This window comes from Hippopotamus amphibius, chromosome 1 (genome assembly GCF_030028045.1).
Source record: "Hippopotamus amphibius kiboko isolate mHipAmp2 chromosome 1, mHipAmp2.hap2, whole genome shotgun sequence".
Classification (NCBI taxonomy): Eukaryota; Metazoa; Chordata; class Mammalia; order Artiodactyla; family Hippopotamidae; genus Hippopotamus; species Hippopotamus amphibius.
In genome coordinates, this window is record NC_080186.1 from 14,335,129 (window position 1) to 14,574,324 (window position 239,196).

Consider the following 239,196-nt stretch of genomic DNA (forward strand, 5'->3'; position numbering starts at 1 on the left):
ACTGGTCCCCTTCTCTCCGGCTAGCTCTTACTTATCCTCCAGATCTTGGCTTTGGTAGCACGTCTCCTTCTTCGTTTGCTGTCTTGTTTTGACTTTGCATTAAGGGATAATGTACATTCAGCAAATATGTGTACAGCTCAACAAATTTCTACGTGTGCACACCCGAAGATACTCCACACCCAGCTCATTTCCCGCACACAGAAGGCTCCCTCGTGATCCCTTTCAGTGATACCTCCCAAAGGTGATCAGGTTCTGACTTTTCTCACCATGGATTCCTTTCTAGCCTCATGTACACAGAATCAGACAGTAAGTTTTTTACTTCTTTTGCTCAGTGTTTTCTGTAGGAGATCCATTCATGTAGCTGAGTGTGGTCTGCATTTTGTTCTTTTTTGCTGGATGATATTACATTATCCATGAACTATGCCACAATGTATTTGTCCATTCTACCACGGATGGACATTTGGGTGGTTTCTAGGTTGGGGCTATTCAAGTAAAGCTGCTATGAGCCTTCTCATCTCTGTCTTTAGGTGAACGTAAGCACTCGTTCTTCTTGGGTAGGAGTCAAGGGATGGGATTGCCATGTCGCAGGGTATGTGTATGTTTAGAGTTAGTAGACACTGCTGAACAGGTTTCCAAGTTGGCCCTATAAATGTACACCCCCCGTCAGCGGCGTATGAGAGTTCTGATTGCTCCAACCCCAGCTAATATTTAGTATAGTCAGAGATAAGTAGTATTTACTATATAACACAGGGAACTGTATTCAATATCTTGTAATAACCTATGATGGAAACTAATCTCAAAAAATTATATAAAAAATCACTTTGCTGTACACCTGAAATGAACACAATATTGTAAATCAACTATACTTACATAAAAAATATTTATTATAGTCAGTCCATTTTTATTTTAAGGGTTAGGGTTAAGGTGAAGGGTAGCCCTTCCCCTTAGAACCACTCTGCACCCCCAAAGCCAGGGTAGGTAGGGACCTCTTGTTCTTCCTTGTTTTAGATTCATTTGTCTAGAGCATTCCCATCAATTCCTTGTCTACCTCGTGTCAAGAATTGAGGGCTCCTGGAGGGAGGGAAGGACACCATCTATCTGACTCATAGCTCCTTGGGAAGGAGAAGCCAGACCCTGTGACCCAGTCCCAGGCCACTCAGCTTCTGCCAGTACAGCCAGAAGTCCAGCCCCAAGGATGCAGGGCCCCTCTCTTTGATGTGCCCTAATCAGTTTCGAGCCCAAGGCTTAACGAGATGGCTTCTAACCGGATGGGTGATACAGGACCTCTCTGAGCCTCCGTTTCCCCATCTATAAAATAAGAATGAGGGACTTCCTAGGTGGCGCAGTGGGTAAGAATCCACCTGCCAATGCAGGGGACACGGGTTCGATCCCTGCCCCAGGAAGTTACCACATGCCGCGGAGCAACGAAGCCTGTGCGCCACAACTATTGAGCCTGCACTCTAGAGCCCGTGAGCCACAACTATTGAGCCCATCTGCCGCAACTACTGAAGCCCACGCGCCTAGAGCCCGTGCTCTGCGACAAGAGAGGCCAGCCACCGCAATGAGAAGCCTGCGCACCACAATGAAGAGTAGCCCCCACTCGCCGCAACTAGAGAAAGCCCGTGTGCAGCAACGAGGATCCAACACAGCCAATAAAATAAATAAATAATTAATTAATTAATTAATTAAAAAAAAAAAAAAGAATGGTACCTCTGCCCTATAGGGTTGTGGTAGGGGCTAAACAAAATGCTCTTAAGTTCCTGGAAGGGAGCCTGGCAGAAGAGGATGGCTCTCTGAGGTCACTCTAAAGCCCACAGCCCTCTCTCAGAGGAGATGAGCTCTCAGACCTCATTCTTCTCATCGTCAGAAAGCTCTACAAAGTGCCCAGCTGCATGATGCGACATGTCCATCTCTGCCCAGAGATGGGCCCCTGACCTCAAGAACCAACAGGTACTGAGAGCCTTCCCTCTGCTTCACACATGGCATTTCACTTACTCCTCACGTTGTCCTGCTCGGATCAGTTCCAGTAGAAACAGTTTCTGCGCCAGGCACCATATAAGTGCTTCCCATGGATCATCTCTTTCTATCCAAACCTCATCAATTTGTGGGAAGGACCTCATTCCCCTTTTACAGGTGGAGAAACTAAGGCTTGGAGAGGAGAAGCTATATTCTTTTCCCCGTTGCAGGGCCTGGAGATCATAGTTCCAAAACCTTAAGCCAGGTTCTGCTTAGATACTGCAAAATCCACACCATCTTCAGGATAAGAGAGGGCCCTGCAGCTGCGTGGGGGACGAGGATGTGTGGATTGTTGCCAGGGAGGCCCTGGGAGTTCCAGAAACCACAGGACAGGGGAGTCCTTACCTCGTGGGGACCCTCCTTTCTTCTCTACTGGTTTGCTTTGCTTCAATTAGGAGGGGAGCTAGATAAATCCGCATGTACCTCACCTCTGATTTCTGGTTTGCAGACCCTCAGAGGAAGGCCAGCAGGTCCTCTGTGGCCTCATGGTCCTATTTCTGCTGAAACAGACATCCCAGCAGTGGGGACGCCTCCCGCCTCCCTCCTCCCAGGAGGTGACTGCCAGCAAGGAGTGAGTCAAAGCCCTTCTTCCCAGAGGCCTGCCCCTTCCAGAGCCAAGAAAAGGAGGAATGTGTCTGAACTCATCCCAGACCATGGTAACATGACCAGCTGATCCCTAATTGTCCTTAACGCAAGTTTGAAATTACTCGCCACAGAAGTCACCATGTCAGCCTTGGTGACTTCCCCGATGGCTATTTTGTAACTGCAGAGGCCTCGGCCTGCCAGTGGCTTTCTTGGTCTACACCTGCCCTGCACCTTCAGCCCAACTCAGATGATAGGCATCACCTCGGTGCCCAGCAACTGGGGACTGACTGCATACGTAACAGCACATCCATAAGAAGTCATACTCAAGCAATCCTAAGGCTAATACACACTTACTTATTTTTATTGGCAAAGAAAGAGGTCCTCTAGTTATCATTGACATGAAAAAGCACACTGTAAAACACTATAAAACCTTATCATATATGTAAAATCTAAAAAATAAAACAAACTAGTGAATATAACGAAAAACAAACAGACTCACAGATACAGGGAACAAACTAGTGGTTACCAGTGGGGGGGGGGGGGAGGGACAAGACAGGGGTAGGGAAGTAACAGGTACAAACTATTATGTATAAAATAAATAAGCTACAAGAATGTACTGTACAGCAAGGAAACAGAGCCAATAATTTGTAGTAACTACAACCTTTAAAAATTGTAAATCACTGTGTTGTACACCTGTAGCTTATGTAATATTGTACATCAAATATACTTCAATTAAAAAATAAAAATCAAACTATAAAACCCCACTTTCAAAGTATTCATCTTATGTGTGTGGGTTTGTCTACGTGTATATACATAGGAAAAAAATCTGTAAGGACATCCAAAAGGTCAGCTGATGTTTTGTTCTTTTACGTACCTTTCTGTGTTTTCTGAATAGTAACATATATATATTATACACATAACATATATTATATGTATATAAAACATATATAATAACAGTTACAAGTCACAATGACGTAAGGACGTCACCAGCATATCTCATTTAAGCCTCACATCATTTGACAAGTCCAGTCAAATTCTTTCCCCATTTTAAAATGAGCACTTATTAATTCTAAAAGGAAAAAAATAGAAAAACTATTTTCACTTTGAAAAAAAAAAGGTTATTGTGTAATATAAAAAGTACTGGGCCAAGTGGGAGATCTAACGATGCATGGGATATGGCCTTTGACTTCAAGAAGGTTCCAGCCTCAAGTCCCTGAATAACTAGACACTAGTTCATCTGTGGTAAGCGGGACCACGAGAGGCACTAGGCAAAGCGTTATGAGGACACGGAGCAAAAGATGTGGCTTTACAGGGAATGAAACAATTTGGTGAGCACCTACTATGTGCCTTCTGCTCTGAGTATGTTATCTCATTTTGGGCTTACAATAGCCCTTGAGGTGGGCATAACTTCTGCCATTGTACTCATGAAAATATCCAGGCTCTATAAGGCTCTGGGATTTTCCCAGAGCTGTGAAGCCACCAGTAGTGGAGATGGGATCCAAACCTCTGTCTCCAAAGCCACTGCTTTGTCTCTCACTCCTGATACTCCTCTGTGTGTGTGTTGGGGGGAGGGGGCAGCGGTTCAGGACAAAGCAAATTCTGAGTCTAAACGTGCTTCACAGGTAATATTGCAACAGCAGGAGAGGCAACAGAAAGCAATTCTCCCTCCAGGCCTTTGTTTTCCCACCTTTAAATTGAAGGTAGTAATACCAGCTTCATAGAGCTGGTGTGAGGGTTAAAAGAGAAATCCAACATATTGTCGGGCAGAGGAAGTAGAAACAGTCATTCGTGTAGAGCATCTTGAAAACATGCCTCGTGCACACTGAGTGCTCAGTTAAATAGAGGCTTTAGTGGGCTGTGAAGTCAGGCTGCCTGGGGTTGCGTCCCTTCTTTGCCACTTACCGTGTGACATGGGACAACTTACTTAAGTTCTCTGTGCCTTACTTTCTTCATCTGTAAGATGGGATGACAATAAAAGTCCCAACCTCATGCTTTTGTTCGGACAATTAAATAAGGGAATGCACATAAGGGATTCAGAGCGATGTCTGGCACATGGTAGGTGGTCAATAAGTGGTCATTTTTGTTATTAATATTATTTTGCACTGCAAAGACTTCTGAAGTCATCAGAGCCTGATCCTTGCTGTTGGGGGTTTTAAAGGACCCTTGAAATGAAAACATCCACCGGAGGAGCAGTAACACCACTGATTTCCATCTGCCAACATTTTGCAAAGAGGAAGGAGATGGTGTCACAGGTAACAATGAGAGATGGAGACTCAGGGGTCAGAGGGGTCTTGGAGGGAAGGGGAAGAACCTCTCCCAGAAGAGCCTAAACTGGGAGGAAAGGTCACCTCAAACAGAACTCTAACACTTAGCTCCTCGCCCAGCTCAATCCTAGCAGCTCAAGATCAGGCAGAAAATGTGATTAATCACAGCTCACCTTGCCCAGCAGTTGTCATGGATCAGGTGCTCACTTCCCTCAGCTTTATTCACACAGGCAATCATTTAATCCTCTTGCAATGCTATGAGCACATGCTCACATCCCCATTTTACAGATGAGGAAACTGAGTCCCAGGAAGCTCAAATGACTTGCAAATGTCACACAGCTTTTGTGGTCCAGCCAGGACTGCAACTTGGGCCATACAAACCCAAAGCCCATATTCTTTCTCTAACCCCACATTCTATCCCTGTGACTTACACACCCCCAGTGCAGTGGATGGACTGACCCCTCCCTTTATCCTGTGGTTCCCCAAAGTCAGACAGTCCCCACTTCCTGTGCAGCCGAACCAAGCCTCTGCCATTGGGCTGGAATCCATCCATCTTTTGGCCTCCTTTGGAGACAACCACTGGAGTTGGCGGGGAAAGAGCTAGTCTGGCCAGTTGTCAGGAGTCTTTGGATCTCCGTCCTCCTCTGGTGGTCCCATTCGAGGTTAGCCACCATCCCTACCTGTCAGAGGAGGTTCAAACCACCCGGCCCACGGTCACACAGCTCATCCCCTGTGACCTGGACATAGGTCACCTGACCTGGAGTCCAGACCTGCCTCCATGTGCCCAGCCATTCCATGGGTCAGATAAGAGGCTGATGAGAAGCTGGAGAGGCAACACTTAGGTGTGGGAAAGCTAGACGCCTCTGGGGGAGATGAGGGGACCCAGGGTCGAAGCCCAGGGCTCGTGACACCTGTTTCTGTCCTGCCGTTCGCTCAAGTGTGATTCGCCCCTCTCCGGGCCTCAGCCTTCCCAGCTGAAAAGTGAGGGGTCGGAATAGACAATCTCCCAGGACTTTTCAGTTCTCCCCAAATTCAGTAGTTCTGTGACAGAGTTCCCTTCCTTCTTGGTGTCCACAAAGGAACAGGAAGACACGGTCCCTACCCTCAAAGAAGTCAAGTTGGGTGGCAGGGATAGTGGGAAGACTTGAGCTTTGCAGCCCCCGGTTCAAATCCCAGCTCCAAGTGTTACAGAGTCCAAGATGGTACTGCTCACTGCACAACAGGACAATAAATCGAGACAAGTTGTTGGGGCAAGGAATAGCGACGTTATTTGGAAAGCCAGCAAACCAAGAAGCTGGTGGACTCGCCCCAAAGAACCACCTTGCCTGAGTTAGAAGTCACGCTTCTTTCATACTAAAAGGGGAGGGAGTAAAGTCAAACATTTCCTGGTTCCCATCAGCCTCCTCCAGAGTGAATGTGTTAATTTCTTCCTCCCTGCAGTTCTTCAGTCAGGCCTGGTCATGATGTTTCCTGTGAGCTAAACAAAGGTATATTAGCTTAATGCCCATTACATGGGAGGCAGGGTTCCCAGGGGTGGGCCATTATGTATAATTTAAGCTTATAGGCAACATCCCTTTAGTGATTAACTTGTCCTAGAATACAAAGGTTCTTCCCTATTACACATGTATGTGACCTCAAGTTATTTAACTTCTCTGAGCCTCAGTTTCCCTCACTGTAAAATGGGGCTATAAGAGCTACCATTAAAATTGTACTGTTACCATGTGAGTTACCACTACATACCCACGAGGATGGCTATCACCCCAAAAAAAAGAAGAGGTGGAAATAACAAGTGTTGACCAGGATGTAGAGAAATTGGAACCCTCATGCGCTGCTGTTGAGAATATAAAGTGGTGCAGACAAGATGGGAAACAGTTTAGCAGTTTCTCAAGAAGTTAAACATAGAATTACCAGCAGTTCCATTCCTAGGAATATACACCCAGGAATTGAAAACAGGGACAAAAACACATACTGTACACCAGTGCTCAGAGCAGTTTTATTCGCAATGGCCAAAAGGTGGAAACAACCCAAGTGTCCATCTACAGATGAATGAATAAACAAAACGTGTATAGACATCCAATGGGCTATTACTCAGCCATAAAAAGAAGGGAAATTCTGACACATACTAACACATGGATGAACCTAGAAGACATTAGGCCAAGTGAAATAAGCCAGACACAAAAGGATAAACATTGTATGATTCCAATTATGTGAGGTATCTAGAGCAGGCAGATTCATAGAGGCAGAAAGTGGAAGAGCGGTTACCAGGGGCTGGAGGGAGGGGTACGGAGAGTTATTATTTAATGGGTACAGGGTTTCAGTTTGGGATGACGAAAAAGTTCTGGAAATGGATAGCAGTAATAGTTGCACCATATTGTGAATGTATTTAAATACCACTGAATTGTACACTTAAAAATGGTTTGAATGGTAAATTTTATGTTATGTATAGTTTACCAAATTTTAAAAAATTTAATGTACCACCTGAAAAAAACTCAGGGGGAGGTTACATGAGACAGGTATGTAGCCCCCAGTATATTCTCTGGCAAAAGAAACATCATCCCCACACATTTCCTCGCCAAGAAAGGACAAGAGATCCACAGAAGACCACCACCAACAGGCATGCCCTCTGCTGAGCCCTGGAGCAGGGGTGGGGTGGGAGAGGGTCTGCAAGACCCTGCTGTCCACTCTCCGCCGGACCCCTGCCCTCAAGGAATCTTTACTGCCCAGGGAGAGGACCAGGCCCACCAGTGACACCCACAGAGGGTCAAAAGTGATGAAGTGACAAGGTCCAGAGTGCTCCAGGGGGTCAAAGTCATTCAGCGGAGAGAGTGCGAACACCAGGCTGGGAGGGGCAGCAGGTGCAGGATGGGATGCTGTCCCATAAACCAAAGTCCTGGGGAATTCGAAAGTAAAGACAGAGGCTGCTGGGAACCTGGGGAGGCTTCCCGGAGGAGGTGGCCTTGAACTTGGTCTTGAAGGAGGCAGAGTTGGGACACTGCCTGGGGATCCCTGGTTTCTAGCATCCCCTCTGCTTGGGCTGAATGCAGTGAAGAACCATTTGTGGATCTTCTACCCAGCTCACTCAGTCCTAACAGTGACCCTGTAAGGCAGTTGTCATTGTGTCCAAGTTATAGAAAGGGAACCTGAGGCCCAGAAGACTTTGTAACTTGTCCAGAGTGGTGGCCTGAAGGTTGAAAACCCAGGCTTATCTGACCTCCAAACCTGTGCCACTCCCAAAACAAAAAGCTGCTCCCCAAGGATTAGAGGTGGTCCCACTCCCCACATGACCCCATCCCACTTCAATGTCCAGGCTCAATCACTTTCCACTCTATTTGCTGTGCTACCTTGGGAAATACACTCAAATTCTCTGATCCTTGGTTTCCTTATCTGAAAAATGGAGAGTTTAAGAGTTTACTTGGAGGGACTTCCCTGGTAGTCCAGGGCTTAAGACACCACACTCCCAGTGCAGGGGGGCCAGTTTGATCTCTGGTTGGTGAGCTAGATCCCACATGCATGCTGCAACTAAGAGTCCACATGCCCCAACTAAGAGCCTGCATGCCACAACTAAAAGATGCCACGTGCCACAACGGAAGGATCCCACATGCCGCAACGAAGATCCCATGTGCCACAACTAAGACCCAGAGCAGCCAAATAAATAAATATATATTTTTTAAAAATTGGATTGTCTTTTAAAGAAAAGTTTACTTGGAAGGATTTCTGTATAGATTAAACAGGACACTGTATCTGATGTGCTCAATATAGTCCCTGACATATTATAAATACCCAACAATTGATAGCTACTTTATTACTATTATCATTATTATTATTATTAGATGACAAGGATGATGAGGATGATGACGACGACAGCTACTGTTTCTATTATTATTAAGACAAAGAGCATCTATTAAGCAAGGATCACCACTCCAAATACCTACAGAGGATGAGAAGGCAACACAAATCTGTGAATTGGGCAGGGCAAGGCAATAGGGGTTGGTAGGGTCTGTGGCAAAGTAGACTGTGCCTACCTGCTCCTGCTCGAAAATTGTCTGTGGTATACTAAAAAGTAAATATTTGTTCTTTGTCCACAGTTCCTGATTCCTGGAATAGAGCTCCTAAAACCCCGTAATTTACTGTCTTTTTTACAGTGATGAGATGACTCATGGAGGGGGAGCCCTAGATAGTTTCAGGATGGGTGCTGGTCACCAGAAAGATGAGAGGGTTGGGACTTTCAGCTCCTTACCCCCAAAGAGAGAGGGGCTGGAAATTGAGTTTAATCACCAACCGCCAATGACTTAATCAATCATGCCTAGATAATGAAATGTCCATAAAAAACAGCATGTTCAGAGAGCATCTGAGTTGGTGAACACATTGAGGTGCTAGAGGATGGCACACCTGAGGGGGCAAGGAAGCACCATGCCCATCACTCCATGTCCGTAACCTTGACCTGTGCATCTCTTCCAGTTGGCTGTTCCTGAATTGTGTCTTTTATAACAAACTGGTGAAGGTAAGTAAAGTGTTTCCTGAGTTCTTTGAGCTGTTCTAGTGAATTATCAAACCTAAGGAGGGGCTTATGGGTACCCTAGATTTAGAGCCGGTTGGTGAGAAGTACAGATGGCTCCCAGGACTTGTGATTGGCGTCCAAAGTACAGTGCAGTCTTGTAGGCTTGAGCCCTTAATTTGTGGGTCTAACTCCAAGTAGTGTCACAACTGAATTGAATTGTTGGCCACTTAATTGGTGTCGAAAAATTGGTGTGAAAAAAACCCACACAATCTAGTGTCAGTAATGGTGTCAGAAAAAAAGACATCACATGGTCAAACTAAAAAAAATTTTAAGCAGTGTCACGTCATTGGAGGAGACACGAGGGGGTCCCAGGGGGCCTGCCATGCCGTGTTCTCCCTCTTGGCCTGGAGGGTGGTTACACAGCTGTTTGCTATGTGACAGTTCACTGAGCTATATAATTATGTACTGTGTATGTTTCTTTCTGTTTTTATTACTTCATAATATGTAACAAACCCCAAATGTTATTTTTTAAATTGTAACTTTACCAGTGAGAGAAAACACAGCCAAGGGCCAGATTTAGCCCCCAGGCAGCAAGTTTGCAAATCCTGAGTTAAATATTTGCTCCCAGATGGAGAGCACCTGGCCGGTGAAATGACCAGGGCACCAGGATTTGAGTCTCACATCAGGAAAGAGCTGGCAGCACTGGAACTGGACTGCAAGGGCTCATCTGGTCCAGCCCCCTTTCTCTTGCGCATAAAGTATTATTAACTGCATTTCTCAGATGAGGCCACTGAGGTCCAGGAACTTCCAACGAGGGGCCCCATATCAGACGTCATCATCTCATTTGGGGCCTCAAAATTCACAACAGCCTGACTGCTACCTCATCTTCACGAGCTTCCTGCAGCCCCACTGCGGGCCTCTGCCTGGAGCGGGCAGGTGGGGTCCCGAGGCTTTCTCTGTTACCTTTTCCACTGGCCCTAAGTCGCTTTCATGACCTTGACTCACCCTTGCTGCAATTTTAATTATTATTTTAGCGATGCTTTCCAAAGACATTTAGAGGCCTTCGGGCACTAACGTCTCGTCAACCGGAATTCATTATCATTACTGTGATAAGTATTTTATTAACAATAATGATTCCTGCACTGGCTATCAACTTGTCATTAGGTGATTTCAAAACACTTACAGAGGTTGACTCACACCCCACAGGCAGATCAGAGGAAGTGGTTTTTCCTCCCCTGATAGTAAAAGATCCCAATGAGAACTCAGGACATCACACCGCCACGAGCCGTCTTGAGTACCACAGCCAGCATGGTGCTGGCACTTCCAGGATTACATCAGTGCTGCCTCCCACAAAGGGATGTTAGGCCACACAAGATGCAGCATTAAACACTGGCTGATATGATGAGATACGCTCTCATTCATTCCTTTTCTATATTTTTTCCTGAATTTGACCAGGGGAAAGTCTCTCTTGTTCTATTTATCCCTGACACCTTTCTATGTCTCTCTTTTTTTTATAAATGTATTTATTTATTTGTTGGCTGTGTTGGGTCCTCGTTGCTGCATGCTGGCTTTCTCTAGTTGCAGTGAGTGGGGGCTACTCTTTGTTGTGGTGCACAGGCTCCTCATTGCCGTGGCTTCTCTTGTTGCAGAGCACGGGCTCTAGGCATGTGGGCTTCAGTCGTTGTGGCACATGGGCTCAATAGTTGTGGCTCACGGGCTCTAAAGCGCAGGCTCAATAGTTGTGGCACACGGGCTTCGTTGCTCTGCGGCATGTGGGATCTTCCTGGAGCAGGGATCCCCTGCATCGGCAGGTGGATTCTTAACCACTGCGCCACCTAGGAGGCCCTCTCTATGTCTCTTTAATATACACAGAACAGGCCCCACGCTTGGACCCTTGAAAACTTAATTATGCCAGTTTGCCTTTTTATGTTATTTTCATGGTCACTTTCTATTCATGTTAAGTGGTGTTGGTGTGATGTAAAGTTTCCTTTTCGAATGAATGCATTGAAGTAGTACAAGGTGAATCTAAAGAAAGTACTCAAGAAATAATAGTCTGGGTCAGGGGTGGGCAAACTATGGGCAGCACGCCAAGTCTGTGCCACTGCCTGTTTTTGTATGCTTCACGAACTCAAAATTGCTTTTACATTTTTAAATAGCTGGGGAAGGGAGTGGAGAATCAAAAGAAGAATAATATTTTGTGATACGTGACAAATAAATGAAATTCAAATTTCAGGGTCCAGAAACGAAGTTTAATTGGCACACATCCATGGTTATTGATTTAAGTTTTGGCTATGACTGTTCTCATGCTACAATGACAGAGTTAAGTAGTTGCAACAGACAGTGAATAGCTCACAATGTCTGAAATATTTGTTATCTGATCCTTTAGAGAAAAAGTTTTCCGACCCCTGGTGAAGGTGGTTGGCTGACATGGCTAAGATGTTGGTGATGGTACCAGAGTGAGTGAATCCCTCATCAGAACTCTGGAAGGTTACCATCATTTGTTTCCACCCAGTTTACAGGTGAGAAGAAAACTGAGGCTCAGAGAGGTTTAGAGACTTGCCCAAGATCACACAGCTAGTCAGCAGCAAGTTAGGATTTGAACCCAGATCAAACTCCAAAGGGGCATTTGGTGGGATCTCATGAAACTTAAAAGCTTTTGCACAGCGAAAGAAACCATAAACAAGACTAGAAGGCAACCCACAGAATGGGAAGAAATAGTTGCCTATGAAACAACGGACAAAGGATTAACCTCCAAAATATACAAGCAGCTCATGCAGCTTAATACCAAAAAAGCAAATAACCCAATCCACAAATGGGCGGAAGACCTAAATAGACATTTCTCCAAAGAAGACATACAGATGGCCAACAAACACATGAAAAGATGCTCAGCATCACTAATCATCAGAGAAATGCAAGTCAAAGCCACCATGAGGTATCACCTCACACCGATCAGAATGGCCATCATCACAAAATCTGGAAACAACAAATGTTGGAGAGGGTGTGGAGAAAAGGGAACTCTCCTGCACTGTTGGTGGGAATGTAAGTTGGTACAGCCACTATAGAAAACAATTTGGAGGTTCCTTAAAAAACTACAAGTAGGACTACCATATGATCCAGTAATCCCACTACTGGGCACATACCCAAAGAAAACCATAATCCCCAAAGAAACATGTACCATAATGTTTATTGCAGCACTGTTTACAATAGCCAGGACGTGGAAGCAACCAAAATGCCCATCAACAAACAAATGGATAAAGAAGATGTGGCATATATATACAATGGAATATTACTCAGCTATAAAAAGGGATGAGATGGAGCTATATGTAATGAGGTGGATAGACCTAGAGTCTGTCATACAGAGTGAAGTAAGTCAGAAAGAGAAAGACAAATATTGTATGCTAACTCACATATACGGAATCTAAAAATGGTACTGATGAACTCAGTGACAAGATAAGAACAAGGACGCAGATACAGAGAATGGACTGGAGAACTCGAGGTTTGGGGGGCTGGGGGGTGAAGGGGAAGCTGAGACGAAGGGAGAGAGTAGCATAGACATATACATACTACCAACTGTAAAATAGATAGCCAGTGGGAAGTTGCTGTATAACAAAGGGAGTTCAACTCGAGGATGGATGATCATGCCTTAGAAGACTGGCACGGGGAGGGTGGGGGGGAGTCGAGGGAGGGAGGGAATACGGAATATGTATATAAAAAACAGATGATTGAACTTAGTGTACCCCCCAAAAAATAATAAATAAATAAATAAAATTAAAGGGGCATTTGGTGGGCAGGGCTGAATATCACATATGCTTTGCTGATCTTTTTTCCCACCCCTTCATCTTCTTCATGTCCCCCAAATGCACCTGGTACTTTCTTTGCAACCTCTGCACCTTTGCTCAGACACCTCTTCTTCCCGTTGTTAACCCAGCAAGATGGCCTCTCCTCTAAGAAGTCTCCCCCCTGGCCCATCCCTCCTGGACCCAGGGCAGCCCTCCCTCCTCTGCCCGCCCCGCACTGGTACCTGCATGGCGGTGGATTAGTCATCACCATTTCCTGATGATGTGGCTCATCTCCACAAGCTCGGGAAAGGCCCTGGAGGGCGGGGACTGTGTCTTATACAAAGCCTTAATGATTTAGCAGAGCAAGACAGGCCTTCCGCACCTCGTGCCTGGCCTATGGCCTCACCTAACCTCTCCCCGGCTTCTGCTTTATGCTCCAGCAGTACTGAACCACTCGTAATTCCCCAAACCCATCGTGCTAGCTCAGGCCTCTCTACCTACACCCAGGCTGTTCCTTCTGACAGAACACCTTCCCTGCCCATTCTGCACCTAACTCCTACCCATCCTTCAAAGCCCCAACCAGGCATCAGTATGGAGACCACTGCGTACCCCACTCCCACCCCAACAGAGCAGACCCTTCCCTCCCTTGGGCTCCTCCACGCCCCCTGCCCCTGGTGATGCACTAGAAGCAGAGGCTTAGTCTACAGGCTCTGGAGCCAGACAGCTTGGATTCAAATCTGGTTCTTCTCAGCTCTAGTTCTGTGTCATTGCACAAGTGACTGAGCCTTGCTCTGCCTCAGCTGCTTCGCCTGTAAAATGGGGGCAGTGACAGCAGGTTGCGCCTGGTGTCGGTGTGAGGATTGGATGAGATAACGCCTGGGAAGCCCCTACCTATAGGGAGGCTCCGTCGGCATCCGCTGTTATTCCTGCACTGAGATTGTGATTCTCAGCTTCTTTGCTCCCCTGCCCTCCAGGTGCTGGGGGGTTCTGCGAGAGCTGGAACTGGCTCTTGTCTCCGTGACTGCCCTGTGCCTAATACAGCAGATCAGGGTTCGTACTCAGGAAAAGTGAGTTCCCTTCACCTTCCTCCTCCTCATCTCTGCCCCAACCCCTGCTCCCAGCTGATCAAAGCAAACCGGTCCCGGGGTGGCCCTCAGCCTGCCCAAGTACAAATCTGCTTTCTCAAGGGGTCCCTGACCCAAAACCCAGGGCCCCAGGCCCCAAGCTGCCCAGGAGCACAACGGGAGCTGCCCCCACAGCAGCCTTTCCAGCCACTTGCAAATCCAAAGAGAGTACCCCATAAACTGGTTTATGGGCCAGGAAACAGATGAAGACATGTGCCTTGTTCACGAGTCACTGGGACCTCAGAGAAGGCCACCCCAGCATCATTGTTCCCCATCCAGCCCCCAGGCTCTCTCCTGAGAGTGGGTTCCCCCCACCATTAATCGGTTAAAAAAAAAAAAAACACCCGTCCAACCAAAGACACACCTGAATGATGTCCTTACAGCTGAGCTCACTGCCAATGTGGCAGCAGGCAGAGCAAACCAAAGCCTCCCCCAAACCAGAGTCCGCATAAGTCTAAATGGAAAGGAGGCGGGTCAGTTGCTTAGCAGAGCTCCAGGGAAGGCAGGGTCATTTAGTGGCCAAGAGCTCAGGCCGTTGGTTCAAATTCAAACATCACAACTTAATCGCTGTGTGACTTTGGGCAAGTCACTTCACCTCTCTGAGCCTCAGTTTTCAAAGCAGTCCAATGAAGCATGGAGCTGCTGTGAGATTTAAATAATACCTGGGCAGTGCTTTGCACACTGTGCCAGGCACCAAGGGATCTTCAGTCCACCTGGTTATCATCCCCTAGAGAATCCTTGGGTCCTTCTCTTTCCTTCCCTGGACCTCAGCTCCTTCCAGGGCAAGTCCTCCCGCCTCAGAGTGGAGTAGAGAGCCCAGGGCTGCACAGCACACTGGGAGCAGGTGGAGATGGGCCAGCTGGGTCAGAGACTGGATCAGCCCCAGCAGGACCGTAATCACAGTGCTCGGAAGCACTGCCTTGGACAGGGCACCCCTAAAAGCTGACCCAAAACAAGGATTCATGTACCTGAACACGTAGTTTATTGGGGAGGTGATCCCAGGAAATGCCCGTAGGGCAGTGGGGAAATGGGCAGGAAATGAGGAGGTAGCTGGAGCTCAGTCCCAATGGGGAAATTCTGGAGCTGGTGTAGAATCTAAGCAGAGAAATCTGGGGTCTCTATGCACCAATTCCTTTTTATCATCTAGTGTGTCTTCAGGGCAAGGAGCTGTGAATTCGCTAGCACTTCACACCTGCTGTGGATGTGGCATGAGAAAGCCCCCAGGGGAAGACCCGGAGGGGCAGCGACCGGAAGTGGGGCCAAGGCACTGCGGAGTAGTGAGGGTGCAGGTCTACGGGGGCACTACTGCCTCTGTTACCAGCACCTGCTATGCTCCAGGCACTCGGGTACCATACACACCGTTTCTCACTCAATCCCCCCAACAATCTTGCAGAACAGACATCATTATTTCCCTCCTCTTTTTAAACAGCTTTACTGAGATGGAATTTACATACCACAAGATTCACCCATTTGAAGCGTGCAATTCAATGTATTTTATTATGTTTGCAGAGTTGGGCCACCATCTCCACAATCTAATGTTAGAACGTTGTCCACTTACAGTCACTCCGCATTTCCCCACAACAAGCACCCCCTACCAGCCCCAGGCATTCGTGAATCTATTTCATGTCTTCATAGATTCATTTATTCCAGACATTTCATATACATGGAATCATACAACATGTGGTCGTTTGGTCTTTCATTTAGCATGTTTTTGAGGTTCACCCATATTATAGATGTTTCAATATTTTGATCTTTTTTATTCTCAAATAGTATTCTATGGAATGGAAATACCACGTTTTGTTTCTACATCTTCCAGATGATGGACATCTGAATTGCTTCCGTTTTGGGCCATTACGAATAACGCTGCTATGAACATTCACATACAAGATTTGGGGTGGATACATGTTTTCATTTTTTTTAGATAACTAAGGGTGGAATCACTGGGTCATGCGTTAACTCTATGTTTACTATTCTGAGAAGTTGCTTTTCCAGAGCAGCTGCGCCATTTCACATTCCCACCAGCAACGCAGGCAGGTTTCAACCCCGCACACCCTTGTCGACACTTGCTATTGTCTCGTGGGTGTAAGTTGTATCTCACTGTGGCTGTGATCTGCGTTTTTCCCTAATGAGTAAGGATGTCGGGCAGCTTTTTGTGGGCTCATTGGTTGTTTGTCCATCTTCCTTGGACACATAGCTATTCACATCCTTTGCCTCTTTTTTAATTGGGTTATGTGTCTTCTTAATTGGGTTATGTGTCATCTCCCTTTTACAGATGAGAGGACTGAGGCTCGGAGACGCAGAGCAGCTAGCCCACAGCACCACAGCTTGCAGGGGGACAGGGAGCCTGACCCTTAAGCGCTGCCCTTGGCACCACTGCAGGCCACCCGCAGATCCCCATTTGACCTTATTCCCTACAGACTTGTTTGGAGCTTGTTGGGAGTTGAATGCTTGGTTCTTTGAAAATGAAGGGGCTGGGGGACTCCTCACATCTCTCCTACCTTTAGAAGTCTATGATCCCCAGAGAGAAAAGCACTTCACAGCAGCCTGTGGCCCTCCCCAGCATGAGGACCAGATGACAGCAGAGTCACTCTGCCAGGTGCTCCGTGTTCAAAGATGTATGTCATGGACCGTGCAGCTCCCCCCAACCCCACCTGCTCCCCCCTCACTCCCACAGCCTCTCCATCTACCTCCCTCTCAGCCCTCCCCTTGGGAGCGTGGCCTCCTTTCTCCTGACCTCGGGCCTTGGCTTGGCTTCCTGGCTACTGTTCTGGTTTCTTCTCCACAGTCCAGTGATTCCACTAATGGCACTCTGGGTACCACCCCTGCCAGCCTGACCCACCTCTCCTCTGAAGCCCTCGGTCAGTCCTCTCAGCAGACATTGTCTTAGCACCTGCTCGCTGCAGGATGCCAGGGACACAGAAAGGTCAAGATGTAATCTGAGCAGTTGATGGGGCAGATGAGGCACAACCATAAATGACTGGCAGCCAGTGAAGTGTTATAGGAGCTGTGACAGATGAGAAAATTCTGTATAGGAGATTATGGGGTGCAGGGCAGAAGGCAGAGGGAAGCAGACATCATGGACAGACTCCCCATCAGAGGGCAGAAGCAGGAAGGGCATTCCAGGCAGTGGGAACAGCTAGAGCCGTGGCAGAGAGGTGCAAAATCTGTTTGGGGAACTGCAAGCTGCTCTGGGCTGTTGGGTGTAAAAGACATAATTGGGATCTGGTAAACCTGGGGTCATGGAGGACTTTGCCATACAAAGGAGTTTAGAGCCAGTGGGTAGTGAATCAGGGCTTTTAAGCTGGGGATGGACACGGTCAAATCTGTGCTTTAGGAAAATACAACCTTGGTGATCAGTCTCAACAAATTCAGCCCACTACTCTCCATGGGGTATTTTATGGCTGCCAGCCCATCCCATTCCATTTCCCAGCCCATTCACTCTCCTGCTCTCCCAGATGAGCATTTCACACCTTCTCTTTCTCAAAGCTCAGACCCCCTCTTCCCCATCCTCCTTCTCAGCTTAGTGACCTTCCTTCCTGTATACTAAGGAAGCAGAAGCAACCAGAAGAGATGGCCCACATTCATCCATCACTTCATTCCAACCTATGTGACTCTGCCCTGCATTCCCACTGTGGCTGTTAAGTGAACTCTCCAGCTCATACATGAGCCCCTTTACTCCCTCTGTGCATTAGACCTGTCTGTTCTCTCCTATACAAGGACAGCGCCCCATCAGCTGGCCCCTGTCTGCTGGATCATTTTTACCACCACACAAATCTCTATCTTACCTTGAAGTAATTTCTCAACTTCTTATTTTTGATCCTACATCCCCTCCAGCAACTGGCCCATTTCTCTGATCATTTTCACAGTACAATTTCTCAAAAGAGCTATGAATTTTTCTCCAGCCACATTCAATTTAAAGAATTGAATCAATTCAAAAGAGTCAAACTGAACATGAAACAAGAGATTATAAAAATGACCATGGAGATTTGAAAAAGAACCCAATAGAACTTCTAGGAATGAAAAATATATTGAGTGAAACTTAAAAATCAGTGGCTGGATTAAATAGCAGATCCTTTAGGGCTGAAAAGATAATTGGAGAAAGTTGAAGATATATTTGAAGAAACTCTGTAGAATGTAGCACAGAGAGATAAAATTATAAATTATAGGGAAAAAACCTAAAGACATGGAGGACAGAGTAGGAGGGTGTAACATACATCTCACTGGAGTTCAATGAATCAGGCTGAAAAACGGCCCCCGAAAGATATCCATGTCCTCACACCTGGAACTTGTGATTGTTATCATATGTCGGGGGGGGGGGGGGTGGAGGGAAGAAGGGTCTTTGCAAATGTGATTGAGTCAGAGGATAAAGAGATTAGCATAGATTATTCAGGGTCCCTAAATGCAATCACCTGTACCCTTATAGGAGGGAGGCAGAGGGCGATTTGACAGCACACAGAGAAGTCTACATGAAGACAAAACACAGACAGATTTGAAGATGCTGCCCTTCAAGACTGGAGTGATACTGCTGCAAGCCAAGGAGGGCTGGCAGCCACCAGAACCCAGAAGACACAAGGAATGGACTCCCGCCCCACCCCCACAGACTCCAGAGGAAGCATGGCCCTGCTGACATCCTGATATCAGCTCAATCATACTGATCTAGGACTTTTGGTCTCCAGAACTGTGAAAGAATAAACTTCTGTTGTTTTAAGCCACCAAGTTTGCAGTAATCTAACAGCAACCACAGAACAATAATACAATGGGAGAGAAGCAGTCATTGAAAAGATAACGGCTAAGAATTTTTCAGAATTGATGAAATACATGAATCGTATTCAAGAAGCACAGTAAATCTCAAGTGAGATCAAAGTTTAAATTCACACGTATGTATAATATAATGCACCTGCAGAAGAGCATGGTCAAAGAGAAAATACGGTCGGAGAGGGAAACAACTGATGATTCACCAAGGATCCATGGACAGCTAATTTTTCAATATTAACAACTATAGCCAGAAGACAGTGGAGTAATATTTTCAAAGGGCCAAATAATTGTCTCACAGTGAAAATAACTGTCACTAAGATTGTGTGCCCAACAAAACTATCTTTCAAGAACAAGGACAAAATTTTCAAACAAACCAATATTAGGTGTCTTGACCACCAATAAACTTTCACCAAGAGTAAGTCAGACAGAGAAAGACAAATATCATATGATATCACTTATATGTGGAATCTAATTAAAAATGAGACAAATGAAATTATTTACAAAACAGGAAGAGACTCACAGATCTCGAAATCAAACTTATGGTTACCAAAGGGGAAACATGGAGGGAAGCAATAAATTAGGAGATTGGGATTAACCTCCACACACTACTATATATAAAACAGATAACTAATAAGGACCTACTGTACAGCACAGGGAACTCTACTCAGTATTCTGTAATAACCTATATGGGAAAAGAATCTGAAAGAGAATGGAGATGATGATAGATAGATGATGATGATAGATGATAGATAGATAGATAGATAGATAGATAGATGATAGATGATAGATAGGTAGATGATAGATGATAGATAGATAGATAGATAGATAGATAGATAGATAGATAGATGATAGATAGATGATAGATGATGGATAGATAGATGATAGATAGATGATAGGTAGATAGATGATAGATAGGTAGATAGATAGATAGATAGATAGATAGATAGATAGATAGATGATAGATAGATGATAGATGATGGATGGATGGATGATAGATAGATAGATGATGATCAATCGATCTGATTCACTTTGCTGTGCACCTGAAACTAACACAACATTGTAAATCAACTATGCTCCAATAAAAAATTTTTTTAAAAACTTTCCCCAAGGGAACTTTAAAAAAGTACCTCAGGTCAAAGGAAAATGATCCCAGACATAAGGCTGAAAATGCAAGACAGAACAATGAAAAAAGGACAACAATGCACGTAAATTATAAACCAATGTTAACTATATAAAATATGATATCTCCAGAAATTAATTTATCATTCAGTGCAGTTCCAAATAAAATCCCATCCAAGTGTTCACGCCATACGACAATCTCTTTCTATAATTTACAAGGAAGGACAAATGGCCAAAAGGAGCCAAGACATTCCTGAAGAATTACAAGGCACAGGGCTTGGCCTACCAGGTGTTAATACACACAATGTAAAGTGATCATTAAGACTTGTTGTAAAGCATTAGTAATTGGCGTGGTGTGGTTTTTGCTCAGTGATAGACACATAGACCACTGGATCAGACTAGAGAGTCAGAAACAGACTCAAGCACAATGGAAATGTGATCTAGAGAGGAGGTGGTTTGCTAAACTAGCGCAGAGGATGAACTATTCAATAAATAGAGCTAGAACAGTTGTTTATCCATATGGAAAAAAAAATGAAATGAGATCCTTATTTATATAAAATCAACTCCAGTTGGCTAAAGACCTAAACGTGTAACGCAAAACTTTTAGAAGAAAATATAGGAAACTATGTCCTCAGGAGAAGGAAGGATTTCTTTAAAAAAAAGACACAAAAAGGGGACTTCCCTGGCAGTCCAGTTGTTAAGACTCCAAGCTTCCACTGCAGGGGGTACAGGTCTGATCCCTGGTCAGGAAGCTAAGATTCCACATGCCGCAAGGTGCAGCCAAAAAAAAAAAAAAAAAAAGACGCAAAAAGCACAGACCACATAGGAAAACATCAATAAATTCTGCTATGTTAAGAATAGGAATTTCTGTTCACCAAAACATACCATTTAGAAAGTGAAAAGACAAGCCACAGATTGGGGACCAATACTTGAAATGCATATAATTTATAAAAGATTAGGATCGGAATATATAAAAAGCTCTTAAAGAATCAATAAGAAAAAGACAACACAGCAGAAAAACACTAGAAACATAACCAAGCATTGCACAAACAAAGAAACAAGTATTGCCAATAAACACTCACTCTCATTAGGGATCAGGGACATGCAAACCTAAAACCTCCTTAATGTGCCAATTTACACCCACCAGGTTGGCACCTGTGTTAAAGTCTGACAACGCCAAGTGTTGTCAGGGTTGTGGAACAATGCAAGCTCTATACACCACTTGTAGGAGTGTTAATTTATACAGCCACTTTGGAAAGCAGCTTGGCGTTGTCTGGCCAAGTTCAGATGCACGTCTTCCAACCCAGCATTTCTACTCCGTGTGCCTCAGCTAGAAACTCTTACACATGTGCGTCAGGAGATGCAATAAATATTGATGGCAGCAGCCCTGTGTCCATCAAGAGGAGAATGGATCGGTGATCTGTGCTTTATTCATACGGTAGAGTGCATTATGGCAGTGAAAACCCGTGTACAGCAGCTCTACTCAACAGTATGGGTGAATTTCATAAACACAATGTACATCGAAAACATATGTGCTGTAGGAAAAGGTACAGTCTAATTCTACTTCGCCAAAGTTCAAAGGCATGCAAAACCAGACAATACATTTTTCAGGACTGCATCCATCTTTGAGAAAACTGTAAAGAAAAGGACAAAGACATGATAAACACAAAATTGAGGTTATTGCCTCCAGATGGGAGGGAGAGACAGAGCTCAAGGAGAGACATGAGGAAGCTTCAGGAATTAATAATGTCAGCTCTCCTAAGTGGGATCATGGGTATACGAATGTATTATTATTATTATTATTATTATTTTATTTCACTTATATGTTTTACATGGATGACATGTTCTTAATTTAAAAGAGAAAATGCAGAGAATTCCCTGGCAGTCCAGGAGTAGGGCTCCATGCTTTCTCTGCCGAGGGCCTGAGTTCAATCCCTGGTTGGGGAACTAAAATCCCGCATGCCGTGAGGCGTGGCCAAAAAAACCAAACCAAAACAAAATTTTTTAATAAAAAAGTGAATGCAGCTACCACACGTGGGCACCCATACTCTCCGGCAACCATGAGGATGGTGTGGACTCCAAAGAGAGAAGATGGAGGGGGAGATTGGCCACGAGGCCTTGCCTTTCTGGAGTCTTATGAGTATTAAATGAAATCACAAATGTTAAAATGCTTAAGACAATGCCCAGCCCATGATAAGGTCTATGTAAGTATTCACTCTTATTGCAGTGATGAGGGTTTGGCGGGGGCGATGGTTGTGGGAATAGGAAAAAAGGAATATATTTGAGAGATCTTTGCTGCTTAGAGTGATTGAATGGGAGGGTGAGAGAGTCGATAATGACACTATGATTTCACTGTATTTCTTTCTGGTGACCACGTGGCTTGTGGGATCCCAGTTCCCCGACCAGGGATTGAACCCAGGCCCTCGGCAGTGAAAGCACAGAGTCTTAGCCACTGGACCACCAGGGAATTCCCACATGATATGTCTTAATACACTTACTATTTGCAGAAAAGCAAGCAGGGACCAGTAGTGGAGAAGCAGTGGGGGGTTGCAGGGGTGGCGGTTGTTGCTCACACCACGTCTGGGTCACATGGACGGTCATTTCTATCAATGTGTTGTGTGCACTGGCTGGAAGAAAGGCAGATGGAGAGGTGGTGTAAAGGATGGAGAATCAAGGATTTGCTGGAGGAAGCTTCCCCAAGCCTGTCCTGGGAGCCAGGCGCAGACACCATAGCTCCTGGGTCAAGGTTGCTCTAGCCCTCGGCAAAACTCAGAGTTTACTGGTCATGTTTTGGGCTCACCATAGAACCCTTCTATCACATGACTTCCTCCTTGCCTCTTAAAGATGCCCGGCATCTTATTTGGGAAGGTATATACCCCTTTTGAAGTGGCTACCTTTGGAGGGTGTAGCAAATCCATACTGGAACCCTGTCTTTGTGGGCCTTGAGGGAACCTAACTTCCAACCTGGGCAGTCTTTCAAGATCCTCCCAGGGGCCTTAGCCCTCACAGCCACATGTCAAAGTTAACCTTGATGCAGGCTGCATGGTTTGTCAGATCAGTTCTGGAAGGGACTTCAAAAGATTATGTGGGCAGCTCTGCCTCTGAAGACCAACCCAGATCAGACATATCTCTTCTGTCTCTGAAGGTCTCCTATGAGGGAAATGCCACTGATTTGGATAAGAAGCTGCTCTTGAAAAGCCTTGAGGCAAAGGGACCTGTCAGGAACATACTGTCTTATGCAGTCTGCAATGGGTTCCCATTTATGGAAGGCCACTGGGCATTGCGAATCAAAAGCTTTAAAATAGCTTCATCCCACATAGTTTCCGAATAAAATGATCCTAAATAAACAACTGGACAGCTGTATAAAGATACATTTACCGGACTTTCCTGGTGGCACAGTGGTTAAGCATCCGCCTGCAAATACAGGGGACACGGGTTCGAGCTCTGGTCTGGGAAGATCCCATACGCTGCAGAGCAACTAAGCCCGTGTGCCACAACTACTGGCATGCACTCTAGAGCCCGTGAGACACAACTATTGAGCCCACCTGCCACAACTACTGAAGCCCGTGTGCCTAGAGCCCATGCTCCACAACAAGAGAAGCCACCGCAATGAGAAGCCCATGCACCACAAGGAAGAGTAGCTCCCGCTCACCGCAACAAGAGAAAGCCCGCATGCAGCAGCGAAGACCCAACTCAGCCAATAAATAAATAAACAAATTAATTTTTTAAGTGTTCTGTTAAAAAATATGCGTTTACAAGGTTGTAGATAATAAAGAAAAAATATGAATGAGCAATGTGTAAACCACAGAGGATTTAAATGCATGACGGTAAATGCAAGCAGCATATAACATTAAATGCATTCATTAAAAAAACTTGGCTTTACCGAGAAAGACAAATATCATATGGTATCAGTTATATGTGGAATCTAAAAAAAAATGATAGGCTTCCTAGGTGGCGCAGTGGTTAAGAATCCGCCTGCCAATGCAGAGGTCACGGGTTCGATCCCAGCTCCAGGAAGGTCCCACATGCCGCGGAGCAACTAAGCCCGTGTGCCAAAAAAAAAAAAAAAAAAACATAAAAAAAATGATAGCAATGAACTTTCATACGAAACAGAAACAGATCCACAGACTTAGAAAACAAACTCGTGGTTACCAAAGGGGAAAAGCAGGGGAGGAATAAATCAGGAGTTTGGGATTAACATACACACACACTATTATATACAGAATAGATAACCAGCAAGGACCTACTGTACAGCATAGGGAACTCTACTCAATATTCTGTAATAATCTATATGGGAAAAGAATCTGGAAAAGAATGGATATATGTATATGAACCACTTTGCCATATACCTGAAACTAACACAACACTGTAAATCAACTATACTTCAATATAAAGAAATAAATAATGTAAAAAGTAAAAAAAAAAAAACTAAAAACTTGAGAGAATATTTAATGACATGGAGAGACACTCACAATATAATATTTAAAAAGCAGATCATACTTTTAATAGTTAATATTTTTATTTTTGAAGCATAGGAAAATATAGAAAATATTCAGAAGCATGTGTAGTAAATCTTAATAATGGTTCTCTTTAGGATGTAATATACATATTTCCCACTTCATTTGCATAGCTCTACTTTCAGAGGCTTTGCAATTAGTATATATTAGTTTGAGTTTTAACTTTTTAATTACACCAGCAATGCACGAAAATAGATTCAGGGTGAAATATTCAAACAAAACACATAGAGGCAATATCATCTTTAACCACCACCTGCCCCAGCGTCCATCCTCTCCCACCACTGACCACTGTTATGAGTTTAATGTCATTCCCTTGAGTCTTTTTCCTATGCATTTTACATAAATGTATGTGTACATCTAGATATAGGCAGTATTCTTTAGGGCTTTCTTTTTTTTTCTTTACATATCTGATATTATAATGTATGTACCGTACTGATATGTAAATTTTTTTTAACTAACCTACAGACAGAGGAGATCTTTTCATGTTAGTATAAGGAGCTCTACTTCAATTATTTTAACTGCTGCATGGTATCCATGTGGATGGACCATATTTTGTCTACCTAGCCATAATTGATGGCTATTTAGGTTGTTACAGTTTCTGGTATACGAACACTGGTGCAGTGAAAATCCTCATCCAAGCTTGTATGTGTGCAGGTACATATTCATTTCTCTAGAGGAGATTCCAAGGAACCAAGTAAGTGGTCATGCACATTTTAAATTTAAATAAATAACCCTAAAGTACTCTCCAAAATAACATTTGCCTCTTGATTTTCCCACTAATGGTATTTAAGATACCTGCTCCTTGCCCACCCATGACATCATCATCAATGTTTTAAATTTTGTGTGTATTACTTCAATAATAAGGAAGAAAATAGGGTTATCAAAGGTCATTCTGTTTACCCTCCACCATCTGATACTTGACTGGATCTTTAACACCCTCTAAGGGGTCCACCAGCCTTTCTCCTCCACCTCAAATACCCAGGAACACAGTTTTGTACCCAGTGCCCTGGGTGGCTGGGGTCACATGTCTGAAGTCTGTGCAAGGAGTACCAGAGGGGCTATAGATGAGAAGGGAGGTCCAGGAAATATAGGAATCATGTTCCATTACCAAACAGTTCGCACGGACTATTGGTCTACCTCCAAAATGTGTCAAATCTGCCCACTTCTTCTGACTTCATCACCACCATTCCAGACCCAGCAATCCTCATTCATCATGCGAACCCTGAAATTGTCTGCAATTGTCCCCCACTTTCACTCTTATCCTTTCAATCCTGTTCATTCTCCACCAAGCAGCCAGATTAATTTTTCTTTGAATGTAATTCAGATCCCATCACTCCCATGCTCAAAAGCCTCCTATAGCTTCCTGCTGGATTGGGAATTACATCCCAGCCCTTTTCCATGGCTGCAGAGCCCTGCACCATCTGACCGCACCTCTGACTTAATCTCCTCTGCTCTCCCCCTTGCTCACTACCATCCAGACACCCTGGGTCCCTTTCTACTCCACATAGATCCCCCACCTCCTCCATACCTCAAGGTCCCTGCCCATGTTTCTTCCTCTATCAGGGACATTCTCCTTCCCATGCTGGCCCCCACTCATCTTTCAGGTCTTAGCTTAAATGTCATGCAGTCTAAAATGGGTCTTCCCCATCTTATTTTCCACGCTTTGCCTTCATGGTCCTTGTCTCAACCAAAATGCAGAAGCTAATCTGTGTGTTTGTTTCCAATATTTCAGGTCCATCTTCCTACCTGACTGGGAGCCCATAAGGGTAGAGACTTGTCCACCATTTCTTCCCTGTATCTTAGCACCAAACATGGTGCCTGATACATACTAGATGCTCGGTAAGGAATGAACTCATGAATGGATAGATGGATGGATGAATGGATGGGTGGATAGATGGATGAATGGGCATTCAAGAAAGAGGTAAGAGAGGCAGCCTAGGAACTGGGGAGGAAAGTGAGAGAAGTAAGGAGGTACTTGAGGGAAACCCCACTCAGGAAGGAGCCCTGGGAGGCAATGGGGGCCTGGAGATGGCTAAGAGGATGAGCATCTAATGGTATCTTCCAACTGTTTGCTGTGCTGTGATGCAATTCTCTCCGTGACCCCAAATCTCAGTAAAAGGCTGTGCTGCTCAGGTGAGTGGTACCTTGAGAAGAAGTTAAAGGAAGACAAGCTACTTCTGAATCCACATGGGGATGGAGAGATAACACACACCCCTGTGAATCCTTGGTGATTTGGGCCATGTGGGGACACCATGGGTCCCCATGGTGGAGACTCACTGAAGGGAAGAGTGACCCCACATGACTAGAGGAATTTGATTATTCCATTATTCTACCAGGTTCCTCATTTTCTTCAGAGGAAAAGAATATTAGAAAAAATCAGGAAGTACATCAAGAATGAGGTGGCTTATTCCTTAGGAGGAGAGGTGGGGGTGCAGGCGAACAAGCCGAAGCCTTGGCCTTAGCTAAGTTCTGGGTTCTAGTGCCAGGCCCTCCTCTGCATCTCCACTTCCTCATCTGTAAAATGGGCAGGACAGTCACTGTCTACATCCAGATGTCGACAGATTACATGAGATAACAAATCTTGAATCTTTGCACTAGTTGACACGCTTTTCACCTCATTCACAGTGGGTGAGGAGAAGGGAAGGCACAAATCCAAGGCCAACAGCAGGGACCTTGTTTGTTTGCGTGGTGGGGGGGTAGGGTTGGCTGCCTGGCCTTGTGACCTGTGCAGTCACACGGGCCCCGGGCACACAAGGGACCTGGGCTTGGTTAATGTTCTGCTTCAAAGTTGCCATCTTGAAATTTGTAATTCTTGAACAAGGGACCCTGCATTTTCATTGTGCATTGGGCTCTGCAAATTAAATTGTGTAGCTGGTCGTGTGTGTGCATGTGCGTGTGTGTGGGTGAAAGAGAGAGAGAAGCCTGCCTCTGCGGGTGCGCGGTGAAGAGATGAAGTGATGTTCTCACCCACAAAGTGATGTTAATTGATGGTGATACCCACCCTATGATCCCAAGCCAACACCACATACCAACAAGCTGAGACCTCACCTAACAATAGCCCCTCTCAGTCGCAAACATCAACAACCAAAACAGCCCCTCCTAGAATTTGGGCTGGTACCCAAACACCCGCATACCCACAGGCAGAGGCCCAACACCCAGCAGTACCAGGTGTGGGCTCCCTATGAATTTTCCCAAGGACTCACCCAGCGCTGGCGACTGTTTGCTGGTGTTTCCATACACAAGGCACGCGATGTGCTTGCTCCCACAAGCGCTGCCCGCACCACCCTGTGGGCACCCTAAGTGATGTGTTTACCGCCCTGGGTGAGACGGTGAGCTCCGTGAGGGCAGGAGATGGGCCAACACCATCTAGGTGTCCCTAAGGCTGATTGCAGTGCTTAGAACATGGTGGGTGCTCAGTAAACATATGCTAACATCATGTATGCACTCGTTTCACAGACATTTATTACTCAGTGGTGGAGATGGCCACAGACAAGGTGAACATAAGATAAAGGAATACTTATCTTACAGTCTGAGCCAGAATTTGGACTCTTACTACCAGAGGCTGTGCCTTCCTCAGGCTGGGACTCTCACTGCTGAGAAGTGGGGAGCAAGAAAAGCCTTCTCTCTTCAACTCCACTTCCAAAATTGCTGCTTCCGGGATTGGTGTTCAGTGACCTGCTAAAACAGGGCATTTGTTGAAGTGGAGTGGAACAGCCCTGACAGAGTCAGGAGACCTTGGTCCTGATCCCACTCAGCTCTGTGCCCTTGGCTGGACAATTCCCCTCTCTGGACCTCACTTCCCCCTCCATCAAGTGAACTTATTGGATCAGGGCTGTGCTCTCCAATATGGTAGCCATTCGCTTGAAATGCGGCTAGCAAGACTGAGGAACTGAAGTTGAGATTTTATTTATTTTTAATTAATATGAATTTTAAAACCAATACACAGTCAGTCATTGGAGAATTGTTAGGTACTTTTGGAACAAAGGGATTCTGGGTTTTGCTTTTTTTGTTTTTTTGTTTCTGTTTTTGTTTTTTTTAATTAATTAATTAATTTTATTTTTTTATTGGCTGTGTTGAGTCTTCGTTGCTGCACACGGGCTTTCTCTAGTTGCTGCGAGCGAGGGCTACTCTTCATTGTGGTGCGCGGGCTCCTCATTGTAGTGGCTTCTCTTGTTGTGGAGCATGGGCTCTAGGCACGTGGGCTTCAGTAGTTGCGGCACACAGGCTCAACAGTTGTGGCTCATGGTCTCTAGAGCACAGGCTCAATAGTTGTGGCGCACGGGCTTAGTTGCTCTGTGGCATGTGGAATCTTCCCAGAGCAGGGCTTGAACCCATGTTCCCTGCATTGGCAGGCAGATTCTTAACCACTGAGCCACCTAGGAAGTCCTTTTTTTGTTTTTGATGTAGCGATCTTCTAATGTATTTTTGTGCACCTGAAAAATAAAACTAAAAAATACACAGGACTTTTTCAGTACAGGTGTATCTTAAATGGCTGAATTATAAATAATGTCTCTGGTCAGGCTCACAGCTAGAGCTGGAGCTAATGTCCCAATTCCATTGTAAATTTGATAAAATCTAAACACAGAAGGAGTATTTCTGAAGAAATTTTAGCATTTGGGCTAAGATGTACTATGAGTATAAAATAGAGATTCTGAAGATGTATTATGAAAAAAGAATGCAAAGTATCTCATTAACAGTTTTTATATTGATTATATACTGAAATGATAATATTTTTAGATCTAATGGGTTAAACAAAATATATTATGAAAATTAACTTTTTCTGTTTTTCTCATTTTTAATGTGGGCACTAGTAAACTTAAAGTTACATCTGTGGCTTACATTCTACTTCTACTGGATAGCACTGGATTAGGGAATCTCTAAAAGTACTTCCTTTTTAAAAATATTCTGACATTCTGCAAAACAACAGGCTTCTGTGCAGGGTAATCACTGAATTCTAGATTTGCCCGTCCAGCACCATACTCTTCACCCCATTCTTGTGTTGGCACCTCGTCTTTCCAAAGGAAAATTGTTTTATGTAGACTCATCTTCACCCCCAGCTGCAGGGATGGGCATATGACCAGGCCCGGCCAATCAGAGAAGAGCGCCCTCCCTTTGACCACAGTGATTGGCTCAGGAATGACCACCAGGCAGGGCCGATGAGACTCCATTTGATTGAAAGATTGGCAATGAGCCCAGCTACCCCCTGGGATTGCAGAGGGAGTGGGATGGAAGCCTGGACCTGCAGGAGGGCCATCCTGCTCCCTCAAGAGAAGAGCCTGCCTGACAAGGAGGCCAACACAGAGAAAAGGAGAATGAGGAGAGGGGCCAAGTCTTGTACCTGAAGTGAGGATCTCTCCCTGGAAAAAAATAATTCCTTTTTGCTTCAAGCAGTTTGAATCAGAATTCTGACCCTGGAATCTTGAATAACACCTGGGCAATTGGTTAGGGCCAGGGTTAGGGTTAGAGCTAGGGGTAGGGTTAGGGTCAGGGTCATGGTTAGAGTTAGGGTTAGGGTTAACCCCAGCTCAAGTGGTCGTGTTCTAAAATGGCTGGGCTGCCCTCAACTCTCTCCTAAGCTCTGCCTTCCCATACTCCCAGCGTCTTCTCTTGGGGCCACTCTCTCAGCCGCCCATCAGCTAGAATAACTTGTAGTGACATGAACCAGCCCCGCTTGTCGTCCTACATTTTCATATCCCTGCATTTCCCACTGCTGGGATAATCTTCTCTCTCTCACCCCCCACCCCCACTCTGCCCCCTGCCTCTTAGGACCTGGCAAACTCCTTATCTTTCAAATCTCAGCTACTCTTATCAAGGTCGCCAATGACCTCTGTGTGGCCAAATGCAATGGTCACGTCTCCATCTACCTCTATGCAACTTTTTGACAACATTTCAACACAACTGACCATTCCCACCTTCTTGAAAACTTTCTCTTGGCTACTATGATACTTTATTCTCCTCCTCCTACTTCGTTGACCGCTCCTCTCAATCTCTTCATTCATTTCTTTTTTCTTTTATGTGTTTCTTCAACAAATCTTTACTAAGAGCCTACTACTTGCTGAGGCCTATGCTGGGGACTAGGCAGGCCACAGAACAAAGCCCTGCCCCATGGCGTTTACATTCTAGGGGAGGTCTACTTTATTACTCTCCACCTCCACTCAACCTCCAAATGTTGGCTGTGCTGAGGCTCATGTGGGGACCCCTTGTCGTCTCCATCTTATCCAGTCTCGTGGCTTTAAATTCCATCCACGTGTTTCTGACCCCCAAATGTTTATCCCTAACCCTGGCTGTTTCCCCTGAACTCCAGACTCACAGATCCGACTACCTACTTGACTTAACCACTTGGCTATCTTCAGGTTGTCTCAAGATTAATGTGTTGAAAACAGAAATGTTGATTCCCCCACTCTCAGCCTAAACCTGTTTCTCCACCTGCCATTCTCCATCACAGCCAATGGCACCACCATCCACCCAGTTGCTCAGCCAAAAACCTCAGAGTCATCCCGATTCCTATCTTTTCTTCTCACCCCACATCTAATCTATCACCAAGTTCTGTCAGCTCTACCCCCAAAACATACTCTGCAACTGTCCACTTTTCTCCAATTCCTCTTCTACCACCCTAGTCCAGGCCACCATCATCCATCCCTGGACCACTACTATAATGACCTCCTGACTGGTTTCCCTGCACCCACGTATGCCCATCACCCCCATATGCCCATCACCCCCATCTACTCTTCACACCATAGCCACAGTGATCTTTTAAAAATGTAAATCAGATCACATCACTCCTCTTCTTAAAACCCTCCAGGAAGCAGCGTGGGAGAAGACATTTGCAACATTTATGAAAGACAATGGATTAGTAACTCCAATATATAAACAACTCCCACAAAGGAATTAGAAAAAGACACCCTTGTGGAAAAATGGGCAAGGGATATGAACAGAAAATTCACACGAAACTCCAAGAGCCAATAAATACAAAATTACATGTTGAACCTCACCAGTATTCATGGAAGCCCAAATTAAAGCGAGTTACCATTTTACACCCAAAACATTGTCAAAATTTTAAAAGGCTGACAATATCAACTGTTGGCAAGGATATAAAGAAATGGGAACTTTCAGACGCTGCTAGTGGAAGTATAAATTAGGATGCCAACATTAGAAAGCCATCTGGCAACTTCTTAAATGTTGAAAATGCACAAACCCATTAATTCCCCATTTCAGAATCAGTTGTAATAGTAAAAAACAGAATCCAACCTAAATGTCTATCAATATCAGAATGGATAAATAAAACATGATATACATGTGCCCATGTAATTTTATATAGCATTGAAAACAAATTAGCTAAGTCATTCAACATCTATCAAGCTTTGATGATGAGAAGAAGCAGCCACAAAAAGACACGTGCATACTGCTTCCATTTATGCAGATTTTAAATTTTAAACTTAAAGAGAAACATCGTTTCCCATTACCCTCACAATGGAATCCTTAGAGCCTTTCCATGAACTATTCCCTCTTGCTGGCACTTCCCCTAAAGTGGGCTCCCCACCACCTCCAGACATTCTGTGTTTGTCGATTTGTTTATATGTTTGTCTCTCCCTACTAAACCATGATCTCCAGAAGAGCAGGAACCTTGCTTCTCTTATTCAGTGGCATATCACGAATGGATGGCATTTTGTAGGCGCTAACTAAATGCTTGTTGAATGAATAATTGTGAATTCCTTCAGGAAGTCTTTCCTGCATTCCTAGACTAAGAAACATCCTTTAGCTTTGCACTTAACAGCATCCTATTTGGCTCTCTCAGCTATTTTCCCATTATGATTCAGGAAATCCTGATCTGGGTTCTCGAAAGGATGTCAGGCAAATCCATAAACATCCTAAAATTGCAGGTAAAATTTCACACGCATGTGCTCATTACATTTTCTGGAGAGAAGGTTCTTCATTTCCATCATATTCTTAAAAGGGTCTATGCCACAAACACACAAAAAAGTTTTCATAACACTGCTATTTCAGTTGTGTTATCATTTGACCAGATCCTCAGACTGTGGGCTGCTTGAAGGCAAGTCCATCACTGTCTCCCCAAATGCCAATGAAGGGCCTGGCATGTAACAGATGAATTTCAGTGAAATCTTGAATGAATGAATAAGGGAATGAAGGCATGTGTTTGGAGCCTGGGTACCAGCCCCATATTCACTCTCAGATCCTTTGGGAGCTCTAGATGTTGGAACTGGAACAGAGAAGGAACCGAAAGCTGGCCTCAGAGTCAGGAAGGCGAAGCACTCAAAAGGGCAGGGTCCTGGACAGGGCTCTCCTCTTGCTCACCCTAAGCCCAGCAATGCTGATCCGTTACAGGCTTTTCCATCCTTGGCCCAGTGCTGGCTGCTCCCTCTTTCTCTCTCTTCCTCACCCCACAAGGTGAACCAGCTTTGATACCAGGGCTGTTGCAGCCAAGATCAATGCAATAGCCAAGCTCAGGCAGCCCCATGGAAACCCCACAACAAGGCACCCAAACAGAGACCAAACCCTTCCCAGAAAACTCCAGGGGCGAGGAGCGGTGTCTCCCTCACCAATGACTTAGGAATCTAGAAATTCCGGTGGGGCCAACTGGGCAAGGGGTGCGGGACACCCAGCCTCCTTCCATATAAAGAAATCCCAAGCTCCAACCTACACCCCTATTTGCTCTGTGGCCAGAGTCTTTCCTCAAGGCCATCTTGCACACCCCCCAGGTACATGTATTTCCCTGAGAAGTTTATGAATGAAGTCCATGCACGCTGGGTCCTCAGGTATCATGAGCAATATTTAATACTATTGGCTCCATTGACTGAGGTCAACCATATGCCAGATCTTGTGCTACATGAGCTACATTTTAAAATATTTAATCCCCACAATGTCCCTATTAGCCCCATTTGACAGAAGAGGAAATTGAGGCAGAAAAGGCCAAGTGGTTTGCCCAAGGGCCCTTGGCCAACAAGCAGCTGAACTGAGATTCAAAGAGGTCACCTGATTCCTATGACCTTCACCTCAACCCCAGAGCTACCAGCTGCAGAGCTGGTCACGTGGGGCTACACCTGATTACCCTCAGGCCTCAGAGCAACCCTGGCAGGGGAATCGCCATTACTTTCCCTATTTTATTCTTTTTTTTTTATTTAACTTTTATTTTATTTGGGGGTATAGTTGATTTACAATGTTGTGTTAGTTTCAGGTGTACAGCTAAGTGATTCCGTTATATATATACATATATCTATTCTTTTTCATATTCTTTCCCCTATAGGTTATTACAGACTATTGAGTAGAGTTCCCTGTGCTGTACAGTAGGTCCTTGTTGTTTATCTGTTTTATATATAGGAGTGTGTGTCTGTTCATCCCAAACTCCTAATTTATCCCTCCCCGCAACCCTTCCCCTTTGGTAACCATATGTTTGTTTTCAAAGTCTGTGAGTCTGTTTCTGTTTTGTAAATAAGTTTATTTGTATCATTTTTTTTAGATTCCACATACAAGTGTTATCATATAATATTTATGTTTCTCTATCTGACTTACTTCACTTAGTATGATAATCTCTAGGTTTATTCATGTTGCTGCAAAAGGCATTATTATTTTATTTTATTTTTGCACTCTGATCCTAGGTTTATTCAACACAGCCCTTTTGCTCTACACAACAAAGTACAAACACAACATTATCTAAAATGTCACAAAGTTACCAAACTCAAAACAGAAAAATTTACAGTGCTGGCTGTACAATAAAAGCCGAAAAAGTAATGCACACGTTGCCAAGGTAACCTACAAGATGGCCATGAATACCAACACGACAGGGGTTCCATGATGACCCTGCAGAGCTGGCCTTCAATCTGCTCATCAATTTCAGAGAGAGAAGGAGACATGGTGTGTGTAAGTGTGTGCATGTGTGTGTGTGTGTACAGGCACCCATATGAAAACAGGTGAAAAGAGAACCACTGTCAGCAACTAACAGTGGACATTTGACCTTAGAGGTCAAAAGAGGACCCAAGCAAGAATGGCAGCTGCACGAAAGCACACCCTTTCCTGCGGGACCCTGTGGGACGACAAGCGAGGGCATGACCAGGACACCAGGGTGGCCCCAGGTCACTCGTGGAATGGACAAACGTGCTTGCAGGCTCGGCCACACAGTCACCTGGAGCCCTGCTCATCCTTGCTGGCTTTGCCACTGACCTGACTCTCATGAACTGGAAACGTGGGAGCTTTCCAGCCGGAAACCTGAAGGGCATCTTTATAAGTAAATCCCTGATACAAGAAATTTTCACATATTGAGGTATGGGAAGTCATTCTGGCTTATACACGAGTTAACTTGAATTTTATGCTAACACAGCCTGTTTGTAGCCTATCAGACACATATTGTACATCTGCTTTAATTATTAAAGGAAAGGGCACACTGACCAGAAGTAAAGAATGTCCATGTTAGAGAACAGACTTGTGGTTGCCAAGGAGGAAGAGAGCTGGGGGAGGGATGGAGTGGGAGTTTGAGGTTAGCAGATGCAAACTATTACATATATTTCTTTATTTTTTAACCTCTTTCTTTTAATCTTTTTTTCTTTAAGAAATTTTATTGAGATACAATTGACATACAATAAACTGTGTATATTTAAAGTGTACATTTTGAAATATTTTCTTATTGCAAACTATTACATATAGACTGGATAAACAACAAGGTCCTACTGCATAGCACAGGGAACTATATCCAATATTCTGTGATGAACCGTAATGGAAAAGAATATAAAAAAAGAATGTGTGTGTGTGTGTGTGTGTGTGTGTATAACTGAATCACTTTACTATATAGCAGAAATTAACACAACGTTGTACATCAACTATATTTCAATTAAAAAATAAAAGAATGCCCCTGTTAAAAATAAAGCTTAAATGCCTCTCTTCCTGGGATGCCAGTGCTGGTACTTCTTCAATGGTAAGACCCCCTTCCCAGGTGCCGAGGCTGTACTGACTCACTGTGTACAGGCTGATCTGGTTTTTTGTTTGTTTGTTTTTTGAAATCTTGAAGGAATGTATGCGTGACTTGTTTGATGTTCATTATGCTGACATCAAATTGTGCTGAAAACCATGCTTCTCCAGAGCAGTTCCTCGGAGTCATCTGGGAGGCTGTCTCCTGGGCTACAGTCCTCAGTGTGGCTCAAATAGAACTTTCCTCCGATTTTAGGTTATTTATTGATTATTTTCAAAGACACCCCCAAACCAGCAACACCCCTGCAGCCAGAACTCTGTCATCAGGGGAAACATCTCAGTTCCTCACCTTCAAATCCCTGAGTGAGGGCTTTCTTTCTGATCGATCCTCCTCGGTATATATACTACCAACTGTAAAATAGTCAGTGGGAAGTTGTTGTATAACAAAGGGAGCCCAACTCGAGGATGGAAGATGCCTTAGAGGACTGGGGCAGGGAGGGTGGGGGGGACTCGAGGGGGGGGAGTCAAGGAAGGGAGGGAATACGGGGATATGTGTATAAAAACAGATGATTGAACCTGGTGTACCCCCCAAAAAATAAAAAAATAAAAAAAATAAAATAAAATAAAATAAAAAAAGAAAGAAAAGCGACAAAACTGAGTTGGGTGGGATGTACGTGACAGGGCAGAGTTTCGGGGACCCTGCTTATCGGGAGGAGGTGGAGCTGGAGCGGATCCTGGGAGAGCGGTCATGGGGGGAACTGCGTGGAGGGGAATGTCACCTTCTCCTGGTCCACGTGATGGGTGCCACGTGGGATCTGGTGGCAGCATTCTCCTGGGAGCTCTGAATTGCTTGGGGGTGGCCTAGGCCAAGGGGCCAGCACAGCGGTGGCCGTCATCCCCTGGCCATGGATTTGTCCTGTGTCGACATACATGTGTGACTCCCTCCAGGAGAGACGGGACCCACCAAATGTTCTCCCCAGAGGCCGGAGACCCCTCTGTGGTGTGCAGGGTGCAAGAGACCGTCTCCTGGAGAACCAACCCTGTTGTTTGCACAACAATAACCAACCCTTAATTCCCAGGGCACTTAGCACACACACATGCTCACAAATTTCTCACCACAGCCACCGTGAGGGCGGCACCACACTCCCATTTTACAGGTTAAAGAGGCTGTAGCGGGACTTCCCTGATGGTCCAGTGGTTAGGACTCTGTGCTCCCAATGCAGGGAGCCCCGGCTCGATCCCTGGTCAGGGAACTAGATCCCCCATGCCGCAACTAAGACCTGGCATGGCCAAATAAAGAAATATTTTTTTTTTAATAAAATAAAGAGCAGATTCTTTCTGTTCTCACTGGGAGAGGATGTGCCCTCTGTCCTCGGCAGCTCCTGGGAGGAAACTTAAAAAAAAAAAAAAGAGGCTGCAGCACAGAAAGGGGACATGAAGTGTCACCCAGGAACTGGTGGCAGAGTGGGGGTCACTTCAGATCCCTCGTCCCTTCTCTTCTGGTGTGTCCCTGTGTATTGGAATCTGACCTTAAGGCAGCCACGGGTCAGGGATGAGATTACACAATTGCCGAGGGTTGGCCTGTGATCCACAGGCCAACAGATCAGGGAGCAGCATCCAGACCCTCATTCAGAGGGAAACAAAATGGAAACAGACATTCCATGGGATGTGCTCAGAGGTCCCAGTCAGATAATCAGGCCCGGAGGACTTTTGAGAGCTGCACTGCAGCCCCCAGAAGGGGTCAGGCTGGAAACAAGGAAAAGCACAAGGAGCCTCACCCAGGGCTGACCAGACAGGCACAAGCACAGGCACAGGTAGCTCCAGGAATCAGCAATGGGCCCCCGCCTGCCGTCCTGCTACCATTCCAGCTGGGACACAGGCTCATCACTGGGGAAGCCGGATGCCAGATAATGGGCTGGGAGGGCAGATCTCTCTCTGGGATGGGCACTGTGCAGGGTTACCAGGCCTGGCCAGGCCCTCACCAGACAGCCAAGCACAAAGCCTCTCTCAGACAGGCAGACAATTCAGCCCTTTCAATCCAAGGGCAGCCGGGCTGGCATTCCCTGCACCTCTGTGTCTCTCTGGCTCCTGTAAGTGAATCACTCGGAGTTAGCGACTCTGGGAACAATGAATGAGGAGCAGGGCTGAGCCCTTGAGCAGACAGACAGTGGGGTCCTAGCACACCAGGGCAGTGGCTGCTGATGAAGGTCAATGCCATGGATGCAGTCCAAAGCCACACAACAGCGTCATAGAACTGACACCACAGAAGGGCAGGGTCACAGCATCATGTATTGTTCAAGAGCTCCAAATTGTTCTAATCACAGAGCCGTAGAAAGCCAATATCCCAGAACCATCAGTTATTGGAAGCCTAGAATCACCACCTCGGGGAACCAGAGACTTCCGGGACCATCAACCCATCAGTTGCCAGAACCCGGCTGTTTAGAGCAGGAAAAGGCCATCTTGCCTGAGGCTTCATTCTGCAGGTGGGGACACTGAGTCAGCTTCTCATGGTCACAGAATTAGGGCTGGGACCCAGGCCTCACCACTCTCCATCCTTGCTCCACTCCCAGGGAAGGCGGGCAAGAGCAGCAACAGCCTGAGTCCCTGGACCCTCGGCCCAGGGACCTGCCCCTTGGGGACTGGCCTGGCCTCACTCTGGGGGATCCTCTGACACTGTCAGGGCAGTTGTGGTCAAGCCCTTTCACTGTGCGAAGATCTGAGGCTTTGTGAGCTCCAAGGTCAGGATGATGTGTTTAACAAGTCCGGGCAGGCTTGGATTCTTTTACCCAATCCCCCGTCCCCTGCCTAACAAGGGAGAACTGTGCAGCCCCATGATTCTACCTGGGAATGTGCCTAGCGGCGACCACACAGGGAGAGAGCCGGTCCTCCTGGGTTTCACACTGGGATGCGCATTGCCTCATCGGGGTCACTTCAGTTCACTGTCAATCCACACAAGGTAATCCTTCCTCACGTCTCCAGGGCCCATTGCACGCTAGACTCAGAAAAGTCACTAAGACAAGAAAGACTCTGTGCCCACCTTTGAGGCCCTCAGAGTCCACTGGGACAGTCACATATGTATGTGATTGTAAGTCAAGGCAGAGTGTGAGGGCAATAAACACAGAAGAGACACAAATTAAGAAAGGCTTCAGGGACTTCCCTGGTGGCGCAGTGGTTAAGAATCCGCCTGCCAGCACAGGGGACACAGGTTCAAGCCCTGGTCCAGGAAGATCCCACGTGCCGTGGAGCAACTAAGCCCATGAGCCACAGCTACTGAGCCGGCGCTCTAGAGCCCGTGAGCTGCAACTATTGAGGCCACATGCCACAACTACTGAAGCCCGCACACCGCACACCTAGAGCCCGTGGTCCGCAACAACAGAAGCCACCACAATGAGAAGCCCATGCATCACAAAGAAGAGTAGCCCCCACTCACCACGACTAGAGAAAGCCCATGTGCAGCAACAAAGACCCAATGCAGCCAATAAATAAATAAATAATAATTTAAAAAAAACAACAAGCATGACAGGATGTGATCACTAAGAGAAGAGAAACAAATGGGGGGTGGGGGATGCTGATTGTCCTGGTTTTCTGCCTGGAGTCATATTCCAGACCATGGTCCAGGGAGAGGGATCCCAAGCACAATATAGTAACCTTGCTGAGTTAAGCATTTGGAGATTCGTATGCAGGGACACAGCTAGAGTTTTGTGGCAAAGTTCCAGAAAGGAGGAAGTTGTGCAGAAAATGAGCTCCATAAATCTGCATGATACCTTCTGGAGTTGTTGCTGAGTACTACGGTAAAATTCCCTGAGACAGGGCAAAACTGAAAAACTGAAAGTTGCAAGCAGAACAATTCCCAGAACTCACACAGGTCGGGAGACATTTGAGTTGCAACCAGCCAGAGTGGTGAAAACTCAGTAAAACCCTCAGACATTCAGTGGAAACTTTGTAGAAGTCATGTCTTAGCTGTAGGCTGAGCTATCCCCAGAGTGAAGGCTAGTCCAGACCAGCTATAGCAAAGTTTGAAAACAGGCTTCAAAGGGATAAAGCTGGTGCGCAAGTAACCTAGCTGCATGTTACAACAAAGCCCAACATTCTTTAAGAAAACAAAATTGAGACACTCAACTACATAACATCCGTAATGTCCAGCATCCAGTCAGAAACTACTGGATACACCCAAAAGCAGGAGACTGTGACCCATAAGCAGAAGAGAAATCAATCAATAAAAATGGACCTAGAAATGACAGAGATGATGGAACAAGGTAAAAGAGTTAAAGAGTTATTATAACTACAAGTATTTAGTGAAAAATATAATCATAATGAGTAGAGAAGTGGAAGATATAAAAAAGAATCAAGTAGAACATCTAGAGATGAAAAATATACTATCTAAAAAGAAAATTGTATTAAATGAGATTAACAGCAGATTAGACACTGCAGAAGAAAAGATAACTGACCCTAAAGGTCAATATAGCAATGTAGTCTACCTAAACTGAAGCACAGGGAGAAAAAGGACATGGGAAAAAATGAACAGATCTTAGTGCCCTGTGATATGACATCAAATGGTCTAATATAGGTCTGGTTGAAGTCCAAGAAGGAAAGGAGAAAGAGAGAGAAAAAAGAGAGAGGGGAAGAAAGAGAAAATATATTTGAAGAAATAATGGCTGGAAATTTTCTAAATTTGAGAAAAACTGTAAACCCACAGATTCAAGAATCTCAACAAACCCTAATCAGGATAAAAATAAAAACTTCACACCAAGATACGTCAAAATCAAATTGCTGAAAACCAGTGATAACAAGACCATCTTAAAAGTAAACAGAGGAAAAAGACATGTCACACACAGAGAAACAATGATAAGAATTAATTCTCATCAGAAGCTATGCAACCAGGAGACAATGGCACCTCCCTAAAGCACTGAAAGAAAACAAAACAAAACAAAACTGTCGATCTAAAATTCTATGGCCAGCAACAATACCCTTTAAACAATGAAAGAGAAATAAAAACTTCCTCAGAAAAGAAAAACAAAAGGTGAGAGAATTTGTCACCAGCAGACCTGCACTACAAGAAATAGTAAAGGATGGGACTTCCCTGGTTGCTCAGTGGTTAGGAAACTGCCTGGCAGTGCAGGGGACACGTGTTTGATCCCTGGTCCGGGAAGATCTCACGTGCCGTGGAGCAGCTAAGCCCGTGTGCCACAACTACTGAGCCTGTGCTCTAGAGCCTGAGAGTCACGATTGAGCCCACTTGCCTAAAGCCCGTGCCCTGCAACAAGAGAAGCCACTGCAATGATAAGACAAAGAGTAGCCCCCACTAGCCACAACTAAAGAAAGCCCGTGCGCAGCAATGAAGACCCAACACAGCCAAAAATAAATAAAGAAGTAAATAAATTAAATACCCTCTCTTCAAAGAAAAAGAAATAGTAAAGGAAATTCTTTGGGTGACAGGAAATTATACTGGATGGATGGAAATTGAACTAAACAAAGGAATAGTGGACTTCCCTGGTGGCACAGTGGTTAAGAATCCACCTGCAAATGCAGGGGACACGAGTTTGATCCCTGGGCGGGGAAGATCCCACATGCAGCAGAGCAACTAAGTCCCATGTGCCACAACTACTGAGCCTGCACTCTAGAGCCCGAGAGCCACAACTACTGAGCCCACATGCCACAACTACTGAAGCCTGAGTGCCTAGAGCCTGAGCTCCACAACAAGAGAAGCCACCACAATAAGAAGCCTGTGCACCACAACAAAGAGTAGCCCCACTCACCGCAACTAAAGAAAGCCCACATGCAGCAATGAAGACCCAACACAGCCAATTAAGTAATTAATTAATTAATTAAAGTAATTAAAATAAAATAAAACTATATTTTAAAAAAAAGACTCCAAGAGTGAAAATCACCTGGGACAAATAGATGATACCAGGAGATTTTCACTGAAAAAAACAAAAAACCCAAAGGAATAAAGAGCACCAGAGATGACAAACGTGAGAAAATAAGAAGGTCCTTTTTCCCCTCATTTGTTGATTTCTTTAAAAGATAAACAAAAGTAGTAACAGTGTATGGTGGGATTTACAATATACATAAAATCAAAGTGTATGGCAACAGTAGCACACAAAGGACAGAATGTACAATGGAAATATACTGTTATAAAGTTTCTTACACTCTCTGTTAAGTGGATTTATACTGTGTCAACTCAGCTAAGCTGGACTTAAACTTCCCAGAATTTCTTTCCCTGTATCGTTCCAAGTTAGCCCGGGTCACTAGAGACATTTTATACAACATCTGCAAGGCACAGTAAAGCACTAGCCACCTGCTTTTTAATTAATTTATTTATTTTTGTCACTCAAAAAGTTGGTGCAGGGACACCAGGTGCAGCTCGCATACACTGTCGCTTAACTGCTGGGTCACCTTGTCATCATGAGGCAGCAGCTGAGCCCACAACCCCTCCAGCTCCTGCTGGATCATCCTGCAGCATCTCCGATCACTGACCCAGGTGTGTTTCAGCTTCATGATGAGAACTCCCAGTTTCTTCTCTAGGTCATTCACATCATTGAAGATGGCATCTTGGAAAGAGTGAAAGATGACATGTGGGGACTGGATGCTTCCTGTTCTCCCCCACTCTTCCCCCACTTTAAATCCATCTCCCCTTCCCAACTTCTTTCCCTTCACTGCCAGTAATATACCAGCAACAGACACAAAGAAAATAGCCTTTTGGAGACTGTTTAGCCAGCTCCATATAACTGCATAAGGTCAAATTCCTATAATATATCCCTTGTTACATATCACTCCCAGTGGTTCTGTTTCTCTGGTTGAAACTTGACAAATAAATATGTAAAGTATGCAAATATTATGTGATAAGTTAAAGATACAACCACTAAAAAAGAAAATAGAGATTTCCCTGCTAGTTAGTGGTTAGGATTCTGGGCTTTCACAGCCACAACCCAGGTTCAATCCCTGGTCAGGGAAGTGAGATCCCACAAGCTGTGCAGCCAAAAGAAAAAAGAAGAGAAGAGAAAAGAAAGAGTTAAAATAAAATGGGATTATAAAAAGTATATAATCCAAAAGGAGCCAGGTAAGGGGAAATGAAAGAACAAAGAAGAGATGGGATAACTAGAAAGCACATAGCAGGACAGTAGATTTAAACTCAACTATATCAATAATTAGCTTTTCCAGTAAGTGGCCTGAGGTGACCTCTAAGAATGGTTTGCTACTCATTTGACCCAGAAAAGCCCACACAATCATGCAAGTCAAGAGCTTCAAATCTTCATGTTCACTTTAAGAGCACTGGTGAAACTGCCCAGGCCATTAAGGGTATGCAGATCCAAAAAACCACCAAGCTCCTGAAGGATGTCACTTTAAGGAAGCAACGTGTGCCATTCCTTCATTACAATGGTGGAGTCGATAGGTGTGCCCAGGCCGATCAGTGGGGCTGGACCCAGGGTCGGTGGCCCAAAAAGAGTGCTGAATTTTTACTGCACATGCTCAAAAATGAAGAGAGTAATACTGAACTCAAGGGATTAGATGTAGATTCTGTGGCCGTTGAGAACATCCAGGTGAACAACGCCCCCAAGATGCGGCAAAGAACTTACAGAGCTCATGGTCGGATCAACCCATACGTGAGCTCTCCCTGCCACACTGAGATGATCCTTACTGAGAAAGAACAGATCATTCCTAAACCAGAAGAGGAGATTGCACAGAAGAAAAAGATATCCCAAAAGAAACTGAAGAAACAAAAACTTATGGCCCAGGACTAAATGCCACAAAAAATAAATGCAAATGTAAAAGCAAAAAAAAAGAACTATATCAATAATTACTTTAAATGGGACTTCCTAGGTGGTGCAGTGGTAAAGAATCTGCCTGCCAATGCAGGGGACATGGGTTCAAACCCTGCCCTGGGAAGATTCCACATGCCATGGAGCAACTAAGCCCGTGTGCCACAACTACTGAGTCTGTGCTCTAGAGCCTGTGAGCCACAACTACTGAGCCCATGTGCTGCAACTATTGAAGCCCAAGCATCTAGGGCCTGTGCTCCACAACAAGAGAAGCCACTACAATGAGGAGCCTGTGCACCACAATGAAGAGTAGCCCCTGCTCGCAGCAACTAGAGAAAGCCCATGTGCAGCAACGAAGACCCAATACAGCCAATAAAATAAATGTTTATTAAAAAAAGATAATTATAAAATAATTACATTAAATGTAAATTGTCTAAACTCAAACAAAGCAGGCCTTCAGAACAAGAGGTTTTACCAGAGATTAAGAGAGGTATTAATGAATGAGAAATGGGTGAATTAATCAAGAGGATATATTACTCCTAAATATATATGTACCTAATAACAGAGCTTCAAAAATACATGAAACTGGGACTTCCCTGGTGGAGCAGTGGTTAAGAATCTGCCTGTCAATGCAGGGGACATAGATTCAATCCCTGCTCCAGGAAGATCCCACATGCCTCGTAGCAACTAAGCCCGAGAGCCACAACTACTGAGCCTGTGTACCACAACTATGGAAGCTTGTGCACCTAGAGCCTGTGCTCCACAAACAAGAGAAGCCACTGCAATGAGAAGCCCATGTGCCACAATGAAGAGTAGCCCCTGCTCACCACAACAAGAGGAAGCCTGTGTGCAGCATCGAAGACCCAATGCAGCCAATAAATAAATAATAAAAAAATTTATAATTAAAAAAATACATGAAACAAAAACTGAAAGGAGAAATACACAGGTCCACAATGAGTTGGAAATTTCGACACCCTCACAGTTGATAGAACAAGTAGACAGAAAGTCAGCAAGGATATAGAAGACTTGAACAACACTTGACCTAATTGACATTTGTACAACACTCCACCCATCAATGGAGTACACATTATTTTCAAGGGCACACCAAGATACACCAAATACTGGACCATACAATAAGTCTCAATACATTTATAAGAGATGAAATCACTACACTGATGCTAGAGGGGGGAGAAAAAGATAAGGGGGTACACAAGTTTTGTTTGCCTGTTTTTTTTTTTGCTGAAAGATAGAGAAGTTTTCCATACAATGCAAATGATTCATCTTTTGCTGCTTACAAGTGATAGCAGTGTATTACTGCAGTGTGTCCTAAAACCTAACTCCTTTCAAACCAGGCCATGAGTCAGAAGGGACTCCCGGGCCAGTAGAGCATGACCTTGTTGGTCTGAATGACTTTTCTTTTCTTTCTTCTTTTTTTTTTTTTAAGATTTATTTTATTATTTATTTATTTTATTTTTCGCTGCATTGGCTCTTCATAGCTGCACACGGGCTTTGTCTAGCTGTGGCAAGTGGGGGCTACTCTTTGCCATGTGTGGGTTTCTCATTGTAGTGGCAGAGCATGGGCTCTAGGTGCATGGGCTTCAGTAGTTGTGGCACATGGGCTCAGTAGATGTGGCACACAGGCTTAGTTGCTCCACAGCATGTGAGATCTTCCCGGACCAGGGCTAGAACCCATCTCCCCTGCATTGGCAGGCGGATTCTTAATCACTGCACCACCAGGGAAGCCCTGAATGACTTTTCAAAGGGAGGGTACTGGTAACAGTAACTCGAATCAAGAAACTGACCTGTAAATAGTTAGTTCCCTGAGCTCCTGTGTTGAATTCCACTCCTATACCTCCTCCTGGGTGTCCCAAATACACATCAATATGTCCAAAATCAAGCCAACAGTGTAATACCAGCCCCCTAGAGCTCCCATCTTTATCCCTCCTTCTCAAAACTTCTATTTCTCCTAAATTATCCACCCAAGTCAACGGTACCGCTCAAACTTGCACGTAGTCAAAATTCCTGCCTTTTTTTCAATGACTACAGTTAATTAGTCACAGAGTCCTACTGAGTCTTTTTCTGTCATTAACCCCTTGAACCATCTTTTCTCCCCCTCCTCACCACCACTGCCACCTCCACACCCCTTCTCACTTCTCACCTTATTCTCTAACTGCCTCTAACTTGCCCCAGGCCTCTTGCCTTTTATTCTACCTCCCTCTGCGGTATGCCCTGCTTGCTAATGGATTCTTAACTTTCATGTGTCTCATGTTTCAAAAGTCACACAATAATAGATATTTCTCAACAGAAAATGTCTAATACAAGTAAGCAAAAACCAAAATACATTACTTAATAAAAAGAAGTAAAGGCAAATTGTAATTTCCCATCAGCCCACCACTACCACCCACTGTTAACCACTGTTAATATTTTGGATGAACAGGCTTTCAACTCTTTTCTAAACATTCATTTTTATTCTTTACAAAATAGGACTGTTCTAGGCATGCTCCTAGAGTAACCCGGTTTGCTCGGGACAGTCCCAGTTCTAGCACTGAAGATCCTGCACCCCGGAAAAGCACTGAGTCCTGGGCAAAGAGCAATTGTCACCCTGCAATATACTAGCTTAACATAGTAGCACCTTTCAGTGTCAGTAATATACAACTTTTTCATTTGAATGACTGCAGTGATTCCAGCATGTATCAGTGTCAAAATGGCATTTTAAAGGTAAAAATCTGCTGTCTTCCATGTGCAGTCTTTTGATGCACCCCATGGTATAGAGTAATGAGCTTCAACATGGGGGAAGGGAGGTGCATCTCAGGAGGTACACAGGAGGTGCCATTGGTGCAAGGGAGAGAAAGTACCAGGATGTCTATGTATTTGTATTCTTTTTATTTTTGTTGAGAAAACTGGACAACCACATGCAAAAGAATAAAACACGGCCACTGTCTTACACAAAAATTGACTCAAAGTGGATTAAAGAGCTGCACATAGGATGAATGATTTGAAGTTCTGGTTTTAACTTTACGTGTTTTATTTCATGATTTTAATTGTTGACTTAGTGTTTTTTTTTTTAATTAGGTACCTTAAAAAGTGATCTTTGCTGACAATCCTTCCAAAATATTATAACCAATTAGATTGTATTAAACAATTATTCACAAGGAAAAAAAAAAAAAAGACTTGAACGTAAGACTGAAAGCCATAAAACCCCTAGAAGAAAACATAGGCAGTAAGCTTCCCTCTCTCTCTCTTTTTTTTTTTTAATATTTATTTACTTATTTGGCTGCACCAGGTCTTTAGTTGCAGCAGGCATGCAGGATCTAGTTCCCTGACCAGGGATCGATCTTGGGCCCCCTGCATTGGGAGCACAGAGTCTTAACCACTAGACCACCAGGGAAGTCCCAGCAATAAGTGTCTTGACATCAGTCTTGGTTTGTCGCCAAAAGCAAAGGCCACAAAAGCAAAAATAAACAAGTGGGCCTACATCAAACTAAAAACCCCTTGCTTAGCAAATGAAACCATCCACAAAGTGAAAAGGCAGCCTACCAAATGGGAGAAAATATTTGCAAATCATATATCTGGTAAGGGGCTGATATCCAAAATGTATAAAGAACTCATACAATTCAATAGCAAAAAACCCAAACAATCCAATTAAATGCTTGTATTTTTGTGTGTCTTATAATGTACAGGTTATATTTGTGTGGCAGTACATACATGTAATTTATTTACACATAAATCTGGAGATTTGTGTGTGTGTGTTTATTTGGAGCATGATCCTAAAAGTTGGGGACACTGGCCTAACTGACAAAATGTTAAATTTTTAGCAGTCCTGGAATGTCCAGCGTAGTTAAGTCTTTGCTGCTCCTCTGGCTTCTGAGACCACCTACCCACACCCTAGCAAGCCACAGCTAACCACGTCTGTTCCCTAAACATCCATATTCTCCCCTCCAAGCCCTTTCACAAGCCGTTTCCTCTGCCAGAGGTTCCCATCACCCCACCCTCTCCACCTCCTGGCTAATATGTACCTATATCTCAAGACCTAGATCGAGTGACATCTCTGCCAGGAAGCTTTCTTGGGCTCACACCCGTTCTCAAACCCATCCCACCCAGGCTGGGTGCCCCTCCTCTTTGTTCCCATAGCACCCTGTGCTTACCTACACAACACTACGACACTCACCACGTGACTGTAAATGCCAGTTTATCCTTTTGTGACCTCCTCGAGCTTGGGGATCGCCCTGCGGGTCCGAGTCCCTGGTGGCTGCCCAGCCCAATGCCTGCCATGCAGCCATCTCTTAGTAAATGGTGAAAGAATAAACAGAAATAGCAAACATTCATATTGCACTTTGTCAATGCCAGGCACTAATCTAAGAACTTTAACACAAAAACCACCCTGTGAGCCAGGTACTTCTGTTGTGTCCATTTTACAGATGAGGAAACAGAAGCACGGAGAAGTCCAGGAACTTACTGAGGTCGCATAATAACGAGCAGAGCTGGGATTTGAACCCAGGTAAATCGGCTTCAGAATCCATGCTATCAATCATTATGTGAATCACTCAGGGAAGGGGTGGATGAACAAAGAGAGGAAGGAAGGAAGAAATGAGTGAACAGTTAAACAGGGGAGGGAGTAAATGAATGTCCAGTGGCCTGGCATCATGCAACAATGCCCAGTCTGCTTTGCAGACATCAACCAACCGCTCTATCTATAAGATGCCTTAGGCATTTTCCATTTTGCACTATTTTCCAAATTTTAGTTGGTGTTTAAGAAGGTGCCAAAATCTTGGCTCCTAATGATAGGGAAAGAGTAGGATAATTAAATAGTTTAGGAGTCCCACTAGGGCACTGAAGACAGAGGGAATTTTACAGGAGTTTGGGAGACTGTTGTAAGCTAATGATCACTCAAGGAACGAATACAGTAACCTAGCAACAATCTACTCTACCCTGAAGGAAGCCCGGGTGCATCCAAGCACCATGCACACTCAAGCCACAAACCCTGGACGTCCCTGGTGGTGCAGAGGTTAAGAATCTGCCTGCCAATGCAGGGGACACGGGTTTGATCCCTGGTCCAGAAAGATCCCACATGGTGTGGAGCAACTAAGTCCGTGCACCACAACTACTGAGCCTGTGCCCGAGAGCCACAACTACTGAAGCCTGCGCACCTAAAGCCTGTGCTCCGCAACAAGAGAAGCCACGGCAATGAGAAGCCTGAACATTGCAACAAAGAGTAGCCCCCACTCTCCACAACGAGCGATAAGCCCGTGCACAGCAACGAAGATCCAAAGCAGCCGATAAATTAATTGATTAATGTTTTTTAAAAAGTCACAAACTGTGATAGTTAAAAACACAAGACAATAGACATGGGGTCTGAATCTTGTTACATGAAGTCAGGGAGTTAATGGTCCTTGAAGAATAGCATTTCTGCAGGTAGCCTAGACAGAAATACAGATGAAAGGGGAAAAAACTAGGTGAAACCTGAGATGAATTACCATATTTTAGTAAATGTCACCACCCTTCTGCTAATATACATGTGATTTAAATAGCACCATGACAGTCCCTGTTAGACCATAGAGGGTCAAAGGAGGAACTAATGATGTGAGCCTTAACATCTGCCCCAGAGTGAGGAAGAAAGCAGTCTTCTCCCCTCCCTGCTTTTTCTTTGATTATAAAAATGTAGCCCCCTTTGTTCTCAGGGCTTGGCTCCCTTGTCATCCCACTTGTATCTCTCACAAGAGTCCTACGCTAATAAACTCACTCTTTACCTGTCGCTTAGCCTCACGCTGAATTCTTTCTGTGCTGAGACAGAAAAACCCCGAGCTTCAGTAAGTCCTAATACCAGGCGAGTGGTTTCAATCAAAAGACAGTGGGTTCGAGTCCCCTCCTAAGTCAGGGATCGTGGGTTCAAGTCCCAATCTAAGGTGCAGCCGGGTTCAGGTCCCACCCGAGAAAGAGTGTGGTTTCACCTCCTCCTCAGTCTTTTCCAGGCAGCAACTGAACCGTCCCATCCTCAATACCTTCCCCATTACAGCATGCAGGGTAATGAGCCTCTGTACTGGAGGATCACAGAGTGTCAGAGCTGGAGGCTACATCCGGAGACCACGCAATCCAACCTTCCACTTTGTAGATGGGAAAACTGAGGTCCAGAGAGATAAAGTGACTTGTGAAAGGTCACACAGCAAGTTAATCGCAAAGTTGAAGTGGGCCTAGCCTGCTAGTTTCCAGTCTGTCTTTCTTTGCTAAACCGCCTCTGTTCATTGCTTTAGCCTTGTCAATCAAAAGGCATTTTGAGCAAAGCACTACAGCCAGGTTTCATGATTTCTTAAATGCAGACACTACCCCAGATCTGCTTCTGTGTCAATTTGAAAAGGTCATGGGAAAAAGAGAGGTGAGAAATTCAAGGTCGAAGCCCTGCAATTTCCTCCAGGCAGAGAAGTAACTGAAACCATCATTGACAACTCACCGTGTGCTAGATGCGTCCTCACATTATCCCATTTAATCCCCCCCATAGAGATGATTATCCCCGTTTTACAAGCAAACTGAGGCTCAGAGAGGTAAAAAGAGTGACCGATTCCAATTTCCTGGAACCGTCCCTGTCTTACAACTGAAAGTCCCACGTCTCAGGAACCCCTCAGTCCCAGGCAGACTGGGATGTTTGGTCACCTTAGGGGTAAGCAACCCACCCAAAGACTTGAATCACAGAGATCCCAGCCCAGATCTGATGCCAGTTCCCAAGCCCTTTTCTACCACACTGTGCTGAGCCTCTGGGGAAATAGATAAACTTGAGAGGGAGAAATAAACACATAGACAAGCAAGTTGGGATGCGGGTGGGAAAGGCGCTGGAGGAGGGTGGGCACAGACGGGCAGCTCTGAAGTCAGGTCGGCCCTGGGTTCCTGCAGCCAAGTCAAGCTGTCTGGGAGGTCAGATGCTCCTGGGTGACATGCCAGGGGAAGACAAACAGAGGCTGTTCTATTCTTCCCTCTTTATCCCAGGAGGGGTCTGTTTACCACGATAACAGCCCTGTTATCTCAGCCAGGTCTCTGGTTTCTTGCCAGGCAGTGAGGAGGGGTTTAAGGTCTGAGGCTCTGACAACACCAATCCCTCTGGGACCCTGGCACACTCCCTGTCCTCGCCTGATAGCCTGGTCGTTGGGGTGGGGCGACCTGCGGCCAAGGGCAGGGGCTCCCCACCCAAGGAGGCCCCTGGGAGACCAGGACCCCGATACTCAGACTTTGGATTTCTGTGTTATCAGGAAAAGGATGTCACAGTGGTTGACCAGCTGCTGGAAGCCAGACACTTCCCGATGCTGCCCCTTTGTATCTTCTCCCTCCCAAAAGCACTCGAGATAGAAAGCATCACCTCCACCTGACAGAAGGGGAAGCCGAGGCTCAGAGAGGGGATGTCCCTTGATGAGGTCACCCAGCATGACAGTGACACAGCGTGCCAACCACAAAACTGTGACCCCAGCTCTCCCTGCCTCCCAAGCATGGGCGCTTTACAGCTCTGCACGAGGCTGTAAAATGATGACACAGAGATGGACTATGTCCTGGGTGCATGTCTGTGTGACTCCTTTTTCCCATACCACACCTGCCTGGACACTACCCTCCCCCTCCTCCCCCTGGCTAACTCCTCCCCATCCTTGGACACCCAGCTTGAGGGCCCTCGCCTGCGTCAGCCTGCCTGACCCCTAGCCTGGACGAGGGTTCTGTCCTGGAACCCACGGGGGCCCGTGCTTAGGCAAACAGAGTTCTTACGGTTTGGGTTATAGCAGGTACTTGTTGGTCTCCTCCTGTACTAGGGCACCCGGGGGCCACGAACTGATTCCCCACCCCCCCAGCAATGATATATTCAATTAATTGTCGGATCATCTTTAGCTGTTTTCAAAACAGTGGCATCCTGAAGGCAACAGCCCACGAAACAGCCTTCTCGCAGGTGCCTGTGCTTCACCCACTGCCCCCGGTCCCACGATCCCATTGACTGTCATCTGTCACCTCACTGCTCAAAGTGTGGCCCCCAGGGCAGCAGCATCAGCACCACCAGGCGCTGGCTGGAAACGCAGAACCTCAGACCTCGATCCAGACCCCCGGCACGTAGCTAAGAGCTTGATGAACGTTCGCTCTCGTTATCATATTGGACCCTTGCTCCAAACCCTACGGTGCAGCGCTCATCACCCACATTCCGACAGATGGAGCTTGGGTTCAGGGAGGGGAAAAGACTTTTTTCAGGTTGAACAGCCAGGACATGATAGAGCTGGGATTCAAACCTAGGGTTCGTCTAGCGCTGATATTCCGTGTGGTGGAAAGAGATGGGAAATCTACATGTATCAAGCATCCGCTCCATGCAAAACCCTTTACCTGGCTTATTGCATGTGATCGTCCCAACCACCTTATGAAGTTGGGGGTTGACAGTCTCATTTTACAGACGAGAATACAAGACTCAGGCAGGGGAGGGGACTTGCCCACGGCCCACAGCCAGGAAATGGCAGTGATGAGGTGGAACCCAGATCTGTGTACCTGACACCAATGCGGCAGCCTATTCCTGGCGCACTGGAGCAGGGCGGTGGACGCTGGCTGTGGGGAGGTGGCTGGTTCACTGCTCCAGCTCCTGCCTGTCCTCTCTCCCACCTCTGAGAGCTTGCGGCCTTGGGTCAAAGTCCACACTTCCTTCCCCTTCCTAACCCTCAGCCTTTGGCGTCTTATCCACTTCTGACAGAGCACAAACACCTGCCTATCATGGTGATCAATCAGCTGCCGATGTGTGATGTCACCCCCCAACTATTTCCATCAGTTGCTGGCAGGTGCCGAGAATTCCTGGGATCGCCTTCCTGTGCGCCTAGGGCTCTCCTTGCACGTCCGTCTCTGTCTGATCCTGGAAGTGCGTCTCTGCAGCAGCTAAGTCAAAGTGACAGCGTCACGCCCAGTTGATGAACATAGGAGAGTGGGACCCGAGAGGCCCCCTCCCATGCCATCCCCATCCCTCTCAGTGGTGGGATTTTGGCAGATTTTTCACCATTCTGAGCCTCAGCTTCTCCATCACTACAATGAGTCGGTGATAATTCCCAGGTGATCATAAGAAGTATCGGGGGTGCATGGAAGTGGCTGGGGGTTGTCCCAGTCCTCACTGCCTCGTGACTGCCTGTTGGGTTGGCCAGTGAGAGTAGGCAGTGCACAGGCATTGATCTGCATGGATGGCTCAAAGTCAGAAGTGTGGTTTAGAAGAGGAGGGAGCACGGGATCAGGCAGTGGCACTGTGTGTGTACCCTGTGAGGAGGTGCCCAGGCAGGGCACAGGCAGTGCTGTCTGCAGGCACCAAGGTGTGAATAGAGTGGTAAGAACAGCCTTTACTCACCTTCTGCAGAAACACAGGACCAGGAACCTGGGGGGGGCTGGGGGCGGGGGAGCTTTGGAAAACAGCTCTTGGCATGAATCTCCATGTTCCTACAGATGGCACTGGCCACTGTGGCCAGGCCCCCTCGGTGACTTCAAGGACAAAAGACAAAGAGGGGGTGAGGGGTGGCAGTAAAGAAAGAACAGACTCACAGGGGCTGGTGATGAATGTAGCAAGGTGCTTTGTTTTTGTTTTTTGTTGTTGTTAATAAATTTATTTATTTATTTATGTATTTTTGGCTGTGATGTGCCTTAGTTGCTGTGCACTAAGGGCTTCCTCTAGTTGCTGCTAGTGGGGGCTACTCTTCATCGTGGTGCTTGGGCTTCCCATTGCAGTGGCTTCTCTTGTTGTGGAGCATGGGCTCCAGGTGAGCGGGCTTCAGTAGTTGCGACTCGCAGGCTCAGTAGTTGTGGCCCTTTGGCTTAGTTGCTCTGCGACATGTGGGATCTTCCAGGACCAGAGCTCGAACCCGTGTCCCCTGCATTGGCAGGCGGGTTCTTAACCACTGCACCATCAGGGAAGTCCCTGTAGCAAGGTTTTGTGAGCACTGGAGACCCAGGAGGTACCCTTGGACTCCCAGACCCAACCAGGTAAGGTTTTGCAGGGGCCAGATGTCCGAGGAGCAGTTCACAGCCAGGCCCGAGGAGCAGTTCACAGCCAGGCCCACCGAAACTTGGGTGGGTGCTATTAACACAAGCCTGTTTATACACAAGGCTGGAGAGACAGGTTCCAGACAGAGGAGGAAACACACTCTAGCTGGGGAGGGAAGGGCCCCTGGAAGTACAGCTGGAAGAGCCGGGACTTCAAGCTGGGAGCCCTGCAACCTGCCCCGTCCCAGACCTGGACTCAGGGCGAAAGGCACACCCAGGGGGGGCCCCAGTGAAGTCCTTATAAAGTGAAACCTTTTTCGTGAGTCAGCCAAGGCCGGTCAGCCCAGCTCATTCATTGGAAAGGTATTTTCTCTTCAGCTCTTTTCTGCCCTTTCGCTGCCACAGAGGTGAGGTCATCACTAGTAAATACTGCCTTGCGGTAAATTTCCTCTGAACACTTTGCTTCTGTTTAACTCGCCAAACCTCAAGGGAAGCTGGCAGCTTAGAGTAGTACAAAGGGCACTGGGCTGAGTTGGAGGCCTTGTTTCAAGTTCCAGCTCGGCCCCTTTCTGGCTGCAGGAACTTGGCCAATGCAAGTCACATCTCTGGGCCTCGGCTTCTCGGTTGACAAAATGAAGTCACTAGTACCGGAAGGATTCTAAAGAAATACACAGCACCACACACTCATCCAATCAACACATGTTTATTGAGTGCTTGATAGGGGCAAACGCTACGGTGAGGGCCATGGAAAGTACGGTAAGGTAACACACATGTGTACACACATGCAGGTATTCTCTCTCTCACACACACACACACACGCACACACACACGCGCACACACACATGGTTCCCACTCTCTGCCCTTGGAAGATTCACATTCTGGTGAAGAAGACAGACAGGAATCAAATGACCCCATAAATGCATATTAAAATACTGCCATGGTGAGAGCTGAGGTATAGGTGACCCAGTCCAGGGTGTGCAGGGGTGGCACAGGGGAGATCTCCGGAAGGAGTGATGATGGAGGGGGGGTGAAAGACGTGACCAGGCAACCCCCAGGCAGAGAGAAGCCAGGTGCCGAGCCCCCACAGAGATGCAGAACTGAGGTCTGTTCCGGGCCTGGGAGAAGGTCAGCAGGCCTGGGGCGCAGGGGTGAGGGGTGGTGGGAAGCGTGGACCTAACGGGGCTGCAGACGCAGGAAGGGAGGGAACCAGCACCGAGCCTGCAGCCCCCGAGGGCAGCTTCTGGCTTGGATGCTCCAGGTCAGCACGTCCCCAAGGGGTTCAAGTGGCTTTGCAGAGACATTATGAAATGCCAATAAATGAAACTTAATTTGGGGTAAACTCAGACACCATCATCTACTCAATGAGAGATGAGTAGATGTTTCTCCAAACAAGTTATAACCAAAAATATTCTATAAAAACTTATAATCAAAAATATTCTATCCCTTCATTTTATTTTTCTGTGATTTGAAAAGCACTACCATGGTTTGATTTTAGTGATAGAGAGTCAGCCCAATGCATGGAACAGCAGTTTTCCAAGGGAGGCCAGTGTAAGCCCAGCTAAACTCAGCCCCAGCCTTCCACAGGACACAGTGTGCACAGGGCCAGCAGGTGCTAGCTGGAGAGGGGCAGGGGGAGCCTTGGGTGCTGCCAAAGAACAAATCACACACTGGCCATGGTTCCCATCATTTCATTCTGAGAGCAGAAGAAAATTCAGGTCCCGGCTCTCGGCAATATTTGTCTTATAAAAAATACGTTGCCTACGAGAAAACGTGGTGGGTAAGCTCCTTGATGTCAGTCATGGGAATGATGTTTTGGATTTGACACCAAAATACAAAGGCCACAAAAGTAAAAACAGACAAGTGGGACTATATCAAACTAAAAATCTTCTGCACAGCAAAGGAAACCATCCACAAAATGAAAAGGCAACCTATGGAACAGAAGGAAATATTTGCAAATCATGTATCTGATAAGGGATTAACATTTAAAATATATAAAGAACTCACACAACTCAACTGCAAAAAACAAAAACCAAAAAACAACCCAAACCATGGGCAGAATTTGCAGCAGCATCATGGACTTACAGATATCATGCTAAGTGAAGTGAGTCAGAAAAAGACATATGATATCACTTGAATGTGGAATCTAAAATATGACACAAATGAACTTATCTACAAAACAGAAACAGACTCACAAACGTAGAGAACAGACTTGCATTGCCAAGGGCAAGAAGGGGATGGGGGAGGGTTGGATTGGGAGTTTGGGATTAGCAGATAAAAACTATTGTATATAGAAGAGATAAACAACAAGTTCCTACTGTATAGCACAGGGAACTATATTCAATATCCTGTGACAAACCATAATGGAAAAGAATATGAAAAAGAATGTGTCTATATACGTGTGTGTGTGTGCACGTATAACTGAATCACTTTGCTATTCAACAGAAATTAACACAACAAAAAAAAAAGAAAAAAAAGAAATTAACACAACATTGTAAATCAACTATGTCAATAAAGTTTTTAAAAATGGACAGAGGACCTGAATAGACATTTTTTCAAAGAAGGCTACAAATCGCCAAAAGGTACACCAAAACGTACACAGCATGACATCACCAGGGAAATGCAGATCAAACCCACGATGGGGTATCACTTCACACCTGTCAGAATGGCTATTATCGAAAGACAAGAGATAAGTATTAATGAGCCAGGATATGGAGGACAGGGAACCCTCTTGCACTATCGCTGAGAATGTAAACAGGTAGAGTCACAGTGGAAAACAGTATGGCGGTTTCTCAAAACATTAAAAGTAGAACCACCATAAGATCCAGCAATTACACTTCTGCACAAGGATATCAAAGAGATATCTGCACTCCCTTGTTCATTGCAGCACTATTCACAATAGCCAAGATATGGAAACAACCCAAGGATCCTTCATCAGATGAATGGATAAAGATGTGGTATATATATTACCAAGGAATATTATTCAGCCATGAGGAAGAAGGAAATCCTGCCATTTGTGACAACATGGATGGACCCTGAGGTCTTTATGCGAAGTGAAATAAGCCAGAGAGAGAAAGACAGATACTGCATGATATCACTTACAGGAGGAATCTTAAACAAACAAACAAAACTACAACTCACAGAAACAGAGAATAGAAAAGTGGTTGCCAGGGGCTGGGAGGTAAAGGAAATAGAGAAAATTTGGTAAAAGGGTACAAATTTCAGCTCTAAGGCGAATAAGTCCTGAGGATCTAATGTGTAACATGGTGGCTATAATTGATTACCCTATATTATACAATTGAAATTAGCTAAGAGAGTAGAACTTAAATGTTCTCACCAAAAAAAATTATATGTATGTACATATAATACATATGGTGATTGATGTGTTAATTAACCAGGTGCAGGAATCCTTTCACAGTGGGTATGTATATTAAATCATCATGATGTTCACTTCAACTATCTTACAATTTTGTCAAGGATAACTATATAAAGCTGGAAAAAAAGAAAAAGCTGAACAAAGACCTCCTATTTGGCCATCCTTGACTGTGAGCGCCTGCCTCCTGACCCACGGGGGTGGCCAAGAAAGCCAAGGCCGTCTACTTCACCACTGTGCCTCCAGCCAGCATTTAGCACAGGGAGGTGGCTCAGTAAATATCTAAGGAAGGAAAAAAGAAGGGCAGGGAGGGAATGGTGATTGTTAGGTGGATTCCTGGTGTCTCCTGCTGGAGCTGAAATTGCTCAGTCAAAGTTTATGAATATTAGACATTGAACTACCTAGAATTGTTATTGCTTTCTTTAAGACCATAGTAGGTTTAGGGGAAGGATGACTTAGATAACGTGAGTCTCTCTCTAAAAAAATGTTGAGAGGATTATACTCAATATTTTGTGATAACCTATAAGAGAAAAGAATCTGAAAAGAATATATATATCCATATATATGTATGTATAACTGAATCACTTTGCTGTACAGCTAAAACAAACATGGCATTGTAAATAAACTATACTTCAAAATAATCCCAACCACGTATCAAACCACGCCCCCTGCAGTGGAAGTACAAAGTCTTAATCACTGGACCACCGGGGAAGTCCCAAAATAAGTTGAACTACAAAAGTGGAAATGAAGATGTTTCCCCCTCCTGGATATATTTTCTTGACCAAAATCATTCCTTGTGGGAACAGAGGGTTGGAGGAAGGAAGGAAAAGGAAGGATATCCCCAAGCATCTCTGGGCACCCATGCTGTGCCCTCCCCGTGGCTGAGGCAGGATTACCAGAGAATAGCAAGTCAGGCATCCAGGTTAAGAGATGATAATAAAACAAGACAGATGCATGGACAAGGGCTCCAAATGTGATGTACGCAATGGGCAGTGGGATAAGACTCTGGGCAGGGCATGTGGTCATGGACAACTCTCCAGGACTGACATGGGGCAGCCAGTCCACCCTCTGGACACAGACAACATGACTTCCAGCTCCAGGTCACCTGCTTTATCCTTTGGACAAGTTCCCACTCTGCTCCGAGCCTCAGTTTTCTCAGCTGTGAAATGGGCCATTGATAGGTGTGAATATTCAGTGAGATAAGGTATGCAAAGAACTCAGCTCCCTGTGCAGTTCTCAGGGGTGGAGAGTATACATGTGGGCTGGGAGTATCTGGAGGTTCCCCCATGGGGTTGACAGACGTAAGGGCAGGACTAAACAGCTGGCACCAAGTGCCCACAGGGATGCTCTATTCACAGGTAAGGCTGGTTGGTCCTTGGGGATGGAGGTAAAGGTGTTACTGCCTTTGAAGAGCAATTTGTTTTAAATGAAGGCTGACCATAGATTTAGCCATTTCATGCTCTTTATCACCTGCCTCAGTTTATTGAAATTTCAACCAAGCCTTGGGTTAAATAAAGGTCACTAGGAAATGGTTTCCCGTCTGTCCTTGCACTCTTCACTGAAAAGTCATAAAACAATTCATGCACCATTAGGGACTGGGTAAAGGAAGCTGAAATAAGGCCCTCGCGTCACTGCAAACACTGGCCCAAGACTGCCCTCTAACCAAGGGAGAAAGGGGTAGAAGATTTTGGGAGAATCTGGGCCAACACACTCATCTAGTCTCAGCAAGAAGCAGTGAAAGGCAAAGGCTGAGGGTGGACATACACTGAATCTGCTGCAGGGACCCCCGTAATCTTTGCTTGGTGTTTGGAATCATGGAAATCTTATGAAAGGAGCACAGATGTTGCCATCTGGAAGCTTTCACCAGCAATCTTTCTGTTCCAAGATGGAAATTTGACAATAGCTAGTGGGAGATTTTTAAAAGTTCATGTCCCTTTCCCCAATTATTTCCTCATTTTAGGCCTCTTTCCAAAGTCATCGGTGATCCTGACAAATAGCTTAGGTACAAAGATCTTCATAGGAGAGTTATTTACATTAGTGACACTTGGAAGAAATTAAATGTCCAACAACAGAACGGTTCATCATACATTCAGCATAGACATAAGTTAATATTTCCAGTTTGGAAGGTTTTCTAATAATGATGTGGTGAAATGTTTATGATAAATATACTCAGTGGGGGGAAATACACAAAGTGACATAATATGACGCTGAATTTATGCTTTTAATATCTGCGCAAGGAGCTTACTTCATTCTGCCTTGTGTTGTAATGGGTTGGTTGTCTATCTGCTTCTGGACTCTGAGCTCTCAGAGGAAGAATGATGGGTGAGTAGATTATCTGAGAATCTGAGTAGTTCATTTAAAAATAACATGAACAGGACTTCCCTGGTGGCACTGTGGTTAAGAATACACCTGCCAATGCAGGGGACACGGGTTCGATCCCTGGACCAGGAAGATCCCACATGTCACGGAGCAACTAAGCCTGTGTGCCACAACTACTGAACTGCACTCTAGAGCCTGTGAGCCACAGCTACTGTGCCCCAACTATTGAAGCCCATGTGCCTAGAGCCCGTGCTCCACAACCAGAGAAGTCACGGCAATGAGAAGCCCGGGCACCACAACGAAGAGCAGCCCCCTCTGGCCGCAACTAGAGAAAGCCCGCATGCAGCAAAAAAGATCCAACGCAGCCAATAAAATAAATAAGTAAATAAATAAATTTAAAAATTAAATTAAATTAAAATAAAAAATAAAAATGACAGGAACAAATAGATAACCAACAAGGACCTACCTTATAGCACTGAGAACTATATTTAATATTTAACTATATTAAATATATTTTATATATTTAATACATATATATGTGTGTATATATATATATATATATAGCTGAGTCACTTTGCTGTATACCTGAAACTAACACAACATTGTAAATTAACTATATTCAATTTAAAAAATACACATAACCAAAAAAAAAAAAAAACAGCAGGAATAGCTTACATTTATCGAGCACTTACTATAATCCAAATCCTGAACTGAGTTCTTCATACACTTGCACTAGATCTTTACAATGCTATTATGTGAAGATAATGCTGGTTAGTTAGGGCAGTGTTTCCAAAGTGTGGTCCCCTGGAATCGGCAGTATCACCATCACCTGGGAATTGGCTAGAAATGCGACTTCTAGGGTTCCCACCCGGACCTACTGAATCAGAGACCCTAGGAGCTAGGGCCCAACAATCTGTGCTTTACCAGGTTCTCTGGGTGATTCTGATACAAGCTCAAGGGAATCCCTGAACTGGGATGCCACACAACCCAGGTTTCTAGAGGGCATCCTCAGAGTTGAGTTTTAAAAGTTGTATCCCAAACCAATCAAGCTAAGACCGTTAATCTAATTTAAACCCTTAATCTTTAAAGGCCTTTAAAGAACAGGCCTTTAATCTAACAAAGTCAGATTTATGAAGCTACTGCAATGAAGGAGAATACACAGCAAAGGAACCAAACAAAGGAAAAGATAAGGTTATTGTAGAACTTTGGAGTAGGATGGCATTCGGGTGGAATTTAAATGAAGCAGTGTTTTGATAGCCTCACAGCAAAGCAAGGCTGTGTTTAAAGGGATGGACATCAAGTCTGGGCTGCAGAGTCCTGTTTCCTTGGAAACCACAAAATCAAGATAGATGTGGAATGTTGTGTTCAGAAATCCCTTATCGGAAGCCCTACACTAGGGTTGGAAATCAGGGCTGCTTCTCTGTGTCAAAGTGACTTAGACCCTCAGGGCAAGAATGGGGTGTTTGCTTCTTACATTCCATCCTTCTCCAAAATTCCTACTGATAAAATCTCAAGCAGCAAAGTTTTTGGTAGTCGATGATCTTCAAAGAGCTGTGTCTCAGTAAGAAAGTAGTCATCACTTACAGAAATGAGTTATGATGTTTTACAACTGCAGTGTCTATTGCTGTAGGAGAATGGTTTCCTGGTTCCTTTGAAGCTGGCTTTACCCAGGTCTGTCATTCCAGACTGACAAGTGGCCGTTTAGATTTGCACTTTCTCAGTCCAATCTGATTTCCACTTTCCCTACTAGACAGTGTTAAATGAATTGACGTTCATAAAGTGCTTAGAACAGTGCCTAGCAAATAATTAATATAAACTATAATTTTATATTCTGTAAGATATAAATTAATATTAATACATATAGCACATAAAAGGTTATGTAATTAATATAGATATTAATTAGTTAATGAAGGTGATGAGAATTGTGGTTAGATAGGAGGAGAAAGGGTTTTTCCCTTCCTTTCAAATGAGACTATGGGATTAGAAAGTATCTCAGGTCTCTTTCGCAGTAATAGAAAGACTAAATTAAGAAAGATCCTGGATTCTAATTTCAGGTCATGCTAAGAAGAAAGAGAGGGAATCATATTTATTGAATGTCTAATTTATGCTGGGCTCTGAGCTAGCTCATTTGCCCCACAAGCTGAGTATTGTTACTCCCCCCACTTTCTTGTTGTTATTGTTACTCCCATTTTATCCATGAAGGGAGGTTAAGGTAGCTGCCTAAACTCATCTAGGTCATCAGTGACAGAGCCAGGATCCAAGCCCAGACATAGCTAAGTGCCTGACCATTCACAGATCACTGATGCTGTGGGAGCCTTTGGTTTTTCATTTGTAAAATGGAGGAGATACAAGAAAATAGCTTCCAAAGTTCTTTCTCATGCCAGTGTTCTCTCTATAGTTTAAACTCAGTAATGACCACCCCCCAGAAAAAGGCCACGTGTGACAAGATAATGGTACAAGGATAGTTATCATGTATTCTCTATAATATCAAAAAATGGGACTTCCTAGGTGGCGCAGTGGTTAAGAATCCGCCTGCCAATGCAGGGGACACAGGTTTGGGCCCTGCTCCGGGAAGATTCCACATCCCACAGAGCAACTAAGCCCATGCGCCACAATTATTGAGCCCATGTGCCACAACTACTGAAGCCCACGCACCTAGAGCCTGTGCTCTGCAACAAGAGAAGCCACTGCAATGAGAAGCCCATACACCACAGTGAAGAGTAGCCCCCACTCACCACAACTAGAGAAAGCCCGTGTGCAGCAACGAAGACCTATTGCAGCCAATAAACAAACAAAATAGATAATTAATAAATTTTACAAAATGGGACATAACCTAAATACCAAACTGCAGAATGTGATTAAGTAAATTAGAATATATCCATACAATAGAATACTATGCAGCCCTTAAAGTGATATTGTTGAAGTATATTATGAACATAAAAGATATTCCTGATGTATTGTCCCTATGCTCATAACATTTCATTGAAAAAAGATAATTTAAAAACAATGTATATCATCTACAGATTCAACACAATTCCTATCATCCAAACAATTTTTTTTGCAGAAACAGAAAAATCTATCCTAAAGTTCACATGAAATCATAAGGGATTCTGAATAGCCAAAACAACCTTGAAAAAGAAGTACAAAGTTGGAGGTCTCACACTTCCTGATTTCAAAACTTACTATAAAGCTACAGTAATCAAAATAGTATGGTACTGGCATAAAGACAGACATATAGATCAAAGGAATAGAATATAGAGCCCAGAAATAAATTCTTGCATATATGGGCAAATAATTTTTAACAAGGGTGCCAAGATCATCCAATAAGTTAAGTACAGTCTTTTCAGCAAATTGTATAGGGAAAACTGGATATCAACATGCAAAATAATTGATTGGTTGATTGATTGAGTTAGACCCTTACCTTACACTATAAACAAAAGTTAACTGAAAATGGATCAAAGCCCTAAATGTCAGAACTCAAACTATAAGACTCTTTGAAGAAAACACAGGGGAAAAGCTTCATGACATTGGATTTGGCAAAGATTTCTTGGGTATGACACGGAAAGCACAGGCAACAAAAGAAAAAATAGATAAGTTGGACTTCATCAAACTTTAAAACTTTCATGCATCAAAGGACACTATTAACAGAGTGAAAAGACAATACATAGAATGGAAGAAAATATTTGCAAATTATAGATCTAATAAGGGATTAATATGCAGAATATATAGAGAACTCCCCAGGAAGCTCATTGACATAGGTCTTGGTGATGGTTTTTTTAATTTGACATCAAAACAAAAGCAATAAAAGCCTCTCAAGAAATTATCAACAGATGAAAAGGTAACCTACTGAATGGCAGAAAATATTTGTAAATCATATATCTGATAAGAAGTTAATGCCTAAAATATATAAACAACCCATGCAACTCAATAGCAAAAAAGCAAACAATTTATTTTTTAATTACTTAATTTATTTATTTGGCTGCTTTGAGTCTTTGTTGTTGCACGCGGGCTTTCTCTAGTTGTGGAGAGTGGGGGCTATTCTTCATTGCGGTGCATGGGCTTCTCACTGCAGTGGCTTCTCTTGTTGTGGAGCACGGGCTCTAGGCTCATGGGCTCAATAGTTGTGGCTCGTGAACTCTAGAGCACAGGCTCAGTAGTGTGGCACACGGGCATAGTTGCTCCGCGACATGTGGGATCTTCCTGGACCAAGGATTGAATCCATATTCCCTGCATTGGCAGGCAGATTCTTAACCACGGTGCCACCATGGAAGTCCCGTGAACAATCCAATTTAAAAATGGGAAGAGAAACTGAATAGACATTTTTCCAAAGAAGACATACAGATGACCAATAGGTACATGAAAAGATGCTCAACATCACTAATCATCAGGGAAATACAAATCAAAACCAGAATGAGATATTACCTCACATCTGTTAGAACGGCTATTATCAAAAAGACAAGAAATAGCAAGTGTCAAAGAGGATGTGGAGAAAAGGGAATCCTTATGCTTTGTTGGTGGGAATGTAAATTGGAGCAGCCACGTTGGAAAACATTATGGAGGTTCCTCAAAAAATTAAAAATAGAACTACTATGTGATCCAGCAGTTCCACTTCTGGGTAGTTATCTGAAGAAAATTAAAACACTAACTTAAAAAGATATCTGCACCTCCATGTTCATTGTAGCATTATTCACAATAGCCAAGATCTGGAAACAACCTAAGTGTCCATCAGTGGATGAATAAACTAAATAAAGGTACATACACACACACACACAGTGGAATTTTTTTTTAAGAACTTTTATTGAGATACAGTCGACATACAATAAACTGCATATACTTAAAGTGTACAATTTGATTTTTTTTTCTTATTAGTAATGTATATATGGCAATCCCAATCTCCCAGTTCATTCCCACGCCCCCCCCACCGACCTTCCCCGCTTTCCCCACTTGGTGTCCATGTGTTTGTTCTCTACATCTGTATCTCTATTTATATAGTGGAATTTTATTCAGCCATAAAAAAAAAAGAATGAAATCTTGTCATTGGCAACAACATGGATGGAATTTGAGGGCATTATGCTATGTAAAATAACTCAGAGAAAGAGAAATACCATATAACATCACTTATATGTGGAATCTAAAACAAAAACAAACAAAAAAAGAAACTTGTTGATAGAACAGATTGGTGGTTGCCAGAGGTGGGGCTAGAGGGTGGGATAAATGAGTGAGATGGGTCAAAAGGTACAAACTTCCAGTTATAAAATAAAAAAGTCATGGGGATGTAATGTACACCATGGTGCCTGTAGTTAACAACACTGTATTGCATATTTGAAAATTGCTAAGAGAGTAAAAAGCTCTCACCACGAGAAAAAAAAAATTGTTACTATATAAGGTGACAGATGTTAACTAGACTTATTGTGGTGATCATTGTAATGTATACATATATCAAATGATTATGTTGTATAACTAGAACTAATGTCACATAGGAATGACACCTCAGTTTAAAATAAACTCCTACAACTCAACAGCAACAACACAAAAATCAACCTGATTTTAAAATAGACAAAGGACTTGAATAGACATTTCTCCAAAGAAGATATACACGTAGCCAAAAAGCACATGAAGGATATTCAACATCACTAATCATAAGGGAAATGCCAGTCAAAACCATAATGAGACACCACTGCACACGCATTAGGATAGCTATTATGAAAAACAAAAAACAAAAGGGAGGGAGGGAATACGGGGATATGTGTATAAAAACAGATGACTGAACTTGGTGTACCCCCCCAAAAATAATTTTTTAAAAAATGGAAAAAAAAAAGATAACAAATGCTGTTGAAGATGTAGAGAAATTGGAACCCTTGCACATTGCTGATGCAGCTGCCATGGAAAACATTACGACAATTCCTCAAAAGATTAAACAGAATGATCATTTGATCCAGCAATTCCTCTTCGGGTATACATCCAAAAGAAATGGAACAGATATATGTACACCCATGTTCATAGCAGTATTATTATAGCCAAAATGTGGAAACAACTCCGATGTGAAACAATCCAAGATGAATGCATAAACAAAAGGTGATATACACATACAGTGGAATATTATTATTCATCCTAAACAGGGTGGAAATTCTGACACATGCTACAATGTGAATGAACATTGAGGACATCTCGCTAAATGAAATAAGCCAGTGACTAAAGAACAAATACTGTATGCTCCTGCTTACCTGAGGTACGTAGAGTAGTAAAATTCAGAGAGTCAGAAAGTACTGTGAATGGTGTTTGCCTGAGGCTGAGGGAGGAGGAAATGGAGAGTTGTTTAATGGGTACATAGCTGGTTTTGTTTTGTTTTGTTCTGTCGTGTTGTTGTTTTTGGCTGTGCCCGCAGCTTATGGAATCTTAGTTCCCTGACCAGGGATAGAACCCAGGTAACAGCAGTGAAAGTGCCAAGTCCTAACCACTGAACAACCAGGGAATTCCCTGGGTACACAGTTTCAGTTGGGGAAGATGAAAAATTTCTAGAGGGTGGGTGGTGGTGATGGTTGTACAAAAATGTGAATGTACTTAATGCCACAGAACTGTATGTTTAAAAACAGTTAAAATAGCAAACTTTGTGTTATGTGTATTTTACCACAGTAAAAAGTATATATCAAATTATCCCATTTTAAAATGTATATGTTTGAAAATATATAAAAGGATATACCTATAATGTCACCAGTAATCATCTCTGGCAACAGATTATGAGTGACTTGAGAAAGCTACATTATTTTCTAAATGTTTATGGTAAACTTGTGTAGCTGTATAATAAAATACAATCCTGAAAAATTACAAAGGGCAAGATTTCCATTGATGTCTTTGTGAGAGCATAGAGCAATTTTCCTGCACAGAAAACAGGTATAAAACTAGACGAAATTATTCTTCTAACAGAGCACTGGAAAATGACCAAAGTCATGTAACAACTTGAAAAATCGTTATTCAGGAAAAACTGCTAGAGAGGGCAGAAACTGAATTTTTGGCCTTTATGCCTGAGGGTGTCACATCTCACCAAGCAAGGGCAGGAAAAACTCACAGCTTCACTGGCCAAAGAAGGTGGCATGGTTCAAGGGTGGCATATCTATCAGGGAGATATTGAAAATGAGAAAACCATGTGTGATGATTAATTTATGTCAACTTGACTGGACTAAGGGATACCCAGATAGCTAGTAAAACATAATTTCTGGGTGTGTCTATGAGGGTGTTTCTGGAAGAGATTAGCAGTTGAATCAGTAGGCTAAGTAAAGAAGATACCCCTCACCAATGAAGGTGGGCATCATCCAATCGATTGAGGACCTGAACAGAACAAAGAGGCAGAGGAAGGGTGAATTTGCTCTCTGTGCTTGAGCTGGGACATCCACCTTCTCCTGCGCTTAGACATCAGCATCCCTTGTTCTTAGGCCTTTGGACTCAGACCAGGACTTAAACCATTGGCCCCCTGATTCTCAGGCCTTTGGACTTAGGCTGAAATTGCTCTGGCTTCCCTGGCTCTCCAGCTTGCAGATGGCAGACTGTGGGACTTCTCAGCCTCCACACTTGGGTGAGCCAATTCCTATAATAAATCTCCTCATTATATTTATATCTATATATCTCACTGTTCTGTTTTTCTGGCTAACCCTGTCTAACACACCACAGAAAGGTTAAGACAACAAATTCTTCACACATCTTCAGCTGAATAAACTAAGCATAAATGTAGGAGAACCCAGAGAACCCAGAGGAAATGGAAACCTTGGGACACTTGAAAACTTTCTCTCTCTTCTTCTTAGCATGCCTGAAACTGGAAACTTTGAATGAACTCCTCAACCCACCCAGAGCTCAGGTTGCAAAGGGTTAAATTCTTATTGGTTTGCGGTGTCTGCTCATAACCTATGCCCACTCATGGCTGACCCTGAACTATTCAGAAGCAGGAGAGAGCCCTAGGGAGCCAAGCTAAAATAGAAAAAAATTTAAATGAGCAGAAAGATCAGTAGCTTCATGCTATGGGAGAGATAGACTTTGCAGCTTGGGTCTGGGCAAGTTAATTGGCTACTACAACATAAAAATCACCAACTTCAGAAAAACAAAATAAGCTAGAGTTGCCACAATGTATTATCTACAATGTAAGGTTTTCAACCAAAAATTACTAAAAAGGCAAAGAAACAGGAAAAATGACCCAAGGCGGGGGTGGGGGCGGGCAGGTGGCTGGAGGGATAGTCACTAGAAATTGACTCTAAGTGGCTCCAGATGTTGAATATAGATTTTTTAAAAGCTCAAAAAATATATTATATATTATAAATATGTTCAAAGAACTGCAGGACTATGCATTCAAAGAAGTAAAGGAAAATAAACTAAGTAAGAGTGAATAAATAGAAATTCTCAACAGAGAACTAAAAGCTTGTTTAAAATCAAATAGAAATTCTAGAGCTAAAAAGTATAACTGGGAAAAAAAGTTTAAAACCACAAGATGGACTCAATATCAAATGTGAGCTAATAGAAGAAAGAAACAATGAACTTGAAGATAAATCAGTAGAAATCCTCCAAATTGAAAAACATAGTTTGAGGGGAAAGACTGAGGAAACATCAACAGAGTCTCAGAAATCTTTGGGACAGTATCAAGTGCTGCAACATAGGTTTCATTATAGCCCCAAGAGAGAAAAGAGATATAAGTGGGGAGGAAAATATTTGAAGTACAATGGCCAAAATCTTCCCAAATTTGGTGGAAAATATTGACTAAAAGATCCAAGAAACTTAACAAGAAGGATAAACACATAGAGAATCACACCTAGAAACATCACAGTTAAACTACTCAAAGACAAAGATAAAATCTTGAAAGCAGCAAGAGGAGAAAAGACACATCACATATTTCTCACCAGAAATAATGGAGGTCAAAAAACATTGGAATGACATATTCAAAGTGCTGAAAGAAAAATTTTGTAAACAAAGAATTCCCTATACAGTAAAACTATCCTTCAAAATAAGGGTGAAATAAAGACATTTACAGATAAATAAACACTGAGCAAATTTGTTGCTGGAAGATGTGCATTAAAATAAAAACTAGAGGAAAACTGAATAAAAACTTTTAACTAAAGGAAAATGATACCTGCAGTAACTGAAATACACATGTTGGAATTAAGAGCACTGAAATTGTAACTGTGTGATATATTTTTTCCTTTGTTTTGTTAATTTCTTTAAAAGATATATGACTGTTTAAAGCAAAAATTACTACACTGTGTAGCTAGGTTTGTAAAACATATAGATATAATATATATGATAATAATAGCACAAAGAAAGGTGGGTAATTGAAATATGGTGCTGCAAATTTGGTGAAAGTTAGTCATTACTAATTTGAATTAGATCATGATAAGGTAAAAATGCATATTGCAGTGCCTAGAGGAATCACTAAAAGTCTACAAAAATATCAAAAAAAGAGAGAGAGAATTAAAATCATGCATTTAAAAAGATTTGTTAGTGGATATAAAGGGTCTATATCAACATAGCAAAAGCTATTTATGACAAACTTACAACAAATTTAATACTCAAACTATAAAATATTAATAAAGGAAACTGAAGATGATTCAAAGAAGTGGAAAGATACCCCATGCTCTTGGACTGGAAGAATTAATATTGTTAAAATGGCCATACTACCCAAAGCAATCTGCAGATTTAATATGATCCCTATCAAAATACCCACAACATTTTTCACAGAACTAGAACAAATAATCCTAAAATTTATATGGAACCATAAAAGACTCAGAATTGCCAAAGCAATCCTGAAGAAAAAGAACAAAGCAGGAGGCATAACCTTCCCAAATGTCAGACAGTACTACAAAGCTACAGTAATCAAAACAGTGTGGCATTGGCACAAAAACAAACATATGGATCAATGGAACAGAATAGAGAGCCCAGGAATAAACCCACATACCTGTGGTCAATTAATCTTCAACACAGGAGGCAATAATATACAATGGGGAAAAGACAGTCTCTTCAGAAAGTGGCACTGGGAAAGCTGGACAGTCACATATAAATCAATGAAGTTAGAACACACCCTCACACCATACACAAAAATAAACTCAAATGACTTAAGGACTTAAACATAAGACATGACACCATGAAACTCCTAGAAGAGACCATAGGCAAAACATTCTTTGAATTCTCTGACATAAATTGTACCAATGTTTCCTTAGGTCAGTTTCCCAAGGCAATAGAAATGAAAACAAAAATAAACAAATGGGACCTAATCAAACTTACAAGCTTTTGCACAACAAAGGAAACCATAAACGAAAATGAAAAGACAGCCTACAGAATGGAAGAAAATATTTGCAAATGATAGGACTGACAAGGGCTTAATTTCCAAAATACACAAACAGCTCATACAACTCAATAACAAAAAAACAAACAACCCAAATGAAAAATGGGCAGAAGACCTAATAGACATTTCTCCAAAGAAGAAATACAGATGGCCAATGGACACATGAAAAGATGCTCAACGTCACTAATTATTCGAGACATGCAAATCAAAACTATAATGAGGGGACTTCCTAGGTGGTGCAGTGGTAAAGAATCCACCTGCCAATGCAGGGGACACAGGTTTGATCCCTGCTCCAGGAAGATCCCACATGCCACAGAGCAACTAAGCCTGTGCACCACATCTACTGAACCTGTGCTCTAGAGCCCATGAGCCACAACTATTGAGCCTGTGTGCCGCAACTACTGAAGCCTCAGCAGCTAGAGCCCATGCTCCGCAAAGAGAGAAGTCACTGCACTGAGAAGTCTGACACAGCAATGAAGACAACTAGAGAAAGCCCATGTGCAGCAATGAAGACCCAACGAGGCCAATACATACATACAGACAGACATACACAAATTTATTTTAAAAATACTATAATGAGGTACCACCTCATACCAGTTAGAATGGCCATCATTAAAAAGTCTACAAATAACAAATGCTGGAGAGGGTGTGGAGAAAGGGAACCCTCCTACACTGTTGGTGGGAATGTAAGTTGGTGTAGCCACTATGGAAAATAGTACGGAGTTTCCTCAAAAAACTAAAAAAAGGACCATATGATCCAGCAATCCCACTCCTGGACAAGACAAAACTATAATTCAAAAAGACACATGCACCCCTATGTTCATAGCAGCACAATTCACAATAGCCAAGACACAGAAGCAACCTAAATGCCCATCAACAGATGAATGGATAAAGATGTGATACATATATGCAATGAAATAATGCCATTTGCAGCAACATGGATGCACCTAGAGATTATCATACTAAGTGAAGTAAGTCAGACAGAGAAAGACAAATACCATATGCTATCACTTACGTGTGGAATCTAAAATATGACACAAATGAACCTATCTGCCAAATAGAAAAAGAGTCACAGACATAGAGAACAGACTTGTGGTTGCCAAGGGGGAGGGGGATGGGGTAGGGATGGAGTGGGAGGTTGGGGTTAGCAGATGTAAGCTATTATATACAGAATGGATAAACAAGGTCCTACTGCATAGCACAGGAAACTATATTAAATATCCTGTGATAAACCATAATGGAAAAGAATATTGAGTGTATACATATATATATATATATGAATCACCTTACTGTATAGCAGAAATCAACACATTGTAAATTAATTATACTTCAATGAAAAAAGATTTAACACAAAGAAGGCAATATATAAGGAACAGGAACAACAAGAGATGAGACAAGTAGAAAACAAACAGCAAAACTGCAGACCTACTCTAACCATGTCAATAATACATTAAATGTGAATGGACTTTTAGTCCCTTCAAAAGGCAGGGATGCCTGAGATCGGATTAAAAAACAAGATCCAACTATGTCCTGTGTACAAGAAAGTAAAAGGATGGGAAAGGATATACCACACAAACAAAACCATGAGAGGGCTGAACGGGTCATCTTAATAACAAACAAAATAGGCTTTCAGATAAAGATTGTTACTGTAGACAAAGAAGAACATTTCATAATGACTACAAGGTCAATGTGGCATAAAGATATAATAATTATAAATGTATATGTTTATGATAAAAATGCCTCAAATTTCATGAGGATTTTAATACTCATCTCTTAAGAACTGGTAGAAAAAGTAGTCAGAAAATCAGGAAGGATACAGAACATTTGAATAATACTATTGAGAAAATTTACCTAATTGACATTTATAAGACTCCACCTAACAAAAGCAAAATATACATCCTTTTAAAGTGTACATGGAGGGACTTCCCTGGTGGCGCAGTGGTTGGGAATCCACCTGCCAATGCAGAGGACATGGGTTCGAGCCCTGGTCCAGAAGGATCCCACACGCTGCAGAGCAACTAAGCCCATGTGCCACAACTACTGAAGCCTGTGCGCCTAGAGCCTGTGCTCTGCAACAAGAGAAGCCACTACAATAAGGAGCCCGTGCACTGCAACGAAGAGTAACCCCCACTCTCCACAACTAGAGAAGGCCTGTGTGCAGCAATGAAGATCCAGTGCAGCCAAAAATAAATAATGAAATGTCTTTAAGAAAAAAAAAGCTTAATGATAACAAAAATATTTTTTAAAAAGAGAAAGAGAAATGTGAGAATTCCCATCAAACACGTACTTTAAGTTTTCAAGTTAAACAACATATTTCTTTTTTAAAATATTTATTTATTTATTTATTTGGCTGTCCCAGGTTTCAGTTGTGGCATGCAAAATCTTTAGTTGCAGCATGCAAACTCTTAGTTGTGGCTTATGGGATCTAGCTCCCTGACCAGGGATCCAATCAGTGCCCCCTGCATTGGGAATGCAGAGTCTTAGCCACTGGACAACCAGGGAAGTCCCTAAACAACATATTTCTAAATAACTCATGATCAAAAGAAGAAATCACAAAGGAAATTAGAAAAATACCTGGACCTGAAGGAAAACTTAAAAAACAACATATCATAATATTCATGATCTAGCTAAAGCAGTGGTTAGCGGGAAATTTATATCTTTAAATTCTTATATTAGGAAAGAAAAAAGGCATAAAAAATAATTACCTAAGTTTCCACCTTAAGAAGCTAGAAAAGGAGAAGAAATTAATCCCAAAGAAAGTACAAGAATGGAAGTAATAAAGAGAAGAGCAGAGACTTCCCTGGTGGTGCAATGGTTAAGAATCCACCTGCCAATGCAGGGGACACAGGTTCGAGCTCTGGTCCAGGAAGATCCCACATGCCGCAGAGCAACTAAGCCTGTGTGCCACAACTACTGAGCCTGTGTCCTGCAACTACCGAAGCCCATGTGCCTAGAGCCCGTGCTCCACAACAAGAGAGAAGCCACCGCAATGAGAAGCCTGCACACCGTGACGAAGAGTAGCCCCCACTCACCGCAGCTAGAGAAAGACTGAGTGCAGCAACAAAGACCCAATGCAACCAAAAAAAAGTTCCAATATAAACTGAAAGATCTAAAAAAGATGTACAGAAGGGTGACTATAGTGAATAATACCATACTGCATATTTCAATGTTAATGAGATAAAATCTTAAACACTCTCATCACAAAAAAATTGTAACTATGTATGGTGACATATTAACTAGACTTGTGATGATCAATCTGCAATATATTTAATATTGAATCATTACATTGTACACCTGAAACTAATATAATGTTATATCTCAATTATACCTCAAAATTTAAAAAGCCTCAAGTCAAATTTTACGAGATAAAAACTATAATAGAATATAAAAAGGGACACAGGAAAATTTTGGGGTGACGGTGGGGATGTAGGCAAACTGATACCCTATGCATTGCCAGTGGGAATGCAAAATGGTACAGCCACTTAAACAAACTGCTTGATGACTTCCTACAAAGCACTTTATCTCATGATCTAGTATTTCTAGTCCTAAATATTTACCTCAGCAAATTGAAAACAGACATCCACACAAATATTTGTATGCCAATGATCACAGCAGTACTATTCAAAATATCCAAACAAATGTATCCAAACTAAACGTCCTCCAATAGGAGAATGTGAACAAAAATGTGTACATCCATATAATGGGACACAATTCAATAATTAAAAGGAAAAAAAAAACACTAATACGTGCTACAATGTGGATGAACCTCAAAAATGTTACTGGAAGCAAAGAACTCTTTGCAGATGACATGATATTATATATAGAAAACCCTAAAGACTCTACCAGAAAACTGCTAGCACTCATTGATGAGTTTAGTAAAGTAGCAGGATACAAAATTAATGCACAGAAAGCTCTTGCATTCCTATACACTAACAAGGGAAGAGCAGAAAGAGAAATTAAGGAAACTCTCCCATTCACCATTGCAACAAAAAGAATAAAATACTTAGGAATAAACCTGCCTAAGGAGGCAAAAGATCTGCCTGCAGAAAACTTTAAGACATTGATGAAAGAAATCAAAGACGACACAAACAGATGGAGGGACATACCATGTTCCTGGATTGGAAGAATCAACATAGTGAAAATGACTGTACTACCCAAAGCAATTTACAGATTCAATGCAATCCCCATCAAATTACCAATGGCATTTTTCACAGAACTAGAGCAAGAAATCTTATGATTTGTATGGAAATGCAAAAGACCCCGAATAGCCAAAGCAATCTTGAGAAGGAAAAATGGAGTTGGTGGAATCAGGCTTCCTGACTTCTAACTATACTACGAGGCCATAGTGATCAAGACAGTATGGTACTGGCACAAAAATAGAAAGGAAGATCAATGGAATAGAATAGAGAACTCAGAAGTAAGCCCAAACACATATGGGCACCTTATCTTTGACAAAGGAGGCACGAATATACAATGGAAAAAAGACAACCTCTTCAATAAGTGGTGCTGGGAAAATTGGACAGCAACATGGAAAAGAATGAAATTAGAACACTTCCTAACACCATACACGAAAATAAACTCCAAATGGATTAAAGACCTACATGTAAGGCCAGACACTATAAAACTCCTAGAGGAAAACATAGGCAGAACACTCTAGGACATACATCAAAGCAAGATCCTTTTTGACCCACCTCCTAGAATCATGGAAATAAAATCAAGAATAAACAAACGGGACCTCATGAAACTTAAAAGCTTTTGCACAGTGAAAGAAACCATAAACAAGACTAAAAGGCAACCCTCAGAATGGGAAGAAATAGTTGCCTATGAAACAACGGACAAAGGATTAACCTCCAAAATATACAAGCAGCTCATGCAGCTTAATACCAAAAAAGCAAATAACCCAATCCACAAATGGGCAGAAGACCTAAATAGACATTTCTCCAAAGAAGACATACAGATGGCCAACAAACACATGAAAAGATGCTCAACATCACTAATCATCAGAGAAATGCAAGTCAAAGCCACGATGAGGTATCACCTCACATCGATCAGAATGGCCATCATCACAAAATCTGGAAACAACAAATGTTGGAGAGGGTGTGGAGAAAAGGGAACTCTCCTGCACTGTTGGTGGGAATGTAAGTTGGTACAGCCATTATGGAAAACAATTTGGAGGTTCCTTAAAAAACTAAAACTAGAACTACCATATGATCCAGTAATCCCACTTCTGGGCATATACCCAAAGAAAACCATAATCCCCAAAGAAACATGTACCATAATGTTTATTGCAGCAATATTTACAATAGCCAGGACATGGAAGCAACCAAAATGCCCATCAACAAACGAATGGATAAAGAAGATGTGGCATATATATACAATGGAATATTACTCAGCTATAAAAAGGGATGAGATGGAGCTATATGTAATGAGGTGGATAGACCTAGAGTCTGTCATACAGAGTGAAGTAAGTCAGAAAGAGAAAGACAAATATTGTATGCTAACTCACATATACGGAATCTAAAAATGGTACTGATGAACTCAGTGACAAGAACAAGGACACAGGTGCAGAGAATGGACTGGAGAACGCGAGGTTTGGGAGGGGGCGGGGGGTGAAGGGGAAGGTGAGATGAAGCGAGAGAGTAGCACAGACATATATATACTACCAGCTGTAAAGTAGATAGCCAGTGGGAAGTTGTATAACAAAGGGAGTTCAACTCGAGGATGGAAGATGCCTTAGAGGACTGGGACGGGGAGGGTGGGGGGGACTCGAGGGGGGGGAGTCAAGGGAGGGAGGGAATACGGGGATATGTGTATAAAAACATGATTGAACTTGGTATACCCCCCAAAAAATAATAAATAAATAAATAAAATTTAAAAAAACAAATGTTACTGGAAGCAAAGAAAGCCAGACACCAAAGACCACACACTGTCTGATTTCATTGATATGAAATACTATGAAAAGCAAAACTACAGTGACAGAAATCACATTAGTGGTTACCTGGGGCTAGAGGTGGACTGCAAAGAGATAGGAGGGAATGTTGGCAGTGCCGGAAGTGTGCTACACCCTGATTGTGGGTGTGACTGCACAAGTGTATATATTTACCGAAATTCATTGCACTGTACGCTTAAAATGGGTGAAATGTATGGAATGCAAATTTCACCTCAGGAAAGCTGTAAAAAAACACAGGAGACAAGAAATTTGTTGTGGAATGAAGAACTGTGGGAACCAGGAGCGATGCTCTGACCCAAATTCACGTCTGGGTTGACATTCGTGTGCTACCAACCGCCAACCTCCTGGGCAAGATTGGCTGGGAAGATGTGGTGCCATGGAGATGGCGCCCGGTCCAGTGGGACACAAAGGCATGTGACTCAGTCAATGCAAAGCAATGGGGTGTGAGGCTTCATGGGAGTTCTGAGTCCTGTGGGCACACGGAGGAGGGAGCCATCCACCCTTTCCGGGAGAGGGGAGCCCTCCTGGGAAACAAGGCACCTCCTCGGAGCCGAGACAGTGCGGACGTCAGGCTGGCACTCTTCCTCCTCTTTCTGCCCACCCAAGTGCCAGGTGGTTGTCATTTCTTTTTTAATTAAAACATATCAAAATTTAATCTTGCCTAGAGTTCCCTGATACCTCTTGGAATAATTAGTCTCCCCGGGGGTGTTGCAAAAACTGGGTTGGTCCCTTTATTCTAAACTCTGAGGGCAGCTGTGGTGACCACCCTGCTGGATGCTGATTTGATCTCGGTGGGGTAGGAGGTGGAGGTAGGTAGCAAGAAGGAGAGCATTGCAGGTAGAGAAAACCACCTGTGCAAAGGCCCTGTGGCAGGACCTGGTGTGTTCAAGGACACTGAAGAGAAGCCCTGTGTGAGCAATGCCTCAAAAGAGCCACAGAGGTCCAGGGTACCAACTGCTGTGTCCTAGGGCAGGGCAACCTCTTGTGATGTTATTCAGCTCCTTTATCGTGTCTAATTGTCTCAGTGTTGCTTTGTCTGGCTCCACAGGTAACCGCCTGAGGGCAGAGCCTGTGTTTCACCTAGTTTCCTTATAAGCCTGCAAAGGAGGGAAGGAATGTGGATTGCAAGCCTACTGTGTAATTTGTGGGCGTTACAGCCTTGGGTTCTTATATGGTGAGTAATGTCATCATCCCCTTTTAAGGATAAGGCAACTGAGGTCCAGAGAGGGGGAGTGACTTGCCCAGAGCCACACAGAGAGCAGAGCTGGGATTCAAACCATGGTCGGCCTGGCCTGAGCCCAGCACCACATCTAGTTCTGTACCCAGAGCTGAAGGTGTTCAGAAATCCCAGTGCAGTAAGCCTGGGCCGGCCCACTCGTTCAGGAGAGGGGAAACAGGTGGGCAGTGTACGGTGAGAGCCTCCAGCCTGCTTGGCCCCCTGCCTCAGTTCCCCTGGCACTAAGGACGGGCACGATCACCTCAGGTGTGACTAAGGCTAGAAAGATGTGCTGAAAGTTAGATGAATGACTAAGAGGAAGGAAGGGGTGTCCCTGGGCCTTCCCCCCACTGCCCCACACAGTGGTTTCCCAATCCCTCTACTGGTTTGACGGAGTTGATGGGAGAGCGGGCGGGAGGGAGGTGTGGGCCTGCAGGACACGGCTGCAGGAAGCCAGCTGGGCAGGGTGCGGGTCGTGATTGCAACAGCCTTCTGGCCTCCCTGCCTCCTGCCCTGCCCCATACCACCAGGCCCACATGAGGCAGCCCGAATCTGTCCTCACTCTGCAGACCCAGGGGGGGCTCCCCATCACCCCAGGACAAAGCCCAGCTCCTCACCTGGCATCTGCTACCAGCTCCCCAGGTACACCACCCCCCACCCTCTACCTCCCCCTCACAACTTTATGCTGCCTCCAACAGCCTTTCCAAGCCCCATCTCATCTGCCCTTTGGCCAGCAGGTCTCCTGCCACCTCAAGATTCCACTTCTGTTTTCCATGTATTGACTTTCAACTCACTCTCAAAACGCTCGAACAAGCCCCTACTTGGTCCCCAGACCACCCCTGGTCACCTTGATCCAGGAGACTCTGGCCAAAGCGGCCTGGTGTTTTGCATCACCCTTCTGAGGGCCTGTCCTAGCTCCTGAGTAATTGCAGGAGTACCCAAGCTAAGTCCTCCTTGGAACACCCTTTACCCTCCCAGGCAAAGCCAGGGCTCCCAGCCCCCAGCCTGGGACTCCTTGCCCTGGAAGGCCTGCAGGTACACTGTGGCATCAGTCCAAAGTGTCATGGCGACTTGATCCTGGGCCTGTCTCCCTCGTGGAGTTTGAGCCTCTGGCACATAGAAGGTGCTCAGGAAAAGTTGGGAGATGGAAGAGAGGGGGCAGGGAAAGAGGGAGAAGAAAGGGTGGGAGGGCAGGAAGGAGAGAAGGAAGAAAGCAGGAGGGAGAGATGAGTCTAGGCTGGTACCCAACCCATAGATGTGTCATCGAATAGAAAGAAATGATTCTAGATGCCTCTATTTGCTAAGGGGAAATTTACTACTTCCCCAAAAGGAAAACTTTTACTGCTTTTTTATTACAGCAGTATACATGCTCATGTTAATTTTTTTTTCCCCTGGACCATAGGCTGGTGAACTTTTTCTGTAAAGAGCCCTAAATAATTTAGGTTTTGTGGCTCACATATTCTCTCTACAGCATATTCTTCTGATTTTGTTTGTTTTTAATTCTCTGTAAAAATGTAGAAGTCATTTTCAGCTCATGGGCTGTACGAAAACCCCAATTCTAGATAACCTACAAAGATACAGATGAGAAAGTAACCCTCCTTCCAGAAATAACCACTGCCAACATTTTGGTATGTTTCTGTCTAGACTCCTTCTGGGCATGTGTATTATGTATATTTTGCCAAAATAACATTATGTTCTACATACTGTTTAGTAACTGGCTTTTTCATTTAACAAAATAATGTGGCTCTAGCTCCACGCTGCTGAATGCGGGTGAAGGACATCACTTTTCTGGCTGTGTTGCCCTGCACAGTATAAGCCTAGCAATCTCTTTGGTATATTTACTGAGGGCAGACAAGTTACTGCCTCCAAATCCTCGCTCAGTTTATGTATTCTTCAAATGGTTTCATACCACATCATTTACTTATTTATTTATTGGCTGCATTGTGGCGCACGGGCTTAGCTGTTCCGTGGCATGTGGGATCTTCCTGGACCAGGGATCAAACCCGTGTCCCCTGCACTGGCAGGCAAATTTTTAACTTCTGCGCCACCAGGGAAGTCCTTCGCTCAGTTTATTAAAAGAGATGAAAAAGGCTAATGAGGGGATGGATCTTAGTGCCCTGGGTACCAGGCACCCCACCTAGAGCAGACACAGAGAAACGTTTCTTGCTGATGATTTTATTATGTATTTATCCTACTTCTTTGCAGCGAGGGCTGGTGGAGCAGAGAAACGGAAGCACAGACACGCTTCTGCTTTGACCCCAAGGCTGATCTCGAGAGCAGACACACTCTAACTGAACAGGGAGCCCCTTTGCTGGGAGCCAGGTGCAGGCGATACAGTATCCTTTAGTTGCTGAGCATCTGGATGGGTCTTCGGCAGGTGACACCATCTCTGCCACTCACCAGACATTTGTCCTGTATGAGGGCAGCCGCTATGTAGAAACTCCTGGAGGGGCGGTTCCTCACTTTCCAGGTGGGGGCTGGCTGCCCTGGCCGACATGCCCCTGGGTCCGGAGAGGGGAGTCCCCCATACATCCTAAGGTGCTCAGATAATTGTAGCCCAGCAAGGGGGGAGGGGGTGGCTGGGGACTTCAGACACAATGATAACACATTGTTCCATATATCTACCATGCATAGGCTTCGCGACCTCGCTTCAGTCTCACATCAGCTCGATGAGAATATCCCCGCTTTACAGTTAAGGAACCTAAAGCATAGAGCAGCCAAGTTACTTGCGCAAGGTCACACTGTCCGGGAGTAGGAAACCTGCACCTGTGTCATCTGGCTCAGAAGCCTGTATCCCCCTGTGCAGACAGAAGGTACCCACGAAAGGAGGTTGCTTCAGTGAAGGGGGAGAGCCCGGGGCCAGGAGTACAGAGACCTGCTGTAGGGTCCACCGCTTCTTAGGAGCAGGAGTGCTGGGAGCCTCTTGGCCTCTGTCTGCCCGAGCCTGCATCTATCTGGGGGGTGCCCCACACTCCCTTCAATGCACAGGAGGGCAGATGTGAGACGCAGACCAGAGGGTGGACCTGAACGTGCTTTGGGTCACGTGATGTAAGGGGAACCATGCCACCTGGCTGACCTGTAGGAGGATGTCATGGAGAAGGGGCACCAAGACCAGAAATGAGGAAAGGGCACCACCAGCTGCAAAAGGCAAGCCTGCTTCCAGGGACCAGGGGCCCTGAGTTCACTGAATCCGGCACCTCCTCTCTGTCCCCTGCCGCATCCTGGTCCAGAACTCTCTGCTTCCCCTCGTCCACAACTCTCATGCCAGCTACCAACTGGGCTTCCTGCAACCTGTCTCCACCTTCTGTCCATCCTTCCCATCCTGCTACCAGCATCACTGCCTAAAAACTGACACTGGTCATGTCACTCCCTTGCTTCAGACCCTTCCGTGGTCACTCGCGTCCTGGTTTGAGTTCCTTGGTGTGACAAAGAACCCACCACTGTCTGGGTCCTGCCACCTCCCCCCTCATCTCTTCCATCACAAAAACTGCATTGGCGCCCCTAAGTGTGTCTCTGGGCATTTACACATGCTGTTCCCTCTGATGCTGTTCCCTCTGATTGATGTGCTCCCTCCCCTTTTCTGGTGGCAGCATCACGATCCCTAACGTCCGGGGCGATCGGATGTTGCCCTGCTCAGTATACCGACAGAGTCTTGCACAAATAGTTCAATGAGTGGAAATCTATGTGCACATTTCTCCCAGACCCACAAGCACAGGGTCTTCTCATCTTCAGACCCCGGTACTCACGCTGGGGCCTGGCCCAGAGGCAGCCTTCAGCTGACAGCGGCTGGGTTAAGGGCCAGATGAAAGCCAGTGGGGGCAGATGGGCCTGGGGCCCAGCTCTGCTCACCGACCACCGGCCCAGGGTCCCAACCCACGGCCCACGCGCCAGCCAGGGTTGAGCCAGGATGCAGCCGGGGTACCAGTGGGAACAGAGCAGCGCAGGCAAGAAGACGCTTGTCTGAGAACCAAGCCAAAGGATGACTTCACTGCTGACTCAGCCCCGCAAACATGAAGGTGGGGGCCGCCCTTCTAGGGAGGGGTGGTGCCTGGGATGGTTTTAACAGGCAAGGTGCGCACTTGGGGGCCAGAAAGCAGGGCAGATGAGTCAGCGCAGGGGAAACGGCTTGCCCTAAAAAGGGAGCAGCTTTCCTCTCACAGGTCTCTGCTGATCCCATTACACTCATTAAGAGAAAGAAAAGAAATAGGAGGCAACAGGCTCAAACCCCATAGCTGGCACTTTTTCTCCGAGGTTATTAATGATCATTCGGAAAGAATGGATGACACCATCCCTGGTTTGCGCCAAAAACAAGAGCCCCAGGTGTGTGCCAGGTACACGGCTCTGAACCCAGCCCGCTCCTCCTGTGCCAAGGACGCTGCCCCCTCCTTCAGGTTCATCCTCTGGAGCCCCCCACCTGTCATGCCCCAAACGTGTCAGCCCCCTTCCCAAGATGGGGGCACTTGCAAGCCCTCTGGTCCTCTGAGGCAGACTTTGGCTTTCCTACCAACGTACCTGAGGACGGGGTTCCAGGCTGCTGCCTCTTACGGGTTCCGCAGAGTTCCAGGCTCTGTTAGCAGCTCCCGAGACACACGATGTCCAGAGCTCACAGCAGAACCACGAGGTGGGTCCTGGTGACCCAACTTTAAGGTGAAGAAACTGAGATTGGGAAAGAGGAGGGGACCTCGAGGTTAGTGGTCAGTGAGTGCCAGCACAGGACACTGTCCTTTGGACAAAGGGACACATTCGTTGTCGCTCCCAGGCAATGGCCGCTTTGTAGACTCCCCTTGCGGGACGGGCAGTGAGGACACTGACGCAGGGCAGGGACCACAGCCACAGAGCTGGCAGCCGTCAGGCGATGACTGGGTTACACGGACAGAGCTGGGACGTAGACAGGGTCTGTGCCCCCAAGAGAGTTACATGGAGAACCCCAGCCCACTAAGGCAAGGCAGAGGCCTGCCGGCCACCAGGTCCTGGGGGCCACCCTGTCTCCTGCCAGGAGGTTCTGTGGGGACAGGAAGTTCTTCCAGGGCAGCTTCACCTGCCCCGGGAGGGAGCCGGACACAGACAAGTCAGTTAACGTTCACCAGCTGAGCCGAACCAGCGGTGGCCTTCCAACAGGGCCAGCGTTATAGGTTGAATTGTGTCTTCCCAACAAACAGATGCCAAAGTCCTAACCCCCAGTATCTCAGAAAACGACCTTCTTTGGAAACAGGATGTTTACAGAGGTAAGAATTTAAAATGGGGTCATCAAGGTGGGTCCTAAGCCCACACGACTGGTGGCCTCCTAACAAGGGAAGTGTTGGACACAGTAACCGCCACACTCAGACAAAAGACGATGCGGAGACACGCAGGCAGAGGACAGCGTGTGACGGCAGAGAACAGCGTGAGGCTGCTGCAGCCAAGGGAAGCCACAGAGTGCCAGGAAGACCCCAGGAGCTGGGAACGAGGCCTGGGACAGATTCTCTCCCGGAGCCCTGGAAGGAACCAACCCTGCCAACGCTACTAGACTCCAGACCTGTGAGACAATACATGTCTGTTATTGAAAGTCACCTGGTTTGTGGGACTTTGTTCCAGCAGCCCTAAGAAAAGAATACAGTGGGTTTGGGGGCGTGGGAACTGTGCACAGGGCCCTGTGCTCAGAAGGGCCCACGCTTGGTACCACGTCCTGTGTTCATTTTCCTGAAGCTCTTAGTTACTTTGGGAGAGGGGCCCACGTTTTCACTTTGCACTGAGCCCTGGTAATCACAGGCGGTCATGTTTTCAGACCTGTCTGGCAAAACCCTGCCACAAGCCCAGATACCTGCAGGGCAGCCAGGGCCCAGCTCAGTCCTAGGCCGAGCACTTGATGGGCCCCAGGCCTGGCATGATGGGGGGCCCAGGGTAGGGGACTGCTGGACCTCCTGCCACCTCATTTCCCCAAAAAGACCTGCTCAGGTTGGGATGTCCCTATTATAGCCTGGATCAGGACTCCTGGATTCTCTTGCCAACCCCAAGTCCTTCCAACTGCAAGCCCAAAGCAGGCTAAAAGTTAGATTTTGCTAACAGGTAGTCACCAGGAGCCAAGAGATTGGCCGCCATCCCAGCCCTCTCCCTACTGCACTGTGAGTTCTTTCTACTTTGTCCTAACTTAGGTCACATCAGCCAGGGTTTCCAGAACCCTGCCCAGAGCTCGATGTCACTATTCTGCACAGAACACCCAGTCAGTGCCTTCCGGGAACGGGCGCTCGCCATCAGATGTAAGAATCAGTTTCTATTTATTTCTTCTTTAAAAGACAAACAAATCCTCCTGGGAAGCAGGTCACCTGTCTGTGGAGGATTTCTAGCAGCAGCTTCTGCAGAGAGCTAACGCATTTTGTCCCTCGTCGTCGGATTGGCTCCCTTAAGCTGGGGGCAGGAGGAGAGGGGGCTGGAGAAGGGCAAAGGGGTCTGTGTCTCTGGGATGCTGAGGTCCTGCCCACAGCCATATCATGGATAATCACATCAATTCCCTGCAACAAAGCCAGGACGAGAGAGAGCGATTACAACTAAGCCAGGATCATTGAGGCTCCCAGATAATCCTCCACATCTGACTAGCTCCAAGTTTTAGGACACAGCAAACTTTCACCCACGTGCTACTGAGAATTCCCCTTCTCACTTTGCCCCCACCTGATGAGCTGGTACAGTGGTTCCAGGAGGAGGGGAGGGGCAGGAGGAAGGGGGAAGAGGGGAGAACGGCTCAGGTGGTGGTGGTAGCCCGAGAACCAGCTCATCAGCCCTGATGTTCCCGGGCCCAGACTGTTTTTCCTCCCTCCCTTCCCCGGCCAGTCCTCCTGGGCTCCCTGGAAGACTCTCCCAGGCTATGCCTCCCCGCTCATTCCTTTACTTAACACATTTTTTTTCCAATTTATTTTTCTTTATTGAGACATAATTGACATACAAAATTGTACTTGTTTCAGGTGTATAACATAATGATTTGATATTTGTATATATTGTGAACTGATCATCACGGTAAGTCCATCCATCACCACACGTACTTACAATTTTTTTATATAAAAATATACTTTTTTTTCCGAATATATAATACAGTGTTATTAATTGTAGTCACCATACTGTACATGACATCCACATGAATTATTTATTTTTTAACTGGACGTTTGTACCTTTTGTCTACCTTCACTCATTTGGCCCATTCCCCACCCCCTGCCTCTGGCAACAATGTCTCTATTTATTAGCTTGTGTTTTTGTTTTTGTTTTGTTTTAAAGCTCTTTATTGGAATATAATTGCTTTACACTGTTGTACCAGTTTTTGAGGTACACCAAAGTGAATCAGCTGTATTTATACATATATCCCCATATCCCCTCCCTCCCACACTCCCTCCCACCCTCCCTATCCCAGCCCTCTAAGTCATCACCCATCATCGAGTTGATCTCCCTGTGTTATGCAGCAGCTTCCCACTAGCTATCTATTTTACATTTGGTGGTGTATATATGTCAATGCTACTCTCTCACTTCGTCCCAGCTTCCCCTTCGCCCCCCCACCCTGTGTCCTCAAGTCTGTTCTCTACATCTGCATCTTTATTCTTGCCCTGTCACTGGGTTCATCAGTACCATTTTTTTAGATTCCATATATATGAGTTAAAGAGAAAATCAAAAAATACCTAGAAACAAATAACAATGAAAACACGATGACCCAAAACCTATGGGATGCAGCAAAAGCAGTTCTAAGAGGGAAGTTTATAGCAATACAATCCTACCTCAAGAAACAAGAAAAATTTCACATAAACAACCTAACTTTACACCTAAAACAATTAGAGAAAGAAGAACAAAAAAACCCCAAGGTGAGCAGAAGGAAAGAAATAAAGATCAGATCAGATCAGAAATAAATGAAAAAAAAATGAAAGAAACAATAGCAAAAATCAATAAAACTAAAAGCTGGTTCTTTGAGAAGATAAACAAAATTGATAAAACATTAGCCAGATTCATCAAGAAAAAAAGGGAGAAGATGAAAATCAACAGAATTAGAAATGAAAAAGGACAAGTAACAACCGACACTGCAGAAATATTTATTTATTTGTTGGCTGCGTTGGGTCTTCGTTGCTACGCGTGGGCTTTCTCTAATTGCAGCGAGCGGGGGCTACTCTTCGTTGAGGTGCGTGGGCTTCCTATTGTGGTGGCTTCTCTTGTTGTAGAGCACGGGCTCTAGGCGCACGGGCTTCAGCAGCTGGGGCATGTGGGATCAGTAGTTGTGGCACACGGGCTTAGTTGCTCCATGGCACGTGGGATCTTCCCAGCCTAGGGATCGAAACAGTGTCGCCTGTGTTAGCAGGCGGACTCTTAACCACTGCACCACCAGGGAAGTCCTACTTAACACATTTCACCTGGATTATCCATTTACCCATTTCTCTTTCTGACCAGATGATGCATTTCTTCAAGTCAGAGCTTTTTGGTTTAGTATTTGGCCTCCAGGCCTTGAATGGGACCTGGAGCAGAGTGGGAGGTGTACACTGAATCCTTCTGGGAGAGAACAGTCCAAGGAGGCAAGAAAGGAAAACCAGTGAGGGATGCCCGACGAGAGACGGTCATGGTCACACTAGACCAACACCATAGATCTGATAATCATGGTCAGACATTGAATGGGTGATCAAAAGAATGAATGGATTAATGATGTAGAGAAAGATCTTGGGGCCCAGTGGAGACACAAGCCCAAACCCATTGTGGTGGTGAGAGAATCTGCAAGATGAGGGTGGGCGGGAGACTTTTGCCCACTTTTCCTTTCACCAGGATGTGAGCAAACTGGAATTGTGGAAGCCCTCCTTGGCAGTAGCAGTCAGATAGCAACATTTTTTAGGTAACCCCTGTGGCTCTTTTGGACCAATTCCTGGCATAGACCTTGTGCCAGCAACCAGAGAAAGGAATGGACCTCCTACCTCCACCCCCAGAAGAGTTCAGACCAACCAGGGAACAGGGCAGCCGTGGGCAGCTCACTGGCTATGCCTGCAGTAAGTGCCAGTGAATCTCAAGAAATTAAGCCCAAGGGGACAAACAGGGCCATGTGGGGACAACCAGGGGAGATTTTGCACAGGACTATGAAATTAAGCAGGTTGGCTTCATTATCAAGGCCGTGCCTGGGAATTTTGGAAACTTATAAAGAAGCAGTCATGTGATCCCACCCCCCACCCCTTCCCAAGACAATTGCTGTTTTATTTGGATGCACTTCCCTTTTAGCTCTTTCTAGGTGTGGTTTTCTGCACAGAGGAGAGGAGAGGCATGGGACCCCCCCCCCATGAAGGGAGAGGCCACCCAATCACCCCTTCCATTCTTGGGTTCCACACAATTCCTGCTGAGTGCATGGCATCCCTGTTCGCAGAGCTGGGACCCTTTCCTGTGGGCCTCAGGGCTCCATCTGGTCTCTGGTATATTTTCACAAGGCTGATAGAAAAATCCACACCTGCACAGGGGTGTGCAATCCTCTTTGGAAACTCAGGGACTCTAAGGAGGGGGCAGGAGGGCCTCTAGGCTGTCCAGGGCAAAGGATCAGGGTCACTGCCATGATGAAGGTCTGAATGCAACCCCGCTGCTGCCCCATTCACTCACTCATTCATTCATTCACTTACTGCATTGATCCGTCAGTCAGTCAACAAACCTTCTGGGGATCCGGAGAAAACTAATGCAGAGCTCCTGCCCATTAGGAGCTCTTGTTTTAGGGAAGGAGACAAACAACCAAGGAGATGATTACAGCTGGGCCTGCAAAAGGCACCATGGAGCTGCCGACTCCCACAGTAGCCCCAGGAGTTCCCAGGGAACAGGGACTAGACCTCCCTGTCCCCTGCCCAGACACCAGAGGGTGCTGGCTCTAGGAGGCATCAGAGCAAGGACTCCCTAAGGACACTCAGTAATCGTTTCTTCCACCTGCCTGGGAATACTGGAGAGAGGAATTCTACAGAAAGTTCCCCAAGGGTGGAAGGACTGCCCCCTCATTAGACCAATCACTTAGTGAGGATGCCGGATAGAAAAACACCTTGTAAACTGGAAAACACTGGGTGAAGCTGAGAGCAGAGATGGCTATCTCTAGACTAGGAGCCTCCTGGGGACAAGGGCTGTGCCTCCCCCATCAGACTGGAACTCCCTGAGTCAGGGGCTAGGCCTCTCCCATCAAACTGGAGGTTCCTGTTTTAATTCTGTAGCCCCAGAAGTTTCTGCATCCAGGGTGTGCTTAGTAAACCCACTTGCCCCACTTACGTGGATGCCGACAGACCATTCACCCTCAGCATTAAGGCATTAAGGCTTAGCTGACTCGTCTGAACACTTTCTGCTTCTTATAAAGAAAATCTAGCTGAACTCTGGGATCACAGTTTTTAAATCATTTATTAAACTACTTACTATATACATCACGTAGTGTACATGATAACTGACTGAAATTTATACTAAAGTGTAAATGACCTTATAATACTTATTTATCTTGGACTTAGAAGGAAACTTGATGTTCCGGTTCTCAAATGTGGCTGCGCATGGGGCCACCTGGAAAGCTTCTAAAACTATCAATGCCCAGACTTCACTTCAGACCGATTAAGTCAGAATCCATGGGGGTAAGATCCAGGCATCCATGTGTTTTAAATTCTCCAGGGATTCTGACGTGTAGCCAAGTTTCAGCAGTGTTCTAGAACAATCTCCTTCCCAATACAGGTATCATAATTGTTTATTCAACAGACATGTATGAAGCACCTACTCAGTGCCCCAAACCAGGATGGTCTCAGTCTCTTCTGCAACAACTCTGTTGGTTCTCCAGCCTTTCTTTTCTTTCTTTCTTTTTTTTTTTTTTTGGATGCTTCCAGTGATGGGGAACTCACTGCCTCTTGAGGCAGATGTTTTTCAAATATTTGGTTTTTCGGTAGTATGTAGGGAGGGAAGATGGATTGGGAAGAGGAAACCAAGATGCATTGGGTCCTGCTGTGTGTCAGCAATGGTGTGAGATACATTACAGGCACCATTTCATTGAAATCTCATCCCGCCCAGTGAGGTCAGGAGTACAACCACAGTATTGCAGATGAGGAAACTGGGGCTCAGAGAAGTGAGGGGACTTCTCTGAGACCACTCAGCTTGTGGGTGGTGAAGCCAGATCCACACCCCAGTGTCTCTTCTTCGGGAGGTTGTGGCTGGCGGGACAAGGTGGGGTGGGGGTGGGGCACAGGCTCGGGATCTTGTCCAGGTGTCCAGAGAGACCTACCAGGTGTCCCACCAACTTCTTAATGTCCACATTCCAGACATGTTCTTTCCCCCAGTTTTCCTTCCCTCTTGTCCCTCGGGGCTGGGAGAATCTGACAAACTCACTTGTTCAAAGTGCTGGGGACCCGAGTCACCCCTGCAGCAGGGTACACTTGCGCAGAAAAGGAACCAAGTTGGTCAGGACGCTGTTCAGTCTAAAGCAATGACTATCTAATGTGAGATACGTGAGATCCTATTGGTGAAGAAACATACCCATCCTTGGCATTCCCAAATCATAGCCCAGAGCCGATGGCCCACCTTCCCTAACCTCCCAAATGGGCACACCTGTGCAGCAACAACAACAGGACCCTGTTTCTTGTGCCCCTACTGTATGCCAGTTTCCTTCCCCCCTTTATTCTCAGCTCTCACAGCAGCCGTGCAAATTCAGGATGACTATGTTCCCTTTACAAATAGAAACTAGGCACAGACAAATCTGTCTCCAGAACCTGAGTCCTTGTTCACTTAAATCAGCGTTTTTCAACCTACAGGTTGTTACCCACTTGTGGAGTGTGAAATCGACTTAGTGGGTCCTGAGCAGAATTTTTTAATAGAATAAGGTGCAAAAGAGTTTAAAAAACAGCACCTATAGTAAGGGAAGGCTGGTTTCATAAAACTTCTGTTTCAGGTGTGTGTGTGTTGTATGCACAGTGGTGATGGAAAGTATATTCCTTACAGCAAGTTGTGATCAAAATATCCAAAAGCCCCACACTGTTGTCTCCGTGATGGCACGAGAAAGTGGCTTCCTTTCCTCCTGGGAAGGGAAGAGGTGACAGTGTGCTTTGGGGTCCCAAATACGAGGGCTCCAGAGACCACAGGGTGAACTCACTGCTATTTCACCTCCAGGACGCTTAGAGCGAGAGAGAGGGAGCCAGCAGCCACCGTCATGGAGACAAACAATGGCTCCCTCTGCCAAGAGTTCATCCCATCCAGATGTTCCAGGCTGGTTTTCCATAACTTCCACCCCCAGCCAGTCCTTGAGAAAACCCTCAGGAGCCAGCCCCAGAGGAAGGACAGAGCATGAGGGATGCGAGTTAGACACCAGGAAGACTTCGATGAGAGAGGGCTGGAGTCCACAGAGAGCAAAGTGAGACAGATGATGACAGAGCCTCCATCCCAGGGGGTCTTTGAAAGCAGAGGTGGGTTTTCTCTCTAGAACGGTTCAGCCACTGTTTCCTGCAGGCACACAGGGTAGATCACAGGGCTCTCAGAAATCCCTGGGTTGGGCAATTCTGCAACATTGTGATCTGGGCAGAGGGCTGTGGCAGGTTGTGAGTGTGGAGGGGCTGCAGGCAGGAAAGGGTGCAATTGGTGAGGGACAGAACAGAGCCACGGTGGCAAGGAGAAGAGATCTTTGTGGCAAAATCTCCTTGTGCAGCCCAGCTCACCTCTCACCTCTTGAAGCAACGGGCATTCCTAGGAAGAGCCCTGGAGTGGAACTTTGGAGGCTCAGCTTGGGCAACCAAAACCCTGCCACTGAAGAAATCACACCTATGAACCTCATTTTCCTCATCTGTGAAATGGAATAATAGCCTAGATTAGCACGGTCCAATAGAAATGTAAATGTTCTAGCAGCCAAATAGAAAAGTAAAAATGAACAGGTGAAATTAGTTTCAATAAAATGTTATTTAACCTGATATATCCAAAATATGATCAGTTCAACATGTGGTCAACATAAAACAGTATTAAGGAGGATTCACATTCTTTGTACTAAGCCTTCAAAATCCAGTGTGTATTTTATACTCAGAGCATATCTCCATGTAGACCAACCACATACCCAGGGCTCAACAGCCCCATGGTTAGTGGCTACCATATTGGACAGCTCAGATATAGATAATCTTTAAGGTCCCCTCTAAAATTGTGTGACCGGATTAAACCCAGGCTAGAGTCTTTATCCACTTGCCCCCTGTTGAACCCTGGGGCCCTGGCTGGTCCCAGCTATAGAAAACCATTCAAGTAACAGCTTTAGGGAGTTACTCCAAGTGGCAATAAAATGGGTCCTTGATTCTGGAATGACACAGACTAGGCTTACTCAGCTGCGTGCTCTGGAGGAGTTATTCTTCCTCTCTGAGCCTCAGTTTTGCCATCTGTAAAATGGGAATAATAATAATAATAATAGCTAACATTACATAGCACCTCCCATGAGCCAGGCATTGTTATTCTAAGCCCTTTATGTGTATTAACTTCTCATTCAAGAGTCTAGCATGCAGCATCCCAGTTTTATAGGAGGAGAGCTGGAGCACAGAGGGGTTAAGTAAGTTGCCCAAGGTCACAGAGCTAGCATGTGGTATTGCTAGGATTCATACCTGGGCCACCTGGCTCCAGAATCCCTTTACTGAACCCCAGGTCCACACTGCCGGCCTCTTCGGGAGGTGGTGAGGATTTAGCAAAGGACTGCCCTGAAAGTGCCTGGCACAGCACCTGGAACATAGTAGGCGTGTAACTGGAGAAGAGCCCTTGGGTGACCTCCAAACACCGGGGGCACAGCTGGGTCATCACCAGCTAGGAGGCAGCCCCTTCTGAGCCTTCCTTGTGCCGCTCCCAGACAGAGGCTGAGAGGGGAATTCGGCTGAGTAGGCATCTTCCTCATAGCTCAGGTGCGGAGGCCTCTGAAGGTGGATGATTCAGGGTCTGAGGTGCCCAGGGCATGTGGATGGTGGGTGGGCTGCGGGGGGTGGCCTCGGTGAGAAAGGCAGCCCCAGCAGTCCTAAGGGCTGAGCGAGGAGCCTGTGGGCGCCTGTCCGGGTTCCACTGCCACCATCTTCAGAGGGTGGGGGATGAAAGCAACCTGGAGGAGGGGCTCAGGGGTCAAAGGGCAATGACCTCGCAAGCACCCGGTGGTCATGGCAATATCCCAGGCCTGGGAAAAGACCCCTGCACAGGTAGATGCTTTCAGTCACAAAGCTGTGTAGCTGAATTTGAAGATCTGATTCAACCTGGCCCAGATCAATGAAGAGGTCCAAAAGTCTGGCAGAAGGTCAGGCTGGATACAGTTGCTCTAAAAATCACCAAGGGCCCACCTTTTGTGCATCTTCCCCCTGCCTGCTGCAGAGTTGGCACCTCTAACCGAGGGCCCAGTCCTGGCCCAAGGGGACTCCCCCTCTTCACCTCCGGAAGGAAGGAGAAAGCATTTCAATCCAAGCATTCCCAGCTCCAAGTCCTGAGATTCACTCTGATTGGTCCTGCTTTGGTCACATGTTCACACCTGAGCCAGTCCCTGTGGCCAGAGAAATGGAGCACACTGATTGGCTTAGTTTGAATCACATGCTCTGGTCCTGGGTCTCCCGGCCAGAATGGGAAATGGGCAAGGGGAGATGGATGCTCTGGGAGGCAGAGAGCAAATCTCTACTCCATCAGGTTCTGGTTGCATTTCTGCTACTGCCTGGTCATGTGACCTGGGCAATCCATTCCCCTCTCTAAGCTCAGTGGACTAGGGTAAATATTTTAAAATCCTGATTTAGTTTTTGTTGGGTTTTTTTTTTAAACTTTTTTTTCAGAGTCTTATGTGGAATCCCAATATGTAAATGAGATCCAACTGGACATGCTGTGGTTGAAGTGGAGCAGGGGCCAGGACACTTCCTTTCCTCGTGGGGGCTCCAGGAGCCCCATTGTCCCTTCCATCCATGGCGGCCCAAGCCACCTGAGTCAACATGAGCCCAGCACCACTCCTGGCACACGATCCAGGTTGGTTGAACTATCCAGGTAATGACCAGGGAACCCTGATCACAGTGAGGTGGCCACCCCAGGGTCTTGGTGTACCAAGGTGAGACTAGGGATTTGTAAACCCCATTCCCACCATCGCCCCATCCCCTCAGCACCCTCAGCCCTTTCAGAAAGCTCCTGCCACTGACCACGACCTCAGCCTGATGAGGAAATGGTGGGCATGGGGACGGCACAGTCAAAGCCTTCACCAGCGTGGGTGACTTGGCCAGGAGCCAGGCTGGGGGAGAGAGGATGACGGCCATGAAAAGAGCCACCTTTGACTCCAGAGGACAATGCCCTCCCAGTGTCCTCTGAGGGGTGGCCCTCACCCCCTTACACCTGCCTGGTCCCCAGGAGCGGGTTAGGTCAATGCTGAGTTGTTTCAAAATAATAATAAAAGAGTGACAGGCATCCCCCCCGCCCACCCCACCCCCCTCGGCAATTTACAGCGTGTAAAGCTTTTTCCTGCCCTTTGGCTCAATTGCTTTTTTTTTTTTTTTAATTAATTAATTTTTTTTGCCAAGTCTTAGTTACAGCATGCGGGCTCTTTAGTTGCAGCACGCATGCGGGATCTAGTTCCCCGACCAGAGATCAAACGCGGGCCCCCTGCACTGGGAGCACAGAGTCTTACCCACTGGACCACCAGGGAAGTTCTGGCTCAATTGCTTTTGACAGCAGCCACGAGAAGCAGCAAGACAAGGGCTAAGGTCCCACTGGATGAGCTGACAGTGACTGAGCCCCTGCCCTGCGTTACATGCCTTATTAACTCACATCACCCTGACTACAGCGATAGGAGGCCGGCACTATTGTTATCCCTGTCCTGGAAGCGAATCCTGAGACTCTCGGAGGTGAGCCTGAGCCACTCAGCTGGACGTGGCGGAGTCTCCACTTGAACCCAGGTCTGCAACTCAAACCACATGAGAAGCAGTTGACACGACTACAGCTGCTAATTCTATGGAATAGACAGTCATCACTGCCAAGTCCTTGAAGGGCAGAATGAGAGAGAAGGATTGCATGGGAATTCTGAGGACAGAACAATGTCAATACAGGGATGCCCAGGGACGCAGATGTTGATTTGACCAGAGAAAGAACACTGTGACACAGAGCTGAGGGGCAAAGGACCAGGCAGCCTGCTGAGGCCTGAGTGTGCGGGCAGAGGCTGAACGGTCGTTTGGCACTGTGTGGCCAGAGTTCCCACACTGCTGTGGGTTGGGCAAACATGGTCTTGGTGCTGAAGCTTCAAATTTTATTTCACTGACAGGCCCCCTGTCTCCAGCCTCAGCCCTCCCCAGCCACTGTCCCCGCTGCAGACAGGGTGAACTTTCCAAAGCATCCTTCCACCAAGTTGCCTCCTTTGGCAGTTCACCATCTTCGCCAAACTACCCCACACTTAGTGGCACAAAACCACCACTTTATGATGCCCAGAGTCTGTAGGTCAAGAACAGACAGGGTCCATCGGGGATGCCTCGACTCTGCTTTGTGATGTTTGGAGCCTCAGCTGGGAAAACTCGAAGGCTGGGATGACTGTGGGTGGGGCCCGAGTCTTCTGGAGAAGGCTTTGCTCTCATTCCTGGTGGCTGATGCTGGCTGTCGGCAGGAACTCAGCAGGGCTGTTGGCTGGACCACTTACACATAGGCTCTCGAGGTGGACTAGTTTGGGCTTCCTCACAGCATGGTAGCCACGTTCAAAGAGTAAACATCCTGAGAGAGCAAGATGGAAAAGCATTTTTGTGACCTAACTTTGGAGGTCACAGAGCGTCATAGCCAAAACTCCACCATCTACCCAGAAAGCTCCATCCGGAGTCAAAGGAAGGGGGCATAGACCCCAGCACTGGATGGGAGGAATGTCAAGGTCATGTTGAAAGAAGAGCAAGCGAGATGGGAGAGAGTGTTACAGCCGCCTTTGGGAAAAAATAACCTGCAACACTTGACTCTTCAGATGGGATCCGGCCCCTCAGCCTGGCTGACGAGGCCCCGTTTATGTCTCCAGCCACATTGGTCTTGGCACACGCTCTTCCTTCTGGCCGGAAAACTCGGTTCACCCATCCCACCCTCACCCCCTTCACTGGCCCACCTCTATTACCCTTCACAGCTCAGTGGAGAAGTCACCTCCTCCCAGGAAACCTGCTCTGCCCCCAGCCCCCACTGCAGCTGAGCGGGGAGCACCTTTGACCACAACCATTTGCCCCCCTGGGTGCAGCGTTTTCTCTGCTTTTTGGGCTCTAACAGACCGTGAGCCCCACAGGGGCATGGATAGTGCCCTCCCCGTGTGTCTACCACTATATCCCCAGCACTGGGCCAAATTCCAGCCCCTTTCTGTCTCCTGCTGGTGGACAGCCCGCAGCCACTTCCCCCAGGAAGCCTTCCTGGACTGTCCAAGACGGTGTCAGGTGTCTCTCCTGCTCTCCCACAGGCCCCCTGTGCAGGTGTTTGGAAAGGCTGGGATGAAAGCCCAGAGCTCCGCCCCCTGTTCCCAAGCCAGAGCTTGTTATTGCAACAAAAGCAGCAGCAAATTACCAGCCAGGCCATAATGATTAAAACAGGGTATTGTTCTTGGGGCTGCTAATTGCATACCTGAGAAATGAGGCCCGCTTAGCCCATGGCGTATTAACGCAGACCTCAGCCACAGTGCCAGGCCCAGCCTGGCAGGGAGCCAGACCCAGAGGTGACAGGGACAGAAGGGGGTGTCCCAGGAGCAGTGTGTCCCCAAAGGGGGTGACTGCATCAGCCTCATTTGGGGACCTGTTGAAAATACAGATTTCCAGGCTCTGCCTCCGACCCACTAAAGCTGTATCTGGGGGGCTGCAGGCCCAGGAATATGTATTCCTGACAAGCTCTCAAGGTGATTCTGAAGGTCCAAGCCTGGGGTTTCTAACTGCCCCACCCCAAAGCCAGACAGAGCCCTGCCTCACCTGGCCTAATTCACCTTGAAAATGTGGCAAGACTGAGAAAGTGACTCGAGGGGAGGATGAGGAGAGGGCAGGTTTCCTGGGAAAACAGATCAAACCTTCCTCGTGAGCTGAGGGGCCCAGGACAAGTCACCCCACCTCTCTGAGCACAGGCTGATTTATCTGGAAGCCAAGGGAGCTTAAGCTCCTAAACCCCCACACCCAAGTCTCCAGGAGGGGCCCCAGCAATGGGTTCACTTGCTCGTGTGTGTCGTGCAATTTGCAAAAGCAAGATTTTTTGTCTTCTTTTTCTTAGAGTGAGTCCCCCCAAAACTGTGTAAGCTTCAGCCTCCCTAAGAAATGAAGAGAGTCGTTTGGATGTCACAGGGTGCTGTGGGGAGGAAATGAGCAGACGTAGGTAAAGCTGCCAGCCCAGAGCCTGACAACCAACTGTCCAGGGAGAAAGCACCACCAGCAAGGGGCTCAGCCTCTCCACGCCTCCGTGTCCTCATCTGTGAGAGGGATGTGTGACCGCGGCTGCCCCATCATGCTGGGCAAGCATTTGATGAGCAAGTAAGGATAAAGCGCCCTGCTCAGCGCCTGGTGCTGAGCCAGTGCTCCACAACCTACGAGGGATGCCCAGCCGATGAACAGCCATGGGACTGAGCAAGCGTGTGAGCCAGCAAGGTAGCCCAGCCTGCGAGGGCTGCGTGATGTGTGTGCTTTTGAAACCCTGTTTCCTGGAAACGGAGAAAGGAGATAAGGTCCCCCTTTCACCAAGCCAGTTTAAGAACAGCCCTGCCAGGAGGCAGGGGAATGGACTCAGTGAACCGGATTTGCTGTAATCCTGGGACAGGAGTCATAGAATGGCCTTGACCTTGGGCCAGTGGTTTCTGGGAAGACACCTGCTCCGAGGAGAGGAGCAGATGCCCAGATCAGAGGATGCTGGAAGGTAGGGGCAAGGGGAGAGCTTAGGGACAGGGTTTCATCCAGTCCAACCCCCTCCTGTGCTACCTGCCAGCAATTGTGAATGACATTTTCAGGGAGGACTTCCTGGAGGAGGCGACTGTTGAGCAGAGAGGGAAGTAACAGGGATGGGCAGAAAGAAAAGGCAAGGCCAGGAGATGCAGGACGCTCAGCAGTCATCAGCATAATTATGGACATTAGATGAGCACATATTATGTCAGGATTTGTCTAAGTGTTGCACTCGGTCTCATTTTTGGAAATTTTTTCTTGTTTTTGTTTATGTGTTTTTATACTAATAGTTTTTAAGCTTTGAAGCAATTTCAAACTCGTAGAAAATTTGCACATATAATTCTAAGAACTTTTTTCTGACTCCTTTGGAAAGTAAGCTGCTGGTCTGATGCCCCGTCACCCCAAATTCTCTGGTGTTTACTTTCTACGAAGTCATTTCCCTACGCAACCACAGCAAAACCATCAAGTCAGGAAGTTAGCATCGAAACACTGCTATCTTCTGCTCCCCAGGCCCCGTGCTGGTTGGCCAACTGTCCCGGCAATGCCCTTATAGCCAAAGCACCCAGTTCACAGACCTGAGTTGTCAGGTCTTCTCATGCTGGACCAGTTACTCACCCTTCCTTTCACAGCCTGACACCTTTCGAGATTTCGGGTCGGTTATTTTGTAGAATTTGGGTTTGGCTGCTCTTTCCTCATGGCCGGGTGCACTTGTGGCAGGACTCTCCCAGGCGGCATCTACTTGACTTTGAATTTGTACCATCATGTGAACTGAGGTCACTTGATTAAGGTGGTGTCTGCCAGGTTTCTCCACGGTCAAGTGGCTCTTTCTCCCTTTGTAATTAAGAAGCATTTTGTAAGGAGATACTCTGAGACTAGGTAACTATCCCATTCCTCACCAAACTGTCAATTTATTCACTTATTTATTTACAGCCAGGTGGACTCATGGTTTCCCATTCTATTCAACAGTGTATCATCCATGACTATCGTTGTTTATATTCATGCTTAGATCGCCCCAGAGTTGGCCAGCCGTTGCCCCTTCAAGTGGTTCCTGGGGCATTTTGGCACGTGTCCACCATTCTTTGAGTATTTTCTTAATTTCTGGCACAACAAGCTATTCCAGCTTCATCTCGCATTGATCCTTTCCCTGCCCTCAGCCCTAGACTCAGCCACATCTCTAAGGAACCCCAGTTCCTCTAGCGGAGCGTGGTATAGAGAAGCCAACATCTGGGCGCTAAACGTGCTCATCGTTATTGGGGAGCTGCTACTCCCAGGCCCTCTCTGTAGACAAAGCAGCGGGCGGGGACAGGAAACATATTTATTTACACACACTATATGGTAAATACATAATATGCACATTTACATCTATATTTCTATCTCTCTCTCATATTGAAAACCACACACACACACTGACACCTCAATTTCCAATCCAATGCCGCAGGATTCATTTTCGTTCTCTCCCTCTCCACCTCTGTAAGTCCCTTCTCGGATGTGAAAATCTGGGCTTCCTTGATGCTTAATACCTTTACCATGTTGATGAATCCCGTCCGATGTAAGCAGGCTCCCACCACGGCCGCCCCCCCACACAGGGAGGCCCTCCTCACCCCTCTTGGGCTCTGGCACCCCTCTATCTGGCCACCCTCCAGACCCTGCTGGGGCTCTGACGTCCGCTGTGGCCCACTCCCCGAACCTCACCATGTGGATGACCTTCTCGCCCTTTTGGGTTCTGATACCCACGCCAGCTCAGCCCTCCATGAGGTGTCCTTGTCCCCTTGCTCAGGCTCTGATTGTCCTCTGGGCCACTGTTGCCCCTGTGAACAAGCTCCTCACCGGAGCTAGTAAGCGGCAAAGCCCAGATTCAAACTCAGGTCTGTCTGAGGCAGACCCTAAGCTCTTGATCACTGTGTTCTCTAAACAGTCCCAAGAAGGAGCACACTTTATCTCCCAAGTGAATTATCTCTACTCAAGGGAACTGAGGAAGTTCTCAGCCTCGGCCAGGACGGGTTCTCCTTGGGAAGGGAAGACAGGGACACCACCTGTCGCCTTTCTGGCAGGGCTGTACACCAGCCCCTCTGCTCCTGCCAGCTCATGGCTTCAGTGGGGCCCTCAGGTCTCCCCAGGGGTGAATTCAGGCATTGGGAGTGATGCCTGCCTGTGGCAGGTAATAAAAACAGCTCACCATTTTTTCAGCACTTTACAGTTTACAAAGCTCTAAACAAGTTCGCTGAGTCTTCACCACAGCCCTACGAGGGAAGGATCAGTAAACCCATTTTACAGTCAGTGAAACTGAGGCTCAGACTGGGGCAGAGCATGACCAAATTCCATATGAGACAGCCTCTGGGTGTCAGAGCGAGAACTGCACTCAGGCCTGGCTGACCTTTGCCCCTCCCACCTGGCACTCCCCACCACTCCACTTTCCTCTTCAAGGGATGACTTGGCTCAGAAGGGCCCACATCACCCCTGAGCCCCTCCCGAGGACCCCCAGGTGCGTGGCTCTGGTCACACGTGGCAGGGCTGGCGGTTCTGTCCCTGCCTTTCGGAGCCACAATCTGGGGCAGACATCGTGTGTGGCTGCAGTGCCAACAACAGTGCAGGCTGCACTCGCACCCTCTCTTCCTAGAAACCCGGCCACCCACACCACCCACACCCTTTCACTGGGACCAATAAACTAAGAGGTGGTCTGTGTTGTGCAGGGTTGGACCTCGTTTGCCTTATCGCCCCCAGCGAATCCCACGGGTGCCCAGGACAGATGGTCCCCTCGATGGGCGGGCCCAGCCCTGGCGCAGGACAAAACTCTGGTGTCAGCAGGCCCGGGGCCGAGGTCCGCCCGCGCGTGAGGGCGGCTCCCTGCCGGGCACTTGTGGCTCCGCTCAGCCTTGTTGTGGGCGGGCGGGCTGGGCGGGCGGGCGGCACACTCATTAGCCGGCACGTGGCCAGGGCCCTGAGCCATCAGGCGGCCTCGTGGGAGCCCCAGGGAGGCTGGGCGACTCCTCCAGACCCCTGGGAGAGGCACCTGCGTGCGTCAGCCCCAAGCTGAGCTCAGCACAGAACTTCTCTGGCTGGCCAGGGATGCCACGCCCCACAATGGGAACAGCCTTTGTTCCCCAAATGCCACAGAAGGGGACCTGAGTCTCCACACGGCCACGGCCTGGGCTACGTGACACCGGCTAAGTTGAGCAGATGAGTGCCCTGGTGGGGGGGGCTCCACCCACCCCAGAAAACTGAAGGAACCCCCTTCCCCTCCCCAGTGCATTCTGGGGGGGCCCACCCCTCTCCCTCAGGGTCATGGCCAGAAAAGGAGCCATTGGAGGCAGGACCTTGTCCCTGCGAGCCCTCAGTGGCCCGGGTGAACGATGGGCCAGGACAGATGCCTTCTGCTGCCGGGCAGGGGGCACATGTCACCAAGGCATGGCAAGCCCACTGGAAGTGGAGAAGTTGTAGAGTGGCGTCGGCCGGCTGGACCCCAGATCACAATGCTGCCTCAGCCTCCCCATCTGTAAACTGAGACGGTTGTTTCTGATCAGTGGTCTCTATTCTGTTTTCCGTGGAGCCATGGCCCCCTTGGGGGAGGAGTGGACATACCAAGCAGGTGGTCCTCCAGCTCCCACTGAGGCAATGTCCCCAGAGCTGGACCTCGGGCTTCTCTTCATCTGTGGGGTGGGGATGGATGGTTGGGGCGGGGTTGGGGGGCTCCCATTTAGGTTTGGCTGGAAAATAATAAGGTGTGAAGACCACTGACCCGGGGCGCCCTCAGCACAGCCATCCCTGGCTTCCTTCCCTCCTGCTCCTATTAAGCTCACTCAGGACCTAGATTGTGTAGCCCCACTGGACACAGGGCACGGGGTGGACTCAGGCACAAAAAACACCTGGTCCTTGCAACCTGTGAACATGCAGGGGTAAGCCCAGGTCCAGCAGATGGGGCTGGGGACAGAAATGAGTTGAGAGCTGCCTCAGTTTCCCTAAGGTGCTCCTCCTTGAAAGAGCAAACTACCTGCATGGCTGCTGGTGGCAATGTCCTCAAGTTCCCTAGTTCAAGGCCAGGGGTACAGCAGAACAGGACTGCACTCCTGCCCCAGGAATCTCAGGATGCCAGGGAGCTGATGCTTATAGAGGTGATTCCACCCAAGCCAGAGAGGGCTGTGACAGAGAGGTGAGCAGTCAGGGGGCCAGCCGTGAGCGCACAACCAGGAGGATAAATACAGCACCTTCAGGGCATGACAGGTGCTATAAAGACAATAAAATGGGCAGCTGGGTAGGGAGCGATGGGGACAATACTGGACAGATGCCAGGAAAGGCCCCTTTGAGGAGGTGACATGTGACCAGAGTCAAGCCCTGAAAGAGTCTATGAGAATCTGAGGAAAGAGCATTCTTCACCGGCAAAGGCCCTGGGGTTGGAAAGGGCTTGGCCTATTGGAGGATCAGAGGCCAGTGTGGGTGCAGCTGTTTCCTCACAGGCCATGCAGCCCCACTGCCTTTTGGGGGAACCTGCCCCAGCCCCCAGCCCCACCCTGGCACCTAGGAACATGCACACAGTGAATTCCCTGCTTCCTCCATCTCCTGAAACTCAGCTGTCCTTACCTCTAGGTTGGATGCACAGTCCTAGACAAGGAGAATTTCTGCCTTGTGGAGAGCATGCCCCAGGCCATCAAAAGAGGACCACGGCCTGTCCCAGGGCAGGCTGGGAAAATCCCAAGAGACAGGGATTGAGGATCCTGACTGTGTGGCTGCCTCCTGTCCCCCCGGCCTGCCTGTGCTCAGGTGCCCAGACACGTGCCAGCCTATACCTGGTGGGGGCCCCACCCTGGCAGACGGAGCTTGCCCAAGAAGAGATGATGTCACTGCCTTCTGGCCAGGGGACCGGCTCTGCAGAGAGTGATGGGCCAGCCGTCCTGGCGGCATGGCAGGGAGGGCAGGGCTCCCATGACTCCGAAGGAAAGCAGAGTGGGAGGTGTCCAATGCTTGCGTCTCAGCCCCCAGCTCTTCCCCCCTTCCGAGGCCTGTCTGCGAACCTGAGGGGCCATTTCCGGGCCCACGTTCACATTTGCCAAAACACCAGGAGCCTGGAAACACTCAGGTTTTGCCAGCAAGTCATTCCTGAGGACAAGGTGGAGAAGGGGCTGAGCTGGGGGAGGGGGAGGCGGGGGAGGAGGAGGAGGGCTGCTTTAACATGTTTTACGATGGCTGGGTTGGCAGGCGCTCTAGATAGAGATGTCACAGTGAAGACAGGATGGAGGGGTGGAGGGAGGCAGCTAAGCCGTTCGCACCCCGGGAGGTGGCCTCACACTCATCTCGGGAAGTGTGGCCAGGTGTATCCACAGACACCCAGGTCTCAGGGTGCCTGGCCACTGGCTTTGGGCCACATTTCCCTCCCGAGGGGCGAGCCTGAGTCGCCCTCTCCCACCTGCGATTCCCCAAGGACTCCTAGCTGCTTCTGGCCCTCACGCCTTCCCCTCTGCTGTCCTGCCTGGAACAGTCTTCCCCTGCCACCCCACCCCTACCTTGGTCTAAGTCTTACTGGTTGTTAGGACTCAGCCCAGGCGTCCCCTCCAGGGAGCCTCCCTGACCCCCGCCCCATGGTTCAGCCGCCCTCTTCCACTGGCTTAAGTCCCCTCCATCATGGCCTCCATCCTCGTGTCCGCTCCTCAGCTCGGGGCCAACCGCATTCCTTCAGGGCAGACTCCAACAGGGACATGACCAACCACTGTCCCTGCGCCCCAGGCCTGGCACAGAGGAGGTGCTCAGAGGGCACCAGGCAAAGGAGGGAAGGGAAGCTTTGAGGGGCCATCGGTCAGACAGACAGCATCGAGGGCACTTGGATGTGAGGGGTTGGCACAGTCCCCAGCCTCGGCTGCACTTGCTGGGAGGTTGTAATGAGACCCTAATCAAGCCCTTGACCTGACTTCCAGTTACAGGACAGGAGCACATAGAGGAACCAGTTAAATGACACTTCAGGGACTTCCCTGGTTAAGTGGTTAAGATGCCACACTCCCAATGCAGGGGGCACGGATTCAATCCCTGGTCGGGGAACTAAGATCCTGCATGCCACACGGTGCAGCCAAAAAAAAAACAAAAAAAAAAAACACACTTCAGTGAAATGGACAAATCCTGCTGTAAAACATACTAGAAGACCACCGACCTTCACTTTTCAAAATGCCATTGCTGTAGGGAAAAGGTGGGAGTGGAGCTCTTCTAGAATACAAAAACAACTAATGAAAAAGGCATCTGTCTACCTCTGGAAACCACTCACCAAGCCCTGCCTTCCAAGGTCCCTCTGTCACCCGCAACCCGGGCCTCAGTGATCCCATCTGTGAAATGGGGAATGAGCAGCTGAGTGGGTGGAGAAATGGAAGGTTCCAGAAGAAGGGAGCCAGAGCCGGAGTGTTGAGGGGCAGGCAGGAGGAGGGGTTGGTTCAGGAGGGAGCGTGGAGGCGAGTGTGGTTGAGCTGTCCTGGGGGACCACCACCCCCTCCCCGGGGCCAGTTCTCACATCCATCCCTGTCATGCGGGAGCGGGGCTGGGGTTGGCCCAGGAATCTGCACCATTGTCCAGCTCTCCCCATGGTCCCTGGGGAGGCAGGGCTAAGCCTCTGGGGGCTTCCAGGAGTGCCAGGAAAAGGCCTGGTCTCCTCCAATCCCCTCAAGTTAGGGACAGAGCAGCAGGGCCTGGCATGTGCCCTGGGTCACACAGAGGTCCTATCCACAGTGGCCAGGCCACCCTCCTCCCTGCCCTGCACCTCCACCACCTGCCAGCACCCCAGCCACACCCTGCACCTGCGGCCCCTCCCGGGTCCCACTGCCCCACAACCTGGCACCAGGCCTTTCCCTGGGCAGTGCCTATGCTGGCTGTGAGACACGCCCAGACCTTCAGGGGCCAACCTCACTCCACACATCCTCCCCCACTGTTGTCTTGGTCCCTCTGGAGACCCTGCTCCCTCTACTTAGGAACCCCTGTCTCAAACGCCACCTCCTCCAAGAAGTCCTCCCCTGACGCTGGCACACCACACCCAACCAGAGGTGATTTCTCCCTCCCTGAGGGTCTCGGCTGTCCCGTACCTCAGTCCACTGGGACTCAATCCTCCCCCTTGTCCCTGAGGTGTTCCTCTCACCTTCCCTGGAGGCCCGGCCCTGAGCTTGGGCACAGAGAGGGCACAGTGGATGTGTCTGCTGACCCTGCCCTATGCCAGGCTCCTGTGGTCATCAGTGACAGCACTGTGCCAAGCCTGCTCACCACACTCCCGGCTCTCAGGATGAGCCCCTGCACTGGCCTCCGTGTCCCCTGCCCCCACCCTGCCTACTCTCTAGGCCTGTCGACCTTGAAGTTCCCCAGACACACCAGGATTCTCCCAGCTTCCAGGCCGGGGCACCGGCTACTCCCTCGGCCCCCATCACAGGTCTTGTCTCTCCCACGGAAGGGGAAGGGGCTTCCTCGAGGTCAGGGCCTGAGTTGGCTTAAATTTGTGTGTTCGACCATCACTTGAGCTAGGGTTGTCAGATTTAGCAAATAAAATGCAGGCCGTGCAGTTAAATATGATTTTCAGATAAATGATGAGTAAGGTTTTTTTTTTAGTGTATGTCCCAACTATGGCATGGGATATACTTATATTGATATTAAAGAAATTGTCCTGTGAAATCATTGGGAGATTTTACACACACAAAAAATTATTCGTTGTTTATCTGAAATGTAACTTTGGCTCGGGACCAAGAATTTCATTGGCAGCTTTAATCAGAGTGCCTGCTTTGGGTGAAGCACCCCCATCCTTGACCCTCTTTCTGACGGAACTAATCACGTCCACCTCCTGGAGGCATGAGCATAAGGGAAGTGACCATCAGGCGGTGAGCACATCCCCAAACACAGCAGGGGCTGAAAGCAGAGGACGGGAAGAGTGAAGGGCAGAGGGCCCATTGCCCGTGGCCTGAGACCCCCCCCCCCCCCCCACCAAATCCACTCTTGAGGCTGTCGGGAGCAGGAGGGGAGGAAAGACTGGTGTCCTGCACGGTGCAAAGAATCAGTCCACTGATGCCACTTCCAGAGCCAGGAGGGGAACAGAGTGTCATTGTCTCCCTGTGAGCAGTCACCCTCCCTCTGCGGGCTGTGCTCCTGTCCCCCCATGAATGAGCAGGTGGCTGCCCCCTGAAGAGCCGGAGCATGAGACTGGGGCCAGGGCCACCGGCCGCTCACAGCTCCAGCGCAGCACTCAGTTCCCACCAAACGAAAGCCACCTCCTACTTGCCCTGTTTGCTCTGGCATTAGAGCAACAGGGCCCAGGTATCTGCCCTGTCATCCCAGCCCGTAGCCGGTTCCCAAGGCCTTGCATCTCATGTGTCTTGATCCTACACACGGTTCCCAGCGTGAGGCTGGAGAGCCTTTGGCTGTGGCTGCCCTGCCCACCTGTGCGGCACCTGGCCGAGCCCTAGCTCCCAAAACTATGTCCTCCTGCTGGGAGCTGGGCTGATCCAACCAACTCCGTGCCCAGAATGGATGGGGAACAGGACCAGGTGACTGAGTGGGGCTCAGGCCGGCTACACGGCAGCAGCATCCCACTGACAGGCTGTGCAGCCTCAGGCAGGTGAATTTGCCTCTCTGAGCCTCAGGTCCCTCATCTGTGGAAGAGGGAGTACAATAGTAACCAAGTACTGGAGATCATGCCTGGCACATTGCTGGGCCCAGAGCAGGTGCTCAGTAAACAGGAGTATTGTGGGGTCCCCGAATACCTAAATCCACAAACAATCTGACGGGGTGCAGCAGGGGTCCCTGTGGAGACTGAGCAGGCTGGGGGACAGTCGGAGCAGACGGGTCAACAAGGTCATGGGGCAAAAATGGCGGAAGGACCCAAGAGACAGAGTCCAAAGAACCGCCAGCTGAGCCCGGCCTCCCTGCCCTGCCCATGCCCAGAGCACCTGCCCCAGGGAGGGCACTTTCCCTGGGTAGGCGTTCAGGGCCCACTCACTGATTCCCCTACAAACCCCGTGCCAATTCTGGTCCTGTCCCAGCAATCCCCCCTTCTCCCCCTGAATCCCCCAGCGGTGGTGGCTGTCGTCCCAGCAACCTCGCTCTCCTGCCCCTGAGAGGCCCAGCCACCCCAGCGTCGGGCAGAAACACGGGGCCTGCTCCAGAGGCTGAAGTTCATGGGTGCACGTGGGCAGTGGCCGAGACGGACGTCAGGGGTGAGTGCCCAGCATGCATGGGGTGAGCTGGGGGTGATGCTTGGTGTGTAGCCAGTGCTCCACCCTTCACCTGCCACCTTCTCTCCCCAAAGACAACGTCCCCTCCTCCAAAGCCACCGCTTCCCTCTTTTCCCTCTTTTCAGTGTCAACCAGGATGTGGAAATCTGGGTGACAGTCTAAGGGCCCAACCCTGTTGGCCTGGGATTTGGGAAAGGGCGACGGCTGTGAGTCGGGGCCTCGGGCAAGCCCTTCCTCCTCTCTGTGCCCCACTGTCCCAGCCCTTGACTGAAGGGGCCAGGGCACACCTTCCCAGCTCTGGAGTCCACAAAGGGGCATAGGTGAGAGGCGGAGGTCACTAGCCTGGCCCACACGGCCGGGCACAGCCCTGGGGTCTTCGGGGCAGCCTCCCCGCCCCTGGCTGGGCCCCAGAGCTCTGGAGGGTGGGGGCCCACATGCTTAGCCTCGGGGAGAAGGCTCTGCCCTGCACACGCCTCGCCCGGCTGCTCCAGGCACATCAGGGAGCAAAGGGGGCGAGCTGGCAGCACACGATCCTGGGCCGGGCTCCGAGGTCGGGCAGCAGACAAGGACAGGCAGGAAAGGGAGCAGCCCCCAGGGCAAGGACCGCAGAGCTGCGGAGACAGAAATAAGCACGGCAGTAAACAGGACTCATCAGGGCAACGGACTGTGTGCAAGTGCAGACAGCGCGTGCACGGCCGCGTGTGCCGTGGAGCACCTGTCCTGGCAGCAGGGACCTCGGAGGCCTGGGAGGAGGGAGGGGACGAGCCATGCAATCTGGGGGCTGGAGGAGGGGAGGGAGAGGGGAGGAGACGAACCCAAGGGCTGGAGGCTGTGAAGGTGGAGGGAGCACAGCCAGCGTCTGTACATGCACTCAGGGTGCTCAGAGGGCCGACTGCGGGGGCCAGAGGCAGCAGCGCGGCCCATGAGGAGGCTCCTGCAGGCTCCCAGGACCAGGGTGCAGAGGTGACGGCAGTACACAGATCCAGGTGACGTTTCAAAGCTGGATCGCAGTCTCCCTTTCAGGCTGGTCCCCGGTCCCCCCAGGGCCCTCCCGGCCAAAGCAGCAGTAATCGCCTGGGCGCCAAGCGCAGACGAGGCGCCCACTGGAGGTGGCGGCGTGACCAGCAGGACGCCCGTGACCACTGCACGGGTCGGCGGTGGAGATGCCATGTGCCCCACACCCCATGGTCATCCCCGTGCTTGGGTGCTATCCACCGCCCCTCACGGGAGCCTCAGCACCACAGCTCAGACTCTTGGTGCACCGCTGGGCCCTCGGCACCCAGCACGGTGCCCGGCGCCGGGTAGACACTCGAGACTGGAAGGAACACATGCAAGTGGAGTGGACACACCCTTGGAGTCCCACACAGTGCGCCCCGACTCCCAGCATGCAGGTCACTTCCTCTGTGGCGTCTCCTCACCTGGAAGATGGGAATACCTCCACCCAACCTGTGGGGTTGATGTGACAATTTGGTGCAGAGAGCCCCTGGCGTCTCAGCAAGTGTAACTGAGGGCGGGGGATAGGCAGAGGGGGCCTCATGAAGAGGGGGCCACCTGACCCCCATGTGGCCCCTAACAGAGCCCTGAACTCAGAAAGCTGGGGGCCAGGAAAGATGCAAACCAACTGAGGAACTCCGAGGCCTTAGCCATTCTTTCTAGAAGCAAGGTGCTGACGTCCCTTCTCCAGCTTTATTGCTAAAGGCAGACTTTGGGGGCTTAAAACCTGCAGCCACCATGAGGCGTGGCCAGTCTGGAACCATCTGAACTCCCCAACTGGGGTAACCTGTTGAGAAAGGAAAAGACCCAAGAAGCAATTAGCCCAGAAAATGGCTCAAGACAGGATGGGAAGGGACTGCTTTTCTGCCTGATGTCCTTCAGTGCTGACTGTCAGGGTACGTGGGCTGGGGGTGGCTGAGTTCTCGCCCTGGACCAGTTTCCACTCCTGCCCAAGCTCTGCCGAGGGCACCACCCTGGGCCCCGTCACAGACCTGTACAGCCACCATGTCAGCAGCCTGCCTGCAACTGCAGCCGTCACCGGGAAGCACCCCGGGTACACACACCAGGAAAAGCTGTGACCATAAAAATGAGAGGCTTAAAGCGACTGAGCTTGAGCCAAAATTCTGAGGACTTTGCAAGAGATCAAAAACTGAAGGGCAGAGAAAAAGAAGTGAACATCTTGTCACGAGCTTTGGAGACCCCAGCCCTGCAGGCCCAAGGAACCAAGCCGTGGTTAAGCTCCTGAAGGTGCTCGGTGAACTCTTGAGGCCCTGAAATGTTGCCATGAGCGCGGCTCAGCCTCCACCAGTGCTGCCACCCAGCAGGCGGGTACAGTCCCGTCTGTTACCCCGCCCCTCCCCCACTCGCCCCGCTGGCTTTGCTGTCCCAGATGAAGCTGTTCCCATTTATCCCCTGCTACGATGTTACATAATCGCAACTCCGCATAGTAACATGGACCTGGGATGTCTCTAGGGAGGCGACCAGAACGCGGGAGATGATGGACCTGCGAGAGGGAATGAAATTGCTGGGCGCAGTGTGAGAAGCAAGTGTCCCTGAGGTCAAGGTCCTTCTGTCATCTGCCTTCACGGCTGGACGTATTTGGCCCTCGCCTGAGACGTGCAGCTTCGTTAAAGAAAAAGCCAAGATTCTGCAGACTGCAAATGAATTCACCAGTAATAAGAGTAGCCGTTTCCTTACTACATGGTGACCAAGTAAATTCATGTATACCTGGCAACCAAACTGCCCCGTAGATACCGACATTCCCATTTTACAGGTGCAGAGATACCAAGGGTGGTGGAGCTGGGATTTGAATGAAGGAGTGGGTACCGGTGCCACTTAAGATGCCACTGCCCCCTCCCTCGAGCCCTGTCAGTCCCTCAGAAAGCCCCGTCGCCCACCCGAGCCGCTGTGCACTCTGTGACCTCAGCACACACACGTTCTCATCTGTCAGGGCCTCCAGCCAGGCTCTTGCAACAAATCGCCCTTGTCTCTCTGGCTAAACCCCAAGCACGACACTCACCCCTGCTGTGGCTACCTGGTCATGGGCTCTGGGGAAGCGACACGAAGCCCTGGCTCTGGGAGTCTTCTAAAGGGACCTAGAAGCACGCTCTGTCCCAAATGGTCTGGCCTGAGGAGTGAGCCACATAAACTGGACATCAAGATTGGGGAGGCTGTCACTCGGGGAAGCAGGTGGCAGAGTGGCCCCAGGGAAATGAAGGAGATGGCCACCGGCAAGTGCTTCCTCCCCCCAAGGCTACATCTGGATCGGCCTTGCCCTCGAACCTGGGCAGAGGTTTGTGGGAGTCTTGCTGCCTCGCTAAGAGGGCTGCTGCCCGTGCACGTGTGGGAGCAGGTCTCAAGGCCCCAGCGGCAGCTGCCACCATGGTTCAGGATATGGCTTTGGAGGCACAAACCTCAGCTCTGGCAGCTACTGGCTGAGTGGCCTTGAGCAAGTGATGCTGGTTCACAGGCCCTTCCTTGCAGGGCTGTTAGAAAGACTAGAAATAATCTCACACACACACACACACACACACATGGGTCTGGCAGAGAGTAGGTGCTCAGTAAAGGACAGCTACTCATCATTCTAAGTCTGCCCCAGGCCCTCTCCCAACATGGCAACACTAAAGATAGGTCACCAAAGGATTTCAATTTGAAGCTAGCAGGGGAACGTCAAATGCCTCTGCTGCAGAAAGGCCAGTGCCCAGCTGCACTGAAGCAGCCTGTGGCAGAGGACTAGAAAATCACTAGTCTTTGGGCTCCAGCTCTTAAGGCCAAAAAAATAAAAGAAGCCAAGGTATTTGTTTCAGGAAGATCATAGCCATCAAACGCGGTGCCTCAACTTGCCGGCCGAGAACAGACAGGCTCTATTTGGCGCCAAGAAGAGACAGCGAATGATACACGCAGTCCTGCCTGCCGATGCCAGAAAGGGCTGTGCAGTCAAGGAGAAGTATTTGGCCAGTGTCACTAAGGAGGGGTTCAAGCACAGGCAACACCTTCCTTTTCAATGTGTATTAAGTCATTCGTTTATTTCTCAAGATGTGCACACTCAAGTATTCAGTCAGCTGGGACAACTCGTGGCTCCTAGGTATGTACAGGTCCTTCGACGGCTCGGGTTACAGACAACTTCATAGCTAGTGCACCACACACACGCGATAAAACAGGAAGCCTAAAGTCCCCAAGCCACTCTGAGAAGAGGGAGGGAGGTGGGAGGAGCAAAGAGGCAGCATCCCGTGGGGGCACCACGCACAGGAAGGGAGAACACAGAGGGGCGGGAGGCAGGCTAGCTTCCATCTCCATCGACCGCCATTTCCGGGTGGTGCTCAGGGGACTGAGTTCAACAGGTCCTTCAGGAAGCTCTCAGGATCGGTGATTTCTGATAACAGACCTGGAAGACAGGCAAAGGCTGCTCAGCAGCGGCACACACGGCCCCTGGCCCCTGAGTCACGGCGGCCGCATCCGCGTGGAGACACACTGTGCTCCGACAAGCTCCGACACAGCTGCTCACGGGAGACAGGCAATGACCGGGAGACAGTCACCGAGCAAACCTTCTCATCCTGTGAGGGGCGCTGTGCTCCGGAACCAGGCGCTGCTGTGTGATTCAAGGCGTTAAAGTGTCAGTGGCCAGCCCATGACCTTCCCAATGCAGAGCTGCTAAACCCAGGTCCATGGAACTCAAGTCCACTGGAACTCAGTGTGCAGTGGAGGGGCTCCTCTAGAGAGCATGTCTACAGCCTTCAGCAGATTCTCAGAGGGACCTGGGGCCAAAGAACGGCTAACCCCACTGCCCTCGAGGGCTGGGAGGAACAGGGTAGGGTAGGAGGACCCGACCCCTAGTCCAGGGCCTGGCGCAAGCTGCCAGGGCTCAGGAGCTCCGTTTTCCCCACTGCCAAGTGGGGACAGTGACAAGTCCTTGTCACATCACTCTGGGGACTGGATGAGGCCAGTTATGTGCAAGTGCCCAGGGCACGGAAGGTGCTGAAAATCAGCATCAGGTCCCCTGCGGCCCCGGCCTCCCTCACAAACAGGGCTCATTTGACCAATGTGGGTTGTTAACCCCGAGGCCTGGCAACACTCAAACCAAAGTCATCTCCCTGCAGCTGCGCTAAGGGAGGAAGCTGATCCCATCAGCTCTTGTTGGTTTCAGAAGGTGTTTTTGTCCTTGCACTTGAATAGGGTGTGTCTGATGTTCTGAAATCTTCTACCAGTTTGAACAAAGCAATAAAGCCAGGCTGTGAACGCCCTCACTCTCCCCTGCTCCAGGGCTGATGCGAAGCCCTGAAGAGAGGTGAATACCTTCCTTCCCTGCCCACCTCCCCCTCCTCTTACTCGGACTTTGACATCCATATTGACAGTCTCTGTAGACATTCACCAGACCCCTGGGGGACAGGCACGGGGCTGGGCCCTGAAGACAAAGATATACAGGCTACTGCTCTCAGTGGGGGTCACTTCCTGAAGAAACCAGGAAGCGCAGCCAAGGTAAAATGTCTAGGCTGAAAAGACACCCATGGGAGCATCTAGTGAAGTTAACAAAGAAACTGGGCTGAGCGGTGCCAACCCCTCACCGACAGACAACGGGGGAGGCACCAGACCACCAAAGGCCCGGCCAGTACGGCTTCCACCGAGGCCACTGCAACAAAGAGCCAAAAGGCAAGCCAGGCCAGGGCTCCGGGGAAGCTCCATCCGGGAAGAAAGAGGCATTCACACTGCGCATCGCTCCAAACATCTGAGGGTTTAGTTCCCAGAGGACAGACAGGAAATGCCAGTGGGCCTACTCTTGACAGTGGGATCTGGGGAGATTTTTTTTCTTGCTCTTTACACTTGACAAAATTCCCATAATGCATATCAGGGAAAGGGAAACAAACTCACAGAAGAGTCAGGCAGGCGTGGCTCCTCTGCTTTGGCTCTGGGAGCCTTAACTTGGAAAGGACGGCGGTGATGGGGTTCTGGGCCACAGCAGCGCCCACAACCTCAGAGGGCCCGGGATTTTTAATTCTGGGTGGATTTTCCCAGCACTGGGCCAAGTCACCTCCCCCTGTTATCATCTGATGCCTGGTTATGAAATCCAAACAAATTTTAATGTGTTTACAATTAGGATGACAAATGTGTTGTATAAAGAACCTGTACACAGGACAGAACAATGAACTTCATGTTTCCCAGCTGGGAGATAAGGAACTGTCTGAGGATGTCTCATGTGACAGCAGTTCAAAGCACTGCCCTATCCCTATAAGCAGAGACGTTCTTTGCTCTCTTTTGATATTTACTATTTACCTTAAGAATCAGAGTTGAATTCTTCTACATCTCCCCAGGGACAGCAGTGACATAAGATGTCTCAGTCCCCAAAAGGAAGACAGGTAAGCTCTGGGTTAATTCTCTGAATTGTCATAAGAAACCAGGAAACCAAAAGGGACTCTAGTGATTTTCCAGCTATGCCCCACTGGGAACTTGTTTAATCTTCAAAGCCTCAGTTACTCCATCTGTAGAATGAGGATAACTACAGCTCCACCTCACACAGACTAGGAAAGTGCGTGCACGACGAACACAGAGCCTGGGGTGAAGTGAGCCACGCGTCATGGCTGCATCTTGCTACCAGGGACCTGGTATGTATACATCTCTCTCAGACCCCTCAGTGGTGGCCCACAGGCTGGTTCTCGCTTGTTTCTTCCTGAGTGTGAAGATGAAAGCGAAGGCCAGCCCCACTAAGATCTGTGAAAGATGAAAAACCTTGACACTGACCAGCGGCATCGAGGAACTCCGAGAAGGTCTCTACTGGCATGAACTCCTCCTGGAAGGCCTTCAGGGCCTTGTCGGCTGCTTCGTGGATGGGCATGTCGTTATGGCGGATGTACTCCGCGAGAGAGCAGGACCAGCCTCCCTCCGTGTTGCTGGTCGGCACCTTCTACAAGAACCAAGGGGAGACGGGCCAGGCGGCTCACTCAGTGCTCAGGTCAGACAGGGAAGGAGAAAGCCCTCCCACACACATCCAAGTTTCCCCGGAGGATGTGTCCTGCTTCCAGGAACAACAAAATTTCATCTCATGCCTCTCACGGCCCCCCTCTCTAGCACATGTCACAAGAACCTACAAGCTTCGAGAGGCGATGCCTTCTTTCCTCCCCGCCCCCTCCACATCTGCATTTCCCAAGAAGAGGGACTCATCAGCGTGCTTTAATTGAGCTGTTTCATTCCGATGATGAAAGGAACCACCCCAAACCCTCTGATTCTCTCAAGGCCGAGAGGAGTATCCCTATTACAAGCTAGCCTGAAATAACTTACACTCACACAGGCAACAGAGTTAATCCAAATAGAGGGGACGAGAGCAAACAGAAGGTGGTTTAGGGTGGACCGGGGGGAGATCCGCCTGCGGAAAAGGGTCTGTAGCAGCCTGAGACCAGGTCACAGGAGCAGTCGTGGCTGCAAATGCAGTCACAGACGCAGGGGTCGGAGCTACAGTAAACCCCTCCCCAAGGCGGGGGCAACCTGTTTCTCGGGGGAGGCTGGTGGAGGAGCCAGCTGCCAAGGCAGCGTCAGAGCCACCAGCACAGACGTCTACAGCCCTGCCAAACCCAGCCCCACGCTCCCAGTGGCCTCCTTACCTTAAACATGTTGTAAATGAGATCGACGAGGGCCCAGAAGAGAAGGGAAGAGCGATAAGCAGAGTAGTCCTTTACCGCCTTGTCCGTCAGCCTGGAAATCAAACCAGATCCCACGTCTGTGAGACCCCGGGAGGATGGAGACTCACAAGGACAGAGCCGAGCATTCTGGGAGCAGGGGAAGAGTCCTGGGCACTGAGCACCACTCAGCTCCAGCCACGCACCCGTCTTCTCAGAGGAAAGTAGCCACGGGCCAGGGCTTCTGACGCCCCGGGACCCAGTGGTTTATTCACCACAAGACGTTCTATGAAAGAGCATCTCTAGTAATGACTCTGCCACGTCAGGGTAAATGGGAAAGAGGGAGATGTAGGTTGCAACATGGCAGCCAAAAAGCTACTGCCTCGGAGAAATGCCGCAGAGTCCCACGTTTCCCTGTGCTCAGCCCCCACACACGCTCTTGGACTTGATGGGACCTAACAAATCAGGGAGGAAACAAGGTTCTATGTCAGTCTTTACCTTCCCACCTGGAGAACTTTTACCCACAGCCGGCAGACCTAAACCAGTCACATGCAGTAATCTGTTAACCACGTGCTGTGTTCAGAACCAGCGAGCGGCGGGCACCTGGTGTTGAGCAACAGCGACGTCTGGGAGGGGAGCTGCAACCACCCGCGCCGCCTGAACCCCAGGCTAGTGCCCAGGCTGCTCATCACACCCCTCGCTTCTAACCAGTGTCGCTGCTACTTCACCCGGCGGCTCAGCTGGGATTAGAGACCAGCCAGGCCCTCGGAATACGGAGGGCTGTCAGCGACAACAGCATCCACCTCCTTCTTGGCAGATGCTCCTGGTCTGAGGAATGATTCTAGCAGGTAGAGCCACCGTGAAATACAAAGGCCAGCCCCCTCTGCACAGGACGCGAAGTGTCGGTGCTAAGATTTAGCATCCACAACCCAAGATCTAGGAGAGGTTTTGTCTGCAAACTGCCTTCACATCTGTAATAAGTAAAGGTTAGATAAACCCTTGTCATGGAGATTCTACACCTTGGAATAGAGCCCATAACCAAAGGCACCACTATTAAAGTGTGCGCACACACACGTGTTTATATGTGCTAAAATCTTAAACACAAGACGAGCGGTGATATTATTCATTTAGAAGCTAAAACTACAGTGTATGGGCCTCAAGTGAAGGGACTACCTAGCATGGGACAGGCCATCCACGCCTGTTTAATAACTTAAACAGTCAGTGTTTAAGTTATTAACCAAAGCAAAGTGAAATAATAATAAAGTGAGACAATGCTGCTTGCTGAAGTGTGCTACCTGTACCCTCCCCTGCTCCCCTCCCGCCACGCATGACGATGCTGCAGCCGAAAGGGAAAACTACCGCGGGGTGGGGGGGGGCCTGTGCGCGAGGATGAGAACTCTTTCTCCGCACTCTGTGCGCTGGCAGACAAGGTCACAGAAAAGGCTCTGACGGAAGCCTAGGAAAGTCCCAGGCCTAATTACTTGCAAGTTCCTGGCAGAAGACTTTTTGCCTAAATGTAAGACTCACAGAAGAGAGCAACGTCTCTTGTGCAGATTCCTAGACTTCTGTGTATCTGCTACTGCCTCCCACCCCATAATGGACTTAGGATGAAGCCTGCTGCCAGTGACACTGCCCCAACCACCAGCAGGTCACCCTTTAAACATCCCTCCTCGGAGGGTGTCCCAACACCATGCCGATGGCCAGCACTCTGCCGCCCCGCTTCAGGGGCGCCCCGCCAGGGCTGCTCCTTCTCATGGCTCTTTTGCTTTGGTGGCAGGAATCTGGGGTGGCCCTGCCCAACTTAATTATTTAAGGTTAATTAGTAAAGGTGACTAAACTGCTATAGAGAAAATGGCAACTCCTGAGTGCAGCTCACACTGGATTTCCTAATTAAGCTGAGACCAAATCGGCTTTTCCTTAAGTGCCTGGGACAGTAATGAATTCCAGTCTCCTAACTCAAAGCAACACAGTTCCCGTGGGTTCAGATTTCACACCTGTCACCGAGAGCCCATGACCAGTAAACAGCCACCTTCTGTGCTATGCACGCAGCCCAAGCCGGGCTTACTAACAACCTAGTATCTTCCAGATCTAACTTTTGATTCCTAGCAGCTAGTAAACTATTAACCCATCAGACTCTTGGTTAACACTGGAAAGTGCCATGTTTGGAATGGGGGCAGGGGCCAGGCAGGAATCTAACGAGACCGGCCCCCTCCTGCTCCACACAGAGGCTGGCACTGGCTGGATGTGACAGCAGAGCTTCAACCCAGTCTCCCTGGGCTGTGAGGCGCCTACCACCGGCAACTTGAAAAATCAGAGCTGACGGAGGTGGAGACACTAGGTGCGCAAATTCAGGCCAGGGCTGTTTCCACTTGGTCTGTCATTATCGGGGCCTAAAAGCTCCTCGTCTGTGCCCTTGTTGGAAATGTCCCCTTGGATCCTAGCGAAAGCAGACACAAGAGGCAGACCTTCCCAAAGTGAAGCAGGAAGCAAGCTGACAGCTCACAGCCTACTCACAGCCCAGGGCAGGCAGACTGCTCGGGGCCACCACAGAGTCCACTCGGCACGTGGCAATCCGTGCACGCATCGCAAAGGGCTTCTCAATGTAACTGTTTGCAGTTGTTCCTCTCAAGACACCTCCCAGCTGACTCAAATGACAGTACAGGGTCCTGAAGACAAAGGCCACTGCCTTCCCGCAACGCCTTCCTTCTTAGGGAGGTGTCCACACCGACAGCAGAGCAAGAAGAACACGGGGCAGACGGGATAGGAATGTGACCCAGCAGGGAGGTGCCAAGCTTTTCCTATCAGAAGAGAAGATCCACAGCACGGCCCCGATGAAGCATTGCTAGTTTATGCCCAGACCAGCCAGATTCGGGAGGTCTGTCTACCTGTCTCAGCGCCTGCTGGCCCTGAGAAGTCTCACCCTGGGGCTGGCTGGCTTCCCCTCTGAGGGCATTTTCCAGAGGAGGCCTGGCTCTACACTTCTGGTGGCTGAACACCTGACCCCAAGGTGGCAGGCGCCGCCAGCCGTCAGGCCTGGACTCTTGGTGACAGGCCAAGAAGGGGGAGGGGCCAACTGGCAAGTCAATCGAGCGTGCCCCCACTCAGCACACGCACACTGCGGGCAGCTTTTACCCACAGTGGGCTTACAGCGTCCAGGCGGTAGGCGGCCCAGGAGACGGCTTCCTGAAGCAGGTACCTCCCCAAGCGAGTACTGACCTGGTGGCTCCCCCTGGAGCCACTGCCCGGGCCTGAGAGGTCACCAGCAGCCTCCGCAGGATTTCCACGCGAATGGCTCGCCACTTCTCGGGGGGCAGGACGTGGAGGGCCAGGACAGTGAAATAGTGGGGCCCGTCCACTTCAAAGGCACTCTCCACCCACTTCTCCTTGGGCTGCTCCAGAAAGCCCTGGAGGTTCTTCTCCTCTCGGGAAGTTGCTCGGGTCCTGGAATGAAAGGGGAACCATGAAACCAGGGCCGAAGCAGAGCAGCCAGAGGGGAGGAGGTTTTGCTCAATTTCCCGTCTTCTTGTAAGTTTCCTGAACACATGCCTCACAGGACGCCCCCACCGTCCTCCACTGCCCCTCTCGCCTCCTCTCCAAGCGGAGCACCCCCTGCCCCACCAAGTCCTTCTCGGTGGCATCTTCCTCGTCCCCCACCCCCCAGCCCAGCTCCACACAATTACTTCCCACCGTGCGTGCATTCAGCACATTCACAAACACTCCACCATCCAAGTATCCTGACAACTCTGGAAGGTGACCGCCAGCACCTCTTTACCAGGGTCTCTGAAGGCCTGGGCAATGAAGTGACACAACCAAAGTCACCCAACCAGTCAGCGAATCCAGGGTCTCTGACTGAGCCCACACTGCGCCACTCCATGAGTCTCAGCACAGCTAACTGTTCACAGGGCATTTGCCCCCGGCGCCTTTCCTAGGCTACCCTGGTTTGTTCTCTCATGTGTCTGTGTCCTCTCCCCTTCATCAGAACAGATTCTTCCCGGCAAGCACTGCTTCTCGTTCTCGCTCTTGCCTGAACTACAATAACAACAATGACCATCAACTTTAGCGCCAAGCACGTCCTAAGAGCTTCCTATGGGGCATCCCATTGAACCCTCACAGTAACCCTATGAGATGGGCATTATCGCAGTGTCACAGAAGGTGAACCACAGCACAGAGAAAGTAAACACTGTGCCCACAGTCACACAGTGGGGAGTGAAGGAACTGGGCTCCAACCCAGGCAGTCTGCCTCCAGAACCTTCCCAGCGTGGAGGACTCTCCCCCCCCCCCCCCCACCATGTAGCTTCAACAAGTCACCAGATGGGCACTGAGAGATCACCTCCTTATCACATCTTTCTGGCTGTACTCTCTCCTTATGACCTGGATGGTGTGCTCAGACCAAGGGTGCTTGATGCCCTAACCTAGTTCTGCAGAGAGAAATAAAAACACAACACTAGTAGCCGCTGAATCAACTTACCAGGTCTGCAGATGGCACTGCCAGACACTGGACTTGAGGAAGTGGGGGGGACAGTACAGGGACACCAGGCTCCCTTCTGCTCCATGGATGGAACAGGGGCTACACTAGACCAGAGTGGCCAGAATCGGAACCAGAGGCTTTGTGCCATCACAGGACCCACTCAACTCTGCACTGGCTCGTGGTATGTATGTGACACACTGGCCTCCAGATACAAATCATCCCACCAACTGCAGCGATCCCCGCTCAACCGGCCCCCCTGACCAAGCTCACGCCAATGGGAACTGGCGAAGGAAGCAGGCTGTGGCTGGGAAGCAGGGCCCCGCCATGCAGCTTCCGGCTCAGCCTCTAACTGACCGAGACCACCAGGACACAGCCCACTCCCTCCCCGACTAAGGGCCCTGAGCATGAGTTACGAGTGTCTGGCGCCTGAGAGACACAGTGACACCTGAAGCCACCAGCTCAGTTCTGCTGGGCAAATCACATGGCCTTTCTGGGTCCGCTTTGCTCCCCGGAGGCTGGGGCGGCCCCCCCATCTCACTGCTGCCAACAAGAGGTAAGGGCTCTGTCAAAGGTCCCACGGACACCGGCAATTAGCACTGCTCAGGCCTGAAGCACAGCCTGGATAATGGGACTGGTCGGGTTGTCAACAACACAGGTGTTTCTTCTGACAGTCCAAACACCGAGCAGATGATGTAATGATGGGTGGAGACCTGCCTGTGCCTCTTGTTTAACAATGAAGCCTGCGGTCTCCAGGTCAGCCTTTTCTCTCACAAGGAAATGGGAGGGAAGGAGAAAATCACTTTGTGGAGGACCAGAAAGGAAATGAGACAGCTTGTTCTTTTGTCTAAACTGAACCACAGCTGCCTCGGGTGGACCGTACACAGCCTTTCCACCTGTCAGCACTCTGCCCCACAGGTGTGGAAGACTCTCACTAGAAGATGGGGCCTAAAAGTACAAAACCGTTTAAATCAAATCTAAGAGCTAAAGTATATGAAATCTCCTAGCTTGCTTTTTAAATCTATGGTGGAACAAAAGACTATCCTCTACACCCTAAGTGTTTTCTAACTGCTCCACAATGTACATACAGATGAAGACACAAATTTGGTTTTTTTCTGGGCTACCTTCCTTCTCAGTTGACTTTCCCAGATAATCTTCAACAACCCCTCCCTGCTCACAGTTGCCAGAAGCCTCACTCACTGGAAGGAAACAGGGACAGCAAGTCCAGGTCCTGCCACATCCTCCAGCTTTGAAACCCTCACCTGGAACAGCCTGTGTGCCCTTGACAGTGACTGTGTGCAGCCCTGGCCCATGGCCTCCCCCCATCCAAGGGAAGAGTCTTGCAAGTAGCAGCTACACTGAAGTAGAAGCTTCAACGATCTGGCCTCTTGCACTGCCTACGCCCCTCTGGGCTGAAGGTCCGTTCAAGGATGCAGCCCTTGGTGGGAGAGGTGAGACAGTTTTGGAAAAGGAAGCCACCCTACTCTTCACTCTGTGCAACTCCACAGAGGCGCAGATGAACATTCCACCTAGAGCCAGACATTCGTCCTGGAACTAACTAGAGTGGCCACGAAAAGCTGGGAGAGCTCGCTGGGCAGAGGAGCACGGCGGGGTCAGCCAGTGCTGCCTGAGACGCGCGGCACTGACGTGTTCAGGACGTAGAGCACAGTGTGGACGATGTACGGGATCAGGTGGATGTTGCTCTCCCGGCCGCCCCCTCCGGTGTCCGCGCTGAAGGACTGCTCCATGGCGAAGCGCAGGAAGAGCAGCTTGATGTCGTGGATGTTGAGCTGGTACGTGGGCTCCCGCTGGCCCGTGCACTCCTGGAGGTACGTGTTGTGCCTGGGAGAAGAGGAGGGTCAAGTGGAAGCACGTTCCCAGGGGAAGACCCAGCTGGGAAGGCAAAGCCCCCCTTCGGCCTGCCGGCCATGAAGGTCACACAGACAGAGAATGAAGGAGAGACCAGGACAGGACTGGGGCTGGGACGAAGACAAGAGCAGAGCACGCTTTCATCCCTGCTGTGACTGAACATGATGCTCTCCAAGCCTTGATCAGAGCGCGCCCGTCTGGGGCAGGGAAGGGCCAGGGGAGGGCGTGCTTCCTAACTGACTAATGTCACAGGACATATCATGACCACGTCTGGTAGTGCATTTTGGGAGAAGAAATGGAGAACTTCTTCATTCTGACTGACAAGGTGATCCATCTGTAAGAATCATCTCCTCAGTCTCCAAATAAAAGGTTTTTCTGGGTCAGTATATGTCACCATCCACCTGGGCTCTGCCCCTGATTAAGACGGTGCCTCAGTTTCTTCATCTGTAGAACGTGTATAATAATGACACACGGGAAGCAGTTCACCGTGTTGCCCAACAAGACTTTCACCATTATCACTGCCAAGTACCTGGTTTACGGTAAGTACCTTTCCATCCCTGAGCTTTACGAGAGGACTTGGGGTGGGGCACCACTGCACAAGGCATCTGCAAGAGATGAGGAGCTCACAGAAGGTCCCACTACTCTACTCTAGATTTTAAGATGAGAGTGGCTTTGAAAGGAGCCTGATACTCCCCATGCCATTAAGCTATTTTCATTATTTAAACCTCAGAGAAATAGAAGTGAACTCTGGTTAACTTTGTCCTCAAGGACCAAGTCAGGGGTCCTGTGTTTTGTGTCCTAAGATCAGCAAAGGAGGAGAGGCAGCAGATAACCAGATTCCACCTGGGGCCCCAGACGCTGAGGGTGCTGGCTTCTCCCAGCAGTGTCCCCTCTGCTCCAGACAGCTCCCCTGGCAGCAAGCAAAGACAGACGTGGGCTCCTGATGAGGGTGTCAGGAGATGGCATCCCCAGGGGCTGGGCTGACAGCTGATCCCTCCCCATCTCCTGGGAATCCCCCCTTGTCTGCCATGCAAGATGCTCCACACTCACCTTGCCAGGCAGGTGGCAAAAGCGGACTCAGGGACATGTGGCCCCCAGACTGGAAGGAGCCCATTGCACTTAGTGTTGGCATTCTGAAGGGCGGCACTTTCCCACTCTTCCCGGCCTCGAGCCAGCCTATGTTGGGAGAAGAGCAGGGACAAGTGATTGCTGGAATTAATCTGGCGACCAAGCACCTGGGCGAGCGGGGCTGGAGGCAGCTTTGCTGACACTAAGGAAGTGCCAGCCCATGTGCCTCACTCTACAGAGAGCAGCAGCCGCTTGTAACCACGATGAGGTTAATGCCGGCTTCACTGCCTCCAGTAAGCAAGACTGCTCTCACCAGCCCTGGGCCAAAAGCCAAGTGTATTTTTCGGGCCGTATGGCAGGAATGGCTCTTGGGCCTATAAGGCTGAAGGCAGGACACTATACTTCCCAGAGCCTAAGGAACAGAATTAAAACCTCAGGGGTGGCAGTCCCACCCCGCCCTGTCCAGGGTCTCCAGCAAGCTGCTCGCTCCCCTGAAGTCACACAAGTCTAGAGCTGAAGCACACTCAAGGGAAGGCCTAGTGAAGGAGCCACCCCACAAGAGCCAGGCCCACCTGACAGCAGCCAGGTGGCAATCGTAGTGCACGATGTTGAAGTGGGACACGGTGCTGTAGCCCTGCTGTTTCCGGGGCTTGTTCTCCATCTCCTCCAAGGCGACCCGCTTGGTGAAGGTATAAATGCCCAGGACCTTGGTGGGCTGCAAAGACAATGTGAAAAGGAGGAGAGGTGAGGAGAAACTCCAAGGCAGGCTTTGGAAGGAGGTGAAGCAGAGCGGAGGGGCCCCGAGGGTCTATGATCCTAGGAAGGGAGGTGTTCAGGAGAGGGGGTGACAGTGAGCCCCTGGGCCTCTTGGTTAAGCACTTGGCTGGGCACAACCCCAGTGAAACGAGGGTTGTGGGGAGCGACCGAAATAAAGCAGATGCTTGCAGACAGAAGGGCAGAAATGCAGGCCTGAACTGTCCTTTTCGCTTCATTCATCTGGAAATGAATAAAGCGCCTTCTTGGTAAGTCACTTGTTTTTCAAAACTGACCAGAAAGCTCCAAGGAGCCTGTGTCACAGCAGGACTTACAGGGCTTGTGGCCCAGGGTACTTGCTAGTCAACAGGCTTGGGTGCTAAGTAGTAAATTCAAGCTGGAGAAGAAGAGGGATGCCTTTCAGGCCTTCAGGGGAGCAAGCTGGTCACTTGCTGTTCTGCTCCCTTCAGGTGTTACATCTAGTTTGGTGGAGCCTAGAAAGCTAAGGTCCTGACATTCTCCCCAGGTTATCTGAATGGAAACAGCCTGGTGTGTTTTTAAAAGCTCCAAGTCTGAAGTCAGAAAAGTCTGAGCTAGAACTCTAGCTCTGCTATGTGAACTTTGTTTTCTCGTCCATAAATTAGGGCTTGTTACATGTTTAAAGATAAAACTACTCAGTTTACATAAAGGCTCTGGGCACAGGGCCTGGCATACAGAAGGGACCCAATAAGTGGAAGTTGCTGACAATGATAAAGACTGCCATTCAGATCTGTCTGCCTTCCTGCCTTTACAAAGGACAGCCAGCCCTAAGCGACAAGCCTCGACTCTGGCCTAAGAACAAAAAGGCCTCAGGAGAGGGAGGCCACCGGCGCACAGGGCCCAGCTGCACCAGCAAGCCCAGGCCCTCGAGAATGACCGCAGGCCGGCAGCCATACCTGGAACTTGTACCCCTCCCTGCAGATGCAGCACGTGAGGCCCGGCTCCTCAATGAGCTCCTCCATCTGCTTCAGCAGCGCCGTCTTGGTCACGACCTGGCCCTTCTCATTGGTCTGTAAGGGGAACCCCAGGTGGCATGTCAGGTGGGAATTTCCAGCCACCCTCCCACCGCAGCTCAGGGACACGCAGGCACAGGGCTGACCTTCCATACACATGAAAAGGACTGCTGCACTGAAAGGAAATCTCTTTAGTTGGCTTCTAATGAGGGTAAAGACCCAGATTTTCTCCTGCTATTCTCTTCCTACAGGAACCACTGAAGCAGAGGAAACCATCCAGCTGGAACCCTGGCAAGTTGCCACTTGCCACCAAAAAAAGCCCCCTTTGTGCCAGCAAGACCAAGTCTCAGCTGCCAAGGGCTGTTGCAGTATGATTCATTTACTGTTCCCATGCGAGTTTTAAAACTGCTGACACTTAAGTTCGCTGGTTTGGAGAAGGCTCTCATAGGACTGCTGCCTCCTCCAAGATGGGTCAGTGAGAAGAGCACAGAGGCCTTCATGTCGAACAGACCCAGGTTCAAACACCTGTCAACCGCTTATTAGTTATGTGCCTTCACCTCTCAGCCTCAAATAGTTCATCTGAAAAATGAGTATGTGTATCATCAACCTCATAGAGCCATGCGAGGTCTTAAATACAATCTTGCAAGGAAGGTCAGTGCCTGGCATATAGTAAATCCTTGATAAACAATGGTTTGGTTTTCACCATTTTTAATGTTTCTGGGAACTAGTTAAGTCATTTAATCTCTGAATCTCATCTACAGAGCAGAACCATGACAGTCACATATCTAAGGGCTGTCGGGAAGGTGAAAGAAGGTGAAGCATGTAGCACGGTGCCTAGCACGCCGAGCCCCACCCCCCAGCCTTCACCTTCACCACCCCCAACGCCAGAGCACAAATGACTGTGCCCCAGGGTGGGCAAGGACGCAGGGACCCGGCGTGGCTCTACCGTCATGCCCAGCGTGCCCAGAGCCTTCTGCCTCATGGCCATGGCCATGCGCTTCTTCTCGGCCCGGGTCTCCCTGCGGGCCGCGTCTATCTTCTTGTTTACGTCGGGGTGCTCCCGCAGCGCCTCCAGCAGGTTCTCTGCCAGCGTCCCAATGCCCTCATCGCTGGACACCTGCTCCAGTTTATGCAGGTTTGTGATGGAGTCGGTTCCAATGAGAACCTGCCAAGAAGGGACCAGAGAGATGAAGGCCTCCGATTATGCAGGCGAGTGTTCTTCTCATGAGCTTAAAGGTTTAAAAAATAAACAGAATGTGCACAATCTCACGTCATCTGCTTGGTTTCAATCAGATCCTTTGATTTTACACTTCAAGGGATTCGGACAAATGGAGGAGGTGAGGCTCTGCCACCACCCTGAGTAGTCATCACACTCTTCAGTCTTAGCACCCCCGTCTATAAAATGGGGGCGGGCCAGGGTCACTGTGATGATTAAACCAGATAACACACGTAGAGCACCAGCACAGTGAAAGTGAAAGGCGCTCAGATAAGACTCCCTGGAGAAGCAGCACCTGACAAAGCCTCGGGGTGAGCCCAGAGACTACACCAAGTTGAGAAAGCCCTTGACATTCATGGGGCTGTGCTAAGTTCCTCATCTGGGGCTGCCTGGGCCCACCAAGCCCAGGAGTACAGGAGTTTTCTCAGCCTAGGGGGTTCCAGACATACAACCACATGTGGGAGTGGGGAAAGAAACACTTTAAAAAGAAACAGATGTAAACAAAAAACCCCTGTGCTTAAAAATGCTGGCAGCTGCTAGGCGACAGCTCCATGCTATTAACAGGGCTGAGAGAACAGCACAACACTGAAGGCAGGGAAGGCTGCAGAAGCTCTCCAGGGGAGCTCACTGAGAAACCCGCACCACCCCATCTCAGGTGAGCTGACGCCAACTACTACACAGTTGACAAGAAACTGAAAACAACAAAGCCAACGTGCAACGTGAAAGCTCAGCACTCAACTCACGTCACTCACTAGCTCATAAACCCATTTTCACAGCAGCTACACGTCCACTTCATACGTCAGTGAAATCACAGGGTATCTCACGTCTCATGCGCCTCAGCACTGAACTCGCAGTTCCACTGCCTACTGCCCGTTCCACGGGTCCCCTAGTTCAACACTCGGCTCCCCTCACTCACTCCCGAACCTCCTAGTTCTCCACCTCCTTCAATGGTACCACCACTCCCCGTCACTCAGTCCAGACACGGAGCAGAGTTCTTAATTCACGCAGCTTCCTCACTCTCCATGTGCAACCAATCTCCCAATCCCATTTAATCCACCTCCCAGATCTCTGTGGAATCCACTCGCTGTCCACCTCACTAACTGGAGTTCAGCCGCCATGGCCGCTCACCTAGACCCCGAGAAAAGCCTGCCTACCATTCTTGCCACCTCCTGTCACCTCCATCCAATCCATCCTCTAGGGTACAGCCAGGGGCACCACCCTCAGGAGACAATCCCCACTCCCCTCCGTGGGGAATGTGATGGGGACCCATGCGTACGTCTCCAGTGCCAGCTCCTGCCATGTCTCACGTCCAATGCAACTGCTTTCAATTCCTGGAATGCCTGAAGCTCTCTCGCCTCTGAGCCCCTTACAGGCGCCTTATTCTCCCCTTAAAAATCCCCCTTCCTTTGACCCCTTCCACACTGCATTTAGCCCCTGCTCTCAGGTCTATCTTCCACCAGACAGTAAGCGCCCAGAGGGCACACACTGTGGCTGTCTTGTTCTCCAATGTTGCCTCAGCCTAGCACAGCACAGATACATGACAGGCGCTACACAAACACATGCTGAAAGAGAAGTGAATGGTCAGAAGTATGAATGCCAAGTATCTAACTAGATGAAGCCTTATTTTAAAAAAAAGAATTCAATTTAGTAACTAAAAATAAGCTTGGGACCCACTGACCAGATTTCTCAGGTAAATGTGTTACCACTGAACAAATCACAATTCTGTCCCTGGATTTAGCCACATTCAAAATAAAGATGCTACAAGGAAGGGGCAAACAATAAGTGAAAACTCTTATGTAGGATAAAGACGTAGTAATTATGAGTATTTCCACTGAACTGAACAAAGGATGAGAACTAGTTACCTGAGTAAGACATATTGAAGAACCCTTACTGTAACCAATTAACCACATTTTTATAGTGAGTTATCAGAATAGATTACTAAATGAGAATGTGGAACTATACTCAAGATAGACCACTCTAAATGACAACAAAAAAATGCAGCCCTAAAGACTCTCAAAACTCCAATCTGAAAAAACAAACACCACCATTAGAGAATGGGCAACAAATATGGACATACGTTTCACTGAAGGAGACAGACAGATGAAAGACATGAAAAGATGTGCAGTGAGTGTCATCGGCCATTAGAGAAAACAAATTAAAACTACGAGACCTCACTCCATATCTGTCAGCATGGCTGAAACAAAAACAGTGACACCACCGGGCGCTGGCGAGGACACCGATGAAGTGGACCAGGCGCACTCTGCCAACAGGCATGTAAAGTAGCACAGCCCCTCTAGAAAACGGCTTGGCAACTTCTTGTAAAACAAAATAATGCAACTACTACGCAAGCCAGTAACTGCTTGTGTAGCTGGGCATTTACCCCAGAGAAACGAAAACTTGTTCACGCAAAAACCTGCACGTGAACATTCACAGCAGTTTTATTCGTAACAGCCTCAAAATGGCAACAATCCAGATGCTCTTTAACGGGTGATGGTTAAACAGGCCGTGGTGCATCCCCCACCGTGGACACTACTCGGCAATAAGAAGGAACGCACCACTCATACACACGACAACCAGGAGGAACCGCTAACAATTCTGCTGAGTGCAAAAGGTCGATCCCCAAAGGTTACTGCTGTATGATCCCATTCAGTACATAACATTCTCGACAGGACAAAATCAGAGATGGAGAGCAGATCAGTGGCTGCCAGGGAGGTGGATGTGCCTATAAAAGGATAAGAGGGATCCCTGTGGTGATGAAATGGTCCCAAATCTTGACTGCATGGATGTCAATATCCTAGCTGTGATAATTTACTATAGTTTTGCAAGATGTTCCCACTGAGAGAAACTAAATAATGGGTACATACAATGTCTCTGTATTATTCTTAACAATTGCGTGTGAGTCTACAATTATCTCAAAGTAAAAATTTTAATTCAAAAAACAAATTCAGACTGGCCAGCTGTCTAGGCCAATTAGGGTTTGTGAGGGTAACAGATACCTCAGCCCAGTGAACACCGGGAACGGGCAGCACAGCGGACAGGGCGGGCCTCCCTGAGAAACCAAGTTTTCGGCTGCCTGGGACAGAGCAGAAAATGGTAGTGACAGCACTCAGATACCCCAGGGACTATGGCCAGACATCAAAACTCTTTTGCGCTCTGGCCAGCCACACCCTCACAACCGCTGCTCAGCTGAGCCGTGAGGTAATGAAGCCCCATGTGAGAATGAGCTGAATGAGGAAATCACAAATGTAACTTAATCCTCTCCACACACAGATGCACCAGGTGATTCCTGAGAGTCCTTCTACCCTGGGAGCCTTATATTAGGGCAACTCCTGTCTCGAGGCTAATCAAGGTGGTTACATTTACTCCGTCGTGGGAGATGAGAAGAGAGGCTGTGGTTCCCTCACACGACGTGTCCTGCTCCAGAATGAGGCCATGTGTACGCTGGTTACTCACCTGGGTGGCAGGGTGCTGGATGGCCAGCCCCCGAAGGAGCCTCAAGATGAACGGCAGGGCCGGGCGAGACAAAAACTTTTTCCAGATGTCAGCATCCAAACTGCAAAGCAAAGAAAGGCTTACGAGCAGACCAGAGAAGCAAAGGCCACCTAGAAACCAGCTGTTATTTCTGGCTTGTCTACACGTGACCCTCCAAGCATACCATGAAGAATCACAAAGGACCACCCAGCTCAGCTGAGAAACCAGATAGAAGTGAGTCCTCGAAACAGAAACCAACAAACTGCCATCCTTTCCTAGAGCCCCAAGGGCTGCATGGCCACCTTGCTAGTTTTCAGAAGGGGAGACAGACCCCAAGGAAGGCAGAGGAATGCCAAGATGATGAAGGAGAAAAGGAACCAGGAAGAGGGGAAGGAAAGCAGCCCCTCTGAAAGAGGTGCCGCTTACTTCTTGGCACTGGGAATGTGCTTTTCCATATAGTCAAGTGCACTCTGGGTGATTCCCTTCTGGAGAATCAGATCCTTCAGCTGATGCCCGTTGCTGTTGTTCTTGATGCCGGCTGCGATTTTGCAGAAGCAGTCCAGGAAAACCTTATCATCGCCACTGTGATCCTCGTCGTACCTGGGAGGAGAGAGCAAAGACCCCGCCAGCGTGAAAGGAGCAACAAAAGCTGATCGCGTCCTCATGGGTGACAACCTTCAACGGCCTGCAGGATCATCTGCGCCTGCCACACTTCCCAGCCCCCCCAACCCTCTCGTGCATTTTCATGCTTTTGCACACGCGACTCCCTCCATCTTGTCATATCCCCTTCCCATGTCACCAACCTCTTCACTTTCTGTGCCTCACCAACTGCTATATTAACACAATGTATTTTATATTTTGCCTCCCCAGTTAGACCAAGCCCCTTCAAGGCCAGACTGGCACACAAAAATCTAAGAAAAACCCAGGTGATTCTTCCTTAGTCTCACAGAAGTATTCAGGGTTTTCACAGGGATGCTCGTTCGGCTGCCTGAAACCTACACAACATACTTATCAAAGCTGCAGTACGGTTTGAACCGCTCCACCAAGATCTGCATTTTCTCCACCTCCCCGAAGGAAAGGTATGGGATGATGCGAAGCAGGCCCTGGAGCACACTGGGGTTGGAGCGAACAAAGGTGCTGTTGATCTGGTCCAAGAGCATCACGAGTTGATCTTTGTCACCCGTCAGGAGGAGGTTGCCCTGCAATAAGAGGGAGGATGGAAGGCCCATTAATAAGGTCGGGACTTCTGCTGCAGCCAACACATAGCCCTTAAAGGTCATCCACTTCCATCAGAGCCATCAGAAGTAACCCTAGAAGAACAGCATCGCGGCACTTCCCGGGGAATAAGCAACAGTGTGAGTTCCACCTCATAAATTAGCGTCTAAGTTTCTGCAGTGGCTCTGTTAATAGTCGCAGGTGATCAAAATATACCAGCACAATCTTCCCCTCCCCCAGGAGACTAGGCTGCCTGGTATTCTTTTGGTCACATCCCTAGCCAAAACATCAGCACCACCACCAACAGAGGAATGCAGGGGCGTGCTAAGTGGAGAGAAACTGAACTGGGAGTGGAGAGCTGAGTTCTAGGCCTCCAACTATACAATAACCAACCATATGATATCGAACAGGTCCCTTCATTTCTCTGAGCTTGGGGTTTCCTCAACTGTGAAATGAGGGGTTGAACTAAGGCCCCTGTCTATCAGCTGGAACAGCCAGCTTTGTTTCTTCTAAATCCAGATTTTAGGCTTCGATGTAATGATGTCACTGTTAGTTGAGCCCTGCCATCCCTGAGCTGAGCAGGTTCAATCATTCCTGGCTGACACAGCTAGACACAAACAAGCAAGGTGCTGGCAATGAGACGACGTCTGCGGATGGACAAGCCGGCCCTCACTCACCTTGTCCTCACTCAGGGGCTCAGCGTTGGACTCATCCAGAATGATCTCCATAATGCTGAGCACCTGCTCGGCCACAGCTGCACCACCACTGTCCTTGCTTTCTTGCTCGGCTACCAGGGCCTGCAGGAGAAGGAGGCCCAGTCACTCTGGGGATAAGACCACAACCACTCATTGCTCACGGGGTCTGCTCCTCAAAGATGTTCTTCGTGGCCTTAAGTTCCAGATATTCTGTGTGTGTGTGTGTGTGTGTGTGTGTGTGTGTGTGTGTGTGTGTGCGCGCGCGCGCGCGCGCGCGCATGTGGAGAGAGAGCATGTGGGTTTTTGAGGAGGGTGGAAACGATGTTTCAGTTTCCTTCTGGTTGCCCGGAGGTGAGTGGCACTACTTTCCCACTGGGGTGCAGTATGGACAGGAGGAGGGACTAACTTCCTCTTGCTTCTGATCTGACTTCAGGAAAGAATCAGCAAAGCTCTTGGGTGTCGTGGCAGCAGCATGGGGTGAGCCAACAGGAGGATAAGGGGCGGCTTGAATAATTCAAGCCTCTGTGCTCAACAGTTAGACAGATGAAGGGCTTGAAAAGGCCACAAGTCCATGTCACCTGAGCCCCGAAGGGAGATGTCTTTCCCCCACCCAGGACCTCCCCCACCGAGCTCATCCTTTGCCTTCTGCAGCCCACACTCTTTACCAGGTTGAGAGTCCCCAGCATGACATTCAAAGTGTTCATTTCCAGCTTGACCAGCTGTTGCCGGTTGACTTTCACCTTCACGCAGTAACTGAATAACTTCAGCAGCACCTGACAAGAAAAGCCAGTCAAAACCCATGAGACCATCTGAGAGTGAAGACATGGGGACAAGCAGGAAAGAAATGTCCAAGAGGGATCGTGTACAATCGGCAGATACTCCTCCTGAAATACAGAGGACAGTGAAGTTTCCTTCAGGAGACACAATAAGGTGGCTGGGATCTCCTCTCAGGCTGGCATTTAAACAGCAGTGCTCTCCAGCGATAGCTCCCACGGGCTGAGTGTATCGCTTCCACCTCTAAAACTATAGCAGTGACACCAATTCCTAGCGGAATAGGGGGTGCTCTGTTGTCTTGGGGGAAATGCCAATACTAACTCAGACTCTGAACTAACAGTAAACAGAAAGATCCCAAAGCACATGGCCCGTGGCAGCTCAGAACCACATAGGTCATTTAAAACATGGGTATAATAATACATGTTCTCATGTCCCCTGGAGGTGGAAAATAATAGTATAACATGTCTGCTATCTTTAGAATCCTCTACTCCTCACTAATGAGACAGCTGGATGAATAACCAAGCAAAATTCTACAAAAAATTAAAGAATTACTTACAAAATCCATTTAAAAAGTAATAATAATAATAATAACAGACACAAGTGCAGTTTTTTGGGGAAAGACAATTAGACCTTGGGTTAGACCCTGACTACAGAAATACAGCAGAAGGCTTGCTATCACACTGGTTTTTCAGGAGGAGTGGGCGGGCAGAGGGGAGTGGGCGAGGGAGCCTGAACTACAAAGGGCCAAGGGAGCTGCCAGGTCCTTCACTGGCTGGCACAGGTCCATGGCACCATGCTGCCCCCTTGTGGCCACAAGCTTCTGACCACAGGGGCCTCTCCCAAAGCAGAAGGGCTGGTCCCACCTTGCTGTCTCCAACTCACTGTTAGGAGGTGGCGTCCCTGCTTGAAATCTTTGATCCCTGCCAGTCTGTTAAGCATGCACTCCAGGCCCCCACACTGGGCCATCACACCAGCCATCTTATATACTTCTTCCTCATCTTCTTCTTCATCTGGGAGGAAAGGAAAGCCAAACAAAAAAGGAGGTGAAGACAGGGCTAAAGCACAGCCCTCTTCCAGGCCGAGGGCTGCTTCCCTTTTCCGTGTCTCCAATAAAGGACGTAGCCAATAAAAGCGGTCAGTATTGGATATTAACCTATACTGTCTCACTCCTAAGTAGCTTTTTTTAAAAGTTTAAAGTCAATTAAAATTATTTACTCAAATATGTGAAAATATAAACACTACCACCACCAATGGAAAAAAAAACCTAAATAAATAAACCTGAACTTGATTGTTGCTAATTGCATTTTCCCCCCAAGTTCCCCCACCCCCCACCCCCAGAGGTATCTGAAAGAAGCCATCGATAACTGTATTCTTCCTCGGTCAGAGAAGTAATCTCCCCTCAATTCCGAACAGAATGACAAGAGAGTATTTGCCTGGAATACCCCTAAGTCCCAGGACGTGAATTGCTCGTTGGTCCCAAACCTCACATCCAACGTGTGGCGGTGTCTATGAAAAGGGCCATACCTGTGGTGGAGTCCAAGGACTCAATAAACTCCTCGGTGGCATCTCCCAGCAGCCCCCGCATCCGATAAACAATCCTCATGGGCTCTCCCTAAGCAGAGAAAGTTGGAGAAACCTACTTGTAAACGGGCCCAGAAAACGCAAAGGACTCGACACCCAGTCTTTCTTGGTGCTTCAGCGGTGTGGACAACTTCTATTCCTCTACAGAGTCTTAACCACAAAATGTAGAATCCAAATGCACTGCAATTCACTTAGGGGAAAGGAAGCTCATTTTACGTAGGGTCTACTACAGGCCAGGTATTGTGTGAACCATTTTATACACACTACCTCATTTAGTTTCATTAAAACTATGTAATAACTATAACAACTAGTATTTATTGTTTTACTCTGTGCTAAGTCCTATGCTAATTAGGCATTTTATATTAACTATCCTTTTATATAGCTTGTCCAAAGTTATATAGCGATAAGCCTGGTTCTATTTCCAAGCCTGTGCCTCCTTCAGGAGTATAAAGTCTCTATAACCAATAGGGACCACTGCTCAAAAAATCAGGATGAGGGAAGTCGATTAGATCAAAGGGCTTCGATTCAAGTCTCAGGAATCAAAAGCAAGGAAACAGAATACACCTGAGGTCAACTTAGTCTCGTAAATTAGAAGATTCCAGCAACTTTCCTCAACTGGAGGACCATGAGACTTCACTCTCCGTCAGGCACTGGCCTAGGCACTCTAGCGCATATAGTATTCTCCTCATTTTGGAAGTGAGAAACGGGGGCCTGAAGTCACATTCCAGGAAACTAAGTGGGAGAGCAGGTACCACACTAATTCAAGCTGCCTGCCTCTAAGCCATGCTCAGCTTCAGGAGAGGAAACCCTGGAGGGAGAACCTGTCCAGCCAGACCCCAGAGCGTTTCCAGCTGTGGAAGCCCAGTGGAAACTAAGAGAGGGGACTGCCATAGGCCACGGACAGAAAGAGAGACACACAGAAAACAGACCCTTGTCTGTAGCTGAAGAGATGGGCTGTTCATCAGGGAAATGGGGGGTGATATAAAAAGGAACTTGCTGAAGGCCCAGATAAAAAAGCTGCCACAAACTCTGGATTTTGCCAAAAGAACCTCTTGGTGGGTAAGCACATTAATATGAGGGACAAATGATCCCCAACTTCTTGCCTCCTGGTTCAAAAGAGGAGGGTGATTATGTGTATTCTTTGGATTCCATACCACCATTTACAAGAGGGCCCAAAGAAGCTTGGTCTAAATTTTCTAGGTGCATCTGTATCATTCTGTTTTTGTGTGTGTGTGTTTTTTTTAAATAAATTTGTTTATTTAATTGGCTGTGTTGGGTCTTTTTTGCTGTGCACGGGCTTTCTTTTAGTTGTGGTGAGTGGGGGCTACTCTTCGTTGTGGTGCGCAGGCTTCTCATTGCCGTGGCTTCTCTTGTTGAGGAGCATGGGCTGTAGGCGCATGGGCTTCAGTAGTTGCGGCACATGGGCTCAATAGTTGTGGCTCACGGGCTCTAAAGTGCAGGCTCAATAGTTGTGGTGCAAGGGCTTAGCTGCTCCGTAGCATATGGGATCTTCCTGGAGCAGGGATCGAACCCGTGTTTCCTGCATTGGCAGGCGGATTCTTAACCACTGCGCCACCTAGGAAGCCCTATCGTTTTGTTTTGATGCTAAGATGTCAGTGACAAGATGCAATGGATGGAGTAGTCTTCTGTGTGTCCCTCTGCCAACAGTGCTGTATCTATGCAACTGGCAGCAGACCAACAACAAACACTGACCAGGGTTCCCAGCACAGTGGGAGAACACAAAAGAGAGAAGCAAAACTATATAACAAGTTGAAGGCCAAAACGTACTAACAGTACACTACCAATTTAGTTTCTTAAACTCTACAGAAATATTTGGGACTAAGCATAGAGAAGTTCACTGTGTTTCACTGGTACACTAGTTTGCTGTAATACAATTACTTAGTTGATTCATTTACTAAAAATCTCCCTAACAGAGAGAAGAAATGGGAAGGAAAGGGAGAGAGAGAAATGGAGAGGAAGGAGACAGGGAGACAGGAAAGGAAGGAACAAAGGAGAGAGATTAATAAAAGAGGAGGGAGGAGGGAAGTGGAGTATTTGACTTTTATGAGCAGACAAATAGCACTGAGGTGGTGCTATCTAGTACAAAAGCATCAGAGCGCCGCGCTTCCTTCCTCTCCCTTTTCCACTCCTTCAGAACAACTGCCTTTTTAAGTCTCAACTTCCCAACTAGTAAAATAAAAACTACGCTCCTCAACACAGCACTGGAAAATGTTCTGAAAAGTGAGCAAGCCCATAAAAGCTGAGAATCTCAGTCAAGAGGTGCCCACTCTTGACAGCAAGCACTCCCCGTCGCCGGGCTTCCTCAGACTGTGCCCAGCCCAGCGGCGCAGCCGGAAAATGCTCACCCCCTCCTGAAGCTCTCCTCCCTCCACCAGTCAGCTGCCTCACAAGGAGGGCAAGGTGACCGGTTTTCTCCACACAAACACCGACAGGGGAAGTAAAGGTCCTTACATGCTGCTACGAACTGGGCAACTGGCAATTAACAACGGCTCTTCCTAGTACAAGCCTGCAAGTCAAAGCACACCTCCAAGCCAGAAAATAGGCACATACCTCATTTGTGGTACACCAGACCTTCTTGTACACCTCAGCCACAGGAAGGTCCAGACTGATGATTTTATTGTTCACTAGAAGCTGAACAGAAAAGATGAGGCTGTTATTTGTAAATAATTGTGAGGCGAGTAAATTTCAAGATCAAAGGGTGCTTTACAGAATAATGTCTGTGCATCAAGGACCCACCGACTCTCCCTCTGAAACGTGCACACGTGCGCACACATGCAGCACTCTGGGCACAACTTCAGGGGCTACAAACAGCCTAAACCCAAACCACGGGCTCCAGGTAAAAACCCTGCAGAGGACCGTCTCCTGTCCTGAATCCACTTCAGCTCAGCACCAAAATGAGCAGTTTTCTCTATGTCACCCAATATGCTTTTCATCATGTACATGCTAATGCCAGACCCTAGTTCTGTCTGCCAGAAGGTACCAGATACAGGGCCAGATCTGCACAGGGGCTACAGCACCCGGATGCAGGGAGCTTAATGAACTCGGAATCCCTGGGAAGCCCCTGCCATGGCAACAGGAACAATAAAAGCCTGTGCCATGACAAGCCACAGCCACCAACCATTTGCTTATTACCACGTGCCAGGTGGCAGCGGGCAGAGCCCTTTACAGATAATTACCCCGAACGCCAGGTGAGGCAGGTAGGTAGGTGGAAATCCCTAGCCTGTGCTTACAGATGCCCAGGGTTAATCAGCTCCTGAGGAAGAGGAACCTTAACCATGACAGCGGTGTCCTAGGCCTGTTACCTCCATCCCACTGTCATCCTCCAGGAGAGCCACCAAGTCACAGTCCTGGCAAATCTTGTTCTTTATGTCCCTCATGAGTGGCCCGATGCCGGGCTCGTTGCTGCTGTACGGGTTCCCAGGCATCCTGCCCTGTAAGAAGTCTTCTTGTTGGGGATCCTTCTCCAGGGTCACAAAGAACTCAGTGACTTCATTCTCCTCCTAAAGGACAGAGAGAAGGAAGCAGCAGAAGGGATGGCATAAATGTATGTGCAGAGGGATGGCAGAGACCTTTTAGATTTATGCCATGCTACCTCATTCACGGACAATCTGAGGGAAACACACCAAACTCATCCAGCCCCTTACATATTTAAGAATATAAAGAATAGGAAGCTCAGAGGTGATTCAAAAACTCCAGATATATTCGAATAGCCTTAAATATCAAGCATCTTCTCTGAAACTCAAGGGTGGATTCAAAGAGAAAGCTTAACAAAATAAGCAGATGAGGAGTGACCCATGGGAGCTGGATTACTGACATGAGGGGAGAGAGGGCTCTCCTCCTGCTTGTCTCACACGATGCTAACCAATCTGGGGCCAGATGACTTTGTCACTGGTGACTCTCCAGTCAAGGAAAGGGTTTTCTCTTTATTTTACGATACTCAGGCACGCCCAACCCCAATGATCTCTCGTCATTAACTGGTGACAGTGGTGTTTTTCACCCTTCCTCAATAGCAGGAGGGGATCTCTGGATCATACCATGCTTCTACACAGCTCAGGCTATGGAAACAAATACACACACACACACGTGTGTGTGTGTGCACAAAACATGGGTGGGGAAAGAAGGAAAAGAGTGAAAATTTCCTTAGTGCTCTAGCTCAGGGTCGCTTTTTTCACAGCAGGCTGACTGCTAAACAACATGATGTGGGCAATGGGAGGTGAGACCTATAGCTCAAAAAGAAGAAGGCTGACTTAGAATCTGAATCTAGGAAATGAGACCAAGCAAGGTCTTTAGATTTTTCCATCATGAGGAATGGGAAAATTATGAGGTTGCTTTTGTTTTACGTGTGGTGGAGCTTCCTAAAACACTGACTGAACGGGCCACCGCTGGTAGGATTACCCGTGACAGTAATGAATCACCAAGAGGCTTTATGGAGAAATGACCCACGCTGGCACCCTGAGAGCCATGGGGCGCACCGCTGCTTATGCTTACGGGATAGATGATGCTGCAGAGCCTTTCAAAGATGAAGACTGGAGTCCGGTAGTCGCCCAGGCTGTAGCGCTTGGCTGTCTCAATGCACACAGCCATGAAGGCCTTGGTTTCCGATTCTGTGCCTGCCAGAAGTCAATGTGGCCAAGTCAGTTAGGAAAGAGCTTCACACACAGAAGCTGAGACTTTAAATGAAGTTCCGTCATTGACAGATTCTCCCTGCCTAGGAAGTCTTTATTAAATGTCCTACGTGGCAATATCAGTATTTCAATTGGAAACTTGAAGCTGATGGATTCTTACACTCAGATCACATTCCATTTGAAAGTCTTAGTACCCAATACAGAGCATCACAGTTAGTTGTGCCCACATCTTGCTCCCTCTGGGAATTACAACCTTGCATCCTCTTGCCCAAAATAAGTACTCAAAAATGTCAAATAACAATCCGAACTGCATTCCAGTCAAATCAAGAGGAAGTTATAGTTTTCAGTTTCATTCTGAAAGATCAGGTAGATTGCCCTCTAGAAGCCAAGAGATAACTTCCAGTCACATAAGCAAGTAATACACTCTCGAAAAAGGGTCCAGTTGACAAGGTCATAAACCAGCTCAGCATGGCAGCTGAAAATAGCACCAGAAGGACCTCCATGTCTGGCAATACAACTGACTATGTCCCTGACCTACTTTCCACTCCTCCACTTAAAAACAATTTAAAATATTGAAGCCAGCTCTCTTCCCCTCTAACCAGGGCCAGCCTCACCGACGTGTCTGACCAATAGTGCGGCAGAAGCGATGCTCTGGGACTTCTAAGGCCAGGTCATAAGACGCCTTGAGGCTTCTGTATGGGCCTCTTGGACTTGCTCATTCTTGGCATGCTCCCTCTCAGGACCCAGCTGCCATCAGTAGTCCAACAGCCAGCAGCAACTGCCAGCCACGTAAGTGTGCCATCTTGGATGCCCAGTCTAGGTGAGGCTCTAGATTTACCGCCACTTGACTGCAAATCCCGGGCAAGAACCACTTAGGTAAGCTGGTCAACACAGCACCATGAGTGACAGGAATACACTGTATTTAAGCCACTAAGTTTTGGGGTGGTTTGTTACATAGCAATATATAACCAGAACAATGCGCTACCCTTAGATTAGTTGCCTGTCAACTGCCTGAAATAGGAGGTCACAGTGAGTAAAAATTCTGTAACCAAATCATAATTTAAAATCCCTTAATATGCCTCCCAGGCACTTATCTGGTTCAAGATAACACAGAAGAAAATGAGAAGAGGAAAAGAATAATAGAAAAAATGGGAACAGCTTAACAACATGAAAGCCAGAAAAATAAACTTCTACACCTGCTTTTGGTTTTTTTTTAATTTGGCTGAGCTGGGTCTTGATTGGGGCAGGCAGGATCTTCGTTGGGGCATGTGGGATCTTTCAGATCTTTTTTAGCTGTGGCATACTGGATCTAGTTCCCTGACCAGGGATCAAGCTCAGGCCCTCTGCATTGCGAGCACGGAGTCTTAGCCACTGGACCACCAGGGAAGTCCCTTCTACACCTTCTTAAAGACTTTTTCACTAGATTCATAAGACACACCTGTATCCTTAGTGACTGGGAATAACTGATGCTTGTAAGTGAAAGAAAAACAGATGTGAAAAACAATTCCATATAAGTTCAAATGTTATCATCAGCACATATAATAAATGCTGTATTTAAAATATTTAAGAATAAGAAAGTAAATTCAATGACAAAAAAAAGATTCCATTCACAATAGCAATAAAAACTTTTAAGTATCTGTGAAAAACTTAGTAAGAAATACGCTTGACCTATAGGAATAAGATTATAAAGTTTTACTAAAGAATAAACAAAGAAATGTGTAAATGGGAAGAAATGACAAATGTGAGAGAGATACTATTTTAAAGATGAAAATTATCCTAAATTAACTGTGATATCTTGTTTCTTTGATGTCTTATTATCTCTAGTAATTTTGAGGTGATTTCCATCTCATTTACAAAATACGATAGTTTTATTTCTTCCCTTTCCTTATGTATATCTTTCTCTTCTCAAATAGCTATCAGAATTTTTAGAGCTAAGTTAAAGAGTGCTGATAATGCATCCTTGTCATGTTCCTCTTCAAAGAAAAATAATTCATGTTTCTCCATTAAGTGTAATTTTGATTTTTGGTTTTCAATAGAGCCTTTTTGTCATGTTAAAGAGGCAACCCTTTATCGCTTTTAGGAAGAGTTCCAATAAAGAATTTTCTTTTGGCATTAAAAAAAAAATTTTAAATACTGAATTAAAAGCGTATCAGTGAACTGCCACAGTAGCAAAGAAAGCCACAACCCAAAAATTAAGAAAAATCAGGAGCCCAGGGAGGTTAGCAAAGCACTGAGGCTAATTTTTGCCATGAGCTTTGGTTTCCACAACCTGCCAGGATCTGAGAGCTAGAGACAAAGTCCCAAATCTGCCAAGGTGGAGAGTCTGGCAGGAACCGCCCCCCTATACACATACATTTAAGTCTGGTACCCAAAAGAGCTACATCCTTGGTATAAGGGTCAACTAAAAATAACTCTCCCTTTCCCCAAGTAAATCAATGAAAGGACATTGTCTTCCCTTAAAATGCAGCACTGAGTAGAAGGGGGAAAAAAATTCTCCTCTGAGAACTCATAACAAGCTGCCCCTCACAGGGGCTTGTGGCTCAAACTATCTAGGAGGTCTGAAAAACCTAAGTTCAGAACTTTGTTGAAGGCAGCCCTGGGATGCTGTGCCCTGTAGAAACAGTTACAAACCTTCTCTCTCTTTTTTTTCCAAGAAAAACCCATCTTTGACTTGGGTCCTGAAGAATTCCACAGATAAACCCTCAAAACACAAGCTTACAGTCAAAAAAAAATCACAAAATGCAAAAAAGATTTAAGGCACCATAAGCAAGAGGCAGAATAATAAACAGAATTAGATCAATAAATATTTCAAATTTTAGAATTACCAGACTCAGAAATAAGTTTGCTATGCTGAAAGATTATAAAGGGGATAGGAAATGCCAGAGACTATAAGATCTATACAGAACTGCAAGAATTCAATGGGTAGATTAAACAGATAACACAGAGTGAAGAAAAAATTAATGAACTGAATGATACGGGATAGGATAGAAGACATCATCCAAAATCAGCATAAAGATACAATGAGATGGACAGAATAAAAGAGAGAGGAAGAGACACGGACGACAGCAAGAGTGGGAGTTCCACAAGGACAAGGAGACAGAACAGAGCAGAAGCAACTGAAGAGATGATGGCTGAGAATCTTCCAGAACCAATGAAAGATACCAAGCTGAGAATTCTTGACCTCTTTCTGCACTATGAGCTCAATAAAAAAGTCCCAATAGGGAATTCCCTGGCAGTCCAGTGGTTAGGACTCTGCGCCTCCACCACAGGGGTCATGGGTTCTATCCCTGGTTGGGGAACTAAGATCCCGCAAGCCATCCGCCGTGGCCCAAAAAAAAAAAAAAAAAAAAAAAAAAAAAAGCCCAAATAGACTGAGGCCAGCTCTGGAATTTTACAACCCTGAGAACCGACAGCCTCAAGAGAAATTTCTTCTCCTTCTTTCTCTGAGTGTGAGGGGATATTTGCTGCCCCAGCTCTGGCTCTGGGGAACACGGGGGGAGATCAGACCAGTGCACGGAAGTGGAGCCAGGAAGGCCCTGGGAGCCAGGGCTGCAGGCGGCAGGTGGAGCTACCTGTGGTCATGTCCTCCAGCATCTCCAGCAGCATGTCCTGCGTCTCGTCGATCAGCTTGGTCCTCTGCACCACCAGCTTCCGCAAGCACAGGTACCCATTCAGCACGGTACCCACCAAGCGGCTTTTAAAGTGCCTTTTGATGGACTCCACCTCAACGAAGGAGGACAGGAGGCCTGTGGGGACAGGAATACGCTGGTACAAGAGTTCTGAATAAGAATTTAGCAGAGAAGGTCCATGTCTTCAAAAGATGACGAGCAACTCATAAGCGAGGCCACACGCTCAGTGATGTAAACTGGTCAACAGCCAATAGGTGCTCAAAGATGCAAACCCATCCATGAGGAGAAAAATGCAGAGCTTAAAAGTGCAGTGGGGTCGGGGCTTCCTAGGTGGCGCAGTGGTTGAGAATCCGCCTGCCAATGCAGGGGACACGGGTTTGATCCCTGCTCCAGGAAGATCCCACATGCCGCGGAGCAACAAAGCCCGTGCGCCACAACTATTGAGCCTGCGCTTTAGAGCCCGTGAGCCACAACTATTGAGCCCATGTGCTGCAACTACTGAAGCCCATGCACCTAGAGCCTGTGCTCCGCAACAAGAGAAGCCACGGCAATGAGGAGCCCGTGCATCACAACGAAGAGTAGCCCCCACTCACTGCAACTAAAGAAAGCCCGCACACAGCAAAAAGGAGACCCAACACAGCCAATAAAATAAATAAATTAATTAAAAAAAAAAAAAGTGCAGTGGGGTCAACACACGAGGAAAGAGAGTCAACCTCAGCACCCAAGGAACTAAGGTTCAGTCCCCAAACTATACCCAGGGTGCCCTAAAAGGGCAGGGAGGCTCCCTCTACCTGTGAGACTTTTGAGGGCATAGCCCTGCTGCAGATCAGTGCTCAGGGTGGCCTCCTCCAGGGCCAACAAGCGGGCTATTTCCTACACAGGATGAGAAGCACAGTTAGTGTGACGGCACTGCCAACAACACTGGTCAACACCACGCTGGGCCGGGGACTTGGAGTGCCATCTTTTATTCCAATGATCTCTCAAGCTGACCCTTTGCAGAACTCCTTTCCAAGAAGCCAAGGACAGTTGCAACCACCTTAAGGGACTACTTAAAAACGGAGAACAGTCTAAATGCCCCCAGCAGACTGCATATCCGCATGATGAATACGACGAAGTCACAAAAGCACCCCAGGCAGACCGCGGAAACACTGCAGGTTCAGTTCTAGGCCACTGTAATAAAGCGATTACTGCAATAAAGTGAGTCGCACAAATTTGTTTTTTCCCATGAGTATAAAACTTATGTCTACACTCTACTGTAATCTAGTAACTGTGTAATAGCATTGTCTAAAAAGCAATGTATGTACCTTAATTAAAAAATAATGCTGTTGGGAAAATGGCGTTTAGTCTTACTTGATGCATGGCTGCCACAAACCTTCAATTTATTAAAAAAAAAAAAAAAGCAGTATCTGCGAAGCACAATAAAGCAAGGTATGCCTGAATTTTCAACAAATATTTCTCCTTGGCATAAAAGAACACCACAAAGTTTACATAGAGGGAAAAAAACAACGAAAGCAGAGCTAGGGCAAGGGGCTCTCCTGGGCTGGGCTGGGGTAAGATACCTTGGTGATGAGATTGCCTACATAGGGCAGGACTCCTCGAGCTGCCAGGTAGACTTTCCAGTGAGCTGAAGTGATGAGCTTCTGGTAGAGAGCCAGGTACTCGGCGGCACACTCACCAGCTACGCTCAACTCATCCAGGTAACTGCCGTGGGGAGACAGGCACTGAGAACTCAAACAGCTCCAACAGTCCTAACAGTTCCTCTTTGCTCCTTCCATCTTTCATGCATCTGCTGTCCTTCGCTCCCTACTCCTTGGCTGGGAGCGGGGGGACGACCCCCAAACTCCCCACTTGGGAAAAGCTCAAGAGCACACAACAGGGAATGCAGTGCAACAAACTATACACGTTTGGAACAATAAAGCACCAAAATATGAATGACAGTTATTGGGGCAATGAGAGTGTGGTTGTGATTGAGTCACTCACAAGGCGGGTTTACCAGTTTAGTGGCCAATAATGTGGGCTTCGGAATTAGACTACCTGGGTTCAAATCTTGCCTTCCAGTGGACAAGTTAATTAACCACTTTAAGCCCAGGTAAGGATTAAATGAGATAATGCATGCCAAGCATTTATAAGCCCATACTAGCTGCTGACTCTGCTGCTCTACCACCACCACCACCGCTACCACTACCACTACCACCACTAAAACTCAGCTTGTTAGAACTTTTTTATTTCTGTGGTCTTCTAACAAGGGACGAGAAGGTTATAGAGCACAGGTGCACCTCCCGTCGCCCTGATCTATGGATTCCCCTGGGAAAGCGGGAAGGGCTCGAAATGAAGTCCAGCCACCCTACCCATCCCGCTCTCAAATGGTACCTGGTGAGGAGGTCGAGGACCTGCTGCTTGCGGCTGGGAATGGTGGCCAGAGCTTCCACGATGGTACAGGCCGCCTGCCGTGCAGCCTGTGTCGCTGGAGTAAAGAGCACCTGCAGGGAACAGAGAGAAGCCCCTGGCTCAGCTGACAGCCTCTCACCAGGCCCTGAGGGCACAGTGAACTGCCACCCATCCAGGGCAAGTCCTCTGAGCACCCCTGTAGGAAAGCTTAAAGGTAAAAATCACCAGCTAACACAAGATCCAACTGCTGCACACTGACAAAGAGGCTGCCTAAGAGCCGCCTTCTTCATGGAAACTGTCTCCATCAAGTACTTTGGAGACCATCCTAAGAAGACTGAAGCAGGAAAAAAGACAAGCAGGTATTCTCCTTAGCAAAGACTTCTATAATTCTATTTTGGGGACAGCTACATGCTGAACACTTACATTTAATGTAAAGCAAGTATTTATGTTATATACCAACGGACAAATGAATTCTCTAAAATAGAATTCCTTCAGTCTTCAGAAACAGTAGCTGGAAAGAGGAAGAGGACAGCAGAAGATATGAAAGGTGGAAGGAGAAAGGGGAGTGCAGGCACGGAGGCACAGTTCCCTTCAGAGCACAGGGAGGAGAGCAGCGGGCACAAGCGTGATGAGGAGGGCAGAAAAAGTTCTGCTTCGGCCTGTCTACCATGCTGGCAGGGGTAGAGAACCCCTACCTATTTGAAAGGAAGCAAGAATAGGAAAGAGAAAGAAGAGAAAGCAGAGCAGACATGTGGGGAGGAGCAGAAACACCCTGCTTGCGACCTGGCGCCGGCGCAGAGGGCAAGGGGCGCAGGAGACGTCACGCACTTGCCGCAGCCAGTTGTTGTGGCCCAGCTTGAGATCCAAGGGGGAGGCCCTCTTCCCCCGACGACTCAGGAACTGCTTCCACCGCCACACGTACTTCTCGGTCAGGTAGAGGTGGCGGAGCTCTGATTTGCTGGGGGACTTCCCATTGCCGTCGATCCCTGGCAGGCAAAGGGGTGCAAGGAGAGGTAAGGAAAAGAAAGGGACAGGAAAGGGGGGACTGCGGGGCTGTCGGGACAGGGGTAGGAATGACCCAATTCTCAAGTCCTGAAGAGACACACACCTCTGATAGGAAGACACTTCTTCCAGGCTTCATAGGATGCTTTGGGGTCCCTCTTGAGCCAGAGCTGAGCCTGGGCATGGATCTCGTTGCAGTATGGCTTAACTGTGGTGAGGGCCTCGACAGGAACATCCTGCAGGAGGGACACGGACAAGGGGAGAGCGCTTAAAGGCGCACCTGAACCACAGCTGCAATACAACAGCACTGGCATCCCAAGGGCACATGTGCAAAGGCAAGAAGGTCAGAAGGATCAACATTCACATCTTTTATGCCCCATACATGCTCCTTTAAAGCGTTCTGATCCAATTTTGCAGGAGCATCTCCATGCTGAGCTTAGGGTCACTGATTCTGACCGTGCAGAATAAGGTGTAACTGGCTTCCTACAGACTGTCCTATAGCCACATCCACTAATTCCTATCCCAAGGCTGATTTGCAGTTTACCAAACATAAATCTTTAAGGGGTCACTAAGCAGCCTCTAGAATTTAAAGAGCCATTACTAATCCCAGAAAGTCTGCATAGCAGAGCCCCAGACAGTCCTGTAAGCCAGCAGTTCTCAAACTTTTCAGCCACAGGACCCCATTACTCTTAAAAATTACTGACTCCAAAAAGTTCTTGTGTGTGGAGCTGTATCTATCAATATGTACCCTATTAAAAATTAAGATTCAGCAATTCTTAAAATATTATTAATTCATTGAAAAGTAAGAATAAATCCATTACCTGTCAACCTAAATAACATTTTTTGTTTTCCAAAACAAAAATAATCTAAAGGAGATGTACTGCTATGTTTTTGAAATTGTTTAATGACTTGCCTTAATAAGACAGATTCTTATACCTGCTTCTGAGTTCAAACTGTTGTGATATGTTGTTTCAGTTGAAGTACTCACAGAGATATAGTCGGAAGAGAGAAGAATATTTTAACAGCTTTTTCAATTAACTGTGGATTTTTTTCTTTGATACTAAACCAAAAGTCAACAGATTATAGGTTTTTAAAGATTGGTAGGAATGTGGAATCTGAAACCAATCAGAAAACGTTGCATATTCCATTCCACCAAAATTCATCTTTTACTCACACCAGATCCAGTAACATGCACTGGTCACTTGGAAAATACTGGTTCACTGAGTTATGTTAATTCCTCTTTAAGTGACAAGCTCACTTTATTTCACTTTTCAAGAAAACGTCTGCCAAATACCCAACGGTGAATAACCATAATCTGCCCATCAGCCCTTCTTTCAAGCACAAACGGGATTCCATGAAAAAAGCAGCTGGTTCAGCCTGCATCCCAAAGAGTCATACAAGTGCTTTTCCCCAGGACAACGCTGTCCCCACTGCCCCGCAGTGAGCCACGGCACTGCCTGAGGCCTCCCATGTTGTCTTGCTGAATATTAAAAAGATTAGTGGGCTTCCCTGGTGGCACAGTGGCTAAGAATCTGCCTGCCAATGCAGGGGACATGGGTTCAATCCCTGGTCCAGGAAGATCCCACATGCCACGGAGCAACTAAGCCTATGCGTCACAACTACTAAGCCCACATGCTACAACTACTGAAGCCCACACGCCTAGAGCCCAGGCTCCACAACGAGAGAAGCCACCACGATAAGAAACCGCAACAAAGAGTAGCCCCTGCTCACCACAACTAGAGAAAGCCCACGCGCAGCAACGAAGACCCAATGCAGCCAAAAAATAAAATAAATAAATAAATAATAAAATAAATCTTAAAAAAAAAGATTAGTACTCGAGAGTCAAGATTTACTAAAATTAATCTGCAATGCTTCATCAAGGATGCTCTTGAGTGAAACTGCACAGCAGTGAAGAGCACGGTGCTGAGTGGAGCTGGGCACCACCGCCTCTTCGTGCTAAGGCTCCAGCAGTCTCACCAGCACTGACTTGGCACCATCAGCACAAATGCCACAAAAAAGTGAAGAGGGCAAATCACATCGTAGGATAATTATGAAAATAACGTTCACCTCACAGATTCCTGGTAGTCTTGGGAACACCCAGGGATCTATGAGCCAAACTTTGAGAACTGCCGCTGTCTCTAGGCTAAGCAAAAGGTGAGTGCAGACACTGGCTTCCGTGCTCAGAGGGTAAGAACCCCATGGAAATCTTCCACCTCACACTGTGAAAAAAATGACACTTCGATGGGAATGAGGTTCCTCGATCAGGAACTAATTTTTATTTGCTGAGAATCAGCTCTGAGAGGAAGGAAACGTTCATCAAAGGGAAGGAAGGGGGTCTTTTCTGAAGCTTGTCTGGGCAGACCAGGAAAGGGACACTGAGTACTGTTCTTTGTCCAGCTTCCTCCCTAGCGCTTACCACTCAGAATCCTGCAAGGAAGACTCCGCTTCCCACCGAGGGATTCCATCAGGATGGAGCAGGAATCAGAATGGCCCGAGGACTCCAAAGACGGATAGGAGGCACACAGCCTCAAGCACGGCCGCGGAAAAGAATGATGGCCCTCATATTCTCAACTGGCATAAGCAAGTCCCTCTATGGCTAGGCCATTTTAGGAATAGAAACTCGGCTTTATTCACTCACTTAATGATCTACTGAGTGGCTATTGTAATGCTAGATAACATGCTATGCACTGGACATAAAACCATCTCAGTAAAACAGTCCCTGGATTCGAGGAGTTCACAGCCAGCAGCCCAGCAGAGAACTGGATCATTGAAGGAGCAGCTAACAAAGTGAAGGCGAGCACTGCAGGCAGAGGAGACACCACACAGCCCCAGTAACATGTATCAAGGACTAACGTGGGCCAGACACTGCTCTGCGCACTTGATCTGCATTAAGTCATTTATTCTTCCCAACACTTCAGGTGGAAACTGTATTCCCATTTTATAGATGGGGTAACCAAGCAACCTAAGTTAAACAATGTGCCCAAGTCACAGTGCCAATAAGTGGAAGAGCTGGGATTTGAAATCAGGAAGTCTGCCTCAGAGTCCAGGATATCTACTGCGGTGCAAAACTGCACGTGCAAAGGCACAGTGGTAGGAAGGAACACCACACCCTCTGGGAGCTGCAAGCCATCTGACGTGACTAGAGAAAGAGGCAGTCCTCCAGGCTAACCACTTTGTTCTATGCATTTGTATTTTTCTGTTTGCTTACTCTTGAGTTCCCTCTGAGAAACCTTCCTTCTCAAAAACCCCAACACATCTCTGCTGAAGTGCCGCAAAGGAAGCATTTGTACCCTGCAGGTAAAGCGAGTTCAGGTGAGCAGGGGCCTTTGGAGGCAGGGCGGGTGCTGGCGGGGGCCTGCTGCCCTGCCCTCCCTCCTGGCCCCATACCTTGTTCTTCTTGCTGGTGGGAGCAGGGGGTTTAATCAGCTTCTGCAAGATCCGCAGGCACATGAGGGTGATGTTCTCAACCACCACAGGGGTCTTAATGTTCACGGCCATGAGGAAGAGGCTGAGCGCTGGGGAGAGGAAGGAAAGGCAGAGTCACACGTGATCACAGAACACGTCCCTCTGCTGCGGCGAGGCTGCCCTCTCCCGCCCTGTGCCTAGGATGCGCCCTGAAGCTCCTCTCCTTTCTCTGGCGATCTGCTGACCAGTGTCCCCCCAGACTCACCACAGCGTAAGCGGAGCTCCCAGCAGCTGTCCTCCTTCGAGATGGAATCTGTCAGCAACAGCATTTCATACTGAAGGCTACTCGCCTAGAAGGCCAACAGGAAGAGACGTGAGCAGAGGAGGCTCTGGAGGGTCAATCCCACGACTAGGGCTCACATCCATGCTCTGATCCAGGGACTCAGAATTAGAACGTCTGGTCACAGGTGGACAATCAGAGCGACAAGGGGGTGATAGAGACCCTCCACACGGCTGACCGCTCATTTCTCTTCTCTCTGAGGCTGACTCTGACTCTGGAAAATCTTTCTGGGCCGTGAACTCTGCAAACGTGCCACTCCCTCCCTCCTCGGTCTTCAGCGGGGAGGGATCGGCGGGGAAGAAGCCAAGGGAACGAAGGAGGAGAGGCAGGGAGGCAGTCAGAGGGGATGCCGGCCTGCTCACCAGATCAGGATTGGCCCAGTGGCCCTTCAGGGCGGTGGAGACTTTGCCAATAATCAGGTCGTTCATTTGCTGGGTGGCCTCTGGATTGTCTCTGGGGAAGCAGAGAGAGGAGCCCTGTTACTCACCACTGGTTGCGTCCCTCCTTTGCACTTGAAGGAGCCAGAGAAAAGGAAATCAATGTCTAGGGCTACCTGTCCTTCCGAAAGGCAAGACGACACACTAGCCCCACAAAACCCTGCTATGTAATAAAAAGGGCATGGCCCTGCCGCCTTTCCTGGGAAGAGACGCCGACCAGGGGTAGAGCAGCACCAACATATGAGAGACTTCCTCCCCAGCCCATATCCCAGGCTGCAGAGGCCCCAGGCACTGCCTGATACATCAGTCTCCAAGATCTAGGTGTCCACTCTCAGTCTTGGCCACAACTCTCTCCTCATCCTCTCCAACTGCCCCACTTCATTTCCCACAAGGCATCCACGTTTCCCATCTGTACCCCTTTGTGACAATGTATATGTTAAAAAAAAAAAACAAAACCCACAAATTGTGTCATATCACTTTCTTGCTTCCCAATGTGTTCTGAATAAAATCCAAGTCCTTACAATAGCCTACAAGACCCTACAGGATCTGGCCCCTGGAGTCTCTCACTAAATCCCCTCCCCTCGGCTTCTCCACTGGCGTCCTTCACTGCATCCACCCGGGCTTCCTCACGGCCCCGCTCCTTACAAGCCAGGCACACCCCTGCCTCGTCACCTGCCACCTGCTATCTCCTCTGCGTGCAGCCCACACCTGCGACATCTGCACGTCTTGCCCCCTTACCTCACACAGGGCTTTATTCAAGTATCACCCCTCAGGGGTCATCCTTGACCACCTTATCCTCCGCAGCAACCCCACCTGCAATCAGGGTTGCTATCCCAGCTGTACCGCTCTTCACATCTAGTCTGACACTATATTGTGTAATTACCTGTTTACTGCCCTCCTCCCCATTAGAATGTATGCTACATGCACGCAGGGACTGTGTTTCATCTACCACTGTATCCTCAGAGCTAGAACCGTGTCTGGCATTCAACAGATGCTAAGTAAGTATTTGTTAAATGAGTGAATAAATAATATAGCAAGTAATACTCACCAATGAGCTAATATGTCCCAGAACTTATGCCACATACTCAGCAAATAGTCCAAATCCAGCTGTGGGTACTGCATCGGCACAGACTAAGTACTCCCCAAATATGAGTTATTGCTCACACGAGTTAGGTCATTCCATGCTCACCACAGCCTTTAAGGTAGTTGCTATTATCAGTATTTCTCAGAGAAGGGAAACTTAGGCTCAGAGAAGTTAAGAAATGGGTCCAAAGCACACAGTATGAAGTATCAGACACTGGGTCTTTCTAGTCCAGATCCAAGCTCTTAACCCCTAGGCTCCACTGCTGCAGCTGTCTTCTCCTGTATGAGTCTCGAGTCCAAGAGCCCTGTGGTGCCCTTCCCCTCCCTCAACAGAACTCAGACACCGCTTCCTCAGGAGACCTCACTGGAACCAACCAAGCACAAGCCAAACATACTATCTACAAGGAAACCTGGGCTTCAAATGCTCCCCAAGTTCGTGCAGCTATACCCTGGACACCTTCCCATTTTCTTCCTCTAGTGTAAGCTAGTGAAGCTATCTGGCAGGGAGAAGCACCGTTCCCGCGCCCTCTGGCGCTCCCAGCACCGCTGCCGCCCCCACCCCAGTGCCAGTAGAACAAGCAGCCCCGCCACCACGGCGCAGGCTCTGACCGAGTCAGGAGGCACATGAGCTGGCGGACCTCCTCCCGCATGGCCGCGGAGCCTCGGCGAAGATTGTAATCAAAGAGCTCCCGGATGAGGCCCTGGGAGACGAGGATGTGCCTCAGGGCGGGGTTGGTGGCCAGGGCCCGGAGCAGGGTGATGCAGTGCTCTGTGACGGCCGAGGCGCAGCCGTAGCACTTGGTGGAGGACGTGTGGCCACAGCCCAGGACGGACAAGGCACGGTACTGGCTGGCAGTGAACGTGGGCTGCACGGAGGTCCGAGATGATTTCGTGGCTGCTTCCCTCTGCTGCAGGTCATACTCCAGCAACTCTTTGCGTGAAGCAAAAACTTTCTAAGGAAAAATAAAATGAAAAGACAAAGGAGAAAGAAATTAGCAATTACGCTAAGGAGGAAGAGGAAGTTAACTGGAAATTAGCTTGGGTTTGAAAAAAGCACTTTACATGCACTATCTTTTTGTTTGTGTGTGCCTCACTGTGCTGAACCCGAGCCCCCAGCACTGGAAGCGCAGAGTCTTACCACCTGACTGCCAGGGGAGTCCTGCATTACCTAATTTAACCCTCTCGATAACCTTACCAGTTAAATATTTTATCCCCATTTTACAGAGAAGGAAACAAGCTTAGAGGGGTTGGCTTGACCAAAGTCATTGACAGAGCTAGAACTCAGCCTCTGATGGTGGGCACACGCCCTTAACTCCCATGTAACACTCTCTCATAAAGAACAAAGCCAGAAACGTGGGCACGTGTAGCAAAGGTGGCACACCAGCAACTTAAGGGACAAGGACCCTGGCTACTCTTGTCTGTGGTCAGCCCTCCCATGGGGGCGGGGTCTGTAACGTGCCCCCCCACCCCCCGCCCAGCTGACTGGAGTTGGTGCACCCTACCCTTCCAGCCTGCAAGCATGTCTATCAGAAACAGAGGGAACAGAATCTTGGTACCCAATTTTTTTTAAAACCAGTAAGCCCTCTAATAAAAGACTGGCTGTGAATGGTCAAGAAAAACAGATCTATGATCATCTCCATTATATTCTGTTTTCTGGAATGAACTCAGCTCTCTGTTGAGCACCCAAACCCGCTGTGGGCAAGAAGCTGTGCGGCTGGGCAAAGGCACCCCCAGAGTTGAACTGCTGGGGGAGAGCAAAGAACTGCTTTGAAAACAGTATCGATAACACACGACAAAACACACTCTCCCAGCTGCTCCTGTTTCTCTACCTGGATGATTTTGGAAAGTTCGTCAAAAGAGTTCTTGCAATCTCCACAGTACTCCTGCGCCAACTGCAGGATGTAGCGGTTCACGCTGGCTGAAGTGGAACTGATGCCCCCAGCTGTTCCCGAGTCATCCTGCAAGCGAGAGGGAAGCTGTCAGCCTCCTGCCGTGCGACGGCCTCACCCAGGGGCCACTCTCTGCTTCCGATCCAGTACCCTCTCCAAACGCCTGCGTAGCTTGGGATTACCTGCGGCTTCTCAGGAGCTGCCTCGTTCACTTTGCAGAGCAGGTTCTCCAGCTGTGGCCGATGCCCCATCAGCTGGTGATACACTCGATCAGCCTTGTCCAGAAGCGTATTGATGTTGGAAACAGCCTAGATGGGAAGAGACGGGGTGTGCCTGAAGGTTCGTCAGCATGAAGATTTTCCCTGAGTCATCAGTCAGGGACCTCTAGGTCAGGTACTGTGTTTCATACATTATTTCTATTCTTCACAATAACCCTGGGGGGCGGGTATGTTATTCTTAATAATATACAAGGTACAGGCTGCAGCCGCTAAGGACTATCCCCAGAGTTCCCCCTTCTTCCCTGTCCTCCCATGTCCACCACATCACGCTGGCAGAGAACTAGCCCCTGGACAAGCCAACACTGAGGGAAGGCCAGCAGCTGCAATTTGAAGCAGTCTGTGGGACAAATGCAGGGCAAGTCACCCAGCTTCTATCTGCCTTTCCAAATCTCATCACTTGCCCCTTGGGGTATCCTAGTTTCTTTACCAACATGTCTCCAAACTCCTACACACACCACAGTGCTCCAACATACTGTCTCATTTGTTGCCACTCACAAGCCGAGCCCTGAAACAGTGCTGAGTTGAGAAGACTTGGGCTAGAAGGAGGAGCACGCTCCTCACATCAGCTCAGGCCACAGCTCAGATCAAAGCCCTGCCCGAGTCTCGGACGGACGCGGCCTCACCTTCTTCCGGTCTTCTTCGTTCTCAATGGGATCCACCGCACAGCACGGCTTGGCGTAGAGCATGAAGTCGAAGCGAGCGTACTTACAGAAGCCACAGGCGTTGCACAGGAAGGGGTCCTTCTCATCATAGTTGATGGATCTGAAAAACCAGAGTGTGTGGGTTGGGGGGAAGCCGAGGATTGGTGGGGAGAGGACGGGGACTGTGCCCTATCTATACTCTGCGAACTACTGCGGGGACTCTCAGAGGGGCAGCAGCCGATAGGCGAGGGTGACTTAAGCAAACAGGTAACAAGAAAAGGAGACCCAGAACCAAACTCCAGGACTCCTCCACCACCCACCACAGGATGGGCGCAGGAATCCACGTGCACGCACAAACACACACACACACCACTCTCCCCCTACCCTCCCTCCCCTTTCCATCCTTGAACGCCACACTCTACATACCCATAATCCTCTAGTTATTGTGAGGGCCTCACACATTGACACTGACCACACTGAGACTCTCAGAGAAAAATACAAGGAATGTACCTGGCCAGGGTGACAACCACTCACTTACCTGCATTTGTGACACTGGTAGACGTTCTCGCCACAGTTGCCGCAGACCCCTGGGTTGGCAGGGACGGAGGCACTACAGCGTGGGCACTGCAGGGTCTCCGTGGAGGCCTGGTAGTTTTCATAGAAGTCTGCAAACTCTATCATCAGGTTGGAGGCCACGATGGGCAAAGGCAGGTCGATCTTCACCTCTGTCTGCCCAGGGGTCAGCTGAACCTTCTTGGCTTTGTGCCAGCGAGCCGGCCTAGGAGAGAGTGTGTCAGACAGAGGGACAGAGAGCCTAAGAGCCTCTCACAAGACCCTCAGCAATGACAGACTGATGCGATGAAGAGAAGACGGTCCCTACATGTTCTTCTAAGGCAATGAAGTGGTTATTCTAAGGAAAAGAAATCTGGCAAATAAAAGCAACAATTTTAAAAATATGTTTCCTCTATTCTTTCTCTCTCTCTTAAAAAAGAAGGGGGGGAGGGGCAGGTAGAACATACAGGTGCTTTAAGACATTATATATGATAATTTTTGATATTCCAGAAAAACAAGGGAATGCTCATGAAGGGAAGACATTACTCCAAAAGTGTGCCACACTGAAGCCTGCAGTCCCGAGAGCTGCTATGATGATGACTGCCGTGAGCTCCTGTCACCACGGCTACCTCGGAAGGATAAGACTCGGGTTGCTTTAAAGGGGCAGAGGGACCTACCAGGATCTGGACCAAGTGCCAAGTAGAGTCAGAAAGAGTAAAGGCACGGGATAATTTAGAGGTAATCACATGAATACAATTAGAACTAGTGTTTATGTGTCAGGCTCTGCTCTGAGCACTTCATGTGTACTAACGCATTTAATCCTCAAAATAACCCCCTGAAAGTGGACTTCTCTCCACTTTACAGTTAAGGAAACTGAGGCTATGTAAATTCTCCAAGGTATATGAGTCCACAGTCTCATTCCAGACTCTAAGGACTTTATCAGCAGCTGCGTTGGCTCTACACAACATAAAATCAAGTCCCCCTTCTCCAGAGGGGACTGGGACATCCCAACAAGCAGCTCCTACTTGCAGGTCATCAATGTCAACTCTGCTTTTCAAAGGACAAAGAGAAAACTTCCTTTAAGCAGGGCTCCTGGTGCCCATTTGTTCAGGTGGTACATGCTAGCTTTATGCTGCCTTTAGAATAATACCAACACTTCCATTCTATGCACAGAGCAGCACTCACTGTGTCTTAGCATTCAAGTAGCATCTACCTACATTCCCTGCTCAAAAGAAATGCCTGAGTCTACAACAAGTGGTCTGTCTCTGTAGAAGCTGACACGATAGCCCATGCTAGTGCCTTTCTCTGGCCCACATACAACATGCCTCAATTTAGACGCTGGGACAGACAAGCTAAAAAGGTCCAACATCGGCACGTGTAGACGGAAAGCAGCATGCAGAAAAGGAAGGGCTTCGTACTAGAGAAGCTCCTTGAGAGATACTGCCTGCTCTGTGTCTTAATCCAAGAAACAGCTACTTTCCATATAGAGGAGTCTATACAAAAACAAAACCACTCTAGTTAACACAGATATGAGAAGCCTCGAGTCCCCCTCACTCAGCTTCCCTTCAGGCTGTTGAAAAGCTTAGACCCCGACGGCTCCACCAGACATAAATTCAAAATAATTTTTGTCAGCACCCTTAAGAACCGGCGTTTCACTTCTGTCCCTCAGCCATGACCGAAGCAGGTAACAGGATATACTAGGCCTCCAGGAATGTGCCGCTTTACCTGATTCCAGCAATCAAGGACAACAACTGGTGTGAGCCTCGCAAGCCTGCTGCCCCTCCCTAAGTCTGAAAAGCCCGTACTTGTTTTTCAGCTCCACGATGGCCTGCACGGTTCGGTTGTTGTAATAAAGGTTGATAGTCCGCACCATCTTGGTCCGTTTCAGGTCCCCAATTTTCACTGTCACTTTACTGATGGTATGGCTGCCAATGAGCTTCACAACCTGCTGGGTGGTGGTGTACCGCGTGTCCACTTTAATGGAAGACAGCTTGATGTACTAAAGACAAAGTATACACAAAACACTGTGTTAATGCAAGGCTCTTCTCTTCAAAACTCATCAATGGGGACTTCCCTGCTGGCGCAATGGTTAAGAATACGCCTGCCAATGCAGGGGACATGGGTTCGATCCCTGGTCCGGGAAGATCCCACATGCCACGGAGCAACAAAGCCCATGGGCCACGACTACTGAGCCTGTGTTTTAGAGCCCGCAAGCCACAACTACTGAGCCCACACGCCGCAACTACTGAAGCCTGTGCGCCTAGAGCCCCGTGCTCTGCAACAAGAGAAACCACTGCAATGAGAAGCCCCCGCACCACAACAGAGTTGTCCCCGCTCACAACTAGAGAAAGCCCGCATGCAGCAACGAAGACCCAACGCAGCAAATAGATAGATAGATGGATAAATAAATAAATAACAACTCATCAGTGTAACCCACTCTTTATCCACAGATGAAGTTTCTATGTAAGGTAGCAGGGCAGGTAAGGATTCACACCACTGCGACCCGCCACTGGGACAGGGACGCCTATACAGTAACAACCGAAACCCACGGGGCCTGTAAGCCTCAGGACCGCCCATGGTAACGATGGCACTTACACAAAATGGCACTTCCGGATTATTACACACCAGGCAGGGATCACTCTCCAGGTAATAGCCATCAAACTCCACTAGGCCAGACAAGGTGCTAAGGAAGAAAGCAGTCTCAGCATGAGGAGATTTTCACAGAAAGCATGGAGCTTCACAAAGCAGCCATGAGAAAACCACGGCTCAATACTCCCCAAGGTAAGCCCCACCCTGGTGAGAACACAAGGAAAGGTGAGAAATCCCAACAGAGTTAAGTCACAGGAAGGAAATTTCAACTGAGTGACCTTAGATGTTTCCTATTCCTGAGCTGTTCCGAGGTCATGGAAATCCTAAATGTTACATTAAAATTTGACTCCAAGAAGATTCACAATTAACTTTACTAAAAATCACTGAGGTGTACACTTGAAATAGGTAAATTTTATTGTATGTAAACTATACCTCAATAAAGTTTGGAGAAAAAATAAAATAGCCTAATAAACCAGGGAAACAATAAACTGACAGTTTACCCAACACTCTCTTCCAAATTTTTTTTTAAATGCGGCCATTTCTGTAAACTTGTCTTATGTGATTTCCACTTAGACCCCTGAAACTCGAGACCTTCTTAAATCACTGCTTACCAAACCCTAATTCAGCAGTTAATCTGAGCACCTTCTAAGCACAAGGCCCCAGCGACAAGGGAGGGATTCAAAGATCAACTAGACAGGAGTGTAGTGATTCATAAATAAGAGCCAATCAATGTGGAAATAGCAACTGGACTGTTGACTGGCCTTCAAATACGAAGAAAGCACAACAAAACTCACTTGTAAATGTTGGAGTTGGGATGGTTGGTAAGAATATGGTTTTGAGTCCGCAGAATCTCCACAGCCTTCTGTGAATATTCTTTCAACTGAAAACAGAAGTCAATACAGGACTAGAGTTAAAGCCCAAGGGAAAGTCTTACTGGACAAGACTTTTTCTCCTCTGCTTTGTAGCTGATACTGCCCTAGAAGTAGCAGCCCTCATCCAGAATCACAAAAAGCTGAACCTAATTCCTAATCATTTAAAGGATTCTATCTTCTTTAGAAGTTCCCACAGTCTTAGCAACAGCCCCTCTTTTTACACCTTGTGGAGGAAGAGAAAGCTTATTATTATGGAGAAGCCATGAAACGGTTATCTAATTGCAAACACGCTTCTGAATACGTGATCAGGACTGCCAGGAAACCCAGAGGAGCACTTTCTTTCCCAAGCAACTTGAATGAGTTGCATTTTCTTCCCCACTTTATCTACTTCCATCGGCTATGCCAAATTCAGACTGCACCTCTTTGCTAGTGTATGTTATCTAGGCGGCATACGTGTTAGGAGCGCTGACTACATATTTAAAAGAGATTGCGTATATGGACGCCACGTGGGTCGATCGTAACGTTCTCAACTCAAGAGAGAAAAGGTTAAACGTGGCAAGTGAGCCTCTCTGACCATCCCTCATCTGTTACCTTCTTCTCTGTCTGTGGGGTTTTCAAGGAGAAATATCCCAGTAGGTCCACAAACTGGGCAGCCTTACGACCGTAGGCTGGGAGTTCTGGCCATATGGACCACATCAGATCTAGCAGGAGCTCCTGTTGAGATTTGCTAGAGTTTCTGTAGATAAATGACAGTTCATATTATAAGCAGCATAAAACCCTGAGGTTCCTTTATTTATCAACAAGGCCCAGGTACCGTTTTGGAGATATATTTATCTCCCCACAACTACAGGTTAAGTTTGAGTGTCTCTACTGCTTTTCTGACAATCAACCCTAACAGATGTAGCACAAGCCTTTTCTGTCCTCAGGAGGGGGTTTTTTCCCATCATCCAACATTACTCAATGGCAGAAACTGAGCTTTGTTAGCCTAAAGAGTCAAGCAAGTCATTTTACAAACTTCTAAACACAGCCTTCTTAGTGGAAAACAGATCATCTCTTGCTTCTGACATCAGTTTAATAGCTAAAAAGCAGATAACTCAATGAAGAAATCTGTAATAGTCAAGAGGATTCAGACTGGTGTAAATATTGATACTACAAATGACCTTGAATATGTGACATAAAGCCAAGACAGAGCTACCGATACATCACTCACTCTGGTCCCAGACCCACACAGTCTGCTAAAACTAAGCCTCGGACCCTACCTGTAGATATGCAGCGTCAGGCAGTGGGCCTGCCAGCGCACCGAGGAAGAATTGGACTCTAAGAGGAAGCAACGCAGAAACTGGACCAAGGTCTCCTTGTCCGCAAATTTGTTCAGCTGGTTCACCAGAGCTGTGCACAGCTGGTCCTCCTGGCTGCCAGAGCTCTCACCTGTAAGATCAAAGCAGGACTAAAGGGCTGAAGAGTAGGAAGAAATGGCCTAGGGTCCTACAGCCAGTGCTCAGGTGGAGAGGGAGGGGATTCTGTCCATGTTTTAAAATTTCACCAAAATGGTTATAATTTGAAAACAACTTCAGCCCCAAATATAACAGTGCTACCAAAAAAGCACAGGATAAAGTGCCTATATAACCTGGCACTGGCAAAGATAGTCACACTGGAGAAGAAATTTCCTTTCAAAAGTCTACTACCTAAAACAGTCAGCATTACCACAGACCTGCACAGAGGGAGCTGAATAATTAATGGGGGAATGTGAACCACCTCCACTGCTCTCCACCAAGGATCACCTGTCTCAGACCACCAAGGACCATGAAAATCAGGGACGCAGAAAAGCTTTTGCCTTTCTGATGGCAAGGAGCCAGCTAAAGCTGACTGCAGCATCCACCTGTAGAGCATTTACCAGTTTACAAGGCACATTTATAAGCAAAGTTTCACTTAACGCTGACAGCTTCTGCACGAAGCAAGTGTTATTATTTTACACAAAAAGAAACCTGGCCTAGAAAAATGTTCTGTGCGTGCTGCTCTTCCCCGTTACAGACACTCAGTATGCAAGTCACACTCTTGAAGGTGTCACGGTCAACATAACAAAATGAGACCAGGAGTAGACACTAGACGGCATTTGGGTTTCAGGTCCCTATAAATCAGGATGAAAAACCTTTCAGAAGAAGAGAATGAACCATGTGCTCCCAGAGAGATTAGAACACATCACCCTGGTCACCGAGACAAGAAGGTAATTCACCCTTACCCTCTTTCTCCTTTTCCTTTTCTTCTTTCTTGCTCTTCTTTGTGGACGACTTCGACTGTGTTGCAGCTTGTCCAGAACCGGTGGCCACAGGGGCTGAGGAGGAGGAAGCACTGGAGGACCCTGCCGAGGCCGCTAGGGCAGCGAGCACTTTGCTGCCACACAGAGCACAGGAGAGCAGCTGCAGCAGCACCGGAGATACCCCCTCGTCCACCAGGAAGCTGACTTGGAGGAGGAAGTATAGGACGGCTGCAGGCAGAGGAGACGGGGGCTCAGCTCTGAGACAACTGCGAGACTCACAAGCCAGACGGGAGCGGCTGCTCCAGACACCGGGGCTGCCCCCCTCCCACCACCTTCCTCATCCAAGTTCTCTGCTGAATGTTGCCCAGAAGCAGTTACGGCCTCTGTGGAAATGTCTGACAAGAACTACAACAACTACACAGAGACTGGTTCGCAGCCCTCACTTCTTTGAAGATGATTCTCTTTCGCTGACCACCACAGTCTGGAAGTCACATCCCCCTGCCCTGTGCTCCCACAGCACCCCCCTTTTTATCTATGGACCCTTATCAGTCTTGTAAGTTTGTACTTGTCTCTCTGCTGGGCAGAGTTCTGTCTGTCTATCCGGCTCATGGCTGTATCTCTAGAACCCAGTTTAATGCTTGGTGTGTAGTGAGCTTCAACGAATAACAGCAACCAAAAGAAGAAGCACTGCTTACAGTCATCTTTGATGCAGAATTTCTGCCAGTTGATGGTTCGCTGGGCAGCAATCTCTGCACAGGCTTTCAGGTGCTCCATCTGAAATGGAAACCCATCACCAGAAGTGACCCACACCTGCTGCCTTGAGGGGTCAACCCCTCAGCTTTGGACTACAAACCCTTCCCCTCGGTGCAAGGTTGACCAGTGCCCTGGTGAACCTGGGACCAAGGGCCACACACTGCAGCCTTTACTGAGCCCCCTACATTCAACGCCCACCAAACAAAGGCCTTTTGTTTTCAGGGATTCTTCAGACCACTCAATAATGCAGCAGTGAAGGTAGGCCATGACCTAAGACACTACAATCCAGTTTATTTTTTTTGTTGCTAAAAGCATAACAGTAAGAACACTGGATTAGGAATCTCTAATACTGAAGATGTTCTTTCTAGATGCTCCTATGCAATAACTGAATTTACTCCCCAAAGTCAAACAACTGATCTCAGGTGGTAATACATCATTTCTTTAGTATTTAGGGACAAAAAAGAGAGGTGCACAAATCTCAGGTTGATTCTGTCCACGACATGAGCAAATGACACTGGTAAGAAGCCCAAGCCACTCCTCCTCATAACAAAGGAACCACTGCCAGATGGGGGTGGGGGCACGAACAGAGAGGGAAAATCACAGACCCTGAAGCCAACTGCACATGGTATAGCACCTAGCCAGGTATTATGGATCTATCCTGATCTCAACCCTGGCCATGACGTTCTCTAAATACTGAAGAGCTCATCCTATGACCTACTAGGCTGAGCCTCATCACACACCCTCTCCCTGCCCTACCGCCTCCCCGCCCCCTGCCACTGGCCACTGGCCGTACCAGGCTGATGAGCGTGTCATACTGCAGGGCAGAGCCGGAGCTGGCTGTAACCACACTTGCCCGGAGGAAAATCCCCTGCTCCTCCAGCAGCTTCTTGATGCCACGCACGTGGGAGTCCAGGGTGTGCAAATCCCGGAGCTGGCGGTACTTCTCCTTTGACCCACAGATGAAGAGCAGAAGTTTGCGGACTTGCCGGCGCACAAATGGAGTTTGCTGGATCATCAGGTACTTGAGGGCAGAAACAATACAGAGAGTCAGTGACTCTGGAACTGTATCTGTACCAGCCATGGTGCCCTGGGTTTTCATGAGCTATTAGTAAAAACTGGTGAGAAACAAAAAGCAAAATACTTCCTCGCAGTCAAGCTAGCCTCTGGTGAACTCTAGTACTCCTTACAGGGACCAAGAGAAAGAAAGGCATAGAGAGAAAAACATCCAGGGACTTCCCTGGTGGTCTAGTGGTTAAGAATCTGCCTTGCAATGCAGGGGATGTGAGTTCGATCCCTGGTCAGGGAACTAAGATTCCACATGCCTCGGGGCAACTAAGCCCATGCACTCTAGAGCCCGCACACTGCAACAAAGAGCTCGCATGCTGCAATGAAGAGCTGGCGTACCACAACTAAGACCCAATGCAGGACTTCCTAGGTGGCGCAGTGGTAAAGAATCTGCCTGCTAATGCAGGGGACATGGGTTCGAGCCCTGCCCTGGGAGGATTCCACACGCCACGGAGCAACTAAGCCCGTGTGCCACAACTATTGAGCCTGTGCTCTAGAGCCCGTGAGCCACAACTACTGAGCCCATGTGCCGCAACTACTGAAGCCCACACGCCTAGGGCCCATGCTCCACAACAAGAGAAGCCACTACAATGAGGAGCCTGAACACCACAATGAAGAGCAGCCCCCACTCGCAGCAACTAGAGAAAGCCCGTGTGCAGCAACGAAGACCCAACGCAGCCAATAAATAAATAAAATAAATAAATTTAAAAAAAGATGTAATGCAGCCTAATTAATTAATTATTTTTTTAAAAAAACACATCAAAAAGGGAAAAACAGCAATATTCCTGCTATCCCTCGGGAAGTACTTAGGAATCTATAGGGAAGCTGGTCTCCACTCCAGCCCACCCAGAATAAAAGTGTACAGAAAAAACATTCAGAATCTCTCTTTCAGGTAAAGAGGTGGGGAGGAAGTTGGGCTGTTATGGCTACCTGACTTGAAATAGCCACCTGGGCTTTGCTAACATTATTCCTCCTAGAGTTAACCTCACGCTTGCTGTGTGGGTTACTCAGCTATTTTCTCTCGGCTCCAAATCCATCCCACCATAGCCTGCTCTGTGATGACCAGTCCAGAACTATGCTAACAGCCCTGCTGCTTTGCCGGCTGGTTCCCTCGTAGGTTCTCCCAGTGGGGAGCACTGGAGGGGCACCAGAAGGCAGGGGAGAGAAGGGACTTGCTCCTTCCCATCTGCCTGCTGCCCTCACAGCAGCCCTTCACCCTGGCAGCCTCCAGCATCTCTTCAGCAGTCAAGGACAAAAACCAGGCCTAGGTGGTTCTGTTCATTGGCTTCTTTTAGAACTTCCAGAATCAACCACATCACATCCCTTCAGAGCTCCTGAGGTACCAGCAGCAGCACCCCTCCTCTGCTCCCCGAGGCCTCTCCTCTGCACTCGGGGGCTGCTGGCAGCTGCTTCTCACAGTTACCATCTCTGTGTTACCTCAATGTGCTCTTTTTATCTTTTTGCTTCTTCGGTGGCTATTTAACCGACTTTCTATATTAAAATCTCTCAGTTCATTTAACTAGTATACTTTCTGTTTTCCAGCCAGGGTCCAAACTATTAAACTTGTCCATTATCAGCACAGGTGGGGGAAGGTGAATGTAAGAACCAGAGAGCTAGAGTGGACGGCTTGCTCTGACACGCATCTTTCACAGTTTCACCCCACAGCACACTCTGGAGGGGCAAGACCTGAACGGTGGGAGGGGCTCTGCTGGGGGAAATACCTCAGGAGAGTTAGGATGCAAGGGGGCCATGAAGGCAGTCACAGCTGCTGTGTCCTCTCCTTGACTAGGACCTTCACTTACCTCTGAGAGAAAGTAAAACCACGAATGATCGAAGACAGGAGGTGGGATTCGAGAATTGGTGTCAGCGATCTTCTTGATTTGGTATGGCAGCCTCAGCACCATCTCTGTCAGAAGCTGAGTGTAGGCCTCAAACACATCAGCAGCATGGCCCTGGGAGAACAGCACTTGTGTAAGAACCTGTGATTGACAATGTCCCCTGACCACAGTTAGGAAAAAGACTGGTCTACTGCTGTCTAGGAACACCTCATGTTGGAGATAGGAAATGGTGCCTTTCAAAGCTGGAGCCACCACTGACTGACAGTTTAGTTTACATGCCCAGGAAGGCCCCAGGATCCTAGGGGCAATTTCATTACATACAAACCTTATAGTGGAGACAGATCTCACTGCTCTTAAAAATTCTAACATTTCACTCTGGTTTTTGACACTGGATTGATTTTACTCTGCTTATCCCCAAACTGGAATTACAATAGGAAAAAATGGAAAAAACAGCACTAGAGAAGGATTTCTGACTTTCTATGAGACATGTATTCCATTCCCTACAACCAAAGCTTTCCGTGATATCAAGAAATATTTATGTAACCAAGGAGGTGTCAAAGATCACTGAACTCAGTCAAGATCCTGGGACCACACAGAGAGGCAGGGGGACTGAGAGATGTGAGGACAGTGGAAACAACAGCTGTCCTAGAAGCTGTGTGGTCCCCAGGAAGAGTCTGCGAGAGTTTGGGGGCATGTGTCCCACATACTCAATCACCAGTTGTTTATCAGATCGATGTCAAGCACTGGGGGTGTTAAGAGGAATGAAATATGGTCTTTGCTGATAGTCTGGAGGGGAAGACTCCACATGTGTGCTCGGGGCACTCTGGGACCCAGAGAGAGGCCATCTCTCTCAGACCTGACAGCAGGGAAGTGTTGATGGGGAAGGAGCCAACGCTTGAGCTGGGTCTGAAGAAGGACTAGGAATTCACTAGATGGGTGAAGAAAGGGATGCAGAAGGAGAGGAAACAATTTCAGAAGGGAGAGCACGTACAACAGGCGAGACGCACAGACAGCAGGGCTGCATGCAGGGGTGTTGTAGGTGATAAAGTAGAGAGTTAAGCAGAAGCTGGATCAGCAAAGACCTTTTTGGCTGAGAAGTTATGGAAAACCACCAAAGGGTATAAAAAGAGGACGTGATCAGATTCACATTTTTTGCCCTGTTATAGTCCCATATTATTCAAAGCAGTCCTGAATATGCACTAAGAAGCACAGCTACCCCAGGCCATCTTGCTCCACTACATGGACTCAAATCGGACAGAAATGGTAATAATAATTAACATTTATCGAGCACTGGTATGTGCTAGGCACTGCACTTCACAAACATCACCTCATCCAATGCTCACAACTGTCTAAAGTAGATACCATGTGTGTGCTCATTTTCCAGGTGTACAAAACTGAGGTTTACCAAGGTTAGACAGAACTTCTCCAAGCTTCACGGCTGGGAAGCGGGAACACCTGCTCCCAGGCACACGTTCCCAGACTCCCCTGAGCAGAAAGCCCATCTTCTAAACTAGGGCCTCGTGTGACAGCAGGGAGAGTATGTGACATACTTGGCTCCTTCAACACTACTCACAGAGAATGAAGAGGACAGTGCCCTGGATGAGGGACAGGAGTGGTTCACTGCCCAGCGAAGGACCTCACCTTCACATACTGGCGGAGGAAGAACGGGCTCATGTCGGGTGGGGATGACGTAGTATGTGGTTTTAGTAACTGGCTGGTAGCCACGGGCTCCTCATCATTCTGTTGGCTCTTCCAATACTCCAGCAGGGACTTGAGCACATGCAGGCAGTAGTCCACAGCCCCAGAGCTCAGCAGGGCTGCTGCTGTGGCGCTGGAGATGAGGGAAGATGACTGGGGGAAAAACAGGGAGAAGCTAAGAATGGCCTATAAAGCAGTGTGGAATCCAGCTGAGTGTTGGGGGTAGCAAACGCACTCACAACAGTCTTAGGAGTAGCTGTCATGGAAGTGAGGGAGTCAATCTCTTGAGCTAAAACTTTCCCAACCAGTTCAACATTCCCCCAACTCTTCTGAACAATAGCATAGCAAGAGAAAACATAGAAACACCAGTTCCCAACTCTAATCTCCTTACACATATGTGCCAGAGGCCAAGGAGGCAAGGATTAGATACCCTTCCACCTGGAGGGGAGAGGTTTTCTCTTTCTCCTTGGGCAACTAGAAAAGAAGCCCATTTATTTCAAAAGGAGAGAAAACTTTCCACTAGAGGCACTTCTTTGCAACCCCACCCTCCTAGTAGGGCTCTTCCCAGAGAACCAGCTTCCAAAGAAGATGGGGTGAGTGATCACATGAATAAAAAGGCAGGAGAAAAGCTACTGTAAATAAAACCATTAGGAGAGCCTTGAAAATCCCAGCAACCCCCACAGCTCATAAGCTCATTAAGATCGGATGCAGTTCAGCCTCCATTTCTGCCTTCTCTGCTTTGTGTTAATCTCCTTTCCACCAGCACGCGCTGCTTTCTCTCTGCTCTATTACCATACTTTATAGCAACACACAGTAGGGGAATCCTCTTAGCCACTCTGCGTCTTGCAGAACAGTTTCCTGCTTTTCAACAATGGAACCTCCAAACCCTTTAACCCCCTCCATTGGAGGGATTGTTGGAAAAGATGAGAGCTTGGAAGGGATTCTGAAAAAGGTGGAGGCTCTTCTCCTGAGAGGTGACAGCTTAGAATCTTACTCCTCTCGAGGGACAGCGGCCTTACTCTAACAGAGGACTATCACCTCTGCCCGCTGCCCTAGCACCAACCAGACAAACCTCTTTCCTTTCCCCACACCCGTTAACCCAAAGCAAGATACCTCACATATGGAAGACTTGGATCCAGATTTGGTCCTGGACATGAAGACACTCAGGAGCCTCATCACCACCAGGTGGACCTCATTCAGGGCACTGCGCTCGTTCTTCTTAGAGACATCCTGCAGACAGAGGCGGAGCCCAGAAGACCACACTTATTTTAACCTTGAGGCATCCTCTCAACAAGAGTCCCTCTCGCCTGTCAATATTAAATATTCCTCACATGGAATCAGAGACAAAACAAGCTCCAATGTACCTGTGGTCTATATGTGGATGATCAAGAGCCTGATATACCTAGGAGGCCATGTTAAAATACAAACAACCGGGCTTCCTAGGTGGCGCAGTGGTTAAGAATCCGCCTCCCAATGCAGGAGACACGGGTTCAAGCCCTGTTCCAGGAAGATCCCACATGCCACGGAGTAACTAAGCCCGTGCGCCAAGAAAAAAAAAAAATAAAATAAAATAAAATACAAACAACCAATTTATTGTTTTCACCTTGTGGAGCTACAAAAGGTCTTTGAGGCAGAGACTTGGTCTTGCTCCTCATTTATAGCTGGATCAAAAGTATGCCTGGGCCAAAGTAGGCACTAAAAACATTTCTGATGAATCAACAGAACTGGAGCCCTCAGTGAAGGGTCACCCCCTGAAACCAGATGAAGTTCCTCTAAGAGAAGAATGAAAAGCTGAAAACTGATCTCAGCTAATCCCTGCTTCTCACAAAGTATGACTCTCAAATGTCACCTTCTTATCCATGCCCAGTTCAGCAATGAGCTGGGAAAGCAGGTTGTCCAGGGCTCCCTTGTCCTTCTCATCTTCTCCATCCAGATCTGTAGTAAGCATCAGAATGACCTGGAGGTCAACAGAGAGATAAACATGAAAGTCAGTTCCCTAAAGAACAACTCTAAACACAAGGTGTTTCAGAAGAAATCCCAGTCCTCCTGACTGCCCCCATCAATCACAACTATAATCCACGCAAAGGCTCTACATCCTAAGTAAAGGAACCAAAGCTGAAGTGTCCAGAGTCAGAAGAGTCAAATTATGGCACGTGCCACCCTCGGCATCACAGAAAATGTTCTGCAAAAAGTCTGCAAAACTAATTGAGTAACCTATATTATATCCAACCAAAGTGGCTTAAGATACAGCACTGTGCTGTGCTAACTGAAGAACAATTTTGCCTAAGAGGAAGGCAGCTAGAGGCAGAGCAGCTTTCAGACCACACTCTATTACTAATATTAATAGAGAGTTACTAGACACTAAGAACCTCTGGAGCAGACTTCTGTTCCTGGCTCTGTCAGTAACTAGCTGGATGGCAGCAGACATTTTTTAATTTAGTTCTCTGATCCTTGGCCTTCTCATCTATAAAATGAAAGGCTGTGACTTGCAATTTAAAATTACATTCCATTATTCTATGACCTACTACCAAACAAAGTCTTACAGAGCCTCCAGAGGAGAGCTGTGAGCATGCTTAAGGATGGTCCAACTCTGATGTGACAGACCCAAGTGAACTCAGGGATACCTGCATGTATGGGATGGCCCGGACCCCTCCAACACTTCGTAACTGGGGCAAGGTTTGCAGCAGTCTCTCCAACAGCATCAGACGGACCATGTGCAGCCTTAAAAACCAGGGAAAATATATGAAACATGAGCTAATACACAAACACTAACCAGCTGAATATAGTTCTTTCCTCATGCCACCAACATAAACAAGGAAGCTACTTCTTAGGAACAATCCTAGCATTTAAAAAAAAGAAAAAAAAAATGTTAAGAAATGCCTTTGGTAACACCAGCAACATAGAAGGAAAAATCTTACTCTGTTGAAGTAGGGCAAAACTATTCTGAGATACAACTGATGGTACTGAAAACTTGCTACTGTTAAGTTAAAATATCTCTCAAGCAATCAGGTCCTAGTTGTTCTCACTATTCAAACCAAATCTTCAATAGTAAGTTCTATGGCTTTTTCCAACACACAGTCCTATTCTGCCTCCAGGCATCATTTTCTGGAATTCTCCCATCTACGAATTTTACATCATCTGGTTGCATATAGTGACCTAGCCCTTTCTTCTCACTTCCCAAGTCTTTAGGAAGGCCAGTCATTACTTCACCCTCTCACAGCTTATTTACCATTTTTCCTAGTGTAAAATTCAGTCTCAACATCAATACTAGAACTGTGAGTTCTCCCATATGTACAGTTGGCCACCACCTAACCTTCTTCATCGAGAGATATACAACTGGTCTTCTGTAATATAATAAATGTGTGTTTCTGGATCTCTAGTGAGTATGCTGATTCAAGAGGACCAATAAGAAAATTAATTAATTAGGGTCTTGTCAACAAGTTGGTTGGCAGTCTCACCTAACACAATCTTACACAGATTAACAGTACATTTGCTGAGTCGGTTAATGGATCCAATCTCAAAATTAATAAACCATTTCGCTCCATTTTGCTTTATGTGTGTAAGAAACCACGTCTGCCTATCTTTTTAAGTGTGATTTTCATGTATCCTAGCAGGTATCCAGAATGTTTTCAAAATAATAAAAGTCTGAATGAAAATAGAGTCTTGAATAATAAATGACCACTGTTCTAAAAAGAACTCAAAGGAATGAGCTAAATGATCTTCAGAATATAGTACAACACAAAAGCCCATGCACGCATCTTCGAATAATTAGACCAGCTGTGAGGACTACAAGTGAATAAAAACTGCTCAGGAGAAGATGAGGTACAAGAGACGAAAGATGAGATGACAGCAGCAGCTCAATACTTTTAGGATAAAACATAACAAGTTTCAAGATGGATTAAAACGTCCAGATTTGGAGAACATGCATGTGAATATACACAGAAAGGAAAAAGTCAACACAATGAGTAGAATCTGGACCTGGACCAAGATCATGCCAGATTACTGACTTTTCAAACTCTTAAGATAGTAGTACTGTTGAAACGTAACCAAAAAATTAAACAGTGTACCAAAAATTGTAATTTCCTCCTCATGACAAAGGAAAACCAATTCAGTGATTCTATTTAAAACAAAAAATTGCTTAAAATTCTTTAACTTATTCCTGAAAAATAAAGTTAACTTAAAACAACTTTAGAGAATTCCATTAGCAATATGGGCTAGGTTACCAAAATTGACCTAAAAAGATATAACATCATTTTAGAAATAATGATGAGTCTCAAGAAATTTCAAAGGATCGAAATCGCATAGTATATTCCCCAACCACAGAAAATTGAACTATAAATCGGTAACAGAAAAATAATTAGAAAATCTCCAAACGTTAGGAAATTTGGCAGCATATTTCTAAATATCCCAACAGCCAAAGATTAAATTACAACAGAATTTAGAAAACACTTTGAACTGAACAGCAATGAAAATACAACATATCAAAATATGTAGGGACTTCCCTGATGGTGCAGTGGTTAAGGATCTGCCTGCCAATGCAGGGGACACGGGTTCAATCCCTGGTCCCAAAAGATTTCACATGCCGCAGAGCAACTAAGCCTGTGTGCCACAACTACTAAGCCTGCGAGCTGCAACCACGGAGCCCACGTGCCACAAATACTGAAGCCTGTGCGCCTAGAGCCCATGCTCCACAATAAGAGAAGCCACCGCACTGAGAAGCCCACTCACCGCAACAAAGAGTAGCCCCTGCTCGCCACAACTAGAGAAAGCCCGTGCAGCAACAAAGACCCAATGCAGCCCATTAATTAATTAATTAATTAATTAATTAATTTTAAAAAATACGTAGGCTCCAGACAAAGCAATGTTTAAAGGGAATTTTAGAAATATATAGCTTCAAATATGTACTGAAAAAGAAAGGTTTAAAATCAATTTAAGCTTCCATCTTATGAACCTAAAAAAGAACAGAAAATTGTCCTCTCTACCAAAACACTATACTAAAGGAAATAATAAAGAGTGGAAATGAAACAGAAAGCAGGCATACAACAGAGAAAAATCAAAGCCAAAAGTTGGTTCTTTGCAAATAAAGTTGATAACTTCTAGCAAGACTGACTTTTGGGGGAAAAAATTTTGTTACCAATACTAGAAATGAAAAAAGGTATATCACTACAAATCCTAAAGGCATTAAAAGAATGATAAAATATATTAAGAACAACTTTATGCCAATAAAATAAATTCCTTGAAAAGCAAAACATACCAAAATTGACACATGAAGAAACAGAAATAATTCTGTCATTTAAAGAACGAATTTATAGTTAAAAGTCTTCCTTTAAAAAAAAGTCTAGACCCAGATGACTTCACAGCTAAATTTTTTCAAGAATTCACAGACGAAATAAAACCAACCTTACACAAACACCTGTAGAGAACACAGAAATGGGAAACATATCCTCACTTACTTTATGAGGCCAGAATAACATGAATACCGATACCTGACAAAAACATTTCAAAGAAGAAAAATTACAGGCCTAAGTAAAATATCAGCAAATCAAGTCCAGTGATACAAAGGATAAGACATCATGATCAGGTGACATCATGATCAGGTGTCCCCAGAAGGTTGGTTTAATAATGGAAAATATCAATTACTGTACTTTACAATCTTAAAGAGAATAAAGGAGAAAGACATATAATGAACTAAGCGCAACAAAAGCAACGGGAAAGCTTCAAAAACCAACTCAAGATAAAGTATCTCCCAGCAAACTAGGAACAAAACTTAATGTGATAAAGAATAACCTAGAAAACCCTCCAGTTAACATCCGACTTAATGGTAAAATAGTATACCTTTTCCCCTATGTCTGGGAATGAGACAAGGATTTCCACCATCACTTCTACTGTCCTACCCAATGCGATAAGGCAAAAAAAGGCAATTAAAAGGTATAAAGATTGGAGAGAAAAAAACTTAAATGTCATTATTTACAGGAGATACGACTGTTCATGCAGAATCTGTGATCAGAATTAATCTAATTACCAAACCCATAATTAGGATTAATCTAATTATCAAAATCTATAATTAGAATTTAAGTGAATTTAGAAAGATCACAGAATACAAGGTCAAAAGAAAGGCAATAATGAGCTCACGAGCAATTAAGAAATTATTAGGCCAGAAAATGAGTGAAGATAGAAATCCAGAGGGGCAAGCAGAGCCCTAAGACTGATTTTAGGGCATCGGAAAACTTGAGGCTATGATTCTCTAAAGGCAACTTCTGCATCAGGTTACTAGGACCTTACAAGATATATGGAATAGGAAAAGATGCCTAGAATCTGCCCCAAGTGAGGAGAGCCTTCTATGAGAATCTCGTAAAAAAACCTCAGAAGGCTACACTCTTGAGTCTAAAAGTAAACAGGAATAAACCACTTCCCCCATACCACTTTTCCCCACCCAGGAGCCTGTATGAAAAATTAGCTGACTCAAATCCTGATGCTGAGAAAAAAGGAGGAAAAGAAGAATTAGTTGCTGAAATATAGTTCAGTTTATATATATTTTTTCCTTTTGGTTAATACTTTTTGTTGTCCTATTTAGGAAATCTTTGCCAACCCTAAGTTATGAAGATATTTTGTCTTCTAAAATGAGTAAGGTGTTACTTTTTGTGTTTAAATCAGTGCAACTGATTTTTGTGTATGCTCAGGTCAAGACCCATTTTATTCTACATTAATTTTCAACCGACCTATTGCCATTGATTGAAAAGACCATCCTTCCTCCACTCCAGAAGAGTCATCTGTGTCATAAATCAGTTGACTATGTATATGTGAATCTGTTTCTGAACTCTAGTTTGTTTCAATAATCTAGTTTGTGTATCCTTGCACCAATACCCCACTGCCTTATTGAACACAGCTTTACAATAAGCTACAGTTGTGTAGTCGTCTAATTTTGTGAGTTTTCTTCAATATTGCCTTGGCTAATCTTAGTCCTTTACTCTTTCAAATAAATGTTAGTAATGGCTTGTCAATTTTGACACATATATAAAGCCAGCTGAGATTGCTGCCTGGGATTATACTTAACCTGTATCAATGTAAAGACAATTGTTATCCTTCTAATAATGAGTCTTTCAATCCATAAACGTGGTATATCCCTTCATTTATTTAGATTTTCTTTAATATCTCTCAATTAGCTTTTATAGTTTTCAGTGTAGAAGTCTTACATATCTTCCAAACTTATAAGTGAGTATCTGATACTTTCTGATGTTACTCAAATAGATCTCAGGAAACTATAAATAACCAAGCACAGGAATTTAAAAAAGAAAGAAAAGAAATATTAAGATACATGGAAAAGAGAATATGGGGGTATAACATCTATTTAAGTGAAGTCCCAAAAAGAGAAATAACAGAAAATGAGGCAGAAGCAATGTCCAATGAGATTAATGAATGAGAATGAATGAGATATTTGAATGAGATTAATGAATGAGAAATTTCTAGAACTAATAAAAGACACTAACCCAAACATTCAAGCAGAACAAATGTAAAGAAATCCATCCTAAACCTATCCTAGTAAAACTATAAAAAACAGTGAGAAGATAAAGATCTTCAAAGCAGCAGTAAAGACATTGCTTTCAAAGAAGCAATAGTTGTAATAGCAGGTGACACCTCGCTGGCAATGACAATGGATACCATTTTCAATTTTGGGAGGAAAAAACATCAACACAAAATTGAATACCCATCAAAAATACATCCACAAAATGTAAGCTCTGTTCCAGACTAACAAAACCTGAGATTTTTGAAACCAGGGGACCTCCCCTACAGGAAAATCTAAATGACATACTTCAAAAAGAAACTGAGCCTAGATGGAAGGTCGGAGATGCACAAAGAAATGATGGACATAGAAAGTGGTAAATGTGTGAGCAAATCTAAACAAACACTGACCATATACACTATACAAAAGAGCAATAATAGCTTGAAAGCTTGAAAAAGACTTTTTAAAATTAAAACACACAAATATAACAGCTTAACTTGATAAGAATGAGCAGTCTTCCAAGGTACTCATTCAGGAAGATGTAGCTCTTCATTAACTTTAGTTTCAGGTAAGTATGCGCGTTGAAATGATTAGCATAACTACTAAAAGATTGGAAACAGAGCGAACAACCTCCAAACTTGCAAAACTGGGGAGGGGGAGAAGGGGAGAATGAAGAAAGAGCTAACCAACCCAAAAGAAGAAACACAGAAACAAGTAGAACAAATAAGAAGCCCAAAATCAATTCAAATACATCAGTAATTAATATTAGTTATAAATGAACTTAACTCTTCCAATTAAAAAGCAAAGGTAGACTGGATTTAAAATATTTTAAAAAATAAACTTCAAAGAACCAAAAATTATAAAGATCACATTTTCTGAACACATGAAATTAACTTAGAAATCACACTAAGAAAAAAAAAAGTAGAAAGTGCCTTTTAGTTTAAGCAGTTAAAAAACAAATCCCATCAAAATATCATCAGTTAACTGAGCCAGAGGTCACCTTCCCCAAAGGGATGCTGTAAGAGTTTAACTGGAAGCGCAGGATACAGGGAAGAGGGGAGACATTCACTGATGCCCTCTCAAAATGTCTCCGATGCCTCACGGCTTCAGTGACCTCTTTTTCTGATAGAAATCATTCAGTTCAAAATACTGATTTCTGCACTAATGTGATAACTACAGGCCTCAACAAATTTAACAAACATTATATCACAGGTATATCCTTAGGTTTTTTTCCTTCCTCCTCTTCTACTTCTCTAGTCGCCTCCTAGTTAAGAACACGTTCACTCCCCCAATCCAGCAGCAAATACCCCTAGGACTTCCTAAGGGAGCTGGGTCGGGATTGTGTGGATTACTTCCAATTCGTCAAATGCCCCACCGCTGGTATTTCTAGACATCAACTTGTCTTTGCTGTCTTATTTCTCTATTACCTAACAAACATGCTGAGCAAGCAGTTATTTCTAGTATTTACTTAATACTTGTCACTGTTGAGCCTAGAACAATGTCATTTATAAAGAGAATGCGACAAAATGAGTACCATTAATGATGAAACAAAGACTTGAATAAGGAAGAAAATCATGTTTTTACAACAATCACTTTACAGTTACTAAGGGATATAGGGGGGCCTTATGAAAGAAAAAAAAAACACTTTCTATTCTCTCTGCAATTGATTTGATGAAATTCTAATAAAGATCAGAAGACAGGCCTAGAACACTTCTTAAGGTTTTTAACTGTTTCATGAGTCTATTACCTTTACATTTCAAAAGAAATATACTGGGGACTTTCCTGGTGGTCCAGTGGCTAAGACTCCACGCTCCCAACGCAGGGGACCTGGGTTCAACCCCTGGTCAGGGAACTAGATCCCACATGCCGCAACTAAAGACCCCGCGTGCCGCAACTAAGACCCAGAGCAGCCAAATAAATAAATAATTAATTTAAAAAATATATATATATATATATATATATATATACTGTTTACCACCACTCCACCTCCTGCAACTGATCCACCATCCTATTCCTGAAACATTCTCCCTTAGGAAAGCCTCGAGTGCAAGTGGCCAGCTCCTGACCTGTTGCTAGCGTGGACATCTCCTTCCCCTTCCCCTTCTCCTTCTCCCTCGGAGCCATCTCCTTCCTGATGTCCGGTGGTGGTGCTGATGGCGCCAGTGCTTGAACTGACACTTCCTGGTCCAGCTGGATGCCCCTCCGCTGTGGCATCACCATAAGCACTGCTCCGGCCAGATACTAGAGGGAAATGGTTTAAAAAGTGCAAATCAACTCCCAAAGCATGGTGGAATCCTATGCATTCTGAAGTCAGCAACAGTTAGATAATGACTCATGGCTTTAGAAAATTTTTTCTTCTGTGTGAGGCTCAATAAGGATTGAATCACGATTTCGGCGCCATAGCACCAAATGACTAAATGACTCTCTGGGCACCCAATGAACATACAAGATCCACCCACAAGAATAATCTTAATCTAAGCTGCTGATGAATTTCCATCTCATATTCCAGAGGAAACATATAATGATTTGGGAATCTAGAAATTATTAGCTACTCTATATCTCTTCCACAAAAAAATTTTCATTTTCATTTCTTCCAGTTTATAAGCAGAGACTGATTTTTAAGATCAAACAAAAATGGTTCTGGTGTACCCCCCAAAAAATAATAAATAAATAAATAAAATTAAAAAAAAAAAAAAAAAATGGTTCTCATGCTTCCCCATTCTAGAGCCCCACTGCCCACCAGCCGGCAGAGGCGGCTTGCTATAGTAATACTCCAGATCATTAACAATAGGACTGCCCCAAACCTCTTCCCTAACAGCAAAAGCAAAAACCACAGTAGGACTGATTTCAAAGTCATACCATAATTGTTTTAGATCAACCATGATTTGGGATTATGTATGCCATTTCTTTCTTCCACTAACAGATAATTAAACTTCCCTTTGCTGAAACCAATCCTAGGACCCAGGCAGGGATTCCTATTTTGTCCCCACCCTCTGCCCAAGGAGACCAGGACCTCCAGCCACATTACCACTGTGCTCGCCAGCCACCGAGTCCACTGCACTTCCCCCGCTCTCCGAGCCCACACTACCACCGTGGTCAGCAGGGGAGGTCCGAAGGGTGGAACCATCAGTCGCTGCTGTGCTGCCCTCGTCGTCTGAGGCTGGAGCTGAGAGAGTAATGAGAGCTGTTACAGGTAAAAACCCCTCCTTGGGGTGCAAGCATCAAACCACATAGTGCAGAGGACGCAATGCAGTTTATACATCCTGTCATCAAAGGAAAAAGGGAAAGATTTGCTTTGCTGGTTAATCACTAACAGGAATAAACACTACACATGGTGCATTGCAAACAGTACTTAGAAGTGAAAACCCAGTTCACTGGGCATTTCCTTCGCTGTTACATCACAGTGCAAGTAAAACAGTGCAGAGATTCAAGAAGAATCTGTGACATGGACGCTCAGTTTTCTAGCTATAAAATGCTTCACGGTCACCATAGTCTAGGTGTTACTGACACCTGCTGAGATTGGACAACTAGACATTACCATTCAAAAGCACAGAGTGAATTTTCATGAGATTTGTTTCGTAATCAATTTACGCTATGCTAGGAAATCCCTTATCATGAGCTCTTCAATCAACCCTATTTGTTTTTTTAATCAGATGGTCCAGAGGGGAGCTCATTGGAAAATTTCAAACTTCCTAATCATCCTCATCAGATGCTAATAACGAAGCAAGGAAATTCCCCAGAGACAGCCACAGCATCCAGGATCAGGGCTGAGCTGAGACAGGAGGAAAATGCTGGATGAGATACACGGGGGTGGGGTGGGAGCCAAGACAGCCACAGAGCACAGGAGGAACACAACTGGCACCGCACAACAGCAACCTGCAAGCCTGAAATGAGGGCAACTAAAGAGACCAAAGAAAAGCAACAAGCCATGGCAGCAGGTGAGAGGGGACAGCCAGTTTCTCCCTTTCTAATCTATCCAGGATAAAATGCCCAAAACAAGTAACAAAGAAAGTAAGAAAGAAAAAAACAAACAAACCAATACAGGGATGCTTCAGTCTAAAACCTCTTGATCAACCCATAAATTACTCAGGGGTTGATTTTCCAGGAGACTGTTCAGATGTTTCAGCCTCCTCTATTTGGTCCAATTCTCCACTCAGGACATTCTTTCTTTTTAATCAGATTAGGAAACAGATTGAAAGTAAGCACAAAATGAGGTCTGAAGATTTCCTACACATTTGTATTGTCCATAAAAACCCTACCCGCAAGCTCAGATCCCTGGTGGTTACCCACACTGACCTGAAGTGCAACTCAGCTTCTTGTAGCTTCACTTTTATTTGCAAACGAAGAGGAAAATGTTAAAAGGTTTGAGTTCTATTTCTCGTCTCCCTTTTGATATTGTCTAAAATGTTAGAACTCTGGTGAAGAACCCTGAAAGCTGTGATTTAAGCCCTAAACCCAATCAACCTGCAAGCTGCTCTCTTGGCCTTTCCTTGGGGAATCAGCTGAAGCCAGGCAGCATGCAAAGTGTAGGGAAGCGGAGCCATGAACGCCTTGGCCAAGCTGCATCTCTGTGCCTTCCACACCTGCATTTCTAAAGCAAAGGCAGAAGCAGGAAGTCCAGAATGGCCTGTCAAAGCAGCTGCCCATTACACTCTCACAGCGCTGGAAACGCGGCCTGAGGGTCCTGGGGCCCTGAGCCGCGCTCCTTGCTGTGGACAGTTACCTGATGCTGTGGTGTCAGAGAGGGTTCCTGCGTCCAGAGAGGAAGAGCTGGGTGCCTGGCCGGACAGCCCCAGGCTCTGCAGGCCCAGGGCACTGCTGCTGCTGCCTGGGAAACAAGTGGAGAGTGAGCACAGCATCCCCTCCAGACCCCATCCACAGCGCTGCTTTGGCCACCTGCTGCCCTTGGGAGTCTAAACTCACCAGTGTGTGACCCCCTCTGGCCTAGAGGAAGTTACTCAACAACGATTGCTGTCCACCCACCAAATTTAGTTACAGAGATGGTGGAAGCTTTCCTTCAGCGCAGGCAGGACACATGCTGGAGGAATCTAACAGATTTGGGAGGAAACAATCCAAATGACCAAACTAACAGAAACTAGGAGGTGGGCTCCCAGACTAGAAATCCCACTGCAAACCCTCTCACTCTCCACCTGTATCTCTGAACAGCTCTCACCCAGATCAACCTCTCCCCAAATCTGGGGACAAGCTAGGCCAGCTGGATATCAGTAACTGCCAAACCCTCTTTCCTGTGCAAGGCCAATGGGCCGCCGTGTTCCTGGCACTGCCTTCTACCTTGTTGGTCCTGCTGCAGGCTCAGGGCAATGGCTAGTTCAACCATGGTCTCGTCATCTGCATCAGGCGGGATGTCCAGCATGGGGGGGAAGCCCTCTGCGCCTGCCAGCAGGGCCTCCAGGGGAGAGGGGTTGCCATTGTTGACATTTTCAGCTGTCTCCAGGACCATCGACTCAGACTGCAGAGAGAAAGCTCTGTCAGTGCCCCGTGGTAGACGGCAGCTTGTGGAAGTCCACGGAATAAGAGCTAGAGGAGAGCTCTGAGGCTCCTCCTCCCCTCTCCTGCTGCCAGAGACTCACCACCATCTCAAAATCTCCATGGTCCACCTCACTCTGCTCCTGGCTTTCCTGACGGATGTGACCACCACTCGGGATGCCTGATGCCGGCATTTTCTCATCCGCGTCATCATCGTCGTCATCATCCTTGTCTCCTGAGGCAAAGAGACCCCAGTCACCTGAAGGTGCTTGCTCTTTCCTCCCTCAGCATGTGGTAGGGTAAGCTACACAGCAAACAAAAACCAAGACAAGCTACCAGTGAGCGCCCTGTGCTTTAGAGGTAAGCTCCAGGGGGCCACGCCTGGCCTTGTGCTCTTGCTTCCGGGACCTAGCAGGATCTGGGGAGGTGGGGTTGGCAGTGACAGCTTGCCCCACTTGGGAAAAGTCTCTTCCAGCTGATGAAGGAAAACAAAAACGAAAACCCTGGGATTCCATAAAGCAGAAAAATCTAAGACCAGCACGTCCCATAGGCTCCCACCAACCCTCGGAAGACCTTGGGCAAGACAGGGAAAATAATACAATTGAGATGTTTATCTGTTATCTGTCATGGCAGCTTGGAGTGTTATTTTACCTTTTTTTTTTCTTCCCCCAAAACAACTGGGTCAGTGAGATTTTCATACTACATAAGCATCATGAGAAGAACCAATCGAAATGTGAAACCAATGAATGAAAGCTAAGGACAGCACTACAGGTCCTACCCAGATCAGCTTCTGTGTAAAGGGGAGAGGCCTTCTAAAAAGGGAGAAGCCCAGGTTAGACTCCTAATTGTCAGAAGAGGATGGAGACCTCACCTTCCACTTGATGGGCTGAAAAAGCATGTGGATGTGGCCTTAATTAGAAACATAAACTCTCTGGACTCTAGCTTCTCCCCAGAGAAAAGCAGCACAATTTGCTGCCTGACTCAACAAAAGCTTGGATAAGATGAATGATATTCAAGGAAGGTTGCCTGAAGGTCATGAAGTTGCACACACTCCTCTACACCTGCACTGGACCACACAGTAGCCACAGCCACGTGCTACAATGTGGCCAGTCTACATGAAGATGTGACATTACTGTATATAGTACACACTAGATTTTTAACACAGTACAAAAACAAATTTTTTTAAGAACGGAACATATTTTACCAATAATTTTTCTATTAACTGTGTTGAAATAATGTTTTTTATATACTGTATTGATCAATTATTAGTAAGTCAATTTAAAATACTTTTTATTCTTTATCATGTGGCTAATAGAAAATTTTAAACTACATATGTGAGTTTCATTGGTAGTTTACTTCTGAGCTAAACCAAGTAACAGTTACACAATATACTAATGCTAAATTTTAGACAATCGGTAGAGCTGCTTTTACTAAAATGTTAAATGTTATGTCCCTGATTTGCATCCAAGTGTATCAAGAGGGAAATCTCTCATGAAATTTACTGTCAATCTTATTGTAGGTAAGTCCACTGAGGATACTACCCATCAGGCAACAAAATGGACCCTTAATGTTAAGAGCTTTCAGGCCAGGAAATTTTTCATTTCCTGAAAAATGGCAGGTTTTTTCTTTAGTCACTGTGATTTTTGAACTGTTCTCATTTTTTTTCTTTTTTTTTTGCTATGGCTTTTGGGAAGCTTTCAGCCAAAAATAGCATCTTCCCTTAACAGCCATGTAGAACTTTGTGATGTAGATTTTATGTCCTTGGCTTGATTTTACTCTTGTACCTTTATTTTCCCCTGGCCTCGATTTTCCTTCTTTTTATTCTACTTACTATGCATTTTTTATACAACACCTTGAATTCTTCATGGAATAAGGTAAGTAAAACAATGGGTACAGGAACAAAAGTCTCCAGGACCTTAGTCAACATGAGCAGCACATCCCAACACTTCATTTCCCTTCTCGCCACCACCCCGCCACAGCTGCACAAGCCTAACCCAGACCTCACGTTACCCATGGGAGTGTTGCTTCGAGGGGAGGAGGGCAATGTCACATGTCTCCGCTTGTTCCTGGGCCTTAGGACTCGAATTAGAGCTTGTTTACAAGAGAAGCTCACAGCAGGATCCTGAGGTTGAAAGGGAAACCATCATTCTTAGGTTTTAATAGTATTCATGCAACTGTCTATAAAACACTTTCCTTTCTTGAACAACCACTTAACATGCATGTGGAAGATCTGCCTACTCACACCTACAACCTACTGAATTAGGTCAGCAGTTAAGCCCATTTCCCGACCTGACATCTAGAAGACCCATATGCTACATTCTTGTGTCTTAGTTCCTGGTAAGAGACTGGCAGGGCATTTGGCCCTGAAGTCCCTGTGGCTCTCTACAAATGGGTTTTGGCTTTGCATCACATGACCAGGCTCGCCTTAGGTCTGTACTATCACCAGCACTTCCAACACCAGCTTGTGCGCCAGAGTCACTGGCAACAGATCTTGGTGATGCTCATGCAGACACTCATTTAATTCCTACTTACTTAGCATTAACTATGAAGCAACCATCAGTATATTCCCTGGGGACTCAGCACTGACCACGACGGACCAAGTCCATCCCCTTCTCAATCCACTCTCCATGGAATGAGTAAGATGGTAAAGGTTTTATTGATATTCAAAGTTCTTAATTCCCATTACCTTCCTTAAGTCTATTTCATTAGTTAGGAAACTTATAAAAAAAAATTTCTAGACATTCCCAGACTGATAAGGATTATCTGGGGTGGTAACGATACGTACCGGACACAGGAGCATCTGCATGTAGATCTTGGATGCTGTGTTAATACAATCCAACTCACACGTACAGTAGCCATGGATAATGTCTACCAGAGCATTGACGGTAGCTTCAATATGAGTTAGGCCTGAAGGGGAGAAACATATGGTGAAAACACTTCTAACTACTTGAGAGTCTTAAGACAAAAATACCAGTTCTTACGCCTGCGTAAAGGTCAAGCTAACAAAAAAATGACAAGCATGCACAGGAAAACAAACAAAACACACACGTAGAATGTAGGCTGTCAGCATTATTTGTGATTTGTTTTATTAATAGTCTCCTAAATCTCCCAAACTGTTCCCAAAAGCCTTTCCAGATATCCTGCATCACAGAAATAAATAGCTGTCTACTCTCTACGGATATGAAAAGACAGGGCAGAGAAATGTCCCCTAATATCCCCAAACCTTCAGCAACAAAGATGACGTTCACGTGCCTTGTGGGTTCACTGCCCAGGCAACACCTGAACACAAACGAGTACCAGGCGCCTTCTACTCTTCTAGACTGCTTACTCAGAGCCTTACTCTTCCACCCAAACCTTGGATAGCGTGAGAAGTTAGATACCAAAGGCGGCAGCAGCTTAGAAATAAAACAATTCTCTAGGATGATGTTTAACTTTCACCTTTTCAACTGGCTTTGAATCGAGCTTTCAAAGATTTTTTAAAACAATTATAAACACCACTAAGGGCGCACGCACACGGACACACACACACACACGCACATGTCTTTATGCGAAGTATTCAACCCAACACGGAGAGATACAAGAAAAGTCCCACTTCTCTGCTATACTGCTAAATTCTTCTACCAGGAACACTGATCTCACAAACTTCTATTTCCTAAATATTCACTCTGGAAGAGATGGATCATGAAGGCTAAAGGTGAAGAGTTCAATCTGTTCAAAGAAAGAACTTACATCAGGCTTCACTAACTATCAAGGATCCCTTTTAACATGATACCTGGCAGGCAGGCAGGCGCCAAGAAAGCATTCTTGGGTTTGGATGCATGGAGTTTCCAGAAGTGGTTCACCAGCTGGGTGATGAAACTACAACAGTCTCCCTCCAACTGCTTCTGAGGTTCTCTCCCCTCATCCGCTCCTTCTAAGCAGGAGAAAAAAATGATTAACGACGGTAAACCTAAGATGGAATTTAATTTGTTTTAAGGTTAACGCAGGTCAAGGAAGCTTGCCTGGGGAGGGAGTTTCAAGTGGGGCCCCAATCAATATGCCAACTATCCCTAGACTCCAGCAGGCACATCTAGGAAAAAAACAGTCTGGGAAAGGAATATCACAGAAAATACTGTATGTTAGAATCAAGGAGAAGGGGGAGCATTCAGGATCTTACAGCAGATTCAGAGATCTCAGGTCCAGCTGCTCAACTTCTAAAAGCTAGGGGAACATCTGAGATTTTCTAGAATGATTCCTGGATTATAGCACTAGAGGAGGAACAGGATGATGACAGCATATGGGAGCATGTAAATAACAGAGAATCGTAAAGGCATCAATAAGCTGTATGATGAAAGCAAAGCAGGTTTGGTACCCAGCCACGTGAAGAGAGAGGAGGAAACAGAATCAAGCACTGAGAAAGGCTACTACATGTATTAACAAAATATTGGCAAAAGAACAGCACAAAGCAAAAGATATGATCCTATTACTTTAAAGCAAACAGGGAGCAAGTTCAACTTCACCCTGAAGATCTTAAAGAGGTAGTAACTTCAGAAACAGATTATATCTGATGTCCAGAGCACTAAATATACTCAAGAGTAATCCAAGGGGTAAGCACTGGAAAGAGTATTTACTTATTAGAATGATACAATTCTAACATCAAAAGCCCTACAAGATATAAAGATGAGAGTAAAATCCCTGTCTCAGAGCATGAAATCAGTCAGAGGCCAGTGAGAACAAGAAGATGATGAGGGAGTGAAGAAGATGTAGTAAGCAGATTTCAGGACCACGGCCATACAGGCCAAGTTCACCTGTTTCCATCTGGGGCAGCTTTGACTCCGTGAAGTGGACAAGGTTGTTAGGGCGCATGATGGCAATGGAGCGAGCCGTGATCACCAGCCTCTGGAAGACCTCAGGGTCCAAATCCTTGCCTTCTTTGCTGGATGTGTTGAGACACTGCACAGCTTTGCTCAGCAAGGCCTGATCCTGCAACAAAAGAATCACAGAAGATGAACTAAAAGCAAGGCAGGCCAGGGTACTTTAGTACAGAGGAGAGGGGGCACTGGCAGGTCGTCAGGATGGCTACCTCCTCTCAAGAGAACAGGTTAATTACTGCTGACTCCCTGGAACAAATCTTCAAAGCAGCCCAACACAGTTCAACTTCTTAATACATAAAACATTAAAGGCACTTAAAAAAAAATATGGCTTCCTAGGTGGTGCAGTAGTTAAGAATCCACCTGCCAATGCAGGGAACACGGGTTCAATCCCTGCTCCAGGAAGATCCCATATGCCATGGAGCAACTAAGCCTGTGCGCCACAACTATTGAGCCTGCGCTTTAGAGCCCGTGAACCACAACTACTGAGCTCATGTGCTGCAACCACTGAAGCCCATGCACCTAGAGCCCGTGCTCCACAACAAGAGAAGCCTCGGCAATGAGGAGCCCACGCACCACAACGAAGAGTAGCCCCCATTCACCGCAACTAAAAGAAAGCCCGCGCAAAGCAAAAGACCCAACACAGCCAATAAAATAAATAAATTTATTTATTTATTTATTTATTTATTTATTTATTTATTAAAAAAAAAATCAAAAGCCGTGAAATCAGTATCAAAGTATGATGGGAAATTAGAAACCAGCCAATTCTCCAGAACTGCAACATCCCAGATTTCTAGCCTACGGAAGTCATTTCTTTGCAGGTTCATACCAAAGCTATGTTTCCAAAAGTGCCTTTCCTTGAGAGGTTCAGCAGGGTAAACTCACATCTCTCAGTTCTCTGGGCTGGAGGCACAAAAGCTAATAACCAAGGCATCTGGGCTGCTGGCTTCCTCCTCGTGAATCTGAACAGTCAACAATCTTATCTATTTACAGAAACTGGCCTAATAACTTAACTGCCTTCAGTCACTACTTATTTTTATAGACAAGACCCTCACTCCCCAGATTTCCCCCTTGGTCTCTCCAACAACTACTCACCAAATTCTTCACAAGCAAGTACACCTCACTGAGGGCTGCCCCAGCTGGAGGAGTGAAAACACCAGTGGTCCTGACTTCCTGAGGGACTTCCCTCCCGCCTCTTCCAGTGAGAAGCCACCCCCACTCAAATGTCCCTGCCCCCCGCTTCCTTAAATCTCGCTGATCCTATCAGAGGAACAGAAAAATGAAGGCAAACCAGTGGCCCATTATTGGCTTGTCCTCTTTGTGAATGATACTGATTAATTCCTCAGGACAAACTTTAGGTTGTGTGGGTCTAATCTCAATGCTCTCCTCTCCCCACTTCACTTTGCTATGCCCTTGCTTTACATCCAAGAAGCCAACTTACTTGATTCCCTGTCAGAACCACAACTTCCCCTTCAACAGAAGGCGCCCCTGATTACCTTGTGGCTGTGATAGGCCGAGCGGCTGGTGTGCAGGCTGGCCAGAAGGCTCTTGGACTGCTGCTGGACGCTGGCAGGCGCTGGCAGGGACAGCAGCAGAGTGGCCAGCTCCTGAGCTGCACTCTTGTTTCTCTCCTGATGCAGAAAACAGCAGGGTTGTCACTAACCCCACCAAATCCATGCAGGATTTACTGTCCACACTCTACCCGCCCCCCTCCTCCCTTCTCGGCCACCAGGACTGGTTAGGCTCCATGGACCACAAGAAGCAAAACAAAGAATTTCAGAAATTACAATCCTCCCACAATACAGCTATAGAAATTGAGTCCAAGGTCATGACTCCCAGAACAGCGTAATTCTTTAATCAGCACTCATCCTGTTCTACAAAACGCTCTCACTATGGGTTCCTAAAAAAGTAGCACATAAGGCCTTAAAGCTGAAGACTCCTCTGGACCATCTCTGCAAATCAAGATTATGTTATAATTGTTCTTTAGATGCAAAGGCTTCGGGGCCTCTGATGATTCCACTGACTTCCTGCCTCTTCAGAAAGCTCCCACATGCTTTAAAAAAGTAACTTGCCTTCTCGATGATTGGGCCAACAGCAAAGCAGCTTTCCAGGGCTTCTAAAGAACTCACAACCAGCCTAGGGAGACAGAAAAGCTGGCTTGAGTACAACAACCACCCTTCTCTCTCCACCTGGTGCTTTAGCCTGCACAGACTATAGGCATGAGGACCTTGGGGATAGCTAATGAATGCCAAATACAAAATCAAAGCACAATAAGACCTGCCACAGGCACCATGCATATCGTTTCCTTGTGTTACAAGCCGGAAGAAACCTGGCTTCTGCTTGGAGATCAACCTGAGGCCATGTTCGTAATCCGTAACTCAAAGACAGGGCTTTTCTTCCTCAAAGAGGATAAATGTGCTTCCTTCTGCTGCCTGTGGCAGGGATCACTGAGACAGGCTTAACAGTCTTGATGCAATGGGACCCGAAACTCAGGGGCCCACAGATCAGTAGGCAAAGGGGATACACAAAGGGAAAGGTTAAAGCCATCTTCTTACACTGGGAGAACTAAGGTTATATTTTACTTACACCTCCAAGAAAATGCACAAAGGCACTTCCTGTGAGTCCCCAAGTACGGGGAAGAGAACAATCTGTATTTTCAGGTGCATGCCAACTGCCAACACTGAAAGGGTACTATAAAGCACCTTTAGAAAACTGGGTGATTTTCTCTAAGGGAAGGATAGGAAACCCAGCCGTTGAAGGGTACCAAGTGACATGCTCCCCTGGGCTCACTCCTGTAGATTTAACGCAGCACAGTAAAAAGACCAACATCCCGAGAGACTCTGGACAGAGAGGGAAAAGTGTGGACGGCAGCTGGAGAGAAAAAGGTCAAGGGGCAGAGGAACACAGTAAAGAGCCAGGAAAGAGGGACCTGGGGCATAAAACCAAGGTGGACAGAACACCTCTGGTGGCTTTTCAGACAGTAGAACTTTCCCATTGTCCCGGCACCCCCTCCCCCCTTCTCACCCACTGTAGAGAGGAAGCAGAGAGGGAGCAGGGAGGGGCGGGGTGAGGAAGGGGAGGCTAAGAGTCTGGAGTGGCCGACACCAAGTGCGCACGTACAACCCTCCGCATTCTCCACGCTGACACGGGACAGCTCTGCAGCCATGCAATGAGCAGAACAGAAAGAAGCGGGAGGACTTGTCCACGGAAGCGGAATCAACGCAAAGCCACGCCATCGGTTACACCGCTCTCTGATACACACTCGCTCGTGCAGAGAAAAGAAAGAGGGCATACTAACCGGTCCAACTTGGTTAGGGACTCAGTTTCAGAACTTGGGGGAGAAGCAAAAGAAAAAAAAGGAAAAAAATGTGAAGCTCAGAGAAACCTGGAAACACATCCTAAGCAAACAATATAAGAATGGGGGTGGGGGCGGGGGAGAAAGAGAGAGAGAGAGAAAGGGTGCGGGGGAGGCTGCTGGTGGGAGGCAGTGATTCCAAGCCAGGCTAGTCTTAGGACTTACAATGTAAGAACTGAACATCTTACATTCTGAGTGACTGCATCTATCATGGCAAACCAGCAGCTCCCAAGCACAAAGAAGCCAAGCGCAATGCTTAAGAAGGCCACTGGGGGGGAGCCTCAAGAGGCTCTGAACTCTGCTACAAGATGCCTGGGACAGCCTCTTGCTAGCAGTGTTATTACCACGTGAAGTAGCTGCTGCAGAGAAAGATGAGAAGGTGACAAAACCAGAATGAAAGGGAAGATTTTTTCCTATAATTTCAGCAAGACTGCAACCTAATCTATGATACTGGCTTAAGCATCTTCTGGTCAGCAGCCTCTGACTACTCCAAAGGGTATCTGAGCATTAAGAGAAGGGAAGGGACAGACAACCCCAGGCAAGCCTAGGAAATCAGACAGCTCTGAGCATGCCTCCAGGCCTTGTCTGCACACTAAGGAGACACTGGGAGGGGGAGGAGGCGTTGTGTGAAACCTTGAAAATCACACGCCACACTTGGGACACTTATTAGAGGCTCACTCTCTCGAGACAGATTCTGCTGGGAGAGTGAAAACTGGTGAGAACTGAAGCCAGCCCCTGCCACTGCGGGTACCTCTCCAGGACAGTCCCACTCGTGCTGGTAGGGACAGCTGAGTCACTGTCTCCAGTGCCATTGCTCTGGTTTAGGTTTGAAGGACAGATGTTGCTGACGGAGGCAGAAGGGAACTCTTCCGGGGGCTCGTCAGGCCAGCCGAACTGCTCCTTAGTCTTGCCGTAAATTTTTACAGCGTCGATCATGGTGACACCTGCTGGATCCACTGAGGCCCCGACTGCAACAAGCGAGAGCAGCCTTTAGGAAGCACATTCTCTAAAGGGCGACCACCACCACCTCCAAAGCAAAGACCAGAGTTTGGACAAAGTAGCAAGCCACATCGATTTCACAGGCATCGAGGAACTTTATCTCCTGGGACTTCAGCAGCACTTTCATCTTGTATAGATGCTGAAAACGTGTAGAAACAGCTCCATGGACCAAAAGCCTATGAAGTCTCCTACTCAGAAGAAGAGTCCCTGAACACCAGTGTCGGGACCCTCCAGTGCCATCAGGGGACCGTTCCTCCCGCCTCCACCCCCAGGGATCTCCACCCACTCCTTCTGTTCAAAGCACAGATCATCATCAGTCATGTTTCTGGAAGGAAAGAATCAGACGGGTGGCCAGTAAATGGTAGGGAAAGCTACCAGCCTTATGGAAGGCTCAGCAATGTGTACTGAGGGTTTAAAGGCACTGCTAAACATCTCTTAGGGACGTGCGCCCTGAGGCCCTTATCGGTGCCTTAAGAAAGCCTTGCAATTTCATGTGCTAATCTAGCTGCTTCTGCTTAAATGCACAGGCAGCCCCATCAGCAAGGCTATGCAACCCCACTGAAGTGAACCCTGAAGCAAAGTTTTACCCTGTCTTTACCCCTCTCATTCTCAAGTATATCCCTTTCCTGTCATCTTGCCTCCTTTACATCTCAAATGAAGCTCAAACTTTCATGACGGCAGAGACCACAGAGCTATCCATAGAGCAGAGAGCTCCCAGAATACTGGAGAGCCACAGAGACGTGGCCGCCCAGTCAGAATTCATAGCGAGAAGGATACAGTCTGCGCCAAGGGCTAGGGACTCACTGAAGAGGTTCAGCTTCTTATCGGCCTGCAGGGCTTCTTCTCTGGTAAAGGGGAAGTCAAACCAGCGTGAGCGGCTCAAGTTAAGTTGCATGGTTCTGCCGAAGATCTCGATATATGATGGGGCCCGTTCAATTGCCTGGGTCCCAATCTGGATCCGCATGCCTGTCATCACCATAGTGCTGTTGTTGTTACTGATCTCAATGGTGAAGCCGCCGGGCTGGAGGGGGAGAGGCGCAAATCATAAAGCAAACACAAGTTCTTAAGCGCAAACTTCCCATCCTTCCTGTAACAGTGACACAACGTGTGATCCTTTTAACTCCCCAACAATGACTTCCTTTCTTCCACGGCTGGTAAGACAGAAGCAGGGAGCAGACTCTTCCATGTCAGGCTTCCTACTTCCCAGCAGTAACCACCTCCTGCTGCCCTGTGCACAGTAACCCTGCTGGTAACATGAGAATAGGAGACCTTCTGCATGGGAGTGAGAATATTCGTTTATTCTAGTGACCATTAAACAAGGATCAAGGATTAGTGACTGTGAGTCTTGCATTCTAAGATAAGATGTGTCCTCAAACCATACTGTTCTCGAGTCCTTCTATGCAGGGACTGAACCCAGTGTGGCGCAGTCAGTCCTCACCTTGGTGTTGGCCACATACATGCCAGTGGAATTCAGCCGGTGCTTTATCTGTTGTGCGTTGTAGACCTGCAGGAGGTCATTACCACCAAACTCCACATCTGTCAGCTGCTGGTTGTGTTCAAAGAAGTCAATGGGGAAGGTCACCTGGCTAGACGTGCGGGTTGCTGTGGAGAGCAGCACCAGATGGCCAGAGGGCATCATCAGTCAGTGCGGTCCCCACCCCCGTGCCCCTGCGCTCACAAGCACACCCCCAACCTTTCTAGGCCAACTCGGGACTATAAGGTTTGCATCATTATGATGCCTACACGTGGTCAGCTGTCGAACAGTCATCATCCCCAACCACCACACGACCTAGCGGGGCAAAGAAACCCGGTGTCAGTATTGGGCACACTTAATAACAACAGGCTCTCTCAGAGCTGCTTTATTTAAAATAATCAAAAGAAACTCTTCATAGGAGGATGAAACTATTTCTTTATAGTAGGATTATCTCAAACATAGATCCTAGAACAAATTCCAGGTAGCTGGATGAACTCTGTAATGATCTTTGCTCAGCCCAAGTCACTCACTCCTAAGTTCAAGCTTTCACTCTCTGAAAAGTCCTCCTCCATCACTCAGGAGCAAGACTCCCAGCTCAGACATCTGTGACGGCTTCTACATTACTCGGCAAGAACAAACCAGCCAAAGGATCTACTCCTAATCAGCCCCATCCTGCACACCGCATCAGGCAAACCATCTTCCCTAAACCCAAAGAAACTATCTCAAACCAGGTGCAAGAGAGAATTCTTTCTTGGGCACCTAGGAACTACTGCCTGAAGCGGAGAGCCATGCAAGGAACATGAGTGGCCTCAGAAACCCTGACTCTGCTTCTGAGAATCCAGCTAGCACAGTCTCTACCTTTACAAGCCACGCAAGCAGGACAGTCCCCGTTCCCTCACGGGTACCTATGGCAGCCTACTCTGAGCCCCTCCCCCTACCAGCCTTCTGAGGAGGGGCCTTACTGATGGTGGCTGTTTTACGCTTTCGAACGGGCTTCATTATGCTGATGACACTGCTGGGCTGCAGGGAGGGCTGAAGCCAGTAGGAGGTGTTCTCCACGTTGGCCATGTAGATGCGCAGGCTGCCGTCCTCACACAGCAAGATCATTGTTGTTCGCTGCTGCTCATTGCAGGCCGTGTGCCGGATGGCGACCATGTCCTGGATCTAGGAGGAGGGGACAGAGGAGTGTTAGTTCCTGCACCTGTAGATCAGAACCTACAGAAAGAGGCAGAGAAGCAACTGGTTTCAGGGTCAATTGAGGGGGTGCTGAAGGCTGGCAAAGAACAGACGTCCAGGAGAAAATTCTTCCACAGGCCTCCCCTGAAAGAGCTGGCAAAGTGACATGACATATGAATATGTCTATTCAGGTGATGGGAGAACAGGGCACTGACCTTTGCTTTGGCAGGAAGAGTCTTAATCTCCTGGATGAGAAAAGTCTCTGGTTTCACCATAACTACCAGGGGCACTCCTGTAGTTTGCTGGACACAACAGACCAAGCCTGGGTGGTTCATCACTTCAGACCACTGGCAAAGGGCAGGAGACGTCTTACTGCCACCATTGGAACTGCAGACGACAAAAGTTAGATTGACACAGTTAGGGTTTCAATTACCACCTAACAGTTCTTTTTTTGACCTAAAGGCCATCCTCACTAACTACTAGACTCTCAGAGTAATATACCTACTCCAAGGACTCAAATTACCCACAAGTCTCAGTTTTACTCCGAGCCACGTAAATACTCTCACATACCCCAATATGCGCCTTTAGCAGAAGTCCTGGCTGAGGATCTCCACTGCTAGGCTCCACTGTCTGAGAGACTAGGTGGCCCTATGTGCCTAAAGTGGTCAACTGCATGGGGCCACGGAGCTGCCAAAGGCTGATGACCCGTTGTCCTTAATTTTAAGAATTTCCAAGCACATCAAGCTATGTATGAATAGTATCCATTTTATTTCATCCCAAACCATGTAATTCACAAAATAAAGGCCAGAGAGAAAGTGCTCTTCAGCAGCAGATAAAAAAGAGTGGAAGAGACCCTAAACCTTTCCTGCCTCCTCTTTAAATAAAATACTCATTACCTCACACAACCCTATCATCTGGAAGCCTGATGGCAGCCTCCACCTCCCTGAACTCAAACCACACCCCATCTACTGACACCACGTTCTATTTATTGATCAACCCCCCAGGAGGGAAACTTAAAGGGCATCTTAGCAGCACAAGTGTCTAGGAGAAACTTATATTCCCTCCTCAAAACTCAGTAATTAAATTAAAATCACATTCGCTATCCTGACTACAGCTTTTCCTTCTGAGTGACAGTGGCCGCCCAAACTACCTCTTACAGCTTGGGGTCTCCATGGCAGGGCACAAACCATGCAGACCACCCAACCTACCAACACTGAACGCTGCTTGATACAAAGACAGCAGCAGGGAGAGGAGAGTCCTTGGGCGGAGGCGGAGCTCTCCTGTGGAACACGGGCGCTGTGGAAGTTCAACGTTAAGTGCTCATCCCCACCTTTTGATGTTGATGGAGAAGAGCTGCAACACCTCCAGCGTCATCCTACTGATGGTGGCTGCAAACGACCTGCCCTGGCAGTAGCTGAAGAACAGCATCTGCAACACGTGCGAGTAATAGACGGACACACCACCGCCTGCCACCTGGCTGTTACTGTCCTGTCACGACAGACACACAACATCTGCATTAACTTCTCACGTTGCCTTGAGCACCAGCTTCCGCTTTGGCTGGTCATTCATTTTAAACCATGATTATGGGCTCTCACTCTCTAAGCATGAGATCCCTGTGATAAATCTTAAAAACACCATGAGAATAAAGGAACTTCAAGTGTAGTCCTAGGGACTAGAGTCTTTGCTACTAGGTAAAAAGAAGAAAAAAGAGAAACGAACAACAGAAGCCTCACTGGGCTGATTAAACCTGGCACAGACAGGAACGGCACCACGTGCTCTAACCTTCAGGTCCTCGTGGTTGATTTCCAGCACGTTCGTGACATAGAAGGGTCCCTGCTGGGCACTGCTGGCCTCCTCCATGAGCTGAGTATAGATGTACCCAGCCGAAGACATTATAACAATGATGTTCTTTCCCTCTTCATTGAAGAGGAAGGTAACATCTCTTATCTTTGAGCTGGGCAGGAGAAAGTAGAAGGTTGGACTCAAGGCATCCACAGACAGGTCATAAATCTGCAGGATGAAGGGAAGAAAGATCAAATTAAGAAGTTCTATTTCCGTCCCATGCCCAAACTATCCCGGGGAACCCACAGAGGTGCAGTCGGTGAGGAAGGAGCACTCATTCTCCACTCAGCAAGCACCTCTAGGTGCTTGAGCACATAATGATGACGAGAGTGTCTTTTCACTCCCTCCTAAGGAACGAGCAGGGGAGAGGACACATCGACAAATTCTATACCAAGCACGGTAACTAACAGCTGTGAACTGGATGCAAGGGAGCTGAAGCAGAACCAATCTTCTGCTACCTGCACACAGACAGCTCCTGCTCAGCAACATAACAAAAGGCAACAAAATGCTAGGATTTTTTATTTTTAATTTCTAAGAGAAGCTAGCACACATAATGGAGATCAGGCATTCTGGATTTAAAAGCAAAACCATTCTAGGACCATATCATCAAAGAGCTGTAACTATACCTTGACAAAGTCTGCAGTGACAATCGCTAACTCAGTCTGTGAGCCAGGTAACCACACGGCTTTGATGATGAAGTTCCCCGTTGCCAACTGGGGGTGCAAAACCAAGTGATCCGATACGGAGCCTGAGCTACTGAAGGTCAGCACGTGGCAGTCCTGGGCATGGTTGGAGAACAGAATGGTTAAAAGATGATTTGGAAAGTTACCTAGTTCATTTCAGAGTTCCAACGTTGCCTTCTCTTCCCTAATATTCTCCACCTCCAGACGGTACTCAGACTGTCTAGTAACATGTTCAGGTGTCAAGAACACACAGAGATTGTTTCCAATACGACAGAAACCTGGAAGATCTGGAAGACATTCAGAGATTTCTTTTGTGTTCCCAGTGGCTTTTAAGTTCTAATCGCAACAATGAGTAAGAGAAAGTGGTGCTGAGAACAGGGGAGAGAAGGTGACTGGGACCCACAGCTCAACAGAACCAAACCTGGATCAGGACTGTTACCTTCAGTCCACAAACGGCAAGGTAGTCCTCCTTGCACGGATTCCCTGTGAGGCTGAGCACAGTAAAGGGGACCGGGGCAGAAGCCAGGCGAGTCAGCGTCAGCTTCCTCTTGCTGGAATCTGCTTGCTTCAGGAGAGCTGAGAGCTGCAGGACAGTGATCTACAAAGGAATGATTACCAATTTATTCTTAACCTTTGTCCTCTCAGACAACACCGAGCAATAACAAACACTCCTTCATGAGAGCTACTAATTTGGAGGCTTTTTTTGTGCGCAAGTCCCCTAGGAAACTCCAAGACCAAAATCAGCCTCTATACCCCCTGGCTAAAAGAATGGGATGTCTTTCATTTCCTCCTTCTAGAGATGACAAAAGAAACCAACGTTTCTTCATATAATCAGTTCATAAAATATTTAAACAATTTCCATATAGTACTGTCCCTTCTCACAGTCTATGAAAATGTTTTTGAAAGTATTTTAGAGCTATTTTAATCTCCAGTTTGTTTTTCAGTTAAACTGAGGTTAAAACAACTTTACTGATCATGGAGAAGCCAGCATGTAGAAAAGCGCGAGTTAGGATACTCTCCTCCAACCTCGTCTGGTTCTACAAAACACCAGAAACCTCCTTAGAGCTTTGGGCTCAGAGGGCTGGGAGGGCAGGGAAGAACTACATAAGGATCACTGAGCTTCCTACGAAGACTACTCTCTCTCCATGTGTGTCCTCAAGAGCAGCCAAACTGGGAAGGACTGGGAGCCACGCTGCCCCAGGAAACCACCAGTTGTTACCTTCGCCTAGGGGTTCAAATGACCGAGTGGGAATTTACTAATTAGAGTCTCTGTTCTAGCCATACTGGTTCTAAGTCTGATAAAGTAACTCAGGGTTCAAGTAGAAAAGCTTGTTGAGCTCAGTCCCTGAAGCGCTGGTGGAACCCAACTGACTTTCTCCCAGAGGGCGAATCTGAGTGCAGTCATCTATTTGTTTTGCTCGGCACCTAAGACAACACAAGCTAAATGAGAGGGAAGGAACTGCAGGACCCACCTTGCCTTTCTCGTGGCTGACAGCCAGATGCTGGCGGCGCCCATGAGGGGAGGAGAGCACGCACATAGCCACCCTCCTGAGCACGTGGGCGCTGATTAGCTGTCGAATGGTCTGGCCCTGGTCTCCGCTGTAATTCATTCGGACATTCTCAAAGGCACCTTCCTGGGAGCCTAAGGTGGGAACCTGACAAAGAGGGAAGCAGAAAAAGAAGGCAGTAGTAAAGCAAAAAGACCAAGTGGATTCATACACACTATTCATGTGACTGGGATGCTATACAATTTGGTTATTCAAAAGCAACGGATTGCAATCCCCAATCCACGGACAGGCAGGTAAATTCATCAAAATTACTGTCAGTCCAATAAGAACAACGCAGTGAATGTTGCATAAAGCTAAACAAATACAAAGCACTGACTCTTAAAAACTATTAAAATGCCCCCCTACTCTTTCTTTTTTTTGGGGGGGGGGAGGGAGCTGCACAGCGAGGCTTGAGGGATCTTAGTTCCCTGACCAGGAATTGAACCCTGGCCCTCAGCAGTGAAAAATGCAGAGTTCTAACCACTGGACCACCAGGGAATTCCCAACTGTGACTGATTTTTTAATAAAATGCCAGGATATATATGTGTATCACCAAGTGATTGCTTCCCTTAAAAACAGTCACCTTGTGAGATCTATTCATGTACCTCACTCATTTTTACACTTCCCTTCCAGAAGTGCCAACGCTTTATTTTCTACTTTACACAGCTACTTAAGAGGCCAGGCAGACCAGGCCAGAAGTCCTACAGTCCTACACCTGAGCAGCAGGTGTGACGTGGACAACCACTTACAGCTTACAACCTAAGCCACAGGAAGAACTAATGGAAGACTACCTACAGGGCTACAAGCCAAAGAGGACAAGCATTATTTCTGTAAACAAGATGAACCTTAAAGGAGAAGATACAATAAGATCCTCTATTTTGACATACAGAAGAAATTTCTAACTATTATAACTTCCCCCAAATGTCGTTCCTCACATCCAGGGGTTCACATATTTATGTGAACTGAAAAGGAGACTTACTCACTGCGTTGGTCCAAATGACCTCTGGATTCCCTTCTCTGCAAGACACACCTCATATGCTGATTTGCACACTGGATGTCATGGTATCTTAAGTTCTAAGTTCTGAATGGCCAGGGGCTGACAGTTCTAAGAGTATTTCTCAGAGTATCCAGCACACTTTGGCATCTCAGTAAACGTGCTGGCTCCCACACGCCCCTAACTCCCTGCCCCTGACTCACTCACCATCAGCTGGTCTGTCATCTCAACCACCTTGTCCACTGTGTGCAGCTCCCGGAGGGCCTGCTGAGCCCGGCTGCTGCTCCCCACAGCTGAAGCCTGCTGAAAGTTGGTCTGAATGGCATCCATGAGGAAATTGAGCATGTCTAACACGAGAGGAGCGAACGAGAAATTGGCCTGAGAAAAATCCAAATATACAAGTGAAAAAAAAAAAAAGACAGAAAAATAATGGGTCATACTTATCTGCATAATCCTGCCAGTAACCACCTGCAGAATCCAGAACCCGTCGCCCTCACTCCAATTTGATCCTCCAGCCCTCATCTCCCTCTCTCCATAACACTAGGCCTGATTCCAGCCAACATGCTCTTGTGCTTAGCAGCAGTCTTCCTAAACTAGGGGCCCCAAGTCGATATCCTACTGCTTGAATGCACCCACCACGTATAATCAACTAACTTCTCGATGCATCTAGAATGCTTCGATTTATGTACCATCCTTAGGAAAACTGGAAAAATAACCACTCAAATCATTTTCTGTAGTCTGTGCTTCAGATGAGGAAGCCTGACCAAGAAAGTGTGCTCTAGAGTATTACACAACTAAAATTTACCCTCCCACAAACTCCCCAAACACTCCTCAGCCATAAAGTCTTCCTTATGAAGTAGTGACTGACACCACACACTATTCATATTCACACTGTGGAAGTCAGTAAACTTAGAGAAGAAAACAACCCCATGCCCACTAGTGCAGTCGAAAGGAGAGCCCTCTGCCCTGATCACCTGCGGACCAGCCAGCCAGGCTCCGCGCTCTGCGCCGCCGCTACGCCCCACCCCCACCTCTGTGCTAGACGCCACCAGAGCCCACCTGGTTCTGCAGCTCCTCGCGGCAGCCCTCCACCGTGCGGCACAGGCTACTCTTTTTGGGCTTCTCTTCGTCAGCAACCTTTCCGTCGCTGATGGTGACTTTGGCCTTGTCAGCCGGGGAGGTGCTGGTGTGGCGCACGAGACTCTCTGAAACCCTGGGTTCACTCTGAAACGCTGACTCTTTCATGGTGGAGCTCATGCCACTGCTGGGCGTTCGCTTCACCAGGGCCTAGAGACAGAAAATGTCAGAGGCCCCAAGTTCTTGCCACAAGCATAGATGAATACTGCCTAAGATCTTGGAGGAAAATCTGCAGAATTTGGAAAGGAGACACTGGCTAACCATTTAAAGAATATCCAAAAGCCTGAATTCTGGTCTTCATGGTATTCACCTAATACCTAATACTTTACCCACTTATACCAATAGGTCTTGAAATTGTGTGTCTGGGTGGGGGAGGGAGGTCTTTGAAAAAACTGCAAGATCTCTAAGGACGCTGCAAGTTCTATTATTCTGAGTGAAGCACTTAGGGCTTAGGCCATGCTGATCTATGTTAGAACCAGAATGTAGTCCTAGACCCAGGCCCCCCATGAAGGTGACATGGGAATTTCCCAGTTTGGCTTCAGCATTTGTGTCACTAACAAGTCACCCTTTATAGCCAAGAGAATGTTCCAATCTCTCACCAAACAGCTGCCATCCTCCTTGGCTCCACAGTCACAGAAGAAGGACCCATACTTGGCATAGGAAATCTCATGATCCTTGTGGCACACCTTGGCACATACTGTGCATACCCCCACCCCATCAACCATTTTGCAGGTGTGACAGTGGTACCTACAAAGAATAAGAACCAGCCAATGAGTCCAGAAGTCCCAACAATCAAGGCCCAGCAAACCCTCACCTAAATGAAAAATTACTCTTACCAATGCTGGTTCATGAATTCTTTCTGAGTGATGGTAAAAGTGCAGAGTTTATTGCAAAGAGAATCTTCATCCTTCAAAGATAATAAGTATTTTTAATCAGAAATATGTCCTTCCACACAGGCACTCACCAAAACACACCCTATGGAGAGTAAACCACTGACTCATGAATGACCAGGAGAAACCTACTCCAACTGGAGACAGCTCGCAGGCTATAAATGTGCTGCAATTTCAGGTGAGACATTAAGGTTTTGTGGTTAAGAAAAAAATAAATCTTATGCTTTCTCTCCAAGGGAGCTCACACCATCCCCCTGAAGAGCTCATCTCTGAAACTCCACTTTGGATGCAAAAACCAAGGAACTGTAGGACAGTGCCTCTAAATGGAAGAAGGTATGTGCTTGTTAGTAAAGAGTCCTTCCCCCTACAGCTTGCTCTGGGGGCCTGGACAATCAGCCTGGCATTAGTCATGGAAGCTGTGAGAAAGCAACAAGGACCAGGAAGAGTTCTGAAGCTCAGAGGCCAGAAGGGAGGGCCAAAGGCTTGTTAGTGTGAGCTCGGCAAGTGCCGGTCCGCCATGGCCATGGTGGTTACTTTACTTACTGAGTCCTCAGCCTGGGAGTCTTCCTCCTCCACTGCCAGCTCCTCTACCCAGTCTGAGTCCACCTCGATGGCCCGCTCTTCCCCATCCACTGAGAGGTGACTTGGGCCTTGGCCGTTACTCTGGCTCAGGGCATTGGTGACATCAGCCAAGTAAGACATAATATGGCAGGTGCACTCCAGGACTATCACATGCTGTAAGAGAAGACCGCCACACCACGGACGCTTCAGTTCTCCATATTCCATTATTATGTAAACTGTGTTTTCTCAAGCTTTTCCCAATAAAACTCAAGATCAAAGGAATAGTATAAAAGCAGAGAAGAAAAACAGCATGTTTTAATTACCTATTTCCTCCGCTCTTAGCACTATGACTACATGTGGTCGGTCAATAAACTGTACCGAATTAGTGTGATTCACTCCTTCCTAAGCACAAACACAACTCTTTAAAAAATAAAAAAAAAATTTATAAAATGAAGTACAATGGAAATCAGAAAAATAAAGTTAAAATGAAGACAAAAGTCATTCAAGAAAAAAACTAAACTGATGGAGAGAACAGATGAGTAGTGCCAAAGGTAGGGGGTAGGAGGGTGGGCAAAATGGGTGATGGGACTCAAAGGCACAAACTTCCAGTTATAAAATAAGTAAGTCACGGGGATGTAATGTTAAACATGGTGACTAGAGTTAAACATGTTTTTTCCTGCCGTAAACATTCGTTTTCACCATTAGCGAAAGATTTAAATTACTGGGTTTTTAATTAATGCAGTAGGGGAGGACTAGCTTCAGAGATCAAGGGAAAATTGTTGCAGCAAATCACCGCAGATAGTTCACGCTTGCTTAAAAAACCCCAAGGTCTGGCATCAAAGCCTCAGACTTCTAAGTTCCTGCACTCTGCACTCTGACAGTTTGGTGTGGCAGGATAAAGATTAGCAAGAAAGCAAGGAGACATGAATGGTGCTGTGGTGGGTCAGAGGCCATTATCTGTTTTCAGCCACTATGTCAGGTTCATGAGGTCGGTGGGGGCAGAAAATGCCTGAATGCAAGATTGCTGCCAGTTTCCACCCTTTTTCTCAGCACAGTGACCTGAACCTTCAGGTAAAGTAACCAATTCTAGCATCTGGATTGGAGCTGGGGAGGTAGACTGTAACCCCAAATAGCACGCAGAGCACACGGTTCCAATGCAGGAGAGCAGGGGACAATCTTCCAGAGTGCCAATATCTAACAATAGCAGTAATCCAGTGTTCTAAGAAGGATTCTGTTGGATGTTTGTTGACCAGAATGTTTCCTTCCTATCACTTCTCGCCACCGAGGAAAGGCCTAAGGGCATGCAGTTAGCAACTACACACTTCCAAGCCTCTGTGATTATAGGCCCTACCCTCTGTAGGCTAGCTAGGGACAGAAACCAACAGGAAAGAGACTTCCACCTGGCCACAAAGAATCATCACTCCCTGACTGCTCTCACTCCTCAATTTTCTTACCTTTCCATGCATTACATTGGCATTCAGTTTTTCAACCACATTCTTCTGTGACAGGTATTTCTTGCTGTCCCAAAGAAGAAAAAAGAGGGGGAGATACAAAATCATCTAAGGAACTAAAGAAAGGAAGCATCTTATCTTGCATCAATTTATGGACATCGTGAACCAAAGGCATTCTTAGAAAATTATGTGGGTAATCAGAGGTTGGGGGGGCTCTGTTCCTATCAGTGACAGATGGTACACTTTCCCTAAGACTTCTCCTAGCAATAATGAACAGAAAATCCTACTGATAAAATGATGAAGATTAAACCTAAACTGAACAGTTATTGGCTGCCCCCTTAATCTCCAATAAAAAGGCAGAGATTCAAGTTTCTTTTATACTCGCTCTGAGCTACAGAAAACAGCCTGCAACTAATTATCCCCCTTTTCTCTAAGAGCAATGTTGTAATGTACAGATGCGTTCCTCCAATTTCACCCTCTTACCATCTGCTTAGCCAGTCCACAGCAGCATTATGAAGCTGAAGATGGCCAGCACCTTGACCTGCACTGGCCAGGGTAGCCATCACAACCATGAGTTCGGGGAAACCAGTCCCATCACCGTTGGCCAGCATCTCTGTTGCCATGGGGATCAGGGTACCCAACAGCACTGCACACACACCTTCCCCCACTTGGCTGATAGAGAAGAAACAGCACGTCGGTAAGTAATCAACAGGAATCTGACTGTACAATTCTGAATTTGTAAGAGTAATTAAGAGGGGTTTAAACTTAAACGTTAAATGCATGGCTATACACACTAAGCCCAGTCGTGGACTTGGGCTACCAAAGCACAAAACACTCAGTCATGTTACAACTGACAAGCCAAGTCATGGCAAGTTTTTCCACGGAAAAAAATCAAGGAATCTACTAGATTCCTTGAGTCTACTGAGAGGGAGCGATGGAATCACCGAAAATACTAAGGATTGAGGTCTCAAGGAAAGACAGGTGCAAATGCTCTGCCTTGATTTCTGGGGCAGTTAGAACACCTGAAATAGATGCAGGCGCCCTACCTGTTTTCCCGAACGATGTACGTGGTCAACAACTGCAGCAGCTGCCTGTTCTCCTGGATCATGTCCAGCTGGTCGGAATCTTTGGGGGGCGACGCAGTCATGCGGGTGAGCCAGGCCTGGAGACGCACAGGCTCCACGCAAGCCAGCTGTGCCAGGGAGCCACAGAGATGTAGAAGGCTCGGGTTGGGGCTCTTCTCAGCTGGGGACAGACCGAGAGGCAGAGGTCAGCAAAGGAGGGCAGGGGGAAGGAAGGGAGGCACAGACTGTGAGCCAGGAAAGCAGGAAAGCCTCCAAACAAGTTCTCGACTTCCTTCCAAACTTTCTCGGAGGGATTCTCTCCACTTGTTAGCATTTTCATGCTGTAGTTATACTTGGGCAGAAGATAGGCACAGTCATTAGCTGGACATCAAAGTTCCCTTAAGAAGATTACTACAAGCTGTCACTCACTCAGCTGGAAGAGTTTGGTGAAGAATTTCAAAACTCGGTTACAGAATTTAGCAGAGAGGTTCTCATTGGCTGTTGCCATCATGATCTGCACAAGTTCTCCACTGAAAGGCAGGAGAGGAAAAATGGAAGAATCACATTAAGTCTCACATAAAAGGCATCCGTTTCTATTTCTTCACAATCTCACCCCCTCTAGGGGAACCAGTCATTTGTGAGTCAGCAATGCCAGGTGTTCATGAAATCAACTCCCTTCACCAATAACCTCAAGGAGTCAGCAGTCAACCAAAGTTCTCCCGGAGGTACAAACACCTAAGCAGGCTTTCATATTCCCTGAGAAAGAACACCTACATACACACAGATAGGTCCCTACTTCCAGGAGGCATTCAAAAATGCTCACTGAGGGGAACAAAACACAGCTCACCTGTCAGAGAAAAATTCCTCCATAGCTTTACGAGCCTGGCTGCTTTCCAGTTGCTTTTCCAGATACTGAAGACACTCCTCTAAGATGGATTCATCCAGTCCACTGAAAATCCAAAAGAAAAATTAACTACCAGAAACAAGTGCTGTTTCAATGTCCTACTAATACTCATCTTCAAAAATCCAAAGTCTGTTTACGGCTACACCTTGAGGGCGATATTCAATTCTGTTTTGTCAAAGTTTATCATAACCCCTGGCATACAGTAGGTGCTCAATAGATGTTTGAGAAATTAAACTGTAATAAAACAAAAAAATTCCTAAAATCTGAGGTAAATGATTTAGTTGATGGCTAAGAGTTCCAAGAATCATAGCTGTTATTTCAAACTGTTAGAGGAACGAAGGGAGGGAAAGATGGGGGAGGGGGGGAAGAGAAGTTGGGAGGGAGAGGGAAAAAAAGCAGCCCCTGATGAAAACCTGGATTCCTCAACAACAAAAAGGCAGGAAATCCCAATACCTGGAACCCTTTATTTGTACAGTTCTTAGTGGGATAAAACTGTAACTTACTCAACTGTTCTTTAAGACTCACTTACATGTACATGACCTACACTATCAAGCAAAAACAATGCTATGAGACCACCTAATTCCACTGAACACCTATCTCAGAAGCATGGTTACAAACATATTAGAAATTTTATCAAGCTCCTTTGTATACTGCATCACCTCTAGTACAGCAATGTTTATATCTAAGAATTCATCACAAAAGAGGATTTCAAATAACCGTTCATGTACGTCCACAAGAACACAAAATGCATATAAGTAGTACAGAACTTTCTGTTGAAAAGCACAATCATCAGCTACTAATTAATGACATTAAGCAGCTGGTGTCGGCACATTTCACTGATGGTGGCAGGAGGTCACAGGCACCTGACGCCTCCCCCTAGTCGGGCTCACCTATTGGGATCCGCATGATTGGCCAGAATGTTGTAACAGCCAGTGATAAGCTTCTCATAAACACGAGCCAAGAACTCATCAGATTCTGCAGGGCCCAGGATGCGTTCCAGAGAGTTGCTACTGATCTCAGCGACACTCTCAGTGCTTGACTCGAGAAGAAGGGGGAGCAGGGTCCGAATTACCTGTGGTGGGTTCATCTCATCGGACCAGCTTCAGCAAAGAAAATGGAACCAAATTAGTGAATGCACCCCTCTCAAGAGCTGTGAGGGGAGGAGAGGGCAATTCACTCATTTATTGAGAAGGGTTTTTTTCCTTTGATAGTTGTTTTTCACACAGGTAAAATCATGCAACTTCATGGCCTCCTTTCCCATTATTATATCAGAAGCTAAAATCACTTCCATATGAAAAATCCATTTATTGAAGTGTGAAATTAATAATATAAGATATATTTTATAATATTCAGAAAAGAAAATTAACTGAAACCTAAACTAGTAACCCTCCCAGACAACCTTTCTAAAAGAACTGACAGGAATCTGCGTCACTCTTACGGCAACGAGATACAGGACTTTACCCGTGACCTATGTACAGGAAGACAAAATAGTCCCTCCACTAGCCTGCCCTAGTCCCCACGATGGCAGCATCTAACTTCCACAATGAATCTGGAGAAGCATGACTTCAAATACATCATTGTCACCTTGAAACTTAAACCTAAAGCACCTCCAAATCACAACAGGATTTAAAGCCAGTATGCCTTTTCTGAAACACACTACACAGAAAGAGGGGGGGAAGTTCCCTGCTGCCCTTCACAATCAAGATAAAAATCACTCCAGGTAAATGCTCACACTCTAAGGCAACAGGCTCTCTCTGCTATAGAAGCAGGCAAAAAAAGGACTATCATGTCTTCCTATAGCTATGACAGAATACAGGAGTAGAGAGCACTTAGGGCTGCACAGTAGGTACTCACACTATAAGATCTCCAGTCAACCTGACCAGTGAGAGGAGGGTGTGCTTCAGGGATGCAGCCAGGGGCAGACTCTGGCCACAAAGAGTCCCCAAGTGAGCCGCCTGCACAGCACTGATGTAACTCTCAGAAGGGATGGTGTCATTGGCAAAGGCATTGCGCTGAAAGGAGGCAAAGCAGACATAAATGGATAGACCATCTATCTCCCAAGACCAAATTCTTATATGAGAAAAAAGAAACCACGATGACATAATCTAAGACCCCACTGAGGCTTACAGTGACTCTATTCAGTATACACTCTTATTCATCCTGGGAAAGAAAGTGGGGTGGACTAAAGGAAGCAGTTAACAAATTTTAGTTAGTACAAAGCGGAGTTAAAATTTAAAAAGTTAAAGTTAGGCTAAAATTTAGTTCGTACAAAGTTAAGATACCCAATACCACTTTTCAAATAATTATATTTAACATTAAAACTATGTTTGCCTCTAATAACAGAAAGATCTGGATTTTACAACTGCGTCTGGGTCCCCATTACAAATATCTTAATTATTCTTGCACTATAGCTCCAGGTGATGTAAACACAGGTCACAGTTACAAAGCAGGGATAACAAGATTATAACACTTGGCTTTTCCAAAGAACTGTAATAACGCAATAATCGGTTAATAGAAGTAATCTGAGTAGAGCACACAGAAAGATCAAGGAAACTGACGGAAGACTCAGCAGTCTTCCAAAAGCCTAGAGAACTTCAAAGCTATCCCATAAAATTTGGACAAAAGGAGCAGGTTCTTGACATACAAGCTAAAAAGGAAAGGAAACAGGTAACATTTACCGAGAATTCATGGGCCAGATAATGTGCTCGGCACTTTACATTTAATATCCCTAATCTTCACATCCCCGGATTTAACAGGTGAAGAAACTGAGGCTCCTAGTAGCTGACCCTCGAATGCCATGGGGTTGGGGTGCTGACCGTCCATGCTGTCAAAAATCCATATATAACTTTACAGCCCCCTATATTTGCAGTTCCGCATCCATGGATTTAACCAGCCACAGATCACTACCATAGTCCAGATTTAGTAGAACAAATCGTGTGTAAGTGGACCCTTGCTGTTCAACCCTGTACTGCTCACGGGTCCACTGTAATAAAGCCATTATCCTGTAATACAGTAACAGACTTCCTATTCTTAGCAAAATGACCACATGAGTACCATTTGGGTAGGTTGAGGCCTTGATTATTGATGCAGCCATAGCAAATACTACTGCAGCGTATTGAGATCTCTTGGTAGCTAGTTTAAACCTAAAGAATAAGAACAGAATACGGAAACAGAACAGTGCTAATTTCTACTCCTGGGAACAGACAGCCACTCACCCAGGATCCAATGTTAGGAAACTCATTGGTGTTGATGTTGTTCCAGGATTCGCACACAGCCTGCACCGATGACGGTAAATTCTGAACCAGTGTTGGGCCTGGGGGGTGACAGAAAGGAGAAGGAATCATCACAGGAGAGAAAGAGAGAAAGAATGACACATAGCATTTTAAAAGCCAAGCCCAAATGCAGAAAAAAACACACCACAGTCCAGGCTGCCAAAATAATTACTAAGATAGCTTAGATGGGTATTTCACGAGCAGGACTATGTCCAAGAACGTGCTAATTGCTTAATAGCAAACAATCTCAATTATAAGGTTTTCATTTTCCATCATATTCACTTTCTATCTGGCAAGTAAAGAAGACAACTGAACAAAAGATGCAAAGTGAGCAAATCACTACAAGTCCCTGTTAAACGTCTAGACCTTCTATGATTAGGTATCACTTTGATCTCTTTTCTCCTTGACACAAATCTTGAGGGCAGGGATCATTAATGAACATTAAGAACAGTATATTCAATGAAGTAATGGAATTAAATTTCTAAAAGTGAGAATATCTGAACATTAAAAGGGTACTTAAAGCTTGAAATTCAGGAATACACAAATGCCTGTAAATTTTAAAGGGTAACGATTGCACTTGACTCCAGTCCTGCTCAAGTCCTTTTGATTCCCCATCCTAAATTTCTACCAGATCATTCCTAACATAAGGAAGAGGTTTTCCCCAGCATGAAGCAGCAGCTTGCTAGTCTTCCTAATCTCTATAAATGAAAAGAAGAACAAAGATCTTTGCCAACAGCCAAACAGCCTAATGCCTTGGAACCACCTGATCTTGGTTTGGATCCCAGCTCTGCCACTTGCAAGATGTAGGATTTGGGCAAATAACTTCTCTAAGCTTCAGTTTCCTAATGAGTAACAAAACTTACCTAAAAGAGTTATGCGGAAGATCAAAACAGATAAGCCTATGTCAGTGCTTGATACTCAGAAAGATCCCAATAACTGATAAATGCAGGAGACAGGTAGAGAGAGAAATAGCACTACTAGTCGTACTAGTGTAAACAGTCTTATTCAATAGCATATTCACTTACCCAGAGTGTTCGCCTTGCACCTACTAGAGCCAATAGCCAAAACAGCAGCAAAGCCGCGCAATTTCTCCTGGGAAGGTTTTTCAGTGGATCCCTCTTCATTAAAGTTCTGCAGCAGGTAGGCTCTGGAGAAAAAATAGGGGGTTATGTCAAAGCCGAAGGGATCTAGTGCCACGTTGATTAGGAAAAACTAACCCTAGACAAATCAAAAACCCTGTATCTCAGTTTCCTAATCTAAGAAATGCAGTTGACAGTGCCTGCCCCTTTAGGTCAGCTAAGAATTCCAATGACAACTGTTTCCCAAAGAAATGCCATTCTCTGAAATGCTCACAAAACTCAATTCCAGGACATATCTACCCCACTCTTCCTGGCCTCAGAAGACTGGCAATGTATATATTAAAGGCTCTGAGAAGTACTAATTTTTTTTTCTTTTTTAAAAAAAGCACTTCCCAAACTTATTTGCCCAGGAACATGTATTAACAGCTCAGTTTAGAACGTCTTATTTAGCCTGATGGGCCAGCGTAGAGCCACGACACTCTCAAGAGGCAGTGACGTGGTCAGCTTTGCTACCGCTGCCCCCCCAGCACCTGGAGAAGCACTTAGCACACAGCAAGAACTCACACTTGTTATCCAAGCTTATTGCTCATATTTGTTCAAAAATTTTGCCTCAAGCAATAGTCCTCTGTCTACTGCAAAGCGTTCACACTAAAACACATTAGTTAAGTTTTTCAACAATCCAAGTCCCTTTCACAATCAACGTCCCATAAAACAGGAACTGAACAGTGAAATCCTATACGGACCAGATAAAGTAAATGAGCTTAAAGGGGCTCAGTGAGAATGTCTAACAAAAAGCAGCCAGTCCTTAGCTGTGGTTTGTTACTGTCATATGGGAAGACAGGCCCAGTTTTGCCAATTCTTCCAATGGAAGAAAAGCCAGACATCTTGACTTGTGAATAAATTTCCTATTTTTATACACTGAAAATGAATTCTAAAATATTTAAACATAATGCAGCATAAACAAAGCAAGTCCACAGAGTGTACAATTTGCAATCTTCATTATGGAAAGGGCTGGGTTTCAAAATACTCTCTAGGGGACTTCCCTGGTGGCACAGTGATTAAGACTCCACACTCCCATTGCAGGGGGCCTGGGTTCAATTCCTGGTCTGGGAACTAGATCCCACATGCATGCCACAACTAAGAGTTTGTATACCACAACTAAGGAGGCCATGTGCCACAACTAAGGAGCCCACCTGTTGCAACGAAGACCCGGCACAACCAAATAAATAAATATTTTTTTAAAAAATACTCTCTAATTCATGAAGAAAATTTTTTCTCTACCTACATATCATGAAATTTAAAGAGCTTCATCTTAGTGAATAACAGAAATGATAGTGTTTGGAAAAATTCCATTATCTTTCTTTCCATCCTACAAGAAAAATGCTAGAAAATATTTAAAGATGAAAGTAAACCACCCAAGCATCTAACGTCCCTGTCTCTGACAGCTCTGGGCAGGCAGCCGGGCACACCTGGTGAATGACGCATAGGTGTCAATGAGCTGCAGCGTGGCTGGAAGCAGGTTCTTGGTGATCTCAGATGACTTATGAGGATCTGTCTCGGCAGCCATCTTAGAAAAATGCTCATCCAGAGAGACCTGGACCTTTGAGATAGCAGCATCAAGGGTGTAAATGGACTGCAGACTAGGAACTTCATGGAGCTGCAAGATGGTGGTGCAGTCGATGCTACAGAAGGACGAGATCTTTAAAAATACCCAAGATATTAATTAGTAATGGCCAAAAAAATGTGGCAAAAGCCAAGTTGTATCATTATGGACCCCAAATTAACATACCTGTCGAGCAAAGTATTCCTCTACAATTTCTACATCGTATTTCACTGAGCTGCACTTGCTGGCTGCCAGTTCTAGGAGAGAACCAGCATGTTCAGCCTTCATTCCCTGTTTGATAAGGTGGTCCTATTTACAGCAAGAAAAAAGTGTTCAGATCAATACAGACAGGGTCTAAGGCTTTCATTAACCTTAAATTTAAAACTTCCCAGAATTCCAGCACATTGGCTTTGAATACTCCAGAGCGGTAAAGCTGTGTGTTACCTTTATCCAGCTGACATAGGAGCTGATCCGGAGGCGGGAAGACCACCGCAGAGTGTGTAGGATGTCACATTCACTCATCTCTGGCGAGTTCATGGCCAGCTGGTTCATGTAAGTCTTTGATGGTGGCAAAATTCCTAGGATCCTCCACAGTATCAAGAAGTAATATTGAAGGGCACAGGCCTCCTGCAAGAAGCAAGGAAAGCAATCACAGAGGTAGCTTTTGGTATTGCCTCAAGATCTCCCTAACAGTAAAAATTGTGCCAAACACGATTTTTATAGCAGAACTGGGTGGAGTCCCAATCTTCAACTGAGATTTGGCTCTCAAGTCTGCTCACCAGATTTTCCTAGAGAATACACCCAAAGCAGAAAATGGTAAAACACACATTTTATATCTATATAAAATTTGTTCCATATTCTGTACATTTCACAGGCCAAGAAAGCTACTCTGAGACAACTTTGGCTCCCCAATAATTTTGCCAAGTAACCGAAAGAGAGGAAGACATCCTCCTCAGCAGGCCCGTAATCAGCTGGCCCTTTCTGTGGCCTTAACGGCTGTTATGAATCCCATAGGTTCGAGACACATTCACAGGACCAGAGAAAAAGCTCAAGTGTGAGGCTTTCAATATCATATATCAACCAGCACTCACAGGAGATACAGAACTTAGGTGACCGTTACTCTCAAAGTCACATTCTTCAATGTTGACAAAAAAGTGCAAACATGATCAGAATTATCTCAAAGGTGAACATAACCACCCAAAGTAGACAGAAATAATGAAGTACCTTGTCAGTTTCACAAACAGATATCCAATAAACTGACTAGATCTCAGAAGGCAATTTCTGGTAGACTACTACCCAATAATCAAACACATCTCAAACTCTTTTTAATTAGCCCAGGTGTCCATGGTCTTACCAGGGCTGTTACGTTCTTGTTTTCCTTTCTCCTGACTGTATCAAGCTGGGATCCAGCTGCCAGCAGGGATGTCAGTGCAGCGTAGAGGTCATCATACTTGACAAGCTTGGAGAAAAGAACATCACATGCCTAATATCAAGACAGAAAGACAATCATTTTTTTTCTTATTTTTTGACGTATTCTTTCCTACTACCCACACACTACCACTAAAACTCCGGAGTGACAACACAGCTCACCCCAAATATAGTTATTAATTTCTCACTGCAGCAAGACTCCCACCCAGGGACCATCTAGTTTACAGATTACTGTGAGCACCAAGTGCATGCTTTAGGGTGAGGCAACTGTTCTGTCCATTAAATGGCTGCATGTGTGAAAACGCCAACAGAGACAGTCTTCAGGAATCACGTGTCAGAGGTGCCAATCGCCAGGAAGGACGTCCCCTACCGCCAAACTGGAGCCCAGTGGATAAACCTCAAAATAACATTTTCCTTTTAGAATAAGCTCAAATCCTAATACAGACTAAAGTCTCTCATTACAAATAGTAAGTCACTCCCTTTCCCCTGACAGACTGATTTTGGTGGAGACCATCTAAGCCACACGTAAATAGGGATTTTTAAATTCGGTACCACAGAATCAAGTCGGTTCAAGTCATCCTCTGAGGCTTCTGGGGACAGGACACAGTAGAATCTGGGTTGCGGGACAGCATCTGAAAAACAATGTGCTTATTGAAAGAATGGTTTCGTTCTCAAGTCTAACAAGTACAAAACGTAAAAACTAAGAAAACACTTTGGACCAGGGTTTCCCAACCTTGGCGCTACACACTGACATTTGGGGCCAGATCGTCCTCTGCTGTGGGAAACCATCCTGTGCACTACAGGATGTTGAACAACACCCTGGCTTCTACCCGCTGATTGCCAGTAGCACCTCCCAGCTGTGACAACCAAGTATGTCCCCAGGGCCCCTGTGGGGATGGGCAGCACCATCATCCGCAGCTGAACACTTCTGCCCTAGGAGTTAACTTCACTCTGTAATCATCAAGTTAACCAACAAAACTGTACCATTAGACTGACTGCCTTAAACTTAAATGCTGTTTCCCCAATATCAAAGGGACTGACTACTAAGAGATCCCACACTAGGGTTTGATGACCATTTCCACCAAATACACTTTACATCTAACAACCCTCAGATAAAAGCAAACACATGCTAAAATGAACACAAGAGGCACCTCATCAAATGTACAGACCACGACTATGTGAGAAACACCAGAGAGTATGTCACAGCTCCCACTGTCTGAAGGCCATGACCCAGAGAAATCAGCCTGTGGGTTAGAACCATGTCCCTAAGGGAAAATTTAATTCCAGCAGCCAGAGTGGCAGGAATACATATACTGCACTCTATGGCCAGAGGATTCCTAATTCTCGTGTCTCAATATTTTTTGCTTTTAAATAAATGTAGGAGATGTGAGACTGTTTCCGCAAGAGTTTTGAGTCCGTAGGTATCCGCCACCCACAGGGAGGAGACTAAACTGATGACCAAAGGTCCTCAAGGATGCCCCAAGCCCCAAATTCAACCCCTCCAATGAGAATCAGGAAGTCAGTTTCTTACTGACAATCTTCTTTCTAACCTGATGAAAAATGCTTAGACCAGTTTTCTTCTACTTCTTTGAAGCCATGATAGAGAGGGGTGGTCGCCCGGCGGCTGCTGCTGTCCTGGGACCCACTTGCCCACCCAAAGGGAGGACTAAGCAGGTTCTGTTGCACCTTTTAAAACACAAATACTCAAATTAAAAAAGATACACAGTCCCATTCTGCTTCTCCCGCCCCGCAGGATATTGGATTGCTACAGCAAAGTTTGGGAAACTTATAAACCAAAATAAAATTTTAGATTTTTCTGTGACTTCTTTTGAGAAGCATCTTTTTGCTGGAGTATAAAGGAACTAACGCTCCATGAAACATTTTAAGAAACGCTGAAGTAATAATTCTTAAATGGCCTTCCCACCCTCATTTTGGATCCCTGCAACAAAGGAATTTACTAACCCACCAAATTTACTGCCCAACCCTCATTCAACCACTAGTAAATACTAACTTGAGGCCTGACACACACGGCACTGTATTCGACACAGGTAAAGTGGGGTAGTTCAAAGAAGGACACCCGTGAACAAAGCCTATGCCCCAATTTTAACAAATGCATCAAATCAAATAATCTACATTTATCGCTTCTGGCTAAAGTGTGGGTGCACAGACACAATTCCTCGGGGTCACCTAAGGCTACTCAAACACAAACACCCAAAACCTAAAGTGAGCAGTCATTTTGATTTGGAGCGTGGTAACTTGAGAATAATAATGCTCTTAGTAACAGCCGCAAAGCAGAAAAGAATGTGTTCACATCTGTACCTGCTCAAACAGATACACGGGGGCTTTGGAGTACTGATGAAGCAGGTAATCAAAGATCAGAAGTAGGCGAGCCAGGATGAGAGGCACAGAGCGCATCTGGGCATCCATGTTGGCACTCAGCTCCTGGATCATCTGCACAAAAAGGGTCAATACGTCCCGCCGGCCTTTCTCAGAGAAGTTGTGGAAAATGAGAAGGAGCAGCTGCAGGTGTTCTACATTCAAGTCTTCTGTCTCACCGGGCACCACCCCCTGCAGGGCATTCTGCTTCATTGTCGACAAAAACCTGCCACAGAGGAAAGGAGAACATGTTTGGTGGGGAAAAGTCATCCCCCAAGAGTAACAATGCCCGGTGCCAGAAGAGTCACACTTCCTAAAGCCAGGCATCAAGAAAACAAATTAAGGAAGACAAGAAGCTACATGCAATGGAAAGACGAAAACTAAATCTTGGCTACAAAAAAGCCAGATTTGGCCACAAAAATATTTTCAAGAACCCTTCAACAACATTAACCGTGGCCACAGTGGTGTTCACCCCCATGCTGCCTTTTCTGACAATGAAAAGAACAAGTTCTCCAAAAGGTGGCTTTTTTTTTCAAATTAATATATCCAGGCACGTGTATAAAAACAGATGATTGAACTTGGTGTACCTCAAAAAAAAATAATAAATAAATTTTAAATATATATATATATATATATATATATATCCAGGCAGATAGAAAAAATTCAATTACTTTTTCCCTATAATTTTGACTCTATAGTTTAATTCTCGTTTTCAGAGTTTATACTATAGGTTAACAATCACTGCATGATAATAGACGAAAATAACTCAATGCACCAAAAAGCAATTTAAAAAATTACACTATTCAGAGAACTTGTGAAAAAAGCTTTTATGCAAAAAAGGAATGAATGTAGCCAACTATTTCCACTGCCTCTGGCTATTAGGATAGAGATTTGTATTTTAATAAGGGTTTCCCTCACCACTTCCCACCCCCCACCTTCCGGCCTTTTTGCAAGATTCCACCAGAAAAAATATAGTGCATCTCTGGCATTCAAGGGGGTTTATAATACCTCAAATCCAGCATTAGAGCTATTTGATCACAGAATGGGGAAGAGGAAAACAAAGCCTTTTAGGAAAACAAACTGCTTTGAAGACTCCCAACCATGTAAACAAAAATGGCAAATATAGGTCCATCTAAAGAGGATTTAAATGATTAATCTGAGCTTCCCCCAAGTAAAAAAATTCTTTAAAAGTTGTCCAAAAAAGACTGCAAGTCACTCTAAGTGGTTTCATGTTGAAAGCAAAATAACCAAAGACAGAGTTGGCTTCCCTATTCCCTCTTTCAAAAAAACCAGGTCAGGACAAAATTGGATACATTCAGGATTCAGGTCTATCTCAAAATTGCAACCAAATCCCCCATGTGCTAAAGGAAGATTCTGTTTCCAGACCATAGTTTATGTACTTCTGTTTTTTAAACAGTACAACTCCTCCCAAATTCCCCCATCAGAAATACACTCCTCCACCCCTGCCACTTTACACCTATCATCAGAGTACCATCTCAGAGCCACAGATGAACTACAAGTAAGAAACAAATTTTAAAAAGCAGCCTTCTCCTTGGGGCTTCTAATGAAGTTAACTTACCTGTCCCAAACTTTAAGGCATTCAGGGACATCAGGGTCACCTTGAGCGCTGGCTTTATGTTGCCAGATGAGCAGGAGGCGTGAAAGCACAGAGAGGCTTTGAGGATGAATGTACAAGGGCCAAGGGCCCTCAGAAAAAGGAGCAACTCCCAGCTGCTGCAACAGTGTGTTCTAACATGAAAGACATACAAGAGACCATTAGGGAAAAGGGCAGGGAATGAGGTCAACAGATTACTAATGCTCTCTAATGTTACTTTTTAACACTGAAAGTGGTACTTTAAGGAAAGGAGGACACAGAAATTCTGATTTAGAAGCAGTTTGAAAAAGGTCATTCAACACATGAGAAAAATATAAAGGAAAAAGTATTAACCTAACTCCATTAACAATTCCAGTTAATTAGTGTCAGAAATGGGGTCCCCAAAAAGGAGATGTACATGGAGACAGCAGAATCAGGATAAGTTTCCAATGGATACTGTGCCTTTGAAAGAAAATTTCTTCAACAACTGTAACAGCTGACAGTTCTTCTTGCATAATCAGTTACACACCACAAATAACAATCCAAAGGGGGAGATCCAACAACTTACAGGTCTAGTAACTTGCATTAACAGTATTAGCAGAGAAACTGTGCCTCTAAGATGTCAGGGCATCTAGAATTAATCAGGGCTCTCTTTGCCTCCAGTTGTGACATGTATTTCAAATGAGCTTTCCTTTCAGCTCAGTTATCTAAGCTGTAACTTATCTCCTCAAACACACACACAACTGAGCAGGATGCCAATGGAAGACCAGACAAAAGCCTGCTTTTTCATTTGGCTTCAGAAAACACAAATCATGGTTACCTCAGGATACAGGATAAATTCTGAAGTCTGCCAAATTAAATTATATTCTTATAAAACATCCTAGAGGACCCTATTCCTTGCAAATATTCAAAAAGTCACAGATATGACGAGTAGTCCCCATGTATTGGGGGGTTACCATAGGCTAAGTGCTGTACAGAGACTGTCACACTAAATGTTCAGCACTGTAATGTCAGGTGGGGTGTGCTCCACTTCACAGAGTTCAGAGGGGCTTAAGAACATGACCGAAGCCACGAGACTACCAAGTCACGAAGCCAGGTTTATCTCTAAAACCTACACTCTTCATCGCGATGCTCAACACAGCCATAAGGACTGACTTCTCAATTTCTGACTCAAGAAAACAATTCAAAAAAATGAATAAACCAACATGCCTGAGCTATATCAGAAGTATTAACTGGAGCACTACCGTAATAAGAAATAAATCCAATCAAGGGACATGCAGCCACAACGGTGGCAACTACAAAGACCACGGTAAATATAAAAACATACTCTACATATATTGTGTTACATATACACATAAGGGTAAAATCTGAAAAAGCAGAAACCAAGGCGTGTTTATCGATGTTCTGATAACTGTAAAACTATGCCACTATAGAGACAGGGACTAGAAGGAAACATGAAAAATTAAAATCATGAATTTTGTGGAAGGATTATGATTAATGTATATTCCTTATAAGGTTATGTACACACCTTTTAAAGTGAGTTTTTGTTTCATGTCAGTTTTTTGTGTCTTTGTGTCAGTTTACTTAGGCCCAGAACTTTAAGAAACGAGCTAATATTCCTCAGGAACCTAGTTTTCCCTACCACTCAAACTCTCGTTAGCTCTAATGGAGAATAAGTGATTTCCTAAGTAGTAAAACTGAGCCACAGCACCGCAAAACCCTGGCCTGACCCACTCCTTGCCACCCTCTGGTACCTCTCCTCCACGCCTCCTCAGTGCTGGCATTCCTGAGGTCTCAGCCTCAGCCTGCATCGCTACTGCTATCCCCTCAATCCACCTCATTGTTTCTCATCACTTCAACAACTGCCTCAATGGATAATTTCCAAAGCCATATGATCAATCTTAATTTTTTAACTCCTGAATTTCACAGTCACATTTCCACCTATTTTCTAGACATCATCATCCCACTGGCATGTCAAAATTTCATTATTTAAAATGAAATTTTTTCCACAGTAGTAATGGTGACAACTTAAGCTAAAAATATTGATAATGTACAAACTGTTTTTCTCATTTGATCTAAAGGGCTATAAAATTCAACACGCTGACAAAGGAAACAATATCATCACATAGATGCTGCCTCTGCTGCCTTCAGCTGACTCCTCCCTTAAAGGAGAGCCTCACACTCAGCTATACGATTTCTTGACCTCACAACGACTCTAAGGCTAGCCTACTATAAGGGACAAAAGGTCATGCTGGAGAGCTGACACTGACTTGTTTGTTTTTAAAAACAGAGAGAATGTCAACTTGTGTCTCATGTACCTCAAGAATCCAAAGGATAATTCTGAGAAAACGTGAAGAAAAGCAACCCATGAGAATTTAAGTTGGTGCAGCCACTGTGGAAAACAGTATGGAGGTTCGCCAAAAACTAAAAAATAGATTACCAAATGATCCAGCAATCCCACTCCTGTGCAAATATACAGACACAAAATTATAATTCAAAAAGATACATGAACCCCTATGTTCATAGCAATACTATTCACAATAACCAGGACACAGAAACAACCTAAATGTCCACTGACAGATGAATGGATAAAGAAGATGTGGTACATACATATAATGGAATAGTACTCAGCCATAAAAAAGAAAGAAATAATGCCATTTGCAGCAACATGGGTGGACTGAGAGATTACCATACTAAGTGAAGTAAGTCAGAAAGAAAAAGACAAATACCATATGATATCACTTACATGTGGAATCTAAAATATGACACAAATGAACCTATCTACAAAACAGAAACAGAATCACGGACACAGAGAACAGACTGGTGGTTGCCAAGGGGGAGGAGGTTCTGGGAGGGATGGAGTGGGAGGCTGGGGTTAGAAGTGTAAGCTTTCATATATAGAATGGGTAAACAACAAGGAACTACTGTATAGCACAAAGAACTAAATTTAATATCTTATGATAAACCACAATGGAAAAGAACACAAAAAAAAAGAATGTATATATGTGTATGACTGAATCACTTTGCTGTATGGCAGTAATTAACACAACACTATAAATCAACTATATGTCAATTAAAAAAAAATTTTTTTAAAGAAACCTGAAAAAAAAATAAATGTGACCCATTAGTAAATACAATCTCTGAGTTGACTTCAACCTAGAAGAATGAGCCACTGAGTACTCAATATCGCTCCTTCTACCCCCAAACCAACTCCCCTGCCTGACTTCCCTATTTCTATTAAAGACAACAGCAATTGGGCTTCCTAGGTGGCGCAGTGGTTGAGAATTCGCCTGCCAATGCAGGGGACACGGGTTTGATCCCTGCTCCAGGAAGATCCCAAATGCCGTGGAGCAACTAAGCGCGTGCGCCACAACTATTGAGCCTGTGCTTTATGGCCTGTGAGCCACAACTATTGAGCCCATGTGCTGCAACTACTAAAGCCCACGCGCCTAGAGCCTGTGCTCCACAACAAGAGAAGCCACGGCAATGAGGAGTCCACGCACCACAATGAAGAGCAGCCCCCCACTCACCGCAACTAAAAGAAAGCCCATGCACAGCAAAAAATTAAAAAAAAAGACAACAGCAGCCTTCTAGTCTCATTTGGGTTTTAATGGTTTTAAATTTAGGCAATATCTTGGACTCCTTCCTCTCCTTGTCCTTCACCTCATTCAAATAATTTCCCATGATCTCTACAAAAGGTCCTTTATCCACACCCATCTCCCTTCTCTCATGACCCACACTAACCCAAGTCACCTTTATGTCTTCAGCCCCTATAACAGTTCCTGGCATGCAGTTAAGTGTCAATGAATATTTATGAATGAACCTGGACCACTGCTATAATAGTATTATTATGTTAGCATAATTTTATATGCAATATTAAATATAATATTAAATAATAAGAGTAACAAAATACATTTTATTAACCTCCCTTAGAAAACACTGTGTGTGTCTCACAACCTAAGTCAGGCACCTTGGCTGAGGCACATTACTCCGAAGAAACAATATCCAAGGTAGGGGAACTCAACAGCAGATAGATTACACTGACTACCCTTCACAGCAACGAAATGTGGGCAACAATTTAAAGCTCCATGTTTGCAGATGGAATGAAAAAGGAGATCTGAGGATTTCCCCTGCAGAGTCAGTAGCTATGGGCAGCCAGGTTGCATGTCCACACAAGGTCTATAATTATTTTTAAAATGCTGAGAGGGCAATATCATTACAGGAGTCTTAAGAATCCTATTCTCTGGAGAAAAATATTCATTCCCCATTATTTGGACTAGTTTAGACAAGAAAAGGCCAAATCTATGCACTTTGAAACCTCCCTGGATGATCTGGGAAAGAAGCTGATAATTTTGGCAGGACACCCTGACCCTGAAGTCTGAGAAGGTACTGAAGGCAACATACTAACTGAAGCCTTTCCTTCTCTTTGCCTTAGACAGGTCAACAACTTTTCTCTTCTATTTATATTCCCGTTCCCGCCAAAAAAATTTTCATGTAACAGTAGGTAAGTACAAATAGGTTTTATAATTTTCTTTCTAAACAAAAGAAATGTTCAAGAATTTCTCAAACAGCTTGGGATTGTGAGAATCAATTTCAACTTCTTGAAATAGGTTCCTGGATTTTGTCCCTTTTGAGGGCAAGTGAAAGCCCCTGAATTGTGTTTTGATTCTGAGAATCTACTGAAATAATCTTAAGAGTAACAAAAAACTTTTCAAAACAATCTCAGGGCAAATTATTGAAGATCTACCAAATTAAACTCTACTGGGGTTGGGGGGGGGGGGAGGGGAGGGGTCACAGTAACTAGGAATCCACAGTTTTAACAAATTCCCCAGAAATCCTTATGTACACTAAAGACTGAGAACCACTAACTTTGACCGTGTTAAATTATTATCAGAATATGACATTGCGGAACTTTCCTGGTGGTCCAGTGGTTAAGACTTCACCTTCCAGTGCAGGGGGGTGGGTTCAATCTCTGGTTAGGGAACTAAGATCCCACATGCCTCGCAACCAAAAAACCAAAACACAAAACAGAAACAATATTGTAACAAATTCAATAAAAACTTTAAAAATGGTCCACATCAAAAAAATCTTTAAAAAAAAAAAAATGACATCCCCAAATGGTGGGAGAGAATATGAATCCACATATCCCTGACACACTACTAGTGACAGTAAACCTTGGTGCAGCTACTATAGAGAGCAGTTTGGCATAGGGTGCATACAGGGGACATGTACAAGAAAGATTATAGCAACACCTGGAACAGCAATAAAGCCTGACTGACACGACCCAAATGTCCATCAATGGGAGAAGGGAGGTGAATAAATTGGTATATAGTCACAAACACAAGGAACGTCACGTAGCAGTCAAAACAAAACCACAGAAACATACAACAGTACAGATAAATTCTGGCAATAAAGTACTAAGTAATATTAAGCGAAAAAAACTGCATAGAACATGATGTCATTGCTAAAAACAATCAAAAAATTTTTAATTTTAAAGCATTCTTTAAGTGCAACAACAAATACATACATAAAACTAATGAAATGAGGAATCTGAGATTTAGAATGCCAGATATCTGCTACTTCAGCGAGAAAAGAAAGCCACAAGGTTTAGATGTCCACAATCAAGAGCCTAGACTTTATTCTGGTGGTAGGTTTGCAAGTAAGAGTGTATAGGCGAGGACTTCCCTGGTGGCGCAGTGGTTACAAGTCCGCCTGACAATGCAGGGGACATGGGTTCGATCCCTGCCCCAGGAAGATCCCACGTGCCTTGGAGAAACTAAGCCCGTGTGCCACAACTACTGAGCCTGCGCTCTAGAGCCCTCAAGCCACAACTATTGAGCCCACTGGCTGCAGCTACTGAAGCCCGTGCGCCTAGAGCTCGTGCTCCGCAACAAGAGAAGCCGCCGCAATAAGAAGCCTGTGCACTGCAATGAAGAGTAGCCCCTCTCCGCAACTACAGAAAGCCCGAGCACAGCAACAAACACCCAATGCAGCCAATAAATAAAAAATAAAATCAATAAATCTTTTTAAAAAAGATTTTTTTTTCTTTTTCCTTTTTTTTTGATGTGGACCATTTTTAAAGTCTTTATTGACTTTGTTACAATATTGCTTCTGTTTTTTTGGCCAAGAGGCATGTGGGATCTTAGCTTGCTGACCAGGGATTGAGCCTGCACCCCCTGCGTTAGAAGGTGAAGTCTTAACTACTGGACCACCAGGGAAGTCCCTGATTGATTCTTTTAAGACATGCATTTCAATTTATATTTCCTAGATTACTAATGATGGTGAACATTTCCTATGTTTGTTGGTCATTCTTTTTTTTTTTTTTAATAAAATGCCCTCTTGTCTATTTACTTTCCTACTAGGATAGTCATCAGCTGTTTTTGTAGTTCTTCCTTTTCTTTAAGCTTACTAAGTGACTTGGGGATAAAGGACACATTTTCTTTTTCTTGAAATGATCCTAATTAAGGCAGAGGGACATACTAGAATAGTTTTCTCCACACTCTTTCCAGGGAGGGGATCCCATGACAAACTGTTTGCAGGGACAGAAACAAGTGCAGCCTACAGAGTACAGATGTAGAGAGCTCTTGGCCTAAACAGTCATAGTGCACACAAACCTGCAGGTTAGGCGACTGGAGGTCAGAAGTTACCAGAGAGTGGTTGAAGTGATAAAGGGCGGCAGCAAACTCTTCATCTGATGCACCTTGAAGACAAATGGAAAAACCAGTGATTCGAGCATCTACTTGATGCACACTGCACCACCCTGCCAACAGCCAAACGCCACTAGAAAATAATCCGGCAGGCACACAGCCTATCTACTGACCCTTGAGTCCATCTTTGTCCACCTCCTTGATGATACTGGCCAGGGTGGCCATGTGGTGTTCTGAAAGAGACACACTCAGATAGTTTCGGATAAAATTGTTCCGAGAGTTCAGCATGGAAGAGGTGATGAAGTTCAAAATGTTAGAAGCCAGACCTAAAAACTAAAAAGAACACAAAAACGCTCATACCAGGTTCGTACGCCCAGAGCTCCTACGAATCCCAAATGCAAATCGAAAATAAAACATGCCCATAGGCCTCATGCAATAAACACAATGAATTAAAAAATCAGACTTTAATTCACATACAGTGGGACTAAGTTATAACAGTCTTTCCCACGTGATTCTCCCAGTTACAAAAAAGGGTATGCCAATTTAATACAACAGACTTCAGGAAACATTGCATGACAGAGGATTTCCAAAGAGACTAACTCATTTCTTTCATTCCTCTAAGGTCCCATATTTGTCCAGCTCCAAGATATTACTGATATATTCAATTCTGAAGCTTATATTATTATATATGTTTTGAATTCCCAGCTCTTTACTTCTCTATTAAAATTAAATTTTCATCCACATCCTTGACTAGACTAAGCTGTATGAAAGCAAAGATTGTATCTGACTTGTTTACTGATAGAGCTTCAGAAGAGGGGCTGCGGTCACACAGTACATCATTAATAAATACCAGTGGAAAACAAATAGCAATCACTTACGATGTACCAGACCTAGGCTAAGAACTCTTTAACTCTTCACAACTCTTAGAGGAGGTACAATCACTCCCAGACAACAGGAGTCAAAACTGAGGCTTGGAGAAATTCAGATTCTTGCCCAAAGTCATAAAGCCAGTAAGTGGTAGATTCTACTTAACTCCAAAGGCTATGTTTACTAACCCTCGATCAGAGAAATAACACCAAGAGTATAAGAGTTATTTAATCAAGCAATCAATACACTTAAGTCGTAAGTAAAAATATCTTTAAACATCAGTTATCCAACCTACAAAATGTTTTTGTTCAAATGATCTGCTTTTCACATCCCTTCTCCCCATTTCTCCCGCCCCCAACCTCAGAAACCCACTCTTACCAATTCAGGATCTTTGCGACTCGCCAAAATGTTGCCCTTCTCACCGGGGGCCTGCTTACTGGGGCTTTTAACTCGAGGCGAGCTCTCCAGTGGAGGGGGTGGGGGAGGAGGCGGAGGAGCCACTTTCTCTTTACTGGGGGAGATAGTCTCTTCAAACCACTGCCCCAGAATAGGCTCACTGTCATCATCTAATGGGGAAAGAGAAAAGCAACAAAAATAACACGTGTTTAAAGAATTTTTAGCACATCTGCTTTGTAAAAGTGCCTGAGTCAAAAGCAACAAAAGGTATATATACAGATTATGGTGGTAGTTACACAGCTGCATAAACCTGTCAAAACTTATCTAAGTGTATACACAACACGGGAGTACTTTACTGTATATAAATCATACCTCAATACAACTGGCATTTTTTTAAAGGAACCCAATGGAGGAAGAGAAGCCACCTCAGTTGCTTTTATTGGCAACAAGTCAAGCATTCTCAAGAGCAAATTTTTACTTGTCTACCAACTATAAACCCCTAGATAAGAACCGTACCTTCTGCAATATTGTATACTGCTCCCACAAGCCTGGTTAGAAAGAATCTGAGATACTGGATCCTATTCAACCTCTCTCTGAGCCAAGGCAGGAGGGAATGTTAGTGTTGCCCTGTTGTTCACCACAACAGTCTGGTGTTTCTTTCTCTGTGCTTCCCCAAGCCACACACCTATGACATCAGCCAAACCCAACACCTCACACATGGCCTTTAGAGTTTCACTGGGAAAGCTCAGAGCAGAGTTCACGAAATGGGTCAGCACAACAAGAAATACGAACAACTGAGATGTGTTCTGATTGTGGAGGGAAAAGCACGAAAAGCAATCCGGGCTTTGCTGACGGCAGTTTCAATCCCACAGTCTCCAACAGCTCCGCTTACTCGGGAACAATATGTCACCTTTAAGTGCACCCGCAGTCAAGACCCACTCCAGGCAGGTGACAGAGAACGCTGACTAGGAAGCTACAGGAAGCCCCTGGGGACACTTCCTGCTGTACTCTGTAGCTTACCCCCTGGGAGAGAGCAAAGGGGGCGCCTACCTTGGCTGCTGTCCTCCTCCGTGCTGCTGAAATCATCCTCATAGTAGGTGTTTGAGTCAGTAGAGGCACTGGCATCGCTGCTCATGGAGCCCTTCCTCTGACGCTGCAGGACACAGGCCTAGGAAAAGAGCGAGGCTTCTGTAATTGATGATCACGAAAATGGAGCCATGCTACTTCGTCCCACCTGCCACATGAAGTTTTCTCCGTGTCTTCTTTTTTTAAATTCAAGAAGTAATTTCTCCTAATAGCTCCCTCCAGGACTCTCACAGCTTTATCCTATAAGAGCACTCCAAAATCAGAGAGCTGGACAAGAACTGAAAAAGGAATGTTTCCACAGTGCCCTGTTTCTGCTTCAGCATGCCAACTGTCAGGAATCCCCAAGCAGCTGATAGTAACTACTTCAAATGTTTGGAATCATTTAAGAGTTCTTCCCATCTTCAAAATCATTACCACAAACTACGAGTTTATAAAGATCATGGCGTACAGTCAGTCTCATTCATTTTGAGAAAAGATCTTCCAAATTATCAATGGCATGACCCCACCCACCTTTCTGTAGGAAGTTGAAAGTAACGTCAACAGCAGGTTCGTCAGTGGAACAGAGTCAATCAGCCGTTGAATCCTCTGTATGGAGGTACTCTGGGCCATAACGCTCAGGACCGCAGGGGGACCATCTGCCTCCCAACCCTGAAGGTAACGACATCAAAAGAGAATTAACGTTAGGACTCAGCAGGAAACACCCACCTGATCTGATGGCTCAAGCGAGCTTAGCCAGAAGGGCAGCCAGCAGACAACGTGCCGGCTCTGAGGACAAGCCCTCACCTTGTGCAGAGCCTCCACTTGCAGGTCTTGAAAGAGAGACGTCAACAGCTTGACGGCATGGTTTGCCAATATTACTGAGAGCACCCCAAATCCCTGATGCCTACACAGAGCAAAAGGGAAACACAAACCTTAACAACTCGCAACAAATTACATCTTGGAAACCACGGACCTTGCCGTTTTGAGGTTTTACACTCCCTTCAGAATCTATAGACCTTTCCCTAGGAAAAAAAAAAATGCTAAAACATATATAATCTGCATATAATTTCAGAAGCTTACAATCTCCCTGAAGCCCATCTACAGGCTGCCTAAGGACCCACAGGCTTCAGGTTAAGAACTTCAGGACTAGAAGAAACTTCCAAATCCATGAAATTTTGGAATTTAAACTGTTAATTCAAAGCTATTGGGTCATGTGAAGATACTAACACTTAAATGTTGGTAGAATTTTTAAAAAGTCACTCTTTTGAGAAGAATTTTAAAAAGTCACGCTTTTTGTAAAAGTTAGCAACTTTTACAAAATATCTGGACACAAACCAAAGAGAATAAAAACAAAAGTTTACATTAAATCTGAGTAAAATCTTCTTTCTGTCCAAATGACCACATGTCAGCGTTAGTATATCTTACATACACACAATGAGCTCATGTAAATCAATAAGAAGAAAGAACAAACATCAAAGAGAAAACTGGGGCAAATGATACGGACAGTGTGAAAATGATCACACTAACACTAGTAATCAACAAAACATAAATAAGAGCAATACAGTGCTACCTTTCTCCTCTAAGATTAGCAACCACAAAGGCTAATGACCCCCACTGTCAAAGAGAACCTGGGGAAGGGGCACCGGCACACACCACAGCTAGGAGCGCACGTTAGAGCAGCTCAGCACAACATCGCACATTCTTAAGTAAGGATACCCTTTGTCCTAACAATTACACTTCCAGAAATTTACCCCAAGGGGATAACAGAACAAGTTCACAAAGATTCACGTTTTAGAAGGTTTATCCAAGCACTTTCATCAAAACAAGGAATTTGGAACAACCTAAAGAAGTGTTCAATAAGTGAATTAGTTAACTATGGTATATATATTTATACAGTGGAACACCATCAGTCACTGAAAACATAGAATCTATGATGGCGTCCGTAATCTATGTGATTATAATCCATAATCGTATCCTAGACTGTAAACATGTCTATGATATTTTGTAACAGTGATCCTGTTTTCGTTGACATACATACATTAAATGTCTAGAAGAACATTTACCAATTTGAGTGGTAGAATTTCAGGCAATTTTTTTCCTTTCTTATGGTTTGCAACCTATACAATGTATACATATTCTTCTTAAGTCTCAAGAAATTACAGCCATTTTTTAAATGTTACTGCTACTCCTAAGGAGATACCTTTTGGCATTCTCCCATTTCCCTTTACAATGCCAAGCGTGCAGACAGACACTCAAAAATCACAAACTTCTGTTCTCTCTGGAACATGCTTACCTCCCTGTGTAGCCTAGTGTCTACTGCCTACCATTCCAATATCTATTTCAGATTTCAGCTCAGCAGCACTTCCTCAGGGAAGCCTGCTTTGATTTCTCTAACCTGGTCAAATGCCCCAATTACAACACTTTCTAGGTACAGTTTGACAAGTATTTTCATATCAACTTCTTGTCTATTCAGAGTGTGTCTATAGGACTTCCCTGGTGCTGCAGTGTGGTTAAGAATCCACCTGCCAATGCAGGGGACACGGGTTCGAGCCCTGGTCCAGGAAGATCCCACATGCCATGGAGCAACGAAGCCTGTGCACCATAACTACTGAGCCTGCGCTCTGGAGCCCACAAGCCACAAATACTGGGCCCACACGCCACAGCCACTGAAACCCACACACTCTAGAGCCCGTGCTTCACAACAAGAGAAGCCAACACACTGAGAAGCCTGCATGCCGCTACGAAGACTAGCCCCCGCTCGCCACAACTAGAGAAAGCCCATACACAGCAACAGACCTGATGCCGCCAAAAAAAAGAAAAAAAAAGGGAATGTGTCTACTTTTTTTGTTCATCACAGCATTCCAGAACTAACAGAGCCTGGGACAGGGAAGGCAGTGAATAATTTGCTGAATGAGGTCCAGAATTTGAACTCCTCCTTGAACTGCACACTCACATACCCAAGTGCTTACTGAACATCTCACAGAGAGATCTAACAATCCTCTCAAAAGCAGCATGGCCCAGATTAAATTCTTCATTTCTTCCCCTTCCTGCCACCCAATCTACTTCTAAACTCATGTGCCCTATCTCAGTAAATTACACAACCCAGGTGCTCATGCCAGAAAATTCGGATGTCATATTTTTCACACTCAACATCCAAGCCACCAGCAGATCCTGTCAGCTCTACCTTCGAAACATATCCTGACGTGACCTCTTCTCCCTGCCTTTACCACCACCACCCTACACCAAGTCCCCTCAGCGCTTGTGCGGAGTAAGGCATGAGCCCCTAACTGTTCTCTCTCCCTCTTGTCTTAGGACCCCACAGTCTATTCTCCAAACAGCAGCTGGGTTCTCAGGTCATGAATAATTCAGATCATATCACTCCCCTCTTGCAAACCCTCTAATACCTACAGATTATACTTGGCCCTAGGTGATCTGACCCCTGGCTACCTCTCTGACCGAATTTCTACCACCCTCCCTCCTCGAGTTCTCTACTCTAGACACACTGACCTTACTGAGCCTTAAAAATGTCAATCGTACTTCCACCTCAAAACTTGAACTATTCTACCCCAAACATTCGCATGGCTCATCTGTCACTTCACTCCTACATCTTGTTCTCAGAGCGCTTTCCTGACCGTGCTAACTGAAATAATAGCCCCTGACACTCTCCAGTTCCTTATTCTGGCTTATTTTCCTTCACAACACTCACATATGATAACCTATTATGAATTTACTAGTATATTTGTTCATTGTTGCTCCAGTTAGAAAATAAACTCTATAAAGGCAAGGAGATTGCTTTGATTAGTGCTATATCCTCAATGCCTGGATAGAGCCTAGTGATACATGGTAGAGAGTTAAATAATAAATGAAATTCAGAAATACCTGGGCTTAGAAAATAAAACCTTGCACAACAGAGAAGTCATATCTCTAACTTTTTTCCTAGCAAGTGAGGGTTTTTGTCCCAACTTCATCAAAACAGTAGCAAATGTTTCAGGAAGCAAGTCGGGAGGACCTGACAGAATCCTCACTTTACAGCTTAAACATGCAAGCAAGTAGCCAACTCCAAGTCAAACAAGCCCATTTTACAAAATAGAAGCATTTTTTTTTTCTGATTTGAATCTCACAGATGTCCTAAAACATATATTACACAGATATTTTCTCCTTCTTACTGAGGAGGAAACAAGATTGGAGAGAATGAGTCATTTACCCAAAATCACACTGCTATGATGTACAGATAGTAAACTATGACCATTATCTTAGTTGTTCAAGTCAACTGCATAGAGGCAAATTTTTCTATTGCTGTGGAGATGAGAGGAGTTACACCAGCTCCCCATCAATATAAACAGCAAGAAAACACAACCTGAGTGGCAATCAAGTGGACACATACCCTTTTCCAGGCCCCAGCTTCGGAGAGCCCACTCCCTCCTTTGTACGAGAAAGGATGTCTCTGACTCGGAGAGCAGCCAGCGGATCTTTCTCTTTCCCCTTATCAGCCAAGGCAGTAGGACTGAGGTTCAATATGAGGAAAAGGCTGTTTAACAAACACCAGGCACCCAGCAATTGGAAGTTCTGATAGTGCTATTGAAAAAGGAACAAATATATATATAAAAACAGATTTTACAGGCTACACTTCTCAGAAACTACATTTAAGACAAGAATGTAGCAGAGACTTCTTACCTCACCACCAGCTCGGCGGGAATTGCTGATTGCTTGTCCAATCATGTCATAGATTTCAAGCTGTCCAATATCAAACATACACAAAAATCTAAGCAAGGTGACACAGTTCATTACAAACGCTAAATCCTACCCGAAGCAATTTAGCTTGAAGACTTCAATATTTTCAAGCCACTTTCAATGATACAACTGCACCACACTTTCCCTGATCTGCACAGGATGTTGACTCCCTCTTTTCATTTAGCCCACATGTCCCCTCCACCCAATCTAAAGCAACACACCCAGGACCACATCAGATCACTTTCGATCACATTGGTTCATCCAATCCACTTATCACTATCTGAAATTACCTTGTGTCCATTGTATGTCTCCACTGAAAGTACACTGATACCATACAGTAAGCCCTTATACGTATTTGCAGACTGAATGACACATCTTTCACAAAGTCCACTGCCACCACAAAGCTGCAGTGTTTCCTGCAGAGCCAACCAACCTGCCAAATAAGCAAGCTAAAGGCCTACCTCTTAGACCTACTACCCAAGGGGAAGGGGTATGGAGAGTGGCCATATTCCCCCATTTGAAGAATCAAGGTTCTGCATCCTTAGAGACATAGCTTACACATTTCTGGACAATCGTAGCTGCGTCACTCTCATAGTCCTCCTCTTTGGAGCTCGTGGACCCTGTCCGCACTTGCTGGGCACTGCCCACATGAAGGATGGCCATGCAAGTTGCCACACTCACACCTGAAATAGAAAAGATGCACACATTCCAAGAAATTGAAACACAAAAACACAACCCACCCACAAGCAATTTCATGATTTGATTACTGAAAGTAAGTTCCATACGGGCAAGACTAAACATAGTGTTACCATATGATCCAACAATCTCACTCCTAAGTATTTACCCAAATGAGCTGAAAACTTCTATCCACACAAAAACTTGCACACAAATATTAACTGTAGCTTTAGTCATAACTGCCAACAAATGGAAGCACTCAAGATGTCCTTTGGTAGGTGAATCAATAAACACACTGTGGTATATCCATACGAGGAACATTACTTTTCAATAAAGAGATGAGCTACCAAGCCACAAAAAGACATAAAGGAACTTTAAATGCATGCAACTGGCCCTCCACATCCCCAGGTTCCGCATCTGGAGATGCAGGTGGTGGAATCCGTGGATGCCAAATCTGCAGATGCTGAGGCCGACTGCACTACACCATTTTATACAAGGAACTTTGAGCACCCATGGATTTTGGTATCCAAGGCGGGGGTCCTGAAACGCCCCTCAAGGAAAAGAAGCCAGTAAGGCTACATACTACATAGTTGATTCCAACTATATGACATTCTGGAAAAGATAACTATGGAGATAGTAGAAGATCAGTGGTTTCTAGGGGCTGGCATTAGGGGTAGGGGAGAGGGACTACTAGTAGAACCTAGGGGATTTGGAGGGCGGTAAAAATATTCTGTACAATACGATGATGGTTACATGACATTACGCACTTATTAAAACCCACAAAACTGTATAACACAAAAAGGGAACCCTAACGTAGTAAACTATGGACTTCGGTTAATAATATATCAATATTAGTTCCTAAATTACAACAAATGTATACTATTAATGCAATATGTTAGTAATAAGGGAAATTGCATACGGGGGGAGAGAGTATATGGGAACTCTGTTCAATCTGCTAATTTTTCTGCAAACGTAAAACTGCTTTAAAAATGAAACCTATTAATTTTAAAATTTTTTTTTAATTTTTTAAGATAATGGAAAAAAAATTTCACACTTAGTATTTCTCAAAGATATCAAGGCCAAATCCCTTTCTTTAAATCAAACCCCAAGTGATCAACTTTCAATAACAAACCAAATCTGGGCTCTTTAAACAACTAAGAAATTGTGTGTGTGTGGGGGTGTGGGGGGGGTGGGGGGTGGTGTGGCCATGCTGCACAGCATGCGGGATCTTCCCCGACCAGGGTCTGAAGCAGCACCCTCAGCAATGAGTGCAGAGTCCTAACCACTGGACCACCAGGGAAGCCCCTTAAACACTAAGCATTTTTAAGGGCTCTTTAACCCTTATCAAGTAAGTACAATGAGATTCATGTGATATTCAAGAAATTTCCTGAAAATTGAAATAAACCCCAAATTTAAAAATGCAGAAATCAAAGATGGAGAACTAGGAATAAACACTGGAACTGGGCTTGGAAGGAGCACCTGCTCCCACGCAGCCTTAGTTTTCCATTCCCACTGCTGCTGCTCTCACTCAGGCCCTTTGTGTGTCTTGCCCAAATGACCGCGAATTCCTCCTAGCAGATCTTCCAGCCTCCCATGTTTCCCCACACCAAAACACCCTGCATACTACTGCTTCAGTGTGCTCCTCAAGCACAGCTCAAATCATAGCGCACTTCAAGATCTTTAATGGTCTCTACTGGCTATAGGATATGGTCCAAATGACTTAAACAGCATTTCTAAGCCTCTGTGACTGGGTTGTACTTTCTCTCCAGCTGTACAATACTCACCAATCTCTCTCTCTCTCTCTCTCTCACACACACACACACACACACACACACACACACACACACACACAGAGCGTTCTCCCAAATTCCAGAATACTTTTTGTCCTGCTTTTGCCTCTGCCTAGGGATAGCCAAGCTGAAATTCCACCTGCCCTGTAAGATACATCAACAGAATTCCTTTGTGAGTACTGCCTTCCGTAATTGAAAGTGCCTTTATCTTTATATTCCTGTTTACATACAGATGTTTATACTAAAGCTGTTCAAAGAATGTAGGGAGATGATTATTTCTTAGTGCTCCCAAGGTCAGGTTTCCAAGACTGTTCAAATCCTCAAAGAACCCAGTAAACGTCGGAAATTGTTATGCCTCCCAAGACATACCAGGACCATGGTATTTAAAACCAAGGATCAGTGATTTCGGTTAAAAAGTCACTGTAACAATAACTTAAAAGAGAGAAAACACCAGCTGTCAGGCCCCACTTCCAAGGCAGCATGATCAACAGGAAGGGAGGGGATTTTGTGAGCGCGTGAAGAGTAACAGTCACTGTATTTATCAATATAAACAGATACCACTTGTCCCATGAAGCCTTCCTCAAATCTGCTCCCACCACAAGACTCAATTCTCCCTTCTCTGTTTGCCCATAATATTCTATACTTCTCTTATCACCTTCATCATCTCCTGTTTTATATTATACTGTGTGGTCCTAGCTGAGCTCCATTGCTCGGGTGAAGGCTCCCTGAGGGCAGGCATTACATATTGCCCATCTCAATATCCCAAAAGCACTTGGCATTTTGCTTTTCACACAGCAGACACTTACCAGGTGTACACACTATGAAATCAAATACCCAAGTAACACAATGGCAGCAGTTGAACAATAAGGGAATTTACAAGATTCCTATTGAGACCTCATCTCCTCTAGATGAGATTTTAGATGATCCTTGGGGTAAGGAACTAAGTAAAGAGGGAGAGAGTACTCAGAAGGATCTCATGGTTTCCAGAAAATATAACTGTGCTTGGCTGAGAAAATGAGATCAGATATAATAACTTCTTACCTGCATACAAACAACTTAGGCTGAGGACTGTCACATCTTGCAAACGAGAAGGATTGAGAGGTTCCAACACAGGTAGAGAAAGGGTATCTAGTGCCATGGTAACATCAATCACCAGTGAATGAAAACTGGAATATAACAGAAGATTAGCAAAAGTGTCTCTCTGAATCACTTGCTTCTATAATTTGATAGTTAAAGAAAGTTGGCATGCCATAAAAACTAACCAGTTTCCCTCTTTTTGAGAGCAGCATTAAAACGTAAAGCACATGCACCCTGGAGCACCTTACCCATTACGAACAGCAGTGGCATCTGCTACTGTTGCAGGCATGATGAAGAAGGAATTCGCCAACACTGCATCCTGAAACCGATTGATGTAGCGTAGGAAATAGGGCAGGTTCAAACACACACGCAGTAGCTTCTCTGAGCCACCTGAATTAACAAAAAGGCTCAACCTTACAAACAGGCCTCTGCTGCTTGATTCTCTTCCACTTAAGGAATTTCTGAAAGCAGAGAAACCAGCTTTCTGACAACAGTGAAGAGTCTTACCAAGCTCCTGAAGACTAGCCACATTCTGAGCAATGAACACATTCTTGGTTTTGATAGCAGAGGCTTGATCTGTGGATGACTGTTCATCACCTTCTCCTTCCGCCTGAAGAGAAACAAAGGATGTGAAAGGCCTATCAAGAGCCTATCATCTGTTGGGCTTCCCTGGTGGCACAGTGGTTAAGAATCCGCCTGCCAATGCAGGGGACACACGTTCCATCCCTGCTCCAGGATGATCCCACATGCTGCGGAGCAACTAAGCCCGTGAGCCACAACTACTGAGCCTGCACTCTAAGGCCTGCGAGCCACAACTACTGAGCCCATATGCCACAACTATTGAGCCCATGTGCCACAACTACTGAAGTCTGCACACCTAGAGCCCGAGCGCCGCAACAAGAGAAGTCACAGCAATGAGAAGCCCGCACATCACAATGAAGAGTAGCCCCCGCTCACCGCAACTAGAGAAAGCCCACGCAACAACAAAGGCCCAACACAGCCAAAAAATAAAATTAATTAATTAATTTTTTTTAAAAAAGTGCCTATCATCTGTTGATTGCTGTCCTCAAGTTCAGACTAGAACCAACTGTCCAAACTAAACAGCTGCTTCACAGGTACTCTTCAGACTCCCCCGTCAATGAGGGGGAAATTCTTCTGTAATGCTGGGGAAAATACAAGTTATTTTTCCAAGAGGAGGGGGAACATACGTAGCTTTAAAATATATATATTCTGTAACTAGTATAGAGTGATGCCTTTTACAGAAAGGAGTACATGCTCTTTGTCTAATTGCATTGAGAAGTATCAGAAGAATGGTCATCAAAATAGTAATAATTGTGGACAGGAGGAATTGGGGTATTATGTTTGGTTTGTATTCTTCAACTAACTTTCTACCATAGGCAGGTACATTATTTTATATCACAAATAAAAAATATATTTGTTAGGGACTTCCCTGGTAGCGCAGCAGACACAGCTTTGATCCCTGGTCCGGGAAGATCCCACATGCTGCGGAGCAACTAAGCGCGTGCACCACAACTACCAGAGCCCGCACGCCCAGAGCCCATGTTTCGCAACAACAGAAACCACCCCACTGGGAAGCCCACACACCGCAACAAAGAGAAAGAGAAACAAAGCGAAAGAGGTGAGCCCCTGCTCGCCACAACTAGAGAAAACTCACGCACAGCAATGAAGACCCAACACAGCCAAAAAAATAAAAATTAACAATAATAATAAAGGGCTTCCTAAGTGGCACAGTGGTTAAGAATCCGCCTGCCAATGCAGGGGACATGGATTCAATCCCTGCTCCAGGAAGATCCCACATGCCGTGGAGCAACTAAGCCCGTGCGCCACAACTACTTAGTCTGCCTTTTAGAGCCTGTGAGCCACAACTATTGAGCCCATGTGCTGCAACTACTGAAGCCTACACGCCTAGAGCCCGTGCGCTGCAACAAGAGAAGCCACGGCAATGAGGAGCCTGCGCACCGCAATGAAGAGTAGCCCCCACTCGCTGCAACTAGAGAAAGCCCACGTGCAGCAACAAAGACCCAACACAGCCAATAAATAAAGTAAATAAAAGAGAAACACAGACATTAAAAAATATATATTAAAATAATAGTAATAATTATAATAATAATAATTAACAAATACATTTGTTAGCTATGTTTTCTAGTATTATCATCTTAACAAACCCAAAGAATGAGGCCATTTGGCTGAAGTAACTCACCGGAGTCTGTGGACCTATGGGTGATGATGCTACAGTCCTAGGGTTGAAAACTGACGTCAGCTGGTTCAAAAAATTCATCTGGACCTCCTTCTGCTTCAGCTCTGGGCTTACTGGTGAGGCCAGATCTTTCTGATCTTCCACTATGAAATACAAAAGCAAGCGAGGGATGAAGGGAGTGTCACTAGAAGGCAAAAGAGGAAACAGATGGCCAGGGGTATGGCCAAGAAACCAAGTCTGGTGAAGGAATATTCACCATCTGAGAGTGTCTTCACTGTTTGTGGCAGCTTGGCCGATTTCATCATTGCTGTAAACGTGATAATTTCAGTTCTGTCTAGCCGGCTACAGCCAGTGCACAGGCCCTTGATGAGGAGAATCAAGTGCTTCTGAAAAGAAAACAAATTCAAATATGTCTTTTAGAAGACTCTCTTCTTTAGGGACTTCTAGCTGGCACAGGGCCAAATTTAGGTTCATACCAAGAACTGCAAATTAGGAAAAAACAGTAAAGCAGCGCTCACAAGCTGCTGGTGCTCAGACCACACCTGCCTGCAGGTTTGTCTTACTGTTCTCACAGTGCTGGTGTTGCTGCTGCCGTTGCTTTAATTTGAAGTTAGGCTAACTTTCTAAACCATGGAAGATGTAACACACAAATCCAGATTTCCCGTCTCGATAATTCACAAGATAGAGGTTCCTACGTGGCAACAATCAGCTGGAGTCAAACAGTGACCAGCCCCTTCACAGCTGGGTCACGCGCCCTTCTCAACGAGCACACTTGATTCATTTTATGTTACCTGTCTGGCTCCCACAGGCATATGTTTGCAACCCTTGAAAAAGCCTCTGCAGCCCTCTGTACCAGAGGCTGGTAAACCACAGCCCCAGTTCAGCCCGCTGACCATTTCTGTAAATGAAGTTGACTGGACACAGCTGTGCTCATTCATTTAACATATTGTCTGTGGCTGCCTTCACACTACAAAGGCAGAATTTAAAAGGCAGAGACCAGCTGCAACAGGGACTGGATGGTCAGCAAATTATCTACTATGTGGCCTATTAGAGAAAAAGCTCACCAACCCCTGCTCTAGGCTATCCCTTCTCCATCATTCCACTACTCAGTCACAAGCCTACCTCAAAATAAGGGCCAGAAATGGACCCAGCACTCTTACCTGGGACACAGCGCAAGCCTCATCTGGATTCTCCAGACGTAGGAGAGAAAATTCAATCAGGACTTTACAGGCTGCTGCCACAGACTGAAGTTGGTTCCGGGGAACTGAGAAAGGAATAAGCTTTACTTAACCTCAGACTGCTGTAACTCACTTCAGCCTCACAGTCAATAAACCAAATAAGTATTGAGCTCCGTATGTCCAACATTCCCAATATCATTCTACAAGAATAATTATTTAGAACCAACAACCCAACAGGCAAACAAACGCATCTTGGCATTGATAACCATCAATTGCTTCTAGATCAATTTACCTCACATTTACTAGACATTAAGATAATTATAATAGGAAATACATCACAGTAAGCACCCAAGCACTTCAAAGATATTAACCCACTTAATCCTTAAACCAATTCTATGAGGTAGATATTATTGTTACCACGACCCCCCTTTTTTTTTTAACAGGTATGGAGATTAAACCATAGAGGGGTTAAAGTCATGCAGCTGAAGTCAAATCCAGGGAGTCTGGCTCTAAAGTTCATGCTCTTACCCACTAGAATACACTACCTCACCTTTCCCTTTTTGCAACAGGCTTCCTACTCAAAGTTTCTCGAAGCTAAAAGGGATTCTTACGCTGGTAGCCAATGCCTATAATAAACAGCACTGGACAGTGAAAGATTACTCAGCAACCCTGTAACTTCCTTTCACTTCACTTACTTAGCAAACTTTTTAAGTAAACAAATAATTCGAATTCTTCAGAACTATATGAGTTAGGACTGGGAAAAAAAAGTGAAAATGCCAAGTTTCAGAAATAGTGGAAAATAAGGGCTTGGTCACTTTTGAGGGTAAAGAAGTTTAAAAGACAGGAAACTGAAGTTGAAATCCCTTCACATATCAGAGAACACAAAAGGAGAATTTAATCTCTCACCAAAACCAAATAAGGAATAGAGCCTTGGTTAGTGGCTGCTAACCCCAGGTCAGTACCCACCTAACCCCCAACCCCACCGCCCCACTAATTAGCACACTAGTAATTACATGTGTAAAATCAATAAACTGCTTTGGTTAAAAAGGCAAGGAAGGTTAACTTAATGGTTATGAAATAGATGTCCAAACCAAATAGTTTCTAAATCCCTTTTGGTTGGCCTCGGTAAAGGAACTTTCAGGGCCTTATCAGACTGACAGTTGTCTCCACTCTTGGGTGAACAGGTTAGAACTAAAATACTGACTTCATTAACAACTTGTTCAGACACCCTAACAAGAGGACACACAATTCCCCTATTCACGAGCCCTTAAAAGGGAATGACAAGAGTGGAATACTTACTGAGGCTACAAACTGTTGTAATATAGTGTGTGGAAAGTGCAACAAAAGATGAGTAGAATGGCTCGTACTGCTTCTCGTGGTGCAAGATTTCTGATTCACTGCAAAGAAAATAATTCAGCCAACATTTACTTAGTGCTTACTATATGCCAAGATACCCCACCCCTTTACAGGCATTACCTGACTTAATCCCAGTAGCAGTCCTACATGGTAGGTAGGCACTGTTATCATCCCTATATCCAACTTGAGAAAGTGAAGCTTAGAGTTAAAACTAAGCACCTTGTTCAAGGAAATCAGGCTTAGTAAGTGGCAAAGGCTAATAAACAGAAAACACTTTCAAACTCACTTAGAATTGAGGAAATACAAGTAAAAACACAACAGGATATCATTTTATCCTGCATTACTGATTGACAAAGTCCAAAAGCTAATAATGCCACGAGCTGGCCAAAGGGGCGTGGGGGGTGTAAAGCAGGGCACTCAAAATACTGTTAATGGGAATACAGACTATAGCAATACATTCTGAAGACCAAACAAGGTGAGTCCCTAATGCAGTAACTTAAAAAGAATCAACAACTCAAGGGAAGAAACCATCTGATGGGTGTTAAAATCCAAAATTCTTTAGGTACTAGAGTCCTCCACTCCCCTTCCCACACCCACAGGATACAGCTAGATCACAACAAAGTGATTTTTAACCATATCCCTTATATTTACCGGAGGAAATGGCCTCTTGAGTGAAAATCTGGAGCCCAACTAAGTCTAAAAGCTGGATACATTTATGTCATTCTCTTTATCAAATCAGATGCTAATCACAACCCATGAAACAAGAAGGCAAAGAAAACACTACAATGTATCTTATTAAATGGACAGAGGAGAGCAATGTGGCTAAATAGTTTCCTCAGTAAGTTAATTCTCCAACAAGAATTATCAGCCCAGGAAAGAAAACTTAAACAGAGTCAGGACTCTATCCACTTGCCATATCAACACAGGAGTCAAAAAGACAAGCTCCACATTTGGAAGGTGCCAATGTGAGTGATGAATCACCTCAAACAGCACTTAAGAGTCTGGCGCTGCAAACACTTTGCTATTTGGGGATTTATCAGGGATAAATGGGTGTTCATCAAAGATCAGTTCCTTATCTTGGAATAACTCCTTCACCAAGAAAAAATATTTATGGAGCACCTATGATATGCAGGAACCTCCCTGCACATCAAGGATCATTTCTCCCTAGTTATCAGAAAGGCAAAAAGAAGTAAACAAACACTTTAAAACATCAAGCAACACTCAAAGTTTCAGGGCCATCACACTCTGAGGGTCATATCACATTCAGCAGAGAACTCCTCAACCCCCTGCTTCTACCTCCTATGAATAGCTGTTCCTTCACTCCCATCCTTACACTTGCGCATTTATTGTTCTAAGGTTTCCCCATCCTGTAATTTGATCGCTTTTACTAAGTATTTACCTTCTCTGCTTTATTTGAAAGCTTCAGAGCTGCTTACCCCCATGTTTTCCAACTGAACAGGTTTACCAAAACTAGGAGAAAAACTGCCCATTGAAAGAATGAACTTATTCTGTTGCTTTCATTCCCATTCAGATAATAAAATATATCCAAAATATAGGAGTAAATACATTTAATTGCCTGGTTCAATGCTGTCCCATTATGATTTAACAAACCCTACTTCCTGCCCTAGAAATACAAAACTACCTTATTCCAATCAAGAAACAAGAACGCCCTTTGGGGAAAGATGGATATTGGCAATCGAAAAAAAAAAAAAACGGAGCAGTCTTGAGCTCCACTTAAAATTTGCTTAGGACAAGTAAGGATAAACCTGGGGAAATTAATTTTAAAAAGACTTAAAGGTGGGGGACCTCCCTGGCAGTCCAGTGGTTAAGACTCTGCCCTTCCAATGCAGGGGGCACAGATGTAATCCCTGGTTGGGGAACTGGGATCCCACATGCTGTGCGTTGCGGCCAAAAAAATGAAAAGAAAAGAGAAAATAAATCGGAGTGGCTTCTTTAAAAAAAAAAAAAAAGACTTAAAAGGGAGAGCAGGCAGGTGGACAGTGGCCCAAGGGACAATGTCGTATCTCTTGACTCTAAGGAAACAAGCATGTGTGAGTGACCTGATGAAGGTGTGCTGCCTCACTTCCTTGTCCCGCCCCCACTCCCCAAGAACCTGACACACAACAAGTCACCAGAGAAGGCACAGAAATGGAAAAATGGAACAAAGGGCAAGACGTTAGGTAGCAAGTGGAAGAATGCAGAAATTTAAGGTAAATATGACACAGGAAGAAAAATAAGGAGACTTCAAAGTAAAAACATCTCCTTAGACAGTCAAGCTATTTTCCTCAAACATCTGTTTCGCCTAACAAACTCTGCAACGAAAGTACCACAGAGCCTTAAACACCACGGAAAAGAAAAGGAATCTAAAGTGGTTATATTCCACACAAAATAAATGCACTGCAGAGTATAAAGGAAACAGCAACTATGCAGCCAGGTCAGAGAAGTCCAATTTGACACGTAAGTAAAAAACAACTGGCCAAGGTCTAGAAATATCTGGGTTTTTCTAGGAAGAGGTAAAAAATCTGATGGGGCAAAATAAAAGACTAAGGATTCACCTTCCTTCTCCTTCTTAGATTACTATTCATATCTTTGTTGTAAACTGTGGAAACTCCACAAAGCCCTTTCCCCTCATCAGAATCAAAACTCCCAAGTACAGAATCTATTATGCTTGTTTCAAAATACAGAAAGGAAACAAGCATAACAAATATATTAATGAGTTACATTCGTTTTAGAAATATGTTTATTGAACATCTGCTGTGCGTCACAGAGTGCTTAATATATGTTAACCAAAGAACTGAAAGTTTTCACATACATCCCTCACACTCTCAACAAACCTGCAGGGAATGTGATACTGAGACGCGGAAACATTACCTAATCTCACAACTAACTCTACGCTTATCATTTGGTGGCTGGTTCTTTTTCTGTAGGTCAATCATGAACACAACTGATGATGGCACTAGTGCACCCCTTTCTCCCTTTCAAGATTTTTAGATAATGACTGTGCATTATCTAATGGGGATGTTGTAACAGCTTCTGCCTTCCCAAGTAGGTCTCCTTGGCCTAAATGTCATGAAATAGCTGGGAGGCAGAGACTCAAGGAGGCTTATCACTAAAAAAGGCAGGACAGCCTAGGAAGGACTGGCTCAGGGAAAACGCTTTTTTTTTTTTTCTAATCTACAAAGACTCAATTAAATTATTCAATGACAACCATGCTCATCAACATATCCTGCACAGAGTTAAGAAAGGAATTCTGGGGACTTCCCTGGTGGTCCAGTGGTTAAGACTCTGCGCTCCCAGTGCAGGGGGCTCGGGTTCAAACCCTGGTCGGGGAACTAGATCCCACATGCCGCAACTAAAAAGATCTCATGTACTGCAACTAAGACACAGCACAGCCAAATAAAGATAAAAAAAAAAAAAGGAATTCTGTATTGGATAGTACATAAGGCTACATTCAGCAATTAGACTAACCAAGCCCACATACAGCATGTGCTCCATTAAGCTAGTTCTAGCTTAATTTCTGGTCCTGAAAAGTAATGGTGTTTAAAAGATTTTCAGTCCTTACTACTTAAAGACATGCTATGGACAACCAGGAGAAATGAAGATGAAGTCCCCATTAAGTAAACTCAGATATTGTTTTCTTTCAAAAATCTAATGACACTTTTGAGAGTACGCCTCCCAATTTATCCATGCTAATCCCTCCTTTGTTTCAGTTTGGTTATAAAGTCAAACTTAACAAACAGGGTCCAGGAAATTCCATGGCAGTCCACTGGGAAGAGACTCTGCACTTTCACTGCCGAGAGCCTGGGTTCAATCCCTGGTCGGGAAACTAAGATCCTGCAAGCCTCACGGCGTGGCCAAACAAAACAAAACAAAAGTCAAAAACAAAACAGAGTCTGGACCTAGGAATTATTTCATCTACCTTTTCAAACCAAAAGGTCAACTCCAACTATAAAAGCATGAAAGAACAGAAACAGAAAGTAGAATGGCAGAGTACTGCGGAGTCTCTCAGGGCATGTGTCATCGTTTCCAAAAAGTCAAAAAGGGAGGAATTCAGTGGATGAGCAGGCCACCAGAGAGGAGGTAAGAGCTGAGGTAATGGAGCCAGGAAATCAAAAAGGAGGGGAAAAAAAAGAGAGAAGAGTAGTAGACTGCAAAATAAAAGGTCCCTGGAGGCCAGGAAGAAAAACATGGAAGGCATAACAATAGAAAGAAACAGGAGACTGTATAGGAGCAGCAACCAAAGAGGTAAAGTAGCAGCCTAGGGCCCTACACCTTTGATTACCTACAAAGCGAAGCGCAATGCAGCATCTGTACAGTGCTGGCTCTGACCCAGTCCTATACTCAGTGGCCATAACTTGATGTTCAAGAAATAATTCCACAATTCTGACACTTTTTTTTTTTTTTTTGGAAAGGCAAATAAACCTTTTGAGAAACAGAACATTGACAGCAGAGTATTAAACCAGGGGTTGGAAAATTATGGCCTGCAGGTCAAACCCAGCCAGTCACCTTTCTCTGTACAGCCCATATTTAAGAATGACTTTTACGTGTGTTTTTACGGTTGGGGGAAAAAAATTCCAAAAAACATTTTGTGACATGTAAGCATCATATGAAATTCACATTTGTGCCCATAAATAAGAACACAGCCACGCCCACTGATTTATGTAACGTGTATGGCTGCTTTTGCCATCCAATGGCCAAGTTGACTAGTGCACACACCGTACGGCCGGCAAATTACATCTACTCTGACCTTTCACAGAAAAAGTGTGCTGACCTCGGCTCTACACCAAACTGAACACTTGATATGTTTAGTTTGCTTTAACTGTAAAGAACTTGTAAGTCAGATATTTTTTCTGGAAATTTCTTCTGGAAATTACAGAACCATGTCACAGCCAATCAATAAACAGTCCCATTTGCAAGAGTCCGAAAATATTTTATTGAGGGAGGGAGGGAAGGAAGGAGCGAGAAAGAGAGAATACTGTTTCTGTGGGAAAAGGACCTCTCAGACAATAAGTGCAACCCTAAGATCATACTGCTCTCAAGAGAGCCTGAAGAGGACACATAACAGCCTTCCAAAGTTGACTGAGCCACAAAAACCAGAACACAAACTTCAAGGATCTTGCCTTCCAATAAAAATATGTGTTACTAAACAGCCGTTAGTTTGGACTTCTTTTCTAAACCATGAAAAGAGGTCTTACTAGTGTCCACAAACGCAGGCAACCCTTGATTATCTTAGCCATAAAGAGGGCAAGAGGGGCCACTATCACTTATTTGGCAAAATTCAAACATACTTTGACGTATTTGGTTTCGGCTCCTTCTACAGGTTGGAGGCAGTTTCTTAACTATTACAGTTTGAAAGGCCTGGGCCCAGAATACTGGATGTATGGGAGGGTGTCAACAAACGATTTTATAACCTACTCAGCTCTTGTCCATAAAAACACAAAAGCAAATGTTCTAAAAAGAGTGGAACACTGTCCATTGTAAGTAACATGATGAGTATGACTCAGGAAAAATACCACTAATGCTAATGTTTAAAACGGTTATGAAGAGGATACATAATTTGAGAGCAGTATCTTTGATCCTTGTTTAGGTCTTCCAAACCTTCTTGGCTTAATAATTAGATAGGAAAATCCATCTGTAAAGTTAACTGTGAAGTTACCAAACCATTATTTTATTCTAATTTATTTTTTAAACCACATCCAAAGTATCACAAATCTAACAATAAACACTGTAGTAGACAATCTGTCAAACCATGGGCCTCCCCTGAGTAATAAGTAGCAATTTCTAACCTTCTGAATAACATGCAGGTATACTCCTGTTGGCATGAAGCTAAAACGACCCAGTTAGCAATTTCAGAAAGTTGCTGAGGTCAGGTTTGGCTAGAAAAATGAAAGTAGGCTGGCTTTAAAAGCAGGTCTACCATTAAACTACTGAAAGATTGCTCTGAGCGAGGTAATACAGGAAAAGGCAGGCAACTCTGATATCACTGGCCTTGTACGAACACAACTCTCACAATCTAAGAACCTCAAAAAGACAAAATCACGTAACAGCAAACCAATAAACAGTCCCGCTGGTAAGAGTCTAAAGATATTTCACTGAAAGCGCGAGTATACGGTTTCAGTGGGGAAAATGACCTCTCAGAACAACAATGAAATGTTTTTAATCAAAGACCGTTACAGTAACAACATACCATAAGTGCAACCTAAAAAGAAAGTCATCAATGATAACTAGATGCTTCAGTCACAGAAATAGCACATGCCCCCAGTGATTACAGCACCAGGGAGACCGTTATTAAATTCTGTGGTAGGTCTCCAATTTAAGCCCGGGGCTCCGCTCCGGCCCAAGCTAGCAGGATGAGCGCGGACGAGAAATGCAAACTCATCGGGGCTTTGACCTTAACATACGGGGCAGCCCTGGGGACATTCCCCTAAGAAGGCGATTCATCTCAAAATTACTCCCAAACCAGCCCTGCAACGCCCTCCCGAGAGAGCGTCCTCAAAAGTTTTGCTCTGGAGGGAAATTGAGGCACAGAGAATTTACCCGGGTTGGCGGAAGGAAGACTAGACAAGCCTTCGTCTCCCAAGGCCAGGGAGCCCCGAAGCCGGGGCCAGGGCCGGGGTCCGAGAGCCCCAGGAAGCAGCCGGGAGAAGGTCCAGACCCTCTGGCACGACTTCCCCTCCCCCTCCCCGCGCCCGCCCCACCGGGGCCGCCGCCCGGTACCTCTCGATGACTGAGGCCACCAGCTGCGGCAACTCCTTCATCTCGAAGGCGGAATAGGACGCGGACAACAGGGGCCGCACCGCCACCTCCCAGCCCGGGGTTGTGTCTGCCCCCGCTGCCGGGGCCCCCGGCGCCGGCCCCGCAGCCGCCGCCTCGTCGCCGCCGCTCGTCGCCATCTTCCGTCGTACTACCGCGGCTCCCTCCGGGGGCTTGCCACCGGCCCAGCGCCGCCTCCCGGGAGGGGGCGGAAGTGACGCAATCGGGCGTCAGACTGCGCGACGCAGTCGCCAGCCAAATTACGCGACGCGCAAGGACAGCCTCCCCCTGCTCTGGCAGGGGGAGCGTGGCGCGGCCCGGGGGCGGGGCCGAGAGGCTGCGCGTGCGCAGTACGTAATGCTTCGAGGGAGGGCGGGAGCGTTAAGCTCCGCGCCTGCGCGCTAGCAATCGTTCTTGCGGTAGGGCGGTATGTGGCTTTGGGGCATCCGGGAAAGGTGAGTTTGGGACTTGGTTTCAGTTGACTTGCCCAAGGCAGCGAAGTAGACCTGCATCAGCGAACATAACGGCCCCGGCTCAAAACAATTAAGGACGAGAAGAGGAGGTCGAAGCCTAATCAGGTTCACCTGCTTCTTCACTTCCCTGATGACCCGCCTCCCTAGTAGTTACGGTACAGCGCTTCAGTTTGCAAAGCGCTTGCTCTTTCTTCCACCACCTCTCGCTATTACTGTAATCGCCAGTCCTTTCTTCGCGTTGAAATCCCTTTTATGTTTTGATTACCCTCATTAGTAATGTCACCAGCTCACGTTTGCATCGGTCTTTGCGATTTGCCACCTAAGATTCCATCCCCCCTTTTTCTACTCCGAAGAAAGAGTGTAAGCTTTTTCATCTTGTAATTTTCTTGTTTCTGGTTGTGGCCTTTTCTTTTCCGCCTAGAGACGTTCATCCAGCATTTTTTGTAAAGCTGGTTTGGTGGTGCTAAATTCTTTTCGCTCTTGCTTATCTATAAAGCTTTTGATTTCTCCATCAAATCTGAATGAGCACAGCATGAAAGTTCTTAAGAGTAAATCGTAAGAGTTCTCATCACAAGGAAAAACATATCTTTTTTTATTTTGTATCAATATGAGAAGATGGATATTCACTAAACTTATTGTGATAATCACTTCATGATGATTGTAAGTCAGATCGTTATGCTGCACGCCTTACATTTATATAGCGCTGTGTGTCTATATCTCAATACGACCTGAAGAAAATAAAATAAAATCCTGAAAAAAAAAAAAGAAAAAAAATCTGAATGAGAGCCTTGCTGGGTAGAGTATGCTTGGTCGTAAGGTTTTTCTCCTGCATTACTTTAAGTATAGTGCCACTCCCTTCTGGCCTGCAGAGTTGCTGCTGAAAAATCAGCTGATAGCCTCATGGGAGTTTCCCTGTATGTTATTTGTTGCTTTTCTCTTGTTGCTTTTAATATTCTCTTTAATTTTTGTTACTTTGGTTACAATGTGTCTTGGTTGTTCTTCTGTGGGTTAATCCTGTATGGGATTCTGCATTTACTGGACTTGGGTGACTGTTTCCTTTCCCCAGGTTAGGGACCTTTTCAGCTATTAACTCTTCAGATATTTTCTCAGGCCCTTTCTCTCTCTCTTCTCCTTCAGGGACTCCTATAAAGCAAATATTAGCACAGTTGGTGTTGGCCCAGAGGTCTCAAACTGT

General features: G+C 46.3%; 2 protein-coding genes and 1 long non-coding RNA gene across 6 annotated transcripts; 1 reads left to right on the forward strand and 2 right to left on the reverse strand.

Annotated features, from left to right (window-relative positions):
- Positions 1–42,761: 42,761 nt before the first annotated feature.
- On the forward strand, positions 42,762–43,316 carry LOC130836606 (60S ribosomal protein L17-like). The gene has a single exon (XM_057709345.1). It carries the CDS (start codon positions 42,762–42,764, stop codon positions 43,314–43,316), a length of 555 nt encoding a protein of 184 aa, XP_057565328.1.
- A 49,340-nt stretch (positions 43,317–92,656) lies between these two features.
- Positions 92,657–100,001, reverse strand: LOC130837945 (uncharacterized). Its single transcript, XR_009049613.1, has 3 exons — positions 99,846–100,001; positions 95,886–96,101; positions 92,657–93,108 (listed from the first exon to the last, which is right to left on the reverse strand). It is a non-coding gene; the product is annotated as an uncharacterized LOC130837945 (long non-coding RNA).
- An 8,294-nt stretch (positions 100,002–108,295) lies between these two features.
- On the reverse strand, positions 108,296–237,723 carry UBR4 (ubiquitin protein ligase E3 component n-recognin 4). Of its 4 annotated transcripts, none has more exons than XM_057698006.1 (106): positions 237,493–237,723; positions 230,719–230,816; positions 229,402–229,505; positions 228,498–228,627; positions 228,245–228,384; positions 226,531–226,633; positions 226,272–226,413; positions 225,988–226,112; positions 223,040–223,164; positions 222,425–222,484; positions 222,135–222,325; positions 218,555–218,654; positions 218,282–218,419; positions 217,736–217,853; positions 216,668–216,855; positions 215,596–215,755; positions 215,390–215,475; positions 208,761–208,930; positions 207,125–207,407; positions 206,356–206,491; positions 205,358–205,437; positions 204,732–204,860; positions 203,822–204,004; positions 203,564–203,686; positions 203,244–203,473; positions 201,721–201,842; positions 200,639–200,736; positions 199,278–199,435; positions 198,314–198,523; positions 197,367–197,468; positions 196,949–197,049; positions 196,502–196,700; positions 195,939–196,127; positions 195,459–195,522; positions 193,987–194,178; positions 193,390–193,460; positions 193,153–193,300; positions 192,476–192,703; positions 191,624–191,794; positions 190,348–190,530; positions 189,315–189,473; positions 188,819–188,971; positions 188,133–188,360; positions 187,681–187,838; positions 186,566–186,737; positions 186,137–186,338; positions 185,139–185,302; positions 184,505–184,721; positions 183,453–183,669; positions 181,419–181,482; positions 180,843–180,977; positions 179,284–179,458; positions 178,269–178,409; positions 177,282–177,403; positions 176,507–176,618; positions 174,601–174,731; positions 174,302–174,479; positions 173,733–173,837; positions 172,038–172,175; positions 171,076–171,250; positions 164,133–164,229; positions 163,358–163,465; positions 162,622–162,738; positions 161,452–161,661; positions 159,775–159,924; positions 157,701–157,928; positions 156,850–156,928; positions 156,137–156,382; positions 155,157–155,325; positions 154,489–154,633; positions 153,820–153,905; positions 153,032–153,119; positions 152,242–152,435; positions 150,423–150,662; positions 149,867–150,005; positions 149,148–149,273; positions 148,906–149,034; positions 147,686–148,029; positions 145,919–146,009; positions 145,482–145,566; positions 145,199–145,326; positions 141,918–142,047; positions 141,638–141,795; positions 140,792–140,901; positions 139,981–140,122; positions 139,213–139,294; positions 138,365–138,538; positions 134,656–134,777; positions 133,470–133,667; positions 132,718–132,798; positions 130,090–130,177; positions 129,448–129,575; positions 128,457–128,564; positions 127,774–127,893; positions 126,890–127,080; positions 126,308–126,481; positions 125,864–125,963; positions 122,141–122,359; positions 121,138–121,251; positions 120,022–120,164; positions 119,432–119,557; positions 118,160–118,354; positions 115,264–115,488; positions 112,033–112,123; positions 111,176–111,338; positions 108,296–108,827 (listed from the first exon to the last, which is right to left on the reverse strand). In XM_057698006.1, exons 1-106 carry the CDS (start codon positions 237,666–237,668, stop codon positions 108,763–108,765), a joined length of 15,546 nt encoding a protein of 5,181 aa, XP_057553989.1. In that variant the 5' UTR covers positions 237,669–237,723; the 3' UTR covers positions 108,296–108,762. The 4 variants fall into 4 exon arrangements, with proteins under 4 accessions (XP_057553989.1, XP_057553990.1, XP_057553991.1 ...); XM_057698007.1 differs by having other exon boundaries at positions 108,447–108,827; positions 178,269–178,406; XM_057698008.1 differs by having other exon boundaries at positions 108,447–108,827; positions 174,601–174,728.
- Between the last annotated feature and the right edge of the window lie 1,473 nt (positions 237,724–239,196).

Bases quoted from the DNA above. Each gene is read 5' to 3' on its own strand.
- UBR4 (XM_057698006.1), bottom strand. From the start codon at position 237,668: ATGGCGACGAGCGGCGGCGACGAGGCGGCGGCTGCGGGGCCGGCGCCG. The intron at 226,634-228,244 runs GTGAGTTACTTC...GTTTCTCTTCAG, and splicing joins CCATAGGTCCACAGACTCCG to GCGGAAGGAGAAGGTGATGA. The intron at 115,489-118,159 runs GTCAGTGCCGCG...CTTTCATTCCAG, and splicing joins GTGCTCTACGTCCTGAACAC to GACCCGAGCAACTTCCCGAG.
- LOC130836606 (XM_057709345.1), top strand. From the start codon at position 42,762: ATGGTTTGCTACTCATTTGACCCAGAAAAGCCCACACAATCATGCAAG.